At 38.8% G+C, this 246,904-nt stretch overlaps 6 protein-coding genes and 1 long non-coding RNA gene across 13 annotated transcripts; 4 read left to right on the forward strand and 3 right to left on the reverse strand.

Annotated features, from left to right (window-relative positions):
- The first annotated feature begins 451 nt into the window (after nucleotides 1-451).
- On the forward strand, nucleotides 452-90,073 carry SYNPO (synaptopodin). Of its 2 annotated transcripts, none has more exons than XM_039340895.1 (4): nucleotides 452-586; nucleotides 18,368-18,881; nucleotides 72,006-74,284; nucleotides 83,630-90,073. In XM_039340895.1, the coding sequence occupies exons 2-4, from the start codon at nucleotides 18,461-18,463 to the stop codon at nucleotides 84,641-84,643; spliced, it is 3,714 nt and encodes a 1,237-aa protein (XP_039196829.1). In that variant the 5' UTR covers nucleotides 452-586; nucleotides 18,368-18,460; the 3' UTR covers nucleotides 84,644-90,073. The 2 variants fall into 2 exon arrangements, with proteins under 2 accessions (XP_039196829.1, XP_039196830.1); XM_039340896.1 differs by lacking the exon at nucleotides 452-586 and adding an exon at nucleotides 8,417-8,474.
- Nucleotides 90,074-100,318: 10,245 nt separating this feature from the next.
- MYOZ3 (myozenin 3) lies at nucleotides 100,319-119,668 on the forward strand. Its single transcript, XM_039340899.1, has 7 exons — nucleotides 100,319-100,536; nucleotides 110,179-110,271; nucleotides 111,909-112,063; nucleotides 112,743-112,811; nucleotides 114,768-114,918; nucleotides 117,298-117,475; nucleotides 118,587-119,668. The coding sequence occupies exons 2-7, from the start codon at nucleotides 110,187-110,189 to the stop codon at nucleotides 118,756-118,758; spliced, it is 810 nt and encodes a 269-aa protein (XP_039196833.1). The 5' UTR covers nucleotides 100,319-100,536; nucleotides 110,179-110,186; the 3' UTR covers nucleotides 118,759-119,668.
- Nucleotides 119,669-124,392: 4,724 nt separating this feature from the next.
- RBM22 (RNA binding motif protein 22) lies at nucleotides 124,393-134,876 on the reverse strand. The gene is made up of 11 exons (XM_039340900.1): nucleotides 134,787-134,876; nucleotides 134,227-134,280; nucleotides 133,658-133,687; nucleotides 132,829-132,961; nucleotides 130,560-130,660; nucleotides 130,230-130,402; nucleotides 129,396-129,596; nucleotides 128,541-128,705; nucleotides 127,731-127,819; nucleotides 126,747-126,881; nucleotides 124,393-125,351 (listed from the first exon to the last, which is right to left on the reverse strand). The coding sequence occupies exons 1-11, from the start codon at nucleotides 134,838-134,840 to the stop codon at nucleotides 125,221-125,223; spliced, it is 1,266 nt and encodes a 421-aa protein (XP_039196834.1). The 5' UTR covers nucleotides 134,841-134,876; the 3' UTR covers nucleotides 124,393-125,220.
- Nucleotides 134,877-134,920: 44 nt separating this feature from the next.
- LOC120306886 (general transcription factor II-I repeat domain-containing protein 2A-like) lies at nucleotides 134,921-138,229 on the forward strand. Of its 4 annotated transcripts, none has more exons than XR_005556415.1 (2): nucleotides 134,921-135,135; nucleotides 137,758-138,229. XR_005556415.1 is itself a non-coding variant. In XM_039340902.1 (2 exons), exon 2 carries the CDS (start codon nucleotides 136,644-136,646, stop codon nucleotides 138,192-138,194), a length of 1,551 nt encoding a protein of 516 aa, XP_039196836.1. In that variant the 5' UTR covers nucleotides 134,938-135,245; nucleotides 136,333-136,643; the 3' UTR covers nucleotides 138,195-138,229. The 4 variants fall into 4 exon arrangements, 3 of the variants coding, with proteins under 3 accessions (XP_039196836.1, XP_039196835.1, XP_039196837.1); XM_039340902.1 differs by having other exon boundaries at nucleotides 134,938-135,245; nucleotides 136,333-138,229; XM_039340901.1 differs by having other exon boundaries at nucleotides 134,938-135,135; nucleotides 136,333-138,229.
- Nucleotides 138,230-141,714: 3,485 nt separating this feature from the next.
- DCTN4 (dynactin subunit 4) lies at nucleotides 141,715-160,578 on the reverse strand. 2 transcript variants are annotated; one of them, XM_039340904.1, is made up of 14 exons: nucleotides 160,372-160,578; nucleotides 158,078-158,148; nucleotides 157,114-157,292; nucleotides 155,559-155,602; nucleotides 155,077-155,184; nucleotides 154,125-154,145; nucleotides 151,966-152,039; nucleotides 151,437-151,549; nucleotides 151,199-151,308; nucleotides 149,475-149,548; nucleotides 147,223-147,277; nucleotides 145,688-145,795; nucleotides 145,259-145,356; nucleotides 141,715-143,511 (listed from the first exon to the last, which is right to left on the reverse strand). In XM_039340904.1, the coding sequence occupies exons 1-14, from the start codon at nucleotides 160,504-160,506 to the stop codon at nucleotides 143,298-143,300; spliced, it is 1,404 nt and encodes a 467-aa protein (XP_039196838.1). In that variant the 5' UTR covers nucleotides 160,507-160,578; the 3' UTR covers nucleotides 141,715-143,297. The 2 variants fall into 2 exon arrangements, with proteins under 2 accessions (XP_039196838.1, XP_039196839.1); XM_039340905.1 differs by lacking the exon at nucleotides 154,125-154,145 and having other exon boundaries at nucleotides 160,372-160,577.
- Nucleotides 160,579-166,843: 6,265 nt separating this feature from the next.
- Nucleotides 166,844-179,675, forward strand: SMIM3 (small integral membrane protein 3). 2 transcript variants are annotated; one of them, XM_039340908.1, is made up of 4 exons: nucleotides 166,844-167,351; nucleotides 167,815-167,929; nucleotides 173,100-173,253; nucleotides 178,412-179,675. In XM_039340908.1, exons 3-4 carry the CDS (start codon nucleotides 173,138-173,140, stop codon nucleotides 178,617-178,619), a joined length of 324 nt encoding a protein of 107 aa, XP_039196842.1. In that variant the 5' UTR covers nucleotides 166,844-167,351; nucleotides 167,815-167,929; nucleotides 173,100-173,137; the 3' UTR covers nucleotides 178,620-179,675. The 2 variants fall into 2 exon arrangements, with proteins under 2 accessions (XP_039196842.1, XP_039196841.1); XM_039340907.1 differs by lacking the exon at nucleotides 167,815-167,929 and having other exon boundaries at nucleotides 166,845-167,351.
- Nucleotides 179,676-222,600: 42,925 nt separating this feature from the next.
- Nucleotides 222,601-234,854, reverse strand: LOC120306889. Its single transcript, XR_005556416.1, has 3 exons — nucleotides 234,551-234,854; nucleotides 223,132-223,403; nucleotides 222,601-222,741 (listed from the first exon to the last, which is right to left on the reverse strand). It is a non-coding gene; the product is annotated as an uncharacterized LOC120306889 (long non-coding RNA).
- Between the last annotated feature and the right edge of the window lie 12,050 nt (nucleotides 234,855-246,904).

The raw sequence follows: 246,904 nt of genomic DNA on the forward strand, positions 1-246,904 counted from the left end.
AAAACTATGGTGAGAACCAGTCCTTGTAGAGAAGCATCTGGAGCTGAGATTCTGGGCCAAATGAGCAATAAAGAAACTTGTTAACATGGATCATCCACCAAGGCTTGTATATAAAATTAAACGCATGCAGCCCTGGAATTCAAAAGAAGAAAACGTTCCTGTTAGCGTTCAAAGCATCTCAAGGCTGGCCAGTTTCCTTTTCTCTGTTTGGCTTTGCCAGAGATCCTAACCCTTCCCAGAGTGTGTTTTCAGAATGCTAAGCATGGGCTGCATGTACACTTTTGAAGTAAGCCCTTTCAAAATATAGATGCCTAATGTCTTCAGTATGGGCGAAATATACCATATGCTGCAAAAGAAAAGGGCCTCTGTGCTATTAAAGTTTCAGCTCGGCCCTTCTCCTCCCTCTCCTCTCACCTCCCCCCCCCCACTCTTCCTTCCTCTGCTCCAGCTCAAGCAACTAGGAGGGAGCGGAGAAAGAAGAAAAGAGACCCAGTTGCTCCGAGATTCAGACGGAGGTGGATGGAGAAGGGACGTTTCTGCTTGCAGGCACAGCAGCAGCCCAGAAAGCATCATTTTACTGCTGCAGGTAAGAGAGCAGAGCAGAAACTAGAGGGCAAACTTTACTTAGGGCAAAAAGTTGGAACTTGACCTGGGGGCGGTAGGTGGGAAAGTGCAGACGTTAAATGCAGACAGATATTTGGTGTGCTTCACAAAGGTATGGGAGGGAGACAGATGGGAGAACTGTATTTCTCTATCTCAACAGAATCATACTATTGGACAAGGGTCAGGGATGCCTTCTTCGTAGACACTGTTTCATCAGCAGCATTAGACATATTATTTTCTTTCCCTTGCCTCTCTCACCTGGATTGTACCTCCTTTTCAGCAGGACTTTGAGATCCCTAAAGTTTTCCTTCGTTCAGGATCATCCTGCCTCCTCTTTGGGAGCAGAAAGGTTTCCTGTCAAAGATTTGCATCGTTGGGATACATATACTGTACATCAGCATCATTCATACTTTAAAATATGCCTCTCATTAGGTGAGAGCAATGGAATAAAATTGGGGAATATCACAGTGGTTGGCAGGAACCACTCGGCACAGTGCTCTGGCATCTGTTTACCTGATGAAATATCATGTAAGTGTGCGTGCATGCGCACACTCATGCATGAAGTGTGTTTTATGTTTAAACAAGAGAAAAGAAAAGGACCATCTTTAGTATGAGATGCAGGCCAGAATCCAGCTTCATGCCACTATGCGCAATATCCGTTCTACTACATTTAATTTTTTTATAAAAAAGGTTAAAAGGCACTAGTATGGCCCATTGGGCTCACTAACTTTGCAAATAGTTATTATCACTGGTAGGGTTGTATTATAAATCATTCCACAAAGGGCAAAAGTAAGTACTAGTCAATTAATTGGAGGCATTCTCTGTGAAAAATGTATGCAGAATATCAACCCAACTTAACTTCACCACCCTCCTCCTCCTCCTCCTCCTCCTCCTCCTCCTCCTCCTCCTCCTCCTCCTCCTCCTTTTTTTCCAAACTTAAGATGGTTTAAAGGATTCTACCTGTTTTTTTTGGAATGGCCTGGAAGCATCCCTTCCCCTTTGGGGGCACTTGAGGGTGTTGATATGTGTCATCCTGATAAAAGGCCTTTTCTGGTCACTGTTAAACCAGCAGTGTCCTTTGACATGCCTGACATGTCAGCAAACTGCAGTAGCTGTTGGCAGAAAAGAACTGGATTTAAAAAAAAAAAAAAAAAAAAAAGATGGAGTGGAAAAAAATATCTAGAGTTGGGAATAGCACAAAGAAAGGTTAAAACTACCATGCCAGAAACTCTAAAAAGCAGCATTTTCTGGAATTGTATTTGTGGTTGTTTGGTTTCACTTTCTTTCATAATCATATTAATAAAAAATACAATGGTACAGATGATTCCAAAGAGAAATATCTCCAATTCTAAAATCATTCATTCATTCATTCATTCAATTCATTCATAATACAAATTCTCCAGGGTTTTTCTGCTAAACCATGCAATTAGTCCAACTAATTTAATTCTTTCCAGCTCCATATTTGACAAAAATTATGCCTTTGAAATGCTATCATGAATGTGGGGCTGTGGAAGAACTGAGAGATATCTAGTCACTACTGGAGACAAATACATTTAGATCAAATAAATGAGTTCTATTGTTTGAACGGTGTGAAAACCATCTTCTACTCCTTTTGATCTATCTTTCTCTTTCTCTGGTCTTCTCATTTTTCCTTAAAGGCTATCATTGTTTCATGGATCCAGTTTTCAACAGAACTGACAGAGCTGGAATTACCTCTCATTTCCTCTCCAGAGATAATTATATTTATTTAAACATGGCTAGTCCAGACAGCCACCAGGAACCAACATTGACTCAAAGGCACAACCTCTCTATTTTAATATGTTATTTATTCAATGTATCTCTATCACATTTTTATAAGAAAGAAATTAGCATGTACAAAATTTAATTAAATCTTTCTTCATTCCACTTTCTGCCCAATGTACCTCAGAATGGAGTCCATAATACTTCTTGCATGTGTCCGTATGACAGATCACTTCAGCCCTGCATGTTCAGTTGGGCTGAGAGAAAATAATTGAGCAAAAGATATCTAATACACTTTTTTTTTCCTCCTGGCACCTTTTTTATTAAAAAGTTTTTATTTTCCATTTATACAAAATACAATTCAATTAAAATAAATTCCTAACCACTGGTACCGCCTTTCCATTCCCCCCAGGCTGCGTCCACCCTCTCTAATCCTTCCCTACTTCCCTCCTCTTTCTCTCCTCCCCTCCTACTCTCTTCCCCTCCCCTTCTCCTCTAACCATCCTACTTCCTCCCTACTCCTTCCTCCCCTCTCATCCCTCTCACACACATGAACGCAGCATAGGGGAAATGCCCAAGCATTTAATACACTTTTGACTATAGATTTCTTAGTAATATCTGAGCCTGGTTATTTGCTTCCAGATATTTCAATACTCGACTAGGTAACATCTTCAGTGCAAGTTATAATATCTTGCCCTGAAAGATCTTTTTTGGGAGGGGGGGGGTAAGGGAAAAGATCAGTTCTCCTTGACAGTTCCTTCATTAGATATTTGTTTTCTGCCTGTTTGTCTGGGGTTGATCTCTGCTTATCTGAGTATTAGCTGCTAGAGACCTGTGTGTCTTAGTCTTTTTCTTTCCTTTCTACATTTTTTTAATTGTTATTTTTGAATGGTATATAAACATTACTTATCTCTATATGTGCCTACTTCATTCAAGGAACCACCAAGGAGAAGACCACACCTTCACTAAAAATGGGAGGCAGCAAACTCCAAATTCACTTGCACTGATGATGTTATCTAGTTGGGTAATGAAACATCCACAAACAAACAACCAAGCTCAGAGAATACCAAGAACTCCACAGTTCAGCTCTGAGCTACATATATTTTATTCTACTGAAACTATTGGTTAAAGGGGAATTTGACTTGGAATCCTAGGTCTAAATCCAATAACTTAACTGTAACTGCATTGGCCCAATATCTTTGTGAAGTAGATTAAGTTAGGAGAGTGTTCAAAGTCACACACATAAACTATAATATCTAAACAAATATCTCAAGTTTGCCCTATGTCCATAGTATAACAAATCTAATCTAAATATCTGGCTGATGTGTGACCAGCCATAATAATCGGAGCAATGTATATCCTGATACAATACCTTTAGTATTATTAAAAAAACAACAAATCTGCCCATCCCAGGACCTTGAGAATGGTCAAAAGTGCCAAATCCAATCTAAACATCTGGCTGACTGTGTGACCAACCATAGTAACAGAAATCCTTAAGATATGGGTAACAATGACAAAGGTAATTTTACCCAAACTGGAAGAACATAGATAAACCATCTGAGGCTGAGCAAATTTGATTTGTGCTATAGATGCTAGCTGGATGCTGAAAGCCAAAAATGGTTTCAGAAATGCTGTGAAATTCTTTGGGAGCAATTGTATTTTAATTTAGGACAAATGAGACACCACCTCATTATTTTGACAAATGAACCACCAACTATACCCATGTCTGGATTAAAATTCAATTAATTTGTTCTTACCCAGACTATACCAGTTCCAAGTATCTGTCCAGCACTTCCAGTAGCATTTCAGGATTAGTTGAAAACAAGAAATAGAGTTGATGAAATTTCACCAAAATTCCAGCTCCCTCTAGTGAAAAATGACACAGAAAAAGTGAGTTCTGTAACACTTTATAACAAAAGTACTATACATGTGCACAAATCATAGAACTTGCCTTTAAAAAGAGAGCAATAACATCATACTATGGTGTTTCCAACTTTAATGCAGGTTGATAATATTTCAGAATACTATGTTAATGGATTTTGTTAGGACTGGTACAATCAATAGGATTGTGTATATTCTAAGGGGAAATGTCATCCTTGCATTGTTGTCCATCAAAAGAACTAGCTTGTTCAATTCCATAGTCCATCCATCAGCAAGATTGATATGGGCAATAATAATCTTTGTTGATTTAGTCATCCAGATATTGATTATCCTACATGTACTCTACCCAATGCAAAGAGTTGAGTCACATGGGTGCAGTAAGGTCTTCGCCAAAATGTCAGAATCTCGCCTATCCATTCAGTAAACATTTGTACAATGATATCCACTACCTCTTCAGAAATATTTCTAGAGATTAAATGGCCTGGACAAATTACAATGAGCTTTTCCTGTTTTTCCCCAAAGTGAAGAACATGTTCAGGCATTTCCCAAGCTTTCTTTTCTGAAGGCATAAATATTTCATATCAGTCATCACCAATGGCACAACCTCCCCATCTGTTTGTCAGAGAAAACAATGTGTAATTATTTTAAAACCAGCATGCTTCTTTGAAATGTAATAGTACTGGATGAGATCTTTGTTTCAAGGCTTATATTCCTTATGGACAGCTACAGAGGTCATGCTACTCTGTGGCCCCATTAACGCCTGTCACACTATCCTATTTCCATTCTAAATATATGTTAGGCCTATTAGACTAGGCCATAGTCAATCCATCACAAGACAGAAATACCAAGCCATAAAGTTCCTTCATATTGTCTTTGGGCTTCCTCAGTCTGGTGCTCTGCAGATAAATTGGATTTAATTTCCATCAATTAATTACTTTCCTATTTTGGCATTTGTTCTATGATTCCCACTGTTACAATGGCGTTGTTAAAGTTTGAGTTTATGTGTTTATGCATATTCTGTTTCTTAAACACTAGACATTCTTTATAACATTAAAGCCCATTTCAAATTGACTTGTTCCAAATTTCCAACTTTCTCATCTTGAAAAAACTGCATGTGCAGAGAGAGGAAGCAGATCTGGTAATTTGTGTGGAGCATGGTAGCAAGAGTCCGATGCCTCTGGAATGCACCAAATTTGGGAAGGCTGATACAGTTTGCAATAACAGGTTAGGGAGATTAATGTTTTGATTAAAAAAAAAAGGTTATGGCCTGTAGATCTCCATGTCATGACTTCTCTGATGGATGGGAATTTTTCTCCCACTCTCTGGCTAACCCACCCATTGGTAAAAAGCCAATCAAGGGTTGGGCTCAGTAAGCTTGTCCATTCTGGAAGTGGGTGTGAAGACCACATGTTTGGCAAGGTGCTGGAGGCTGTAAATGGAATTGAATTAATCTAGCTATCTTAGTCTCTTGCCCATAGTTTCCTTTGTGTTGTGTTCCAGAGACCTTTCCTTTCCAATGCATTTTCTGATTTTATGAGAAATTACAGTAACGATAAACGTATGTCGAAAAGTGAAAAGAAATGGGGTAGACAAGTAGAAAGTGACTAGAATGTTCTCAGTTTGGAAAGACACCTGGAGCGAGGCAATAAGAGCATGTGTAGGAGAAGAAAAGCAATATTTCATTTTTAAACAATCTCTGCTGCTCTGGTCCCTCTTTTTCCAAGTTTTAAAAGCAACACTGAATACTTCCTCAGATCACATTACTGGATAAGCATGCAAGCTTAATGAAATCCAGGGCATTTAGGGCTAATGCAACACAAGCCAGACACCATCACAGTCCCCTCAACTTCCTTTTATGGTGCACCCTTTGCCCCATCCCCCTGCAGCTGTTGCCGGCACCCCTGATCTCCTCTGTTGCCGAGCTGGGGCTGCACAAGAGCAATAAACAAATTGGAGACAGTGTGATTGGAAAGATACTAGATTTTGGAATTATATCTGGAACCTTCTTTTTTTTAAATAGTAACTGTAGAGCATGAATCCATATCCAGTGTATACGTGCGTACATGTGCATATACTTAATGATATTTATGAGACTTGGAGAAGCATAACAACTAACAAAAGGGAGGTGAGCTAAAGTAATATCAGCAGTTATATACATACTTCCCACAACCTTTCATTTTCAGTGGTTCACATAAACTGCACTCTGGGTTTTTTGGTCCTTTCCACTAACAATAAATAAAACTGAATAAATATCCACTTGTAGAGAAAATCCATTGGAAATATCTTTATGTTTAAGTATTTAAAATCTTTTGAGCAGCTACCTATTTTGGGTTATTTAGACAAATTATATTTCAACCCCAGTGGGTTCCATTCACAATGCCACCATATTGGTTTGGGACAACTAAACCTACTCCTTTATACTCAGTACAAATCTCCATGTGGCAGAGACACTCTGTGTTAACTGACGTTTAATAATGGGTGACTGGGAAGAATTAGGGTGAAACAGCCAATAGCTCATTAAATCTATCTTGCCATCAAAGTCCACCAGAATTCCAGTTTCTTTGTGATTGGGAAACACTGAAAGATTTTAGCTGGCATAGTAGGATCAGACATAGAACTGTCTATATACTGTTTCTGGTATAAACCACAAACTGTGTAGAGGAAGTGGAAGATTCAATCAAAAATATAATTGATTCAGTCTTAGTTCTGGATCTGATTAAGATAACTAGTATCACTTTCATCTTCTTAATTTCTTAGGCCCACAGTTTAGTGGGAACAAGGTAACTTGGCACATACGAGCTAACTATTAACCACAATACTATTACTACAAGTACATAAACGTGGTAGAAATAGCTCGTTCATTTTTCCATTTTCTTGGAATGAGTTTATTTCCTCTCATAGTTTTTACAAAAAAGAAAAGCAGAGTGAGTTTCTCCAAATCAAGGGACTTGTGTCTCTTTTCCCAGAGAGGGGAAAAAACGGCTTGTAGTACAAGCTACAACTCCTTGAAACCTGCTCAACTGAAAGGGTTAGGATTAAAACTTGGCAAATGAAACCATAATCAGGATGCTTTTAAGACTACTCCATATGTGAATTTATTCTTGCTACTTTACTCTTTAGCCTGAGCAACTTTGTTTCCTGGCCACGCCTAATTTTTGAAAGCCTTCATCACAGTACACAAAACAGAATATAGTCATCTCTGTCCCATAATACTACATCCTGTACACCAGGGATTTCCAACCTTGGCAACTTTAAGACTTGTGGTCTTCAACTCCCTGAATTCCCCAACCAGCCATGAAGCTGGGGAATTCTGGGAGCTGAAGTCCACAAGTTTTAAAGTTGCCAAGATTGGAGACTTCTGCTGTACACTGTAGAGTCCTTTCAGGCATGAAGATGGCCAAGTATCCTCCCCCCAGGAGGGCTGCTAGAGAGCAGGGTTATATGGAGCTTCCCTCTATTTTAAGAGCAGCCCAGTTCAAGTCTGGTTGAAAGACAAAGTACAATGGAAAGCAAAATGCTTTCCTTTGCCCATCAATAAGTAGTACTTGGACAATAGGCATACCTTAAATTTGCAATAATGGCAAATATCTGTAGTTCGGGTATAGGATGAGGGTGAAGGTTATTCTCTGAGTTTGTGGATTAGTTTCTGAAGTTTCATTACCAGGCTAGGTAACATCTTCAGCAGAGTTTAGGGGATGTCAATTCTATTTATATGGAGTTCAGGTATGGGTGTGTCAAGTGAGGGTCTTGTGACAGGTCAGCTTTGAGTCATCAATGAGTCACAGACTCATCACAAGCCTGTCATTGATGACTCATACCTGACCCATCACAAGACCCTTACTTGACACACCCACACCTGAAGCCCTTATAATCAGAACGCTGACAGTGACATCCCCTAAACTCTGCTGAAGATATAGCCTGGTAACGAAACCTTCGGAAACCAATCCACAAGCTCAGAGAACGAACCTTCACTCTCATACTGTAAATTCTTCCACACAAGGTTATTGCAATAGTTTGAAAGCTACTTTGGAACCTCCTGTACCCATGATGTCAGCAGCTGGGCTGATTGTGGCTGGCAGTGTAGTTGAACCACCATAAAGCTAGGTGCTAGTGGTGGATTTTAATGTTGAGCTCTATTTTACTATCACAGAAAACTTTTATCTCTTCTCACTCTTTTTGAACTTCAGGACTTGCTAGACTGATGACCCCAGCCCTGTGAACAAGCTTCCCCTCCCTCCAATGCTTGAGAAGTGAGTCTTTATTCCATTTTTTCTTCCCTCTTTGGTGCAGAGATGGCATGATGGGTCTTTCATTGCTAGAGGATCTGCAGCACCTTGGAGCAAGCATTAATTTTCTCACATTGTTCACAGCATTACAAGTTCATAAGTGAGGAAATCATGAATTACCTTTGGCTCCTGACCAGAGGACACCTCTGTAGAGATAATATTAGCACCCCACCCTGCTGAGGCAATTTTCTTTCAATTTAGCAGTACAGTTCAAGTGGCTGAGCTTCTAAGTTTGCCATTTGTGGGAGTTGAAGCTCAGTCAGGTGTGAACCAGGTCAGTTCCCAGTGCAGGAAATCCAGTCTCCTTGGGTCTCTCCCTCTAAGCTTCTCTAGAGGCTAGATGTTCTTGCCCCAATCTTCAGGATGGTTTTTTTCTAAATCTTTTCTGCCGCACAATCAAAATAGTGGCAAGACAAGAGTAGGGTTGGAGAGGCAGCACTCTGACACGGAGCTTCCTTATTTGATCAGCTGAGGGCTGATTGCCTCAGGTTGACCTCGATTCTCCTCAAGGGTTGCAGAGAGGACAATTGTAGGTCCTTTCAACAAAGGTAGAACAATAATATAGCACTTTTTAAGGTTGCCAAATCAGAAAGACTGAAGGTACCAGATTTTTGGTAACTGACAACAATAGTAATTTGAAGGTATACTGTATAGTATTTCTATTTTAATTATTCCTGAATTTGTATTTATACCTATACATTGGCATAGGCATATTACGCATACTTGTGTCTCTGTATATCTATCTGCACCCTCTTTAATTCTCTTTTTTCAGTGATGCGTTTCTTCTTTTCCAAAAGTGTGTTTATCCCATCAAATCTTAGTAGCCTAGGACAAAAGCTATCAAGCAGTTCCTGAAAGTTCTTGAGGAAATGAATAAAGCAGTTTTCTGGATGCTGCTGACACTTTTACTACCTCTACCTAAGAGTTGTCACCAAAGCCATATTGTAGAAACTTTTTATACTTTATTTCTTTCAAAGGGAAAGATGATGTAAGGGAGGTCTTACCAGAAAGTCAGGAATTTCTAGCAAGGCTCAGTGGAGGAACTGCTGTTATGCTACCACAGATGGAAAACATCAGGCGAAAGGAAGCCTGTCAACTCTGGCTGCCCTCAGATCTTATTCAGAGCTACACCTGGAAAGGCATCTTGGAGGCATCAGTTCTTCTATCACTTCACATTGGCTGCCTTTCACTCACCTGGCGGCTGAGATGACTGCCTTTTGAAGTGACCCCTGGCACTTATAAAAGCAATCAAATGTCACCCATTTCATTTCCACTTAACTTCTACTTTTCTTAAGCCTTCGTCAACAGTCAAATCTTTGGCTGTGGGGAGATTTTCCTCTGGGTATTGTTAGATATAGCCAGTGTTTTTTTCTTAAAAAAAAAAAAAGGTGCCGGAACTCACACACGTCATACAACCCGCCTTGCCTACCCTACAAGGTTCCATCCAAAAAAGGTGCCGGAACTCCGTTCTGGGCGTTCTATGACAAAAAAAGCCCTGGATATAGCTACAGTTCCATGCAGGGAGGAAACTGAGCCCTCCTGCCATGCAACCAACAACAGCAGCAGCAGCAACAACAACAACAACAATAAAAAGTTGGAATGTAACACAAGGCTTCCTATATTGCCAGTCCCAACTCCCTTCCCTTGCAAATAGGAGTCAATCCACTTCTACACATGTGATGATATAACAGGGATTACTTTGGCGTATGAACTCAAGACTAAAGATGATGAGAAGGCATAATTAGTTATCTTCCTTGCCATTTTGAATTCTGGTCAATGCTCAGTATGGGAGAAGAGCAATGTAGACCATGCATTTCTGACAGGTTTTTTTTTTTAATACCCAAGCATTTACAATATTTTTAATAATATTTGTCAGAGTTTGGGACTCTACTATCCACACCTGTAATGGATAGTATTCAGAAAATTGTCTCCCATAGGAGCATTTTTATAAATATTGACTGGTGGATAATTACTGAAAATAACTTTTTAATATTATTTTAATATGCTGACATTATTAGAGGATGGCAATAAGCTTGGCAACTTTTCTTTTTTTCAGTCATCGCCTTTCATTGTCTGTAATGCTGACATATTACAGTCTTATTAATAATTGGATCAGGCATTTGCCTGTCGAAAATATTCTGACACATTTTTCAAGAACCTGGCTTATCATTAGAAAAGCCTGCCAGCCACGATCCATCCATTCTCTAGAAAACTGTATTCACTTGGTTGAGTCATTTGGCTGAGATTGGCAGCTGTTTATCAAATAAATGGTACCTCAACAGTAGTAACTGCGAGACGGATATTGGAGTGCTAAGGGAAAATCACTTAAATATCAATCAAACTAGAGCTGGAAGAGACCTTGGAGGTCTTCTAGTCCAGCCCTCTGCTCAAGCAGGAGAACCTACCTATACCATTTCAGACAACTGACTGTCCAGTCTCTTCTTAAAAATCTTCAGTGATGGAGCAGCCACAAGTTCTGGAGGCAGGCTGTTCCACTGGTTAATTGTCCTCACTGTTAGGAAGTTTCTCCTTAATTCCAGGTTGCTTCTCTCCTTGATTAGATATGAGTCAGCAGTGTGCTGCAGCTGCCCAAAAAGCCAATGCAGTCCTAGGCTGCATTAACAAAGGGATAGAATCATGATCACGTGAAGTGTTAATGCCACTTTATAATGCCTTGGTAAAGCCACACTTGGAATACTGCATCCAGTTTTGGTCACCACAGTGTAAAAAACATGTTGAAACTCTGGAAAGAGTGCAAAGAAGAGCAACAAAGATGATTAGGCTAAAACATATAAAGAACTGGAATTGGTGGAATAGGATATGTCTAGTTTAATGAAGAGAAGGACTAGGGCTGACATGATAGCAGTGTTCCAACATTAAGGGGTTGCCACAAAGAAGAGGGAGTCCACCTATTCTCCAAAGCACCTGAAGGTAGGACAAGAAGCAAAGGATAGAAACTAACCAAAGAGAAAAGCAACCTAGAACTAAGGAAAAATTTCCTGAGAGTTAGGACATTTAATCAGTAGAACAACCTGCCTCCAGAAGTTGTGAACTCCAACACTGGAAGTTTTTAAGAAGAGACCGGACAGCCATTTGTCTGAAATGATATAGGGTATAGGGTATGGGGTTTCCTGCCTATGTCATAGAATCATAGAGTTGGAAGGTAGCTTAGAGATCTAGCTGAATCCAGAGCTGCCCAGAGCAGGAGCCCTCGGGCTATCCCAAACACATGGTTGCCCAACCTTGGTTTGAAAACCACTCATGATGAAACATATGCAATTCCCGGAAATAACCTGTTTTACTGCTTAATAGCTCTGAAGGTCAGGACACTCCTCTTTATTTCAAGTTTGGATTTCTCTCTGTATGACTTCCACCCACTGGTTCTTGTCCTAGCCTCAGGAGTTATGGAGAATAGATCCACACCCTCTTCCTTGTGATGGGCTTTAGAGGAAGCACTGCTGTTTCTCCCACTTCAAGGTACATCTGTACATGACTGCATTTTTAATTAATTGTTCTTCATACTACCATATAGGCTGGGATGAACTTCCACCTGGAAAAATTCTTGCTGCAGAAAACTATATCACGTTCACTGCATGGCTGTTATGTTTAAAAGATAGGTTTGAGATAAATTTCAGGCTTCAGCATTTGTTCTCTGCATTTTGGGAAGGCAAAATTAGCCCAGCTGTTCCTATTGTAAGAGGTGCCTTCCTAATTCCTGACTCTGTTTGTTGGATAATCTGCAGCTTTAACAAGCATAAATGCTCTGCTTCTTCCTCCAGGCAGTCTGAAGAGAGACATAGTATTATGGAAAAGTATAGTATTAAGAAAGTTGCTCCTGGAGTACTGTGACATCTCCTTGTACACTCTACATAAGTAGCCATAATAGAAAGTTGCTTTTTTTAAATGCCAATTTTTTTTCACAAGATTCGGTAGCAAAGCACAGAGAGCACTAGTATCCTTAATCTAAAGTCCATTCTGGGATTCTAGCCTGTCATTTATGGGTTTCAATCAGGGCTTTTTTTGATATAGAATGCTCAGAACAGAGTTCCGGCACCTTTTTGGGATGGAACCTTGTAGGGTAGGCAAGGCAGGTTGTATGATGTGTGTGAGTTCCGGCACCTTTAAAAAAAAAAAAAAAAAGCGCTGGTTTTAATATTAATGGGTGAACATTCTACTGGACATCTCACTTTCCCCATCTGAGGGAGATATCTAGATAAGAAACTTTTTAACAGCTCTTTCTCTCCCCATTTGGTTCCTGTCAAGGAATAAATGTGTAGGAAGTGAGAAGTTATCTTCCGTAGTCCTTTTGGAAGAGGCTCTATTCATACTTTGCCCGAATATAATGCAACATCAATATGCTACGGCATATTGCATATGTGCTACTGCTACTCAGGAGATTAGAGAAGGACTTATGTAATTGTCCTACAATTCTCTACAAAGAAAGTGCCTCTGAGGTCCTTATTGCAGTTCTTTTAATCTAGAATTAGACAGTTCAGTGCTTGCAAGCACCTCTGTACTCCCCAGGTTTGCCTTACTCCTTTCTATGCATTTCAAAATGGGAAATTAGCATAGCACAAAGCAAAATATCAGATTCTAAATAACATTTTCATTTACCAGAATCAAAAAAAGACCATTTGCCTTCTACTAAATGGCCGTATTAATCTACCCCACGGCAGCCAGTTTGTAGACCACTATGACAAGCTCTTAAAGTTCCTTGGTATCCACTGACCTAAGGAATTGACTATTTCATGCCAAACTATTAGCAGAGAGCTGGGGACCCGTCAGTCCAGAGGTCATGCTTTAGACCTTTGCCTACAGAACCTTTTTAAAGGAGACGTGCTATTGCAGAAGCCAAAGCAAATGCACAATAGCCAGCTCCACGTGTATTGCCCAATCTGGCTTTAATCAGGATTATCAGGTGCAGTAATTAGTCTGGAACCAGAGAGGGAACACTTCAAATGTTGGCCTGGGATTTAGTTAAATGGTCACCCTAGCTTCTGTAATAGTGCTATTCTATAGCCCAGAAAGTCTTCTGAAGCATTAGATTTCCTTCCCAGGCGGTACACCAACAATAACAAAAATAAGTTGCAGATTCACAAGTCGAATTGAGTCATTGAGGCCTTTAAGCTGGTCGCTGTCTTATTATTGACAACCAGGTTATTATTGCCAGCATAAATTGAAGGTTATATTTTGACCTCCTTTGGGGAATGTTGGAATATCAGTGAAATAAATAAATAAATAAATAAATAAATGATACAGAGGACGAGATGACACTATTCACACATATGATAGCAGCTTTAAGTCCTATGTATCACTCAGCAGCGCACATGCATGACATGGACACATGCATGGCAATACTGGGCATCCTTTTTCTTCTTGCAACATAGTCATGCAGGGCATGAGGTGGCTGGATGCCCTGCTTTTCGTTAAGTGGAAGAAAGAAAACCAAAGAAGAAGATTCCTAATTGAATCTCAATGATCAAGCAAGCTCATAAGGCATAAATTGCCTTTAGCATTGGGTTTATTCTGTGGATGCCTTTGTGGAGAAAAATGAGGGGTCAGCCAATCATCTTCCTCCCCCTTTTCCTCCCATTATGGACATGCAACTTAGATGAATGATTTTGGGGGAGCCCGTCTGCTTCTCCGTTTCAAACCACTTCTGCTTCTCAAAGTGAGGAGATCAGCAAAGCTGGGTTGGCAGAAAACTTTCGTGGCTTGAACTGCACTGTCCTCTCTGTCCATCCCCATCCATCCTCCAAGAATGTCCGTTCTCAGTCACTGCCAGTTACTTGGTTTCTTTCCAGAGCAGTGGGTGACAAAGCCTAAGAAAATATACTTATCTTAAGATTGCACTTGGATGGGATAAAGAGAATAAAGAGAAAAATGCTAGTTCAGTGCTGCTACAGCTAGGAATAGCTTAAGCCTATTTCATCCATGGGCTGGGAACAAGATGAAAGCAATGTCAGGCAGACATGGCAGGAAAAGAGTGTTCCAGGGTGCCAGGGTTAGGTACAGGTGGGGACATGATTACAGATCTGCAATTGGTCTTTGTTATTGCAGATGTGCAGTCTGGGAAGGAAATCTTTCTGGGCTATAGAACAACACTATTACAGAAGCTAGGGTGAGCATTTATGAATAGATCAAGATGCCTAGCCTGCTGCTTGAAGATGAAAAATGGAACTCCTCAACACTAACAGATTTCCTGCAGGCTTTAAATCAGATGAAGAAATCCCTGCTGGGCAAACATCTGTGTGATGTTTGCTCAAATTTCAAATGGAAAACTGGAAGACAGAGAGGCCTTGAATTAAGCATTGGGCCCAGGCAACAAAGCTGGAATAGCTATAAAGCAGCTTTGGCTTGTTTATGTTTACATTGACTAATCATTGTGGTTTGTGCTGGGTTTTAAAATGATTGTACAAATATGTGATCACCGTGGGATCATTTAACAGTAAAGAGGAAAGATGGAATATTTAATTGATTAATAATTTATTTGGAGACAAGGTGATCTTAATAAGCAAACTAATATCTCCCATCTCCAAACTTGTGTTTGCATTTAACACAACTTACAGTATATTGCAAATAGGACTTCACAAAAACCTATTTGAGCTCTGTCTATCTATCTATCTATCTAATTTAGAAACTGCCCATCTCATAGAGCGATTGTAGGTGATGAACAAAAAGACATAAAACAGAAAAGCTATATATATAAATATTACAATAAAAATAGTCAAAAACAAGAGTAAAATAATTAAAATTCAAAATTAAAGTTGCCCATATTGTAGCATTTTCAAGGTATTTATAATTCAGTATGTAACTTCAAAAATGTTACATTCCACAAGTTGTCTCCCATTGGATAGTCAGCCCAGGTAATGCATAAATCGTAAGTATAGTATAGGGTATAGGTATCATGGTATAGGGCATGGGTGTCAAACTCGCCGCATCATGTGACATGTCATGACGTATCGCAACTTTTTTTGTATTGGTGGAGCTGGGGTGGGTGCGACCTCCATATGATACAACCAGCCTGCAGGCTGGCAGTTTGACACCCCTGGTATAGGGTTTCCTGCTTGACCAGGGCGTTGGACTAGAAGACCTCCAAAATCCCTTCCAGCTCTATTCTGATTGATTGATTGATAAAAAGCTTCATACTCAGTGCAGTTCATACACAGTTGACTATTCGGGTCTGCCATATTTGAATATTATCAGTATCACAGATCAATATTTTTTTCTAGTATTTTTTTCTTTTTTCAATATTTGTTCTGAGCACTAGTCACCCTGAGCAGATGACATTTTAAAACAAGCAGCTTCTTGAAAAATAATCTTTTTACACGCCTGAAAGCAAAAAGCTATGGGTATTCTATAAATATATTTCAAAATAAATTTCAGAAACAAAAATGGATTTACCAGTGCAAGGTTTTACAATGAAATTGATAAAAATTGCTGGTTATTCAAAAGGTCAGAGGTCAAATATGCTCCAAAAAATTGTCCGTTAGCCAAAAGTTAGCTAAAATTATTAATACATTACAGGTTGTTATGACTCGATAGCACTACCCTATCCTATTTTTTCCATGCAAACGTTACATAAGGTTATCACGTGGTTTCTATCCATACTAGTAAAAGCCCAACTTAATTTGTATAACATGCTTTCAGAAGATTGTGGTTGTTTTAACCATTTAATTGTGTCCGACTCTTTGCCACTTTATAAGCAAGTGCTCTCCATGCTACCCTGTCGAGCTCAGCTTCTTTCAGTTGTTGGATATATCAGATTTGATGTTATCAAACCAGCAAGTTCTTTGCTTGCCCCTTCTTCATGATCCAGTAACCATTCCCAGAATCATTCCCTTCTCCAATGAAATAGCACACATGACATGGCCAAGGTAAATCAAAATAGCTTTCAGAAGATATCTAGGATTTTAATCATTAACTTTTCTTTTTTGCAGCACTGGCTTTATTAGCTTTGTCTATTTTTTTAATCTCCTGCTAGAGAGACTTTGCACATTTTATCAAATCAGCTCCATTTCCCCCCCCCCCACACACACACCTAAACTTCTTTGAATACAAGCTAAGTGATGTGAATTGTCAAAGAAACAGAAGGAACTCTCAGTTAAGTGAGATTAAGGCTGCCAATCTAAAATGTATGGAATTTAGCACTCAACTTGAGTCATCAGTAGAGGTCCTTTGAGTGTTTTATCAATTTTTTTTCTTCTTAGAAAAAAAGCCACAAGTCTTGGAGAAGCAAAATTAACCATTATTTCCCCAATTTGCGGTAAAAGAATGTTACCATTGCATTACTGCATAGACTGATTTGAATCCTGTTCTATGCTCACTTTATCATTCTTAATACATCCATTACTTGTTATATCTTACACTATCTGCTAAAGATATCAAAATTGCTCTTCACCAAATTAATAGAATAGAAGGTATCCGATTGAAAAAAGGCTGGCTTGGTCTGCAGTCTAAAGAAGTCAATCTCGGCAACTTTAAGATATGTGAACTTCATGCTGGCTGGGGAATTGTGAAAACTGACACATCTTAATGTTGCCAAGGTTGAGAAACACTGACCTCAAGGAACTTGACAACTCCCACAATATAGTTTGGTGCCATACTTATTGAAAAGATGATATCATTCTGTACAAACTTGACATGTTCATGCAAGTCTACACAGCACTTACTACATGTATAGTGTAGCTATTCTGCAAAAGATTGAGGAGGCTTTAGTTAAAACATAACGTTAACATGAACATCTTGAATGTTCTTCACTTTTGTCTTTCAGTGGACACAATAAAAGAGCCAGAGTGTTTCCTGTCCCATTCAGCAAAATGCCATAGACAGAATATAATTCATACTGCTTCAGGCATATGGATAGGAGAGGTTGCTTCTCCTTCACCTCTGTGACAACTCATGTATGCTTTGCTGTTATTCTACACTAAATTTTGAAGTAGTTGGGATATAACAAGCTAAAGAAAAAGATGCTATCACTGAGAAAGTGCTAACCTAGCTGATTATAGTAACATTAGAAAATAATATTCTACGCTTCTATAACTATGACAAATCTGAGATATCAAATCTTCAAATCCTTTCTTTTCTAATCAGCAATTGTGAAATGAATGTCTGTATATATTTATATTTGTAAATGCAATATAATGGCTTAGATTGAGACTAAATTAGTCATGCTTTAGCTTTACTGAAATAGCTTCCATCTGGAAGATGAAAAACACTACAGTACAGGGCAGGATATACACATTTCATTAAGTCGCAAGTAGAAATATGAGTGGTTTCTGCTACTAAAAAGTTGACACTGGCTTCAACCATTTGAATGGATTATTTTATTTTAGTTAGGTTTTAGTTTCACTGAGAACAACCAACCATGATTAATTTAAGCCTTATTGTTCTTTAGGGCTATGGGGGCAGAAATGGATGTGAAAAAGGAAAATTGGCAACATTTTCCTTAATGCAAAATCATCTGCTTATATATGAAGATATTACTTTAAATTCACAGATTGAGTAGCTACGTAAAATAATGTAGACACATCTTTTGTGTGTGTTTGTATATTAAACACTGGTAAAAAAAGCTATTTGTTTCTTCTAAAATGCATCTATTTGGAAACTACCTTGGACCTAAACATGACAAGGAAAGTCCTGTCAGAAACTCTCCTTTGTTTGTCTTAACAATTTGAAGGCTGCAAAGGAATTAAAGAGAAATATGTCTGTTTTCCATCACTTAAATCCCAAATTCCTTTTTAAAATGCATCATGTGTTCTTGGTGCCATCTTATCCCTGCACTTAAGAGCTTTGTGGTCAGGCTTGTGAAAGGCTTATTGGACTGAAGGATATAATTTGCTTTTCTGCCTTCCCAGGCAATATCCAAGAAGAGTTGAAAATTGCAAAGAATTTTCATCTGAGGAAGAACAGCTCTGCCAAGCACTGAATATTATCCAACAAGAGGCAAAATGCTAAAAACGACCTTACAACCACCTTGTCTCCAACCTCAGCCCAACTTTGCAGGCTCCAGCAGAGTTGACCCAAATCCTCACATTATTAAGAAATCTAAGGTTGGCCCTGCAGAAGGCAAAAACTATTTGGCAAGGCTGCAAGGAACGGGAAACGATAGTAGCCATGGAGAGCAAGGAAGGAAAGAGTCAGCTGGAGAAAATCTCCAGAAGGAAACTTGGAGAGCCAATGGGAATGTCCTCCCCCACAAAAGCAATGACAGCAGGCCGGTGTCCAATGAGAAAGGAGGAGACTGTCCGTGGCCTGTTTCTGATGCGATGGATCCTGGGATTAGCAACAGGGATGATCAAAGTCAAGACTGGAAAGTGGTGAAAGTGAAACGAGTTCTGCTTTCTCCTGCCGAAGAACCTCGGAAAGCGAGTAAGTATGATCTCACTTTTTAATCCAGCTCCAGCTGTAAGAAAAGAGATAAGATAAACGTTTGCCAATCAATAATCAGTAAAAGTGCAGCCTCAAGAAGCAAGGATAGTAGAGGCAGGTCTAGGATACAGAGTCTTCACCCCACCCCCTTCCATGCATTCTTCCATGCAGGGGCTGGGAAAAAAGAAAAGTGGCCCTCTCAGTTCCACTGGAGTCAATGAGACTTTCTTGACTTTCCTGGTGCAAAGGTGGTTTTAAAGTGGGAAAGAAATAGAATAGCATAGAATAAAGAAGAATAAAGTAGAATAATAATAATAATGAAAAATCACTAAAAGCAAAAATCATGTGTCTGCGTAATTTCTGGAAGAAAGCAGTGTTAGCAAAAAGCTGTGTGAATGACCTAATGCATATTTAGAAACATTGTTTAAAAGTGAAACCTTCTATTCATTGTATTCCCATGAGAAATGGAGCTAACCTGTGAGAAACTATCTGAATGTTACACAAAGTAGATTCCATATACAATGTAAGATTCCATCTATGCTTCCTTTGTTCCTGAGAAAAAGAAACCTATAAAGCTTTAGTTTAGACCCTCCCCCTTGTTCAGAAATTTGCTGATTGTTAATCACTTCTGAACCTTTGCGCAAAAATAAAACCTCTCTGTTTCACCCTTGGAATTCGTGAAAGTCCTTTTTTTAAGGCTTTTATTTTTCCACAAGAGTTTGGCAAACAAATATGAAGCTGATCTCCTTCAGTATCGTTTTCTAGCATTAACCAGTCATCGTGAACCTTTTGCCACTCAGTTGTAAGTTCTTGCTGCTTTCAATGCAGCTTCAAATCAAAAGGACCCTGCTGTCTCAGGGATAAGGAAAGTATTAGTTTGCTTGGACTTTACCGGGTTAAATAACAATCACAATTTTCTAAAAAAAAAAAAAAAAAAAACACCCCACAGGATTTATTGGAAATGACTTCTTTAATATGGCTGAAAATATAGACTGGTGACTTGCTTTGCGAATTTGCATATGTGTGTGTATTAGAGAGAGAGAGAAGGAAGGACCAGGCAAGCTGTAGCTTCTAGTTGAATTACATCTGGTCAACAATATATCAGATGTGGCCCTAACATGATGCAGGTAGGCTTACAACCATTCAGTGACTGCTCAAAGTTACAGCAGCATTGAAAAAAGTGACTTATGACTGTTTTTCACACAGCTGTTGAAGCATACCCATGGTCACATGATCAAAATTTGAACGCTTGGCAACTGGCAACTTATGACAGTTGCAGCATCCTGGAGTCATGTGATCTCCTTTGGTGACCTTCTGACAAGACTAGCAAAGTCAACGGGAAAGCCAGATTGACTTGACAACCATGTTACTAACTTAACAACTGCAGTGATTCATTTAATAACTATGGCAAGAAAAGTCGTAAAGTGTGGCAAAGCTCACTTAACAACTGTCTTGCTTAGCACTGGAAATTGGGGTCTTGATTGTGGTCATAAGTTGAGGACTTTCTGTATCAGAAAGAGCTGCTAGTGTTACAGGGAAACAACACAGTAGCAAATTGTGAGATCTGCTGAGAATTATAAACTCGATGGTTAAGGTTTCCTGTATGAGCTTTAACTCTATTTCTAACCCAAGTAATTTTTTTAAAAAAGACTTGTAACACAATAAAGACTAACACATTTATTATGGCATATATACCGGTATATATATATGGACTCAAACCCACAATATCAAATACATGAATCATTTTCCAGTATTACCTAGAGGTAACGGTGATTAGGAAGTTCAGAAGGAAAAGAAATGTAGAAAAGTGTAAGGTGACAAAAAAAAGGACACTGAGTGGCTGTTGCTATTATCCAATTCAAAAACCTGAAATATAGTTGAATGTAAAGTGATTCCAAGATTGCTATTTTGTGCCAGCAACTCAAGGCAAATTCTTACACTTTCCCCATAAAATATAGGGTTGCTTACAACTTGTGATTCTAAATGTTAGCATATTGTGTGTAGTACTTGGTACTGGAAACCTATGGTATGGATTGTAGGCAGAAAGCTGGACATTTGTCTTTAAGGGAGGTGGGTGAAAAATAAACAAACATGTTGACCTCACAACAAAGGTTTGGTGAAAGTTCCTTCATATTAAGACAGTGGTTCTTAACCTGTGGGTCGGGACCCCATTTGGGGTCGAACGACTATTTCACGGGGGTCGCCAAACAACGCAGTCTGCCATTTTTTCCCCTTTTCCTTAGCTGTGCTACTCCCTTTTATTCCATTGGCTTTTGAAAGCCAATAGAATAGACTCTCTTGAATAGAATCTAATTCTATTGGCTTTCAAAAGCCAATAGGAATTGTCCAGGCTGTCTCTGCCCTGCTGAGCCCGCCAAAAGTCCCATTCTGCAAACGATGCTGCACCAGTTGAGTAGTCCTCGACTTATGACCGGTTGAGTAATCCTCGACTTACGACTGGTTGGGGGTCGCGGTATTAAAAGGGTTGAGAACCACTGTATTAAGAGGCTGACTAACATAAGACTCAGGTTGCTCTTTTCAATGGTTGTGTTGTGTATAAGGCATCTTTCTGCTCAGAAACAGTCACCAATCTTGTTTTTAGGATGCAAAAATTTGAAAGGGGTTTTGAATTATCATGAATATTTGTTCTGTCCTTGGATCCTCCTGCGACTTGTTAAATTAATTATATAATATTTATTTGCCTGTGTAATTTGATCTTCAACGTTAAGTCAAAGTCATCTGGATACTTTATTACTTTACAAATTAGACCTGGCATGGCATTTATAGTAAAATGTAATTATCTGTTCTTGTGTTAGATGACTTTTTCCCCCCTTTCTTTGATTTACTTCTAGAGTACGAAGATATAGAAAATAGGCTACCTGCCCAAATAAACTATGGAACTATAGGAGATGGGAGCATTTAATTCTAAGAAAAGACTACATTCTGGGCTATAACTATAGCCATAGATACAAACCCCCCACACATACAGACACACGCACACATTTTGGTAGCAATATAACAAAAGTATATTAGAACATAATCAGTACAAAAACTCTGAATAAAACCAAAAGCCAACCTAGTTCAGCATTATGTTTCCATGGGCCTTACTACAGCCCATCAGCAAGATCAATGCCAATTGCATAGTCCCAATTGTGTTCCTAGCAAGTGATACTAAGTGATATAAGGAAAGTTATTGAAGGTAAGGCAAGGTCCTAATACCCCCCAAGGTAGCATGAAAATCCTTAGCAAGGAAAATGGATATTCCACCTCTCAAGGGGTCTGTAAAAATGGTCCTAGCTAGTCTAATAGCTATATTTCCATCCTCTCTCTTGAATAAGTCCATTGTTGTGGATGGACTTTAAACCAGTCACCGATTAATGGACTTCCCCAGTTGGTAAAATCATTTTAAAGCTCTCATTGGTAATGCTGTGATTATTTTTTTTTCCATTTTTCCTTCCATTTCCTTCTTCCTTGCCTGCTGTCCTCATTAAGTGCTATTGGTATAATACAGTATATAACCTTAACATTTATGCATTTGTTAATTCCCTTTTAAAACTGTCCAGCTGGAAGTTGAAATATATTATTAGAGAGTTATGCATTATAAGAAAAAAAGATTTCTTTTCAGCTGCTGCCCTGAATTCCCCACCCCCCTTGAGTTATGGCTTTTCAAAAACAAAAGGAAAAAAAACAGTTTTTCTTGTCACCGTGCATATGTTTTATGTTTTGATCATTTGGACTATCAGTAAGAGAAGCAGGGAAATCCTCCAGGATTCTAAGCTAAGTCTAAGAGGGCAGGTTGGCAGACTTTCTAAAACAGTGATCTGTTTTCCAAATTAAATACAACTTGTCCCAAATCTTTTTAAAATCAAGCGAAACCCAAAAAGCAGAGCAAGGAGAGATGGAGAAATCAGAGGCATGTGAAACAATACCCTGTAGAATAACTTTGCACAGTCAACTTCATTAATGGTAAACACAGATACAGTACAACTCTCAAAAATGACCTGTAATTGGAGATCTCTTAGCTTTTGAAATAGGACCAGCCTAATTTGGAAATATTTTAGATGGGTAAGACAAGTTAAAAGAGCTCCATGACCACCCCTGGATCAATTGAGGAAATTAGAGCCCAATGTATGTAACAGCCACTCAATTGTGCTAGCTGAGGAATATAGGGATGTTGGTAGTCTAGCATTTTGGAGAACTGTTATCTGAATGGCATATCCTCCTGATGATAGTGCTAAGGAAACTGCAGGATTTTTCTTAAGGACAAAGAACACTCCCCCCCCCCCCCCAGAATACGATAAATACTTGAGAACGAATCAGGTATCAGGAGCTTGGTGATAAAAGTGGAAACATAAAGAGAGGAAGACTGTGTGAGAGAAAAATAACTTTCCTAGAAGGTGTGCCTTTTAAGATGCAATGGATGATATTTTGCTCTCCTATCTAGAGGTACTCTAAATTAAGGGAAGTTTAAATTAACATAAAAACTATTATTATGGAGCTGTTTGTGTGTTTGAAAAAAGAAACAGCTCCACGATTGCCTTGGACATGATTTTGATAACCTCTCGTCACTTATAAAAATATCAAAATTGAAAATATCAAACTAATATATCTGGACAACTGCTATATGATCCATAAGCAATGCAAGATGCCAGGCTTTAAAATGAGGACGGAAAATGGGTGTGTTTGCATGTAGTTTTCCCAAATAATAAAATTAAACTAAAAAATTAAATATATTCAAGAATTGTTGTAGATAATTCTTAATACATGTCACCAAATACAATTTGTGAAAAAGATTCTACATTTCCTGCAGGGCACAAGGAATAGTCCAAATCGGTTAGATTCCTTTGAAACGTGTGAAAGCTGGACAGCCGTTGTTATCAGCCAAAACCCACGACGTGAACTTTCTCAACAACACCCAAGCGCGGTGCCAATCGAAAGAGGGACGATTTGCGGTCTGTGAAAACTCCGATCGCCATATAAAACATTGGCGCGGCCGGGCGAGAAGGGAGAGGCGTGTGCGTGGATTTCCTAACAGCAGAGGCGCGTTTATCGCTTTCCTTGCCAAACGCAAACTGCGCCTATTCAAGTCGAGCCTCTGCGAGGGTGGTGCGGGGGTATCGCGCTGGCGCGTGAACAGGCTGACCGCCCCACCAACTGCTGGCCCAGGGGTCCCATTCGGATCCCATTCCGCAGAAGCGAATGCCCGGGACGATTCTGGGATGGGAAAGAAATCCGTCGACGGCGAGCCCGATGAGTCAAAGGAAACAAGCGACTTTAAAATAAATAAAGAAGCGCGCGGGGGGGGGGAGGAAGCGGGAGGAGAAAAAGCGCAGGCAGCCTCGGTGAGTCAGCCAAGCTGAGCGGGGCGCGCTCGTCCCGCTTTGCCTCTGCTCTCACCGCTAGGGCGGCTGATGCAAAGCGAAGCCTCCCACTGGCTCGCGCCGGGGCGTCCAGAAGCACCAGGCTGGGGGTTGCTCTCTCAAGCCCTCCGTCCCCCCCCTCCTCCCCTCCACGCCCGGGTCCCTCGGCTCCGATTTGACAGACGCGGCCAGTTGCTGCCTAAAGCCGGACACCCGATCCGCTTTTGGAGCAGCCGGGAGCAGGCAGAGAAAGCGCGCTGCCGTGCAAACCCGGCGGCAGAGAGGCTGGAGAAGAGGCAGCTCGCTTGAGGAGAGACGCACACGCACAGAGAGAGAGAGAGAGGAGGATCGGAGCCCGGTGCTTGCGAAGGGGTCCAGGAGAGAAGCCCACCCCCCGTGGAAGGGGAGGCACGGTAAGAGGAAGGGAAGGGGGGACGGGTCCCGGTGGGGCGCTTGTGGGGCAATAGACGGGCCGGGGGGGGGGCGCCGGGCTAAAAATCCAGAGGCGAGTCAGGGCTACCTGTTGCCCCGACAGCCGCTGGCTCTGCGGCGTGTCCTTTTTTTCCAGCCGAACCCTTCCGCTCTCCTAGCCGCGGCGGGTTAGCTGCTGCCATTTGTCGGCGGGCCAAGGCAGCTAACCGAACTTTGTTGGCGCGGGAACCTGTCGGCTCGGGATGTTGGCGTCCGCCCCTTCGCCTGCCCCCGCCCTTCCAGGGAGACAGGAGGGAACGGATCGCCAGGAACTGGAAGGCCGGGCCGCTTTTCCTTGCGGTTTTTTTTTTTTTTTTTTCAGGATTATTCTTGGCCAGGGATAGCACAAGGGAAGAGCCGCTCGCCTCCGGTGGCGATCGAACCGAACGCGGCGGCGGCGGCGGCGGCTGGGTTTCTCTTCGGGAGATACGGAAAGCGTAGGTCTCTCCTCGAAGGCGGCCTGCGTGGGTTTTCAGTGGGGCATCTCAAAGGAGCCCTGCAGGGAAGGGAAACCTCCCCTGCGCCCCTACTGCGGGACACGTCCAACTCGGACTGTCCGGTCTACCTCGGTTTTTTAAGGTGCCGGAGAAACCTGGACCAACTGGACTTTTCCCGGACTGCAGCAAGTTCACCTATGTAGAGATAAACTCACTTTGTGCACGACCCTCTGTGGAACCTGATGCACCCTCTTTAGGGATCAACTATATCGTGGTTTCCAGGCAGCCTGCATAGTGGAGCACAGACTTCGGGATATGACATTCACTGGTGAATGCAATTTGTGGAGAAGGAACCATCACAGCTCCATGTCATTGATATAGGTGCCTCCGCTCCACAACGTCTGGAAAAACACTGAGATTTGCAGTATTTGGTGTCCTTTGAGTGCCGTGTTCTAGTTCCATCAAAATCTCTTGCCTTGCAAATCAGATTACTGGCCTTACATGTTACCATTTGCAGCCCTTGGTCATCCGTGTTCTTGCTGCCTCTCCTTCGGCTTGTCATTCAGGATTACTTTTGCCCTTCTAGTTCACTTCACTCTTGAAAGCTAGCAGGCAGAAAAAGACAGGAGCATATGTAGGAAATGTAAGTCAATAAACTCTGATGAATCCATACCCATCTACGCTAGATTCACTTTACCAAAGTATTCTGTGATGCCTACATCCATTTGAATATTGAAACGCTATCATATTATTTAACTCAGTCTTGACCAGAAAATAAATACCTAAAAGGAAGACTATTTTGACCTCTTCTCGCCATGTGTCCTTGCTACGTACAGCCACCTATTTTAGCCTAAGGGTACTGCTAACATGAATGTGAGAAATGCAGGTATAATCTTAGTAGGCAGTGGTTTGTTGACATCCCCCCTCCTTTAGTTATTTGTCCTGTTCCAGCCATTAAACTGCTACTTGCTTCTCAGCCAGACTTTCGTCATCACCCTCTGTGCTAAAAAGCTCTGCTTGTCCATCCAGAACGGAACCCCTTTATGTAGAAGAAAACTTCTAAGGTGCTCAGCTGCCTCACACAGAACTGGAAATCCCATCCATAGATCTTCTTCCCTCTGACATTTGCAAGGGCAGCAGCCTGATGTCTTGTCCAGGCCCAGAAATATACTCAAGGCAAGTCCCATTACTGGCTACTGCTAGAAAAGATTGGGAAAGTCTCATTGGTCGTTTCATCCAAAAACTCATAGGAAGCATCCAAGGAAAATTCTTTAGTCTTGAAACTCTCTGCCACCATTTGCCCATTTGAAAAAATAATAATAAATTATCTTATGAGGATTTTTATACCAAACATGAAATCCTCCACAAAAAGGGCTGCTTGAATTTCCTGATGTAGCTTTGACAACACTGAATTTACTCAGAAAAGCCACTGTGATGAGCCAGAGTGAGAGCCAATCAGAATCTTCTGGAACCAGTGTTCAGAAATTCAAACACAATTTTCAGTTGCCCAATTATTATGAGCAGTAGTGATGGGCGCTGGGAGTTGTAGTGCAGCAACATCTGGGGCACGACAGTTTTCTACTCCTATTCTGGATTGTGTGCTGCATTTGGAAGCTAACGAGAAGAATATGTAAATAATTAGATCCATCTGGACCACAACATTGAAACATTGAATATTTGCTCCTAAAATAAACACAAAAGAGGCTGCAGTCTGCAAAAGTTTTAAAGAGCTGTAGGGTTTTTCTAGCTTTTGTGTATCAGTTTAAAGTGACTGTTGGATTTGATTTTCAATAGAAACTATCTACAATATGATGATCTTTGAAGCACCACTGTAGCTTTTTATAGGTTTCTGAGGCACTTTTGCTCTGCTGCCATATAGGAATGTGAACACTGTTGTGAGACTATTGATTAAATTAAGTCAAAGAAGGCAGGGGCAAAACCTCACAAAATCCAGCAGAATGACTACAGTTTGGAGAAAGGCCTATTTAAAAGTTTGAAAGCTTGGTAGGATTCTTGACAGTACAAGGAAGCGGTACCTAAAAGGCCATTTGTCCTAGTACAAAATCAGCAGAAAGATTTAGGAAAAAGGAGAATGTTCCTGGTGGATATGTTTTTCAGTCTTTTGACCTGTTTCCATTTCTGTCCTTTCTCCAAATCTAGTAGTGGTAGTAGTGAGCATTGAGTACTTGTATTTGTGCCAACTTCCAAGCATGATAAAAGTGGGTATAAGGTAGCAAGCCAATAAAAACAGATTTATTCTCTCATCAAAAAGAAAAACCCCATAGAACCTTCAAATAGTATTTGAGACAAATGGGGCCACAAACTTTGTTTAGATCAGTGGTTCTCAACCTTTCTCATGCCGCGACCCCATAATACAGTTCCCCATGTTGTGGTGACCCCCAACCACTTATACATCACCGGGTGCCAGGGGCATGGCCAAAGAAAAGGGGGGAAAAATGGCGGACAGCCTCGTTTGGCGACCCCCGTGAAATGGTCGTTCGACCCCAAATGGGGTCCCGACCCACAGGTTGAGAACCACTGGTTTAGATGAATAGCTGTAGCTGTTCTGGCCTGCTTTTTTCAGCACCGACATGTGAATGTTCCAGTGGAAGATAGAATGAGCGGATTTGATTGGGTCTACTTTGAGAAATGATAATAGCTCTGAAATTGGAATAGAAATGATAGGGGTGGGGTCATCTATTCACTGTGGCAAGGGAAAGGACCCTGTGATCCTAGAGCAGGACAGTATATAGTCTCCAAATCATTTTCTACTGCTTTGCAGTAGAATTTTAAATCACACCATGAAATATCAATGGGACAATTGACCCACATCACCTGCCTGATTTCCTGCCATTTTAAGACAGGAAACACAAAGTTTTGCAATGCCATCATCCACTTTATTTGCAAATGTAATTGCTGATGCACTTGAAATTCAACACTAAATTTTCCCATTCTTTCTTCCACAATTTAATAACAATATATTCAGCACAGTTTTGTCCAGCGCTCCCAAACAGCACCTTCAATCAACCATTATTCAGTACACAGGCTAACCATTAGCTGAACATAGAGAAAGTAAACTAGTCAGTATCACTACTGTCTGCTTTAAGCTTGCCAATTGCTAACTTTACTGGGCCTCCTAGCATCCAACATTTGTGATATAAGTATCCACAGGGGCTGGGTAAGTGATAAAGGCATCCATCATGATGCCATAACTGAAATACTAGGATTTATGTACTTACCCCAGGCACCGGGATGCAAATATATAAAAGTAGGGTCTTCAGTCTGATATAAACATGAGAGTATCATCAATTTTTTACATCTTCTTCAATCCTCTGGTTTTTATGGGACTATTGTGAGAATATTGTTTTGGAAATATTAGCAAAAGCAAAAGAGCCTCCAAAGCATTCTTTTCATCATGGTACCAACTCAGCAAGTTCTGAGAAGTGTGTAAATTACTAAATACAGAGAAGCCTCATAATCTGACCTATGAATGTGATTTGACAAGGACTCCAAGGTGCATTTTATGGCTACATTTAGGTCATGGTGAGTGAATGCAATAATACCTGGGAGGTGGTAAATGTGGAAGTCTCCAGTCCTTGCACAAGCATAAGAGAACCATTTTGGGGAGAGTGCCATCCAATCTTGGGGTGGGGATGAGGACCATTTAAAGCTGAACATTTGAAAATTTTGCTTGTGTGTGTGTGTGTGTGTGTGTGTGTGTGTACACCAGGGGTCTACGCTATCAGGTAGATGCTTTGCATTTGTTCTCCTAGTAACATCACTCATGGGGACCTGCCTTTTAATTTATTTATGAGACTTATATACCGCTTTAAGTGCAAGCACTCTCTAAGCGGTGTACACCAGTAAGCAGTGTGTGTGTATATATATATATATATATATATATATATATATATATATATATATATATATATATATATATATACATTGCCCCCAACAATCTCCCGGAAGGATGGAAGGCTGAGTCAACCTTGAGCCGGTGAGATTTGAACCGTTGACCTGCTGAACACAGTCACAGACAAAAATCACAGACAAAAAGAAGAGGTGCAATTTTTAAAAAACTTCTTTGTTTTACTCATGTCCTTTTAAAAGAAAAAGTTTGTATAGCATCAAATGGCAGGCTGTGGGGAAATGTTCTTCCAGAGATAATGTCTTCCACAGTATCAAATTTCATAGAATCCTATCATTTGAAGGAGCTATTTAGACTCTCAAGTTCCAACTCCCTGCTTAGTATAGGGATCCAGTTTAAAGCATCTCTCTGACTGACAGCTGTCTGGTCTGCTCTTAAAGACTTTCAGTAGAAGGAGAACTCGCCACCATTCTGTGTAATTAGTTCTGAAATGAATTTTCCAAAAGAGGGAATAAAATCCTCCCTTTTAAATATTATTTTAACAAATAATTTCTTTACTTTGTAACATTTGGATGAAAGAAACTATACTTGAACAAAAAAAATGCATTGCTTCCTTGGAACAAAATGTTTGGGGGCAAAGTAATTGATTCTGAGCAACTTGAAACCTTAGGAGCCGACACACTTATGTAACCACTGATGATCAAGTAACTGGACTCTTGCTCATGTCCATATTCATGTCCCCTGAACATAAGCATAGCTCTGAGAAACAGCTTTACATCACATAATCTCAGGGCCTTGCCTTTGTCTCTTCCCAGCAGAGGCTGCTTAAAGTCATTTTAAGATGGCCCAATGTAAAAGTGGTGCTTTCCCACTTCCCCCAATAGCGCCCTCCTGAAAGCGTGCTACTCGAAAGTTCTGATTTAAACCAGGAAAGAGAACAGGGTTTTTCCGGCATCATGATGATGATGGTGCTTCTGTCACAATTGGTGCATTATAGATTTTCTGCCACTTCTGCTGACAATAGTTACTAGTTGGATAGTTATACTTTGTATTACTTTGGTGTGGAGGATAGCAGCACTCTCATTTTGCCTAGCCCACAGCCTACATCTGTTAGCCATGATCACTCTCTACCAATACCTGTTGCAGCATTCATTTAGGATGGAGTTTTCTTATTATTGACCACTATTTCACCTTGTGCCCCTGCCCATTCCTGCTACTCCAACCGACATAGCAGGACCGATAGAAATGGTGTGAAGTGGGAGGAAGGCGTGCTCCTGATGTTCCTCACAATCCCCTTCTCTTGGCCCGTGACCTGCTAGACCTCTTGAAAAGTAACTAAACCCTTTATGCCAGGCATCTTTCTATACTTACTCAATTTCTCCATGTGAAGAAAACCCATTGGTGGATATTTTCCCACTGGCAGGTGACATCTGCCACAAAGAAGAGGGAGTCAAGCTATTTTACAAAGCGCCTGAAGGCAGGACAAGAAGCAATGGATGGAAACTAACCAAAGAGAGAAGCAACCTAGAACTAAGGAGAAACTTCCTGACAGTTAGAACAATTAACCAGTGGAACAACCTGCCTCCAGAAACGGTGAATGCTCCAATACTGGAAGTCTTTAAAAAGAGACTGGACATTTGTCTGAAATGGTATAGGGTTTCCTGCCTGAGTAGGGGGTTGGACTAGATGACCTCCAAGGTCCCTTCCAACTTTATTATTATTATTATTATTATTATGGATCATCACAGCCAGATGTTCAGACTGGATTTGGCATTTTGTCTACCTATCGAGTCCTTACCAAGGACCTGGGATAGGCAGATGTGGATGTTTGATTATTATTATTATTATTATTGTTGTTGTTGTTGAAGGAAATCCACCAATTATAGATTGGTGGCTGTAGTAGTCTCTCATTAAATCTGTAAAGATGACCTCTCATTACAAAGGTAAAGCTGTGTGATAAGAGAGTGTAAAGCATAGTCACACTTAAATGGATGTCTATGGAGATTCTCAATCATCCAGGTCATGGTTGTCCCAAAGGTCTTTAAAGTCCAGTTGCCTTTTGAAAAAGCATCTTTGGGATCTTAAATGGTTGTCTAGTTGTCTTGTCTGTATGTCTGGAGTTTACTAGCTGATGACATCATCTGCAGTCCTACAATACTCTAGTTTCATCTAACCTTTTAAAGAATAAATGGTTTTTATGATTCATATCTGTTAAGGCTAAGATAATGTCTTGTTTTGTAAGATGACAGGAACTGACATTCCTCTCCATGGAAATGCAGTCAGACTAAGCCAGTGATTGGATACTATTTCCCAGAAGAGACAAACTGTTCACCCAGTTTTACTTTTTCTGTTACTAAGATGGCCTAGTTACAGTTTAATACTTTAGAATTACGAAAATGCCAACAAGTATCAAAAGATAGAGAGGTCTACACCGAAATGTTACGCTTCTGTGCTAGTTTGAAAAAAAAGTGTGATTGTGTTAAGGAATCCATTTATTAAAGTCATAGCAAATCTTAAAGCAGCCACATCTTTCAGCTAAAGTGGTGTTTTTCAACCTTGGCACCTTTAAGATAGGTGGACTTCAATTCCCAGAATTCCACAAAGCTGGCTGGGGAATCCTGGGAATTGAAGTTTGCCCATCTTAAAGTTGCTAAGGCTGAGAAACACTGAGCTAAAGCATTTATGCAGCAGGAAACATTACAATGATCATGCCATCCTCTCTGGCTTCTGGAGATGTGAGATTATGGGACAGAATACCACTAGGAAATAACAAAGGAATGGAGATAGAGGCTTTCTTTTTTTCTACTCTACTAACATTGGCCTTGCCAACAGACAAGAACATTATCTTACCAACCCTAGTGATCAATTTCATTCCAATGTTCCACAGAGATGCAATCTTTTCCTTTCTTGGTGATGGAAGGTGTTTCATTTTCTCCTGTTGCATTATATGATTGTAATTTTTTAACACATCTTCATAGTTCTTGGGTATTTGTTGAACTTCCCAAAGAATGACTGTTTCTCAAAAAGCAAAAGGATCATGTATTATCAGGAAGTATATGCTTTTTAGTCCTAATACTCATTGCTCTGCTTCTGTCAGCCTACTAATAAAGCAGACCAAATAACCACCAGGAAGACTAAAACTATTTGTACTGAGATGGGCTATAATAATAGAATCTCACAAGCCTAATTGTGCTGTACCTCCCCTCCCCCCCCCGCTTGTTATACTCTTGTGAATTAGGGAAGTGTGTGCCTGAGTCACTTCCAAATGTTATCTTGTTGCTCTGGACTTAAAAATGTTTCAGTCCTTTTTGCCTAAGTAACAGTTCTTGCATATTTTGGTCAAGTTCTTCTTCCTCGCTCTATAGCTTCCTGCAGCTGAGAATAAAAGCAAAGTAGCAAAACAGCTAATATTTTGGAATTATGTAAGAGTCTAAATTTATTGAAACCAGTCTCTCGTAACAAGCAAAAACTATGCCATTTGGGCCAGTTTTTTTTTTCTCTCTCTCCCTCTCCCTCTCTGTCTCTCCCTCTCTCAGCCCAACCATCCTCATAGGGTTGTTATTGCGGGGAAAATAGAAAGAAGAAGCATTATATGCACAATATCAACTTGAACTGTACAAAATTAAGATGAATTTGAACCAATCAATCAAATAATATATTTCTTTAAAGTCAGCCAATGGGCATTCATCTCGATGGAAACAAGCTTCATATGCCCATTGTCAAACTCTATAATATGCAAGATTTGGATCTGTGGCCGCAAAAGAAAAATCAAATGTATCTGAATAAAAGTAGAACATAGGAAAATGTATCCCTTGCCTCGTTATAGAGAGAGAAAGATAGCAACTATTCAACTGTTGCTAAGGCAAAGAAACAGTGGGTTGTTTTGCCAACCCTCCTCTCACCATTCCCCGCCCCCCACTTTTCATTTCTTATTGTCAGAGCTCAAAAAATTTCAAAGAAAATGTCATGCTTTCCTTCTCAAGTTTTAGAAGGTGTTGTTAGTTTATATCAAGTCATTTAAATGCATTCCTTTGAAGGCTTAGGGGATTGGTGAACTTGCAAGCATGCCAGAAGACAAGAAGCATGGGTCTCACCTATAACATGGTCATGTAGCTGTTTCAATCCACCCCAACCCACCTTTTTTTTTCCTGTTAAGGTGTAGAAATTCTGCCATAAGCTCATTCAATCATACTGAATAACATTTTAATGCAATAGAGCTAGTCTGAATAAAGTAGTAACTCACACAAGATACAATCATGTTACTGGAATGGAATTTGGACAACAGTCTTGTCTAGAATTGTCTTCTAAGCACCTCTTATCAAAGACCTCAATTAATGATCTACTTATTTCTGCCAGCTCCACTTTTTCTTTCCTCTCAATCTCACAGTATCTGGAACGAAAATAAAGGAGTCAAAATTCAAGACACAGGGAAGCATGCTTATTTCTCCATTAAATTCCATTTCAGTGCTCCATTTGATTTCACCCTGGGAGCAATTGGAAAGTCCAAAAAAGGATTGAGGGAACCTTTTTTTAAAAAAAGTAGATACATATTATAGTTATGATTTCTTATGGTTATGTGCTGGGCTTGGTTAGAACTGAGATGATTCAGGTTCAAATCTTCCTCAGCCAGAGACATTCCCCAGTTGAATTTAGACTAATTTCTATCTTTTTCTGAATCTACTTCATGGGATAATTATTAAGGTAAAATTGGGACAGTAAGGTAAGACTATGGCTGTAATCTATCCCTATTTTGTATGCCCCTAACCACAGCATAAGCGTTCTTAGACAACAAGCTTTTCCCTATCTTGTCTCCATTAATTTGACATTATTTGATCTGTCACTGATGGCAGGCTGTTATGTCAATAACACCAATTATCAAAGTAATGTTTTCCCTCTTATGCTGACACTGCCCAAGAACAGCTTCCAGGTATGTAAAATCTCCTAAGCTTTGGCTCTCTTATCATGGAGAGAGGTCAGATGACCAGCTGTGGGTAGGAACAGAAGCATTAGAGCTAGGATAGTGATTGACAATTTCATATCAATATACCAGCCAGCCCAAAGATGGATGGATAACAGTTTAACATAGTGAATAAAAAGCCCTACTTATACCACTATGAAATCCTGCAGGAATATAATTGTAATTAAAAGTCAATAAATATGCATTACCAGGAATTTCTCAGCATGACAGCATGACGATGTTGAAAACAAACTGGTTAGGTAATTCTCAGTAAAATGAAGGATGTACTCTCTAGGAAACAGTTCTTTTATGTCTGTATATGTCCATCAATGGCCCTTAGCTTTTGTCTTTCACCAGTGGCTTTGGCTTCCAAGTGCTAGAGGTGATAATTTACATCAGAGATCACTCATAAGGCTCCTGTAGGCTTCTAGACACCTCTGCAAGACTCCTAAGTGCCTAGAGATCCTCATAATTATATAGTGTTTTTAAAGAACCAGAAAAAAAAAAACTTGAAATCTCACAAAGGCATCAATTCTCACAGTGTTTCAGGATTCTTGTGTGAGGGCTGGCACAATTTCAACAAAGAAAGTTAAAATCATATAAACTTTTGAGGTTGTCAGGTTAGTATGACTTCAATTTCTTTCTCATTAGATTTTGAAAGAGGTTATAGGCAAAATCATTGAAATCTTATGAGTTTCCTTTATGAGATTTTAACAGTGTTTAAGGATTTCTCCTCCCCCAACATTGCACAGTAGCTCTCAACATTGTCTGATTTTCAACCTTTGGTTCACAGTTATTAATATTTTATTGCATCTGGAAGTTGATCTGGAACAGCATATTACATAACTGAACTTCATAATTAGTAAAGTTAACAATAAATTGTGGCATGCATTGATTTACAGGCTAAATAACCAGGAAATTGTTAATACAGCTATGATAGATTTGGCATCTGAGATATCCAAGTTTCAAAATATATATTTCAAAATGTGTCATTTTTATTTCTTTACTTTTTTTAAAGTACTTGGGTGGCACTTGCCTCCTTAACAACTCAAGCAAGCTTACAGAAATATAATAAAATAGCAAACATAATGTTAAAACAAGCTTTTAAACACAATTTAAACAATACCTTTTAATAATGAATGTCATAACCATTAAAACAAGGGAAATCTTGGGGTACACATATTTTCTGAACCTCTTCTAAACTGTGCTATGGAGTGGGCTTGCCTCAGCTCCAGAGGCAGTCTGTTCCCCAGGATAGAGCCTCACACAGAGAAAACAGAATTAATCATTGATGTCAAGTGTACCTACATTAGGACCACAAAATCTGCCCCACTGATGTTCTAAAAGTGTAAATAAGGTAGAAATAGGTTCTACCTTCTACTAGTATTGTGTCGTACGTCATGTAAGGCTTTCCACATTATTAGGAGCAATAGGATTTGGTTCATAAAGCAGTTGGCAACCCATGAAGTTTTTTCAGCATGGGCTTCTGTAAGATCCTCATAGTGAGGTTTCATTCACTGTGTTTATTGCCTCATTTTGAGTCAACTGCCATCTTCAAGGACTGCCACAATAAATGCAATATAATTTAACCCTGAGATTGTTAGCAGGTGAATTACTGAAGTCTCTTTTTTTCAGGAAGGGATTAGGCTTTTTTTTAATAGAGTAGACAGGCACATAGTAAAATATTATATTATTATGTTATGTTATTATTATAATCATATCATATCATATTATATTATTAGATGCCATTATCAAAAATTCCAGTGACAGTATTATATAATCATTGTTCAAACTTCTTATGTCTCTTTCTCCTAAACTTGCTTAGCTTTGGCATGATAGTTCAAGATATTCAAAAGACATGTTGCAGATCAAAGAAAAAATGTTTTTCTATTTAGACAGGAAAAATATTATTGGAAGTTAAATGTAATACATTTCCCCCACTGCTTGTTTGTCATTAGATAACTGCTTCTTTGGGGGATGGTGCTTTAAGAGATAACTTCTCTTAGGGAGCGGTAGAGCTTTGACAAAATAAGCAGTAATACTCTGCGCAGATCAAGCAATCATATTAAAGTGCAATTCACCAGTCTTGGAGATGTTCTTCTGAAAGTCACATCAAGATAGGATGATAGGGGCTGAATGACTCGGGAAAGATTAGATCAGACTGATTTACTTGTTTGTTTGTTTTACCAGGCTGACCAACTCCATAAGTGGTGTACAATATTAAAAAAGGCAAGAACAATTAAAAAGAAGAGAGACATGTACACTGAGTAAAAACATTCCTGCTTATGTATAAAATAAGATTTTAGGATGGTTTGACACCATCCTAACCTAAGACTTTGAGAAACAACCTGGATCCTTAGGTTGAGATCTATAATGTTTTCTGGCTAGAAGCTGTTCCAGGGGGGCAGGCACCACAACAGAAAATATGTGCTTCCTGTATCTCAACAGATGACATTGTTCAGTCAATGGAACTGGAGCTCACCCATTCTGCCTAATTATACAGAAAATACCAGCAGCTTAATATGGTTACTAGCAGCCGGACAGATTCCAAGATCTGTGACCTTGTCATTAACTACTGTACATAATCAATGTAGCTTGCTTACACTGTATTTACAGAAGAAAATGTGTCAAAATAAGAAGGAAAATGCTATTTCAAATATATACCAGCCAAAAACAATTTTAAGCTGCCTTAAGGGGTGAAAATGAGACGAAAACAAGGTTAGGAAGATACAGGCAAGGTTAGGAAGATACAGCATTTATAAACATATTTATGTTTTTATTCATAGGACATATTTATTCCGCAGCTAGGGAAACATGAGGATAAGCCTACTGACACATAAGCTATGTATTTCAGCAAATGTCATGGACACAAAAATCACCTATAGGATCAGTGATGTTATGTAACTTTGCTTATCTGAAGTGTTTGTTCAGTTAAATGGAAACACTTATTGACATTATTTGAATCCTCAAGTAATCTTATATAAAGAGAGGAAATATCATAAATTGTTATTTAGATAATGTGTGTAGAAGTTCACTCCAGAACACATGGTTGTTGGCTGGCTTCCTCATCTTGTTTGTTTTTAAAGGATTCTTTATATAATCACACTGTTTATTGGATTTCAGTTATTCCCAACTGAGCACCACTAGAATAAATTATTCTTCAAAAGGGTTTTTGAAGTACACATCAAATTAGACATGAAAAGCAGCTGTTTTCTATTCTGTTTTTTTAAATTTATCCATACCTATGTGATTAATTATTACATTTTTCTGGAATACTTTATGTTGAAAAGAAATGGATGGATGTATGGATGGATGGATGGAAGGCAGTTAGGAAGATAAGTAAAGAAGTAGATGGGTAAATATGTAGATTTTGTATAGACATCAAGTTTCATGATAAATCTGGTTGATATACAATATTAAGAACAAATCAAAACAAATATACAGCAAAAAAAATAATTAACATTTGAAAGCAAAATAAACTTTCTCTGATATAACAACATTCCCATGAGGGACCTATAACCCAAGCTAGCTTTCCTAGGTTTTAAGAGCTTGTTTAAGTAAGGTAAGGGGAAGGGCAATACAGTTCTCTGGGAGGATAGCCATTCCAGAGAGCAAGGCCTGCTTTTTGAATCCTATTAGATGACATTGTTCAATGGTTGAGACCTGAAGCATGCTAACTTGTAGTGCTGCCTGTTACTAGGCCTCATGGGCGAACCAAAAGTGTATCATGATCAATTATATAAAAAGCTGTTGAGAGATCAAGAAGCAGCAGGACAGTTGCACTATCCCCATTCCAGTTCCAATTGAGATCCTCAATAAGCATGACCAATCTTGTTTCAGTACAATGTCCTGCCCTGAAACCTGATGAAAAATTCAAGATAAACTGTTTCCTCCAAGACTCTCTAAAATTGTAGCCTGAGCAGGTCAACAGTATTAATTAGGAAATACTCCAGAACTATTTCAAGCTAGTTCAGGTATTCAGATGGCTATGTCATTACATAATAAATATTACTATAGATTACTTGGTAGTAAAATTGAGTTTTCTTGTAGAGCTCAAAAATATTTAAGGTAGAGCTTTCTTGTGGTTATTGCGATTGCTCAATGCATTCTTTTATTTCTTTTTTTAATAAGATTTTTATTGATTTTTTCATACATTCAATAGTACTTGTCTGAATTTTATATTCACTAATACAGATTGAATTCCTATTCTTTTATTCTTTTCTCTAGCCATTGATAAAATAAGTCCCAAGTTTGATAATATTCTGTTTCTTCTTTTTCTTTCAACCTCAAAGTCAGTCTATCCATCTCCGCACATTCTAGTATTTTTTAATTATTTCTTCATCTGATGGTATTCCTTCATTTTTCCAATATTGTGCAAATATAATTCTTGCCACTGTTGTTACATGTAAAATCAAATATATGCTTTGTTTATCAGTCTTTTCTGGCATTATACCTAATAAAAAAAGTTCAGGTTTAAAATCTACATGTTTTCCCAACATCTTTTCTAGCCATGTATGTCTTTTTTTCCAATAACTCTTTGCTTTGGCACATGTCCACCAAACATGGTAATAAGTACCTGAATTGTGTTTACATTTCCAACATCTATCTGACATGTTTTTAAACATTTTAAAACATTTCTTGTATTTCTTTAATTTAGGTGCAGCGTAATCTAGATAGCCCAGGACAACAGTTTGACAGGTGTTGGGTTAATAACCCTCTCATCTTCAGCAAATACACAATGCCACTGGGTTGATGGGTGCTAAAGTTTGATGGAAGGCATATTAACAAAATCAGAGCTAAAGTTTATTGTTTTGGAATAATAACCCGTATTAGTTTGGAAGATCTTACTGTATGGCAATACGCACTTAATGACCAGTCAAAGTTACAACAGACTCAAAGTTATACTCCATCCTCTAAGTCAGCTTTGGCTCTTTTATGACTCATGGACTTCAACTCCTAGAATTCCTGAGCCAGCCATTTTTTTTTTTTTGCCCCAAACTGGAAACCAGCAAAACACCAGAAATTAGGAAAAAATATTGCAAATAATGGTCATGTGACTAGACTAGATTTTACAAGCATTTTTATGTCATCATGAAGTGAGTCAGCATTAAGTGGATCACATGGTTTGTGATCCGCTTAATGACCAATGCTGACTCACTTCACGATCACATAAAGATGGTTGTAAAATCTAATCTAGTCACATGGTGAGCCACAACAACCACTTATGACCAAAATTCCAGGCTCAATTGTAATTGTTAAGTGAGGACTATCTATAGCAGAGGTGTCAAACTGCCAGCCCACAGGCCGGATGCATCATAGCAAAACCGTTCCCACCTATTGCCAGCAATGGCAAAAAAGTCACGATATGTCATGACACGTCATGTGATATTGCGAGTTTGACACCCCTGATTTATAGTATATATAAGATTAACTGTAATGTTTTTTATGTCCTTTTCAGTCACTGTATTCATTTATCCAGTTTGTATGGCTGCCCATATGACTGAGAATCTCTTATTGAGATTTACATGATTTACATGAAAGAATTACATTACCTCGAGCGGAGTAAAAACATAAACCAGTAGACACACGCACCCTTGAATGATTTGAATTCTCTCAGTGTTATCCCTTCTTTTTCCACTCAGCTTCTGGAAAAAGGAGCAAATGTCCTTGTCACAAAGTACTTGACTTCGACAAGTAAGAAAGAAAGTGCTAAGCTCTATGTTTCAGGATGTTACTGGAACTGTGACTGTGACATTTGGAGATCCAGGAAACGTGTCAAGTGATAAATTTTATAAACAGGCAACCTCTAGCACTTAGCGATTTTATTATATTTTGGGAAACTGTGAACAAGCACTCATTTTATTGAATGAGCCGTAGATGTATAATCTGACAACGCACTGTGCACATAGCTCATTTTCTTTCAGTTTTCTACCATATTTGTTTTTTTAAAAAATCATATGTAAAATTGTGTGCACATTTATGTGTGCCATGAAGATTTATCAGAGTGATTTAACACAATTCTGAATTGCTGGCTAAATAGAAAGATTCCAGGTTTTTTTGGGGGGGAGGGGTTTCTCCCAGTTCAGTGCATATTCAATTGCTTACACAGGGGTGCACAACCTAATGCCTTCCAAGTATACCCGTAGCTGAATTAGAAGTTCTGGCCTTTGTTCCCAATGGACATTCATTCCTGCTAGGACTGGAGAGGTTGAAATTTAACAACTTTTGTAGGTTTAGGAAGTGAACAAGCAACAGCAAGATCAGACAAGGATACAGGGTGTCTTTGTGACATGATTGGCAGTGAAAACACTTTGAGAGACTTGCACATTTTAAACCTTAATCTACTTCCTGCCTCTGATCATTGTCCTATTTCCTGGTCTTGTAATATGAAATATAGTATCTAATTCAAAAGATATACCACAAAGCCCCACTCAAAATGCTCATTGACCTTCAGTTATTCTATCTTTCTTCCTGTAACAGATTGTATGAATAACTGCTGCTAGTTTTCCCAGGTACCTCACAAATTTCCTTCTTTGCAGACAGAGAAGCAGCTTTCTTAACCTTGCTTAACCTCAGCTTCAATACAATCCTCCAGACACATTTTATAGCAGCTCTCTTTTGTGTGCCCTGTCATAGTTTACTGTAACATACAGTTATTTGTTGTCTTAGCTATGGATTTACAGGCAAAACATCCCCCTTCTTAATAGGAATACAAAAGAGATGATAGAGCTCTCTCTTTATCACTCATTTTTGGACAAGGCTCCTACCGGTATCTGCCTACCATTATATGAGCAATGGCATATTTTTGATCAGATGCCTCTGTTCAGTGCATTCTCCTTTATTTAATCTGACTTGACTAAAGGGTGTATTAATAGCGTCCATTCACACCACAGAGGTCACCATTACCTGTGAATTTGTGGAATCTAGAATCAGTGCTAGTAGTACTAATGATGTTACCTAGTTTAAGTAATGAAATGTCTGCAAGAAAACAACCAAGCTCAGAGAGCACCAAGGACCCCTCTTTTCAACCCTGAAGTACAATTTTTTTTTAACGTTGTAGAAAAATATTTCCTTCCTCCCTGTAGTAATGTGAAGATCTATATATCTATCCATTTATCTATCCATCTGTCTGTCTATCTATTTGTCTGTCTGGTCTGTCTATCTGCTGTCTATATCTGTCATCCCCATATTCTCTCTATTGGCAAAATAACTTGAGTTCCAGGACTTTCTTGAAGAGCATATGCAATAAGGTGCCAAAAACCCTGACACAGAAATAATCAGAGAGAATGGATGGAACCAATCAAACCCAAGATATCACTTGCATTGGCAAAGAAGCTGATACCACACCCATGGGAGATGGTTAATATTAAAGAGCCAGTAGTAGCACTGATTTCTAAATTTCTAAAGAGACAGAGAGGAGACATATTCATACCCAACAGAATGTTGAACAGATGGAACACTGAAGCAAATCCACAAAGCAGAAGATCTGGGGAATCAGGGCTACAGCATTATCCTGTATCATTGCCTGAAGTTTGGTGATTTGAACATTTGACCTCTTCCCTGAAGACTCATTATAGGTCAGATGTCTAAGAAAAGGTATTAACAAACTTGTCAAAGTAGAAGAGCTCATGGAAGAATCTAGAATAGAACGGAAGCTTGAAGGGACCTTGGAGGACTTCTAGTCCAGCCCCCTGCTCAAGCAGGAGATCCTATACCATCTCAGACAAGTGACTGTCTAGCCTCTTCTTAAAGACCTCCAGTGATGGAGCGCCCATGATTTCTGGAGGCAAGCTGTTCCACTGGTTAATTGTCTTCACTGTCAGGAAGTTTCTCCTTAATTCCAGATTGCTTCTGTTTTTGATCAGTTTCCAACCATTGTTTCTTATCCTGCCTTCTGGTGCTTTGGAAAATAAGTTGACCCCCTTTTCTTTGTGGCAGCCCCTCAAACACTGGAATACTGCTATCATGTCACCCCTATTTCTTCTTTTCTTTAGACTAGCCAAACTTACAATCTGCAACCATTCATTACTTCTGGAGTGGTGGCATGGTAGGGCCTGTGACACTGGGAGGAGGAATCATTAACCAATCTTTCAGCAAAGTCCTTCCTGGAGAAGAAGTTATTCAGGAATACATCCTTATAACAAAAGAAAAGAAAAATCTTGCTCTGAGCTTCAGAGAAGGAAGACAGCAGAAAACCAGTTTCCATCTTTTCACTCTGACCATTTTCCTGGTAGGAAACACGGGAGGAAACAATTACTCATTTTCCAGGCCTTCCAACATAATTATACCTTTAACAGACAAGGCACAGGAGGCAAGAACGAAAGAAAATGCTTCTTAAATTTAGGTTACTATCTTCCAGGTGAGTAGTGATTGCAAACAGTCTGATGCATTTGGAAATATGAAACGGAGCAGTGCAGTTCACAGGAAAACAAAAAAAAAAAAGTCTCTACCCTTCTCCATTTGCATGAAAAAAGAGAAGCAACTCAGAATTAAGAAGGCAATAAACAATGTACTAAAATGGACATTTCTGTATAGGCAATTTTCTCAGCATTTTCCCATTCTATTTATAGTGCTGAAAAATGAGCTCTAGAGGACAGGGATATTAAACTATTAATATTAAACTCAAAACTATCCTACCACATTTTCTAGCCTCATTGGATGTTTTGGAGGTCTACCTATATATATCCCAATCAGACTGATTAGATGGCCAGTGATACTAAGTTGATAGGAGTAAATTGGGGGGGCACTTTCAAAAGAGGGCTAGCTTAGGGGTTCTGATACTATTTTGAGTCAACACTGTGTCAGCAGAGTGGAAGTGATAACACAATGGTTCTGGACATCATCTAAAAATTTATGAGCCAAACTATGTAAATGAAAGATGTGTGAATCACATTTTATTACAAAACTCCACCCCCTCATTTATTTTCCAAAAATGAATGGATTTATTTGCACCATCTTTCCTTGTCGATTTCTTTCCCTTTCTTTCTCCTACTGAACACCTGAATTACCTACGGTTCAGTGAATCAGAAGTAAATCTGAAGGAGGGAAATTAAAATGGAAAAGATGCAAAGCCCATACAAATTATTTCCAACTTGTTACAAATAATGAGCAGAGCATTCACAGGTCATTCCCTGGGGCAGTAAGTTAGGTACGATAAGCAGAATCTTCTAAGGCAAGTCATTAGCACAAACAGCACTTTAATGAAACATAATAGCGTGGAATAAAATTACAAGAGAATCACATGTAGTTCTGTATCTGTTACCAACAGGAGATCAATTATCAACTCCTAAGAGGGAAAGAGTGTCTGGATAAAAGTGATTTTCATCTGTTTCCTTTGTGTCAGAAATATAACTTTCAGTATGAAATTTATGGTGTGATTGGGATCGCAGATGTGTAGATGAAGCTTGATTACTTAGAGAAAACAAACTATTAAAAAGTCATAGGAGTTTTAGATGGGTGTAAATAAGGGGATATTCCTTTGTTCAGCTTCAAAATTATTCTGCTGTATAGCTGATGTATATAAATAGAAATCCATAAAAATCAAGGCAATTTAATACAGCAAAAAAGAGTCTAAAGTATTAGAAGCAACAAATACTAAAGGTGGAGGGAAAAAAGCAGCTCTAGGAGACATGATATAATAGGGAAATGAATTTTGAGAACAAGTTAAATGCCTGGCATTAAAAAAAAAAGATCTGAAATTCAGCAAAATAGGTAAATATCATAGCTGGGTAGTAGTAGTAGGGTTTTCAGAGCTGGAGGGTTACCCCTGAAAAATCTTTCTCAAATAAAGCCACTTACCAATTCACAATATGCAAAGACATATATTGCTAGTCTAATAACATGACCAGGAATATGTACTTCCCATTCCTGAAAGGTTTTATTTCAGAAATATTCATATATCCTCTCCCATATTTATATATCTATGTATCTCTATCACTACACCCAAAGCAGTATTATATGATGTGACATGGTTTGGGAACAATCTTTCTTGGGAGCAAGTGGCAAAGATCTTTGAACTGCACTATGTCAACAATAAGGCTCTGTACATGTTTGAGGAAGCAGTTCGTTTTGAACTTCCATCAGAGTTCTCCTTTAAAGACTTTGTGGAACTGGAAAAGAAAAGCCACCTTCATTCAAGTTGATAAGAATGATTGATGTGCATGTGTACTCTTATTAAACCAAGATAGCTAATTATATCAGGTCAATGGTATGTGCATCAATGCATCAATTTGGATGAAGATCAAAGTGCACAGTCCTATAAAAATGTGCTTGTGTATTTGGTCATATATGTGCACTTTCAAAACTTGCTCAACCTAAGTGAGGTTATGATGATACTCATTCAGCCATGTCTGACTTGATGATTCTATGAGACAGGTCTTTCTACGTCAAATGAGGTTGTATAGATTTCAAAGAATGGTAACAAGGCTGACTAAGAAACAATTCAATGTCCAATAAAAGAGTCTTTCAAAGCTATCCAGAAGGACTCCCATAATTTATTGAGCCTCTTTAAATAACTGTTGAGTTCAGTTCCTCCTAATTTATTCCAGAAACTTGCATAGACAGATCCTACTATGTCTCACATATGGTTATGAGGAAAGTTCTGAAACATATGTTATATAAAAAAGAAAAAAATAGTAACAAGTTATAAGTTTTTCTAAGTTAGAATAATGTCAAGAGAAAATGGTTCTGGTAAGAGCATAATTTGCCAAGGAACTTTGGACAAATAGGAGGAAAAAATGTCGGGTGTGTTTTTAGAACAGTTTATCTTTCAAGGCATAACATTCCCAATCTCTTGGCCCCTGTGGTTTGGTTCTTAACAATTCCAGCATTCTACAGTGAACATTCTTTGCATTTTAAGACAAACACTCGAAACAATGAACCACTGGCTGGAGGATGGAACCCAGGCCTGCATTGGTCCTAATTAAGCCAAGGTCAGTCTCTCTGGTCAGATGAGGAAACATTTTTGTTAGTGCTGCAGCCAAGTAAAATAAAATTGAAACTATAAGCATTTCAGAATAAACAGAATAGTTTCTATTTCATTGCCTTAGCTGACTCACGTCTGAATTTATCATTTTATGATTATAATTTGAATTGTTAAAGTCCTTAGCAGCCTAGATGCCATTCCTGATTAGCTGAGCAATCCTCCCAGCTACTATGATCCTAAAGATCTCCAAAAAGGCCAGCGGTGTGAGTTGAGCATCACGGGCTTATTGTCACCATCAGATTTTTGTCTTCAGGTTTTCCATTCCTTTGCCTTTTGGGGCTATCATTGTTGCATATTGTGGGAGGAAAAGTTCCTAGCTCTTTCTGTTGCTTGGTACACTTTAAAAAATAATTAGCAAACAACTTTTTTAGAGAAGTAAGTTTCAATAATTAATGTGGGAAGGCCATATTTTAGGTAGTTGATATTTTGATGTTCTTTATTTAGAAAGCATTCCTGAATTAAAGATGGGGTGAATAAAAAGTTATATATTGCACAAATTCTAAAGTCTGCCAGCCTGAAGGATCAATCCTGGAGATTCTTGAGTAAGGAACACATCTGGGTCCAGAGGATTCAAGGCAATATTCAAGCTGCTATCCCATATCCATTAGGTGCTTAATGTTGAGTGGAAACATCAGCCACCAAAGGCTTATCCCTGCACAGCTCTCCATAACAGACATCGTTCTCACCTTGGCAGAGCTTCTTCCAGTCTATCTAATCCAACAGGAGAATCAGGCATTCAAGAATACTCTTCATTGTTATTTTTTTAATGTCCAAGAACTGGAGGTGATTGTTGATGGACAATCTTTGCTCTGAAGGATGCATGAAGTCTGACCACATTAGCATAAACTTTCTGAATCATTGTAGATTTATATTAGAATTTATCTTCTTTTATCCATTTAGACCTCATCAGTTTCAAGAAGACAATGCCAGTATAATGACTCCAATCATCTTAAATAGAATGGTCAGACCTGGGATATATGCAGAGATTTGTCAAAAACCAATAAAATACTGGTAGTACTTCTATTGCAATTCGTAGCTTATGATCACAGCCAGGAAACAGAAGAAAATGCCCAGAACATTCCCGAAATCTCTGTCCAGTAAGCATCAGTTCATATCCCAATCTATATTTATCATTGTTTTCCCCCAATTTCACAGCCTCTGTTTATTTTTAAACTGATGGTCCTAATTACCTTAAGGGGTATATGATACTGGACATACTTTTGTATCATACAGAATAATAGGTAAAACTCAGTGGACTTTTATTAGATTCTTATTTAAATTCCAAATACATGTATTCATTAAATTATAAAACGGGATTTTGTCTTGTTGAAAAACTATGAACATTTAAATAAATCAACAGAAAATATGTAATATTTTATATAGCAACAGCACTTGGACTTATATACCACTTCATAGTGCTTTACAGCCCACTCTAAGTGGATTACAGAGGGGGCTCCAACAATCTGTGTCCTCATTTTACCAACCTCATAAGGATGGAGATTGAGTCAATCTTTAACGAGTCAAGATCGAACTCCTGGCAGTGGGAATGCAGATTTAGCCTGTAATACTGCATTCTATCCATTGTGCCACCATGACTCATATGTCCTTCCGAAAACAGTTTGTGGTATAAGGTCTGAGTGTCCGTTTACCACTGATATATGCTCAAATGGGGGCTTTCTTTGAGGAATTTTCTTGATATATGCTGCTTGTTCTTCTGTATGCAGTCTTGAATCCTGATTAATCTAGAAATAAGCAGAAGATTGAAATATAAGCTTAGTAGACTACAAGTATTTGGGCTCTGTTTACTGTAAAACTGGGTTGCTTTGAAAAAACAATTTTGGAATGGATCTAGAGTCATTAGTCACTAAGAAGAGATGCAAAAGAAAAAGGCATACTGTGGCTCAATAGTAGATAAATGCTTTGCGAAAGTTCCCAAGGTGGGGTTTTTTTGTTTTGTTTGTATCACCACATCAAGCTGGGGAAAAAATCCTTCATGAAACCCTATGAATCATTGCCAATCACTGTTGGCACTACACAGCAAATGAAAGTACAGTAAAGCCTGAATGATGTTAAAGAGCCCCTGAAAAAAGTAGGTTTATCTGATACAGTGCAACATTATATGCATTGTATCACTGAATCTCAGGTGCATGGATCTTCACATTTAGTTTATCTTATCCATGTGTGTTTCTATGTCTTGTGTGATGATATTTCAATATTTATAAACGAATTGGTGGGGAGATGTTGATTTAAGGAGCAACATGCAGCACTGAACAGCCTTTTGGCTCTCTAATTATCCAATAAGCATATACTATGTCTACTGATTTTTGTAAGAACATATCTAGGGGCAAACTAATTTGGACAGTTCTTTGGTAAAAATGAATTTCTGATGGAATGTATAAATATCCATTTATTTGTTACTATAAATCATTCAGTTATTATGGAGTAGAACTTTGCAGCTCCCTCTCTTGTGTCGTAGTATCCAGATGTAATTTAGTTGCAAAAAGGGACCATAATTCTTGAAGCAAGCTACCTTGTTAAGTGCAGCCAGTCATCATTTCTTTCAACTGAATTTCTAATTTGCCACAAAATGTTAATGCTTCCAGAAGAAGCTACTCTAGTATGCTGAATTCAATAGTCTGTTTCTGTTGCATAAAACATATGCGGGAAATGACTACCCTGTAGAAAACCAATATAATGCGGTCCTCTCCTGGGAATGTCATCCTCTTGTTGTGCTTTGTGGTTTTTTCTCCTGCTTCAAAAAGATAAAATGGAATGACAAGCTGTCTTCCCTTTCACTGTCTTCTTTCTGTCTTTCTCTAACCATGGCCTTGGAAAATCAGCAACAAATAATACTCATGTTTTTTTCGGCAAAGTGTTTATGTATTTATAGCTTATTTTATACATATCTTGCAATGCAGATGGGAACCAGGTTGCTTGTGGAATCTGTACCTTAAGACACAACCTTCAAAGATGTAACTCTCCAGTTACATCAACCCACACCATTGGATCTGGCAAAGTAGGCATGCTGTAGGTGCCATCACTAGAGATCTTCATTTGATGGGTTCCAGGAAATGTGCCTTTTCTGCCATGGTACCTGCCTTGTGGAATATTCTTCCCCTTGAAATTAGATTAGCTCATCCTTTAGATATTCTGGAAGGCCAAGATCTGGTTATGTTATCAGGCTGGGACTCCCAGGGAACCAAAGATTTGCTCAGATGGCTCCATGGCTGAGGTAGCCATTTTTATCCTCTCTCTCCTATGATTTGTATCTTTTGCTTTTTATGCTTTTCTGCACTGACAAGAGTCACTTTCAGTAAAATGGGCAGCTATGTAACTTTGATTAATAAATAAATATTGTTATTCTCAGGTACATTTACTGTAAAGTGGCCATGTAGGACAAAAAAGCAGCAGGAATGAGGAAGGAGGAACAAGGGAAGGCTGTTCAATTTTATGAGTTTCCTGATCTTCATCTGCCTTTTGAACAACACATCAATAGCCCTGTGCATTGAATTGCTTCCATTTTCCTTTTTCTCCTCTGGGACAAAAAAAAAAAAAAATTCCTTGTTATCTTCTGCATATGGGAAAGCGCCACAAAGACTGGATGATTTTTAATCAGAAAAAGAACTAAAAGGAAACAGTAAATAGTTTCCATTGGGAGCTGATACTCCCACACTTGGGGTTTTACTCAAGAAAAAAATAATACAACTCAAGTGTAATTGTATTCTTGTTAGAAATAGGATTTCTAGGTCCCCCCCCCCCCGGTCTCCCCATCACCAAATCCTTTATCTCTCCCATTACTGATTGCTGGAAGAACTAATGTGAAAATGTATGGTGAAATAATAAGAATTACCAGCAAGTTGACAAATAACATAAAAACAATAATAATTTCAACTGTTGTGATTTCCTATTAAAATACTTGCTAAGTTGAATGTTAAAGCATTGTAGAAATTTGCCATGCTCAGCCTTGCCCAGCTTGTTGCCCTCCAGATGTTATGGGACTATAATGCTTAGTGTACTGACTGGACTGTTGAATTCTGGAGTCTCACCATATATTGTGAGAATGTCAGGCTAGGGGAAGCGGCTTCAGCTACTAGACTGCAGCAACAATTTATTTTTATTTATTTTCCTCACCCTGTTTGTATAGCCCATCTCTCATCAAATGACTCTGCCTGGCATACGACACTTAATTAAAAAACAATAAATGCATACAAAACAATCATAATTACTATAAAAAAGCATACAAAGCAAAGGAAGAGGATGTTAACTGTACAAGACCATAGTCAAATTTAACTTCAAATACACACATTATCAGTTCAGGTATCTCTTCTAAATATGTCCTAATTCTTTAATTTCATCATAGATCTTATTTATTTCTTCTTCCACAAATCTTTCCCAGTTAAAATAAACATTAATCTATCCTACACATATCTAATCCATCAATCCATCATTTTTTTTTGTTAACAAAATAATAACAACCTTAAATCATTTGAGTCCCTTAGACAAGGATCTATTTTCATCCAATTAATTATCAAACCTAATATCCATATTATCAAAGAGAACACATCACCTTATTAAAATCACATTCAATTAACTATTAATTCAATCCCAATCTAAAACATCTCTTCATTTTCCTTCATTCCATTATATAGTAATTTTCATACATTAATCACCCATGTTTTCTTATTTCTATTCAAAAACCTAATCCTTAACTCAGTCCATAGTTCTAAAATGCCTTATATCCAATATATATATAATTTTAAATTTCTCTTTTCAGTCTTATTCTAGGCTTTTTTTTCTGCCAAGCAGGTTTCCACAACAACACTTCCCTTCCAACTGGTAAATCTCTCTTTGTTGCTTGTGGTGTTATTTGAGGCAGTAATAAGCTTCCTGTCATCTGGATTGGACCTCCATTTCTCTTATTCTTAAAGCCTCGCTGCATTAAAGGTTCAAATCTCCATCTTTGTTTTTGCTGGTCCTCACAAATATAGATAAAATGCTTGTAGGATGAAATAAGTTCCTCTATATCCTCAATGAAGTCATCTTTTAGTGTATTTTGATTTGTAGAGTAGTCAGGCGTAATCTGAAAATCACTTTTAAAATTTGAAGCAGAATCTCTGATTCTTAGTTCTGTGGTGATCTCTTTCATTGTAACAAATTCCTCTTTAATTTCCTTTAATTCCTCTACTGGTATATTTTGGTTTATAGCATAAACAGATGTAATCTGAAGATCAGTTTGAAAGTTTGGGGTAGAGGATGTTAACTATAGTAAGGGAGCCATCACAAAGTCTTCCTGTTCCCCAGGGAAAGACATTTCAACATTACCAATGTTGGAACATTATCAACTCATTTCTTCCAAATTCAATATTTGGAAATCCCCAGTTTTACAATGTATATATTTACATTTCTTATTATTTATTTATTTTATTTTATTTATATTTCAAGTTTCCAGACTTTCCATCTCCCTCTAGGAGGGGCATTGGGCAGTGATCAATTCTATGACTTAGGCTTCAATATATGATACATTGCTATCAATGTGTTTAATAATAATTGAAATGGATTTTTTTTATTATTAAATGCCAGTTGCATGAGCTACTGCAGTGCAACAAAAGGAGGCTTATTTCCAGTTTGAATAATTGTCCAATGCATTAAGAAAAAGCTACTAAGTGACTTCAGGTATTTCCCTTCATGTTATCTGCTGCATGTGGGAAGTTCTTAAGTAAGGTGAGGTGAGGTGAGAAAAGAAGAGACGACAAGAGAAGACAAGATTTACCATCATTTTTTACTGTGAGCACACAGTAAATACTGTTGCCTGCTCTCAAAAGAAATATATATATACACACAAACATATATATGTATATAGCATATATAGCACAGCCGTAAGAGAAAACTTGAGAGTTCACAAGGTTGATACTATATGGAACAAAACTGTGATTGAACATGGATGGTCTGCTTTGGGTACCACAAAGCCTCCTCACAGAGGTTAAGAAGGAAAACAGGTCATGAAGAGGATGTGTAGCATCCCGGACAATACTGCAGACCTTGTTCAAGCATTGCTTATATGCTATATGTGCTGGATAAAAGGAAGTGAACTACCAGTAATCTTTTTTGCCATCTGACCACTTTCTGCACTGCCTTCCTGTCTGGAAAAATTCATTAATTGTATTCTTTAGTGATATATTGAAAGAGCAATATTGGAATATCACATGTATGAAAATACAATAGTACATTTTCAGAAATATGTGGGAATGACAGAACTGTAATAACATAAAAAGGTGCAGTGGGACCCAACAGGGAGTTCAGCATCCCCTGGAATAGAGCCATACAGTTTGATCTTGGTCTGTATAAACAGCTCCTAGATGCAGAGATGTGACTTTTTTTCAGCACTTGGGTAGACTTTGTTTAGATCAGCAGTTCTCAACCTGTGGGTTGCGACCCCTTTGGGGATCGAATGACCCTTTCACAGGGGTCGCCTAAGACCATCAGAAAACACATATTTCCGATGGTCTTAGGAACTGAGACACCGCTCCTCTATCCCAGGGCTTTTCAACCGGGATACCAATCGAACATTCCAATGCCCACACGCTGGGAAACCGATCTGGGCACCGCAGAAGAAGCCGCAAACTGTGGGGGATCCCTGCCACCGCCAGCAGAGCTGGCTACAATAGAGCGCTAGCCAGCTGCTTCAACCAGGCACCGGTGGCCTTCTCGGGATACCCCACCCATCGGTGACATTGCCACGCTGCGTTCCATGATGCCAGGGAATCCCCGCCCCACCGGAGCCAGCCACAATGGAGTGCTGGCCAGCTGCTCTAACCAGGTGCCAGCGGGCTGTCCTAGGGTGCACCTGAGTCCCGCACGCCGCCTGATAGGCTGCTGTCAGCTGTAATTCCTGCGTGGCATTTCTGGCGGCCGGCTGCATACTTCGGTAGCCGGCTGCATGGGCCCCTTCCCTCGTAGGAATGTTGAACCCACAGGGCTTGACAGCCACAATGGTAGCACACTCAGTAGCCACCTCTCAAGCACTCCCCCCAGCACTCATTGGCCATTATACGCTGCCTGTCGGGCACAGTGCGGTCTCATCGGGCTGCGGCAGTGGTTTGAGGCAATCGTCGGCTCCTCGGCTCAGGCCAGCCACCCGTCAGAATCTACATCCTGCAATTGGTTGGCTCCCTCATTGTGTCCCTTCCCCACAGAAAGGGCATGGCTCTTATGCAGGCTTGCCCCCTCACAGGGCTCCTGATTGGCCCTGAGCCCGGGCGCCCCACCCCCTGAGAAGTGTGGCCAGGAAATCCCTTTCCCGGGGAACCGCGCGATCCCAGCGCTATCGTAGGCCCCGATGGCCGGAAGGCGTACCAGAGTCCCGGCTCCACAACATGAGGAACTGTATTAAAGGGTCGCAGCATTAGGAAGGTTGAGAACCACTGGTTTAGATCAAATAACTCAGTTTTATTTACACATTTCCTCTTTGTTCATTTTAGAAATCATTCAGTACCTAATACATAATTTTGGTTCTTACAGTTAAGTTGTAAAAAGACTTAATAACTCATAATAAGCCTTGCATGGTGTGTTTAATTCCTTGTTGCTTTCTTTTCTGTGTGTCATTAAAGTACAATTAAAAATGAATTAATAAATAGACAAGGGAATTTGTCACTTTGTCCTTGACTTCAAAGCTGCCAATAGCTCAGAGGGACTCATTGAAATAACCCTTCCTATTGAAAGAACCTAAAGAACCACGTAATAATTTGATTCTTTTGCAAGGAACAAGTGGTTGTTTTCTCTGGAAGACCTTTTGGGGGACATGAAACCTGCTACTTTTTCCTAATAAAAATATTTTCAAGTAAAAAATGCTTTCTGGCAGACAATTCCTAGTGCCTCCTGTCAAAAAGCATTGGACTTCTCATTCTTCCTCAAAGTATTTTTGGTTGGGAGGGGGAAAAAATGGAAGAATTAGAAATGAAAAAATGTTCTTTGGACCCATTGTAAATTAGGAAGGACAATTACACAGTGAAATCATGATCAGGAAGGGCCCTGAATGCCAGCTTCATTGTAATGCTAAGTGTGGGAAAGGAAGATAATATGAATTAACAGATCTGAAGGGAAAGATTGGCAGGAATGGCTGAATTACATTATATTGATGTCATAAAGCAGATATGTCAAACACAAGGCCCGGGGGCCGGATGCGGCCTGCGAAGTGGTTTCATGTGGCCTGCGAAGCCATCCTGGAAACAGTGAGGGAACAGCCCCCGCTGCCTTGACCCTGACCCAGGCTGGCCAGGAGCCAATGTACAATTTTGTGGTGGCCATCTATGTTGAAACACATTCAGTCTTAGCTCCACAAGGCCATCTGGAAACAGCAAGGAACCAGATCCTGCCATGTCAGCCCCGCCCCCTGGGTGCATGCTGGGGAGGTGTCACCCTTTGTGAGGAATGAAAAAATGCACCATCGCCTGGAAGTGCCTCGCCTACTTCACATATCTGGCTTGATGGGCTCTGGGGAGGGGTTTCAGCAGGCAGCGGGGCGCTCTCCTCATAGTACTGAGAGGTTGAGCCGGACAGTGCAAAGCTCACCAGATTTGCACCTTGCTGCCTGCTGAAACTGGGCAGCCTGGGGGCTAGGCAGCCACACCCACCCGGCCCTCCGAGGGCAACCGCAATGCTGATGCGGCCCTCAATGAAATTGAGTTTGACATTCCTGTCATAGAGGCATCAAATAGTAAATGATCACGCTTCACAATATATTGAGTCTTAATTATTGTGAAGGGGTGTTAAATAATTGCACTAATTCAAAATAAAAGAAGGGATCAGTATAAGAATTGTAGCTTGTAGGTTTCATATGGACTTCAAATTCTCCTGATAATGGTCTTCTTCAGTGAAATCTAAAAGGACAGACATGATGGTCAGTGAGAAAGGACAATGCATTTGCAATCCTTAACATGGACCGATCTCCCAACCACAAGGCAGCCATTCTCTAGTCTGTAGTGCAGGTGAAATAAGGACAAGAGGAAGACAATTCTAACAGGAAAAGCCTTTGGAAAGCAGCCACAGAAGAATTTCTCATTTTAGACAGATAGTTCCATGCCCCCCCATCATAGCGTTGTTAAGCGGGAGGCATGTTATTCAAGACCACTTGGCTTTGGCATCTTATTCAGTAAGTTCACAAAGTCATATGAAAACAATATGGAAAGTTTTATACTCTCAACAACACATTCACATCCTTGTTAGGTTCATTTTGTGTTATGAATATTCCTAATTATTTCACATCTAGCCATTTGAAATATCTGTGCAGATTTGCTCTTGGAAATCAAATTAATGTACCCCCAAACTGTTCTAGTCCTTCCATTTGATAGGGTCTAGAATGGCTTTCTTAATTCTCCCCTTTTCCCTGCATTTGAATCCTCATCTTTGATACCCTATGTTTTTCATCAATGGCAAGTTTCTTGGGATAGGTGTCATCAATTTTCAGGCAATCTCTACTGCATTCTCTTCTTAAAATCCTTTTAATGCTTAAGAGGTAAATTTAATTATAAATTTAAGACATTTGTACAGCCACCCATCTAAAACAATTCTGGGCAGTAAAAGTGCCAGTAAAACAATACAAATCAACAGGGATAAAAACAAATAAACTGGCACCACAGCCACACTTCCCTGATGCAATCCATATTCTCATCCCACCTTGATTGTCCCATCTTAATGCCTGAGGGAAGCTTTTAAGTGCTCTGCAGAAGGATAAAATTATGGGGGCCTCCCGGACCTTAGAAGGGAGGGTGTTCCATAAATCCATTGGATTTATCTTCAATTATTCTTTATCCCATTACACATCTCTTCAGGGCTTTAACAAGCCTATTTTGTAGATCCAATAATTAAATCATTACTGATGATGTAAATAGTCTGGTTACTAACTCCTGACTCCATTATTTGGATGAGGGGGTAGATGGGGAACTCATCAAATTTGTAGACGACACCAAGCTGGCAGGAATAGCCAACGTGGCAGAAGACAGGCTTAAGATACAGGAGGACCTGGACAGACCTGAACATTGGGCGCAATCTAATAAAATGAAATTCAATTGTGAAAAAAGTAAGGCAAGAAAAACCAAATGCACAGGTACAGAATAGGTGGTACCTTGCTCAATAGTAGCAACTATGAGAGGGATCTCAGAGTCCTAGTGGACAATCACTTAAATATGAGCCAGCAGTGTGCTACAGCTGCCAAAAAAGCAAACACAGGCTGCATTAACAGAAGGGTTGAATCAAGATCACCTGAAGTGTTAATACCACTTTACAATGCCTTGATAAGGCCACACTTGGAATACTGTATCCCATTTTGGTCACCACGATGTAAAAAAGATGTTGAGACTCTAGAAAAAGTACAGAGAAGAGCAACAAAGATGATTAGGGGACTGGAGGCTAAAACATAATGGTTGCTGGAATTGGGTATGTCTAGTTTAATGAAGAGAAGGACAAGGGGTGACATGATAGCAGTGTTCCAATATCTCAGGGATTGTCACAAGGAAGAGAGAATCCAGTTATTCTCCAAAGCATCTGAAGGCAGGACAAGAAGCAACCTGGAACTAAGGAGAAATATCCTGACAGAACAATTAAGCAGTGGAACAACCTGCCTCCAGAAGTTGTGAATGCTCCAAAAAGTGGAGGTTTTTAAGAGGAATCTGGACAGCCATTTGTCTGAGATGGTATAGGGCAAGGGTGTCAAACTGCCGGCCCGTGGGCTGGATGTGTCATGCCGAAACCGCGTCCACCCCATTGCTGGCAATGGAAAAAAAGTCACAACATGTCATGTGACATTGCGAGTTTGACACCCTTGGTATAGGGTTTCCTGCCTGAGCATGGGGTTGGACTAGAAGACCTCTAAGGTCCTTTCCAACTCTATTAGTATTATTATCATTATTATTATCATTATTATTATTATTATTATTATTATTCATTGCACAGTCAGCCAGATGTTCAGACTTGATTTGGCATTTTTGTCTCCCTATCAAGTCCTTACCCAGGACCTGGGATAGGTAGATGTGGATGTTTGATGGTATTACAGATATCATTGCAGGATGGAAGCTGTTCCTAGTAAGGCCACCTTTTGCAATTGATTAATGGTGGATTTGTCAATGCCAATGACAAGTAGTGCTCCAGTTGTTTTGGGATTGCACCCAAGGAACATTATTATTATTATTACTATTATTATTATTTTCAATATTACTGAAAATATTATTTCCAATATTATGTATCATTCTGTAATGTTATAACATTATGACATCAAATTTGTATTCTCCTTCTTTAATCTTCCCTAGTGTCCAGTATCTAAAATCTTTAGTCTAGTGTCCAGTATCTAAAATCAGTATCTTTTATTATTCAATTGCCAGAATAACCAAAATAAGTCTGTTTCCAATGATATTGTTTATTTTTTATAGATAATTCCAACCCTTGTAGTAAAAGCCAATGTTCCAAATTTATTTGGATCCTTAATCCATTTATAACTTTCTTAGATTAAAATCTTATTTAGCTTTTTGCTCTTTATTTCAAATTCATTAAGTTCATAAACTTGTAATTATTGTTTTCTTTTGTTCAGAGTTGAAGATAAATTCATCCAATAAGGACTTTTCAAACCAGTCATTCCAAAGGTCTCTAATAGCTTTAGAATAGCTAATAGTTAATTTCCAAACATGATTAGAAAATGAGGTTGGTGAACTTGGCGTCCTTTAAAAGGCTCTGCCACATCTCTGAGCAGGAGATGGAGCAGGAGAAAGAAGACAGCTTGCAAGTTATGATAGGATGTTTAATCTCTATGTCTCTCAGCCTTCAAATCTGGAGCACATGTGGGTGATCTCCCATCTTCTCCTTATTTTTTTTTGAAATTTTTTTTGAAATTTTTTTCAAAATTTTTTATTGAAATTTTTCAAAAGTTTTACAAGTAAGAATCCACCCCCCCCTCCCCAACCACCCCACCCCCCCCCCGACTTCCCAGAACTGAATATAGGATTATTTAACAAATATTTTAAAAATAACATTTGCAACTTATAAAATAATTAATAATAATAATAAAAATCACAGTAATAATATATATAATAATAATATACATAACATGAACTTTAAAATGAATAATATATACTAAAAAAAATAAAAAAAGAAGAGAGAGAGAGAAAGAAGAAAGAAGAAAGTAGACGAAGAATAAAGCATATATATATAAAAAAAAAAAAAGGGAAAAAAATATATGAATAATAATACGTAAAAAATGTATATATATAAAAAAGAAAAAGAAGAAAGAAAGAAAGAAAAAACAATCATTACAAATTATAAAAAGGCTAAATAATATTTTTCCATATCCAGATTTTGTTGTATAAAATTTATCCATTTTTCCCATACCGCAAAAAAATTTTCTTGAGATTGCTCCTTTAAGAAAGCCGAAATCTTTGCCATTTCTGCCAAATACGAAACTTTATGAAACCATTCTTGTAAAGTAGGCAAAGATTCCTTCTTCCAATATTGTCCTATTAACAACCTAGCGGCTGTAATCAAATTTAACATCAATATAACCTCCTTAGCATCACAGTCAATAACAATACCTAGTAAAAATAATTGCGGAGTAAATTTTACCCTCCTTTTAAAAATTCTTTGAATATTCCACCATATCTTAATCCAAAAAGCTTTTATATGCTTACACGTCCACCAAATATGGTAATAGGTAGCATCCAAATATCCACATCTCCAGCATTTCGGCTGTAGATTAGGGTACATAATGGACATTTTCTTTGGGTCAAGGTGCCATCTATAAAACATCTTATAAAAATTCTCTCTTAAATTTTGCGCTTGTGTGAATTTAACATTTCTTATCCAAATAAGTTCCCAAGTATCCATTGAAATCGTTTCACCAATATTCTGTGCCCATTTAATCATACAATCTTTAACTAGTTCAAGTTCTGAATCTAATTCCACTAAAACCCCATAAACTCTCTTAATATGGGTTGGCCTTTGATCTCTTACTTGTTTTAAAAAAATTCCATCTTCTCTAAGCCAGCCCATTTTACAATCCATCTTCCATCTATCCACTATTTGTCTATATTGGAACCATGAATAAGTTAAGTTTTCATGTGTTAATTCTTCCAAAGATTTTAACTGCCAGTCTTGGCCATCCCATCTTAGTAACTGTACGTAAGAGACCTTGTCCATATTTACCCCTTTCCTTATACCTTCTATGGCATGCCGAGGTTAGCTAAAATTTTTGCAAAAATTTTATAATCCACATTTAAAAGAGATATAGGCCTATAATTTTTAGGCAAAGTAAGATCTTGACTATCTTTTGGAATCAATGATATAAATGCATTACGCCAGGATGGAGGGATCTCTAACCCCTGTAATAAATTATTAAACAGTTCACACAACGGTTGAATCATCTCTTCTACTAAAGCTTTATAATAAATAGATGTCAACCCATCCGTACCCGGCGCTTTGCCCAATTTCAATTGTTTAATAGCTGTAACAATTTCTTCCTTAGTAATTAAACCGTTAATCTTTTTTTCCTGATCTTCTGTTAATTTAGGAAAGTTAACTTTGCCTAAATAATTATTTATATCTGTAATTTGAATATTAGTACCCTTATATAATTTTTGATAGTATTCTAAAAAAGATTTCTTAATCAATTCTTTCTGATAAACCAATTTACCATTATAATTTATTTTATCTATGTTCCTCTGTTTCTGTTTTTTTCTTAACTGATAAGCCAACCATCTCCCTGGTTTATTAGCATTACAAAATGTATTTTGTTTCATAAATAGCAAATTAGTTGCAGCTTGATCAGCCATCAGCATGTTAAATTGTGTTTTTAACAATTTTAAAGCTCCTTTAACCTTTTCATCTAAGGGATTTAAAATTAAAAGTTTCTCTTTTAATTTAATCTCCTCTTCCAAGTCTTTCCGTTTCTGAGTCTGTTTCTGTCTATGCAAATTATTCATTTTTATCAAAATACCACGCATGAAAGCTTTACTTGCATCCCAGACCATTGACATTGATGTTCCCTTGTTCATATTTAGAGTAAAATATTCCTTTAAACATTCCTTTAATTTATGAACATTTTTTTCTTGTTTAAATAAATTCTCATTCACCCTCCAGGATCTCCTATCTTCTTTCTCTACAAACAGTTCCATCCAAACTGGACTATGATCGGACAATGTCCTAGGAAAAATTTTTACATTCTTCACCCTGTTGTATAAATCTGTTGTGATCAAAAAGAAATCAATTCTTGAGAAAGATTGGTGTCTATCTGAGAAAAACGTAAAATCCTTTTCTTCTTGATTACGTTCACGCCAATAGTCTCTCAATTCCCAATCTTCTTTCATATCAAAAAAGGCTTTAGGTAATTTAGCCTGTTTAAAAAAGGTAGAAGAGCCTTTTTTGTCCATTTGTATATCTAAGACACCATTCCAGTCTCCCATTAAAATCACAGATCTATAGTCCAACAAAGTTATTTTCTGATGTAGTAACCTATAAAATTGCTCCTGTTGCTGGTTTGGTGCATACAACCCCACAATAAGAATTTTCTTGCCATATAAACCAAGTTCAAGCATAACATATCTTCCGTAAGGATCTGATTCTAACAAGGTAGCAGATAAATTCTGTTTAACATAGATTACCACACCCCCTTTCTTCCCAGGGGCGGGAGATACAAAATGAGATCCCAAGCGAGGATTATTTAAATATTTTTGATCTTTAGCTGTAATATGAGTTTCTTGCAAGCAAATAATATCATTGTTATGTTGTTTCAAATAGTGGTAAATTTTTTTCTCTTTTGAGGAATGTTTAATCCATTAACATTCCAGGACAGGAGCTTTGCCATCTCCCTTGGCCTTCAGCCTGGAGAAGATCCGCTCAAATTCTGCTGCTGATGAATATGTAGCAGAGCTTTTGGGTCTTGCTCCTCCCACCGGCACTGAAGCAATTTGCTGAGTAGATTCTTCAATTTCTTTTTCTTTTTCTTTTTTCTGTTGTTCTTTTTCTTTACGTTTATGTGCTGCACGGGTCATTCTCTGTTCTTTAACCTCTGGTTGAGACATCCATACCACCTGTCCAGCAGTCATCATCCCTGTACCTTCAGATTTCTGTTCCATCTCTTTGTCACTCAAGACTTTATGCATCATGGGCAAAGGAGAGCCTGCTCCCAGGACCGTTTTATAAAATTCCTTAGCTTTAGCAACTGTATTAAGTCTATAACGTGTCCCCGCATGGCTCAAAACAATGCCCATCGGAATCTCCCATCTAAATGGCATTTGTCTTGCTTTAAGTTCATTTACTAAAAAAGCAAAATCTTTTCTGCTTCTTAAAATTTTAGGTGGAATTTCCTTTAAAATAATAATATCTTGGGCAGCAATCTGAAATCTTTTATTATAAAAAGTTTGTAGAATCTGATTTCGCAAAGACTTCTTAGCAAAATATATCACCACATCTCTAGGCAAATTCCTCTGTTTTGCAATCCAAGAATTAACTCTATAAATTCTTTCCACATCCCCACGTAACTCTTCTTTATCAATATTCAAAATAACAGCCAAGTCATTAATCACCATTTCCATCAAATCTTGAGTTTTATCTTCTTTCAGACCCCTTATTCTCAAAGCATATTCCATCTGTCTATACTGGAACATAAGAATATCATCTTGTGAAGTCTCCACTTTTTTCTCCATATCTTGAAATTTATAATCCAAAAGTTCAACTGTTTCTTCAATTTCCTCTACTCTGGAGTCCAGCTTCACAACCACTGAGGCCATTCCAGATAGAGCTAGAAGTATATCATCCCTCAAAATAGCATTATTCTGTTCTAAAAGCTCCTTCATCTCTTTCTTCATTTCCTCCTTAGTTTCAGATTTATTCTGGTCCAAAAGTTGTTTCATTTCCTCCCTAAACTGTGAGACAGCACTTACCATTATTTCTTTAATGTCTTGTGCTGATGTGCCAGATGGGGGAGGTGAAGGTGGAGTAGATTTAGGTTGCTGCACTGAGGGTATTATTTTAAGTTGTTGTTGCACAGTAGAAGTAGCAGGAGAAGAAGTTACTTTAGAAGCTGCAGTAGCTGGTTGTCGTTTTGAAGCCATTTTAATTTATCTTCCTTTCTTCTTAAAAATACCGATAAAAATAAGTAATCAAAAAAAAAAAAAATTAAAAATAAGATAAAATAGAATAAAATAAGATCAATCTAAAAGTCACCAAGAATAAAAAAAAGTAGAAAAGTAAAAAAAAAGCAGTATTAAACAACAATTCAGCCGATCCGTCTTTTAAAGGAAAAAACTTTCAAAACGCCATTTTACTTTCACTCTCACTTTTCCGCCCAAAAAAAAAAAAGAGAAAGCTCAAAAAAATAAAAAAAAATCAGCACATACTAAATAAACTAAATAAACTAAAAAAAAATAAAATAAAGCTAAACTATAAATAAAATCCTTTAAACAGTTCTGTCCGGTTTAAGATTACTCACGGTTTCTTTAAGTACGGAGATGGTAGCGGCGTCTCGCTTTGTTTCCGAAGAAACAAAGACAGCTGAGAGGCGGAGAAGGCAATGAACTCCGAGGGAACCCTCTTTCTACCCCCCTAAAAATAAAAATCCAGGGAGAGTTAAGAGGTTCTACCTCTATTCATGCGATCTCTACCCCTTCCCTTCGCCCGGGAAGGGGATTGCGAGCCGCGGGCCAGCTGGTAAACGCTGTGCTCCGCGGATCTGACACCTTCTCAGGAGGACGGCTACAAAGTAGCCGCCATCTCCACCGCTTTAACCACCGGAAGTCCCTTATGTGGAGAAGTTCTAAGAAACCTGTCTACTCACTGATTCCCTGGTGCCTGCTGAGTTCATTGGATATACTTTGCAGAGCCATCTTCAGTTCGGCATTCTTCTCCTGGAAGCCATTAGACCAGCTAATTTTGTACAGCAAAAGCAACACCATGTGAATCAGACTCATTTAAAGAATAAATAGAAATTGCATAAAAAGTAATATTTTTAATTATTAATTTGAATAAGAAAAGTTAACTGCTCTTATAGGTGTTGTTGTTAGTTGCAAAGTCGTGTCCGACCCATCATGACCCCATGGACAATGTTCCTCCAGGCCTTTCTGTCCTCTACCATTCTCTGTCGTCCCCTTCTTCTATTGCCCTCAATCTTTCCCAGCATTAGGCTCTTCTCCAGTGAGTCCTTCCTTCTCATTAGTTGGCCAAAGTATTTGAGTTTCAACTTCAGGATCTAGCTTTCTAAAGAGCAGCCAGGGTTGATCTCCTCTAGGACTGACCGGTTTGAACACACCTAAATATCAGAGCCTCTATTGCAAGATGGGAGGCCATATACAGTAAGTTGATTAAATAAACCATATCAAACTCAGAGTGGATGGTACCTATTAGAATTAGTATCTATTTGTGAAACATTGCAGTATCATGGCAAATGCTGTAATTCAGTACCAAAGAAGTGATAATCAATCATATTCTGTGCAAAGCTAAGTATTTCAATCCTTACTGAACCTGTCTCAGGATTGATGGTGACAGATGATTGTCTCCACTTTGAACCACTTGATCTGCTGAGAAAGGGAATCCTTCTTTGAATTTTTTTGGGTGGCCATATTGTATTTTGATTTTATATTCTGCTGCAGAAAGTCTTCCCAGAAGAGGGTCAGGAATGGGATTTACAGATCAGACTCAGATTTCTCCCCAGAAATTTTCTGCCTTCTTTTTACTCCCATTTCATTTCATTTAATTTCTCATTTTCCATTTTTCTCTTGCTAGTACACTCAAGGGGAATGAACCGCTGTTTAAAATACCCTGGAAACAGTCCAAGCAGCACAGAAGGCAAGAAAATGAAAAACACATGAAATGAATCAAAGTTAACATTAGACATGCTCCAAGTGGGTGGAACCAAGGGTGGCAGGTACCCCTGCCAGCTCCAGAGAACGTCCTACACACTTTCTTTTTGCCTCTCCTCTCTGCAGGGGGAAAGACAGTGACAATGGATGTGTACACACTCCCCCCCCCAGTATTGTATCTCTCCCTCCTAAAACATAACAAAAACCATTTGTCCTCATATCAAACAAAATGAGTGGTTCAGCTGGAGTGCTCTTCTCTTGCAAGGAACTTTCCCACTGAAGAAACTGTATTAATTCTCCAGAGCTGTGCATGCAACTTAAAGAAGTGTGTGCAGACTAGGTCTCTGATTTTTCCTCTGCCTTTGCTGCTTCTGTCTTCCGTCAGCATATCTCCAGCCAGTGGGGAGAACATCCCACCCATGGATGTTCACTACAAGAGAAATGAAGCAGGTTTGACTTTAATGGACTTTTCCATATTGAGTTTTCATTCCCTCCTCCTATGCCCCCTGTAGGCATCTCACATGTGAAAATAAATTGAAACAAATGGGAAGATTCCAGGTACAAAGAACTCCAGAGAGAGTGAGGCAGAGAAACTGCTACAATTGTGCAATTTACTAGTTCCTCTAGAGAGGGATAGCCAGAACTGACTAGTATCTGAGCAAGCATATGAAAATACCAGAAGAAGTGATTAAAATTGACCAGTATATGGAAACTGGTAACTGAACAACAAAAACATCACTTGCATTTTCTGGTTGCTGCAAAAATGGCAATTATTGTTTTTGCCTATAGAAGTGCCTAAAGAAGCACAGGGACACCATTCCAGAATATGTAAATGTGGAATTGTGCTAATCTACTCAATAATAATAATAATAATAATAATAATAATAATAACAACAACAACAACAACAACAACAACAACAACAATAATAATAATAATAGAGTTGGAAGGGACCTTGGAGGTCTTCTAGTCCAATCCCCTGCTCAGGCAGGAAACCCTAAAGGTTTTTCCATGGATTGGAGAGTGCGTGGTTTTGTGTGCTGCCTGCATCCCATGGATGAGGCTTTGCTTGTTTGTGTGGACTGGTTGCTGGTATGCAGCAGCCCAGTACCAGTCCACGGACTGGGGGTTGGTGACCCCTGCGCTATACTATTTCAGACAAATGGTCATCCAGTCTCTTCTTAAAAACTTCCAGTGTTGGAGCATTCACATCTTCTGGAGGCAGGTCATTCCGCTGATTAATTGTTCTAACTGTCAGAAAATTTCTCCTTAGTTCTAGGTTGCTTTTCTCTTTGATTAGTTTCCATCCGTTGCTTCTTGTCCTGCCCTCAGGTGCTTTGGAGAATAGGTTGACAGTGTCATTGATGCAGTGAACATGAATTTGGGCAAACTCCAGAAGAAAGTGGAGGAAGGGGGAGGGAGGGGCAACCTGCTATTGTCCTTGTGGTCATGATGTAGAGAATGAACAGCAACAAAAGAAACAAAGGGAGGAAAAGGGGGAAAGGCTGTGGCTGAGATTGGCTAGTGGCTAGAGGAGAGAATGTGTCTCACCCATAAAAGACATCATTATCCCACTTCTGAGATAATGGATGACAAAATGCACTAAATTTTGTACATCTTGAAGATACGGTATACCTTCACTATTGGTTTAAGAGGGGAAATAGTCCTCGTGTTCCAGGACATAATTATTACAAAGTTGTAATAATTCCAAAGGTGTGATATTCAGGAACTGTGGGCAAGATGGACAACCAAGGGGGAAGTTTGGTGTTGTCAAGGAATGAAGATCCACAATAAAGTGCAAGTCAGGGCAGGCCTTTGTAGGTGACCTAATATTTCTGAGTATTGCAAGCAGCAGTAATATCTGGGTTGGTTAGCAGCCTTTGGGGTATCTGTCTTCCTCCTTTCTGAGTGTGAATGTTTAACTACATGGTTTGGGCCTCAGTGTTGGGATTTTGTTGTTACTGCTGCTATAAAGATATTTTATATTTTTTGAACATTACTTTGGCTATAATGTGGTTATTAGCTTGTAAATGATTCATAGGGAATGGCTTGTCCAAGGCTATCTACTCACAATGCTTTAAAAAAAAAGTCAATTGCCTTCAGCAAATAGAATCTGGCATCTAGTTGCATTGGAATTTCAGGAGATGGAGAATAATTCTGTGTAATCCTGATTCTAGACTAGAAATCTTCTATTGTACTTTTATTTCTTATTCCTCTTTGCGGGGTTATCTTTCAGTAAGCTCACGTTGAGAGAAAGGCTGTTAAAAACAGTCACAAATGAGTCGGCCAATTTTAGGACTAACATAAGAAAACTGAGTGTTTTAAATTTTAAACTGGGAATCTGGCTGTACTAATTTATAGAAGTGTGACATTCAAGCTTGATAGTGGAAGCATCAGGATCATCATTTTAATTAATGTGAGGGATAGGGAAGAAAATAGTTTAAGATAAGGGGAGAGGAAACATAGAGTCTGACAACCTTTTAATATTGAATGGTTATAATATGGATCATTGTACTTTATTGACTGGAAAAAGATTTTATTTTCTGGAATGTAGTTTAATGACACCCATGAATACTCGGTAGTATTGGGTTAAGGGCAATGTCTTTGGCAGGAAGAAGGCAGTTAGATTGCTTTAGTAACTTTATTTTTTCACAGTATTGATTATTTTTATGCAGTGGTTGGAGGGCATTTTAAATCTGAAGTTGCACAATTGTTCCTTTGTGATTTTTGTATATTCCCCCTAAAACCTGGCCTTTTTGCATTTTGTTCTAATTAGATGATGATAAAGATAGAGATGATAGAGATAGAGATAGATAAAAGACTCTAGGAAAAGAAATGCAAAGGCCAAATTCACCCCCACACATATATAACTCATATATTATTTTTCCTTTCATGGTTGCTGGGTAACTAACACCTTACATCTCAACATACTTTTAGCCTGTTCTTTTTGTTTTTAATTTCATGCACAGGGAACTGAAATTGAATCTAAAGCCAACCTACTATCAGAATAACAAGATCTCAAAAATCAAAATCATGCCAGAAGCTATAGAAGCAATTACTAGTTTAAGCACCTGAAAAGCAAGGAGATACTCCTTTAGGATGAAAATGCAACTTGAAATCTGTGTCCTTGACCCACATTTCCTCTACCCCAGAAGCTGAGGCTTAGAAGGAGGTCATGGCATCGGTTTGTGCAACTGACCTGCAACTTACTTGTTGCCTTTCAGTATTGAAGCATCCTCGGCTTCAGGCTGGTGTAATATGAACATATACAAAGTAGATAAATAATAAGAATAACAAGTCAGAAATAACAAAATATAATAGAGAAAATCTCTTTAACCTTGGTGGATTTTCATAATCTTTGTCATACTTGGACTTTGCTGAATGCCCCCATCCTTTAGGAAATTTGCTCATGGTAAGAAGTGTTTAATGTTCATCACAAAAATACAGTGGCTCCCCAGATGTTGCTGGACCCTCCCATCATATCTGATCATTAACCATGCTAATTAGGAGGGGAATCCAATAATACATGAAATGCCACAAACATTTAATCCCAATTTAGCTGGAAAATTGTTTATAACATCAGTCAATCAATCAACACTGTCCATTTTATTTCTGCCTTGTTGTTAGGAGTCAACTGTTTCCTTTGTAATTCTATGCTGCTGCATGAAGTTTGGGATTCCCTATGTTCATTCTAAAGCAATCAATTTTTCTTGTATTTCTTACAGGAGTTTGAAGATAATGTGTTTCCATTCTTGTTTGGCTACCTAAGCCAAAGCCAAAATGACACTGTCACTGTCCTGCATGTGTTTGCTAGGCAAGAACACCATTATTTCATCATCATCATTATCATCATCATCATCATCATCATCATCATCATCATCATTATTATTATTATCATCATCATCATTATTATTATGGTTCTTTTGAGTCAGTGTTGACTTTTGGTGACTGTCTGGACAAGTCCCTGCAGTTTTTGAATGTGGTTTACCACTTTCCTCCTCCTTAGGACTGGAAAAGAGTGATTGGCTCCATGCCTAAGATGACACTAAAATTCATGGTTTCCCACTTTCTAGTCTGATGCCTTAATGACCACACCAAACACTCTCTAAGAACACCAGGCCATATTCTGTTGTATTTCAAATTGTTTTCACCATTTAGAGAATGCTTTAAGATGCATATCAAATTGGCATGTGTCACTTAGCAGAGAGGTGATATTCTAGGAAGAAATGATCAGAACATAAAATATTGCTGAGTGTTTGTGTTTATTTACAGATATCCATGTTAAGAATATGGAGAGACTTTCATAGCACTCTAATAAACAAGTCTGCTGCTCACAGATCAGTCAAATGCATTTATAAGGAATATGGTTGGGAAGAAGACTGCCTTAAACTCAAAGAGCCCAGCTTTCAGTACATGGTTAGAAAAGAAGGAATTAAACCTCCTGTCTTAGTCTTCTAGTCCAGATAAATATTTTTCCTCCTGCAGAGATTGGGAATCTGTGGTCCTCCTTATGGTATTGAATTGAAGAATTCTCAGATTTAATAGAACTAATACTTAGTTTTTTAACTGAGCATTTTTCAGAGCAATAATTCTGATGGGAAATATAGTTCAGCAGCATCTAAAATCCTTAATTTTACATTCTTATCTTAATATTTGTAGAAACAGTGATGTTTCCTAGTGATACATGTCTCACAATTATTATGGCCTCAGGTCAAACTGCATGGTTGTTGTTTTTTGTTCCCCACCACACTACAACCCCTACACACATAATGAGCACCTCTAATTTACATATATAAACTGTAATAAGAGTAGTGAGAAAATGCATACATATCCTTGGTGTGTACAGATAAGTCCTGCTTATTTTCTTACACGTTGAAAGAAAATCTTTGGGCTATTTAGCCAATAGTCTAGATAGATAGGTAGATAGATAGATAGATAGATAGATAGATAGATAGATAGATAGATAGATAGATAGATAGATAGATAGATAGATAGACAGACAGACAGACAGACAGACAGACAGACAGACAGACAGACAGACAGACAGACAGACATTATTAACCCAACTCAACAGCATTTTTAGAAGAGTGTTCTTATTACTAAATATATATCCTAAAGGTGCTTTTCAAAAGGCAACTGGAGTTTCTTCACCTGGATTATTAAGAATCTCCACAGACATTTAATAAAATATATTTTCATGAAAGTTGGTCTTTTATAGCAAATAGAACAAGCTGTCCATATGAAAAACATTGAATTCTGAATTAACAGCAGGGAATTCTGTTCTGGTTTGCATTCAGTAGCTGCACATTTATTTTCCCTATGAAAGAAGCCCCTTGCCTGGTCAAAGTGAGAGTGTGGGATGCCACAGAAAGATTTGAGGAAGGACCAGAAATATTTCCAAGGCTGAACACGATGAACCTGGCAACCACTTTCAGTTTTTGGAGCTCTAATTTTGGAAAAAGAAGAGCTTTTCCTCAGTAAGGAAAGTTAGTAGAACCCAGCCCTTTCTGCAGTAGTAGAAAGAGCTACAAGGATGATGATGATGATGATGATGATGATGATGATGATGATGATGAATTGTTTTGACTCCTAGCACTCTCCTCCTTGTTTGCTCTGCAGCTTCTGGTTATTTTGCAGTACAGAAAAAGAAGGAAAGGTGTGAGCAGGCTGTCAATGATTTATAACAATAACAATAAGTAGCTGGGATTTGATACTCACCTGAATTTCTTCCCAGGATCCTTCTCTGCTTCCTTTTCTTCACTGGCCTTTGGATTCCTCTTTATTCACCCTACTTCTGCTACCACACCTACTTCCTCACCTCTGTAGTTCTTTTCTCCTTTTTATCATCTTTTGTGACTGATTTTTTAAAATCATCTTTCATGGTTTCTTAGTTGGGTTCTTTCATCTTATTGTTCTAGTATGTCCAAGTGGAAAACTGAACATAAGATGTACTCATATGCATGGAGGCATGGGGAAAATAGGTTGGAGTATCGTTTGGCTAAGAAGGCTTGTTATTAAGTCTCCAGGTTTAGGACTATCATAACCACAACCAGAATCATTTAATTAAGTATTGTTGCTGAAGGCAGGTTGTAACATGGGTTTCCTAATTACGGTGAATAGTTAAGAGTAACTGAACATGCCTCCTTTTGATTTGTACAAGGAACCTTCATTGGATCCTTAATAATGATTATTAAAAACAACTTCAATAAGAGGTGATCTGGTCCTGATGCATTTGAGAAACTTGAGATCAGAAGGAGGAACTTAGAGAACTATGTGCTTGGGAGACCATCTTCCCCAGCAAGAATGTCAGCAGTTTGGTGGTAAGTTTTTTATAACCACTCCTTGTTTCTGATATTTCCTCTTGCCAGAGATGCTAAATCATGGTCATTTTAGGAAAATGGCTCATAGGAAATGGCTCACCCACAGAAAATGCATTCAGTATCCTTTCACATCCTTTGTTAATAGCAACTTTTGCCATGACCCATGGGCAGATCTTTTGAAAAGCTTGTCAACTTCCCACTTCCCCTAGGGTGGCTTAGGGGAGGCAGGCAAATGGCCTAAGCATCACAGTTTTATGAGATGCTAAGTAGGCTCTATTTTAGGAAGTGGCTTGACTAATTGGTTTTCAATCAGTGCGTAAGAAAGCACATTAAAAGGCCCCAATCTTTACAGATTTGTTTTCAGGCACTGCCATCTTGTGTTAAATTTAAGCAAAATTATTAGATCAGCACCGTGCATCGGTAATATTAAAAGTGAGCCTCTAGAAACGTAGAGGCAATGGTTTATTTTCCTATTTTTTATGATAACCAGGCACTTTGTACTTCGTTTGCCCTCTGCAGAGGGAATTCTGTGAGACAGTTTAGAGCCGGCCAACGTCCTGCTTAGAGCGTGTTTGTACAGGGTGTTTGAAACCCAATGAACTGCAACTTGAAACTTTGAAGTCTCTCAATAAATTCCTTTTGCATGCAATCATTTACAATTGCAAAGCAAAACTTCCTACAAAGAAAGCTGCAACCTCCTCTTGTGACATTTCTCTGTATTGGGTTTGCAAAAACAGGTCTTGTATAGAAAAGAATAGAAAGTCTAGATTTTTTTTTCTATTCTAAAAGCGATGTGTTATAAAACCTTTCACAGCAACCCCATACACATTCCATTAGAGTAGGAGGAGCACTAAAGCCCATGTACTGTAAATTGTTGTAGAAAATGAAATTAGGTGCCGGACAGGTGACAAATTGAAAAGGTGCCGTACAGGTGGCAAATTCTTCCAGTTCAGTATAATTTACCATTTGTAGGGATGTGATTGATGTAGACCAGCAGGCTGGCTGGGGAATTCTGGCAGTTCAAGATCACACATCTTAAAATTGCTGAGGCTGAAGAACACTGATATAGATTCACATCTCAGCTCCATTCTGTTGTCAATTTGTTTTGATTATGATAAATGCCATCAGTGAGGAAGACTATTGTACTTTGGTTTTATTTTAGATAATTTATTTCAGGCAATTTATTCAGGTCATACAAAATATGTCTATATAATTGTTCTAATTACAGTTTATAGGATTTATGTCATGAAATATTTCAGGAATCTGTGAAACATGTGCAGTACCCTGTTTTTAAGTTGATCCCTATGAAAATGGGAAGGAGGAGAAAAGACCACTTGCCCCCCTTTTACTGTTATTGCTAATTGTTTTCTCATTGCTTATCTACCCTATTGCTTCCTGTTGTTAGCCATTCACATCTTCACCCAAGGATAGGGGTATGCCCAACTATTTGATCAACATTTTTATTTCTATTGGCCCTATTTTTAGTAATAGTTTGGCATTTGTTTACTAAAAGGGTGGTGGAGGAGAGCAATATTATTTCCTTTCCAACCTACATCAGTTCCCTTCACTAGGTGACTTCTGTTTGTATTGAGCATCAACTTCCTTTACTTCTAGCCAAGAAGGCTTTGCCATCCAAAGCCATGAAATATGTAGGCCCAGCACCTGTTTGAGGAAGGATTACTACATCAGTGTTAGGGTGACTACTTCGCTCCATTATTTGAAGGACTCTCCAGTCCAAGTCTATAGATAAAGAGAAGTTTGCAGTTGCCCATTCAGTATTAGTTCTTATATAATAAACTGAGCAGAGAGATACGGTACATTTGTATTTAGATTATCCTTATGATTTCTAAAAGCTTTCAGTATATAATATACCATGCTAAAATATAAATTGACATTTAGGTAGGAAGTGTAAGAGAGAAATGTTCATATGATCAGTTTTTATTAAATTTATAGAAGACCTAACTTCAAGTATATCTATTTACTCAGTCCATTTCTCTGAAATAGTAAACATCATAAACAATACTGTTGGAATAAGACACAGAACATGGGAAAACTATCTAAAGCTTGTTAACAAAATTGAGGGTGATTTAATTTCCTTCATACTTCTTGATAGACAAAACTCCACATTAAATTCTGGTTGACCACGGAAACCAGGCTGCTGAATCAAACTATCTCTGCTTTCTTTTTGAATTAAAGGTTCCTTTAATTCCTCCTGAATTAAAATTACCTTTGTAATAGTGCTGAATATCTGTAGCTCAGGTATAGGATGAAGGTGAAGGTTCGTTCTCCAAGCTTGTGGTTGGTTTCTGAACATTTTGTTACCAGGCTAGGTAACATCTTTAGCGGAGTTAAAATTACCTTTCTGAATTAATACACTCCAGATGTGTTGGAATTATAACCACCTATTAGAAATCCTGCTGCCCACAAGGGTGCAAATTTGGGGAAATCTGGACCTGAATCTATCTAGAAGGACCTTTAAAGACAGTGCATGAGGACACTACCAGTTTGCTTGTAACTGGTTGGTTTTTGAAGGATACAAAACAATACTTCTGGATAGCTTTGCTGCTAAGGTAGCATCAGCGCCAGTCAGTTGTTACAGCGTAATATGCAACCCCTGGCAGGGATAGGATTTAAACCTGTGTTTTTCTGGTTCAGCATCGCAACATAAGTTCTCTTGGCCACTGATTTCATTGGTATGTTTTCTGACTTCTTAGATGGTTCAGTGTCTTGAATGAATTACAAATAAGTCTAGTGCAGCACACAAATAGGAGGAACTACAGAATTAATCCCATTAGACTTTTTTTTCTTTTAAAAATAGATGGAAAGTGTGTCGGTATGCACTTCCGGGATTCCATATCCATGTATAACTTTGTACTCTGTATGTTTCCTCTTCCCCAGATTTCTCCAGAAGTGCAAGCTTGTCTGAAACAGAGCTGAAGGAAGCAAAAGCAAGGAGCCAAAGGATTGTTGCTCAGCTGACAAATCCACCAAGTTCCAATTCCAAAGGGGTCCTGTTGTTTCACAGACGTAAGCAGCGAGTGAACGCATTCACTTTAGAAGCCCCAAAGCCAACCAACCCAGATCGAGTAGCTGCAGAGAACGACCTCAAAGCTATCACTCACCCTTGCACTCTGAGCCATGGGGAGGAATCACATCTGAAGCAGACTCCGAAACAAAACAAGGAGCTGAACGTTTCAGTCTGCGTCAATAATTTTGGACGCTGGGGGCAAAAAGTCACCATGGAAAGATATGAGGAGGATCTGGGTATGGAACATCCTCTAGATAATGCTCAAGGCCTTCTGTGGAATAAGGAAAAGAGTGAGACAATTCTTTATTCAACAAACCCAACATCCTCTAAAGATATTCCAGAGGAAGAATTTCAGCAGATCCCACTCAGTGTATACCTTAAAGAGAATACAGGGACAGCTTCAACCAATGGAATACATGAACCTCTCACTGAGTTTGGAAAAGTGCCTATGGTTGAGCAAGGACCAATTATGGGCAATATAGAAAACATCCCAGCTAAGACTGAGGATGAGGCTACCCCTAACATTGAGAAAAAAGATACCATTCTTGAAAAAGAACTGTATCTTTTGCATATGGATGAGGAAAATAATATTCTCGATAAAGAACCATATCTACCCATAGGTAGTGAGAAAAACAACAACATCCCTGACAAAGATCTGTACGCAGCTGTTATTGACAGGGAGAATAATATTGTCCTTAACAAGACACCAAGTGAACCAATCATTGACAGAAAGGAAAATGGAGAGTTGCCCTGCATGGAACAGTATGAGTTGGTCACTGAAAATGAGAACATTTTTCCCACTGCTGACACTGAAAAAGCCACTGATGTATGTTCTAATGAAACCAGCACACAAAATCATAGGCAGTACTGTGAAGTGCGGCTGACTTTGTCTAAGCCACAACCAGTGAAGAACCGAACTGCAAGACCTTTTGGCACTCAATCGCTAACTAAAATCCTCTCACCAGCAGAGAAGAGCCCAGTGGTGGGGATTCCTCCACCACCCACTTATGCAGAAACATTTTCCAGCCCTCCTCCGGTGACTAGGGTCAGGTCACCTCCTGCTTACTCAGCACTGTATCCTAGTCAAGAACAGAAAATCCTGGTTCCATCTGAAGCTAGGTCTAAAGACAGCAGCCCAGGACCTCAATTCAGAGAGAACAAAGCACCATCTCCAGATAAAACAGGCATTCTAGAGGAATCTGCAGCCCGCAGAACAGCTAAGAAGTCCATGTTCACCTTTGTTGAGAAGCCAAAAATGGGTCCTAATCCAGATCTTTTGAATTTAGTGCAGACAGCAGATAATAGAAAGAAGCAGAAAGGACAAGGAGGAGCATTTCCTGAAGATGAATCATTTGCATTGGGTGCAGATGCCTCTAACTTTCTAACTGAAGGTAGATCATTAGATGTACCCACTCATTCCCTTGGAGAGCCTCCACCAGAATGGTCTTCGTGTTTAAGATCACCAAAAATACAGCCTAAACCTAAAATAAGCTCTAACCAAAGCCTTTCAGAGGCTAAAGGAAAGGGGGCAGAACTGTTTGCCAAGAGGCAATCAAGAATGCAGAAGTACATCATTGAAGCCCCATCACATCCAGATATAGCAAGATCACCTTCACCTACTATGTCTCTTCCTCCATCCTGGAAGTATACTTCAGAAACTCATCTCTCCCCTATGGCACTCCAACCAGCACTCAAAAGTCCATCAAGATCTCCAAAAGGTCCTCCTGCATCTTTCTACAACAGAAATTTGATAGAAAGTGAGCTCTCCAAAAAAGAGTTGGAAATCTCCAAGCAACAACCTTACCAACTTCACTCTTCCTTGTTTGTTCGTTCCCCAGTCAAAGAGCCCATGAGATCTGTAGTCCCTGAAGGGGGTTATATGACACAGGCTTCTTCCTTTACTTCATCCTTGGCACCTTCTCCTCTGATGGGTCCACCTGCCCAGTCCAGCCCAAGCAGAACATTGCCTGCCCTCTTTGCTCCGTTACCTGGAAACGTGTTTCCGTTACAGAAGATCAGAGCAAATGCTGAAACATCACCGGAAGGATCTTTCGATTACTCTTCTAAAATTTTGTCTCCAAGAGCTAAAGGAGTATTCCAAGCTCCAAGACCATCTTACTCCACCAAGAATGCAGGGATTGAGCCTCAGGTGTGGAAACCTTCTTTTTACTATAAATAATAGATTTTAAAGAGTGTGCAAGGGTTCAGGCAAAAGACCTACATCGTCATTAGCTTCTGATTGGTGGTGTGCAAAGAAAAAACAAAAAGCAAAATGAAGACAGCTTAATGGGTTGTGAGTGCAAATACATCTTGCATAAAAGTGCCACTTCTCAAACCATAATAGGCTAAGTTACATTTTCCACTAACAAAACTGAGCAGGCTTTTTTTTTTTTTTTTTGGAAAAACCAATTTAGCCTAATGCCAGCATATCTCGGCTAAGCCAGTCCTGATAGAACTTGTGCGATTGGATTTGTGCTATACAAGTTCCAAAAAGTGTTCAGCAGTGTGTGAATTTAGCCCACAAAAAAATATAAAAATAGTCAAAGCATAGGAGTTGAGTCCTAGAAGATTATTAGCTGAAGCTTGACTGAAGCAGAAGTGTTTTCTTTTTTCTCATACCCAGAAACTCTATGAACATCCAATTTCTGGCTTCTTCTCTGCCTTACCTTTTTTTTTTTTTGGCTTCTTTGCTCTGAAAGGTGTTTATCCTCTGTCTTCTCTGCATCCAGAGCCTCCGATATGACATGCCCACCTTCTCTGTTCTTTGCTGATGCCAAAAGACAATTCTAGCTGATGCCTGTTCCTGTCTCTGCTACCACTGTGTTTCATTTATTTCTCCTCTCTAATTTTATTGTCTCTCTTAGATGGCAGGAAACTGAATACCTTTGGGTGAATACATGTACCATAAATGTAATCTAGAACACAAACTTTCTTAGCATCCTAATACACATTTAATTTAATAACAACTTTTAATGCACAGAAGTGCTTGGTGGGCTAAGCCAGCTTGCAAACTTCAAAAGTCACACACTGCCCTCCTCACATGCACCCCAAATCCTTTTTCTGCCATCGGGGAATAGCTGCAGATGTTCTGCGATTAGCTTACCATAAGTAATATTATGACAATTCTATCCTCCTTATACTGGGATTTATGAGAACACAGAGATTGTTGTCACTGACCCAAAGGGCCTCAAACCAGTTAAACTGCTGAGATACATGTAGCCAAGTACCATGATTTAGACTCTGGGAACTACAGTGAGGTTTCATAAATTGGTTTTAAACATTTTATACTGGCAGAATCCACTTACAGTGCAATTATCTCACAGAAGAACCTTTTTCAGCACCAGTAACTATTAAGAGAAATCAGGGATGTGTAAAATATAGTCTCTGTGGTACAGTATTTCTTTTATACTGTCCCAATACTACAGTATTTCTTGATAATGCTAAGGACTTTTAGGGGGGAAGAGGTTTCAATGCTGACATGTTTTTCTGGTCATTAGGATTGGTTTTCCTTCCTGTTGTGGAGTGAAGGGAAAAAGGAACATCATGCTGTTCCCTAAAAAAGATTGAAACAGAAGGGAAATAAAAAGATTTTCACATTTCCACACTTAATCTCTTATTTAACATCCATGTTAATCTCTTTTATGGATTTGAATTGAATATTGAATATTTGGGACTAAAAGTATCACTGAGATGATACATAGACCACAGAACAACGTGATCAAGTTAAGCTTCTGGTATTTAGAAGTAAGAGATCCCTTGTGTTAAGTAAGGAACTAATATTAATTCCAGCCCTTCCTTCATTTTCCTCACAGTGGGAAATCTTCAGACCAGGTCTGTAGACCAGTGCAACAGGTCCAAAAGCAATACATGAGCTCCTACAATCTTTTCAAAGTGGGGCAACTTTTCTTTAAGATATACAACTTCAAATTTCTATGCAGTTATATGGAGTGAGGCTTCGTTTATACATTTGTTTGCAATAAAAAAAGGTCATCTTTAAAGTAAGCTGACTGCAGACTGACCTTCAGGCTGACTCTACAGAACAGGTGGTGGGTTACCCTGCAGAGTGAGCTGTCTCTAAGCAAATCCAGCGCTGAGAATTCATTTCTGCCATCGGCCTCCTCCCATGATTTATTAAGTCGCAAACTGCAAGGCTTAGACACAAAACACTCAGTAACACTAGCTGTTCTTACATTCCTGTCCTGCGTTTTGGTCAGGAGCACAAAAGCAACATATGCTGTGTTCCTTCCTCCTTTTTTGCTCCATAACTTCAGTCCTGTGAGGTAGGTTGGAGTGAAGAAAGAAGACCTGCCCAAAATCACACTTTTGTGGCTGAAGGTAGACGAGAACCTGGTCCAAGACCTTAGCCCCACTGCCACGCTGGCTCTCTTTCTTCTGCAGAGATTCCCAGTCTAGTTCATTCTCTGTCTCTGACTTTCCCTCTTTCCCGCTTTCTCCTGCTTGACAAATTCTAGCAGAAGCCTAATACAGGTAGTCCTCGACTTAGCACCATTTGTTTAGTGACTATCTGAAGTTACAAGAGCACCGAAAAAGTGACTTATGGGAAGTTTTCTCACTTACAAACATTATGGCATCTCCAAGATCAAATGTGATCAAAATTCAGACACTAAGTAACTGTCATGTATTTATGATGGTTGCAGTGTCCCGGGGTCAGGTGATCACCTTTCGTGAGCTTCTGACAGGTAAAGTCAATGGGGAAGGCAGATGCACTTAACAACTGCAATGATTCACTTAACAACAGTGACAAGAAAGGTTGTAAAACGGCAAAAGTCAATGATTGTCTGGCTTAGCAATGGAAATTTGAGGCTCAATTGTGGGTGTTGTAAAACGGGGCAAAAGTCAATGATTGTCTGGCTTAGTAATGGAAATTTGAGGCTCAATTGTGGGCGTAAGTTGAGGACTGCCTGTAAAGCAAGCAAGATCAATGAAGAAAGGGTCTTATCAGACACAAAGCTTCTACTGGTTGGCAATACCAAATGTGAAACTAATATTATTGAGTGCATTTTCTGTTCTCTTCCATGCTATGTGCTCAGAGTTGAAATAGTTCCAAAGGTAGAAGGAGAATTACTGCGGAAAAGGCTGTGGAATGGCTAGGTGTTGCAGGACAATGGTTTCTTTCAGTCCTGAAATATTATTTAAATAGCTATGCTGAGCCCTGGGGGGTAGGCAAAAGGAGGTTAAATAAGTCAAAATACAGCCATGACCATATGATTGCCAAGTTGAGGTGGCACAGTGGTTAGAATGCAGTACTGCAGGCTACTTCTACTGACTCCCAGCTGCCAGCAGTTTGGCAGTTCAAGTCTCACCGGCTCAAGGTTGACTCACCCTTCCATCCTCCCGAGGTTGGTAAAATGAGGACCCAGATTGTTGGGGGCAATAAGTTGACTCTGTAAACCACTTAGAGAGGGCTGTAAAGCACTGTGAAGCAGTATATAAGTCTAAGTGCTATTGCTATTGCAGCCCTGGTCCTTTTGATGTGTATCACAATGTACACATAAAAGGGTCGGGATGTGATTGTGTGGGTATGGCTGCTGTCTTGACCTTTTCAACCCTCTCCTGCAAAGATTCCCGACTGAATCCCATATACCTGCTGGCTAATCAAGGAGCAGCAAGAGGTTTTCTCTCTTTTCTTCATTAATCCAATAAAAACATCTGCCTTGGTAAAGCACTAATGCAGGGCAAGCTGATAGAGCCATCTATACATGAATAGCATTGATATAACCATATATTAGAGAAATAGTATCAAAGGACTAAGAAAGCCTAAAACTTGGCAACTGGACTTTTCTCTTCTTCAAACCTGAAAGTCAAAGAAGAGATGGGTCAAAGAGACCCCAGGAGAATAGAACTTAGATGACTTGACATTTCTTTGATAGAAAGGAAAGGAAAGGGGAAAGGAACGGAAAGGAAAGGAAAAAGAAAAGGAAGTTTTTCCACCACAGCTAAAGAAGATTTCAGAATAATAGGGCATTAAACTTGTTGTATTCCCCACTTCATTGAAATTTAAAGAAAGTTGGATGAAAGCTCTCTACCAAAGGAAAACAAACTTGGCAAAGTTCTAAAGTGAACACTTTACCCAAGAAGTTTTTTGTTAATCTTCTTCATGACCTTATTGACTTAAGTAGTGGAACAAAGGTTGAATTGAGAAAAGTTATCTAGGGAATGTAGGACGGTTGCCTAGAATATGACTGAATACCAGTTATGAATCCTCCCACAAATTTTGGACTGTCGTTCCCATCCTCCCCAGGCCATGAAGTCCAGTAGTTTTCCTCAAGCTTGTGCCTTACAGATTTTGGCCACAGTATCTAGGAATGTGGAAGGTACAGTTCAACCCATGAAGACAGGCCTAGAGCAATGTTTCCCAACCTTAGCAGCTTCAATAGATACGGAATTTAATTTACAGAATTCCCCAGCTAGCATACTTGCATTGCAAAGCTGCTGAAATTGAGAAACACAGGTCTAAGAGTAATGTTTGGGAAACTCAAGTGCTTTGGCTCACTTTGACAGTTTCAGTTTCAGTCTCAGCCCAGATGTATTGACAATTTCCCCAATTCCCAGCCAGCCTGGCCACTGTTGAAAATTATGTGGGTTGAAGTCCACTTATCTTGAGGGTGCCTAAGCTCGGGAAAGCCGAGTTCACAACCCTAACAGTGCTGTTGCCTTCACAAGAGGCAGCAAGGGCAGAAGGGAACCATGAAAGACTAAGGAGAGGGATGCAGCAGGGTAAATTGCTTACAATTAGGCAAGTCATGGAGGAGAAAGTAGAAAGAGACAGATGCAGAGGAAGCCCATCCAGCTGAAGCGTTCTTCAAGTGTTGGCTTTAGCAGGAGAGAAATGGGCACCAGTTATTCTTTGCTTCAGTCACAAAGCACCTTCAAGGAAGAAAGGAGGGACAGATTTTGAATCTAGAGTCAGAGAAAGATAGAAGGGCAATTGAGGAGTTAGAGCATATATAAAATCACAGACTGCATGGAGAATACAAATATTGCTGAACCACTATCAGCTCTCTCAGGTAAACCACACAGGAAACACGAGTAGAAGAAATAAATCTACTTTGTTATAAGGCTGCATTAACAGAACCTTGCAAGTCTGAAGGTACAAACTTCCCACCACCACTTTTAACTTCCTGAACAATTAATGCAGGTCCTTCCTCTTCCTATGACCATTAATCCACTGGAGATTTGGGCCTCTCTTCTGATTGTTTCCTAGACAGCTTCTCTTCCCCTAATCCCCCAAGATCATCCAACATATTTCATTACACTTACTGGCTTCTGGGAGTTGCAGTTCAGCAAAACCCAAAGGGTCACAGATTCTCAAATATCCTTTAACTGGTATATTCTATAAGGCTACGTTCATTAATATAAATGAACAAAGTGCAAGTTCTTGTGTATAGCCTTCAAGCATAATAAACAGGAAGGTTAAGGATAGTATTAAGTATAATTAAGGTTAAGTCTGAGTATGGAAAACTGTTTTATGAAGAATTGTTATAGATCCACTCAAAGTGTGCCCATTGTGTCAAATATTACATCATAGTTGTGCTTGGATCTCAGAGACAGACACCGGTTTCTAATAGTCTACCTGTGTAGTATCAAATTTGGTCAACATTGGGTGTTTTTCATTGTAGAGTTCAAGGTATGCCTTAAAAACTGCACACAAAATATATACTACTAGTACTGCTGAGAACAACATGGATGTCTTCTTCAACTGGGAGCCCTCCACATGTGTTTTAAACTACAACTCACATAGTCCTTAGGCAGCATAGTTCACTGTGGTTTTAATTACTGTCAAAGGCATCCTGTAGGAAGGTTTTTAATGGGGTGATATTTACATGTTTAATCAATGCTTAGGAATGTCACTTAATATTGAACATTGAAAATACACAAAATATTTTGCTGAAAACTGACAGAGGCCTGTTTTCAGTGAGGCAGGTGCTTCCTATCTGGATGTTCCATTTAACAAAGGACTGAATTTCCTCTCCTCTCCTGAAACTTGCAGCAGCAGTTGAGAGAGAGGCAGAGAAGAGGCCTGCTTCCTAGACAATAGGATGCTGGAAGCAAGGGAAACAGCAGCATTCACTCCTAATGCTTGTTTTCTGGCATACAGTAATTCAGGGGTGTGTTCGTGTGCATATCTGTATGTGTGGGTGGGTGTACAAATAGTGAACTAAAGTTCAGTAATCCATGGCACAAAAGAATTAACAAGCCATTGATATCTCCATGTCAGCATTCCCACTAACAAGCCATTTGAGAGCTATGAAGAGCAGGAGGAATGCTGCAAAATTTGGACAGCTGAATGAGGGAGGGAGGGAGGGAGGGAGGGAGGGAAGGAAGAAGGAAGGAAGGAAGGAAGGAAGGAAGGAAGGAAGGAAGGAAGGAAGGAAGGAAGGAAGGAAGGAAGGAATTTAATTGAAAAGATATTCATTCCCCGGGCAATCCAAATTGTTCAACTAGTCATACAAACTGAGAACCCTCAGTTCATCTGAAATAATTTCAACTCCAGGATTCCAATAAAAATACAGCTGGAGAAATTATTCTCAGATAAGTTGTATGTGAATGGTCACCTTTGTGCATTAATGTCTGCAGCATCATGCCTTCTGGCTCTTGGCTTAACATCTCTAACCCAATGATAACATGAAGCACTTCCGTTAATGCTAACCTTGATGGAGTCAGTGAGGGTGAAAGAGCGATTAAAAAATGCAGCATGTCAAATGTAGATACTAAGACTTCTAGTCATTTTGTCAGAAATTGGGTTACAACTACACAGCAGTGGGATTTGTGTTGTGCTGTACTGCACATTTTTCTTCTTCTTTATGGTAGCTGCAGACCCCTGTGCTTGGATGCACCAATGGATCTCAGTTACTGCTGTTTCTGGCAGCTTTCCATCCTTTCTCTAAAATACTGTTATGCTAAGCCCTCCCATTAATTCATGCATTAAGGTCTTTATTATCAAGCCTGTTTCAGCAATAAGATACACATTTGGGAGAAAGGCAGGAAATCAATGAAACATGTAAGTCAGGAAAACCATCAGGATGTATTCCTGTGTTGACATGGGTTTTTTTTTTCTTATGTGTCCTAAAACGTGAGTTGAAAGGTACTGTAAAGGAAGGAAATAATACTAGAAAACCATGGCATAGGAATGAGTGAAGCATGCTTTCATTGTCAGTTTTTGAGATTCCTTTCCCCTTTTACATCCCGCTATCCCTTAGCTTAGCATCTTGTTTTGTGGATAGAGGAATCTCACTTTTCTCAGGAATTTCAAGTAATGAATGGAACCTCCTGGATTTTTCTATTATTCTGTGTTTTGTAGAGGTTCTTCTGCTTCATTTCCTTGCTTCCATCTGCTCTCTATGTTCAATTTTTTTGCACAGGCCCTCTTGTTTTCATAGCCATGTTACATTCGCTATTTAGCAATTTAGCTTTGTTCTTGCAGAACGGAGTCAATTTGGTGTAGCACTTCAAGACACTGGACTAGACACTGGGGAATTGTGAGTTCTAGTTTTGGTTTAGGCACAATGCCAGCTGGGTGAGCATGGGCTAGTCTTTCTCACTCAAAGGCAATAGCAAAGCCTTTCTGAAAAACATTGCCAAGAAAACTGTAGGGACTTGTCCAGGCAGTGACCAGCAGACAAGTCTGACTTGAAGGCAAAAAAATCCCAGAAAAACCCTGAAACTCGGATTGGCAGGTTAAATTCCAAAAGTAGATCTACTTTATGCCCTAAAGAACAATATCTGAGAGCACCAGTGATCCTATAGGTATCTCCCTTACTATCCACCAGGAGCTGCCCCTGCTGATTTTCTGCATTGTTATTTTTTTATTTTTTAAAAAAGTGGAGGGTCAACATGCTTCAATGCAGTTTGATCCCACGCCTCCTTTATTTCTAAAGAGACTAAGGATCTCACGAGCTGTCATAGAAAATAAAATTGTGATAATTTCAGCCCAGATCTGTCTTTGGAACTGTGCCCATTCATTACGAGAAAAGAGCAAAAATGCAGGGAGAAAAAGGGAGCATCCTGCAGAAGAGATAGTACAGCTAGTGCCAAGTGGATTGCTGATAAACCGAAACTTTTGAAATATATGTCCCCCAGGAAACCACATTGTGACTGACAATGTCAACAGAGCAGCCCTTAGCAAATCTGCCTATAACATTTTTTCAACACCTCAGATGTTCCTACAAGCCCAACAATACCGGAGGACTCCTAGCTCCTTCAGTAAATGAACACTATCCCTGCCTTCTGTTAGTTTCCATATCAATAAATTGAGTGGCAAGGGTTTTCTATTTAATTTTATGCAAGGAATCCCAGATTTGAATCCAGGATACAGCTTTGCCTGTTCACCAAACACCTCTTACAAATTCTATCAGGAAATTTTATTTTTTAACTGGATAAGGGATCGGTTTGGAATGGAGATGAACTTTTTTGTGGCTTTGTGCTGGTGCCCATGGAAACTCTTAAAATCTTGTTCCATAGAGACATTGTTTCCCAGAGGGGAGGAGGGCAAGTGGCAGTTCTTGAGGAAGGGCCAAAGTGGTCTTTCTTCCAGAAAAATCTTGCCACAACGACTCCTATGTCCTATGGCTACCATTGTCCCTACCCATTAGGCTTTCTAAAGCTTCCATAAATCTTAATGGGGCTCTTTTTAGCTGGATTCCAGTGTAGAGGCTTTATTTCCCATGAGTGCCTCTGATCAAAGTTAAGAGATTTTCCTGCCTGCAGACCCTCTAGAAGTGTGTGAAAGGTGTACAAATATAAGGGAAAAAGGACAAGTGAGAGAAAACGTGTAGAAAGAGAGGAAGGGCTCCTATGTTGAACATCATCCACTCTTGGACTGGCAGAAAACTACATCAGCATGAAATTAGCTGTCCCCATTGCTGTGATCCCTATCCTGCATCCCCTCGCTTCCCTCCAAAGCACTACCACCCAGAGTCACCTTATAGGGCAGATGGGGCAGGATAAAGATTTAATAAATAAAATAAAATACAAGTGGTCCTTGTTTAATGACCACTCACATTAAATCATATCTGAACTTATGACAGCACTGAACAAGTGGCAGCTATTACCAGGTGTTGTACATATGGCCTTTGCACAATCCTGCTGTCACAAAATCACTATTCACAACTTTCCCTGCCAGCTTCCCACAAACAAAGTCAATGGGGAAGCCAGCAGGAAGTTGGAAGTCCTTCTCTCCATGTTGTCTTTTCAAATCTTTTCCAATTATACAATTCCCAGATAAAAAGCGCCCTTAGAGTGGTACCAGGATATTTTCATACTGAACTCATGGAGTAAGGGAAGTATAAGGAGATCACCCAAAGTCATCTGAGGAGGAATGGATATAGCCAGAAAAGAAATGCAAGGAGCAAGCTGTTCTCTGCACCTTGATTCCTCTTACGGTGCCCAGCCAGACATTGCCTTCTGCAGGTAAGCACAATCTGAAGGGTCTAAAGGAACAGAATGCTAAAAATTATTCCTCTTCCTGTTGCAGGAAAGAAAAGCATCCCTGCCTGCCTCCCCGACATGGACCCCACAGCTGATAAGGCGACAGTCCAGCAGCATAGAAGGCTGGATGAGCCCAGCCCAAACTCCAGAATTTGAGGATGGACTTGAAGCCTTTCGAGCAGCCCATGTTATGACGCCACCTCCTCCCATGTCTCCATCCTGGAGTGAAAGGTCTCTGTCCCCATTTCGACAGGAGATTGACCAAAAGTCCAGCCGACAGATGCAGGTGCTGTTGGCAAGAAATATCATAAATGCTGCCCGAAGAAAGAGCTCTTCTCCCAAACTCACTGGAGTAGAAAACTTCAGGCCCTTCACGCCCCCTGTCACTTGCCCCAATGTGTCATCCACTGGTGGAAGTCCTATGAACAGGGGTAATCATTCTCCAGGCCCACTTCAATCACCCAAGCCGACAGGAATGGATGGCTACAGACATGCCTCCCTCCCCATCTCAGCAGCTTCACCCCAGGCTAGTGCATCGTCAAACAACAGCCCCAGGTTGCTAGGCATCAAATCTCCAAGCCCACTACAATCACCAAAAGCAGGGAGGATGAATGGAAACAAATGCTTCATGCTGCCTGCTAGAACTGGAGCGTCCCAGTTCATTGTATCAACAAACCATAATGGCTCAAGTATAATGGGCACTCATTCTGAATCACACAAGAATCCAGAGCCACTTCAAAAACCCACATTCATGGATAGCCACAAGGTCTTCACGTTGCCAGCAAACACCAGTGGGATATCATATACCAGCCCAAAAAAACGGGATGCTTGTTCTCCCACTTTCCAAAGCCCCCTGATGTCTCCCATGATGACAACATGTTCCCCAGTAAAGCGCTCCACTTCCATGTCCCCCACCAATTCAGAGGCATCCGTGGACTCTGATTGCTCTGGGGTCAAGTCACCTAGCATCCGCAGCTTCAATATTTGTCCACGAGGCTGGAATGGCAGTCTGAGGCTGAAACGGGGTAGCCTCCCATCGGAAGCATCCTGTACCTCTTAAACATGGGCCAAGAGATGTGAATCGGGGGAAAAAAGTTGTGAAAACTGTTGCCACAAAATTTATGCAGGCCCATACATGCATAATCCTGCCAACCTAATTAAGTCTTAGGCGGAGGAAGTTCATTTGCAAAAATGCGTAACACCTTCTCTCCAAGCTTGCCACTTCTTGGGGACTTTGAAGAAGAAAATAGGCCTATTTACGAGAAACATTTCTCACACAAAGAATAAGTGTGTTTCAGCTTCTCTTCCTGCAGGACATCCATTTCCACAGGATCTTTGTTAGCTTCCTCCTGCCTCTCTCTCTTGGGGAACATGCTTGAGTTTCCCAGATTTTGCTTTCCCTTTCTCAGTTGGACTGGAGACACAATGATTGCCTTTCTTGTGGGGAGATGCATCTGATTGCTTTCATTCCCTTTGAGAAATATCCCACTGAAGGACACAGAGCTCATGACAGAACTTGGTGTACTCTCAATGAGGGTTACAATAGGAGAGAAAAACCAACCTTAAGTCCATATTTCACTTCCATGAAGCAACTGCCATTGTTTTAGCTCTACTTTGAGAGAGCTAATCATCAGTTGGCTTCCACTCCACTATCCTGAGGGAAGCCGAAGAAATCAACAAGTTATGGTTGATGCTTCACCTGCATAGCATACTTTTCCTCCAAATACAAAGCTTGACTTTATATATTGTAAACCAAATGAAGTGAAAGAAGAATGTTTTGAGGCCTTTTTGTTCCCTGGACTATTGGAGCTGAATCACAAGAGGATGAAAGACCGATTCAAGCTACAATACAAGTACTTATTACAAGATACCACATAGGAATATGAAATGTAGGCACTTCCAAGCTTTCTGGAAATGCCACCAAAGCCAGCCAGTCTGGGATTGTGACAGTAAGGATGCACATGGGTTTCCAGTTAACATGCAGCAATGGAGGCCTGTTCCAAGAATGTACCCAAATGATCTCAGAACTCTTGCCATGATTTCAGGGACTCAGTGCCCAGTGAGCAATGCTTCTGGTACTGCTAGTCACTAGGAGAGAGGTCTTCCAACCTCTTCCATTGCTTTGCAGTTTACCAGATATCTGGGAGACAATGGTATCCAAGATGTCCCTCTGGGCAGGAGATTCACAACATTTCTTGGTTAGTAAGCCCAAAATAATGCCCCTTCTGCCAACTCTTCCTTCAGCACCTGGAGGAAGCCGCCTCCAGGTGCTTCTTGCATAAGGGTTGGAAAATAGCAGATGGAGAAGAAGCTCCACCTCTACAAGGGTCAGGAGCAGTAGTATCCCAGCAAAGCTGATTATATCCAAGAGTAGGGAAGCTCAACAGAGCTGTTCCCTAACACAGCCACCTATCAGAAACTTCATGGGACCCTTGGATTTTCACCTGTATCTATCTCAGACCCTAGACATACAGGCCAGGGCACAAAGGCTGAAGTTGTATCCCTAACCAGGTGGGACAGATTTGCATTCAGAATAACATTCCATACTAGGAAAGGAAAAGTGAGGAGCCATTATCTAAAACATACAAAGGTACCAAGATACATAAGCCAGTCAAATGGAGGATTCTATATGGATCAACTAGCTCAGGCCCCTATCCTTGCAATCTACCAAGAAGGTCTGCCTATCAGAGTAAATAGCAGATAAACCCAATAGGCTAAATTCCCTTCCAAATGTCCTCTTTGCCTTATCCCCCACTACTGTGCCTCATAGCAACATCTACAAGGCATAGTTCTGGTAATAGCACTTATCTATTTACACTCTCTATATGACCCTAGGAAACTTCTGATCTACGTCTGCTGAGCAGCAAAGAAAAACACACCTCATATCATCATTGCCTTTATTGTTTAGCATCCAGAATGAAGGACTTTTTGAAGTGTAGGACATGCATATACATGCACATTTCTGTTTCAGAGTTACAACTGATCTCTATAACTGGCTTTCTTCATTACTTTAAGCCACAAAGCAGTGTTTGTGGTTGTGTGATGTGCGAACCCAGCTCAAGTGCACAATAATTTATTCTGTACTGCGCCTTGCCACAATCCTGCAGAGTAGAAGCAACCATCCTTGTGTAGATGGAAGTAGCTGACTGGAGCAGGGTGACTGGGGAAATAGATCTCTTCCCATTGAGCAAAATAATTTGGACAAGCCAAGAGAAAAGACAGAGAAGAGAATAATTCAGATAGATGTTACCGCCTGATTGTCCCATGCTTATCCTGCCCTCTCCAGTCATAAAAACAGATTAGGAGTCGGTCTGCAGTATTGGTGTCCATAGTCTCAGATGGAGTTAACTACAAGAATTCCAGGCAATGTGTTCTGTGGTCTGGAGTTCAGGCAATGTGAGTAAAGTGAGTTCTGTGTGCAAAAGGTTCCCCCTCCCTTCTCAGTTCTGGCCCTCTAGGTCTTGCCCATTTTCTCTCTTGCTTCTCTGCTGGGTGATATGGTGTCATCTAGCTAATACATCAGCGGGCCTTGGCATGGATTAGGTCGTATCAGGTGTTTCCCTGCTTCTCCTTGATTCAGCAGTTGCCCTCTATTTTTATCCTGTAACCTTTAAAGACGAGAACATTTATTTGGTATTAATTCAAACTGAGCCAGAAATGAATAATCGGGGCCACCCCCATCTTTGTTTTCTTCTGATCATACATAGCTTATGTAGGAGATCAGATGGAGGAGACTCCAGGCTGTGGGTACCTTGGAAACATACCAGCATAAACTTAGCCAAGCTTACCAAATAGCCCTTATATTACATCTGCTTTAGCAGTATAACGTCTCCACAGAAACATTTTGACGTTTTCCTTTTAGGGATGAGGAGAAGTGGGACACTGGACCTAGCCATGCTATTGAAGTGTTCTGAAACTCAAGGCCCTCAAGTTTATATGATATACAGAGTAAAAGAAGCAGAAAAAATGGGATTTCTATGCCAGGCATTTTCAGAAATATGGAATGTGAATATGTAAGAGAAGGAATTATTGATAGAGTAAAAATGCTTGGCTTACAGTAAATTCAGTCCTGGCATCTCCAGGTCAGGCTGTAAAAAGAGACCAGTCTGAAGTTCTAGAGGTTCTTCCCCTGCATATTGGCTTCTGACGTGTTGGACCTCAACTCTTTCAATTCCCACCCACCTCATGTTAAAAGGGACATGGTTGAGGAAGGTTTTTGTAAATAATCATGGGCTTGGCCAGCCTGTGGTTCCTATGTGCACATATCAAGGGAACATTTTTGCATGGAAGACTTATATAAGTCGTTCAGTCCTGGTGCCCTTACTCTTCTCAATCCATGGTAGAAGCAGCCAGTCAACTCACATCTAGACTTCCTCTTAACCATCTTTTAGATTACTGTTGGCAACAGAACAGATGCATTGGTCACAGAGTAAAATACAGGTTTTCCTGTTGCTGGAAAGACCCATTGTGCTGCTTAGTCAAGACCCTTGACTAAGTAGAGTGGAAGAATTCAAAGAAAGATGCAAAAACACCCAGCGCTACAAAATAGTCACTGCTTGTTTCTTTTACTTTGCTGCTGCTGCACTTTCTCCTGAGAAATGGCAAGGGAGAGGAGAGAACTGAACCCTGCCACCAGGACACTGCTGTGATGGTCGAGCCAAAGTGATCTATTTCATGCAGAAGGCAGGGAGCACGTGGAACATCAAGGTGTCATCCTCAGATAGCATTAGGAGATCAGCCAACATGTCCTTTAGAGAAATAGAAAGGGGGGGGGGAGAGGTGGGGGGGGGAAGGGAAGATGACAAGAAAAAAAGGCCAATGGCACCCTCTAGGGCTTTGTGGTGCCAATTGCAAGGTTTTGTCCTAAGAGCAAAAGGAAAATAAATCTGCCACTGAGAATGCAAAGCATAAAAGCAAAACAGTTGAGCTTTGTTTTCATGCCTCTTGTGGCAGAGAGAAGGCTCTATCTCAGTCATTCGGGAAGATCTTGGTTAGTAAGACGAAGGAAATGCTGCATGTCAAGTGTGAGAGTAAGAGTAAGACAAGGTGTTCAAAGGAGATATCGAGAACTTATAAAGGCAGTTTTTCTCCCTGACCTATGAAATCGCTGCTGCCGTGCACAGCTTATGGAAGGAAAAAGCCAAGCTTGGTCCAGGAAAGGAAAAGCATGAAACTAGTCTCAAGAATTCTATCTTCCTATTTTATTCCAGGATTAAAGCCCCATTTTTCCTTAAGTGAGGGATTGGTAAAAAGGCAGCCACGAGGATTCTAAATATTGACAGTGTGAAATTTTTCTCCGTGTCTTCAGATTCTGTGTGTAAATAGCAACTGAGACTTCTGCTCGATGAATCTGCAACAGAATGCACATGCATAACTACTTCCAACTTGTTAAGTTAATGGATGCAGTTTGATAGTATATTATGATACTTTTACCCCTTTGGTTATTTTCTATTATGGGACCAGCTCATTTATCAGACATGCCTTATTTCACAGAAATATATCCCACATTACAAATATATCCCTACATTACAAAGCAAGTTAAGGGCACATTGAGTATTTGTATGTTCCCTTCCCTGCTAACTAATAGTGCAATCCTAGTTGCATATTATCTGAGAAGCCCCCCCCCCCAATATAGGTATATAAGATTCCATTCTGCAATATTCATCCACCATTGCCCTGTGACTAAAGGAAAGGCCATACCTACTTGCACATACCTGAAATCAGTTTCTGCTGTTAGAAATTCCCTAGGGCAGGATTTACTGCTGTGTTTTCATGAACAAAATTGTTTCTTGATTTAGATCTGTCTATACAGCAAAGGTGCAAGTTTCAGTTCATGCCACAGTTTTTCTGGGGTTATATTCCACAAAACAATGCACCAAAGGATGGAGGCATTTTTATCCTTATGCTTACACGCTGATCTGCTACATTCCCCAGAATCACAGAAGAAATGAGCAGTTGGGAAAATGTAAGTTAACTAAGGCTGTAATTCTGTGTAGGTAGTCCTCGGTTAGCAACTGTCTTGTTTAGCCGCTGTTCGCAAGTATGACAGTGCTAAAAAAGTAACTTTATGATCAGTCCTTGCATTGATGATCTTTGCAGATCTGTAAAGCGAAAGAAAGTAAAAGTAAGACTGTAAAGCATAGTTGCAGTTCCACTTACTGTCCACTTAGCCTAATGGCCAAGTTGCCAGTCCCAATTGTGGTATGTATATACTTGTATATACTTTGCTGGGAGTAAGAGCCTTTGAAAACCAAAGGACTTAGTGCAAGGGGACAATGTGAAATTGTACTACAAATATTGACAATAATGCATGTAGGAGCCTTGAGGGCAATTTACACCTTTTTGTGACTTGTGAGTCATCTTATTTCTGAATGTATCACTTGAGAACATGTACGGCTTGCTGTATCCCTTCACCTGATACTGTTTGTGTCCTCACCATGCCATACAGCTATATAAAAGCTCCAAAATAAATCAGACATTAGCCCATATAGCCTGGTTATCAATCATGCATTATTTCGCAATTAAACTCTTTGTTATGCTGAAATACACCCACCTTTGTTATGTCCAGTTGGGGTCTTTGTGGGTTTGCCCACATACTCATAGAAACCATGTAGGAAAGGTAAGACTGAAACTTTTTAAATGGCAGTCATTCAGCTAACATCTGGAAGCCAGGAATAGTAATAAGATAGTAATACATATATGGATTGCAAAAATCAGGGTGAATTAGACGTTTCTACCTTGCTTTGCTGCCGTCTAGGCATCATCTGGGGATTTGCAGGTCAGACACTCAGTCCTAAATAAGATGTAGTGGTAAGACACCAGGTTAGAAACTGAGAGACCAGGAGCTTGAGTCCTGTCTTAGGCACAGTTGGGTGACTAGTTACTGTCTCTCAGCCCTAGGAAGGAAGCAATGGCAAACCACTGCTGAAACATCCTGTCAAGAAAATAGCACGGACTTCTCTAGGCCATTGCCGGGAGTCGAAATTTATTTGAAGGCAAGAAAAGCAAGAAAGGAAGAAATCAAAGCAGTTACAGGAACCCATTACAGGAACTCTATCCATACATGACAAGACGATTCCATACAAGCAAGTTTTATGTTTATACTTACATTCATTTATCTGACTAAATAACATTTCCATCCCAAAGTTGGTACCAAAGCAAATTCTTCTATCACCAGAAAAAAAAATGGAATAAAAATCAGGTGCAAAGTGTCATTGTAATGGTTACATGTGTTTTTCTGGGGGAAAAAAAAACCCTCCTGTACATCCCTTTACTAGTTTATGTTTGAAACATAAAGTCCAGTTCAGAGACCTTTCAATGCAGTGAATCAAAATTATTCACTAAGGAGTTTTCTTTGTGTTTTTCCATCTTCCAACCCTCAGTAAAATCATAATGGTACACATAAGAATAGAAGAGTCCTGATGGATCAGACAGAAGATGCATCTAGTCCAGTCTTGTATTCCAATGCCATCCAGAGGCTAGTGATCATCTCTATAGAGTGTATACAGTACAACAGTGTTTCCCAAACTTGACAATTTTAAGGCATGTGGACTTCAACTCCCAGAATTCCACAGCCAGCAACGCTGGCTGTGGAATTCTGGGAGTTGAAGTCCACATGCCTTAAAATTGTCAAGTTTGGGAAACACTGCAGTACAATGTAGAGATGTAGGGAGATGGCTTTAAAGAAGGTATTCTACAGGTTTTCTTACATAAACACCAGTTTGGTTCTGGAAAGAGAGAAGGAGTGAGAAAGAAACTCAGAATTGCCTCAGCTGGATTCTCCTTGGTTTAAATGGGGAAGGAGGGGAAATCTCTGCCAGGCTTTCCTAATTCTGTAAATAAAGCCTGCAACAACAAAATAAAGGAGCCATGATGGCACAGTGGTTAGAATGCAGTATTGCAGGCTACCTCTGCCCCCAGCCAGGAGTTTGATCCTGAGGACTCAAGGTTGACACAGCCTTCCATCCTTCCCAGGTCATTAAAATGAGGACCCAGATTGTTGGGGCCTATATGCTGACATTGTAAACCTCTTAGAGAGTGCTGTAAAGCATTATGGAATGGCATATAAATCTAAGTGCTATTGCTATTGCTATAAAATTCCAGTAATCACTGTAGAATCTATTTCCTGACCTGGATTACCTTGAAGAGCTGATAGCCACACTGCTTTTTTATCATGTGTTTATATCATTGCCTTTGGCTATTAAGGACAGTATAATTACAACAAACTTTGTAATTAAAGATATTCAAGAAATGGGCTTTAGGACTTGCTGATAACCTTCATTTGTAAGAAGAAGTAAACCCTTGATAGATGGGGCCAGAGGGTCCTATGATATGACTCACATGGCATAACACAATCTGCAACCTATTTCTCCATCAATATATTTTTTCTATTATAGCTTTTTTTTATGTGTGTTCCAATCCAGCAGTGGCACAATTAATCTAGAGGCAGCATCCCTGAATTCATACAGCCAATTTCTCAAAGATTTTCTGTCAACCTCATTTGAAATAATAGAAGAAAGAAAGCAGGACATTTGTGATTATCCTGCAATTCATCTTTTTTGACCACAGGCAGAGGTAATGCAGATTAAAAAAAGAGGACCATGCTTTGATTGCTGTAGCCACCATCTTGACTTTTTTTTACTTCCTTGACATCCCTGACCAGAGGGAAAAATAATGAGGTATTCTGTTCAAAGCTGCTTAATTTTCAATGCACATACACAGTTGAGCAATGAATCATCAACAAACATTTAATTTTAATAGCTGAACAGGTTTACATGGCTTCCCACTAGGCATTTGGCTATGCAAACATCATAAAGACAAGTGATCTTTCAAACATCTCCAATTTCGCCCACAGTTTCAACACTGAGGGAATGGCATTTGATAGTGATATAAATACAGTGAACACCACACAATATTTATTCACATAGTATCACAATGCAACAATTGTATACAGGGAAAATACACTGGGACAGATGAAAGAGGATGGAGGGTAGCATCTACCAAGCTTAATATTTGTCAAATAGTTTTATTATCTGAGACATGAATTGGTAGATACAATTCATCAACAGTATTCCGTGTGGGAGAATTGTTTAAGTTCAGATCAATCAAACTGGGCTGAAAATGCCAATTAGTAGGTTTTATCTTGGTTCTGAAACTCCAATGAAAAAGAAAGAGCACAAAAGGGTAGCAGTTCTAAATGAATAAATAACTTTACTTCTGGTCCTCTAATGGAGGTGGTGATTGAGTTTGGACATGAAATACATAAGAATACTCTGAATATTCCCCAATATTTTAGTCTGCAAGTGAAACATTGCATTGCATTGCTGTTGTGTTGTATATATTTTCTAGCCCACTTAAAATCAGATAAGAAGATTAAACTTTCATTATCAAAACATTGATTTTTCACACAAAAAGAAATTATAGCCAAACCCACCAAAAACATCACTGAAAAAGACAGACTAGAAATAAAAGTTAAAAGAAACCAAAAAAATGATAAGAGAACACCTGTCTGATTTTGATAAACATAAATCACTGGGAGCTGATGGACTATATCCCAGAATTCTGAAACAGCTGGCACATGTCATCTCAGAACCACTGTACCATGTCTTTCAAAAATCCTGGAGCACTGGGGAACTACCAGAAAATTGGAAAAGAGCTGATGTGGTTCCCATCTTCAAAAAAGGAATAAAACAGATCCAGGAAACTACAGACCCATCAGCCTTACATCAATACCTGAAAAGATACTGGAAAAGATAATAAAAAACAGATCTGCGAACAACTAGAAACAAAGAAAATTATAACTAGAAGTTAGCACAGGATTGTTAAAAATAGATCATGCCAAACCAATCTTATTTCATTTTTTGATCAAATAACTAAATTAGTAGACCAGGGGAATGCTGTGGACATAGTATACTTAGACTTCAGCAAGGCATTCAATGAAGTAGACCACAACCTACTTCTTGGAAAGCTTAAAAAAAAGTGGGATAGACAGCATCACCATCAGATAGATTCTTTTTTTATATAAAGATTGTATTGATTTTCTCTTACATACATATATTAATTTTTCAACCAACGTGCTGTCTGGGTTTAAAAATGCTAATACATATTCAGTTCCTAATCCTTCATTCTTTCCTCTAGCCATCGATAAAATAAGTCCCAAGTTTGTTTCTTCTTTATCTTTCAGTCTCATGGTTAATCTGTCCATCTCTGCACATTCCAATATTTTTTTGATTATTTCTTCCTCTGGTGGTAATCCTTCATTTTTCCAATATTGCGCGAATATTATTCTTGCTGCTGTTGTGACGTGTAGAATCAAATATAGGCTTTGTTTGTTAATCTTTTCTGGCAATATACCTAATAAGAAAAGTTCAGGTTTAAAACCACATGTTCTCCCAATATCTTTTCTAACCAAGTATGTATCTTTTTCCATTAAGCCTTTGCTTTGTCACATGTCCACCAAACATGATAATATGTGTCTGAGTTATGCTTACATTTCCAACACCATCAGATAGATTCTTAACTGGCTGACAAACTGCACTCAACAAGTAATTCTTAATGGTACTATGTCTACATGGAGGGAAGTAACAGTGGGGTACACAAGGTTCTGTCCTAGGCCCAGTAGTCTTCAATATCTTCATAAACAACCTAGATGAGGGAATAGAAAGGGATCAAATTTGCTGATGACACTAACTGGAAGGAATAGCCAACACCTATGATAGGCTCAAGATCCAGGTGGATCTTGATAGACTTGAACATTGGGCCCTATCTAACAAAATGAAATTCAACGTAGAGAAAAGTAAAGTCTTACACTTAGGCAAGAAAAACCAAAAGTACACATATAGATTGGGTGAAACCTGGCTTAATAACAGTAACTGTGAAAGGGATATTGGAGTCTTAGTGGATAATCAATTAAATATGAGCCAACAGTGTGCGGTGACAGCCCAAAAAGCCAATGCAATCCTAAGTTGCATTAACAGAGGGATTCAATCAAGATCATGTGAGGTACTAATACCGCTCTTTAAACCACACCTAAAATACTGTTACCAGTTTTGGTCTCCATACTATAAAAAAGATGTTGAGACTCTAGAAAAAGTGCAGAGAAGAGCAACAAAGAAGATTAGGGGACTGGAGGCTAAAACATATGAAGAATGGTTACAGGAACTGGGCATGGCCAGTCTAGTGAAGAGAAGGACCAGGGGAGACATGATAGCAGTGTTCCAATATTTGAGGGACTGTCACAGAGAGGAGGGGGGTCAACCTTTTTCCAAAGCACCCGAAGGCCAGACGAGGAATAATAGATGGAAACTGATCAAGGAAAGATTCAACCTAGAAAATTTTCTAACAGAAATTTTCTGACAGTGAGAACAATCAACCAATGGAACAGACTGCCTTCAGATGTTGTTGGTGCTTCATCACTGGAGGCTTTCAAGAAGAGACTGGACTGACATCTGTCAGAAATGGTGTAGGAACTCCTGCTTGGGCAGAGGATTAGACTAGATGACCTATAAGGTCCCTTCCAACTCTGTTATTCTACTCTGCTCTGCTCTGCTCTATCTGGATAGCTCTACTATCCAGTTTACTTGCAATCCTGCATAACTTTGTATCTACACAAACACACACACACACTTTAAAAGGTGGAGTAGGCAAACAATGCCAGAACTGGTACTTTAGTCAGGATCTGTAGCTGTGGAGTCTAATAGTCATCTTTTAGGACTGGCTATTCATCTTTTGTCTACTACAGATGAATAGAATGTATAAGAAGATGGCAATAGATATCACTGTGATTCCCTGGATTCAGCTTTACAGAGGACAACCCTGTCTTTGAAAAGGACACTCATTATTGGAAAAAATTCTCACTTGAAAGGCTGCCCATTCCAAGATCAAGAAGGTTTTGAAGAATTGCCTAGACTAGGGGAAAGAACAGAACCTTTGAAATCACCCATCAACTGCAATTAGCCTTTAAACCAGTGGTTCTCAACCTTTTTAATGCCGCAACCCCCAACCGGTCGTAAGTCGAGGACTACTCAACCAGTCGTAAGTCAAGGACTACTCAACTGGTGCAGCACCGTTTGCAGAATGGGACTTTTGGTGGGCTCAGCAGGGCAGAGACAGCCTGGACAATTCCTATTGGCTTTTGAAAGCCAATAGAATTAGACTCTATTCAAGAGAGTCTATTCTATTGGCTTTCAAAAGCCAATGGAATAAAAGAGAGTAGCACAGCTAAGGAAAAGGGGAAAAAAATGGCGGACTGCGTTGTTTGGCGACCCCCGTGAAATGGTCGTTCGACCCCAAATGGGGTCCCAACCCACAGGCTGAGAACCACTGCTTTAAACAACAACAGAGCACAAACACTGATCATCTTGGCCTGGTTTTTCCCTCCTTGGATAAGTTGTGTTGAGCTTCTATTTAAATTATCACAATTTTAAATGTGTGTATGCATTGTGTATATATGTACTTTCTCTTTTGAGAAATAATTTCCTCTGTACTGGTTTGAGTAATGGGGCATCTACCCTAGGCAATACATAACCCATAGCTGCATATTTGCAAGGAATGACAGGAATGGAAAGAGGAAAGAGACCTAATTATAGGAAAGGAAATACAAATGAGAAAAAACACACTAATTAAACATCTTTTTCTCTACCAGTGACAAAGGACCTCCATTTTTTATTACTTTTGTTGCCAAACTAAATGCATCAAAACTTTTATAAGATGTTGCTTTCCTCGAACAGAACAAACAAGACCACAAAAACCCTCTTCAGTTTGCTAAAAAAATAACTGGGCAATAATTATTTTAGCACAGGAGAAGACTCATCATGAGAAAGTAAGCTAAACAATATATAAAATAGGATAATATTTCTCTATTTATATTACACTTGCTATTTTCTTGCACTAAAACAACCATAAAATGGAAACGTGGATGTTTCTTTTTTGTCTTTGCATACGTCCTATAATATCATCATTCCCTGTAATGAAATAAAAATAATAATTAGCATTAGATATTATGTGCTTTTACTAAGGTAAAGTAGAGCTCAACATAAAAACTTGATTGTTTCAAACTTCCACCCATCTGCCCACGTAATTTTTAGCTGAAGCTTCAGAAAACTGAAATTAGCATTACGTGAGGTCTTTTTAGACACAAATGTAGAGCTCTTTTAAAATACAGTTTTAAAATCCATCTTTAGCAGATTTTTTAAAAGAACAATACACCTATCTAAAAAAAAACTGCTATTACAATTAATTTATTTTACTTATTTAGCATGTGGTAATTACAATTAATATACACCAAGAAATAAAAGCTAGATTCTTCTAGCATTTTGTCACTGAGCCCATCCCAAATTAATGTGTGACAGGTTTTCTGCTGTTTCTGCTATCCAGGAGATTATCTTGTGGCCATATTTTCTCCTGTTTGTATTGCAAGACAAGTGCCATTTCTCCTACTCCTATATCCTTTTTGAGATCTCAATGGGGTACTTTTGAGTGCTATTGGCTTGTTGCCAATGTCACCGCTTGCTCTCAGCTCTTATTGATTGCTCCCTTCTGCTTCAACCCGTGGCCAACTAACAGACTGCCCACTGGTGAGTGAAAGAGCTCTCTCACTGTTCCCTGCAAACCCTTCATTCTGCCTATGACCAGGCATTTGGGCTGCTTTTTTGGACAAGAGGGCTTATCAATCAGAAGGTTGGCAGTATGAGACCCAAGTACCATGTGACAGGGTGAGCTCCCATCCTTGGCCCATCTCCTGCCACCCTAGCAGTTCTAAAGCATGCAAGTAGATAAATAGATACCACTTTGGTGGGAAGGTAATAGCGTTCTGTGCACCTTGGCACATAGTCATGCTGGCCACATGACCATGGAAAAGTTTTCAGATAATGCTGGCTCCCTCGGCTAAGAAACAGAGATGAGAACCACTCCCCAGAATCAGACATGACTGGACAAGGGAAGCCTTTACCTTCACCTCACCTTGAACAAAGGTTTAGCATGAGCTGGCTGGTTACACACAAGGTAGAGAAACACAGGAGGAAGTGAGTGAGAACTCTTGGGAGAATGTCTCCTGCTTCAGCCTGCACCCCTCTGCCATATGTACTTTTGTCAAAGAGTCCACATTTTTATTTAGTAGCCTTTCGGGAGAATATTAGATGTATGTTTAAACCAGTCTTCTTAAACCAGTGGTTCTCAACCTTTCTAATGTCGTGACCCCATAATACAGTTCCCCATGTTGTGGTGACCCCCAACCACTTATACATCACTGGGTGCCAGGGGCGTGGCCAAAGAAAAGGGGGAAAAATGGCGGACAGCCTTGTTTGGCGACCCCCGTGAAATGGTCATTCGACCCCAAATGGGGTCCCGACCCACAGGTTGAGAACCACTGTCTTAAACCATTTATTCGCCAAAGCACAAGAAATAACAGGTGCAAGATCATTAAAGAGAGAGCCAACCTAAGCATAAGGAGAAACGACAGTGAGAGAACAATAAATCAATGGAACACTTACCTCTGGAACTTGTGGGTGCTTCATCACTGGCGGTTTTCAAGAAGATACTGGACAGTCATTTGTCCAGAATGATGTAAGCTCTTCTGTTGGTCTCTTGCAATCCTATTGTTCTGTTTTACATTCTTAGCAGACAGCTACTGTAAGGTTCTTTCTAGCATTTTTATATTCTATTGTTTCTGCTGATGAGTTTTTTTTTCTGTTGCTGTTTGCATATTTTAAATTGGTGGGTATTTATAATCTGCCCCCCAAACCTCTTCCTGAAAGCAATATATAATGCAAATAGCAGCAAGTAACTAAAGCAAGCCGCACGCCTGAATGCATCCATTATAGAACAATACCTAGATAAAATGGGAAAGGTGGGATTGGCTTTGGAATGCACTTGAGCTGTCAATCAATCAGTCTGAAATACTTTGCATATTCAGTATTATCTTTTCACTGTTTGACAGAAATAAGAGGCGTTGGAAAAATATTCAATCTAATCCCCAGAAAAATGTATTTTTAATGTAGTTTTTATTATAGAACTATCACAGGAATTTGAAAAGTGACCCTACCCCTGGTCCGCTCCACTTCCAAATGGAATCTAGCTGGTTTTCATATATATATATTTCTTTCTTTTTTCCCTGGAATTAACCTGGATTTGAAAACAATCTCTAATAGATATTTTAAAATAGCTTGGGAAAAAGGTGATTTAAAATTTATATCTGACACTATTGTGGTATTTACATAACACATTGACCCACAATTGACAAATGGCATTTGAAAGTTCTATAAAACTAGCCTGTACACTCACTTTATAATGAATTGTGGAATTCCAGCAATTGAAACCAATAAAGTTGAGCATCTCAACTTTAGTAATTTTGAGTGGTGTGGAATTTCATGCTCTCTGAGGGATTCTGGGAGTTGAAGTCCACGCATCTCAACATTGCTAAGGTTGAGAAACCTTGGCCTACAGAATTTCACTTCGATAATAAATAACTAAATGCTTTCACTGTGTAATTCTGCACCAACTTAAACAGTGCATAGTACAAATGCTTCTGATTAAGGATCGGAAGCCACATCAATCTTATGAAGAGAATGGAGAACAGATCTGCCGGGTTCAAACATGTGATGAGAATAGCAGAGAATGTAGCCCAAAGACGAGTTCTCCGTTTATCTCTAATCCTTATGCAAGCCTCTGCTTCCTTCACAACAGCTGAAGGTTTTTCTTTCCCACATTCACTTTTGGCACAAAATAATAATCAAATGTGTTTAGTACAATCTCATAGTGATTATCTCCAAAGAGAAGGGTGTAAAAACATATGCTGGCAATCTGCTCCAAAGCAGTGAATAAAACTGTATGCATTTTTCAAAGTCTGGTTTTTTTTCCCCCAGATGGACAGTTTCCAGTCGGACTAATCAAAATAAATTTTCTTCCAAGCAGATTTTATGTGGTAACCAAAAAAAAAAAAAAAGAATGGAAGAAGCAGTGGGAACATATAGAAGGAATAAAAATTGAAGATGGTCTCACTTTGATCTCCCTTAAGATGTCAGGAATGATGGAAGCTAATTGCACACTCATAGACACACACATGGGAAGGGGGGCACAAAGCCTAGCCTGGACGCATCTTTAATTTAGAGAAATCTGTATGAAATTAATTCTCAGACATTCATATCCAGAAGGCAGGAGTCGAGGCTTGGAAAGACAAAAATAGGGCAGATCCATGCTGCTCCTACCTGCTCATTATTTGTTTATAAATCACCTAATCAAAGAAGAATATGTGCTTTATTATCTCTGTTTTAAAGAAAATACATAAAGAAAATAGGCAGTTTCAAAGAAAAATGTTCTGTATTTGTTAGGAAATTGGCAAGTCAGATTTTTTGTGCCATTGTCTGCCCAAGTACATTCTATGGCATTTATACATGCTTCTGTGGCTGCATCCTTTTATCTGAAAATGTTTGACTATATTCGATGTAAGCATTTGAGGGCAGGAATGGAATGGTGTTCATTTTGGACTTGTTGGTGAGCCTGTAGCTTTTCAGAGAGTTGAGAGAAACATGGTGATTTCTTAATACTTTCTGCACCTCCCACTTTCCTGTGAAAGCTATAGAACCTGTGGGCAGATGAAACCTAGGTGGCACCAGTTGTATACAGTAAAAGGACAGCTGGTTATCCCCTCCATACTTCACTTGGCCTCAGCACTTGCTGCTATTTGAGTTCCCAAAGGTTCTGCTCTGGGATGGACACACCCCCTTTCTCAGCCAGAAATAAATGTCTGATGTAACATGGATTAGAAGCTTGGTATCCCAGCTGGGCAAGATCAAAAAAGGCACAAGAGCAAGACTTGCAACAGCTGGAAAGCATTGGCTTGGAAAATTTCTTGGGTGAGAAAAAGGATTGAGAAAACTCACACAGGGCTCTAATCCTCACCTGGGAAGCACTCGGTCTGTCAAGGCTCTACGGTGGTCTGAATAAAAGCCTGAGCAGGTAGGGAGAACTTTTGTATCTTGCTTTGCAAGGCATTTATTTGTGGTGCGGCTGCTATGAGAAAACCGTGGAAGATTATGCCAGTCATTTGGAATACCAGTTTTATTTAGTACACATATTATTGAGGATTAAACAACCCAACAGGTGTGTCTCTCAGGGGGAATGGAGAAAGTCTTACAGAGGTTAAGAGTAGATCTTTAACAATTTAAGGAATTTCAACAGCCAGTGCTGGGAACAAGACTGGCTTTATCACAGTACATGAATGCGAAGGCTGATCCAAAGCCTGCAGATGTATTACATTTGCTTTTCCATGCCAAGGGTTGACCCTTTGTATGCAGAATTGTCCTCTGGCAAAACTTTGATCTGAGTCTGGGAATGTCAAATTGCCTGGCTCTAAGAATGTAAGACTCAGCATTAGAAAAGGGCTGCTAGGAAATCACCTGGAACATGGAAGCAGGAGCAGGTGAGATTGAGAAATTGTGCCTGCTGGGACACCTTGATAGAAAGCCCATTGATAAACACATATAATGTCCAAAAGAGCAGATGAGTATATATTAGGATTCCCTAAGTTCATCTAAAACTGATGGTTTCTTCAGTTTACTAAAGAAAGAAAGGAAAAACAAAACTCAGCTCAGTTTTGTCTGCAGTTCTGTCCATTTTCCCAGAAGACTTCTCCCAGGTAGTTATATAGATACATATATATATGGTTGAAGTCTTAACCGTCTTTTCTGACTCCAGCACTAAATTACTTCAGTTGCTATTGGAAGAATATTGCACGCCTCCCCCCCCCCCCCAGAGCAGCAGAAGAGGAAGTGTCTGCTCTTGAACCAAGCTGATGGTCGTTTGAAACCATGAAGTACATTGTTCGCTTCACTCAGAAATACCTGCTTAGGCAACTAAAGACTAAAACATTTTCTAGTTTCTTAACTTTCCTGCAAGTACACCTGTACAGGTTTTTGTGGCAACGAGACACACATAGACTGACCAAAATCTTGCCTAATTATGCACTGTTTGATTTCCATAAAAATATACCAGACATTCTAACTCTTAAGTAATGATAAAAAAAACCTGGCTTCATTAATCCAAGCAAGAAATGTGTGGCTTGAAGCAGAACATGCTAGAGTGACACTATACTCCCAAAATTAGGGATCTTGCGAGACAAACAAATATTCTTCCAACCAACCGATGCATCCATTTTTTATTTGTTTAAAATGGGTTCATAGATTTAGATAGATATAACATAAATTCAAGGACTTTTGTTCCTTACTTTCTACCAGAAAATGGTTCAAATATTCATATGAGATAAAAATTAAATATTTATTCATATATAAAATTTAGAAACCACCCATCTGATAATAATATGAGATAAATAAAGAAGAAGAGTGGAACAAGTGGAGAAAAAGAATTTTTGTATCTGGGGAGATAATAAACAGTTCTGCACAACGACAAATGCCAATTCTTCCTAAATTTTGACATGCAGGTTAGTGAGCATAAGTGGCATAAATTCAGGCTCAAAAACCTACACATAGAAATAAGCGCAAAATTTTTTTATCAGTCATTCTATAAGACCAAGAATAGGCACCCATGAGTGATATTTTAGATTAGGCTGATGGCATGTTTGAAAGTGATAGGAGCTGAGGTGGGTAGATAGATAGATAGATAGATAGATAGATAGATAGATAGATAGATAGATAGATAGATAGATAGATAGATAGATAGATAGATAGATAGATAGATTTTTCAATCCTTGAAAAATCAACTTTTCTCAAGTTCAGTTACAGTTACTCTTAATCTCCTGATTCTGGAGTTTTTGTGACTTTAGAACTCTGTGAGTTCTGAAATTGTTGCCTACATCCTTCACAATCTAAGGTCAGGAGTGCATCTCCAGTATTCTCAGGTCACCAGCTAAATATAGTGCTGGAAGATTTAAGGAAGGCTTTTGTGGGCAGAAAAAGACATGGAGTCCCATATGAAACCTTTTGCCAAGAGATGTAGCTCTGCCTGATAGAACTGCCCCATTCGAAAAGCTTAACCTTCAGCTTATGTTTTGACAACAAGTATCTTTGTTTACAGCTGAAGGTCCTCATCACAAGTTCTGTTCTTATCTGAGGAAGAACCTATGGATGTAAGACAGTTATTACTGAATGTTCATTGCAGTTCTAGAAGAAAGAAGTTATTCTAGCAATTTACTATCAATCAGTGGATAACTATAAGTCCACGTCAATCTTTTCCCCTCTGGCTAATACTAATAGCTCAGCTGACTTCAAAACATTCCATTCTCACAAAGACGATTTTGGATTTTCCAAATTACAGATGAAATATACATGATTCAGAACTTTTGTTTTAAATTCAGGAGAAAATCTGGCCAGTTCAGCCACAAGTATCAAGGACTCTGACCATTCCATGGGTGGGATTAAGCTGGTATTTGTATGGCTTGTGACAGGATGGCTTTACTTCACATTTTCTTCAGTGAGCTTTGCAGAATGGATTTGGTTCATTGGCTTTAGAACCTGGAGTTTTCCTATATGTTTGTTAAATGCTATATGTTTCATGCTATTAGCTTTTTTTTTTTTTTTTTTATAAAGAGCTGCCAGCCTTAATTGTCCTGAAGACTTTGGGCAGAATGGAAAAGAAAGAGAGAGAGAGAGAATAATACAATTTGGCTCAGGAATTCTACATATTCTCTGTGTGCAAAACCTGCTTTTACTAAGTTGTTCTAACAGGCAATTAAGATGTAATTGAAATAAGTGAAGAAATGTTAATTAACATCTTTGCCTTATGTTACTATCTTGGCTGAGCACCAGGAAGGGGTGTTAGTTAATGAATTATACTCTATATATTGAAAATCCAGAGTAGGAAGCAGATTTTTCTGATAAGATTTAATCAGTAAATATAATGAAATATTTTGCATATTATTTCACCACAATGCTTCATCCGTAATTCAGTTAACATTACTGGAGCCTTGCCATTACTTGCAGTTAAGGAACCCTCCACATACAAATTGAATTGAAAAGTCAAAGAAAGCTGAAAGCTTCTGAAATGTCAACTGGATTTATTTTAAAGAAAATATATTTAGAATGGGAAAACTGATTAAAACAGAGGCCCCCAACCTTTTGAGCACCAGGGCCCAGTTCCACGGAGAAATTTTTTTCCACGGACCAGAGGGGGCATGGTTTTGTGTGCTGCCTGCATCCAGTGAATGGGGCTTCACTTATTTGCACGGCCCAGTTGCCGGCATGCCACAGACTGGTGCTGGTCCACAGACCAGGGGTTGGGGAACCCTGGATTAAAATATACAATTATTTCTTTTTAAGTAGATATTTTATGGGATTACAGCCAGTTTGGGACAGTGGGAAAGGCACCAAATTAGAAGACAGTAAGTTTGAATCCCACTTAGGCATGATTTGGGATTAGTTATTCTGTCTTAGTCCTAGGAAGAAGGTAAAGGCAAATCACTTCCAAAAGCCTGCCAAGGAAATTACATGGATTTGTCCAGGTAATCATCAGCAGTCAAGACTGACTCAATGGCACCAAAACAAGTAAAAGCCCAACCATACTGGATAAAGACCTATGTCTTTTCAGTGTCTCCCAATATTTTATTCCTGATGCCTCTGTTACTAAATCCACTGTAAGAGTATTCTGAAGCTGGACAATCATTAGCATATCTAACAACTTATTTCAGCCTGGCTTCTCTGATACTTCCCTTTCAACACATCACCAGTAATGATGGCTGCCCTTTTTCAGGTTCTTTCAGATGACAATCCTTGCCACCTTCTAATTCTTCTGATTCCTTTTCAGACTGAAGTTCTGGTGCTTTATGAATGCTTCAGGAAATAGATATGTTATGGGCATGAACATACTGTTCACCATAACTATGGCATTATCCCACAAAAGAAAAGAAACTCAATGTTTATCCCTGGAGGCTCTGAAGCACCACTGTGTGCCTTTGAATCTGCATAGATCTAATGCCTTTGTGCGTATAGAGCTCATGGAGAAACAACAGACAATTGGCATTTGCCTTTTCTGGAGAATAGTTGTGAAACTGAGAACTATTAGCCAAACACCCAAGACAGGACAAGACAGGACAGGGCAGGATTACTTTATTGTGTATTATATCATATATATAATTTTAAAAGAGATTAAATTGTTGGCATCTTTTTTTCCTATTTTACTTGTATTTCCTCAGAGTTGGGGGTGACATTTGCAAAAACTGATGATTTTTCATGGATTCTAAGTCTTGTGGATTTTGAGAACCTGAACAGGGTTCTTGACGCCTCAGTCTTGCCACTTGTGGGTTGAAAACTGTCCCTCCTGGCAGCCATGATGAAGTGAGGACCCCACCATGTTAGACCATTTCTGCCTAGTGTTAAACCTTCCCTTCTTGGAGAAGATTTCATAGAAGGTTATGGGGTTTCAGCTACTAAAGACCTTGGAAACAGCTGATTATCTGGTTCCCTTGATTCAAGATTCAGAAAGCATGGGATGAAAATAATAGTTGCTCTAGTACAGGCATGTCAAACTCACGATGTTACGTGACGTCACACGACGTATCGCAACTTTCCCCCCATTTCTGGCAATGGGGTGGGCGCGGTTTCAGTATGATGCATCCGGCCCATGGGCCAGCAGTTTGACATATCTGCTCTAGTAGATGACATCTATTGTATTGAAAAATATTAAAAACTGTATTGTTCCAAAAGACCTTGGGTGGTTTAATGTTGTCTTCCTTGGCTCATTCTTAATTGTGTGGGTTTTTCTTTTGTTATGTGTGATAAATGTATTGAAGAGGATTATAATTGTTTTAATGTTTTATGAGATTAGAGTTTTTAAAATACTTACTGTGGATAATTTAAGGTTGTAATGCTGATGTTATTTTAGACTTACTTTGGATGTTTGTTTTAGTGTTGTTATGTTTGTTATACCATGAATCTTTTAATCCTGCTATAAGCCATCCTGACAGAGTTGGTGGCATATCAGCTTAAAATCAATCAATCAATCAATCAACCCAGGCCTGCTGCACACAGTTGAACCTTTACATGAGGCAACTGAGAAAGGTCATTCATCAGTTTGCAGTTGACATTTGCCCAGCAACCATATGGTGGTTATATGGCTACTCTGCTATTTTTGGTGTACTCTGTTTATAACAGCGGGTCTTCAATTTGTAAGGCCTCTTGGATTTGCAATTCCACTTAGATCAGAACAGTGACCAAAACTGTGGTCAGTTTTGTTGGTGCATAGATACAGCCCTTTGGGGAGTGGAAGTTACTCTACAGCAGTTACATGTCCTCATCACTTATATCTAGGGCTACCATTTGAAGATCACCCACATACTGAAATGGATGCAAAATGCAGACTCTACGCAGTTAAAGATGCTGAGCTTGTCAGCATCTGGACAGCTGATAGCTGGGTTTGAGATTGGAATGCTGCACAATAGGGTGAGCTCCTATTACTTGTCCCAGTTTCTGCCCACCTAGCAGTTCGAAAGCATGCAAATGTGAGTAGATTAATAGGCACCACTTCAGTGGAAAATTAACAGTGTTTCATGCGTCTTTGGAGTATAGCCATGTTGGCCATAAGACTGTGGGAAATGTCTTCAGACAATGCTGGCTCCCTCGGCCAAGAAACGGAGATAAGCACCACGCCCTAGAGTCGGACATGACTGCATAGGGAAACCTTTACCTTTATCTGCAACACTGCAACACACAAGTTCAGCAATGTTGGATCTATTTTGCTAGTTCTGCAGTGGCTTTGAATAGTGTCCAAGTATAACTCAATGTATCAGTCTGAAACTATAAAGGCCATCTCCTCAAATTTGACTCTGGCTGATCTGGCTGTTCTACTCATGAGGCTGCTGTGCTACCCTCCCTTTGGGAGGTAGAGGTAAAGACCTAACAATTGATTTCTATAATCCATAATCCACATATTAATTTTAGTTGATTTTCTCTTTTCCCAAAATATCCTCTTTTGCAAACATTGAGTTAATACAATTCTTATTATTTTGATAGATAACAATTAAATATATAATTTTTTCCCAATAGTCTTAAAAATAATAATCATATCAATATAATATTTCTTTTCTATCCAAGCATTCTGGTTGCCTTATCATAGATCCTGTTACAGTTCTTATTTTAATTTGTTTCTCCCACCAAATTCTAGATATTCTTACTGGTCAAGATTTTCTCAAAAATTAATTACATTTAAGAATTTAACTCTATTTTTCCATATAAACTATCTCACACCTTTACATTTCTTAAGGAATAGATAAAACAGTAGAAAAAAGAAACAAAAGCAAGAGTAAAGAAGCATAAAAAATAACATACTTAAAATATATATCCCTCCTAAGCTAATATGTATTTATTTCCTAAATTTCTTATTCTTTTTAACCATAATTAAAAATATGTTTAATCTTTAATCATTCCATTTAATACATCTAGTCATCTAGTCCTTTAACTCTTATTCAAAACATTTTTATCCATTATAATTTTCTTAAATTCAATCACATTTAAATATCTAAAACATTTCCTTTATCTAAGTCATTTCAACTTTTTTATATTACTCATATCAAAAAAGAAAACAAAAAAGGGAAAAAGCATATTTAGAGAATTCATCCCTCTTAGAGTACATATATATTCCAAAACTTTTCTATTTCTTTAACCATATTCAAACAAATGTTTCTTTTTTAAGTATTCTCTCTGGTAAGTCCCATCATCTATTTTCTTAGTTTCCATTTTAGTCTTTTTCTTTTGCCCAGTGTCTTTCTTAATCAACGTATTTTGCTGAATCAAAAGGTTTTTCCATACGTTTATAAATGTTGCTGTAGATATAAAAAAGTAAATCAGAAGAAGTTTCTTTGTACAGGACTTCTGCCTTTCCATGTTTTTTGAAAATCTTTTTCTTTTTCTTTCTCTCCACTTCTCTTATCATTTCCTTTCTCTCCGATGTTCCTGACACCTCTACAGTCCATTTTATCCAATCTGTTTTCTTGTCCTCAGATTTATTTTGTAGTCTTAAGGGATAAGTTGTTTTTTCCAATTCTTGTGAATTTTTTCCCACTAGGATTAAATTATGTTTCCTTGTTTTACTAAGTTCTATCTTTAAGTCTCTATTCTCAATTCTATATCCATTTATCTGTTTTGTCTGCTCCTTCTCTGTTGTTGTTTTCTGGGAATATTTTTGTTGTAGAGTTAACTTGGAAATAGATTGATTTATATTTTCAAAGTTGTTTTGGATTTCTTTGTGGTTTAAAGTCATTGTTGTTTGAATTAGTTGCAGTATACTATATATACTCCTGTGACGTATTTATGTTTTCTTGATATGTTCTTTCTACAAGTGTCTGATCCATGATAGCCAAGAAATTGAGTTTTCCTCTTCCTTTCTTTTCTCTGCAAATAGCTTTAGAGTCCCAATTAGATAGATATTTGTATTCCAAATAGTTCAAAAACGATTTTCCCCCTGAAATTTATAATTCTCTCTTTGTCTACAGCCCAGATTATTGTCTTTTTTGAGTCACAGCTGTTCTTTGTTGTTAAAGCTTTGAAGGTCACAGACACAGATTAGTTTTTCCCAGATTTTCCCAAGTCTTATATGAAAGTCATAGCTTTCATAGTCTTCATCTGCCACTAGGTGTCAGCAACTATTTTTCAATTTTCAAAATGAACAATTATCTTTAAAATGAGAGTATTAACCATTCAAACAATATTAGATTTATCCAGATTTGAGTTTTAAGTTTCAGGTTTTATATTTATTTTACTTCCATATATATTGATCCTCCATAAAAAGATTAATTCGTCACTTCCATTAGTATAAGGGTGGGGCGGAAATCCCCCTCCTTCCCTTTCAGAGGTATTTTGCTTCTTGGGGATCTTTTACAGGAAATTAAATGTAAAATAGAAAAGAGAAGATCGAATTCCTCACCCAGTTTCAAGTACGCTGTTTACTGTTGTGCTGGTTAGTGCTTTTGGACTTCAGTTGCTAGTAGCTTGGGCTGGTCGATGCAATATGGCCAGCCTTTCTCCTGTTGGGTTAAAAGGCTTTCCCCAAGTTGAACAGAATGGCTGCTGCCGTTCCAGAATCACTAGAGCACCCTTCTTTCTTTGTTGCCTCTCCGGGGCGACTTAGACCCATTTAGGGTCCCCTGGCAGGGCAAAATTAGCCCTGGGTGTGTAGACAATCCGCAAGCCCATGACCAGTTGCTACTGTGTAAAACTGGAAGTCCCTCGGTGCTTACTGATCTTATTTGATTTGCAAACTGCCTAGAGAAGGGCTCTTATGGTAATATCAAAATCGTGGGGAAAATTAAAAATGAATCCCTCTATTTTGTCTCCCTGTTGGCATAACAGCTACGGTAATTCCACAGCCCTGGCAACAGGCTGCTGCCATAGGAGTATCCCAGAAGCTGGAAGACAAGGAAAGCCACTTCAATAAGACCTTCCTTGGAATGCAAGGCAGCATTATGCTGCTACTTCTCTCTTAACAGTCTCAGCTTGAAATAGAGTATCTTTATGGATGAATATGATGCTATTGACACAAGAACAATCCAGGAACTATCACAATTGTAACAATCCAGTTGTTTGTATTATATCATGAGCAGTGGGCTCATCTTGGTCCCTTGCCTCTCCATTTGAAATTTGAAAATGTCAATTGTCAAAATCCATCACTTTTTTATTATTGTTCAGCTTTCCAAAGGTTCTGTACTTGGATTCCAACTCTGTTTTTCATTTGACAATGATATTCTCATTTATAAACTTTAAAAATGTGGTTTGCATGGAATTATAGTAAAATGTGCCTATGACTGGCTGGCTAATTGCAGTAAAAGAATCCGCACTAATGGTTCTGTATTAGGCTGGGTGGTGTTAAACAGTGGGTCCTGCAGAGATTTGTCTTTTGCCCAGTATCATTCAACATTTGGATTTATTAGCTGCATAATGGAGTTGATGGACTACTTATCAAATGTGCAGATGACACAGAGTTGAGAGGTATGATGATCGAATGAGATTGCTATCTATCTGGGGCGGCTGGAAGAAGTTGAGAAGTGGATGTCTTTCAATAAGGAGAAATGTAAAGTATTATCTTTAAGGAGCAAAGAATGTAGCTCATTTTTCAAGATGGTTTAGAAACATGACATTGGCAATGATCACTAAGAGCAGTTAGCAGGACTAATTAAATTCTGAGCTGTATTAGGTCAAATAGTGTACCAAAGACATGCAAAATCCTTATTTCCATCTAGGCACTATTTGTATCTTTTCCGAGTAGAATTAGTTTACTGGCAAGCTTTATTTATCAGATTTCTATACCCAGGGCTTTTTTTTTGTCATAGAACGCACCAGAACAGAGTTCCAGCACCTTTTTTCGATGGATTTTCCAGAGTTGCCTTGAACAAAATCCTACTCTTTTAGATACACTAAAAATTAAAGGGTTTTTTTTTTTCAAATACAAAGGTAAACCTTGTTTGGTAGGCAAGACTATGATGTGTGTGAGTTCCAGCACTTTTTTTTTTTTTTTTTACAAAAAAAGCACTGTTATACCTATTTGTATTTCTACTTTTGCTGACAAGCTTTAGCACTGGAAACAAATGCAGGCAACAGAAAAGTAGCTGGGTGTGCAAAGACTGATCAAATCTTGCTTTTCTTCTTGCTTTTCTTGCAGCTGAAAATATGTTTCCCCTTCCACGCTTGAACTTCAAAAGCGAGCAGTATGAACCAATTCAAGCCATTGTGAAAGCGATTCACGGAGAAGAGGGTAAAGCAACTTTGACTGCCATCATTTTCCAGATTATTCCTAGATAATAGGCTTCCCTGGCGTTTTAGATCGCTGCAGGCCCTTAGAAAGCTGACAATGTGAATGACACAGATGAAAGTGTGAAGGTTTCAGATCCTAACATAGAATGGAAGAAGCAGGCCTTTTGAGAATGTACCTGCTTATGAATGTACTCTACTCAGTAGAATGTGTTGTGAAATTTGGGCAATTGCTAATTAATGCCCACCTTCAATAGACCCAAGGATGGCCTAATTGCAGATGTTCAGAGATACTCTTGTAAAAGGCAGCTGGTAAGAGAGATTTGCACTCACCAGTGACAAACATTTAGGGAGAATCTTCCCTTGCTTGTCATGGTTCTGCCTTAGCCAATATACATCTGGTTGAGATAAATTTGTCTACACTAGAGTGTGCCTGCAAAGCCGTTCCTGCCCATAATATGTCCTTTCTCTGTCAACATGGAGTATCAGCCAGATATTCAGGAAAATTGGTATATCTGATACCAATCAGCCTTTACAGGTAGTCTTCAATTTATGACCACAATTGAGCCCAAAATTTCTGTTGCTAAATGAAACATTTGTTAAACGAGTTTTGCCCCATTTTATGACCTTTCTTGCCACAATTGTTAACTGAATCACTGCCGTGTTTAAATAACTAACACGGTCGTTAAGTGAATCTGGCTTCCCCACTGCCTTTGCTTGTCAGAAGGTCGCAAAAGGGCATCATAAGACACCCCCCCCCTCAGGACATTGCAACCGTCATAAATATAAATCAGTTACCAAGCATCCAAATTTTGATCATGTGACCATGGGGATGCTGCAACGGTCGTAAGAGTGAAAAACAGTCATTAGTCACTTTTTTTCAGTGCCGTTTGAACAGTCACTAAATGAATTGTTGTAAGTCGAAGACTACTTGTATTGTGCAAAGCCTATTGCTAGGAAAGCCTTAAGGAATATTTGTTCTTGTGCCATCAGAGATGTGCCCATGTGTTGTTGTTTTTTTAAATTGATCACATCCTCAGCTACAAAAAACAAGGATCCTTCTAGGGAACAAACATACAGTGAACAACAAGGAAACGTGCAGAGAATTATGCTGAATATTTCTTGTTGCAAAAACTTCCATCCCTAGTTATAGTAGGGCTAATTCCTATACAGACTGTAACCTATTAAGCATTCTTGATTACAGTCTTTTTGATTAAATGTGCAGAGAATGGCAAAGGGTGAAACAAATGCATCCCTATTAGAAAAGAAGAAATAGGGGTGACATGATAGCAGTATTCCAGTGTTTGAAGGGCTGCCACAAAGAAGAGGGGGTCAAACTATTCTCCAAAGCATCAGTTGGAAACTGATCAAAGAAAGAATCAGTTTGGAATTAAGGAGGAACTTCCTAACAGTGAGGACAGTTAACCAGTGAAACAGCCTGCCTCCAGAAATCGCGGGTGATCCATCACTGGAGGTTTTTAAGAAGACTGGATAGCCACTTATCTGAGATGGTATAGGTTCTCCTGCTTAAGCAGGGGGCTGGACTAGAAGACCTCTATTTTATTCTATTCTATTCTATTCTATTCTATTCTATTCTATTCTATTCTATTCTATTCTATATATATTGCTTTGTGTCTTCAGCTCCAGCGTTAGACTTGGGAAAGAAGGTTAGCACTCCTCAAGATCTGATGATGGAGGAGTTGTCCCTGTCCGTAAACAGGGGATCGAGACTGTATCAACAAAGGCAGAAGAGAGTGCAGCGTTTTGTGCTGGAGAATCCTACAGGCCACAGAGTTGTAAGTCATATTAGAGTCCTAGGAAAAAATTCTTAACGAGATGTCAGTTGGGAACAAAAACAGGAAGTGGCAAAGCAGGTGTCCCACTCAAAGCTGATCAAATCAACATTTATTTTCACTTCTGATGGAGTAATTTAATCTTGTTTCTAAATACAAGAGCCTGGATCTTTCCCATCTTGAAGCAGCTGGGATAGACTTGTAAGTGGCAGACCAATGCAAACCATAGTCATTGCTTGGCTTGAAGCATAGGTCTCGGGGTTAGGTTTAATTACTTGATAGATTACTAGGTTAGAGTAAATCCATTTAGATAGGAGTAGAAACTCCTTGAGAAATTCTTCTGGCATAAAGAACTGTAATTAAGCTTAAATTACTAGCTACTGATTAATTATCTATCCATCTACTGTATCCCTCTGCATACAAATAATATGCATGGAAGAAATTATTCCGTCTCCCATATAGTTTACTAAACTAATATCAATTTAATGTTACGGGAATGCCCACAGACCTCCGTAGACCTTAGATGTCTGCACTATACATTCTACTAGTTTGCAAGCTTCAATATATTTAATTGACAAGCTTTTATTCAGATTATTAGCAAACCCATGTATGCTTTCTGGTTTCAGGTCTTCTCTCTGGTTCTTCCTGTTCAAATACGATATTCTTTGCTTTCTCTTTCTAGGCCTCAAGCACGACAAGTGGAGGTTCACACCCAGAATACAATGGAGTGGAAACAACCAAAGGATGGAAGGTATGCTTAGTTACTTGATCAGAATCTGGGAGAGTGTCATATAGTTGGCCTGGAGTTTAGTGGCTTAAGAGTTTCCCTCTGTGGGAGTGCTCTTTTTGCCTGGATGCCATTTTTGGTTAAAACTAATGAGTTTGAATGATCTTTCCAAGTTAATATTTCAGTATTAATGGAAATAAGGTAATCATGTGTAAATGTATGCATTAGAACATACCTGAAGCAAAATCCAATTTCACACCAGAGTATACTTGCATACACAGCCTAACACTTCCAGCCTTGCCCCAGATTTGTTCTGATGCATCAGTCAGGAGCAAATTTCATTAGCAAAAGGAACTAATTGTCTATATTCCTATCATCCCTTTTCCAAATTTCCTTTCTTTTAGTTGTCTTCATAAAAATAAATGTAACATGCTAAATTCAGTACTGCCAGGGTGAAAATTCTGCCGAACTCAACAACTATTTGTAGCTTTCTTCTAATAGAGTCAAACCTCGTAGGCCAGGGGTTTCAAACTGTTGGCCCGCCAGCCAGTTGCATCATATGGAGGCCGCGCCCATCCCAGCTCCAACAATGCAAAAAAAGTCAAGATATGTTGTGACACGTCATGTGACATGGCGAGTTTGACATCCGTGTCTTAGGCTATGCTCTATATTTGTCCAAAATGGTATAGGGTTTCCTGTCTGAGCAGGGGGTTGGACTAGATGACCTCCAAGGTCCCTTCCAACATTATTATTATCATCATCATCATCATCATCATCATCATCATTATTTCCTTTTCCCATGGAATCCTGGCAACTATGGTGACAGAGCTTTCTAAGGCTACGCTGATCACTGGGGTGGGGTGAGGATGGTGGCTGCAAAAAAAATGGTGCCACATGACTCCTCTTGCTATTGATAGGTTTAGTAAGGAGTTTTGGCAATTTTCCCTTTTAATAAACTGATATATTTCAGGGTTTTTGTGACAGTTGTCACAAAATAGCAGGATCCTTTGATTTCACCAACTGCAGTCAGAAAGGACTTAAAGAGACATCAAAAAGGGCTTCAGATTGTCCACTCCTGTAAGGTGGAATGATTACCAGACTACAGTGCACCAGAAGACTCTTTGAAGGAAGCTATTATGGTATTGCCTGACCTACTTCATAGATGAATCTCCTCTATTGCAAATTCTATCAATAGCATTTTTAGGCATCTTCCCCATTGGTAGTAATCCAAGTTAGTTCAAAAATTTGTAATCACTTAGACAGCATTCTCACCAGGCATTCAAGTCATATGCTCATATATAGTGTGATACACTAAATGTTTAAGTTACAGTAATTACCGTATGTCTCTATTTGCATATGTCTATATACTTGAGCATATGCACATTTTATACAAATTGGTGTCTTTTTTAAATCATACTGTTTGCTATTTTGGAAATGTGCAAGTGATCACTTTAGAAACCATGATAGATAGATAGATAGATAGATAGATAGATAGATAGATAGATAGATAGATAGATAGATAGATAGATAGATAGATAGATAGATAGACAGACAGATATAGATATAGATATAGATATAGATATAGATATAGATATAGATATAGATATAGATATAGATATAGATATAGATCCTTTAACAATATTGTTTCCCTAGCAGGAAGTATGTGAAATTAGTCTTGTTGTTGTTGTTGTTGTTGTTATTTGCAAATCAAGTCAAATCTGGACAATGAGAAGAGAATAATAAACTGAATATTAACTGCTGATATTTTGGGGAAAATGTTTGTGTATTATGGCAATGGATGAAATTATCTTTCCACGTGGGGGAGAATGGTCTAAACACAGTTTTACTGATCACATTGCCTCAAAAAATCTTTTCTCTTACCTACATTTTTCCATTGCTTCTAGACAATCTAGTTCTAATTGGGTATTTTGACTAATAGAAAATATTTGCCACTTATGCTTACTCTCCTTTGTCTGCTAGTCTGCTCACTCCACAGAGGGCAAAGAGAACTATCAGAATGACATACATCTCATGGAGGTTTCTGGAAAGAGAGTGCCTCCCCAAGTACCACAAAAAACAGGCAAAGTCTTGAGGATGAGCAAAGCTCTGAACCCCAGTGCAATTGCTCCAGGTAAGAAGCTCTTTGCTACTCCAAGCCATCCCTAACATCAAAAAAAAAAGAGAGAGAGAGAGAGAGAGAAAGCTTGCTGGACTTGACTCATAGACTTCTTAGACTGAGGCAATACCCACACATTGCATTTGCTGACTTAGAATACTTAGACGTTGATTGTTTCTGTATGAAACCAAGTTGGAAAATGCTACACTAGTCCATCATAAACTTAAAAACAAAAGGATAAATTGTGAGTAGCAGTAGTGGAGGAAGGGGCATAAGTGTCCAAATAATCGTGAAAGGGCTCACGTGAAGTATATTTTTATATAATATTTTATTAGTTTTCTAATTTTACAATTAAACATTTAAAAAGCAACATGGTGGCTGGGTAGTCAATAATTCAATAACATACATAAATCTTTAGCACAAATCTCAAGTTACAACATCAAATATTTCCTCTCTTTTCCCCTTAGTATCTACTATCTCATATTGAGCTAATATAGTTTTTATTGTTATCAACTAAGTAAAATCATATTTGTTACATTTATCAATAGTTTTTAGCTTATACATATCTTAATTGTGCTTGCATTCAATCCTTATATACAATCAATGTCCTGTTATTGCTTTTTTCCCAGGCTTTAATTTCCCCTCAATATTCAAGTTAACATTTAGTATATTATAATTTACAAGCTTTAGGCAACCAGAGTTTCTCTTATCTCAACTTCTAAATTTTTCCCTTTTTATAACAAAATCTAAAATTCTAAATACACATCTTGTCTATTTGCATATAATCTTATTCTATTTTCTAAAGGTTATCTATTTTTCACCATATTAAACCAAAAGTCTATTAATTTTATTACAATCTTACCTATTCAATTATAATGTTACTTTAGTTTCTAAAAAATATCTATTTTCCACCATATTCAACCCACTAATCAATAGTATAAAATCCCCTCTACTAGATCAAAACCCTAATTTCTTTCAGCCTTACTCTCGCTTTTTTCCAACTAACCTTCCATGTCAGTACTTTTGCATCCTCAAGTAGTTCTCCCTCTATTATTATATGTATTATTTGAAATAAGAAAGACCATTTAATTACAGGGTTTTTTGGATGGACTAGCTCAATTGTATTCATTTAATCTCCTCCCTATTACTCCAATTTCCCACGTGAAGTATATTATCTTTACCTTATTGTTCATACTGATTATAGTACCATCATGGGGAGGTGTGTATTATTTACATTATGCGCTACTGTTTATTAGCAGCAAAGAGTGACTTACTTAAATGTGATCAGCCAGGAAAGACAACTGAGGGAACACATCCTTTTCTTAACAGTAGATAATTTGATGGGGAGTATAAAGAGTTGCCTGTGCTCAAAAACATAAAGACAGATTGGATAGTTCTTCATTTCCTTGACACTTTCATTTAATGTAGTTCTTGTTGTTGTTGAATAAGTAGGAAGGCAGGTTGATTTTGATGGAGAGAGATCCAATAACGTCCTTTTTATTTATTTTATACATACATACATACATACATACATACACACATAAACATATATCAACATTAAGACAGGAACATCTCAGGAGAAAGACGTAAGATGATGTGTTTCTCTTTCTCCCAATAAGGGCTACTGTAAACACCCCTAAAGTGCCCTTAAGTTTTCCTTATCATCTGTTCTTAAATGTCTCTATGATTATTGTCCCATCATAGAATTTCTTAGCATGATGAAGGGATACTACATTTCCAGCATTTATCTCAACAATACTGAAGTACATCCCTCATCATCCTCATAGTCCTGTCCTGATTCATCTCCAGTATAATCAGGGAGCATTTTAAAAATCAAAATGGAGCAGAGGATTGTCCATCCATAGTTGACACATCATGATTGCATTCAGTTAAAATAATCCAAATACCACAATCCCTTGGAGTACATATGGAAAACATAGATTAGGAAATTAAAGAGCAACTTTTTTTTAATAAAATCAAGCCTTATCTTTAACTGTAAAGAAGCCAAGGATTATTCTCCTTCTGATACATTTACCCATTGGAGACAATGAATGAAGGGCAGAAGTACAAAGGAATGACAGCCATTGACTACCTTTTGGTAGCAGTTGAGGGTGGACTCATAAATACATACTGTAGTGCCAAAGTACTCAAGAAACTGCAAACTGCAACAATTGTCATTGATAACAAGGTTGAAGGAGCACGAAACTGAAGAGGCATTCTAGAAGCAGGACATGTTGCTGATGAAGATTTCCTACAACTTGGAACCAACAAAACCTATTTTTCTCTATCACATGTGCTAGCTTTTTCCAGAAATAACCAATTTGAAACCCATCATTGAAGTTTTGGTGTCACATTAAATAAAACAGTTGTTTTATTGGACAATCCTTATTGCAGGCTATTCTGGACCACTTAAAGAAGTTCCACCAGAGAAATTTAACCGAACTGCAATCCCCAAAGGTTATCAATCTCCCTGGCGGGAATTCTTCTGCAATGCTGATTACCAGGTAGATGTAAAAAACCATTTGCCTGAGCCGAGAAAAGTGAATAATTTGGACCTTAGGAATTTCAATAGGTAAGAAGGCTTGTTCTGGGTTTTTTTTTTTTTTTTTTGCATAAACTCTATCGATGATAATCAGGTTGTTTACCCCTTTCCTATAAGACGTGATGTGCATATTTTCAAATATTAGTTCTTTAAATAATGGTAGAAAATATATATCCTTCCAGAAGCTGCTCACTTGCATGCTTCATTATGGACTACACTGTATGTTAAGGCTGCTATGGGTATAGCTCATCAACATCAACTTCGTAGTTGCTGGATTTTACAAGAGCAGATTCTTTGTTTTTCTGAGAGTCTGCTCAGCACAGAAGCCAGAGCATTTAACACTCTGACTCAATGAGAGGACTTTATGGCCAGTGAACCTTGCAGGAAGAGGAGTTTCTAGGAACATTAATGACCTGGACTGATAGGGAGTTTGGTACCGTGGAAGATCACACTGAACACCAGATTCCCCCGAGTAGCAAGAATGACATCAGGAAGCAGAAGATGCCTGAAATAGTATTTACGCAACCCAGATTTGAAAATACTCCCTTGTTCATCCGTGTAATATACACTGTGTTATTTCACTACAGAATTAAATAGCTGTTTTGCTGGATGAGGTCAAAATAAGATTTTGACAATAGACTCAGTATTCTGGGATGACTATTGGTCAAGAACAATGCATCATTTGTTTTGTGATCATGTACAAGCATACATGCATAAACCCACACCCACACACCAGTGTACGTTGCAGAAAACACATTGGCTGTAATACAGTACACACAAATGGTTCAAAAAAAAAATGTGTTTGCATTTCACATCAAGCACTTCATTTGCTTATCTGCGAAACGGATAAGAAGCTCACAAAACAAATCTGGCATTTGAAATTAGGAAACTGAAATGGAACATGCCTGTGGTCAATTTTGTAGCCCTAATACAAACACACTGCAATGAAACTTGCTTGTCCAGAACATTTTAACTATTGACTAGCAAACCATGAGGAACTTTTAAATTGTGGCTTAATTCACTAATGGCTAGCTGCATTTGACACTTGCAGATTATGTCGTATCAGCAGTAAAATATTTTCCCCACTTATGTTTCAATGCTTTGTTTGCCAACAGTCTTGAACTTCTCATCCTCCTTATAGGACTCCTACACCATTTGGTGGGCCGTTACTGATTGATGGGTTCCCTGGGTTTGATGTAGTTGTGCCTCCTACAGATGCCATGAATGATGTGATGCTACTTTCAAACAGACCCAGCTTCAACAGAACACCTCAAGGATGGATACAGGTTATGCCTGAATCAGAGGATCTGTAGAGACTGTCTCATAGTTGTATCTCTTATCCCAAGATCAATACCTGCTTGATGCCCAGTTATTAACAAATAATTGCCAGAAGAGAAATTTTTAACATAAAACAGACAAATCTCACACCATGTAAGTAAAAATAGCAGCTTTGGCTTATTGCTTATTGTTAAATGCTCCTGCCTGGTGCCATTTTGACTACAAGCTGTAACAAATCATGTATTCACAGTAGGATGATTGCTTAAAACAGAGATCTTCAAATTTGGCCCTTTTATGACTTGTGGACTTCAACTCCCAGAATTCCTCAGCTAGTGTGCCTGGCTGAGGAATTCTGGGAGTTGAAGTCCACAAGTCATAAAAGGGCCACGTTTGAAGATCCTGGCTTAAAACATTGAAACAAGGAGTGAAAGGAATTATTAAATCCAAACAGCAAAAAAAAAAAACAAAAAAAAACATTTTTTTTAAATGAACATAAATCTAGGGATACGAGAAGATATAGTAGTGTAAAGTAGTGCAAGGCATATAAAGCCTGTATCTGATTGTATCTGTCCTATCAGATCCAGCAGAAGAGGCAAGCTACAGGCCCCTATTTGCATACTATCTGGAAAGACCCAGGAACAGAGCTTTTCTCTCTAAACATCCCCCCAGAGATTAGATTTGCCCCAACATTGGTGGCCTTTCATATAGCTTTCATGTCCTGGTTATTCCATCAGGCATAAGGATTGGAATATATGACAGAGCCTGTAGAATGGATCTAATGATGGCAAAACAATTTTTTTTTAACCTTGCTGCCCTTTACAGATTTATTGAGGTGTTATTTTTTATTTTGTGATCTGCTGGTTGCTACTCAGATCCATTTCATTAGATGGGTAGCCATCTAAATTGAAATTAAATTTTAAATAAAATAAAGCAGGTTAAAATGAACTGGGCTTCATGTTGTTGTTGTTATTTTGAAACAAATGATAGGTCAGATGTGGATTTATGTTTATGTCTGGTTTGTCTCTAATTAAATACCCAGAATTTTTTGAAAGAGATCAAAGCAAGATGTTGTAAAAGTTGCTAGAAATTTTTTTTAAAAAATCACATCTATTACAACTCTGATTTTCTTATGTTGGAAGCCGTTTTCAGAAGTTTGTTTTCAATAACCTAGATAATGATACAGGTCCAGTTTTTAACAAAAGATTACTAGAAGTTTTCTAGAAGAAGACAGAGAACTGGGGGCACAGTAAGAGATTATATCAATATCATTGTTAAATGAAATTCATATTCCTATTAGCTCTTGCGGGTTACATTGTCTCCTCTTATTTTTGTGAAGTTATATTTATTAAAAAGAATTAGGAAATCCATCAATGAAAATATTAATAAAATTGAGAAAAGTGAATGAGTTGATGAGATACTGCAATATAGTATCCAGAAACTAAAACTTATGGGGAAAGGGGGAGATTTTTTTAAACAACAGCTTTATCAATGATAGTCTTTGTAGGGTCCTGATAAGTAATTTGGATTTTGACTAGTCTGTGCTCTTGTACTCTTTCTGTATGCCTATGTGGAGACTATTAAGCATATTGACAAAGCTGGAGAGGTCTACTTGCCAGAACTTGGAACCAAAGAGTTTGTGCAAACAATAGAGAGCCTCATTCAATTATCTACTTTCATGAATACATTTTCCTTCATGACTGAATTTATTCAGCTGTGTCAAAGAATTGGATTGCATAATTTATTTAATTTGCTGGTATTTATTGGTTAACAAACTTTGCATTGTTAGAAGTAAGGTCTTCATCCTGGTTCATCCAAGCCGGGAATAAATAAGTAAACATGGCGACTGCTTTGGGAAGAAGGTTACAGTTTATTGCAGAAAGATGGTTCTTCAGGAAAGTGCAGAGGAGAGAAGGAGAAGAGGGAGATTGAGCACATGGGCAGTAGGTTTTATACCCCCCCTAGCCTTTTGTTTGGAATAGTTTCCTGTTCCTGTGGCATGAACCTTGAGGCTGTTTCTGAGTGTTTGTCTAGGCCTTGATATCTGTGGTTTAATTCTATTATCATATCCTGCTTCCCAGGTGATGGGGCTGACTCCTAGAGTTTGGGTGGGGTATGCAGATCTTCTCTTTTGTCTTCTTGATTGCTCTGGCTTCAACTTTCTGATGGTTTTACATTTGCATTTGTATGGGCCTAGCTCTTGCTTGGGGCAGAGAGATAGATTTAGGGCCAGGTTTGGTTTTAAAAAGTCCTTTTGAGGAAAAATATATTTTTCTGCCCTTTTTAATATTTCTTCTCTGGGCTAACTTTCATCACTTTGCAGTTTTGAAAGGAGCAACAGTGACATTTAGTTCCTTAATGGAAACCGAAATGTCAGCTCCTATTAAAGGAACACTGCAGCCACTTAGAACACTCAAGGAATGCCTTCCCATGTGTTCCAAAAGAGCAACGGGGCATTTAAAAAGGACTCCATTCAGCATTAAAAACATCTTTTCCCACGATGAGAATTTCTATTGTGTGCTCCCCCTTTTCCCCCCTCCCATAACACAAATTTGCTCTGAGGATCTCCCAAACTTCAAAGCAGATTTGAACTATATGCAAAGGGGTCATTAAGATTGGCTCCACTGGCACTTTGGCAATGAAATATCAGAAACACAGAGGTTCTTACCAACCATTAACAATTTTTTTTTTGTTTTCAGTAAACAACTGTCCACTTTTTAGCCTGGTTAAGTATATATCATATTTATATATTAGAGAAATAAAGTGATCTATTTTAAATGCATTTTGCTTTGAGTTTTTTGTTTCGGTTAAGTAATGTTATTTTTCCAAAAAAGAGAAATTATTCGTGATATGAAGGTAAAACTAATAAAAAGACACCTCATCCTCATCATAATTAATGGCAAACTTCAAAGGCTATTTTAGCACCCCAACCATTCTATTGTGGCTACAATTTTTAGACAGCTATGGTCACAATAATTTGCTAAAAATTTTACTTCCCACATTTGTAACCTCTCACACTCATGGGACTCTTGTGGCACTTTACATATCTAAGGTGCTACAAGACTTATATAACAGAGTAACCTTTTTCCTAATTATGTAATTCAGATGGATTATCAAATGCAGTGGTTCAATACTGCTATCTCTGTATTCAAGGCAGATGCTTGGACACACCTGCCTAGATTATAAACTTTGATTTTAATATTCTGCTTTCTTAAATCTATTGCTGTAGGTCAGTGTTTCCCAAACTTGACAATTTTAAGGCATGTGGACTTCAACTCCCAGTTGAAGTCCTCATGCCTTAAAATTGTCAAGTTTGGGAAACACTGCTGTAGGTTGTTCATGGATATTAATATAGTGTGGTTTTTAAGTGATTTAAAAGTCATGATCAGCAGTATCCACTGGAGGATTTGGGGATGGGGGGGGAGGCAGGACTTTAAAAAAAAAGGCAAAGCAACAGGAGCAGCATCACATTGCTCCTGCTCTTTTTGTCCACGCAATGATAAGACTAGTGTCACAATGTCACTTCTGCCATCTTGCTTTATTGACATGCCCCTTTTTCCAGACAAAACTGGAAAAGCAGTCTAATATGAGGCATGCCTAAGTTCAAGTATAGCATTTTAATATTGGTGCTTGAGCTATGTTTAATTATTAAAAATGGCTGGGAAGAAAGTCAATATTTTATGCAATTCATTTCTCTGAATTGTCGATGTTCATCTCCTTTATAAAGTCTGGAAATTGAAATTGCCTGGGTAAGAACGTGAGCATTGTAACTCTACAATTTGGGTTCCAGCTACGTCAACAGGCCTAAAAGTCAAAATGTGTGGTGGGATAGGTTTATTACTGCCTTTCCAACAGCCTGGATTATGAAGCAAACATTGAAAAATATATATTCATTTTGGAGAGCTGCAATTTCTCACCTGGACTACTGTAACACACACTCTGTAAGGGGTTATCCTTGAAGTCCATTCAGAAGCTTCAGCTGATGCAAAGCGCAGCAGTGAAAGCAGTCTTTGGGGCCCCAAAGGATGACCACATTACACCTCTGCTCTGCAAACTTCACTGCCGACCAATGTGTTTCCGAATGCAGTTCAGTGTTATTACCCTTAAAGCCCTTAATGGCATAGGTCCAGGCCATCTGATGAACTGCCTTGTCCGGCTAGGACAAGGCTATCCTACTCTTGCCAGCAAACAGGGACCACTTTTGATTGTTAGCCAACTCCGACTATCAAGAGCAACACCTGCCTTTGAAGCATCTTACTTTTTAAAGCAGTGGTTCTCAACCTGTGGGTTGCGACCTCATTTGGGGTCGAACGACCATTTCACGGGGGGTCGCCAAACAACGCAGTTCACCATTTTTTTCCCCTTTTCCTCAGCTGTGCTACTCCCTTTTATTCTGTTGGCTTTTGAAAGCCAATTGAATAGACTCTCTTGAGTCTTGCAGCACCGTTTGCAGAATGGGACTTTTGGCGGGCTCAGCAGGGCAGAGACAACCTAGACAATTCCTATTGGCTTTTGAAAGCCAATAGAATAGACTCTCTTAAATAGAGTCTAATTCTATTGGCTTTCAAAAGCCAATAGGAATTGTCCAGGTTGTCTCTGCCCTGCTGAGCCCGCCAAAAGTCCCATTCTGCAAACGGTGCTGCAAGTTGTCTGCAACGAAGGCGAGCTGTCTGGAAGTTTCCACCCCTTCCTGCTGAGCAACTACTAAAAATGTAAGTAAAAGAGGGCCAAGGGTGGGAGGTGGGAGGCCAGCAGGCGCAGGGAGGGTTGCTGGCGTGCGTGAGGCCCGGCGGGTACCTTACCTCTCTTGGGCTGGGCCAGCTGGTGGCCCAGCCAGTGGTCGGCCTGCGCAGTCTCTGCTGCTTGCCAGCTACGCCTCAGCCGGCGCAGGGGGCGTCACCACGCATGCACAGTGCTCCCAGGCAGGGAAAGTCCTCAACTTACGACCGGTTGGTAGTCCTCGACTTACGACCGGTTGGGGGTCGCGGCATTAAAAAGGTTGAGAACCACTGTTTTAAAGTAAGATTTCCCTCCCTCCCCAATCCTTCCACAAGAGCCTGAAGACCTGGCTGTGCCAGTTGGCCTGGGAACCAAATGGGGAAGTTCCACAGTGGAAGTGGACTCCACCTCCCCTCACCTTGCTCTCTGTTCTCCATCCATCCATCTTTTTGGTTATCATGGATCAACGACATCAGCAAGTATTGCAGGCCCAATTGGCAAAAGAAAGCTCAGGACTGTATGGGTTGGAAACATGCAGATGAAGCAGTGGTGGGATTCAGCCGGTTTGTACCATTTCGGCAGAAGTGGTAGCTAATGTTTTGTTGCCCAGGCCCAGAATGGGACTTCCGGAAGCGGCATCCACAGAGAACCGGTTGTTCACATATTTGAATCCCACCACTGGGACGAGGCCTCCATCCAGCAATGGAAGACAATGGCTAGCATGATGACGATTCTCATTGTGTTCCTTGTTCATTTTATTGTTCTATTATTTTACTTCTGTTTACACTCCTTTCATTTTCTTCCTTTTTCCTAATGTAAGCCACATAGTTACCCCATGGCAAGATAGGCAGCAAATTAATTTAACAAATAAACAAACTAAAGGCTAGGTTCAAACATCACTGAGAAAAACAATTAGGAATATTTTCTTTAAAAAAAAATACTGAAACTTGAGAATAGGTAAAAAATATGATTTTCTTTACTAAGACACATTACAGACCAAGGACCAAGAAAGATGGTGCAAAGTAAATAATGAAACATATCTAAAACAACCATCAATAATCAAACATTAGATTAAGGAATAAACCAGACAGGCTAGGGAAGCAAATGAAGGCCGTGGAACTTTTACCTCAGGTCGTTTCCTCTGTAACAAGAGGATTAGCAAGCATGCAGAACTGCTGTCTCAACATTTTGATAGCATGTATTACAGCCAGGATCATGAATGACAGAAACAGCTTTGATACAAAGTGGCACACCATCTGCATGATCTTCAAGGGAGTCTGCTGAGACCTTCCACGTTATGCCAGTCCAGCTCAGTGCAAGGAGGAATCTGGAGCTAATTTCAACAGTGATAAGAGTAACTGAGCTGTGAAGGTGTGTCCAAGACCTGAACAGGCTTGGGTCAATTCCACTGTTAACTGGCTGGCGGTAAGCAGACTTAAAATAATAATAAGCCAAAAGACTTATCAAGGGTGTGCAAAATGGAATTTATGGTGCTTGTAACTCTAGCAAAATTGTGTTTTTTTTAAAAAACAAAATTCATAGCTATGCTTCTTCTTTTATTTCTTTTCTTTTCTTTTTAAACAGAAACCACTCTTTCCTCCCCGCCCCCAGTTAAGAATTTTGGTTATTATACAAGGGATCAGTTTTTGTTGCTGTGAAACACAATAAAATTAAATCTGTGCTGGGTACACAGAAACAAGGGAGATTTATTGTAACTGTATGTGATATGCCACAAATTTAAATGTCTTGTCCAAAGAAAAATAAGAAAGGAGTCAGTGAGGTTAAGGATTGCTGTGTTTTCCCGCATGTGCACCCATTCTTTGTGGATCTTGAGAAGGATAATGTATGGGGCCTGGAGCCCTCATAAAAGGAGGTGGAGGTCCCATCGCATGGAACATGTGTGGCCCAAATCCTGCAGGATAAAAAAAAAAAAGATTATGGACAATTCATTCCCCATATGGCAAGACTTAACAGCTCCTCTGGAATGGGCTGAAATGATTGGATTTAATAATATTTTTATTTACCCTTAATATATTTTTATTTAGCTGCCGTTAGTTAGCTGCATTTTTGCTTTTAGTTTTATGGTATTTCAAGGGCACATTACCTGAAGGTTTTTGCATGATTTATAATTCACAAATTCGAAACTACATTCTTTTCAAAACAAAGCATCACAAATGTATTTTTAAAAAAGAATTATGGTGGCAATTATATACAGGCAGTCCTTGACTTACGACCACAACTGAGCCCAAAATTTTGGTTGTTAAGCGCAACATTTGTTAAGTGAGTTTGCCCCATTTTACGACCCTGCCATAGTTAAATGAATCACTGCAGTTTTTAAGTTAGTAACTTGTTTGTAAAGTGAACCCAGCTTCCCCATTCACTTTGCCTGTCCAAAGGTGACAAAAAGGTCATCACATGACCCCGGGACACTGCAAACCGTCACCAACACATGCCAGTTGCCGAGCATCTGAATTTTGATCACATGACCCTGGGGATGCTACAACTGTCATGAGTGTGAAAAATAGTCACAAGTCACTTTCTTCAGTCCCGTACATTTGAACGGTCACTAAACGAATGGCTGTAAGTCAAGGACTACCTGTATAGATTTATACGGTAGAGTACACTGAACCAAGGATTTCTTTTTTTACAATCAATCTGAAAATCTTCTAGCGAAAAAATAATTTTGACCCACTATTTCCTTCTCCCCTGGGTTTGTTTTGCAAAGGTTAGAAATGAAGAAAGCAAAAAGTGCTGCTGAAATAGCAGATTTTTTTTTAAGTGATATTCCTGTTCCCCACTCTTTACAAGCTTCTGAAGATGCTCAGACAATGGAATATGCTACTCCAGTGATGGCGAACCTTTTAGAGACCGAGTGCCCCAAAACCACCACCCCCGTTGCTCACCTGATCCACTGCCCGCAGGGCCACCCACCGCCTCCACAGCCTGCTGCAGATCGCCCAGGCAGCCCAGCAGCGCCATGGCAGCCACGCCCTCCACCCGCACCCCGCAGCATTGTCTGCACACAATGGGAAGCAAGGGCGGAGTGTTGTCCCGGCTGCCATGTCCTTGGCTGCTCTGCTCTGCACGGGCCGCACCTGGGGGCGAGTCGTCTTCCGGGGGGGCTGCTGGTGAGGAGGAGGCCATGGGGGAAGGCGGGGGCTGGGGCGATGATACATGTGCTCACAGAGAGGGCTCTGAGTCCCCTCTCTGGCACGCATGCCATAGGTTCACCACCACTGTGCTACTCTATTCGTTTAAAGAACGGTACTCAAGCATCTGTTTCTCTGGGGTCAGAAGTAATAATTACCTGGGGGTGGCGGTGGCGCGATGCCAGGAGGTGGCGGAAGGGCAATGTTTACAACAGCTGGAGGGCCACTAGGAGATAGATTGAAATAGTTTGCAGAAGCCGCTTCCTCGTCTGCTGCAGGAGGAGGTGGAAGAGCTGCAGGGCATAACATTTCGGTTGTTAAAACTTTTTCCAGCAACCACAGTAGCCACACGTCTGAACAAATTAGGTCAAGAAAGTATCACTTCAATCTGTTTTCACAACAGTGTCTTCATTCCAATAGAAGAGAATAGTTATAAGCTCAGGGTTGAGCTGTGGAACTATTGCTAGTCCCTGAATCTTGGTTGCTTGCAGATGTTTCGATACCCTACTACTATGTAGCATCATCAGTGTGATTAAATGTGGGGTTTCCTGTCTGTTTATAAGTAGTAGTTTGCCCTGCCAGCAAACTTCACACTGACAGTGATGATGCTATTTAGTTGTATAATGAAATATCTACAAACAAACATCCAAGCTCAGAGAACATCAAGTATCTCACAACATCTTCATTATTTTCTAGGGATTCAATGTGGATTAGGAGATGGAGAGGCACTGCACTGAAGCAGTAGTCACTCTCTCATCCCAGACTACTTCACAGACCTGTTGTTATGAAAAGCCCTTATTTTTAATAAGCAACCTATATCTCTTGAAAAGTTTCAGAAGCACTAAACTAAATAAAAAAGATTGAAGTATCAAAAGCACTTGAATATAACCCTAGTTCCTTACACCTTTCCAAGAACTAAAACAGTAGGCTTCAAATATCAATCCAGGCCTTCATTCACAGACTTGTTCTAATTCTTTATTCAATTTATAATTAAACAGAACTCAAGAAGTTCTACTTCTTTCAGTCCCTTTCGGGGACATAACTGCCTTCGAAAGGTTAGATCAAGAAAAACAAATTCATCTGCATTTCCCTTTGCTAAGGCTGTCATAATGGTTTTGCAGAAGACAACTGCCTTGCCTTACCTCCAGGTAGACCAGGAACTGGTTCCAGTTTTAGACCAGATTCTGTAATCCCTTCTCGTTCTTTCTCTTTCCCCCTTGCTGCTTGAGATCTGAGATCCAGGAAAAAATGTCATAATTATGATCGACTGGCAAGTTAGACATACTGAACTTCAAAGTTTAGAACTGTACTTGGGGAAAGAGTGGAATAAAAATGTATATTGCTATAAATGGATTTATTGGATTTATGGGAGACAATTTGGATTAGAAATGTCAAATTTACACAAGCTCAAAATTTGAGGGAAAATTTTTATAAAATGTTTTATAGATGGCACCTAGATCCTAAAAAATTATCTTGTATGTATTCTAATATACAGCCCAAATGTTGGAGATGTGGCAATAAGGATGCAACATATTTTCACATTTGGTGGAATTGCAAAAAGGTAAAAGGGGTGGGTGGGTGGAAGAGTGGGTGGGTAAGGATCATATAGATATGGTAGTTTATAAGAAAGGTGCGGCCTGGGCATTTCCCCTATGCTGCGTTCATGTGTTTGAGAGGGATGAGAGGAGAAGAAGGTGTAGGGAGGAAGTAGGACAGTAAGAGATGAGGGGGAGGGGAAGAGAGTAGGAGGGGAGGAGAGAAAGAGGGAAGTAGGGAAGGTTTTAGAGAGGGTGGACGCGGCCTGGGGGGAATGGGCAGGCGGTACCAATGGTTATGAATTTATTTTATTCCAAAATTGTATTTTGTATGATGTACAAATGGAAAAAAAATAAAAACTTTTTTTTTAAAAAAATGTATATTGCTTTCCCTCCCCCCCCCCCCCGACTACTTACCTGCCCCACTTCACATTAAGCCTGCGGCCATTCACAATGAGTTTGTTGAAGGATTTTTCTGCTGCTACTTCAGCAGCTTGTCGGGTAGCAAACTGGATAAATGCACATTGCTGCCTCTGGACCACTGTTATTGTCCGAATCTCACCAAACTGATAGAAGTGATTCCTGAAGAGGAAACATTCTGACACTGTAACACATGGTCTCTCACACACACCTATGTCACACCAAACTGAATTGGTTTTATAGCCAATAAAGAAAGTTTGCCTCTAAACAGTTCACCAATTAATTATATATTTTAATGCTATTTAAAATTCTAAAAAAATCTTCTATCTGAAACAATTTGTAAGAGCCCTTGTTACTATAAATATATGTATATATAGTACAATCATTTATAATTTGCTAATATTGTCAAAGAAGTATTAGTAAACAGAATAGTTAAGATGGTGACATAACTTTAACTGCTATCTTATTTTAAAAGCCTTCATTTGGCACCCCTTCTCATTGCCACTATTGGCTTGTATTATTTGTGAACAAGAAGACACGTAAAAATGAAAAACATCTTCTCAAAAAACAACATTCTATATTGACTCAGAGATATGCCAGTTTATTATATGGAAAAAAATCAAGGGTGTGCTATAGAATTTCTTGCATCGATTCAAGCATGAGAATGCCATAAAAAAATTAATAGCTATCAAATGTACATAAAGGCTAAAAATGAAGCTTTGAGAAGCAAATTATGTATGCTGATATCTATTACTGCCCATACACTTTTAACCAAACCTGGAAGAATCACTTGACAATCTCAAAGAAACAGTTATAACATTAACAAGAAAGGAGGCAACAATAGGAACATACCTAAGGTCAGACTCAGTGATAGTATCGCCCAGTCCACCGACATACAATGTGGTAATTGTCTTGTCATCGGGGGGATCCAGACGAGGCATTGTAGAAGCTCGCTTGAGGAGCTTGTCAGCCACAGGATCATTTATACCATAGTAGCGATCTTTAATGTTCTGATCTGCAAGAGGATCATCTGGATCTGTAGGTTTTTCATGTCTAAAGGTTCAGAAGCAATATTGTACAATGTGTTGTTAAAAGTTGCTAAATTCATTTGATTCGTCGAGCCTTCTAAACCGTGGCACTAATTTGGCAACATAACATCCAGAGAACTTAAAAGGAAGCTAGATTATTAGGTGTGGAGAGATTATGCAAATATTGGATTTTTTTTTAAAAAAGCACCACTGCTGCAATTTCACGAGTTTCTCAACCATCAGAGTTAATTACTTAGTATCATCTAAGAATTATAACTACTATCTCAACAGTAATAGTAGAGACCCAGGGGAATGATTATGTTGCCACCGAAGCAAGGAAACCCGGATTCTACCAGACCCTTAGTCCACAGTCACTTTTGCAAGATTGTTGTGAGTGAAAAATAAAAAGGAACGTTTCCTTGAGGTACTAAAAGAATAAGAGAATAGAAATCCAATAAACAATGCTTTCATTTTGATATGTCTAGATTTGTTGATGCATATGCATTATTTGGGGGGGGGGTAAGTGCCTGAACTTTTGAGCCCTTTCCTTCCTTCCATCTGTCCTTCCTTATCCATCCATCCATCCATTCAATTTTGCCACCCACTTGCCAGGCAACTTAAAATTATAGAATTAATAAACTTCCACATTTAGTTATACCTGTAAGGACACTCTTCTCCCCTTTTACATTCTCCTTTCACCCAGAATGAACAAATATGAGGGCGGTTGCGCTTATAGTAAGGGGTGGTCCGAGCCAATTTTAGCAGCATGTCACTGGTAGATGTTGCCTTTCCAAGAGCACCAACAGGTCGAGTGCCATCAGAATTCATGATCTAGAAAAGCGGACAGATAGGGGTGGTTATTTTTTTTTTATTAAATTTACATGCCACTCATCTCATGGTTTGAGGGGTATATAGTAATACCAAGAAGGTTCATGTCCAAATATTGGACTCATTTAATTTGCACCACAAAAAAATAACATTTCTTCACCTCTCTTTCCATATTTTGGGTGTAATACTCTTTATTAACATCTGACTTGGGCATATCATCCTTAAATGAGATTCCAGCATCACGAACCTGAATAGGTAAACCTAATATTGAAAAACAAAACAGACAATTGATACAAAGCGAAAACAAAAAGATATTTTTCCAAATAATAAATTTACTTCTTTCACTAAAGTTACATCATGATGCTCTTCATTCTCTAAATCTATCCTATGTAATAGAATTCTATGTAATAATCAGACACCACAATTCCTAACTGTCTAATCTGTAGATGATAGTCCACTTTATTATATATTTTTTCATTTATTCTTTTTCTATTTCAAATTTCAATAAAGGTTTATACATTTCAGCAATTGCATGTTCACTGTTAGTACAAAATTCTATTTCAAAACATAATTATTTCTAAAATCCACATGAACTTGGATTTTACTGTACCACAAATATCCATGGCACTCAAATCTCAGGTCCTGCAGAAATCTACATTTTTAGCATTATAAGTGGTCTTCATTTAATGCTCACTCATTCAGCGACCAAACCTATGAAGCTGAATGAGGGTAGTTACAACTGGACCTCATATTAACAGCTGTCGCAGAGTCTATGGTTACATGATTGCGATTTTAGACTTTCCCTGCTGGCTTCCCAAGCATAGGGAATTTGGCAAAAAATTGGTAGTTGCACACATATGAGACCCACACTTAAGATTTGTCCTCATTTAACAAAAGTAGCTGGGACTGCACTGCTGGAACTGCTGTCACTAAGCAGCACAGTCACATAATTTTTCAACTTACAACCATGTTGCTTAACAATGGAGTTTCTGGTCCCAATTAGCATTGTTAAATGAGGAGGATCTATACTTGGACAACAGTCATCACATTAATTTCCTTCATCCATTTTTTTTGCAAAATTATTTCTCCCCTCTGAGACTTTGAGATTTTATTCCATGTACCTATATTCCAATTCTCTTTTAACTCATGTTCAACTATGTAATATTGTATTGAGGCTGTGCAGCACTTCAGGTTCAAAGATAAAAAAGATATTAAACATAGGTATAGTACAGGTAGTCCTTGACTTGCAACAGTTCATTTAGTGACTGTTCAAAGTTATAACGGCACTGGAAAAAAAATGACTTATAACCATTTTTTCACATTTATGACTGTTGCAGCATCCCCATGGTCATGTGATTTACATTCATATGCTTGGCAACTGACTCACATTTACAATTGCAGTGTCCCCTATCTTTTGCAACCTTCTGACAAGCAAAGTCAATGGGAACACCAGATTCACTTAACAACCTGTTACTAATTTAACAACAGCAGTGTTTCACTTAACAAATGTGGCAAAAGTCATAACGGGGCAAAATGCACTTAACAAATTTCTCAGCAACATAAATTTTGGACTTGTGGTCATAAGTTGAGGACTACCTGTACATCATTCTGAAACACACATAAATATCTACAGTGTTAAGACAGAAATGTTTGAAGATACAATAACCATAAAAAGAATGGTCAAGCTTTGGAGTAGATAGAAATACTGTACAAAGTAACCTTCGGCAAACTGGGAAAACAGAATTGATTTAACTCAGAGGTAGGCAACCTTGGCTCTTTTATGACTCGTGAACTTCAACTCCCAGAATTCCTGAGCCAGCTTGGCTGGCTCAGGAATTCTGGGAGTTGAAGTCCACGAGTCATAAAAGAGCCAAGGTTGCCTACCCGATTTAACTGATCTACAATTACTACTCACACAGATGTCCCTAAAAATATTCAACCTAAACCATTTTCTAACAGCACTTCAAAACTAATTGTAATAACTCAAAGAGAATACAGAAATCAGGATCTTAAAAGAACTATATGTGGAGATTTATTACATATTTTTCCAGACTCTCCACCATTTATTAGTGGGATGAAGCAGGGACAAAAAACATTAAAACTACCTTTTCTGATTTCACAGAGCTTCCAGTATTCATTTAATCAAAACAGTGGAATGTGGACTGACTTTTTAACCTAGTAATTTATATGACAACCCTTCTTTATTTTCACTATTAAGCACAATCAGCAATGTCTGCCATTTCAAGAAAGGGAATGCCAGACTCATTTCTCCAAACTATAAATTAGTGCTGTTTATGTCAACATTTTTCATCTTGCAGAACTTCAGGTATGCAGACTATGATCTCCAGTAACAGCAGCTCATTATGTACTGGAACAATAATGTGCTAATTTTGTATTCATTGATTTAATGTAAAATGATAACTACAAACCATATTCCAAGTCAAGAAGGCAAGTCTGACAAACATTCTTCAGCTTGCTGCATGTTTGGCACACTTCAGTCTTCTTAAAACGCATACGAACACCAGGGCACCAACGGAAAACTGTGAACGGCCTGGCACAGATCTGAAACAATTATTATATTAATGTACATCATCGTAACCAAAATCCATTTTAAGGCATTTTTTTAATTTAAAATATTTCTATCGTGCCTGTTGTCTATACAATTTTACCTGGCTGACATATTGAACATCCAGATAAATTCCTACATTAAGTCAATATCTCAATTTAGGCATACACAGCTATACCTAATTTTCCATTATTTATGGGCTATACTGTGGTCTGAAAGATCTGTTTTGAGAGATTCAGACTTACTTGTTGAAATAAAAAATAAAGAGATAAGCATTGAAGATTGTACCACTTTTCTTAAACAGAACATATTATTCAAAGATTGAGAGATTCTGGATATGTTGCTCTGTTTTTTTTTTATCACATACATATTCCACTGCCTAAAGTAAAGTACCCTTGTGATTTAAATGTTTACCTTTAGAACCAAGATACTTAGGTTTAAAGAAAAACAGCTAATTTATGTTTAGATAATGACACTAACAATTTGGATTTACACATCCAAGTTAATCCAATATATTTAGAGTTCATGTAATATTCTAAATTCAAGCAAATAATGTTAATTTAAGATAATGCCCAGGTTTATACAATTTCCTAAGTAACAGCAAAATTACCACAATTCACAGAACCACAAGCTACTTCTTGTGTGCCATTCTTTACAATTACATAAGTTGTTGTTTCCAAAGGAAAGCGTACCTTGCATTCTTTTCCATATTTTTCTTTGGTCTAAAATATAGGAAGGAAAAAGCGTATTACAGCAGATAATTATCCCAAAACAATGTATTTCAAAAATCAAGATTTGTGTTTTCATCACTATCCAAGAAGCTCATATGTATTTTGTACATGACTTACATCTATCAGATGGAAGAACAGAAGACAATGTATATCAGTCTCCAATCATGACTAAAATCAAAACAACAACATGCAAGAAATCTTCACTCTTCATCTTCCAAAAGAGTCTAGATACCATAGTCCTATGAGAAATCTATGTCTTGATCTCCAAGAAATTCCAGCATGCCATCCTCTTCAAAGTTAGAGCTAGTTTTTAACATATCCAAAAAGATACATATATACACAAATACCTTAATGTACTCGAAAAAGGCTATTCACACATTGTGAGTATATAGATCTTTTGCCTAACTAAACATGTAGAACTATGAAATGAAACATTTGCTTTAATCTTGACTTTATACATCCAGCTAAATTAATGTTTTCCTTTTATCTTTATTATGTGTTCAAGTATCATTCTGTCACAAACAACATACCATTCGGATATAAGGGTTTTCTCCAAGACAGGTCTGGCACAAAATAGGGAAATCCTACAGGAAAAAAAAACTATAAGTATTATTCCAAGACCAAGATAATAGCACAACTCATCACTACCCTATTGTACACCAACAGGGCTGTAGATTTTTAAAAAAGAAAATGACACAACTCTTCCAACTCTACACATGGTTGAAGAGCTACAGGATCACAAACTAAATGCTCTAAGCTTGCCTAAATTAAGAGAAAGGAAGCCACACGCTTCATTCTTCCAGGAGAGCTGATCAATGTACGTGGCCGCCCCGGTCCCTCTGTGTGACCCCGGGGAGGAAGCTAGCCTGACTCCAAAGATCTCGGCTTCTCTATCCTGCCACAGGAAAAGCTCAAAGCAGGCAGCAGCCCCCGGCCTCGGCACGCTTCCCAACATCCCTTCTCGAGCAAACGGAATCGAAGCCTCTTCGGCCACGAAGCGGGACGATGTCAACAGACCGCCCGATTCAAAGCCACCTTCTCCCTCCTATCAAAGTTGGGCACCCAAACCTAAAGGACATTTTTTTTTTACCGCATCCTCCCAGTTCTGCCGATTATACGTGTTAGATCCCAAAGACGTCGCCATTTTATTGTGCTTAAAGTTGAAAGGGAAAAAAAAAGCGGGCCCGGAAGTAGACGCTCTGCACTCCGGAAGTACCCTTCCATAGTCCATGTCCTTGACCAATGGCTGTAGAGGGCGGATAAGAGTGTTGTTGTTTTTTTAACCCCGTTAGATGGGACCGCTTCTTTATGACCGGTTGAGCCGGAAGTGCCTCCCCTGGCACAAACCTGACCTCCATGCGCGGGCTGAGTTAATGGCTAGCGTGAGGCGGCTAGCGAAGGCGGCTTCCACTAACTATCATTCAATTGCAGACTAAGATGTAAGCGAGTCTTGGGGCGGAGGGGGAGGGGAAGAGTCGCAATGGACACTAAGAGAAAATGACCGGAGCATTTTTCAGCGCTCTTGGCAACTTAGATCGTTAGGATACCCGTAAGTACAGCATCGTATTTCAAGATTAATCCCAGGTCAAAGCACCGCCTACTCTGCAGGTATTATTTATAATTCAGCTGCTATCTAGAAGACCCCTTGAGTAAAGCGGAGCTTGCTTCTGAGTAAATTTATACGAGAAAGGAATCGATTATGCCTACGTTTCTGAGCGTAAAACTCAGAGCATATTTGTCTTTTTTTGTTTTAACCCTCCCCACCAAGTCATAGCCATTACTATAAGATGGGAAGACATAAATTGTTTAAATACTACTAGTATGCTAATAATAATTGCTTATTTTATTGATTTAAGATCATTCCCCTTTAGCAAGAGTTGATTTGGGTGGGGGGCGGGGGGTTTAGTGAATTCTGGAGTACTGTAAGGTAAATGTACTCAACAATTAGCTGTTATTCCAGCTGTAATGTTAACATTGATTTCGTGCCATGAGGTTGATATCAACTCTTAGTGACCACAGAGGTTTTCTGCATGATAATCTATCTCTAATCTTGTATTTCAGCTGTCACTACTGTAACTAAGTGCGTCCATTTCACTGCTAGTTGTCCTCTTCCAATTTCCAAGAATTAGAGCTTTTTCCAGAGAGCTAAGTTTTTGCATAATGTGTCCAAAGTAGGATAACTTGGTCATCTGTATCTTGACTGACAATTCTGGGTTAACACTTCTTATTAACATGGTCTACGTCAGTGGTGGCAAACCTATAGCATGCTCTCTCTGTGGGCACATGTGCCATTGCCCCAGCACAGAATTCACCAGAGTAGCGAGCAAATGGTGCAGTAACGGGGCAGTAACTGAACAAGTGAGTGAGCAAGTGGCGTTTGGAAGCATTTGGAAGCAACGGGCACTGAGTGAGCAAGTGGCGTTTGGAAGAGACGGAGGAGTGAGTGGGGGAGAGACGGGACGAGAGGCCTTTGAAAGAGACAGGGGAGTGAGAGAGAGTGGAGGATTTTATGAGCAAAGTGTGAGTGAGAGGGGGGTTTTTGTGAACGAAGGGTGAGAGAAAAAGGGAAAAGTGAGGGAGACAAGGGAAAAAGAAAAGGCTTTTTTTTTTACTTTTTTAATTTTGTGTTTTTGTAGACTCCAAGTCTTGAACATCCAAAAATGAGTACAGCAAAAAAAAGCAAAAATAGATAGTGGAAGATCATTCCAAGAGGCCTGGACACAGTTATTTGGAGTGACTGAACACAATGGGCAAGCATTATGTATTATGTGTAATGAAAGTGTTGTGTGTTGCACATCAAGTGTCAGACAGCACTTCGACACCAACCACAAAAGTGTTGCCAGACTTGGTGAAACTGAAAGAAAAAAGTTTCTGACAGCTGCCAGTTTTCAAATTTCACTGTGCATAGCAAAACATAGTAAGCCCCTCTGATGGGGATATTATCAAAATGGCCATGTTGTCTGGGAGTAATTCCCTTTTTCATGATTTCTCAAACAAGGATAAAATTATTCAACGCATCTCTGAGATACCACTTAGCAGAAATACTGTTAAAGATCGAGTCCAGCACATGGCAAGTGATGTTAGTCAGCAGCTTACCACTGACTTACAAAAGGCAGCCTGTTACTCCATGTGCTTGGATGAAAGCACAGATATAAATGATCATGCAAGGCTAGCAGTAATTTTGCGTTATGCTGTTGGTGATATCATGAGAGAACAGCTGGTGAAACTAGTGTCTTTGCCTGAAAGAACACAAGGGATAGATATCTACAATGCTGTGATGGAAGCTTTTTTGTCACATGACCTAAGACCAGAAAAAGTTGTTTCAATTACTAGTGATGGGGCACCTTCTATGGTGGGGGCAACATCTGGTTTCATACAGTTCTTTGTTAAAGAAACAAAACATCAAGTCATTCAGTTCCATTGTATTATACATCAAGAAGCTCTTTATGCCAGGGAAAGCAGCAAGAAATTTGACGATGTCCTCAGAGATGTCACAAAAATGATGAATTACGTCATGGCTCATGCTCTGAATATTCAACAGTTTCAAGCACTTCTTGAGGAGTTTCAGGCACAGTATAATTGTTTACTTATGTATAATAATGTACGGTGGCTGAGCAGAGGACAAATCCTGGAGAGATTTGTAGCCTGCTTGGATGAAATTAGGCTGTTTATGAATGAAAAAGGACAGGAATATCCACAGCTCACTGATATGGCCTGGCTTACCAACCTCATGTTTTTTACAGATTTTACACTACACTTCAATGTACTGAACAAACAACTACAAAGTGTAGGGAAAACAGCAGAAAGGATGTTTTGTGATATTAAAATATTTGAGAGAAAACTGCAGGTTTTTGAAAGAGACCTTGAAAGTGGGCAACTGAAATATTTTCCAAATCTAAAAATGCATTTAGAAAATTCTACAATTGCAGACAAGCCTACAAGCCACCAGGAAATCTACAAGGAATTTTCTAGTATTGTAGCAGCTGCAAAGGTGAATTTTAATAACAGATTTTTACAGTTCCGTAAGATAGAGATAACCCTGTGTTTTCTTACTTCTCCAGATAAAGCCAAATTTGAAGAACTTGATCTTTCCTACTTACATTGGTTAGATTTAGAAAATCTGGAAATGGAGCTAGTGGAATTTCAAGAAAACTCTATCTGGAAAAATAAATTCTGTGGCCTGCGTGAAACACTTGAGAAGATAGAAGGGATGACAAAGGACAGTACAATTAGTTCTGAAAATGAAATCCTTAAAGTGTGGAATTCTCTGCCAGATAATTTTAAGTCAATGAAAACACTTGCAATTGCTCTCCTTACTTTGTTTGGATCATCTTATGCTTGTGAGCAGCTGTTTTCAGCTTTGAATTATATCAAATCTGACATCAGAAACAGACTAACGGATGACGTGAGTGCTGCATGTGTTGCTCTCAAACTTACAAAGTATGAGCCAAGGTTAGAAAAATTATCAGCATGCATACAACAGCAAAAATCACATTAATTGTTCAAAAGTATGCCAAATGCAAACTTTTATCTTCCAATAAAAAGTTGTTTGTATCATTGAAAACTCTGTTATTATGTTTTTCTTTTAAGATAAAAGATGTTAATAACAGATCATGCCAGACAAATCTTATTGCATTCTTTGACCAAGTGACAAAATTAGTGGATCAGAGGAATGCTGTGGATATAATTTACTTAGACTTCAGTAAGGCATTTGATAAAGTAGATCACAACCTACTACTTGATAAGATAGAAAAATGTGGGTTAGATGGCATCACCACAAGATGGATTCGTAGCTGGCTGACCGGCCATACTTAGTGTGTGGTCCTCAATGGAATGGCATCTACATGGAGGGAAGTGTGTAGTGGGGTGCCCCAGGGCTCTGTTCTGGGCCCAGTGCTCTTCAACATCTTCATCAACGATTTGGAGGGGATAGATGGGGAACTCATCAAATTTGCAGACGACACCAAGTTGGCAGGAATAGCCAACACTCCAGAAGACAGGCTTAAGATACAGGAGGATCTGGACAGACTTGAACACTGGGCGCTATCTAACAAAATGAAATTCAGTGGTGAAAAAAGTAAGGTTCTACATTTAGGCAAGAAAAACCAAATGCATAAGTATAGTTTAGGAGGTACTTGCTCAATAGTAGTAACTGTTAGAGGGATCTCGGAGTTCTAGTGGACAATCACTTAAATATGAGCCAGCAGTGTGCTGCAACTGCTAAAAAAGCCAACACAGTGCTAGGCTGCATTAACACAGGGATAGAATCAAGATCACGTGAAGTATTAATACCACTTTACAATGCCATGGTAAGGCCACACTTGGAATACTACATCCAGTTTTGGTCACCACAATGTAAAAAAGATGTTTAGACTCTAGAAAGAGTATAGAGAAAAGCAACAAAGATAATTAGGGGACTGGAGGCTAAAACATAAGGAACGGTTGCTGGAATTGGGTATGTCTAGTTTAATGAAGAGAAGGACGAGGGGGGACATGATAGCAGTGTTCTAATATCTCGGGCTGCCACAAAGAAGAGGGAGTCAAGCTATTTTTCAGAGGGCCTGAAGGCAGGAGAAGAAGCAATGGATGGAAACTAACCAAAGAGAAGCAACCTAGAACTAAGGAGAAACTTTGTGACAGAACAATGAACCAGTGAAACAACCTGCCTCCAGAAGTGGTGAATGCTCCAACACTGGAAGTTCTTAAGAGACTGGACAGCCATTTGTCTGAAATAGTATAGGGCAGTGATGGTGAACCTTTTAGAGACCGAGTGCCCAAACTGCAACCCAAAACCCACTTATGTATCGTCGGGTGCCAGGTGGGTGTGGCCCATTGGGTGGGCATGGCTGCGGTGGTAACCGCAAACGGTGGGACTAAAAAGTTCAATCAATCAGTTCCAACTTTGCGAGATCTTTTTTTTCCCATGAGAAATTGAAATTGATTGAACTTTTTTTTTTTTTTTTTTGTACATGGCAGCGGGGGCCTAAAGCGAAAAGGTTTTATAAAACCCAGCTGAAGGCCTAGAACTGGGGCGATAGCACGTATGCCCACAGAGAGGGCTCTGCATGCCACCTGTGGCACATGTGCCATAGGTTCGCCACCACGGGTATAAGGTTTCCTGCCTGAGCAGGGGGTTGGACTAGATGACCTCCAAGGTCCCTTCCAACAGCCATAAAATTTATAGCTTTGGCAATTTAGGCAACTTATTTCTACTCAGGTTGCCCGCCTCTACCACCCAGAAATATTTTGTTAACAACTTTCAATGTTATTGCCTAGTACAATTCTTCAGTTAAAAAATACTTTACAGTACTCCATGTTTTATTAATACATCTTGCAACTCAGTTTATCCTCCAGCTCTTAAGGTTGAACATTGAGGGTTTTAAAATAGATGGCACGTTTAAATTCAGAACACAACATATAATGTAACACAGCAGACAGATTTTTCTGTTCATCTTGGACAAAACACAATCCAAACCATTCTGAACTCTGCCATATGCCAAGTATCTCAAGGTTTTTTGTTGTATCATATGGGCAGGTGGCAGGAATAAAAATATGAAAACTAATCAAAAGGAAGTTGCCTCTGGAAAAGCTATTTTGGGGTTTTTTAAAAAGCTATGATCTGAATAAATGCAAATGAAATAGAATAAATGCAAATGAACAATTTGAGGAATCTGGAAGTCTTAAATATATGGTTTGTAAATTGTTCTCTACGTAGATAGACCAAGACATTAACTCTAAATGTTTCTATATAGTCCATCATGGATATGTTTAGAAAGTTATTTATCTATAGTGCTATTTGCTGTTGGTAGTGAATATTAGTTGGTTCTGAGTTCAGAGCATTCCCAAGACTCTCATCTCTTCTAAAGATCTTTGCTAGGTCTTCTGCATGGTCTACTCTTATCCCTCTAGTACTGTGTGTTAACCCCAGTTCTCAGCTGCCTTGTGTTTGAAGTACATCACACCCTGGTTCTATAGCATTTTTCAATTCCTGCCTATTGCCAGTCTTACCCTTTTGATTGCCACTAAAAAGCATTTGGAATGGCAATTTAATTTCAATTCTAATTTGCTACATAAAGAACAATTAACATTTCTACTTGCAATAAGTGCTTCATAGCAGACATCATAGGTTTTCACAGAGAAAAGTATATAATTTAACTAAAATAGTGTTTGTTCTTTGATTTCATATTCATTTTAATTATGCATGTCTGAATTGGTTAGATGAGTGGGATATACAAGGGATGGATGGACGCTTTCAGTTAATCTACAACGTTTCAACAGTTACTCCAATCATCATGCCTATAAGTGCAATAAATGTTTCACAAGTGACAACTAAAGGATAGTAATGTAAGCTAATCATTTCAATTAATCTTTTACATAGAAAAAGCATTGATCAGATTCACATTTGTGAATGTTAAAAAAAAACCACATTTCCACTTTTTATGGAGTACAGGTAGTCCTCAATTTATAACAGTTCATTTAATGACCACTCGAAGTTACAATGGCACTGAAAAAAAGGGACTTATGATCGTTTTTCACACTTACAACCATTGCAGCATCCCCATAGTTAGTGATCAAAATTCAGATGTCTTAGCAACTGGTTTATATTTATGACGGCTGCTATGTCCTGGAGTCATGTGATCCCCTTTTGACAAACCAAATCAATAGGGAAGCCGGATTCACTTAACAACCTTGGTTACTAAATTAACCAACTGTTAAGTGGTTCACTTAACAGTTGTGGCAAGAAAGGTCATTAAATGGAGCAAAACTCACTTAACAAATGTTTCACTTTGGAACAGAAATTTTGGGCTCAATTGTAATTGTAGGTCGAGGACTACCTGTAATTCAAAATTTGGGACTACTGCATACCTTGTAAAAGATGTGCAAAAGTAATTTATTGGTCCAGTTTTACAAAACATGAAGTTATGCTAGCATTGCCAAAAGAAATGTAGGCTAGTTATTTCTAGTCATACAAATATGAGAGAAAAATCTTACATATGATAAAAGAAAAATACATGGAAGCAGCTTTGAGTGCTTATTTATTTGAAGTTCACTAAATTGTACAATAAGGCAACACAGTTATCCTAATACTGATAAAGGCAGAATGTCCCTCCAGTGAAATATTTTTACAGATATGCAAAGTGAGATATGTACAAGTACTTATATTCTAAGAGATCAAAAAGAGAAAAGACTTTTCAAGTATGTCCCAACTTTCTATGTGTTCACAAGGAATCTAAAATATATATTAGTTCATTACACTATTAACTTATTAATTGGACTTCTAATTAGTGTGTGTGAAGTTAAATCGTGGATTTTGGAGTTAATGTATAAATTTGAGAACAGCAGACATTAATATTGTACTACATATTGAATACATATTGCCTAGATATTTTAAATTCATGCTGCACAACATATATAATCTACATCAATTTACATCAATTGCACAGAATAAAGGTGAAACTTTTATTTAAATAGTGCGAAATAAATTAAAACTACTTAAATATACTTTCTAACAACTTAGAAAATATATTTCCAAGGGCTTTAAGTCCATCTTCCAATTATACATTTCTATTCATCTTCTCCATTCCAATCTTGCATATGATAAATATTCACACTGTAATGTACGCCTATGGCCACCAGTCTGCAATCAGGTCTTTTCACTTTCCCATTACATACAATGTGTATGCAGTGCTACAATATTAAATGTCAAATCATTAAAATTCAAGACCCCAAACTTGGGAATTATACTTTATAATAATTTATTCATTTTCCTATTAACAAAACCTAATGAAAGCTGTTCAGTGGGGGAATAAGATTTTACACCTTCAGTGCAAAACTGCACAATGGCAATGGTAGCTACTTTTCCAAGAGGTCTTAAAATTTCAAATTTACATACTAAAAGTAATTAAAATCATAATAAGCTATCTTTGGTCAGCATCCTGTTCCTAAAGGAATCATTTAACAAAAACACTAGTTCTTGTCCCAATTGGATCTTTGCTTCAATAAATGCAATACAGCAGCAAATGCAACTATCCAAAACTGCATTTCCTTTAAATAAGCATTCTCCAGCATAAAAAGTTAAACCCTCCAACTATATAGTATTGATACCTGTGCTATTTACTTAATTGTCTTCCTTTCACGCTGCTGTGCTGATTACTGCTTTACTGAAAAATCCACTTGAAGTAATTACTACTATCAGAAAAGTAGAAATCCAGTTATCAGAAAACGTACCAGAGAAGAGATTTTGTCCAATACTAGCTTAGATAAATTGGTGCAAGGAAAGCTAGTAAAAGGTTTTGCAAGGAACTAGTGTGACTCTTTTTTCAAGGAAGATAGAAGATAACTACAAGCATGCACGCTAAAGCTGTACTGTCACTTTGACTATGCATGTGCTATAGTGACAGAACTACTAATTCACGTAATGGATGTGAAGAGTAGGAGGCAAAGAGAAAAAAAGTATCTTTTTTCTATTTCAACTCTAGCTTTTTTGGCTGAAATTTCACTTTCCAAGGCATCTCTGTAAAATCAGTATTTTAACACAATGTATTTTCAAAGCATAGTGTAACAGTCAACTATCATTTAGCATTCAATCAAGACACAAACTTCAGGGAAGCAGAGGGCCCAGGCTGAGCTCCACATGATGGGTGAGCCAAATGACTTCACAACTCTGATCACATTCCTCTGTGGGGCGCATTGGAGCGGCAAGATTTTTGAACTCATGCCTCATCTTAAAGCTTACAGTAACTTTTCCTTCTTCTTTCTGTGGAGTAACTTTGATGAATATCCCAACTTTGTTAGCCTTCCGGAAAGCTATAATGCTACAAAAGAGGAATAATAATAATAACAACAACAATAACAATGAAAACAACAACAATAATAATACTGAAATAGTCTGTTGTTCAAATAAGTAACTGCCAATTCAATTTCTTCCTGGATCTTGCAGAGTCCCTCAATTTTCAGGAGCAAATAATATCATCTCCCCCATCTTTTCATGATGAAAATCTTTCCATAATTGGAAGAAGACCTAGATGCAGTCCATATACTGTATCTTACTTTGATAGTTGATAGCTATAAAATCTATACAAATTTATATTACAAGAACAATCCTAGTAATACTCTCAACCTCATGAGCGTTTTTAGGATTGCTGAACATAATACAGGTAGTCCTCGACCTACGACCATAACTGAGCCCAAAATTTCTGTTGCTAAGTGAGACATTTGTTAAGTGAATTTTGCCCCATTTTATGATCTTTCTTGCCACATTTGTTAAGTGAATTGCTATAGTTGTTAACTTAGTGACGCGGTTATAAAATGAATCTGGCTTCCCCACTGACTTTGCTTGTCAGAAGGTGAACACATGACCTCAGGACATGCAATCGTCATAAGTATGAGTCAATTGCCAAGCAGCTGAATTTTGATCACGTAACCATGGAGATGCCGCAACTGTTGTAAGTGTGAAAAATGATTGTCATTTTTTTTCATTGCCACTGTAACTTTAAACGGTCACTAAATGAACTATTGAAAGTCGAGGACTACCTGTATACTTTCTCAAAGGAGAAAAAAACAAATCAATTTTTAGTGCAGATTAATTAACCAGAAATTGCTAGTTGTTTAAAAACAGTAATTGATTTTCAATGATTTGAGTCTTTTTTTATTATAACAATTTTAAAATTCACAGCACGTATAAAGGAAATTCAATTAGTTATTTCTCTTTTAGTTTCAATAGGTCAATTATTTGGGACGAGTACTTAGTATAGACTTGTAAAATTCAAAAGCATTGACACTTATGTAAATATATTGATGTATTCATTGTACCATGGCACCTTACTCCCAAAGATAAAAATGCTAAGTTTTTTCATAATTTCTCAAGCTGATTCTGTTTGACTTCATTTGCTACTTTAGAGAGAATTAAATTAATAATTGTCCAGGATAGTTATTGTAAGTAAATTGTGGGCGGGGGACACTAAACAGTTATATTACTCAAGAAATGTGCTACAAAACAAATGTGGACTTGGGTTAAAGAAAAGATCCATTTAGTCTGTCATCTTGCTTCCAACTATAACCACCCAAATGCCTTTGGGTTGCTCACAAAAAGGGCCTTAGTTTTAATGCTTGCTCTCTAGTAACCTCTATCAAAATACTACCTCCCTGGCAAGTAGTACCCAGTGGTACTCTATGTTTAAATCTGGAGATTTTTCGGCTGCATTGCCAATAGGTAGTGATGGATCTGTCCTCCATAAATGTATTTAATTCCTTTTGGAAGGTATCTAAACTAATGGCAAATGAAGGCTGCATCTGATCCTGATGTTTGCCAGAACTAAAATCACTGGTACAGTAGGTTCATCCTTTCTGCTGCACATGTCAGAATATGTATCAGATGGATGTAGAAAATTCCATTGGCACTTTATGAAATATATTCTTTGGTCTCTTTAGAATCTAGTGCTACTAGGAGAAACAATATTTTTTTTTTAATTTCCACCTAGAAAAAGTCAGGATAGCATGGCTTAATTTTCAACAGTTGGTAAATGCAAGTCTAAAGCTATGAAAGCAGACAGATAAACTTACTCAGGATCATCTTGGAAATCTTGAGATTCTGCCAAGTCATCATATTCTGCTGCTGCATCTTTGCCAGCCAAGATTAGTTCCTTGGAAGGAACCATCACCTGAAAAGAGACATAGACAAAAAAAGATTTCATAACAAATATGAAAACCTAGAAGATTAAGAACCACTGTAACTGCTAATGAAATTCGAACTACCATGGAAGCTTCTCCTATCCAAAAGCACTGGTATTTTTGTCACAAGATCTAATCCCCATGCTAATCATGGGTATTAAAAGCCTCCTCTCCTTTTTTTTAAATAACTGTGTTAAGGCAGAAAATCATTCTAAACCTGAAAAAAGGACTGTGCAGGTATTCACAATTCTTATATATTTTTAGCACAGTATCAGTATATACATTAGTTTATACATGTAAGATGAAAAGAAGCTACAGTACCTTTGCAGTACTATTAATATCCTCAGGATCATTTTCCTCACATTCTTTTAAGGTCACATGGGTAAGGCTTTCCACTGGATTGGTTAGAGTTAGAAGAACTTGACTTTCCTATGAATGACAGAAGTATATAAGAGACCAAGTAACACTCATGAAGGTTCTATATGATTCTAGATTGAGAACATTCATTTTTGCCTGTACGATGCCCTTTTAGGAAGTGCTAACCTCCTAAACACAACATGAACCATTATCCCATTCATTTTTCTAAACTACAAATATCCAATTCATATTGGAGGAAGTCACAATTCACTTCTAACCTCAAATTTAAGAGTAAAAGTTCCAGCAAGGATAGGTAAAAGAAGGAATCTGAGTCAAGGAATTACTATTTGAAGAAGCATAAGTATATGCCTAGTTAGCACTACATTAAGATTTCTGAGGGGGCTGTCTGGTTTTAATTTCTTATCTCTGGTTATATAAAAACAGTCCTATTTGATAGAAGGTGGCATCTCTTTCCATCAGAGTTGCTTTTATATTAGTAGATTCTTTCAAAAAAAAAAAAAACATGTACGTTGAGGGATTTTTTTCCCCCAGTGGGAGATTTCTATAAGGTGTTTGTGATAACAGCAGCACTGTATAGTTTAATTAATCTCCTTGTCCACTGAATGTTTCACTTATTTTTAATAAAGCAAATTTCCTTTCAAATTATAACTTGTAATCATGATTTAGCTTCCCAAAGGAAAGTAGGGGGGGCTGTTTTCCATAATTATACACCACAATGCTACAGAGGCCAAAGGGTAGCACCATTGTATTTTTTTTTCTCCCAATCTTTTTCTCTGCCGTTTACCAGAAGCCAAAGAGCTTGCAAGATTAGTGAAAAGGTATCAAGCAAAGGCATTTCCAGGAAGTCACAGGGTGACGATAAGAATTAGCAAGCCCTACCCTGATGCTAGGAAAGTGGGCCATGGCTTCTAAACCTAGAGGGCTTCTGGGAGAGAAGTTTGACATCTCCAAGTTTTCACCTTAAGGTTTGGCGTTATCACTATACCTAGTCCAGTGTTTCTCAACCTTGACAATTTTAAGGCATGTGGACTTCAACTCCCAGAATTCCACAGCCAGCATTGCTGGCTGTGGAATTCTGGGAGTTGAAGTCCACATGCCTTAAAATTGTCAAGGTTGAGAAACACTATACCTAGTCTTTCCTACATGAAAGAAAAGGGGAAATGCTTCAAGGTTTACAATTCTCAAAAGCAAAGTCTTAAACTTCTGTCATTATGTTGGCACATGTTACTTATGGACATCTTTTTCAATTGTTTCATCCTGATGGGCTTTTGAATCCAATTTAAAAACAGTGGATTGTGAAACCACGAGTTAGAGCCATGTCTTCACTGAACCAATGTTATTAAAAATAACATGTTAGTTTTCCAGGCCTCTGTCACATTTTAAACAAAAACAAAAGATTTAACAGCCACTCATATTCAGGCTTCACGAAGCTCTGAAGGTCCATCTTCAAAGAGGGTTAAAAGTAAACCATTACTAACCTTCATATAACGCAGATTAGGAATAGACATGATTCTCACTTCTGGGATGTAATTGCTATAAAAAAACACCAATAGGAAATATATGAATGGCATTGTCTCTAGCCTTTTTGCTACATTTTATAATTTTACATACCTCATTTTTCAATTATGCAGTTTTCAAATTATTCTGAACACTGAAACATTTTTAAAAACTAGCAAAAATATATAATTGGGAAACAAGTTTTTGTAAGGAGGTTATACTGTAATTTATAGATTCCAGTTTGTTTTTTTTTCATACAATACAGTAATTGGGCTTACTGTGAAGTTGCTTCCTCTATTCACAAAAAGATGGATCTCACAGGAGAGAATTAATTTCATTTCTTTCAACTAGTAGGCAGGACTAGAAGACATTTTCTCATCCCATGAAAGAAATACCCTCCCTTCAGTAGCAAGCGCTTATTTCAGCTGAAAATCAGAAGTCTGGTAGCACCTTTCCAGATTCACACATTTTATGACTTGTGAACTAGGATTCAAATTAGGATGAGGCAAGGGAGGGGGAAAACAGTTCATTTATGCAGGTTACATATTAGATGGATTACAGTGTTAATTGTAATGTTAAAAATCATTGTGTTCCTTGAAACCTTTTGATGTATGTGAGCTCAACTATTTCTCACTCAATTGTGCTATTAGAAGTTTTGGATTTACTTGTTTTCCAAATGGTAAGCATCTTCCTGTCCCTTCTGATTTTTCATTATCATAGATTTAACATGGCTCTCCTACAATTATTTCAGCATTGTAGTTTAACTTCTTTATGCTGTAACTCATTGTAATAATAAAAAAAGCTTGCCATTGACAGGAGCACATAGGAAGTGGAAAACCCATGTTGGATAGTTTGCAGCAGGGGTAGTCAACCTGGGCTCTTTTATGACTCGTGGACTTCAACTCCCAGAATTCCTGAGCCAGCTAAGCTGGCTCAGGAATTCTGGGAATTGAAGTCCACGAGTCATAAAAGAGCCCAGGTTAACTACCTCTGGTTTACAGGATAATAAACAAAATCAGCCACCGCTCTCTTAAACCTCTCTATCTTTCCCTATCCTGTAGAGTGGGATCGTTGGGTCCATCAATAAACACGTGCTTCTCTCATCGTGGGATATGGGGATTCTTCATTATTTCACACACTTATCTCGAAGTATAAGCAGCCCTCTCCTTGCTGATATAGATTCTTTATCTCTGATGCTGCCAGATGGCCCTTTCCTATGTCATCCTTTCCCCCCCTTTTCCATTAAGCATGAAAGAGATTGTGAATTACCAGCAACTGTTTCAGCATCGGGTACAACTAAGATCTGGCTTGCTCAGACAATAGGAGGTGCATGCTGGCTATAGCTATCAAGGCCTGCATGGGAAGATTATTTGGCTGTACTACAGAGGTGTTCAATACTAATACTGGTGCTTGCTTCCTCTGTTATGTTCCACTGCTTTGGAGACCAATTCTCCACAATGCAGTTCAATTTCTGAATGAGCAATGTCCTTCCCCCAGTCACTGATCCTGAGGTGGGATCTCTTTTCAGCACAGATCAGCTATGCTTGCCAGAATCACTTAGCTCAGTTACCCACACTTCATGGTGTCAGCATCAACACTTCGTTGTTTATTTATTAATTTATTTATTAAATTTATATGCCACCCACCTTGCTGATAAAGCGACTAAGCATGGCTTTTCCCAATTCCATTTTTTTTCTCAACCCTTACCGTAGAGCTGAAAGAAAAGTTGGCTTTTCCTAGAAATCAAGGCTAAAGACTGAAGGAAGTGATTTCCTCCATGGGATAGAAGTAATCTTATCTTCTGGCTAGGATAAGTAGAATAAATCTTACCTGTCAGTTCTTATCATGAATATGTAATACTAATTTTCAATCTGCCAGAGCAGAAACCCACTGAACTATCAGAAGCACACATACTTGAACTAAATGGCTATTACAGCCTTTTGTGAAAGAAAAACATAACACTTAACATAATGCTTAGCTGACTGCACTGCACTGCATTAATAAAACTGGAATTTAAAAAATATATTTTCACACATTTATTGTATCTATATTCATAAGGCTAAAATAGAAAATCTGCTATTAGCACATTAGTTTTCTACGTGCTGGAACTTGGACTGTGAGAAGCTTTATTTGCCAGAAGAAATTGTATACAGCAGATATAGATTTATCCCAACCATGAGAATTTGCTTCAAGTCTTTTGATTTCTTGTAGTCACTGTTTTCAAACTACTTACACAGCAGCCAATTGAATTTTGAATTTTATTGATGTGGGGTTGAACTCTGGTTTACTCAAATTGTGTTCACATTTCTACAAACAAAAGAAAAACAATAAAAAGTTTGCAAAGCTATGCTCAAGAATTATAAATACCACAGCAGAATCATTTTATTTTACTCAATTCACTAAACAGAATGTCAGGGCTGGACTGTATCCAAGAGTGGCTGTTGACAGTAGAATGGAAACTGCTCCTGGGATGGATTCCTCCTGAACTGAAGACTTAAGTAGATCTCAAATCTGCTGCAGAGAACCCAGTATTCTCCAGAATAGGAAGGAAGGAAGGAAGGAAGGAAGGAAGGAAGGAAGGAAGGAAGGAAGGAAGGAAGGAAGGAAGGAAGGAAGGAAGGAAGGAAGGAAGGAAGGAAGGGGCACGGGCAACAAACAAGGGCATTCATCCATATGAATATAAAGTATTTCCTTAACAATGGAACTAGCCTATAAAAATGCTGAAAGTTTTAATTTAGACATTCAAAAAAGTAACTTTCTGTTTCCTAAAAAGAACCTGCTCTATTATCAGCCCTAGCCCAAGTAAAAAAAAAAAAAACCCAGTCAAACTTCAGTTCTTTATTTGCATAATACTGTATAGACAGAATCTTGTCAGTTTAATCTTATGCTACTCTAACCTAACGGAGATACCCTGGGAAATTCTAGGGAGGGGCTATCCCAAATCTCTTCTTCTTTCCAGCTCCAAACTGTGCTTCCTGCGGTTCCACCCTTGGAATGTGGCCCCTCCTTCCTGGGAACCTGCTGTGTTATTTTAATCCACCACATCACCTCCCGCTTCACAGACACATTCCAACACAACTGTCAAGGTTTATTTAGTTCGGGATGTTGTTTCCTATAACAGCTAGCCACAAGCCTTTGGGAAGATGACATGGAAACATACCTTGCCTAGAAACTGATATAGATATAACCACCATGCAGAATATCTACAGATTACCTTCTGCATCTCTGACTATACAATGAGGCAGTATACTTTGTAAATGCATTTTACAGTGTTGAAACCCAAAGGTACAGTTATTCTGTATCACAAATTTATCCGATGTAACATTTAAACCTACATTCATTTTGACAATTCCACAAATAATTATACAAATTTATATTCTAAATGTATCTTTCAGGGTAAGGTTCTTGGAGCTTAGCCTTTTATTGGTCTTTCTTTAAGTCGTTAGTTCTCATATTCAAATAAGAAAAGAACGAATTCAACTCAATGATAATATGCTTGTAGTTGAAACAAAGCACTTAGCGTCTACTTCATTCAGTTTAATATTGAGCATGCATTGCCTGGAATTGTCACTATTCCACATTACTCCTTACCACTATTACCAGTAGCCACTGGAATAAACACATAGCATCTCTGTGACCTCACAAAGCAAAATAACTTTACAGTTGGGTTTCAACACTGTAAAATGCATTTATAAAGCACCCTGTCTCGTTATATAGTCAAAGAGAAGTAATATTTTCCTATTGAAGTAATACAAATTTATCGTAATCTAAGAATTCTCAAAACATGCATTCCCGTGTCAATTACATTCAAAATCAGCCAAGGGCCAAAGCTGAAAGAGTTACAGGAAAGAGAATTGGAACAATTCCAGGACAGGGAATTCTGGAATTTGCATATGATCTCTGATTTTGCCAAAAATGACAGTGTGATGGTAGTAGTTTTTCATAGTGATTACATACCCTGCATCGCAGTGAGCGTTTGATCAGAAGGTGCTTATGACGTGGATAAAGTTGAGAAGCACAAATGGGCTGAAAATCTGGCTGCAGGAGGCGCTGCTTTAAAGTTGTCACTATTCACAACATAGGAAAAGTTCAGAAAATTCACAATCTCAGTTAATGATTTTGAATAATAAGAACAAGCATTATTTGAATCAATCAGCTTGGACCAAAATGTGCCAAAGACAAGCTAAGCTATTACCTTCTGTTAGATTGACTGGCCTTGTGTAATAATCCTCAGGTAAAGGTTCTACCTCTTCCACAGCCTGAGCTGGTTCAATTTTTATCTCCTTGTGGTCTTCCCCTTCTTTCAGCCTGAGGCAAAAGGAATGGATCCATTGCTTTTGGAAGAAGCCATAAAAACCTGAGCAGTACTAAATTGCTGGTTCAAATGAAGCAGTATAGAGCTGCTAGAGACTAATTCTTTACTTAAATTCAGCACTTCTTGCAGCACTCAACCTAATTTAAGTTTTATATTTTATCACTGAATTAATAGCAAATTTTAGAGGTAAGAACGTGAGCTATAGGGGCTTTTTTTAATATAAAATGACACTTTAGACAAGATTGCAGGTACAGCTTAGATGTCCACACACTGGTATTGAAAGTACAACATTTAACTAATCAGCTAAGAAGGAAAATCCAGAATTACCCTTGACTCTGAGGCTATTTCCATTTTATATGATTGGTATTAAGCAATGTAACTTTATCAATATGAAAGAACTGATACTCACGAAAGTCCAGTAAGGGCACTTATGGGGGCCCCAGGCCTCTGACGTTGGAGCCTGGTTCCAAGGCCATATTTATCCTACAAAAGAGATACAGGTAATCCTTGACTTTTGACTGGTTGCTTAACAACCCTTCAAAGTAACGACACTGAAAAAAGTTACTTGTGACCCATCCTTGAAGATACGATTGCCACACCATCCCCATAGTGACGCATTTCAGGCGCTTGGCAATCAGCTCACTTTTACAATTAGTTTGCCGTGTCCCACAGCCACATCACACTTTGCTCCTTTTTTGCCATTTTCCAGCAAAATTGTGCCCATTGGATAAAGTGGTTTCACTTTTACAACCACCTTTACAACCACTGTTTTGCTTTGACTAACAGTGACTCATTCAACGACTGTCGTAAAAACAGTCATAAAAATGAGTCTGATCATGTGGTGCCTCAACTTACTGCCACAATTACTTAAAACCAAAATTCTGGTCCCAACTGTGGTTGTAAGTCAAGGATTACCTGTCAACAGCAAGAGGTGAGTTGGTAAACGAAAACATACCATCTTGGGGTTTGGGGCAGCTTAAAAACAAGATGTATAAATTACAAGAAAAGCAAATTTGGAAGTTTTCTCTGTTTAGATAAAGTTTTGATAGTTTGACTAACAAAAAGCAAACATACGAAAGCAAAAAAGGAACAAGCCCTTCAATCACTGTTTATTCTACTTAAAAGTGATTTAGTGCTTTCATTTAAATTTCACTTGATGATTAAGTCTTCTAGCTCGGAACATAAATATTTATTTATTTATTTATTTATTTATTTATTTAATTTATTTGCTGCCTATCTCGTATCCAATGACTCTGGGCAACTTACAACATAGTTTACATTCTAGGAGGGAAAGTACTTTTGTGGCCAAATGCTCCCTACTGCAATAGACCTAAAGAAAATATAGAAATGACAAATATATAATGACTATAATGGTATGAAATCATACCATTATACCATACTTGAGTTAACAACAGTTAGCTGAAGTACTTGCCAACAAATTGATTGACATTCTGAGTTGTGACAGCAGATATTAAAACTGAAGGTTGTTAATTTCTAAGGAAAAGTAGGCTAAATTCAAAAGTGTTCCTCTGCATGCAGAAAACAAGTGAAACAGTTCTTTTCCCATTAGTGCCAGACCAATGCACTAAAAAGTGAAATCTAAAATGAAACTAAATTTCTCCATGTTCAAGAGGTCATGCAAATTCTCAGAGAAGTATAGTAATTGCTATACTTCACTGAATCCAATGTTAAAAGCACAATTTATATGGCAATTTTATTGATCAGGTGGTTTGAATTATTTCACTTATCTCCCTGCCACTCTTAATAGTTAGGTAAGATAACCTTTATTGTCATTTTTTTTTACTGTGGGCACAACGGCACACATCAAAAATGAAATTTAGTTGCCGGCTCTCAAAGTGAAACACATACACGACACACACCTAAACATACTATACACAACATATGTATAGACCCACACCCCTACATATACATAACAAAGTTGTTATCTTCAAAGTAAGGATAGAAGGTTTAGCCCTATACCATAAGTAAAATTGCTAAATACTTTGTGATATTATTTTGCCTCTCTAGCTCACCTATTATTTTGTAAAGATTTGGTGGGTGGCTTATTGTTTTAGTTTAACGGAAAGAAAAATATATTTCATTTATCTGGCATATCAGATAAAATCTATATTAAAGTTTTTATACAGCAATGCTATTTAAAAGGACATGGTTTTTAACAGGGAAAGAAATATTTAAGTGGCAAAATTGTGGACAGGGAGTATTGTATTTATAGGCAATCTATAGTTCAAGAGGACTAAAATATGTCAAAGAATCATAGACAGCGGAAGCCCACAACATACTTGTCCAGGCTAATCCTACCAACTGTTCTTAATAATGCTCAAGTTCATCAAAGATTGTGAACACACAGTACATTTATAGGGTCTTACATGGAACAATTTTGGTTTTACTACAGAGTCCACCAAGTTACATGATTACTAAACTTAAATATGTATTAATTCATTCAGACTGAATGTGAACTTTCCAATAACAGCATGTTCGTTACCCAAATGCAATAAAGACAATTTGACTAGCTGAATCCAGCTAAAAGAACCAGCTAAAGGAACTTACCACTACATGTATAGTATGTTGCTGTGGAGAGCCCCCAAATTAGCAGCAGGTAGCAACGGAGATAAAAAAAAAATGCACCAATAAAGACAAAAGCAATGCACAGAGCAAGCAGGTTATACAGTTATCCAAAAGGCAGCAAGCATATGCAAAATTATTTAGCCAAGAAAAACATAAGCTTTTCATATGACACTGAATGCATAGCTGAAAATTAAAACAAAATACATATTTAAATCTAAATATCTCACAGACATTACATTACATTACATTTGTGCCAACTTTGAGCTAAATCACTGTATACAGAATAACAATAATCCAGCATTTGAAAGCTGAAGGTATTGGGGCCCATTTCAAAATCTGAACCTTCACTATAAAATACAAGCCATATTTCAAATATAGGTAGTCCTCGACTTACGATCACAATTCAGCCCAAAGTTTCTATTGCTAAGCAAGAAAGCTAAGTAAATTTTATGACCTTTCTTGCCACAGTTGTTAAGTGAATCACTGCAGTTGTTATGTGAATTTGGCTTCCCCATTGACTTTGTGTGTCAAAAGGGAGCAAAAGGGAATCACGTGACTCCAGAACACTGCAACTGTCATAAATATGAGTCAATTGTCAAGTGTCTGAATTTTGATCGCAAGACCATGGGAACGGTACAACGGTCATAAGTGTGAAAATTGTCATAAGTCACTTTTTTCAGTGCCGTTATAAGGTCAAACAATCACTAAATGAATTGTTGTAAGTCGAAGAGTACCTGTATGTAGATGGTATCTCTTAATAAAATACAAGCTATGAAAACTTCAGATAAGTTCCATTTATCATTTTTTAAATTTTCTTGCTTCAATTTTAGAAACGTCAGCTACAACGACTATTATGTATCACTGTACTTTAGAATGTTATATCTGGTTCTCACTGTGTGACCTCAACAACTTGTGTGCTGTTTTCCTAGCTTACCGAAAAAGCCAGTGGCATGTATGGTCGCCGTCGAACTAATTTTTTACGATCTCTTTCCATCTTCTCCTTCTGAGCCAACTGTTGATAATATTCCACCAGTTTATTAATCTATATAAAAAGAAACATTTTAAGCTATTCATGTGAAGGGACATTCTTTATAATAATTTTTTTTCCTGAATTCACTCTGAACATTCTTTTAAAAAAACCTTTCACTGCATTTACAAATCTTCACATAGTGGAGTTTAAAATTTACTCTCTCTCTTCCTAGTAACTCTTTCTCCCCCTATTTATTTTATTTATAGAATATTTTATGTTTAATTTGTGCCACTATTCCTACATATTTACCCATCTGAATGGACTTTACTGTTCTTTAGTAGGGGCCAAACTCAGAGAAATGGAACAAATCAATACATTCCTGATTTATTTCACTTTCATATTTCCTAGCAAATTAATTTATACCTGAATATGTTTCTTTTCGTTACCTTTTGTGTATAAGGATTTTCAGGTTCCTGCCAACCTCCACTGGCTGCAATGTAACAAAAAATAACATGAACGATTAAGAAGGGAATCATGAAACACATGTTCTAGTCAAAAATAAACTATACAGAAAGTAACTGCCTGCTTCTCTCCTCTGCTAAATGCATCACTGGCCTAATACTGTATATATGTGATTTAGAATGACATAATACTGTGTGCTTCATCACTGTATGAGTCAGAAAGCAGCTTGTGTTTCTTATCTAGTAACTGAAAGTTGGTTAATGTGAACATAGGGACATAAAATATCAATGACAGATCAGCAAATCAAACACAGGTGATAAAAATCTATTTTGTACCTTCCATTTTTCCCTTGCAAATTTCCCTATTGCCAGGGAATTTTGTTGTTACAATTAGCACACAGTGAAAAAAGACAAGGAAAATCAGCAGATAGAAAAAAGTATTCCACATATAGTAGATAACAACAGTGTACAATGTTACAGAACGAAACATTACAAAACATCCCACTTTCTTATATGCATCTTCAAAACATATCTGGGGGGAAAGGGGAGAAGGCACAGACATCTATGCAGATAACAAGGGGGATTCTGCTGAGCTGATAATATTTTCTGCACATAGGGGAGACCAGCCCTCCCTGAAAGAAAAGTGGAAGGCAGACAAATTCTTTTTTCCTTCAAATTTCTTGCCATTAATAAGGGTTCCCATTCTTATATGTCTTATGGTTAGGAATATCTAGCATCTGCTAATTTTGGAACTATTAGAAAGGACCAGCATAAGAGGCTGTACTGCTGAAATGAGTGAAATTACGTCCATTGTTCTTCTTTTGCTTTGTTCTACTAATCATCAGCTTCCTTTTGCACAACTATTATGGAAAGAAGCAATTCTCTTACAAAATTCAGGAATATTTCATTCAGAAGAAAAGATATCGAAGAAGATTTGTAGGTATAGTGTGAAGAGTGTGGACAAAACAGTTCTTTGTTGTCTCTCATAAAACTAGAGCCTGGTTCATCTGCTAATAATGAATAGTGGGGAAATTAGGACAAAAAAGCATGCAGTTTAATTATGGAGTTTACTTCTTCATATATAATGACACTAATTTAGATGTGTTGAAAAAGGAATTAAAAGAATTAATGATGACTCAGGCTCTTAAACCAATTAGTCATGCTGGATAGTGCTACCTCTAAATGTCCGTTGCAAAGAAAAATATTTTCCAATTGGTGCAAAAATTGGACAAAATAAACTTTTGATCCAATCCAGCAAAATGTTTAAATACCTTCAATAGGAATTATTTCAACAACATACAGTATTTGGGGACCCTCATTATCAACTGAAGTGACATAGCACATATTTATAGAGCACATTTCTTTTTGTGGCAAAGGCAAAGACCCACTAGTCACTGAACTTAATTCCATTCAAATTCTGTAAATCCTTCTATGTGTACTACCAGTTTTCAGCATAATACAACAACGTTCCCCTTTTGACCAATAACTGTGCATAATATGTAGAGTTTTTTCTCCCATTTATTTTAGATATGACACTCACCAACTGATTTATCTGCCATGCCAACATCCCTGGATGTCCAGCGGCAAAATCCACAGGCCAGATAATAAGCTTTTTTCATTGTAGTCTTAGCAGGATCATCAGGCAACGGAGCAGGAATGCTTGTTGCTCGGGTAGAAAGCGTATGCATACAGCAAGGGCAATCAAAACAGTTAGCACACCTAAGCAAGAAGACACCAGTATTAGCTTTTTAAGTGAATTTGCCTTCTTAGAGTGACAATGTTCATTATTATGTAAACCATATTGATTTCTTGAAATTAAAAGCTGTGTATAAATTGGAGTCAAGGTTCTTGATTTATAAATGTACATATAATTCAAAAAATTCCTCCTAACAATAAATTTAAAATAGTATTTTTGGCTCAGAAAAACCAACAGGAAGCTAATTCATGTTATCTTTTCTTTTATAAAAAGACAAAAATGTTGTCATGCATAACCCTTCAGATTTTGTCATAATCAATCCGTTAAGGTTCTATACAGGTAGTCCTCGACTTACAACAGTTTTCAGTGCTGCTGTAACTTCTGAAGTTGCAACAGCACTGAAAAAAGTGATTGATGGTCGTTTTTCACACTTAAAACCATTGTAGCATCCCCATGGTCACATGATCAAAATTCAGACGGTTGTAGTGTCTTTTGTAATCTTCCGACAAGCAAAGTCAATGGGGAAGTCAGATTCACTTAACCATGTGGTAACTGTGTTACTAACTTAACAACTGCAGTGATTCACTTAACAACTGGCAAGAAAGGTGATAAAATGAGGCAAACCCCCGTCACAAATGTCTCAGACACAGAAATTTTGGGTTCAGTTACGGTCATAAATCGAGGACTACCTGTACTATTAAATTCAAAGTGGGTATCAAATTAATAAGTATGTGGTCAAATAGAAAGAGATTATGAAAAACAAAAATATTTTTTTTAGGAAAAGAAAGAGGGGAGACTGTAGCCTTACCTATTTTTTTTCAGCTTGGCTTCAGCTGAAGGCATATTCTCCAAACAGCTGGGACAATAGTGAGAATCCACCTATAGAATAATTTTTAAAAGTCATCTTTCTTCACCACTACACTTGAACTAGTGCTGCTTCTTATCTTTGTAACAAAAAAGACATTTTGATTTTTAGGGGCTGGGATAGGACAATATCCAAAAGACTGATTTATAAACCACAAAACCTTAAATTTGATTATTGTTATTTCAGATTTTGCTCTCAAAGATCATATAGGCATTTTAATTGTAGAGGTATGATCCAAATGCCAGAAAAACTTTGTAAGACATCTGCCTCTCCTGGCTAGTTTCCAAATATATACCTTGATGCTTGTGGAGAAAATTTATCTCATTTTAAAATGAAATATTAAAATGTAACATCAAATGTCATGCTCAGGAGGCATAAGGTGATTCAGAAGGGCTGACAATGCAGCATTTCTTTCTGTTCTAGATATTATTATTGAGAGGAAATTTAGATCTGTACCAGAAAAATAGTCAGCGTTGTCATTAAAGTACAATCCCCAGGATTATTAATGACAATTAAAATTGGCATTATAACTGGGATGAAAAACAAACTTAAAATCAGCAGTGATTCCATGAATTTTCTAGCAGAGATTTTTCTCATTCTCAACTATTAATATTTTGAACAGAAGATGCCAAAGATCAAATTTGGAATTTGTCCTGCCACGAACCAATTCTTAAAATTTATTTCCCTATCCAACTGGGTTCCAATAGCTTGTCGCCTTTTTTAATTATTCTTTAGCTTTTTTTCAAAACTGAACAACTGAAAAATAAGTAATTCAAAAACTAATACTTCAGATTAAGACCACTTAATCATAATGACTAAGATATTTCTTGTTCAGTGCTTATGGATTGTTTTAAAATGGAAATTGGTTCACATTCAAAAACATACTACAGTAATAGAGTAAGATTAAAAAGTAAAGTATTCTTTTCATTCATGTCCATACACAACAAAATGGATTAAAAAACAGGTGTTTACAATTGCCAAAATTAAGTGCAGGAGGTAGGGTCTCATCTTCGGATATTTCTAGAATGTTGGGAGCAGCAGAGTTCCTTTACTATTTTGTGTTTAACCAATGGAACACTTGTTTAAATTTGGGAGCCCCTATAAAATTTGAACAAAAGCTGCATCTTTTTATTGGTGCACTACTTCTCAGAAGATCAAAAGATTAATTCTAAATTTTAACTGAATAATATTGTCTAAGAAATTGATTTTCAGTATTACAAAATACGGTACTGAATTCCAAGGGCCCCCCTAGCTTTGCAAACTGGACAGCACATCTGGAACTCTTGAGAAAATGTCATGGGAATGACCACACAAAAATCAATGTACTAGACAGAAACGGGTGAGTTTGTTCCTTGGCACACTCTTTTTTTAGTCTTTCAGGATACTCTATCGTAACTGTGTATTACTACCCTTTTCTGGACATGCGGACATACTTCAAAGCAAAACACTGGAGTCCTCAATCATTTTCAGCTTTTAAGAATGCTTCCAGAATATATCTGGGGACTAGAAGCAGTCTTTGGAATACTGTTTGTGCTTTGCAGCAACCTAGTGTCCCATTTTTTTTAAAAAAGATCTAAAATTAAAATAAAGTGGGACATTTTTTTCTGCTGCATATCATAAAATATATCCAAGAATGTTGCAACTTACAGGTTCCAAACTATGAATCAAGCTTGTAGTCCATTCATAATTGCCCACTGTGTTTTGCAAATACAAGCTTCATACAGTTAGATAGGTAATAGTACCTGATTACAACATTATCACCTAGAATCCAATTGGACAGAAGCAGGCAGGCAGACATGCCATAAATATATAAATGTAGGGAGGGGGAGAATAAGGATGTGGTTTAAACAGATTAAAGGATGCAACAGTAACCAACTGGGAAGCACAACATATTATGTCTGAACAAGGAGTTATGGCAATTTACATAGGAAAAGTAACAACTTCATGGGAAGAAGTGTTATTTCAAATACGTATGCTAAAGAATTCCCCCGCCTTCCTATAAATCTCTTCCTACCCAGAACTATTCCCTTTCCACCTAGCCAAGGCAGCACAAAAGGACAGTGACAAAGGGACAATCAAGGCTCTGTTCTCGAGCTCCAAATCAGAACAACGGGCAATGTGGCACACATCCCTCAGCCAATTGGATGAAGGGGGACTAACGAGTGGCAGCAGGGTTAGCCAATCCACACCGCTGGCGTGCGATCAAACACCCCAGGTTCTATAACACAGCAATTTACCTCATGCGAGACACACTCGAGAGAACGGAGCTCACTGCAGTAGCGGCAGAAATACAGCTGCGAAAGCGGAATGCGGATCTCCTTTTCGCCGCGCACCAGGTAGGAGACGCGGTCTGACTGAAGAAGAGAAGCCATCTTGGGAGAAGAGAGCCGGCCCAGCTCTTCAGCGCCCCGCCGCACCCAACTACCCGGATTTCCGCCACGTGACCCGGAAACATTAGGTCTCATGCATGGGCCGCGGTAACTACGTATCGTCACTTCCGCCAGTTCTCTAAAGTGAGATCAGACAGGAGTGTAAAACACAGGAAAACATAGAAATGGAAAGTTGAGATTCTGTTGGGCTTTCGGTATCAACGCATTGAGAATTAGTTGCCAAATTTAAAATTAGCGCGTCTTATGGCAATTCGATACATTTATCTTCTCCAGTCTGTATACCAGGCACCTTCCAGGAGTAGGGAATCTTGGCTCTTTTATGACTTGTGGATTTCAACTCCCAGAATTTCTGAGTCAGCATGGCTGGTTCAGGAATTCTGGGTGTTGAAGTCCACAAATTATAAAAGAGCCAAGATTCCCTACCCCTGCTTAGACTAATTCCCATTTTCCGACTGATGGTTGATTGTAATCCATTCCTCCGGGAGGCAAAGGAAATTAGGCGAGGTTGGTTGCAGTTTTGGAAACTGATCAAATACATTGCAGATCGCTCTGAAATTGAAGATTGGCATTGTTATTATTTTGGAATCAGGAGAGAGCAACAGACTAAATGAGTTGCCTCTTTGAAAACTGTAAAGTATGTGGAACTAACAATCAATGCGTTTTGGGGGGGGAGGGGGGAGGGAGAAGTCTGATCAAGCTGACAGTAATGCTTTTTCCAAAATGTTCTATCCTCAGCAAGCATTATTTAGAAGAAGTGGGATGCTAATGTTTTTTTTCTTAATATACTTATGTAAACCTTGCAGTTTGCTGAGGCTGGTGATATTTCTATCTCAGTTAATGCATTTACCAATAGATGTTGATGGTAATTTGGAATGTTGACTACAGGTAGTCCTTGACTTACGACAGTTCATTTAGTGACCATTCAAAGTTACAGTGTCACTGAAAAAAGTGATTTATGACCATTTTTCAGTTACCTTTGTAGCATCCCCATGATCATGTGATCAAAATTCAGATGTTTGGCAACTGATTCATGCTTATGAGCATTGCTGTGTCCCAAAGTCATGTAATTTTGCAACCTTTTGGCAAGCAATGGGAAGTCAGATTCACTTAACCAGATTACTAACTTATCAATTGCAGTGATTCACTTAACAACTGTGACAAGAAAGGTCGTAAAATGGGGCAAAACTCACTTAACAAATGTCTTACTCAACAACAGAAATTTGGGGCTCAATTGTAGTCGTAAGCCAAGGACTACTTGTATTCTTATTTTCTTGTGACAGAGCTCTTAAAAACTATGAGTCCACAGTTCTAAGAGAATACTTTAAGTTAATATCAGGCTCCTGCCAGAGGATATCTATATTTGTTAAACAGTTTTATAGCAATAAAATGTATAGCTGTTTTGATCATTGCTTGCCTTATTCTGTCATCAATTACTAGATCAAGCTGTGATGCAATCTTGTTTCAAATTATATAGGAGAGAAGGCTGAGCAAATGGAAATTTAAAAGGCAATATTGTTGCCTTTTTCATTACACAGTGGTTAGATGAATATATTGCCTTCATACTATTTACCTGACAAGTCACATTAAACGTCTGTAGCATGTCTATTATAGTCTTTGACTTTTATAATTGGAACTCATGCTTTCAAAAAGGAAGAAAGAAATAAAAAGTGAGTTTATTATTGAAGTTGTGCTTCAAACCAATTCAAAAGTGTTGTTTTTTCCTCCAAAAAAAGAAGATAACTTCTAAGAGCAACTTCTAACAGAAACTGATTTATTTGATTGCAAAATAATCATTGTGTAACAGTGCTAAAGTAAATATTGCAATTTCATATTTTCAAACAGATTTACTATATTTTAGTTATTATAACTATTATAACTAACTGTTAGAAGAAAATATAGATAGCTCAGGGATAAACTGTGGTGTTCTTGGTGCTCTCTGAGCTCAGTTGTGTGATTGCAGAGATAGGTTACATCAATGCTAGTGAATGTGGCATTTGGTGCCTGTTTATATACAGTAGCTTGTGCCAGTACCTTATATTCAGTATACACCCCCACTAATATTGGCAGAAGCTACTGTATATAAATAGAGAGCAAAGCCCACTTCACTAGCACTGATGATGTTTTCTAGGGTAATAAAATATCTGCTACCACATAAAGTCAGAGAGCATTAATGACTACATTGGTCTCCATTTGACTATATTTCCAACTCTTTTACCTTTCTTTCAGCAACTTCACATAGGCAATTTTCACCTACAGCTTGAACAGTTACAGACTCTTCTATATTTATGGACTGCAGTATTGGTGTTACAGAGGACCTGAAAGCTGTACAATCCAGAAATGTTTCAGTTTCTGAAAGGGACTCTAGAGCTCAAGGACAGCTACATTGTCATTACTATTTATTTCTTGCAAATTCCACTCACAGTCTTCACAGTTTCACTTACATACATGGTACATATAGAAGGCACAATTTCTTCTATCACAAATGAAATTAACAATAGTATGCTCTTTGAAGATCAGTTCAGCTGAAGAATGTGCATCTCATTTCTAATTTATAAAGGATGCGCTTTGGCCATCTAAAGTGAACCAGATATGCACCTGTGGATATTGATCTAGGAACTGCCAAATTAAGAAATTTAGGCTTCGGTGTCATAGGAAAAAATATTTTTAATACAGTTGCTTTATTTTACAAGGAAAACAATGTAAATTATTTTTGTTCTGGTTTTTTTTTTTTTTTTTTTTTTTGCCACCTATAAAGAAAAGCCAGCATAGGAACACATTATCTTCCTTCCTACATGATAGACTAAGCTACAGAAAAGTGCATGAGTTTGATCAGAAAACAAAACACTCTCTCCTGAAAAGAATATGTGCAAAAGTATCAGCTAAGCATATAATCCAGAGAGGCTGCATTTGGTGTTATCCTCTTAAATAATATCTGCTGTATGTCAAATCACAAATGATACTGAATTGCACCTACTTTTCCTTTTTTTTCCCCTTTTTCTATTTATTTATTTATTTGTCACACCTGCAGACTAACTGCTCTTCCCCAAATTTGTATGTAGTAAGCAGGGCTGTTGAAAACTGAACTGTTACCATTGTTCCATAATTACTTTTTTTCCTGATAAAAGTGCATATGCACTATCATTTCATCATGAGAAGCAGCCCAAAATCGAAGAATATTCTTGGACCTTTTAACCTCATGGAACAGTGGAATATTCCAAGAGAAAGTAGCTGTTATGGTGGAATATTCCATAGGAAAGAAAGCAAGTCAGTTTCCCACAATGGAATCAGTTTTGTTTTGTTTTGGTTTTGTTTTTTTTGACATCGTGAATGATGCCTCTGTGGTATTTCAGCAAAATAAACAGTTTAAGATTATAGACACATTCTAGCAAAGTGCTCAGTGTTGATTTTTATCTTCTGGGAGCCTAAAGTAGAATTACTTCAGCTTCATTCATGTTCCAAAGATTTATTCAGAACAATTCTCTTAAGGGTAACTGGGAATCAATTCAATATATCTCCTTTTTGTTGACGTAACTAATGGTTTCCATATGACTTGATTTCTGAGAAAAACAGAGGATACATTACTTTCCTGAGTTTTAATTGTTTTTGCCAGCAGTCTGAACCAGTAATTGTTCGTCAGTATTCTAGGCATTTAAATAGTATTTATCCTTTTCTAATCCATTCATATTTGTTACAAATTTAAAATCTATTATGAGAAACAGTGATGTAATTTATTTGTCTCATACTGGGACTAAATGAAAAGCTGCCTTCCTTAGTCTTTTGGGATTATGAAACTAATATAGAAATGAAAACTTTAAAGGCGTCTTTTGAAGAAGCTGAATAAAAATCATGATTATTCTGAAAGACTATACTATAGTCTTGGAAATAAGACAAGCATCATATTCCACTGCCTGTATGATACAGACTCAGAGAGTGGAGGCTGGACAGAATATCTTCTACCCAACCACTTATTGATTTATTTACAACAAACCACATAATACTGGTTGTCAATCTTTCCTGAATCAGCTACTCACTCATTGTTTCTGGAATTCATTAAGCAAGTTCCTCTCTACAAAGACTCAGAGCTGGAGTGGGTGGAGCATGTTTTTCTAGATGAATTCAGAAGTTCTTTAAACTTCTTTGTCTCGGGCAAATGGGCATCATCTCAGTACGAGTTCTGATCAGACAAAGTTTGGCTCAGGGTGAAAGTTGGGTGCTGCTATTTCTGCTTTTGGCTTTAATCCCTGTAGGAAAAGTCATTTTTCTTGGGAGGAAGAACCATTGGCAGAGAATCTAGAAAAGTGTTTCTGTGATCATTCTAGCCATGGAAATACTGTAGCAGTTCCCAGGCTGTTTAAAGGCTGTTCTAAGGTAACAGAAGCAGCAAAATATTGCAGCTAGACTGGGAACTATCTCCCACCTACCCCCATGTAAGGGAATGCCACTTAAGAACACCTGCCATTTAAGAAACCCTTACTGCTATACAGGGAACTGAGGTTTTGAATAAATCATGAATAGCGACAGCATAATCTTTTTAGATTTTTTTCTTTTTTTTTCTTTTGCTTTTGCTTTCTGGATATCAAACAAAATGCTTTGGAAAGCATGAATCACTATAATTCATCTGCAGTTCTAGGTTCCAGGAAACTACAAGCTTCTTCTTTCAGTTGTTCCATTTTATGCATGCATTTTCATAGAGCCTTGGCAGTGAGAGGAGGAGGCTTTTCATTATGATAAGTTGCTAAATAACCTGCAAATAAAGAACCTGTAATTCTTTCATTATTCTTTCATGTGTTGTAGGAGTGATTCATAACATTACAAGCAGATGACAGACCTCAGTCTTAAAATCAACCACACACACTCAGATTCCAGGGCCTCTGCGTGTAGTGTACAATTCAATACAGATCATTGCTTTTGTATGGAAAAAAAACTTAAAGGAAATCAACCCTGACTGTCCTTTGGAAGGACAGATACTGAAGCTGAAACTCAAATACTTTGGCCCCCTAATGAGAAGAGAGGACTCATTGGAAAAGTCCCTGATGTTGGGAAAGGCTGAAGGCAGAAGGAAAGGATGAGATGATTAGAGATAGTATCCTTGATTCAATGAACATGAATTTGGGCAAACTCCAGGAGAGAATGGATGATAGGAGAACCTGGCATGCTATGGTCCATGGGGTCGTGAAGAGTCAGACACAACTTAGCAATTGAAAAACAATGGAAAAAACACATATATCTTTGAAAGTATGGTAATGAGACAAATATGTCATGTGGCGGATGGTGAATTCTCCAACTTATATAAGCAAAGTTGTCACTGGATGTTAAATGTGTACATGCATTGTGAAACAATCTTCTGTTTGGTCAAAGCAATTCAATAGAAATCAATAAATTGGCTTTGAGGAAATTTGCAACAAGATTCTCAAGATGTATTTTTTTTTAAAAAAATGTATTAAACATGTTTAGTTATTGTTTTTCCTTGAAATGCTTCCCATACCATGCTTTGAGCTGTCTTTGATATGAGAAGCAATACACAAATTAACTGAATAAGTATCTAAATAAAAACTATTTTTTAACATTTATTGTTTTGAATTGATAAAAGTTACATTAGAGAAGGTCATAGGAAATAATGACTGGCCATGCAGAGAGAGAGAAAATGAAGCAGAATGCAAAATATTATTTTAATAAATAATAATTTAGTATTATTTGAGCCTCCCCAACACATAGATTATTAAACAAATCAACCCAGAGTTTCTACCAGAGGCCCAAATGATGAGGCTCAAATTGTTCTACTTCTGACACATTAGAATAGAATAGAGTTGGAAGGCACCTTATAGATCATCTAGTCCAACCCCATACTCAGGCAGGAGACCCTATACCATTTCAGACAAATGGCTTTCCAGTCTCTTCTTAAAGACCTCCAGTGATAAAGCCCCTACAACTTCTGAAGGCAAGCTGTTCCACTGGTTAATTGTTCTCACTGTTAGAAAGTTTCTCCTTAATTCCAGGTTGCTTCTCTCCCTGGTTAGTTTCCACCCATTGTTTCTTGAGGAAATTAATTGAGGACATGACTCTCTGGGAAAGGTGGAAGTAAGGGGAAAATGGAAGGCCACCACAAGGTGGGTGGATTCAGTTACAGTAGTGATGGGTGCCCTGTTAGGAGACCTGAAAAACATTAGGGAAAGATCGTCATAGAGAACATCTATCTAGGAGTCGACACCAACTTGGGGACACATCACCAATCACACACACACACACCCCTCCCTCCCTCCCTTTGGCACTAAACGCCTGTCGAGGCATCTTCACGCCTTTATCCACCTCTAGGTGGCCCGGTGGGCAATGAGAACAAACGAAGCCGGACGGACGAGAGCAATTCGAGTCTTGGAATTCATTCTTCTTGCTCTTGAGAGTAGAAGGGAAGCTCCGGGGCTACGAACGGCTGCCTGCCAGCCAGCCTGCGAGCCAAGCTAAACAGAACTATCCTATTACTTTTACGCCGGACGAGAAAAACCCGTCTGCTGCTGCGCTTTATACGCCTTTCTTGAGAAGGGAAGCATCACGTCGGGCGGCGGACGGTTCCAGCGCCCGGAAACTCGCCTCTTCCTGCCTGAACGCAAGACGACCTTCCCGCTGATGGGCGCGAAGGGCGTCCTGCCCCTTTGACCCGCGCCTCATGATGATTTTTTTTTCGAAGGAGGGGGCGGGCGCGGAGGCGGGAAGGGCCGGTTCGTGAGCGCCAGGGTTGCTTGAACGTTTTGCCCTCTAAGTCCGCGGGGCTTCCTCTCAGGAAAGCGGATGCAGCCCACGGACGGCTTATCTCCAGCAACGAACTAACTTGGGTAAGTAAGTCAGTAGGTAGCACTGCTCCCCCCCCTCCCCCGTTTTCATTCGCATTGCGGTGCAGTTTCAGGGTTAAGCAGGAACTGGTGTCGGAATGGTAGTTCGTAGCCATTAAGGGAAAACTCCAGTAAATTTTGGACGACTTGGTGGATCCTTTAAAAAAAAAAAAACCACACGATTTTTTTATTTTTTTTTACAGCTTTCACACTTCCTTTCCCGCTTGCACGATCGCCCTTTCTCTTCCACTGGACTCATTGCTCTATTTTTCGGTCCCAGGGGAAACTCCACGTTGTTTAAAAAAAAAAAAAAAGTCCATCTTTGGTCCGCTTTTCAGAAGTTCCCTTTTCTGGTTTGAACGTTTTCAGTCAGCTTTCCCAGATAGGGTTGTCTTGCCAGTAATTTCATTTGGCTCCCATAAAGAAGCTTTCTATTATATTTCCAGGAGCGTTTTTTTTTTTCTAGGTGAACCTTTGAGACATACAAGCCTTGAGGCATAAAGGTGAAACGATATGTTGATGCAGTCTCTGGATGCTGGATTATGGCTGCTTTTTGTTTCCTCTTTTTAAAGAAGTTCTTGGTGAGACTTTTATCTGAAAGCCCTTATTGCACGCTACAAATATATCCAGTTATTTTTGCTTAGCTGTCTTAGCCAGTTCTGCGCTGTGGGGTTTCTTTCTCTTCGTAGCACCTTGGCTGTGGGATGACTGAAAATTCTTGTGGTTCGGGAGGCATTGTACGAGGAGAGCTGTGTTAGCATAAATCAGGAGGAGTCTGATAGCAATTTTTCTGACTAACAAATTTTATTAAAGACATACACTTTTGAGAGCTGCAGTGACTAGACAATTTTTCTGACTAAATTTTTTTTAAAGACATACACGTTTGAGAGCTGCAGTGACTAGAAGGATGAGAAGGGAGGGGAAGATAGGTTGATTATGCAGATTACTTTATCAATTTAGATGTCTTTTGTTATATTAAGTACCTATGGTAATGTGTTAAAACATTGTATTCAATGAGGCCTTTTGAGAAAGCCTTAAACCTTGTATGTAAGCTCAATCATTTCAAAGATGCTGTTAAAGCCTCTTTTTTTCAAAAGAGTCACTTTGAGATCCACAGTAGAGGGTTTGAGAGGTTGAATCACTCTGAAATTTCTTTGTCCTTGTTTTGAGTCTGATGTCAAACTTGTGCCCATTTGTTCTTTTGTCCAAAGTTTATCCTGTTTGTCCTAAGTACAAACTTGTCATTGCTGGAAGAGCATGACAAGTATCACATAAGATGTAATGGCTCTTCTAATCTTGCGTGTGCCTGGGCCTGTATTGGTGCTGTTGGAGGACAAATATTGATTTGACAAAATAAAATTTGTAGAAAATTTATAGAAAACATGCTATAAAATTCTTTATGTAGTTCAAAAAGATAAAGGCTTTTGACTTTTGACTGCCCACTATGGATTCTTTTGCAGTCTCGGTTATTCTTTTCTACAGTCAGAATAAGTTTCCAGGGATTGCTATGGTGGTAATCATACGGAGAAAATATTTATTTTGTGAAGTTTGATAATCACTGAGAAGAAGCCCCTTAAGGTCCTTTCTCACTTGGACCTTTATGATAGCACTGTGTAGAGGTTGTCCTTGTGATTGGAGAAAGTAAGGAATGGGTCCCTATCCATTAGTTTAAGACAGGCTAATGAACAAATAGCAATTAGTTCCTGTTAAATGTCGCGTTGGCATTGACATTTTTTTTTTTTGTCTAGAATTGCTAGAGAAAGAGACATGTTTCTAATTGCTTCATTATTATGATGCTTGGCAGCAATCTGATTCTAATTTCCTACTGGAAATTTCCAGTATGAGTTTGTTTCCCTTTCTTCCGTGCTGCCTCTTTCTAAGATATAGTGGACTACTTCAGACAATCCCTGAACTGGGCAACCGTGCCTGCCTGTGTCAAAGCAAGCAAGGATAGCATAATCGGCTCTGAAGAAAGAGGTGAATCAAACAAATAGCAGAGATGGGCCAGCAGTAATTTCATAAACAAGGTCACAACACTTTCTCTCATGAAGGCAGATCTTTTTAGAACAAAAATGCATCTTATATTTAATGCAGTGTGTGTATCTGTGCATGTACATGTATATCCATATTTGTTATATAATATGTAGGTATGCCAAACAGATGTCCTCCAGATGTTGGACTTCATCTCTCAGAATTCCCCACTCAACAAGGCCATTTCTAAGAATTCTGGGAAATTAAATCCATTAAATCCAGCTATAACTTTTATAATCCTCTCCCACATTTTTTCTATTCAATTAACAAAATACCTTTGATGGGTTGTTTTTCTTGAATTTTTAATTTTGCAGTTCCAATATTTTTTAGCTCTGGATTATATTCATTTACCCTTCACTAAATTTCAGCAGCAACTCAGGAGGATGGTAGTTTTCTCCCTCCAACTGGATATTCTTAGCTTCTTTAGAAGTTTATCATATCAGAATATCATGAATAACATGGCAATTGGCATGAATGGGGTTGCAAAGAGTTTAAGAGGCAGTTCCCACAAGGACAGATTGAAGATCATCTATCGCTTGAAGTGATATGATAAATATCACTCATATATTTAAAGGACCGTCACAATGAAGATAAGCGACCTGATGTTCTGTTGCTCTTAGGCATGAGACCCAAAGTAATGTCTTCTTGGCAATAAATGAAAGGGAAAATAAGTCCTCAGATGAAATTTTTACAAAAATCATCAGCTGCTCTACAGTAGAACATTACCCTTGTGAGGTAGGAAACCTTTCTCTGTTAGAGGAGTATTAAAGAAATTACAGTGCTACAATGGTAGAATTTCTACTACTTCAAAAAATGGGTTTATGTTACTATTGAGCATCAGTGCTGCTGTGTCTCTATGATTCTATTAGGAGTAGACTTAAATCTGATCTTGAATCTGATCTTACTGCTAGTCTATGGATATAAGGGCTAAAGAACTCCAAGCAGTCATTAGATGAAGCAAAGAAATGTAGACATTCCTGTTTGCTGTCATCAATTTATTGTTTGGATTTTTGCAGTTCTGTTGTGAGAGCCCTGTACCTATATAATTGTGGTTCTAATGACTGGTTGCCAAGTTGTCACTAGATAGAGAAAAACCTATCCTAAATTAACTAATTTTTTTTTTTACTATTTTACCTTTTTTTTTTTTTTTAACTATATCATCCTGTCTCCAGTCTTTCCTTTTGAGAGAAGGTTGTTGAGAAAATGCTTGCCCAGCAGCTCCAGGGATTTCTGAATGAAATGGATTATCTGGATCCTTTTTAGTTAGAGTTCAGGACTGGATATGGGATGGAAAGGGCCTTTTTGATGATCTCTATCCTTGCTATACTCTACTTGACCTCTCAGCGACCTTCTATATCATTGACCCTGGTAGGCTTCGGAGCAGCTTCGGGGACTGTGCTATCCTAGTTCACTTCCTTCCTCTGTGTTCAGGCTCAGTTGGTGTTGATAGGAAGCGAGAGATCTAGCTCTTGTCCCCTGCTTTGCGGGGCCCTACAGGGCTTGGCACTTTCTCGGCTTCTGTTTAATATCTGCATGAAGCCGCTGGGTGAGATCATCTGCCACCCTGGGCTGAGATATCATCAATATGCTGATAACATCCTTCTATGTCTTGGCCCATGGTGAGTTGACTGATGCCATGGCTTCCCTCTCGCAATGCTTGGAGACTGGATGGGGAGCAACAGACTGAAACTGAACCCTGGCAAAACCAAATGGCTCTGGGTTTGGGGTTCTTCTGTCCATGAACAATTGCCATCTCTGGTCTTAGATGGGTGGCACCATCCCAGACAGATCCAGTGTGTATTCTGGGGATTCTCCTGGATTCACGACTCCTGTTTGAGGAACAGGTGGCATTCATAGCCAGGAGGGCCTTTGTGCAACTGTGAGTTATGTACCAGTTATGCCATTTCCTGGATGAACAATCGCTGCTCATAGTAGTCATTCCTTTGCAAAGTATCTGGAAACTTCAATTGGTTCAAAGTGCAGTGGTTTGTATGGTTTTGTGCAGGCTTAGATGTGCACATGTGTCCTCTCTCCTCTGGGAGCTGAATTGGCTGTTTCCAGGTCCAATTAAGAGGCTGATTGCCACTTTTAAAGCCCTGCCTGGCTTGAGACCAGGTTATTTGAAGGCCCATCTTTTCCCGGTCACATCTACCCAATCCACCAGAACATGGAGGCAGGGAATGCTACAGGTCTCCTCTCCTAAGGTGGTATATCTGCTGGGACCAAGAAGGGCCTTCTCCATGGTGCCTCCCTACCTGTGCAACATCATCCCTGAAGAGATAAGATTGTCCCCCACTTTAACACTCTTTTACAAGACTGTGTTTTGTCAAGAGGCTTGGGAAGCCCAGAATGGAATGGAGCCCATCAAGTGGCTTATTTGATTGATGTTGCCAGGGTAGTGTGCGGGAGAGAGGGGGGTATTGCTTTTTATTGTTTGTATATTGGATTTTTATCTTTGTAAGCTGCCCAGAGTCCTGAGAGTGATTTGGACAGTCATATAAATTTTCTTAAATAAGAAATAAATTGCCACTTAGTGTTGCGCCTTGCTGGTTGCTACTATCAACTTACCCACTTTCCCAATTCTGAGTAATTTTGTAATTATAACTGAACACATGTGCACCCCCTTTTCAAATCCTAGCAATGGGCACAAAGGTGCTCTAGAAATACACATATGTACAAAAGATTAGGTAGCAAGGCTTCCATATTCTCTTTTCACCTGCATGGACTTTGTAGAGAAGCTTGGATTCAAATTAAGTTTATTTCCAGGGTGACTTTTGACAAATTCATAGAAAACAGTGTGCAGACTGCAAAAAATATAAATCTAAGCAACAAATCAAGCATAACTGCCTTTGCATGTTAATAGCCGTGCATTCATAGCTGTGTATTCCTAACAGTTGTTAAAATGATTTTGTTAAATCACAACAAATGGGGAGATGGTTGTTAATATGGTCAATTAATAGAATTTTGAGATGTGATTAAATTGCTCCTTATTAAATATGAGAAATCAAAGTAGGATGTTTATTCATTTTTCGATTTGCTTGCAGGCTTCTTACAAAATGCCTATGTTTTAACAAGTCATCTCTCTGAGGCATGAAGATGGGTTAGCTGGCCTTTGAATCCACCCAAACTTTGATGTAACAATGTTATCTTTGATCTTTATTACTTAAGAAAATCTTTATCCTGACTCCAGCTTAACCTGCTCATTCTGACGTCAAAGTCACAACAGGCTTCTGCAAAGTCTGGAGGAGAAATTGCAAAAGTGGTGTCAAATTAGTCAGTTTAGAGCAGTGGTTCTCAACCTTTCTAATGCCTTCCCCATGTTGTGGTGACCCCCAACCACTTATACATCACCGGGTGCCAGGGGCGTGGCCAAAGAAAAGGGGAAAAAATGGCAGACAGCCTTGTTTGGCGACCCCCATGAAATAGTCGTTCGACCCCAAATGGGGTCCCGACCCACAGGTTGAGAACCACTGGTTTAGAGTTAAAAAGTGGGGGGAGGGGGTTATAGGAATTTTTATTCAGGCCTCCTTTCATATCTGTTAAATCAATCACATCTCAATCAAAAATTATTTATTGTATGCCTTTTGTTGGATTTATGGGCTGATCAGATTTAAATCCATTTAAATTGATAGAAGATACCAGTGCAAAGTAAAGCAAAACGTTAAATATTAAATTAATCATGTAGCATGAAGCTGTCCATCGTATATTTCTTTTCTACAGCATAAGTGTGCAGGATCTTGACATGGATCAGGATTACCATGAACGAGGAGAGAAGTTTCAGAAAGGGAGAGAAGCTCCTCTTAGCAAAAGTGCCTGTTGAGGATACAGGGGATGGGGAAACAACTGATAAAACGTGCATCACAGCACAAACCAGGTGATTTAAATCTTTGCTTGAAAAGGGGGTTGCAAAGGCAAGATGAGCAGGTACTTGCAACGTGATGTCACAACACATCTTTCTCCATTTTTGGGTCATAATTTTTTAGAGGACATTTACACTTGTGTAAAGCAGCACTTGTTGCTTTATTTGTGAAGTCAATGCAGATCCAAATATTTGAGAGTAGGATCCTATAATCCTATCTATATTATCGTGCAATGAGTAAAAACTCTGAATAGATATCTGTAGGAATACAGCATGAATTCAACTAGTTCATTTATAAATTATTTCTGACATGGAAAACAATGCCCAAGATTCAGAGCCTAAGTCATTATTATAATGGATGAGCAAATTAGATCACATAAAACTAATTCTTGTTTGACAAGAGGTTGTTCCCAGTAATGACTGCACTGATGCTTTTTATTGGAAACTGAGCCGATTATATTTGTGTTCCCTCATATTCTATGAAAAAGGAATTCAACTTTAACATAACTGTACCAGAAAATTCTTCATCAGAAATATGAGTCAGCTAGAGGAAAAAAATATCCTCTATAAGTAGGAGATAAAAAAATAGGGTTGCTGAAATTTCAACCCAAATCTCATCCCATGTACAAGCCAGGGAGATTTTTATTCATGAACTGCCATTCTAACATATGTGGTTAGGAAGACTACAATTGTAGTTACCTAGGAAATTGAAGAAAACATCCTGGCAGCTGACAATGACAAATTTCTATATTGTTGACAAGAAAATGACATGTATGTGTGTTTGAGATCAATGAAAGGGTTTGGGTGTTTGTTTTGCTGTTCAGAATGTTGGGTCTGGCCTTACACAGATAAACCAGATATTACAAAGATATGCCACCCTGATCTAGTGTCAATCCTTCTAGGTGAAACATGACTAAATGAGCTAATTCTACTTTATTGTAAGGCTACATTAATAGAATCTTGCAAATCTGAAGATACAAATCTCTTTCCACCACTTTCAACTGCTTGATCCATGGGTGGGAGGGGATTTCCTTCCTGAATTTCTCCTTCTGAACATTAAGGCACTGGGACTCCCTCCTCTTTTCTCTGAATGTTTCCTAGACAGCTCTCTTCCCCTTGTCCCTCAGGGTGATTCTCACATACTATTGCATCTAGTTAGGAGTAGTGTCACAGTTTACAAACCTAGAGTAGCAAAGCCAATTTTCTGTAGGGTGACCAATAGGAAGGGCTAGTATTGTTTCTGCTTTTGATAACACAACGATTGAATGTTCTGAAATGCTTCTTATTCATGGATCTCTTCAAGATGACCACCCTTTCTGTGCCTCTCAATCCTGTTTAGGACAAAATTTCCAGATCTATCCAAATATTGAGATGATGTGGGCATAGTCATGGCTCTATTTATCTGAGTCAAGGAGTCACATAAAACTGCTGATCACTAGTTTGCTCTTTGTAGCACAGATGAGCACAGAGAGTTGCCAGCCAATCAGAACTCAATTGTCATCTTTTCAAGCTGGATAATAGCGGAGTGCATGGCCTTTGTTTCAGTGGATCATGGCTAAAAATATCCCTCCTCCCCACTGCAAGCAAAAAAAAAAAAAAAAACGATGCAAAGAATGATGTATATGTATTTCTGTGCATGTATTTGTAAACATTCATTCCTTGCTTTGCAAAAAAGTTGGAAGAGAAACTATACAAGAAGGGATAGATTTTGGAAGCTTTCCAGTTCCTTTACTAATAGAGTCTATAGGACGCGCCTGTATTTTTTTCTGCAGAACAAAATAATGTACTGTGCCTGTGTACAGCTGGGTATAGTTCAGGGGTAGGCAACCTTGGCTCTTTTATGACTCGTGGACTTCAACTCCCATGGCTGGCTCGGGAATTCTGGGAGTTGAAGTCCACGAGTCATAAAAGAGCCAAGGTTGCCTACCCCTGGTATAGTTGAAGGCTGCACAAGCTTTGATCTGGATCACATGACCAGGAGGAAGAAAGGTGGGATCAGAGTGGAGCAATCATTTTTCCCCTGTTTTTTTTTTTTTCCCCCTCCATATCTCCTTGCTGGATCTGACTCGTTTTTAAACCCATGCTTTCCCCCCCCCCCTACTGATTTCTTTCTCTTTGGCAGAAACACTCAGAGTCATAGTGATCTTGTTGATGAGCAAACAAAGAGTTGAGCCCTTTTACGTGTCTTATTTCTGATGTTTCATTTAGTTAGAAAGAATAAACATTTAAAATGTCTTCATAACTATCAAAACCTTCCTACAAAGAATGATCAAACTTCACCACGTCCCAAATGCCAAATGCCGGCATGTACTTGTCAGGTTTAGTCCAAGAACGACATAACACAATCCAATTAAAATTCAATTCTTTACTTGTAGACCACGTAGACAGAATCTTTCCAGACTAAATCTATATACTACTCTAACCTAACAACTATACTCTGGCAGTTTCTAGAGAGTGGCTATCCCAAATCTCTTTCTCTTCTCACAATCCAACTGTGGACTGTGCTGTCACTTGTCTCACCCACCCATCCTCCCTTGGAATGTGCTCCATCATCCCTGGGAAATTGCTGCTTCACTGTGGTCCATCACATCGCCTTGCCCATCATAATACTTAGGGTTCTTCTCCTAAATATAGCAGTATGCTATTCTAGTGGGATTCCAAATCTGAGATTCTCCGTCAGGTGCAAGATAGAAATACACTGAAGTTTTTTTAAAAAAAATAGCTTTTTTAATAGCATTACTATAACTTGGGTTACTGGCAATGCCATTACTTCCACCTATAAGTTTCCAGTTACAGTGTCATTTGATAGTAAGGAACTTATTTCACCTCACTCTCAGAATTGCACCTTCATCTGATGCAATAGGATCAGAATATCAAATTAATTACTCTAATCTAAACCCGTTTTCCTTGATCTGCTATCCTCCAAATGTGTTGGATTTGTAACTCCAAGAATTGCCAAGCCAGCCTAGCCTTTGGAGGCATCTGAAGTCTACTAATACACTAATAGGGACATATCCAATGCTGGAAATTTGCTGCATTTTTTAATGATTTTTTAAATTGTTGAATCATTTTAAAATTCAAGCTTCAAGATTTCTCTTATCCAATTCTTGCTAGTAGAGTGATATGAAAAGTTTGGCTTTGAAAAAATTAACACAAGGGGATGAAAATTATTGCTAAGCTCTCTATCTCCTGTCTAGTCTTTTATATGTTGTATTAACATTAATTGATGTAAACTATATATTATGGCAACTCCCAGCTCTCATGCAGCCTTGAGGCAACTCAGCAGTACTTCATTATAAGTATCAAATTAATCTCTGAAGTACAATAAGAAAGTATTATTTGACATTAATGGTGAGGAATGTACTTATCGGGTGAATAAGTCCTTCTTTACTCTGATCCCCTAAGCAATTATCTATTACCACTTTTCTTATGTTCTTTAAATTTATTTTTATCCAGTCTTTATTATTTTTATAAATAACTCAAAGCAGTCAGCATACATGACATTCCTTCTTTCTCCTGTTTTTCCAACCACAACCCTGTTAAGCCTTTCCTGAAGGCATTATTGTTAAAACAGCTGTCTCTTCTCTACTTAGTTACAAAGCAGTGTGTGGACTGAAAGGGCAGTGATCCTCCACATCAGATTATAAAACCAAAGGCTAATTAAAGTAATAATTACATATAGTAAATACTTTTACAACATAGTTTATTGAAGGGTATCAGAATATATGGTTTTCCACTCCTCCAAAGAGCCTCCTGTTGAAAAGAATATTTTGTAGTGTTTTAGAACAGGTAGTCCTCGATTTACAACCACAATTGAGCCCAAAATTTCTGTTGCTAACTAGACATTTATTAAGAGAATGTTGACTCATTTTAGGACCTTTCTTGCCACAGTTAAGTGAATCACTGCAGTTATAAATGTAGTAACACAGTTGTTAAGTGAATCCAACTTCTCTAGTGGCTTTGTTTGTCAGAAGGTTGCAAAAAGCTGATCACCTGACCCTGGGACGCTGTAATCACCATAAATATGAATCAATTTCCAAGCATCTGAATTTTGATCACCTGGCCATGGGGATGCTGCGACAGTCATAAGTCTGAAAAATGGTCATAAGTCACTTTATTCAGTGCCGTTGTAACTCTGAACAGCCTAAATAAACTATTGTAAGTCAAGGACTGCCTGTGTACAGAGTCGAGAAACCATTTGGTGTAGTGATTAAGGCATCAGGCTAGAAACTAGGGGACTGTGAATTCTAGGTGTGCCTTAGGAATGAAGGCAGTTCAGTCACCTTGGACCAGTCACTTTCTTTCAGCCCTAAGAAGGAAGCAATGGCAAACACTTCTGAAAAACTTTGCCAAGAAAACTTCTTGGATTTGTCCAAGCAATCTCTGAGAATTGGACATAATTGAATGGAAGAAAATAAGTGTATAAACAGTAACCCAACTTTAAAAGCTGCTTCCCTGTCATTCTGTCACATATCCTACCATTCTACACAAACGGTTGCTAGCTTCCATGAAAAGAGAAAAATGTGGACATTCTGATATATCCATTTTATCTTACAACGCACAAATGGATTTCTTTGTTTATTTAGCAAATCAAATAGCAAATTACATCACATTCTATATGATGTAAGGGCAAGTCTCTGTCCTCAAAGTGATCTATCTCAGTATTTCTCAACTTGGCAAGTTGAAGACGTCTGAACTTCCAATTCCCAGAATTCTGGGAGTTGAAGTCCGGACATCTTCAACTTGCCAAGCTTGAGAAATACTGAATTCTATTCCATTAAGCTCGTATAACCTTGCTGGCACAAACTGGATATTTCTACTTTTAAAGATTTAATTCTATAAACACTTAGTTTACATCTTACTGTATGTAAAATATCTTAAAAAATGCTCTACTCTGCTTAAAAGAAATTCCAGTACTGCTATAGAGAAAAGACTCAGTGAGGGAGATGGGCAGTTAAGACATTTGATAAATAAATGTATGCTTATTTGAGCTGTTCTTTCCATGAATTAATGTACTACACCTTGAACTGAACCACCATGGTCAATGGTGAGGATTGCTGGTTGTTGCAGTTCAGCAGTCTCTGGAGGACCATATTAACCCTAAATGTTGTTGGGTTTTTTTGCTTTGTTTCCTGTCTATTTGATAACTTTTCTTCCCTTCTTCTTGCTTTAGAGAAGAACTCAGGAAGATGATGGGTAACTCGGAGAGCATGGAATCTACCCAACTCACCCTTCCAAAGCATATTCTGGACATTTGGGCCATTATCTTAATCATCCTGGGCACTATTGTCATCATGACTTTACTAGTATTGTGCCCAGCAACAACGGTGATTATTTATAGGGTCTGGACACATCCTATGCACCATAATGGTGCTGAGTGAGATTGGGCCTCTGTGTCACTGTTTGGACTCTGCTTTTGAGGAACACAGGCTAAATGCAACAGGAAAAGCAGCCAATTTATCTGGCAGTTTTCAAGATTAGTCCTGAGTCCTGAGCAGGCATTGCTAAATTGTCAGCAAGGATATGGTAGCAACACATCTGCTGTCAACATGCGATAAGAATGCTACAGCTCACAAAAAAATATCTTCAAGCCTGCTTATCTATTTGGCCGATGTCCACAGAACATTACATCCTGGACTTTATCCCCACTTGTGGAATCAGCTAAACTGCTACAGAATTCCAGATCATTCCAGTTTTGGTTTCTGGTGTGAGTCTTCATGTTTACGTAGCAAACTATTCCAAAGGAACAAGGAGATGACAGAATCAAAGTGCTGAAAAGGACACTTTAGTAAAATTTAAATAGGGGCTACTTTGCCTAAGCAACTTGATGATCCAAACAATCTTCATTCCACACAAATCAGATGAGATGGAGAGCTTGAGGTCTTAGCTGATACATTTGTGGTCCTTCTTTTCTCCCGGCACCCTCTGTTTCAAGCAGCAGCAGCTAAAGGGTATTAAAAGGGAGAAATGAGAAGTCAGCAGATAAGTGACTGGTGGAAATCATATTTGGTATCTAGTGCAGTTGAACAGTACATTCATAATGGGAGGTTTATTTTAAAGAAATTGAATGAACATAATATAGAGAAAGCGAAGGGCGAGGCTTAGATTTTGTAAAAAATATTTTACAAAAGGAAAATTAAAAACTTCATTTGTGAAACTAGATTTTATGATAGGAAGGTCTATCTCAAAAAATATTTTACAGTCATTGTGCTATACAAATGGTATTATGATGGAGTTTTTTTATTATTATTTTAGGAGATTGATTCCGGTCATCAAACCTTTTAAAATATGTTCTCTTTTTAGTAATTGGCTTCTTAGAACAGTGGTTCTCAACCTGTGGGTCGGGACCCCATTTGGGGTCGAATGACCATTTCATGGGGGTCGCCAAACAACGCAGTCTGCCATTTTTTCCCCTTTTCCTTAGCTGTGCTACTCCCTTTTATTCTATTGGCTTTTGAAAGCCAATAGATAGACTCTCTTGAATAGAGTCTAATTCTATTGGCTTTCAAAAGCCAATAGGAATTGTCCAGGCTGTCTCTGCCCTGCTGAGCCCGCCAAAAGTCCCATTCTGCAAACGGTGCTGCAAGTTGTCTGCAGCAAAGATGAGCTGTCTGGAAGTTTCCACCCCTCCCTGCTGAGCAACTACTAAAAATGTAAGTAAAAGAGGGCCAGGGGTGGGAGGTGGGAGGCCAGCGGGTGCAGGGAGGGTTGCTGGCATGCATGGGGCCCGGCGGGTGTCTTACCTCCCTTGGGCTGGGCCAGCTGGTGGCCCAGCCGGTAGTCGGCCTGCGCTGTCTCTGCCGCTTGCCAGCTACACCTCGGCCGGCGCAGGGGGCGGCACCATGCATGCGCAGTGCTCCCGGGCAGGGAAAGTCCTCGACTTACAACCAGTTGGGTAGTCCTTGACTTACGACCTGTTGGGGGTCGCGGCATTAAAAAGGTTGAGAACCACTGTCTTAGAAGGACCACAATAGCTTCCTCAGTTTGATGGTTGGAACAAAATCATTCAGATTTCTTGGGAACAGCCAAACTATACATTTCATTTATCTGGGTGTGCATTTTCAATGACTAGTCAATTTAATGGCCCTTCCCTCCCCCCCCCCATAGTTACTACTGGTATCAGGAATGAGCACATTCGAGTCTCACTTGTTTCCCATTCCTTTGCACAATAGAGCATGGAGTCTCTCATCCAGATGGGTTGTTAGACTTCTAAGATCTACAGCGAACAGAAACATTTAGCAGAGATTTTTATTCATGTGTTAAAGGAAATATTTTTGTAGGTGAAAAATACTAATACTGTAGTGTTTAAGAAATGACACAATCAGTATTCATATACATATCAACTGACACCGAATTTATTTCCAGTCAGTATATCCTGAGAAAATGGTTATATTAAATTACAGTGTTGTACAATGTCATGTAATAAACTGTTATTGGAGCCTGTCTCTGAATTTTGATGTTTGAATATTGATTTCCTTCTTCCTGTTTGGCCTTGAAATATCTTGCAGTATTCTAGTATTTTATTGTGTAACTTCATGTCATTCTAGTCCTCCTTTATCTGTTTGGTCAAGCTTCAAAACACTCAAATGACGCTAAGATGCAAACTTATCGCTAATTGTCCTTGAAGCAGGAAATATATATACCGTATGTAAGCCCAAAATGTTGTTAAATGCCAAGGGAAAACAGATGCTGCTAGGGAAAAATTCACCAGTAATTGGTGGACACTTGTGATTAGAATCTTGCAAGGGTACAAGAGTTTAGGTTTAGTTGGAAAGGAAGAAACAAGCGTACGGCAATATTAGATAGAGGCTAGAATTACAGAAAATACAAAACCTGATATCTGAGTCTTTGAAACTCTGAGATCATGTATGTTTTGTACAGGATGAGGTTTTGAATCCATAGCTGCCATGACACTGTCTTAGGGTCAATTTGTAGCATTTTCTCATATAGTCTAGAGGTTAGATGTGGTATGAGCTGCGGAAATGGATAGAAACCCTCAATAGTGAGATGAGTTGGCCTTTAGCCTAGGAGAAAGAGTTAGAAGATGTTTTATTTACTACATCCTGTTTCCTGCACAGTGAAGCCTAGGTGCGGAGTATAATTCAAAGGAATTAAATATATATTTAATACAAAAGCTAGCTTAACTTGTATTGCATGCACAACTGGTTTGCTCTCAAAATGGAGGGATGAACTTTTCTTATTCTGCTATATAATGATGGGCTCTGATTTCCAAGTGGAAATGATAACATACAGTGCAAAAACAGATTGTGTTATGATTTATGTCTCACACAATGCTTACCAACTGTGCACCTGAGGGCTAGAAGCCTGGCTATACTGAAAAAGGTCAACCAAGCATAAATCTAAGATGCCTTTAATCTTGGTGATTTTGAAGGACTGTTCATTTTGTGAATTTAAAGAAGAGGAGCAGAGAGGCACCAGTTAGGTGAGGATCATAAGAAGAGCCACTGAAGCATGTCAGTGATTGAAGGGCATTTAATTATAAGTAAAAATACAGTAAACAAAACAATAAATGAGAAATCAAAACATATCTAAGACTACGCTATTCCCACCGAGTAATTGGAAATAAGATAGGAAGTACAAGTCTATTTGAGAAGATTTCTGGGATGGTCTTACCAGTTTCTTCCTTTTCCCTTCACAACACACTTAGTGGCAAGGGCCCTGTTTGGAGGGGGTAAAAATTTAATTGATAAGCTTCATGCTAAGAATTATATTAAACAATAAGGACATTGAAATTAGTACAGGAACATAACAGTTATGCCTCTGATATTGTTAGAAGTTGTGCTTTCATTTATTTATTCTTGCCTTTCTGTAAATCACCACTGAATTCAGGTTTTTCCTGTAGGATTTTTTTTTTAAAAGGAAAGAAAAATTGTTGAAGATCAGACCCATGCTTAAAACAAGAGTCACGATTTCAGAAAATAATACACAAGATACCTCATATCTTGTACTACATTTGATCTTAGCTACCTTTTCTCACTACATGTATGCTGCCATGGAACCCTCACAGTTTTTATTCATCTTTGTCTCCATTTTGAGCATTTCTCAGACAGTGATGGCAGCAGCCACCCATTTCTTTATGCTCCCCAACGTTGACAGTTAAGCTGTTCAGATCCTTAGACACCAATGGGTACAGCTCTTTCTCCAATGGCTTATGAGCAAAACAACCCAGCAGTAAGGACCAGAGTTGTCATCCCTCAAATACAGGTAGTCCTCGACTTATAACCACAATTGAGCCCAAAATGTCTGTTGCTAAGCGAGACATTTGTTAAGTGAATTTTACCACATTTTACGACCTTTCTTGCCACAGTTGTTAAGTGAATCACTGCAGTTGTTAAGTTAGCACGGCTGTTAAGTTGAGCAGGCTTCCCCATTGACTTTGCTATCAGAAGGTCACAAAGGGAGAGACCACGTGACCCCGGGACATTGCAATTGTTACAAATATGAACCAATTCCCAAGCATCTGAATTTTGATTATGTGACCATAGGGGTGCTGCAACAGTTGTAAGAGTTAAAAAGGGTCATAAAGCACAGCATTTCAGTGCTGTTGTAACTTTGAACAGTCACTAAATCAGTGTTTCTCAACCTTGACAATTTTAAGGCATGTGGACTTCAACTCCCAGAATTCCACAGCCAGCAATGCTGGCTGTGGAATTCTGGGAGTTGAAGTCCACATGCCTTAAAATTGTCAAGGTTGAGAAACACTGCACTAAATGAACTGTGTTGTAAGTTGAGGATTATCTGTTATCTACATACGCCTTTCAGCTTCCCCCTTATCTCACTTTCTCTCTTCATACCTCCAACCATCAATGCCATTGTGACACATCTGTTCTCAGCTGCTCTTCCACTTACTTTCCCCCCTTTCCTTTAGAAAGGAATGTGCTTTATTTTAGTAAGACAAAATAACCAAATCTTAAAGACTTCACTAAGCTCCTGTGGATCCCATCTTATACTAAAAACAGAGTTTGTTTTGTTTTCAAAACCACAAGTTTTGAGTTTCTTTCAGGACAGTGTAATCTTTTCTGCAAGTCTTCCTTTAATGGCTCAGAATCCTTCTCTATTCCAAAGTTAATTCTACATTAATTTACAGCCAGACAACAATTCATATTCATATCCTGTCCACTTCTCCCTAACAGCTATCCTCCAGGGTCAAAATTCAATAATTGAACTAACATTGGACTAACTAACTATATACAATCCTGGGTGCCATCTGGAAAAAGTGCTGCATTCAAAACACAATAGTAAGATAAATAGCAAAGGTGAACTGACTAAAATATATCATTTTACAGACACATTTGGTCATCTTTTCTCCAAAATTAATCTCAAGTGAGGAGAGATCTAAAATTCAGTATCTCAACTGGTATACAGCCAAACCATCTGGAACTCTAGGCAGCTGACAACGTTTATACACTCAAAAATAGCTGTAGTGCATATGTGATCATGCAAATCTTTTTGTATTATTCCAGTTTTAGTATACTGCCAATGGAGCTATGGAGAGATTTGAAGATGGTATGTCCTGGTTCACAGCTCAGATATATTATCAGTTAAATCATGAACTCTACATTTGTATGAAAAAGTCAAGGGCTGTTTGAGTCTCTAGCCTAAAGTATCATTAGGAAGTACGCTAAGGATAAATCCAATTAAGATTATGTGATATGCATGGTCTCATATTAGTCTTAATTATGAGGAAACATTTTTTTCTCCAAGGAATTAATAAGAAACTCAATTAGGATAAAAAATGTTGCATAATGACCGGTTTCAATCATAGAGAAGCAGGAGAGATCAAGGAGATAATTACAGAAAATGAAATATAATACTCAGAAAAATAATGTGCTTTACCTCAAATAGTTTTATACCCAAATCTGTTCAATTTCTCCCCCAGAATTATATTTGTCTTTTCTCTGCAGGCATACCACTGTGAAAAGAACTGCTAGCATCTATGAGGAGTGCATAAGCTGTTTTGCTAGAGACTATTCATCCTTGAAAAACCTCTAAAACAAAGCATGTCCTCCTGTGTTTACTAATAAATTGCCTTAATCTGATTCAGGCCAAACCAGAATAGAAATTTAAAAAAAACAAAAACATTTTTTAGGAGGAAGAATTCATTTTTTTTTACAGCAGCCATAGTCCATTTTGTTTTGCTTTTTATTTTATTTTTACTCAAGGGCATATGAAATATTTAATTTGCTGACACAAAATTTGTTTTATGTTCCAGCAATGCTTTATGGAACATATGGAATGCTTTATATAATGAATCTTAATGCAAAAATGGCCTCAAAATCTAGTGACCATCTTCAAGAAAAGGGATGAAAAAAATCAATTTTATGGAGAATCAGAAGCAATTAGATTACAATTCATCAAATATTTTAGCACCATTTCCTCTGGATTACATAGAGATTGGGCAGGGGGGAACAGCCTATACTACCCCTATACTAATGCAAAAATGTCTATAGAATACATAACTACTCCTTTTTTATCCATAACTACTACTTTATTATTGGTTGTGATCTGTAGGTAATTCTGTCTCTTACCTTCTGGCATCAGCCAACTATACAAAAGGGGCAGATTTTTTGTCATGATGGTGTGATGCTGCCTTCATCATTTTGATCCTCTGCTGCAAAAGTTTATATGACAACACATTTTTGTATGCAAGGTGTCACATTCTGAATTGAAAAGGGGGTGATTTCAATTGGATCTGAGCTATTCTCAGACACTGAGCATGTAGCTTCTTCAGTTCCCAGCAAAAATGTAGTTAAAGTAATAAAGTTAGATAAATATCTGTAAAAATTAGGCATGGAGAATCGTTTGGGAAAAAATAGGATTAGCTGGTGCAGTTTCTCTGTATGCCTATGACAAATAACAATACAACCCCTATCAGCTTTGATATTTACTTAGTTATCTCTAAAACAAACCTAGAACATTAACAGAATTGTATTTCACTTTGTTCTTGACCAGTTGAAACATCCTGCCAAGACATACTCCATGGTGCTGCTTTGTCCATGCAAAATTTCATCTTCTGAATTGCAAAAGTAAAAAAATGCAGAGAATCTGCCTAGCAATGAATTGTTTTAAAAACATTACAATTCCATGTAAGTCTGAAAACAGCAAAATGCCCTTAAACGAAATACCTAAGCAACCAATTCAGTGTGTTTATATATAGCTAGTACTGCTTTCTATAAACTTTTTTCCCCAGGGAAACACAGAGAATATGCAAACCATCATTATGATCCCATGAAAATGATAGGACGTCGGGCAGCACACTAACCAACAAGAATGAATGACTTTTTTTTTTAGTTTGAGCATTCCCAGCAATGGTCAAACACTTTCATTAACTTTTTAACATTTAGCATTATTTATATTCAATGAAACAACTTTGTGGAAAAACCACATCAATGAATATATTTAGACAATAACCTTTATTGTCATCTTTTACTATGGGCGCATTGGCACACATTAAAAATGAAATTTTGTTGCTTATTCTCAAAAGTGTACACATACATAACACACATTTAAACATGCTATGTACAAGATATGTATAAACCTACACCTTTACATATAAATAACATATAAATATTAATCACTGTCCATCTTGAATAAATAGCGGAAAGAGGAAGCTTGAGGGTTCACAAGATTAATACTGTATGGAACAAAAGTGTGACTGAACCTGGATGTTCTGCTTCGGATACCACAAAGCCTCCTCCCAGAAGGTAACAAGGAAAAAAGGTCATGAAGAAGATGTGTAGTATCCTAGACAATCTTGCAGACCCTGCTCAAGCAACACTTATATGCTGTATCCTGAATGGAAGGGAGGGAACTGGCAATGATCTTTTCAGCCATCCTCACCACACTCTGCATTGCTTTCCTGTCTGAATCAGTGATGCTTCCAAATCAGACTATAATGCTGTATAACAGGGTACTCTCCATAGTCCCTCGGTAGAAAGTGGCAAGGACAGGGGAAAGAAGATTTGCTTTTATCATGCAATGCAGAAAATGCAAGCACTGCTGTGCTTGCTTTACCAGTTTCTCGCTGTTGAGTTACCAAGCCAGCCTACTTGTTAACTGTACACCCAGAAATTTGATGCTGGAAACCATCTCCACAGGTGAATCATTAGTACATAGAGGAATGTGTTCGTACCTGCCTTTTCTGAAATCAACAATGTTTACCAATGTTTTTCTTACACCAGTTCACCAAACCCTCAACTTCCTTGTGGTAAACACCCTCATTGTCATCTTGAATAAGGCCCACTACCATTGTATCATCTGCATACTTCACAATATGGTTGGTGGCAAACCTAGCACAACAGTCATGGGTCAACAGGGTGAACAGCAGCAGACTTAGGACGCAGCCCTGAGGAGAATCTGTGCTCAAGAAAATGGTGTTAGAAATACTTGTTCCAGCTCACGCATACTGGGGCCTGTTAGTAAGAAAATCAAGATTTACATTGGAATAAATAGACTCACCCAGTGACTTAGCCATTTCTGGCTGGTCTCAAAATGCTAGGCAAATTCAGACGTGGTCAGTAATTTGATTGAAAACATCAGAGCTTTTGGTTAAGACTTGGAATATCGGGGGGGGGGATCCAGAAAATGGTAATGGCAACTCATAAGAAATTAACAAAGCTCCTGTCCTTTTTGAATCAGGTCAAATTCAACTCAAAGGAGACTCAGTCTTAAATTCCATTGAACTGTAGTACTTAATCTGCAGAAGTTCGACATGTTAAGTACATTGACGTACGAGAAACTAAACTAAAAGTGCAAACAATCTTACAAAGATATGCTATTGAGTTACTATTTATTTTATACTGACATAGGTATGCTATCAAAAAAAAAAAAAAATCCAGCCTCCCCTTGGGTCTGTTCCTTGGATGCCTCTATGCTGCCTTATTTGAAAATTAACGCAACAGGAAAGGTCCACGAGCATCCCATTCACTTTTAGGACAAGGAAACAAATAATGTCATCATTCCTACTATAAAAAAACCACAGGGGTTGTGCTACCTTGTATCATGCCATTACTCCACTGACTTCACAGAGTATATTTTAAAATGTTTTAAAATACAAACATTTAAAGAAAGGCATTCTGAATTTTCAAATGAGGATTGCTTTTCTGGATTGAGTTAGCCTTAGTAGAAGTAGTGTATACCTTTTTTTAATGAAAATTATCAGCACTTTTGATCAGTGACGTCATCAAAGTAAACAAACCCACGTGCTGATTACGTCAACAGGGCACAGCCCTAAAAGGAAGTGACGTGCTCAGCCCCCACCCTCCGGATGTGACGTTTTGGCCTAATCCCATCAAGATTGGCAGTCAATCCTCTGGGTACATGATTAGGTTAACCCTAGACTAATTCTATGGACATTCAAAACCAAAAAGAGCTAAGTAAAGTGAATAATTAGCAGAGGCCTGTGTTTTTGGGGAACAAGCCCTACTTTGGGGAGCTGTTAACCCTAGACTATTTCTATGGACATTCAAAACCCAAAAGAGCTAAGTGAATAATTAGCAGAGGCCTGTGTTTTTGGGAAACAAGCCCTACTTTGGGGAGCTGTGAAATAAAAAATAAAAAAAGGCTTTTTATTTCTAATCATTCTAGCCTAACGATGCTTTTAATTTTTGTGGAGTTTTAAAAATCAGTGCCTCAAAAGCTGGGGAAAAAGAAGCCCCTGAAAGGCAGCCAGAGCCTGCATTTAACCCCTTTTTTCTAAAAGATATTTTTTTCTAAAAGGTATTTATGTCTAGGTGGTTTTAAAAGCATTTCCTCGAATGCAGGGGGAAAAACAAACAAACACAGCCCCTTTTAAAACCCACAGCTGGTTTTTACCTTTGTAAAAAATCTAAACACACATATTTTGCCATTTGTACCCTGAATAAAATTTATTCTGCCCGCCTCCCCACTATAGCAAAAGACAAGGAATATTAACAGGAATTAAAATGCTCACAAGAGGCAAGCAGCCAACCAGGCTCACAAGAGGCAAGCAGCAAGCAGCCATGCCTGTCTGTCTGCTAGTAAAAAAAAAGAAGGGGTAGGCCTTGTTTGGGATGTGCCCGGGCATGTCATGCTCCCCGTGATCTGGGCATGCGCAATGCTCAAGGGCGTGTCATTGCAAGGGGCAGGGGAGTTTGCTCCCCGTGATCTGGGCATGCGCAATGCTCAAGGGCGTGTCATTGCAAGGGGCAGGGGGGAGTTTGCACGGGCAGGGACATGCCCGGGCATGTCATGCTCCCCGTGATCTGGGCATGCGCAATGCTCAAGGGCGTGTCATTGCAAGGGGCAGGGGAGTTTGTGTGGGCAGGCCTGAACAGCTAGCGATTTAACCCCAGCAGTCTTTTGAAGATGGCAGCCTCTGATGGAGATTTGTTTGATGTAAATTTGACCCCCAAACCACCCAAGCGTGGGCGCAGAATAAGAAAAGGACCTGAGTTATACAGTTTCATTGAAGAGAACAAACTTATAAAACCTTGTTATTGCAGATTCTGCAAAACATCAAATGGTAAGTAAATATATATATATAAAAATTAAGAAAACAGTATTTTGATTGGTTGAAACAGCAAGCCTAAATCTACCTTATTTCCTGCTTTAGAAACGGCGGAGTCTCAAAATGCCAGCATGCCTCAGATTCTGAAAGCGTGTATTATTAAAATATTACACCACTGCTTAATGGGTTGTCTACAATCAGATGAAGACCACGTGGATGGTACCAGTGAAACAGAACATATTAAAAGCTTATGCTTTAGACTTTCTATGCCTCATGTTCTCTGGATCATCATCAGTATTTCTGACAAAATGAATAACTTATATTTCACCCAGGGTTCCCTTGATGAGGTCAAGACATTCATACAGCGTATCGAAAAGAGCCGTAAACCACTGTCATTAATGTCAAAGATTGAATCTGAATTGCCATTGTCTCTGAAGAGGCTCATATGCCAAAATGTAACAGAAATTAATTACAAGAATCTCTTAATGCTATGAAATTTATAATAAAATGGGCTTTACAAATCACATGAAATATGTATTATGTTTTTCTTTTGCTGACCCCTGTTTAACTTTGGCAGATGTTAAACACAATTTAATCAAAACTCAAGGGGTATTATTCAATTCGGTTTCCCTGATGAGGCGGGGCTGGTCAGATTTGCAAAAGTTGTGAAAAACACACCTCCTCTGATGTGATTAAGTTGTGACATCACCAGCATATACAAAAGCAGGGTCCATACTGGTCTAGTCACATTTGCTGGTTTCTGGCATATCTGTACCTCCGGAGCCATTTGATCTGCTAAGAAGACCCTTTTCAGAATGGAAGCCACTATTGTAAGTAGTTTTATGGCTAATTTTTGAAACACTTAGATGCAAAATGGAGTTTTAGAATATTCTTGTCTGCTTGCTTGTTTGACTGATTGATTGTTTTATTTCACTAGAATGAATTGACAGACTCAGAATGCTTGAGGGCTTATGAAGGTATTTGTCTTTCATACTTTCACACATTTAGATTCTGGTAAACATTTCTGCAACAAATCTGACCATAGGATTTCTCTTTTCCTTCAGAATGGGAGGATGACCAGTTATTCACTGATGTTGCTATTACTGTAGAGAACCAATTGACAGACTCAGAATGTTTGAGGGCGTATGAAGGTATTTGTCTTTCATATTTTCATAACATTTTAGATTCTGGTAAACATTTCTGCAACAATTCTGAACATTGGGGGCTTTTTTTTTTCCTTCAGAATGGGTGGATGACCAGCCATATGTAGACCTTACATTACCCCAGGAGCCCCAAGAGGCCCAGCCATGCACAAGCTACACAACACGAATGCTGTTAGGAGGTATAATATCTAGCATTTTATCCAACTACAAAATCATTAGTATTATTTTTTTAGAAACTAAAGGGAGGGGAGCGTTATTACATTATTAGGAATGTTGGTGATAGCCTTTTGTTTGTTTGTTTAACCAGAGCCGGCCTGCAAAAAAGCAAAAATGCATGGAGGTGGACTTCCCGCATCCCCAGCAGACAGTCATAAATGTGATTCCATGCCAGCATCTCAACCAGAAGGGGAGATATGTCATTCTACACCACAGCTACAAGCCCCTAACTCTGCAAACTCTCAGAATATGAACAATGTTTATTTGGATATGGTACAGGAATGGGAGAAGCCTATCAGGAATTTCAGGGCTGTGGAATATTATCAACGCTATAGATTTATTAATCTTGACCAAATCCGGTCTTTTGTAGATGCTATAGAGGCTGTTCATAATGTGATACAGCCTCTTTTGAATAATGTTGCTAGGGACATAGGTCCAAATGATTTTGTTCAACTCCGGCTGGATGCAGAGGGGTTAAATCATCCTCTCTTTTCTCTCAGGAGGAATATCAATGATTTAAATGCTGAGGATTTTCTGACCGGTATTGAAAATCTGCTGCAAAGTAAGGCCGAGATACTGTGGGGGGGTAATTTGCAATTAGTGGTTACTGTCGTGAAGAACAAGGAGGGGGGAGGTCTTAGGAAGTTAAGCACTGTGCTGCTCACCAGAGTGCTGGAGAAAAAAAGACAGCACCTAGTAGATTTCAATGTGGGAGGTGAATTTCTATGTTTTGCTAGCTGTTTGCTCTGGCTGATTGGCGGGGATGTTAGAAATCAAGAAATTATTACCAGGGCCAGGGAACTTCACAATAGACTGGGTGTTTCCACAGAAAACAGAATTGACTTTTCTCAGATACACCTCTTTGAAGAAGCTTTAAGGGTCACTATAAAGATCTTGTTTTATATGCAGGACGGTTGGCGGTTTTTTGTCACAGGTAGCCCCCAGCAAGAAAAAATAGTGTTGATATTGTTACACGACAAGCATTATTATGGCATCAAAAATATCAAGGGCTTCCTGGGTGAACGCTATTTCTGTAAATTCTGCCACACACCCTACCACCACAAATTTAGTCATGGCTGTCAATATATCTGCAGAGCCTGCCTCACCCAAGAATGCCAGCAGGTGGTGGGGGAGAAGGCGCGCTGCTGTAGGTGCAAAGAGTTTTGCCGGTCTAAGGTGTGTCTTGAAAGACACACACAGCTTGCTATGGAGGGAAAAGTAGACTGTAAGAATAAAGAATATTGTGAAACGTGTGGGGCTTACGTCTTTAGCCCCCACAAAAAGTGCAAGGAAACCAAGTGTGGACAGTGCTCTGAGAAGGTTGAAAGTTTGGAAGGGCATTTATGCTTTCTAAATTCGTTGGACTGGCCGCAAATTGGCAAAAGATATATTATTTATGATTTTGAATGCTGTCAAGAGACAGGCATCCATATACCTAATTATGCCTGCGCCAGGGATATGTTGAAGGATGAGGATGATAAAGATGTTGTGAGGTGGGATTGTTATGGTGTTAGATGCCTGGAGCAGTTTGTAAAGAATTTTATAAATCATAAGTTTAAAGGATGTACTTTTATCGCTCACAACTCCAAAGGTTATGACGGGTACCTAGTACTGAAGCAATTGATCCGTGAAAAGGTTAGGGTTCAGCTTATAAATCAAGGGGGGAAACTTTTGTGTATCACCCTGCCAGATTATAAGATCCGGTTTATTGATAGCCTCTCATTTTTGCCCCTTAAATTAAGCAAATTACCCAAAGCTATGGGGTTTCAAGGCAGCAAAGGATATTTCCCCCACTTGTTCAATACAATGGCCAATCAAGACTATGTGGGGCCACTCCCTGAAATCAAGTATTACAGCCCTGAAACCATGATGCCCGGGGAGAGAGAAGAATTCATGAAATGGCACTCTGCTAATACAGGTACTGTGTTTAAACTAAAGAAGGCTCTGGCTTACTATTGCAGACAAGATGTAGATATATTAAGAGAGGCCTGTATTCGATTTAGGGAACAGGTGATGGAAATGACTGAACGAGAGTGTTTCAGAGGGGTCGGGGGGGATATTGTTGAGGAGATAGCGATTCGAGGCATTGACCCCTTCCAACATATCACACTGGCATCTGTCTGTATGGCCCAGTACCGGTTCATGTATTTGAAGAGCTATACCATTGCATTAGCTCCTTTGGACAATTATCACAAGACACAGAAAAGGTATTCAGCTCCAGCGATTCAATGGTTGTTGCATATAGAGCACACTGAGAATCTCAATATCCAGCATGCTCTGAAGGGGGGTGAAAAGCAAGTAGGCAAATATTTTTTGGATGGTTTTGCTGTCATAAATGGAACTCCCACAGCTTTTGAATTTCGCGGGTGTTTTTTTCATGGGTGCCCTGTCTGCTACTCTGAAAAAGACTTCAACAAATTACTTGATTCAACATATGGAGGCCTGCACAATCGTACTAAGATTAAAGAAGAGTACCTCAGGGGCCAGGGGTATGCTGTGCGCTGCATCTGGGAACATGAATGGAGGGCCATGGTGGAGGATGACACCTCTTTGAAGCAGTTTCTAGTTGAGAATAAGCTCCCAACTCCTTTGAATCCTCGAGATGCTTTTTTTGGTGGTAGAACAAATGCTACATGCCTGTACTACAAACCAAAACCCGGTGAACAAATCTTATACTATGATTTCACCAGTTTGTACCCGTTTGTGAATAAGACCAAGGAGTACCCAATTGGCCATCCGCAAATCATCTACCAAAACTTTGGGGACATAAAGCAATATTTTGGGTTGGCCAAAGTCAAAGTGTACCCACCAAGGAATCTCTATTTCCCAATCCTACCCCACAAATCAGGGGGCAAATTAATGTTTAGTTTGTGTGCAACCTGCACAGAAAAACTGCAAACCACCCCCTGTAAACACAGTGATGAGGAAAGAGCTCTGACTGGGACATGGTGTACCATTGAATTGAATGTAGCTTTAGAAAAAGGTTACAGAATTGTTGAAATCTATGAGATCTGGCATTTTGAAAGAACATCAAATGAGCTATTTTCAGGTTATATGAACACGCATCTCAGACAGAAACAGGAGGCCAGTGGTTACCCTGACTGGTGCAAAACAGAACAGGATGAAGAGCAATATATTCAGGATTATGAAAAGATGGAAGGTGTCCGCTTACGACGTGACCACATTGAAGTAAATCCTGCTAAAAGACAGATTGCCAAGCTGTTTTTAAATTCGCTGTGGGGCAAGTTTGGTCAGAGCACCAATCACCTGACCACATCCGTGGTGACAAACCCTGAGGATTTATTCAAATACCTTTTTGTGCCCTATTATGATGTTTCCTCATGTGAGTTTGTGGATACAGAGACAGCTGTTGTGACATGGAAAACAGCCAAGAACCACCCCACCAAATCGACATGCACTAATGTATTTATCGCCAGCTTTACTACTGCTTATGCCCGGCTGGAATTATACAGACTACTGGATGGGCTGGGCGATAGGTGCCTGTACCATGACACCGATTCAGTCATTTTTGTAAGTAGAGAGGGGGCGTGGACACCTCCTTTGGGTGATTATTTAGGACAGCTGACAAGTGAGATTCCACCAAACACTACGATAACAGAGTTTGTTGCAGCTGGTCCCAAAACGTATGCTTATGCTTTGTCCAACGGGGAAACGGTGCTAAAAGTGAAGGGGATCACGCTAAACTGTGGTAATAGCAACAAGGTTAATTTTGACAGCTTGAAAGATTTGGTAGATGATTATTGTGTGTCTGGTGCAGAGAGAAAAAAGGAGATCGGGTAGAGCAGTTGGGGATTGTTAGGGTTAAGAAAAATTGGACCCTAGAAACGCGGGTCCTCCGAAAAACTCTAAAAGTAGTGTATAATAAAAGGTTATTAAAGAGTGAGGATTACTGTACGCTGCCTTACGGTTATTAAGGATGGCGGAAAACATTGCACAATTTGTACACCCTTTCTCCTGTATTATAAGCGGCCCGTCCAATTCTGGCAAATCTTTTTTTATCAAACAAATGTTAGAACATGGTGATGTTGTGTTGTCTCAAATGCCTCAAAATATTGTATGGTTTTATAGTTGTTGGCAACCTCTGTACAAAGAACTGCTTAATAAAATTCCTTATATTAAGTTTATGGAGGGGCTTCCGTCTTCTTTTGAAGATGATGATTTGTTTCCGCCAAAACAAATCACTCTAGCTGTGATAGATGATCTCATGGCATCGGCCGGTGACAGCGATCAAATAGAGAAGGCTTTTACACAGTACGTCCATCACAGAAACCTGAGCATTATTCTCATACTACAAAACCTGTTCTTTCAAGGTAAGAAAATGAGAACAATAGCTCTGAATTCCAAATATTTGGTTTTGTTCAGCAGCCCCCGTGATCAGATGCAAATTGTCACACTGGCCAGGCAAATGTATCCCACTAACACAAAGTATTTTTTAGAAGTATTCCAAGATGCCACTCGCAAACCACATGGGTACCTTTTGGTAGATTTGGCAGCCACCACTCCAGAATCCTACAGGTTGAGAACAGGCCTCTTCCCGCCTGATTGGCCTACTGTTTACACAATGAAAAAGAAGTGTAAAAAGCAGTAGCTCAGTTACCCTAGCGCTAGTTCATTTAAGATGTCAGAGAGGGTACGTAGAAATTGGGGGCTTTTAAAAATCTTAGTAAAGGCTGGACCAAGACAGAGAAAAGCCATCTTATGCAATGCTAACAATGACCTGGTGGGGGCAATAGCAGAAATAGCTCTGAACACCCTAAAAGGAAACCTTCCTCTGAAACCTTCACAATTCCGGTCTCTAAAGAGAAAGAAAGGGGTCATTAAAAAGTTGAGTGATAGAAAGGTCTCACTCAAAAAGAAGAAGAAGATCATACTTCAGTCGGGCGGTTTTATCGGGCCCTTACTAGGGATAGCTATTCCGCTATTGACTAGCCTGTTAGCTGGATAAACCATGGATCATGCTGAAAAAATGTACCTGGTGTCGCGTCATCAGATGGAGCAACTACAGGGTAGGCCCCCTACTATGGGGGCTATAGCCACTAACCGGTTGGATGATGAGATGCGTACCATTCTTCAGAGAGCTGATTTGTCTGAGGATGACAAGATTAAGCTCTACAATTCTACACTGCAGAGGTATCTAAGACTGACCAGGCAAAATGAATCTGAAAAGGACAGACTGAATCTCATTTATCCACCGGAAGAGCCTCGACCACTTCCAACTTTACCAGAACAGTCGCCACAGCCATCTCCGCAGGACACAGCGATGGATGAGATCCTAAGGGGTGTGAGCACCCGTTACAGGAAAAATGCAGAACTTTTACTGAACAAAATGAAGCAGCATCAGGACGTCTCAACCTGGGATGATCGTGGTACCTTTTTATACAAAGGGGTCCCTATTCCTGGTACTAATATTTTAGACTTGGTAAAAGGAGCCTCACAACACCGAGCTCCTACTGAGAAGCGGAAACCTAAAGGCTGGGATGACTTTATGAATGCTATGGCCGAGGTGAATGTTCCAACCTCTGTGTTGGGATCTACAACTGTTAAAGAGCAAATAGAAAAGTTGAAAGATTCTCTGGTTGTTAAGGATGAAGCTGCTACTAACCCCGTCTCTGTTATGACACCCCCTTTTGGAACTCAGAAGCCTCTGATTACCGGTACCCCCTCTAGCCCTTGGACATTAAATCCTAGAAGTAGGTTCAAGTTTGGTGACTGGCTCAATTTGTAAAATGAATAAAAACACAGTGAAACAAGTAAAAACGTTTAAGTCTTCTTCTTTATTTTACAATAAGGCATGCATGTCTGCATGCATTGGTGACGGTTACAGGTTCCAAGCCCCCTTCCCACCTTTATAGTTTTTACAAACAGCTTTACCATTTGATCATTTTTAATATCGGCTTTGGAGTACATCTTTAAAATATTTTCATAGTCCACTCCTTTAGTCCGGTTCAGTAGAAAAAACGCACAGTGTTGCCCGCAGGTCACAGCGCTGGGGTGTTGCAGTTGACGTTGGTGAAATGTGTACTTTCTCAGCTTGCTGCTCTAAAAACATCACTATAGAGCCAGGAAAGTCAGGGCTATCCGGCGGTCTTCCATAAGAATCAAAAAATTCCCCATATCCAGGAGATGGGAAGTAGAGGGCCAGCCAGTGTTCACCAGGCAGAGTGTGAGGGTGAGTATTTACAATTAATCCAAAAGGTCTTTTGGAGATATGTCTCTGGGGTAGCAGATCACAAGGGTAGACCCCTAGAAAGGCAGTATTTCCAGAGAACAATTGGAGGAGCTGCAGTGTGTCCATACTCACATATAATCAAAAAGCACATTCCTTGTGTGACTTATTTCAATAAGGTTTTCAAAAATTGCATAGAGAATCATGTTGACGGTGTTGGGGAGGGGTTGTGCAAATCTAATTTCGGCTCTGAGGTTACCATTCTTGATCAAAGAATAGTGCTCAGAACACCCCTGATCAGGACTCAAGTCAAAACAATACAAAGTATACCCTCAGTTAAACTCTTCCCGGCTGATTATCAGTGGCCTGTCTTTCATGCCTTTGCCCGTGGCTTGCACCATCTGCATGTACTCTCTCACAAAAAGACCGTGTTCATAATCAGGCTGGAGAGGCTTTGCAGGGATCTGCTCGCCATCACAATACAGGGCGCAAAAATTGACATTGCAGTGTTGAAAATTGAACGGGTTTCTTTCATAATCCCCACTAAAAGATGCATTGTCCACAAACCCAATCACTAATTGTTTAGGTAGCTGCCCCAGAAATAGATTTTCCTGATTACACACAAGGCTCCCTGCAGGAATGCTGTAAACCTTCATCCCCACTCGATCAATGGGGTATTTGGCATTGGAGGTGAGCAAAGCTTCTGCATGCCCAAGGCGCACTCCCGGGGCTATTTTTACACGTTTTACAAAGAGAGAAGCTGCCAGGAGTTGCACTTTATAATTCTCATTGCCGTCCTTCATCACACAAAATTCATTTCTGCTTCTTGTGAGTTTGACTTTCACATCAACGCCATTAATCAGCAGTCTGTCTTGAAAAAACAGATCGCTATGCAGAGGCCCTAGCAAATCCCATTTACGACTACCGGCCGTGTGTCTTGCTCTCGCTTTGAAACCGGAGTTCCCAGCAGCTGTCAGTAGAGTACTCTCCATGAGTTCTGAGTCATCTTTGTAAAAAACCCCAGCTGTAAATTGGGTACCCAGTGCATCACTACCAAAGTTCAGAATCAGTTCAATCATGGCCCGATAAGAATAGCAATGATGGCTCTGTGTAATGAGCCGATCTCCCAAAGTAACATCCAGCTGGTTAAATAGTGATGCTATAGGGTAGTTGGTCAGGCCCACCCTTGCCCCATCATCAATATCCGTCCCATCCGCCTTTACAATCTTGCAACTCACATACAGCAGAGTGTTGTTTAAATCCGTGTAATGCTCACCATGCCCCGTGATAAAAAATTCCAGGGGTGCGTTGGGTGTTAGCGCTGATAAAGGAGGGATCTCGACATAGGTACTGTTTTCAATACTGGTCTGTGTAGGCGCCAGTTGAAAAAGATCCAGTTCTGATTTAACACATTCCTCTGAAGCAGAATGAATAAATGACATATTGTATTAGAATATGTCTTCCTTGTCACAGAGCTTCCTCTTCTGCGCACGTCTCCTCTTGGTATGACGGGCCTTTTTCACAAGTCTTCTCTTTTTAAGCGGAATAGGCGGGCCCGATGCATAATTCTTCCTGGCTATGAACAACCCTGATCCAGCCTGCCCCCTATCAACAACTTGGGATACAAGATTCCCCGCAACATCTCTGACAATGTTTTTGGCAGCAGATTTCACATGCGGCTTAATGATTTCTAACCCACGCCTCAAAAAAGGCATTGCTTTTCGAAAAAGCCCACGGAACAGACCCCCTAACCCTGTCCCGTACATAATGGGGGCTCCTCGGAAGCCTGGAAGGCCTCCACCGGCTTGTGCCCTGTAGTAAGCCACGTAGTCTTGAGGGTTCCCGTGCTCCTTGATTACAACCATCCTTCACTTTTCCGAGGCCTAAAATGAAGCTTGACAATCACCTTCCCGTTATAAAAACGCACGTTTTTGTCCTGGTCGGTTTTGATTTCTATAGTAACGGTATCGATGTGATGTTTGCTGACTGGTACATAATGTGGACGGTCATAGGTTATTGTGATGAAATCATTGTCTTGCCCTTGCACAGGCACACAGCGCAGTAATGGCACATAGTAGTCACCCACTATCTGGAGCTCTACAATGTCTGTGTAAACATATAAGGTGTTGAATCCAGGGAATGTACTTAACAGATGTCCAAGTTCTCCGCTAACTAGAATGGTATGCGGTTCATCACCTTTAAGGTTAATTTTTCGACCCACTGCATCATACTGTAGGGTTGTCTTAGGGCCGTCCTTGGCACTTGATATAAGCTTGTTCATATTTTCTAACAGTTGTCGGATGCTAGTATAGTATCCGCTTCTCAAAGAAAAATGCCATCTCTTTCTCTCATTAGCAATTTCAAAATATCCAGGAGAAGTTAATGTGTGCCAACTATGCGGATACTGTATCTCTGCTAGCCCTACTTCCCATGACCCTGGAAGATCCAATGATCTTGCTAATTGTATAGTAAAATTAGAATTTCTGTTTTGGGGGAAAATTGCTGCTGACGCATTGCTGGGAAGGGTGATGTAAAACTCTGCCATATCAAAGATGTTGTACTTCAGTCTCCTTAACCCAACTGTTGAACTTCTCTGGCCATCCAGTCCATTTGACTAGAAATTCTCTGTGTCTCCCCCGCCCTCTTTTTTGGATAATTTTCTCTATTCTGTATATGCGCTGTTGGTCAGCAGGAACCTTTTGGAGCTCCTCAAAGTAAAAAGCCCCCTTTACAGGGTCACCAGTGTAATCATTTAATCTATACACCGCTCTTTCCCCCCTTGTCTGCAGTTCTTTGACGATGAATATCTCATCCGTATAGGTTTGCTGATAGCCCTTTTCAAACTTACCCTTCAGTCTGGATACCCTGACATGATCCCCCATCTTAAGACATTTTTCCTTTCTTTTTCTTTTTAAAGTTGCCCCATAAAGCCTCATCCACACACCCCTTTCGTTAGACAAATTTACGGTGTTAGGAGCAGTACCGATGCTACGATGGTAAGAGCTATTGTACCCCTGAATAGTATCTGCTAAAATGTCCACATACCGGTGGGTATTTCTAGCTGTGAAATATCTCCAGAGTTTGTTTTTTAGGGTTCTATTAAACCTCTCTATAACGGCTGCTTTAGTTTCGCTATGAGTGACAAAATGATGAATGCCGTAACGTGCTAAAAGTTTCTTCAGTGGAATATTCAAGAACTCTTTACCTGCATCTGTCTGTAATTTTCGGGGTGCACGTCCTGTTTGAAAGATATTCTGGAAAGCGGATGTAACTTCCCTCCCTGTTTTATCAGATAAAGGGGAGGCCCAGGCATATTTAGATAACACATCGATAACTGCTAAGATGTACTTTTTTCCATGATTCTCTTTAGAAAATTTGGAGACATCTATGAGGTCAGCCTGCCATTGATGATCTAAGCCAGACACTACTGTTTTATTTCTAGGAAAATTAATTCTTGCAGGCTTATGAAGCGTATAAGCGTCTTCCCCTGACAGCCACGTCTTGACTTGCTTCATGGTCAGGTTTTTATCATGTTTTCTAGCTTCCTGAAAAAGGGCATTCACACCTCCATAACTCCCTACACACCCCGGAGTATAATAAATACGACTTAAAAGCTTTTCATGCATCGTTATACTGAAAGACCACTGACAAATGTTCAAGTGTTGACATTAACACAGTCTTTTATTGGTTATACAGAATTCAGAGGGTGCACGGCTCCGCCATCAGAAAAATATCCCTCATCACCACTATCAGAATCAGAAGATAATACTATTTTATAATACTCTGACCCGTCTGAGCCCCACAAATCACGTCCGCAGTCACAAGCAAACCAGTCTTTACACAAATTGCAGCTCTTTAACTCACAAGGTAGATAGCGTGGTCTCTGGGATAGCTCATAATCCCTGTTACAGTCTAGATCAGAGAAATCTGCAGAAGCTTTCTGACCATGGCGATTACCACAGGAATCTAAAAGCGGGGTGTCTTGAAGTGTTTGCTGTCTAGGTATTACTAATTCAGTGTCTGCAAAATATAAAGCACATCCTGTTAGCGGTGTATCCGCTCCAGCACCATTTACATTATCATAAATAAAAACATATTTACTTACCATTTGATGTTTTGCAGAATCTGCAATAACAAGGTTTTATAAGTTTGTTCTCTTCAATGAAACTGTATAACTCAGGTCCTTTTCTTATTCTGCGCCCACGCTTGGGTGGTTTGGGGGTCAAATTTACATCAAACAAATCTCCATCAGAGGCTGCCATCTTCAAAAGACTGCTGGGGTTAAATCGCTAGCTGTTCAGGCCTGCCCACACAAACTCCCCTGCCCCTTGCAATGACACGCCCTTGAGCATTGCGCATGCCCAGATCACGGGGAGCATGACATGCCCGGGCATGTCCCTGCCCGTGCAAACTCCCCCTGCCCCTTGCAATGACACGCCCTTGAGCATTGCGCATGCCCAGATCACGGGGAGCAAACTCCCCTGCCCCTTGCAATGACACGCCCTTGAGCATTGCGCATGCCCAGATCACGGGGAGCATGACATGCCCGGGCACATCCCAAACAAGGCCTACCCCTTCTTTTTTTTTACTAGCAGACAGACAGGCATGGCTGCTTGCTGCTTGCCTCTTGTGAGCCTGGTTGGCTGCTTGCCTCTTGTGAGCATTTTAATTCCTGTTAATATTCCTTGTCTTTTGCTATAGTGGGAAGGCGGGCAGAATAAATTTTATTCGGGGTACAAATGGCAAAATATGTGTGTTTAGATTTTTTACAAAGGTAAAAACCAGCTGTGGGTTTTAAAAGGGGCTGTGTTTGTTTGTTTTTCCCCCTGCATTCGAGGAAATGCTTTTAAAACCACCTAGACATAAATACCTTTTAGAAAAAAATATCTTTTAGAAAAAAGGGGTTAAATGCAGGCTCTGGCTGCCTTTCAGGGGCTTCTTTTTCCCCAGCTTTTGAGGCACTGATTTTTAAAACTCCACAAAAATTAAAAGCATCGTTAGGCTAGAATGATTAGAAATAAAAAGCCTTTTTTATTTTTTATTTCACAGCTCCCCAAAGTAGGGCTTGTTTCCCAAAAATACAGGCCTCTGCTAATTATTCACTTAGCTCTTTTTGGTTTTGAATGTCCATAGAAATAGTCTAGGGTTAACAGCTCCCCAAAGTAGGGCTTGTTCCCCAAAAACACAGGCCTCTGCTAATTATTCACTTTACTTAGCTCTTTTTGGTTTTGAATGTCCATAGAATTAGTCTAGGGTTAACCTAATCATGTACCCAGAGGACTGACTGCCAATCTTGATGGGATTAGGCCAAAACGTCACATCCGGAGGGTGGGGGCTGAGCACGTCACTTCCTTTTAGGGCTGTGCCCTGTTGACGTAATCAGCACGTGGGTTTGTTTACTTTGATGACGTCACTGATCAAAAGTGCTGATAATTTTCATTAAAAAAAGGTATACACTACTTCTACTAGCCTTCCTCAAGTGATGGCCTTCAGATATGTTGAGCTTCAATTCCTAATATTCATACCCAGCCCATGTGGAAAACACCAGCTCCATTTCTTCATTTGACTTGTTAGTCCCTGCTTCTAATAAAGGCAAAGAGTTTCGTTATTTGGAAAGCACATTTCTTTTGCTTGTGGTTAAGTGAATGTCTTCCTTAATTAATATCAGTATGAAATAAGTAAACATGTTTCACATTGTTTGGATGGAGTCATAGCAACATAGGCCAACCCTGTAAACTTTGTTATATATGGCAACCACATAGATAAATGAGACAGGGATATTTTTTGTTGGCGCTTGCAGTGGCAAATGAATATTTTCACCCTTCCTTAACGGAGAAAGTTGTAAGAATCAGAGAGAAAGAGAAAGCAGGAATATTTCACTCTCACTTTTTCCTTCAGTAAACAGAGCATTGGTTTCATAAATGGTGACAACAGAAAAATCATTGTGAGTTCCACATTCAAGAGACTGGGATTGTATTCATTTGTTTCATAAATAGTAAGAATTGTATGGATATTGTATCTGAAGGATGCAAACAAGCATAAACAACCAAACTGCTATAAACTGGAAGAAAAAAAAACAAGCAGTAATATTGCTTGCTAGAAAGCATTTTTATATTTTTTATATAGGTCAGGGGTGTCAAACTCAATTTCATTGAGGGCCGCATCAGCATTGCGGTTGCCCTCGGGGGGGGCGGGTGGGTGTGGCCAGGGTGGCTGCAGCCTACTGGCTGGGTGTGGATGGCCTACTGGGTAGGCATGGCCAGCTCTACATTGTTCGCTTCAAGGGTGCCTGTGGGGGCCTGGGCAGGAGTGGGATAGATCTGAGGGTCTCTGGCAGAAGGGGGTGGGACTGGGGCAAGTGCCAAGTCATGGTCCATTTCTTCATTCCTCACAAAGGAATGCACCCAGGGGGCGGGGCCGATGTGGCAGGGGCTGGTTCCTCGCTGTTTCTAGACGGCCTTGTGGAGCTAAGAATGAATGTGTTTCAGCATAGATGCCCACCACAAAATTGTACATTGGCTCCCAGCCAGCCTGGGCCAGGGCCAAGGCAGCAGGGGCCGTTCCCTCACTGTTTCCAGGATGGCTTCGTGGACCACATGAAACCACTTCGTGGGCCGCATCTGGCCCCCAGGCCTTGTGTTTGACATGTCTGGTATAGGTGTTGGTTAAGACCTTTAAAGCTCTTTATGGCATGGGTCCACCTGAAGAACCATCTCACACCAATGGGATTGGTCCGCCTTACTCCCTCTGGCAGAAGGGGCCTGCTGTGGATCCCATCAGCCAAAGAATTGTGGCTGGAGAGTCCAGAAGAAGAGCCTTTTCTGTTGTAGTCCAGCCCTTTGGAACATCTTACACTACCACCACCACCCCTTCCCCCTGAGATGAAATCCATTCTACTCTCTTGGCATTCTGAAAGGGCCTGGAAAACTGTCTCTGCCAACTGGCTTGGAGCCCCAATTTGGATGCTCCACTCTGGAGGTGGCTACCGATAGTAGATTAGGAGAAGATTCCCACCTCCACCCCATTTATGTATTGGTCCTTTTTTACCCTATTATTGATTTTAATGCTTTTACTTTTAATCCTCAATGTTTAATGTTTTACTCTTCTAACTGTTTTATACTGCTATTTATGAGAGTATGTAGTGAGATCAGCAGCAGATACATTTAACAAATAACTGCAGTACTCTGTATCAAAACAACTCCGGACTTCTGTGATCCCATGATCTGGCATGTGAGAAGATTTATTTCCAGCTCAGCAGTAGCATAACCCAAAGGGAAAAATCAAAATAAAATATAAATCCCAATAAAGGTCTTCAGGGATTTTGCACAATTGATTGGCAGCTATTCTTGCCACAAGAGGACCTTCAGGGGAGCATTAGCAAGGATTACATGAACAAAAGTCCTTTTCAGCAGCGGATGGCTGAACATGCATGCAATGCTAGTTGTTTTGTGTTTTTATCTTGTTGTTTTCTCTTTTATGTGAAAAGGGGAAGGGAGGAGGAACTTTCAGATTATTTCAGTGGGGTGAAAAGAGTGGCAGCAATGAAATGCTCTTGCAATGAGTTGCTGCTCCTGTAGCCTGAAAAATAAACATTTTGCTTGGAATAAATTGCCCTTCATTTCAGTTTAGCACTGGAAAAGGCATGGTGGCAAAACTGAGACTTTCCTGTCTCAGCAGGATAATTAATAAAGAAGTAACCGGGTAGCTGGACAGCTGCACCCTATTACAAGTGACCTCACAAGAGGGCACAAACCATATTGAAAGTGTTGACTGTGGAAAGGAGATGTGCCAGTGTTTTTCAATTGAGTAGAGTTGAGACTATTTTTTAATAAATATTCCAGGATTTCAGGAGCTTAGGCAGGGCACTGACTTCTTTTTACTTGTTCCTCTTTGTCAACAGTAGGAAGAGCACCAATTCACTCACTTCCAATGTAGGCAGGAATAAGGATGATTGGGAGGTCAGCTCCAATCTTTAACTTTACAACTTAAAATAGAATAGAGCTGGAAGGGACCTTGGGGGTCTTCTAGTCCAGCCCCCTGCTCAAGCAGGAGAACCTATACCATCTCAGACAGGTAAATGTCTAGTCTTTTCTTAAAAAACTCCAGTGATGGAGTGCCCACGATTTCTGAAGGCAAGCTGTTCCACTAGTTAATTGTCCTCACTGTTAGGAAGTTTCTCCTTAATTCCAGGTTGCTTCTCTCTTTGTTCAGTTTCCACCCATCATTTCTTATTTTGCCTCTGGTGCTTTGGTGAATAGTTTGGCGCCCTCTTCTTTGTTCCAAGGGAGGTGTCAAGCTAGAAGTGCACACATGATATTGCTACCATTACTGCTTCTTAGCTTGCAAATGCACTAAGGGGAGGAGAGGGGGAAATGGAATGCAGGCTTTGGACAAGAAGTCAAGCCGTGGGAATCAAGGACGTTTCAACAGGTGGTTGCTAACCCACAGAGACATTTTCTCATAACAATATTTTGATACTTGATTGGGCAATGTGATCTGCACTAATAGCGGAAGGGAGGATTCTATATTTTAACTATAGTAGATTGCGTGGGGAAATAACCAGAGCTGGTTTTGCTTTCATTCATGCCAAAATGATGTACTCAATAAAGTTTTGCATTAAGAGATTGGATCATCTCGCCAGTGCTTAATCAGTCAGAACCTGGACAGCAGGCCCATATATAATGCATAGCAATAATCCAAACAGGACGTTATTAAAGATTACTTTGAATGAAGTTCAATTCTTAAAGACTTCTGTTGGTCAAATATGAGAGGGCCAACCCTAGACCTCTATTTTGTTGGCCTTGACTCTCCATGCTCCAATTTAACATCCATATTAAGCAATGGCTGAAATCACCCATCAGCATGGGTTTGAATCCATGATGATATTCAGTTATATATTTCTGCGCTGGATTATCCAAGTGATACTACTGAAGTTTATGAAGTTCATGAAGTGCCTAAAGATGACGTGGGTCTGGGTGAAGACAAACAAGCTTTGGCACAATGCTAACCAGACTGACTGGCTGTGGGTTTTAGAGCCTCACATTTTTGGAGATTTTCCATTATATTCAGTAAAGCAAAATTTCCCCAGGCAAAGTCGGCACACAATCTGGGAATGCTCCTAGATTTGTGGTTCCCCCTCAAAGAACCTGTGTGGACTTATGGTCAGCAGGGTTATTTTATAAATCGTGGCAGTAACCCCATTCCTAAATCAGGAGGCACTTCTCATACTGTCAGTCTGACCAGGTAGATCAGATGAACTGATTCTGCTTTATTGTAAGGCTACTTTAACAGAATTTTGCAAGATTCTGTTAATGTAGTCTTACAGTATTTTGTGATGCTCACACATTTCACCTATATTTTTGCCATTGGGAAGCCCACTGTTTTTCAGCCCAATCATAGACAACTCATGCTGGAATGTTTATTTTCTGACGGCTTGTTCCTTACCTCATTGGCAATATTAGAGAGCTTCTGCACAATTAATCAGTCTTGCAGACAGAATGCTTTTCGAGTCTGATTTTAAACTGAGGTCAGTATCTGGCACATCATCAAAATAAATGCACCGCAAACAGTGTGTCTTACTAAGCTGTAGACGTCAACGTGGAGAGGGCTGCGGCATGAAGGAACATCTCAGGAGCGTCTGCCACTCAAACTGTTCTTCAAATGTTCTTGCACATTTGCAGGATTAGCAAATGGTGTTTCAGACTTTTCTTTGGTTTATTCAATTTAAGTAAAAGATTAACAAGAGACAAAACATGGGTTGTTTTCTATACTGTAGTGACATCACCTAGAAACTCCATAAAATTGCCACCACCATGTTAAAAGTCTGCTGTGATCTTGCCTAAGACTTAAAATTGTATATCATAGGCAGATAAACTTCCTATTGAGAAGAATAGACTCTTTTTATATGTTCAGTTTAATGGCTGTAATTTGCTAATAATAAATAAGAAAAAAGAAGTCAGTTGTTTATAGACTTTTTTCTGTTTGTTAATGCACATTATTAGATAAAGACTAATGACAAAAGATCAGTGTAAGAATATTATTTTAAAATAACTCTAAGAAGAATGCAAGAAGCACCTGTTTTAAAATTAATGAATCAGAACATTTCTAAATATCCTGGCATGTTATAATAAATGTCTTCCTAAGGCATAAATCTGGCAGAATTACTTCTGTTAAGAGAAAATAGCAGAACAGCATTTTACAGAAAATAAAACATCCCAGGATTTTATTTTTAGCTTTTCACCAGTATTTACCTTGTCTTGATTTATATGAGAGAGAGAGGGGGGGAGGAGGGGGGAGGGAGGGAGGGAGGGAGGGAGGGAGGGAGGGAGGGAGAGAGAGCGATGTGAAGAGCTGGGAATTTTTGCTATTTATGCATTTTAATTTCAAAATTCATAAGAAATCTAAAGCTTGCTATATACAGCAGTGGTATTTACTGACAAATTATTTATTATAGTTATTGAGTATGTACAATAAAACTTTGCAGTAAAGCATGATGGTTATTAGTGCCTGGAACATTGAGAATTTTCTCATTCAGCCTTGCATACTGGGGAATGCTGTGATAAGATTGTGACTCAGGAACAGAATGTATGATCTGAGTATAAAACTTCTCAGCTGGAACCCTTGGCTTCCATCTCTAGAATAGGTCTCCTGTCTGCAGCCCTGGAAGATTATTGCCAGAAATCCTTAATCTTGTCCCTTTGATTTGCAGATCATAATTTTTGACATTGCCCATGCTACCTGCGGATGATGTGAGGGCTATAGTCCAATCCAATAAAACCTGGGGACTGGTAGTGAAAACCTAATGATAGGTAATGCTAAGTCTGATTCCATTGAAGGTATATTCTTGTAATAATGCAGGAAATAATAATAATAATAATAATAATAATAATAATGATAATAACAAGACCTGGCAATGGCTAAGAGCAGGAAAATTGAAGAAAGAGACCGAGGGACTAATTCTGGCTGCACAAGATCAAGCCTTAAGGACAAATGCGTATAAAGTCAAAATTGAGGAGACAGCAACAGACAGTAAGTGTCGCCTATGCAAAGAAGCTGAAGAAACAGTGGACCACCTGATAAGCTGTTGCAAGAAGATTGAACAGACTGACTACAAGCAGCGGCATGACAAAGTAGCAACAATGGTGTATTGGAAAATCTGCAAAAAATATCATTTGCCTGTAAGCAAAAACTGGTGGGATCATAAAATAGAGAAAGTCATAGAAAATGATAAAATTAAACAGCTCTGGGACTTCAGAATTCAAACAGACAAGCACCTGCAGCGTAACACCCCAGACTTAACAATTGTCAATAAGAAAGACAAAAAAGTCTGGATAGTGGATGTGGCAGTGCCTGGAGACAGCAGAATAGAAGAGAAAGAACTGGAGAAGATAACAAAATACAAAGACCTACAAATAGAAATAGAAAGACTGTGGCAAAAGCAAGCAAGGGTAGTACCAATAGTCATAGGCTCCTTGGGTGCAATCCCAAAACAACTGGAGCACCACTTGAACACCATTGGCATTGACAAATTCGCTATTAGTCAATTGCAAAAGGCGGCCTTATTAGGAACTGCTTCCATCCTGCGACGATACCTGTAATACCATCAAACATCCACATCTGCCTATCCCAGGTCCTGGGTAAGGACTCGATAGGTAGACAAAATGCCAAATCCAGTCTGAACATCTGGCTGACTGTGCGATGATCAATAAGTAGTAGTAGTAGTAGTAGTAGTAGTAGCAGCAGCAGCAGCAGCAGTAGTATTTGGAAGGGAGCTTGGAGGTCATCTAGTCCAACCCACTACTCAGGCAGGAAACTCTATACCATTTCAGACAAATGGCTGTCCAGTCTTTTCTTAAAGACTTACTTCTAGGTTGTTTCAATCTTTCGTTAGTTTCCATCCATTGCTTCTTGTTTTGCTTTTAGGTGCTTTGGAGAATAGCTTGACTCCCTTTTCTTAGTGGCAGCCCCTGAGATATTGGAACACTGCTATCATGCCCCCCCTCGTCCTTCTCTTCATTAAACTAGACATACCCAATTCCAGCAACTGTTCCTTATATGTTTTAGCCTCCAATCCCCTGATCATCTTTGTTGCTCTTCTCTGTACTCTTTCTAGAGCAGACATGTCAAACTCGCGACGTCATGCAACGTATCGCGACAGTTTTGCATTGCCGGTAATGGGGTGGGCGCGGCTTCTGTGTGACGTGTCCGGCCTGCGGGCCGGCAGTTTGACACCCCTGTTCTAGAGTCTCAACATCTTTTTTACATCATGGTGACCAAAACTGGATGCAGTATTTCAAGTGTGGCCTTATCAAGGCATTGTAAAGTGGTATTAACACTTTACCTGATCTTGATTCTATCCCTCTGTTAATGCAATGTGTTGGCTTTTTTTTGGCCAATGTTGGACTCTATTTAAAGTTTCAGTGAATGGATGGAGTAACTTTTTTTATCCTTTTTTTTTAATTTCCAAGAAAATCTAAAATCAGCAGAACCAGTAAAAGCCAGAGCTAGACCTTTGCTCCTACAGTTCATAGTTTTCCATTTTCAAATATAAATGATATGAAGATAAATGGCATTTCTTATGTACAGGAGGATACTGAGAATTCGGCCAAATGAATGTTCCACACAGTAGCCTCTTGTTTATTCAAGGGATGCTTTGGGTATTGTCCAGTAGGTGGCATGACTCTTGCACAAGCCTAATACATAGAATAAACATGTGGCAAAATAAAACATCTTTATAGTTGAGAATGAAAGGGATGGGGAGATGTGGGGGTGTCTTTGGCTGCCCCAGAAGAAATGAGCTATACTGTGCCAAGTATTCTCATCTATAATCATTATAGGCACAAGATCTGGTCTTAAAATGGACATTTCTATCGAATCTTTGAATCCATACATTTAGCAGCACTAAAAAGGCCATTGCTTCTTTTATATATGCAAATTGGTAGCTTTCAGAGGAGCCCGACTTTACACACACTGCCTCTATTTTGCTTTTGGTGGAAATTCAACTTTGTTAGGGATCAGCAGGATCTGGTCAGACCTGAGTGTTTAAGGGCAAAGGCATTGTGATGGTACCTCAATCACCAGCCACTTACCCAGATCCACTGAGTCAGGAGCCTTTTATTCAACAGCACGGGGATCTTTGTCTCCAAGATAAGTGCTCCAGGAGGATCTCTCCCCTTTCATGCATGGTCTTCCTAACTTCACACTAGCCTGTCAGTGCTGACAAGCTGGACTAAAAGTATCCCAGGGAAGGAGAAGCGAATGGCTCATCAAAGCCTCCCTTTTAAAGGCCTTTTCAAGAGAGGAATGAAGACTTGGAGAGATGCCCTGCTCCTGGAGGTATAAAGGCCTTTGCTTTTATTGCTGTGAGTGGGCTTCTTGGAAATGTCCAAATTTAAGGTGACCAACCGTCCTCCTTTAGGGAGGACAGTCCTCCTTTTGTGAGTTCTGTCCTCCCTCGAAAAGTGCCCTCCTACATGTCCTCCTTTTCATATTTGAAGACTAATCTGCAGGGCTTTTTTTTCCGCATAGAACACTCAGAATGGCGTTCTGGCACCTTTTTTTTTATTTTTTTTCCCAACTTTTGCATGAGCTGTGCTACTCCCACTATTGGCTTTCGAAAACCAATAGGAATTGCTGCTGAGCGCGCCAAAACACCCTGCTGGCAAACTTTGCACATGCAAGTTGTCTGTATTATTGTTGCAATGAATAAAATGGTTCTTTTATTTACGATATTTTTTCTTCAATTTATTTTTGTCCTCCTTTTCATTGCAAAAAAGTTGGTCACCTTACCAAATTACCTCCTTGCCTATCATAATTGACAAATCCTTTCCAAATATTCAAATGCATCAAGCGCTTGCATTTTTCAAGCAGATTTTGGCCAGGTCATCCCCTGAGCAAACCCGCTAAGTTAGAGAATCCCTGGGCACTCACCACCATTGGATTGCTTTGTTTTCAAAGTCTTCCTTAGGCCACCTCAGAAATCCAGAAAGAAGCTTCGCTGAGCCCCTTTGAGCTTTTGAGCTCACTAGTCATAATTTGAACTTTGAAAAAAAAAGAGAAAGCTAGACTAAATAAAATGTTTTTTTAAAAAAAGCAAAAGTTTAAAGTTATTGTCCCTTTTCAGCTTTCATCTAAATCATAACCCTGTCATTCCCATATCTCAACTGCCTGCTGAGATAATCAATATTGGTAAAGATGTTTATGCTACTCCATTGCTATAATTAACATAGGCAATTCCACTACTGTATAAGAACTGTATATTCCATTAAGCATTCTTAAACGTTTGCAGAGGAAGCTTTTTTATATATCAACTAATGAATTTAAGAATATAACATCTCTTATGCTGGAAACTAGAACAGGAAAAGTTGTTACAGAAAAGAGGAACATTGCAAGCAAGCAGAATATGGCCAAAGGAACATGGAGATTCTCCTTTGAAAATATGGTGGCATGTTGTACATCTAATTGTGTAAATACTTCTTTATATTTTTGTTACATAACAAGGCTCTTGACTTCTTCTACTTTGGAGAAAGGAAGCAATATGCTTACACGATAGCTTACACTATATAACACAGCAATGCTGGCTCTGTACCCATGGCCAGCTGGGCTAATGGATGATGTGGCATTGAATGTATGCTTACATATTTTTCCTACCAATATTAAAGAATATTTTTATTTTATTTTATTTATAAGATTTTTATTGATTTTTTCCTGGTTCAACAAAGGTGTTGTCTGAGTTTTACATTCACTAATACAGATTTAATTCCTAATCCTTTATTCTTTCCTCTAGCCATTGATAAAATAAATCCCAAGTTTGATAATATTTTGTTTCTTCTTTTTCTTTCAACCTCAAAGTCAGTGTGTCCATCTCTGCATATTCTAGTATTTTTTTTAATTATTTCTTCATCTGATAGTATTTCTTCATTTTTCTAATATCGTGCGAATATAATTCTTGCCACTGTTGTTACATGTAAAATCAAATATATGCTTTGTTTATCAGTCTTTTCTGGCATTATACCTAATAAAAAAAGTTCAGGTTTAAAATCTACATGTTTTCCCTACATCTTTTCTAGCCACATATGTATTTTTTTCTAATAACTCTTTGTTTTGGTACATGTCCACCAAACATGATAATAAGTACTTGACTTGTGTTTATATTTCCAATATCTATCTGACATATTTTTAAACATTTTTGCTAATCATGCTGGTGGCAAGTTCCATCTATAAAACATTTTATATAAGTTTTCTTTATAAGAAGTTGATATTGTCAATTTATAATTTCTTTCCCACGAGTTTTGCCAATTTCTAATTCTATATTATATCCAAACTTTTTGCCCATATTATCATTGTTTCTTTAACTTGTTTGCTTTCCATTTTCAAATTCAATAGAAAATTGTAAATTTTCTTAATTAATTTCTCATCAGAGGTTAATAATACCTTATCAAACAAGTTTGTTCGTTATAAAATTCATATAGTTTAACATCTTTATCATATTTAAGTATGCCCACCATGATAAATTAATACCCTGATTTTCCATTTCTTGTTTAGATTTTAAGTTCCTTTCAGAATTTAGAATATTTCTGTATGTCTGAATTTTTTCAAAATTAACTAAATTTGGATGTCCAAATGCTTCCATTGTTGAAAGCCATCTTGAAATTTTCAAGTATATTTTACATTTTATTTTTTCCCATGTTAATGATAATGCATTTCTTATATAGTGGTTTTGAAAATACTTATGGATTTTATTTTTCCCATACCATAAAAAAACGTGCCAAACCAGTTGTAAATCATGTCCCTCCAAATATAACAACCGTTTGTTTCTAAGAATTATCCATTCTTTTACCATGTTAATACAGATGCTTGATAATATAAGACCTACTCTGGAAAACCAAAACCTCAATTTCCTTGGCTTCTTGTAACATTTTCATCTTGATTCTAGCTTTTTTTCCTTGCCAAATGAATTTCAAAATTAATGAATTTAAATCTTCAAAGAATTTTTCCCCAAGTTGTATAGATATTGGTTGGAATTGAAATAAAATTACTTCTATTTCTAAAGAATATTTTTACATGGTTCACTAAAGGACCATTAATATTTTGATCTAAATAACATTTGAGAAATGGTAGGACTTCCGGTTTGCCGACGTGGCCGCCATGGATGGCTGGAAGACAAGCTCCGTCTTCCTCGTCCAGTTTCGTATCACTGGGGGGCCTTAAAAGGGTCGAAGAGTCGCCCTGAAGAGGTGACCAGCAAGGAGGAGCTCTCGCTGGATCTTGGGAGAGCAGTAGCTCTCCTGTTAGAGCTGGTATTCCTTCCAAACCGGCGGACGAAAGACGCTCACTAGGCTGTGGACAGCCGAAGTCACACTTACCATCAGGCAACATTAAAGCAGCGTGGAAGAGACTGGGTGAGATCTACCTCTCTTATATTCTAAATTCTTTTTTTACCTACAGAAGCTGCTAATGTACTTTCCCCCTGTGGAGAGAGAAGGGGAATTTTAGCCCTCCCTCCAGAAACAATGGCAACTGACTATCCAGGGGAATTTAAAATGTTGAAAAAATAATCGGATCCCAATTGGAATTTTATTTCCTAAAATTTGTGGATTAAAAGATTCTTTATTATCTATATTTTTACTTTCTATTTTTATTGAAGATTCGGGTTTTTCTTCATAAAATAGAAGAAAAACTGAAAGGATTAAAATAACTTTGAGATTCAAAGGAAATTTTTAAACAGTGGGGTGACATCTTCTGGCTAAACCTGAAACTGCAGTCTGTTATTCTTTAAGAGATTTGGCTGACAGTCCAGAAAATAAGATAAGATTCATGCAACCTTGAACACCAGCTGTGAGAGACCTAGCTGTGCTCTTTATCTACTAAAAAAACCTGTAAAAGCTTCTAATTTAATTCATCATTGTGGAAAGAAGATCAGGAACAGACTTTTCTTATGGAGGAAAATTTGGCACAAATTCTTGATACGCTAAAAACAACTTATCAAATCCTTCTTACAGCTGGTGATGAAATGAGAGCTTTTAGAGAAAACCAGAAAGCAGCTCAGATATGCAAACTCAAACTTTGATTATAACTAAAAAATCAACTATACAGAATACTGCAGAAAAAGTGAAACAGTTAAATATTATGACAGAAGATTTAACTGCCCAACAAGTACAGACAATGGAAAAATCAGGAAAAAATCTGACAGTTTGGATGGAGGAAAAAGCCTGCTACATAAATAAGAAGGAATCTGAGGATCAAGCTGAGGAACAGATGGAAGAAAAGATAAATAGTTCAGAACAACTACGTCAAGAGGGGGAAACAAAGAGTCGACCTGCTAGACTTGCCAGACCTGCTAGACTTCTAAAAAAATGACAACTGGATGGTCTTTTCAACATCACACAATACATATAATAATACAAGGAGAACTGTTTGATGACTTAGAGGCATGGACATGGAAGACGATCTGGCAAAGAAAGAAGGCTAGAATAAGACTGGAAAAGAATGGGATCTTCACTCACTTACGAGATTTAAAATAGAATATAGAAAATATCCAAGTAGATAAGATGTGTATTTTGAACGTAATATAGTGTTATGAATTGAAGAAAAGAAAAAATTTTGTTATTTAAAATCTAGAAGTATAAATGTTAATAGTTAAATCTGAATACTGAGTTCCCTATAAAGGTTAGATAAAACTGATTAAGACATATATATGCTAAAATTTATTGATGAAAGGCAAATAAACATGTTTTGATGTAGTGGCAAGAATGAAAACTAAAGGTTGAAATGGAAGAAATTTTGGTTATTGAATTTAAGATATTTGGGAATTATACAAAAATAAGAATATTATATTGAATTATCAATTTGTGGATGTAGAATTGAGATAGATAAGATATGTGTCCTAAACACCAGATGTTGTTGGGAATTGTGACAAAGGGAATTGGGATCATTTAAAACTTGGAAATGATAAATATTAAACATTAAACTTAAATATTAATGAAAAATTAAAACTGGGAAAATTTATTAGGTTATTGATGGTCTAAAAGATGAAATGTTAAAACAATTAAGACATACATAAACTAAAAATTATTGATAAATGTAAAAAAGTTATTTGGTATCTGATTGATAGAATAAGAAGTATAAGAAAAAGAGACAGTACATATTAAGGGGAAAAGAGAGGGAATATTGGCTGAATAATTGGAGATTTGTATTTATAATATCTATATGTAATTGAATCATTGTAACTCAGCCGCCACGTTATTTTTCAAAGATATCATTGTAACATTAGAAAAAATAAAAGTTTTAAAAAAATATTTGACGAATGGGGAGAGATGGAGAGAGGCAAGAAGGCAGAGAAGATACTATTTCTGACTGCCAAGAACATTAGAGTTGTTGTTTTCCTCCAACAGGGAAAGAAAAATAAAGTTTACTTTAAGATAAAGAAGTCTTTTGGACTCTTGGCTAAAGCCAAAGAGCACAGAGGTTAAAGGCGGACAAATGTGGTGAGGTTGAAATATGATCTAAATTCTTTCCAGTGAAGCACAACAAATGTTCCAGTGAATGCATGACCAATGTTCAGTATTCTGAAGCTACGTTAAGTCACTCCATCTATTCTGATGAGAAATTGGTCAGAGATAACCAAAAGGCTTTTAAAGCAACAATAAATCAACCAGAGGAAGTGTGATTGAAATGCTGGAATGCTTTTTCTTTCACGAGTGTCAGGAAAACATATTCTTCACTTAAGACCTACAGAAAGGCTTGAAAAGACAGATGATTGTAGCCCTTGCTCCTGGTTTCAACTGGGGGATGTGCAAAGAGCTGGATTTAATTCCTCTAAGTTTCCATTTTAAACATCTGCTCTTTTGAACAAGGTTAGGGCAGAATGAAAATGGCTGTATTTTAACAGTCTGAGGGCTATGGAGTTAACATTGGGTAGCTCCACTAACTAAGCTATAAAACAAAACAAGTTCCTCCTTGAAGACTCTATTGGAGGAGGGCCATGTTAATTTATGGTAGCCAAAAATCAGAAAACCATTTTGTTTTAGGGCATATGCTTCAGTGAAAGACGAGATTTACGCGTGACGAAAAGACAGAGTAGCCACAAGAAAATATTTAAACTCTGGTACCTACACAGGAAGAGGGGAACTGCTCTGATGCTCAGAAAATTTCCTCAAACCCTAACATCCATCATCTGATATGGCCAATTTTCACTGCTGGATAGATAATACAATATATATAGGATACATTGAAGCAATTATCATCCAAGACCAAAATATTAAACTTTCAGCGTTGATTATCCCTCAATTAAAGTGGAGTATTGAGGGAAAATCTGCAAATTGTTAAGTATCCCATGATTAACAAAAAATAATGCACCCAAATTGCACCAAGTATGGTTCTTATTATCATGGATAGAATGATCAGATATAACATGCAACATTAAAATGCTCTTTTAGTACAGGTAATCCTCAACTTACAACCACAATTGAGCCCATTTCTGTTGCTTAGTAAAATATTTGTTAAGTGAGTTTTGCCCCATTTTATGCCACAGTTGTTAACTGAATCAGGCAGTTGTTAAGTTAGTAACACGATTGTTAAGTGAACCTGGTTTCCCCATTGTCTTTGCTTGTCAGAAGGTCACCAAAGTTGATCACATAGCCACAGGACACTGAAACTGTCATAAATATGAGTCAGTTGCCAAGCAACTGAATTTTGATCACATGACCAATGGGGAAGCTGCTACAGTCATAAGTGTGAAAAACATTCATAAATCACTTTTTTTCAATCCAATTTTAACTTTGAATGGTTTCTAAATGAATGTTGTAAACTGAGGATTACCTGTATTTCTAAGCAGATTATTGGGTTAAACTGGCAGGGATTCTTTTTAGAAGTTGGTTGGAGACATTGGGAGCAATTTTCTTGGTCTGGATGTTTGAAAATCTTTGCAATCTGATTCCAGTGAAAGCATAGCACTATGTTCCTAAGTCTGGTTGCCCAGCAGAAGAAAAATTAATAATAAATAAAGTATCCAAATAAAAATTGGAGCTAACTTTCATATAGTTCTCCGTACTGGCTTTAGTTTGGACCTCATAAAACAGAAGAAAAACAACAGGTACTGAATAATCTTCCTTCCTTCCTTCCTTCCTTCCTTCCTTCCTTCCTTCCTTCCTTCCTTCCTTCCTTCCTTCCTTGAGAAAAAAATCTCTGAAGTAATAGAACACAACCTCTGATCTCCTCCCATTTCGATAGGCAGGAAATATACAGAGGAAACAAAGGGTTCTTTTTTAATAAATAACAGATATCAGCACTAGACCAAAAGAGAAATGACAGCTGGTGACCTTTAAATCATCATGGTTATTAATTTTGTGCCTCCAATATATCATCATTTCAGTTAGAACTGAAAGGCAGAAGGGAAATTCAGATAAATTGCTGTTACATCAGAAGTAAAACACTGCTAGTATCATTTTACAGATTGCCTTCAGCTATTCTAATTCCTACGATATAATTCATTCCCAAAAAGGGTCTAGGATTTGTATCAATCCCCTTTCTTGGTACTTGAACCCCAAATTCAATGTTTTTCATATAAGCTGTAGCCACTTTCTCTTAAGACCTAGAGTGGCTCCACATTTTAAAGTAATGACACAACAGGGTATTTACATTTACATTTCCTAGAACAATCAGTTAAATTGCAAGTAATGTATGTATGCTTCTCTTCATGCCTGGGAACCCTTATTAGGACAGACCTGGGGCACAATGTTTAAAGTTTTAGGTATTTATTTATTTGTTATTTAAACAATTTATGGAGCCTTCCTGTTTCACAGGTTTATTATGGGAATAACTGTGTAATAGCAGGGTAGTTGCCATAGGTTTTAAATGAGCTTTCTGCTAACTAGGAAATGATATCCTGATCCCAGACATCATGAGTCATTTTCCTCCATGCTGAAGGAAAGGAAGTACAGTAAAAGGAAGGGAGCTTGAAGCCAAACTAGCATGTTTTTTTTCTAATTTCATAAACTCTTTTCAAAACAAAGGAAAACATTTATGGACAACTCTGAACAACTTCCTCCCAATAAATGAAGTAGCAGAAAGAACACTTAAAATTTGTAACAGTAAACCATGTGCTCCATTTTAGAAATATTGTAGGTTACTCCAATGTTTATTCATATTTATTAGGAAGCAAATGTGGAACTACAGTATAGCATATTATTTCAGTAGATAAGGTAACCACTGCTATGTCTAAACTTCTGCTCTTGCATCATAGCCAAGCAAGAAATAGACAGCAACCAATTTTTTTCTTCTCCTCCCTATTGACTATATGTATGTATGTATGTATGTATGTATATATGTGTACATGTGCATATATGTGTGTATATATGTATATATACATGTGTGTGTGTTTTATATACACACAAACACATACACACAGACGCACATATATATATATACACACACACACATACATATATATACACACATACATATACACATATATATACACACACATATATACATGCACATACATATATATACACATACATATATATACATATATATATACACATATACATATACACACATACATACATACATACACACATACATATACACACATACACATATATACACACACACACATACATATCCATGTTCATATTTGCTGATATCATGTGGTTATTTTACAGCTCAGCTCTAGTAGCCCCAACAAAGAAGCTCCAGTACAACAATATTTTCTGCAGCCAACCATGATAGACATTACAAGTTGACTGCCAATAAAGAAAGGAGAAGTCTGATCATGTTTGCCAGTTTGAGTGTATATGTGGAGAGAGAGAGAGAAAGAGAGAGAGAGAGTATAAATATAATGAATAAATGTCTGAGTAAGCTTCTAGGGCAGGGTTTTGCAACCTTGGCATCTTCAAGATGTGTGAACTTCAACTCCCAGAATTCCCCAGCCAGCCATGACGAACACTATATTAGGGAGCATAGTTTGATTCTTTTGTTTACTATTTTATATTCTTTTATTCCTGGATATTATTTTATCCAGTTTCATTTCATTTGTATGTCCAGGTCATCATTGAGGTGTATTAACTGAATGGAACATGTTTTCTACAACTGTTCCACACTGCTGGACCATCAAGTTGTAAGTGTTTATTAAAGTGGAGTTGCTACGGAGAAAAGTTTAATATCAAAACAGATTCAGTTTCATTACATTGGCAATGTAACTGTTTCAAATGGCAGCTCCAAGGATTTTCTACTGTAATTATAAGGTGACCAACCGTCCTCCTTTAGGGAGGACAGTCCTCCTTTTATGAGTTCTGTCCTCTCTCGAAAAGTGTCCTCCTACATGTCCTCCTTTTCAATATTTGAAGACTAATCTGCAGGGCTTTTTTTTCTGATAGAACGCTCAGAACAACATTCCAGCACCTTTTTTTGATAGTTTTTTTTCAACTTTTGCATGAGCTGTGCTACTCCCTCTATTGGCTTTTGAAAGCCAATAGGAATTGCTGCTGAGCACGCTAAAACACCCGGCCGGCAAACTTTGAACATGTAAGTTGTCTGCAGCGAAGGTGAATTGGCAGGAACTTTGCACCCCTCTTTGCTACCCAACTATACCATCTCCTAGTTAGTCCCGAATATACCTGGAGAAGACTGGAGCAGCGATGCCACAGTAACTTTCTCTTGATCTTCGGCCTTGCTAGGGCAATAATGGCTGCGGGCGCAAGAGGCAGAGGCAGTAAGGCTGCTGCAGGCAGGGGTGTGAGGGGCGGTAGTTGCCGGCTGCCCCCCGTGCTGTGGGAGCCACGGGGCCCGCTCTACACGGGGCTGCGCAGGGTGGGCAGTGGTGCTGGCGGGGCAGCTGCAGGCGGGATGTGTTGATGGTGGGCTGCCCCCCCAGGGCCGGAGCCGGCGCAGCTGGTGCTTTGGGAGCCTCAGGGCCTGCTCTACACAGCGGGGCAGCAGTGTTAGCGGGGTGGCTGCGGGCGGGGGCATGGCATGTAAGCATAATTACAATATAAAATGTTATTGTTACAAATGTTTTTATTATGCATTTATCATATTATAGTGTATTCTGTATTATTGTTGCAATGAATAAAATGTTTCTTTTATTTACAATATTTTTTTCTTCAATTTATTTGTGTCCTCCTTTTCAATGTAAAAAAGTTGGTCACCTTAGTAATTAGTCAAATTCATAATCTGGGTTAGGACTTTTAAAAAAAATACCTATAATGTAAATACAAAGACTAAAACACACTAGAAAAGGAAGAGAGAAACTGTTTTGAAGAAGAATGTTATTTCAAGTAAATTGTATTTATCAATATTTAGCTTCAAACTAGAAGTAGGTCTTTGCTGCCAGAGTTGCTGATGGTGAGCTGAGTTTATACAAGGAGATACAAATGGCATGCCAGGAGGCCTGGGATTCCTTGTAACAAAAAGTGAATTGGACATTCTTTGGAATCATTTTTTTTATATAGACAGAGACATATAACTGACTGACTCATATTATTTGGCTTCATTATTTGCTTTATAATCCTTTCATGGGCGTGCTCTAATAGTTGACTGAATATATTTTACTGAAATGTGCTGAGGAAGAGGGTGACCAAGAAATTACAATTTAGGGGCCTATCACAGCTCATTAATATAGGATTAGTGGGAATCCAAAACTGTTTAAACTAAAATAACCTAGCATAATCCCACAGCGTTAAGCCAATGACTCTTAATAGTCTTTTAATGACTAGTAAATATATGCAAGGATACTGCCATGCATGCAACTTTCCCTATTGTTAATTTAATCTTTGAAAATGCTTTTAAAAAGCTGGGAGACATCTTGTTCTTTAGAAGAATGTTAAGGATACAAGTGTGTCTCCCTAAAATAAGACTACATCTGAACTGTCAATCCTTGGAAGATCACAAAATGGCAGCAACAAAATACAGCTTTCTTATCTCATTGTTGTCATCTATGATTATCCAGATTTTGGCAGCCCCTATCTGTTAGCTCTGCCTTATAGCCTGCTGTGTTGACTGTACATTGGAAACTAATATCATGAATTGCTATATGCTCATTGAATATGCCACCAATGTCTTTATGAATTGCATTTAGATGTAGCTGCACATTTTTTGGCCCAGAACTAGAGGAAGACTGTCCAGAGAGCCAGGTGTGTCCTTTATGCCCCACACACTCTGCTACCTACCACCTGCCTAACAGATGGAAAGACTCAGAAGGGACTGTCCTCAACTAGCTGTAAAAGTGGGAGGTTTGTGCTCTCAAATTTGCAAGGTTCTGTAAAGTAATATTAGCCCATCTGACTGTGTTTCTTCTCTGATCTACACTGTCAGCCTTATGAGGTAGTCTAGACATGAAGCACACCAGGAGCACTACTCTAACTTTATTGTTAGTTTACATTAACAGACACTTGTAAGTCTGAAAGTATATCTCTCCCTCCTCACACTTACAGCCAAAGAAACTAGGGAAGGTCTCTTCTGAGACATTTGCCACCCCACTATTCCTTATGCGGATTCAGCTGCTACTTGCCTGGCCCAGAACGGACTTTTGGAAGTGGTGTGGATACACTTCTGGCAGTCTGTTCTGAGTTTTGCGAAAAAGGGCTAGGGCATCAGCCGGTTCAACAAAGTCAACAAAAAATTAACTACCGGCTGAATCCCACTACTGCACAAACCCCTTTTTATTTCCATAACCCCAGATAAGGCAGAAAAAAAACCCAAAACACCATCCATAGAAGCTAAAGCAATCCCTGCCTCCCAGCCAGAACAGCCTCAAGTAACCCCGGTTAGAAGACTGAGTCAGGCTGAATTGACAGGATTAAGGATTAAATCAGAAGAAACAAAGCCACACAGAATTTACATTTCCCCCAAGGCTAGCCTTGACCCTGATCACCACCCAGGAAACCAAATAGGGACAATTAGAATACAGAATCTAAACTAATCAGATAACCCCACCAGGCATCTCAATCTCAAAGGTCCAAAAGGGTATAAAAATCACTCTATTCCCAAAGCCAAGCTGTCAGCTGTCCCAGAACTGATTGCTAGGTCACTTTGCTTCTGATTCCTAAATAAATGGAGACCGCCTTTCCTGTAACTGGCCTCCAAATTCATTGGCTCCTGCTTGGACTTCTCCCAGCTTGAAACCAGAACGGATTTTACTTCCTACAATGTATATAAGACAAGAAAGAGTATGTATGTGAATAAGCTACCCAGAGTAACCGAGAGTGAGTGGATGGCCAATATAAATTTTATAAATAAATAAATAAAAGGATGGGGGGGGCTTGTTTTCTTAAAATACTTCTTAATGGGTGTAACTTCGAAATAACATTGAGGTGCGAACATATAGGAATTGCTAGAGGTATGTAAAAAGGAAATTTAACAACCAAATAATTAAATGAATTAAAAATACAAATAATACGATTGGGTCAATTAATTCTTTTTCTCACACATTTTTATAACTTGATATGATCTGCCTCCTTTTACAGTAAAAAAAAATAGAAAAAGCCCAATAGAACTTTCCAGGCTAATCAACTTTATTAACATAATTATACTGACCATATATCCTTTGCTATAAAGCAGGGGTCCCCAACCCCTGGTCCACAGGAACCAGGCCACAGAAGCGAGCAAACCCCCATCCATGCATGGGCGAGATGGACGCTCCCCCCCCCCCAGGTCCACGGAAAAACTGCCCTCCATGGAACTAGTCCCTGATGCCCAAAAGGTTGGGGGCCATTGCTATAAAGGGCAAACCTTTATTTCAGAAAACCATCTTTAGATTTATTTATCTTTCTTTAATTTATTTAATTTAATTATTTATTTTCTGGACCTAGCTCTTGAATTCTCCTTTGTAAAACATACTATAAGGGTACTGTTTGTCTTTTATTAAACTCCTTTGACTTTCTGCCCTCTCCCCACCACTCAGTACGACTCTTCTCCTAGAGGTGGGATTTTTTATTACCATCAAATGTTTAGTATGGCCTGGAACCCCAAAAGATATGTACATGTCTGTCTTGAAGAATTTAGAAAGGTAAAGACTTACATTCCCACACTGATAAATTGCCCTTTTATTTCTTATTTGTTTGGTTTATCATCTTTGGACTGTCTCTCTTCAAAGTCTTAATTAATTTATAGCAAATATTAAAATGCTGCAAATACTGTATATTCTTGCTTTGACAATATGCAGAACTGTCTGGTATTTTTAGAGTTAATGCAGAGCATAAGAGAGAGGAAGGAAACCTTTGACTTTCACACTAATTGGATAAAGTGATATATGACAGCTAATTTAGGGAGAGAACATGCTGATAATTTAACTGGTCAGAGGAAGAGAACTTAGATCTTAGCATAGACTTTGTTATGCCTGTGCCGACATTTTGAAGCAATAAAAGACTTTTAGGGCCTGGAAGTTCTTTGAAGTGTTTCATTAGCCGGAACCATAACACTTAAATGATATGAAATCATTTGTTCTCCACCTACAAAACAAAGAAAAATCCAATAAGAACAAAAAAAACATTAAAAAGCCAATAGCCAAAAGCTTTTTGAAAAAATAAAACCAAAACTTGATTTATATGGTTAACTGCTTTCAGCTAGCTTTTGTACCAACACTGAGAGGTGCTCAAATGATTCATTTCTCTGACTAGTCATTCTTTTGACATAAAAAAAGTATTTGCTGATAAAGATTTATCCATTTATCAAATTTACATGACTATCAGCAATCACCCATTTCTTGGGCTGATGCTATAATATATTAGCACTCTCTGACTCATTTGGTTTTACTAGAGCTAGAAAACTTGGTGGTTTTTAGAGAAATTGTACAACAGTCCACATGCAGTAAACTCCCCAAAAATATTCCTAGTACCTACCTAGGGCACTAGAAGTCATATATTTTGATACTGTGCAGAAACCTGCCGTCAGATTCCCAGGTTTTCCTTCCTTCTGCAATATATGTGCTTTTCCAACTCTGCTTTTGAATTATTATTGTTGGTGCAGAGAGTTCTGCATCTTTTTTGTTGTTGTTCTCCATCATGCTGTGTGCATGGGATAATGTGTGGGGCTTTCTCAAACCAAACTAGATGACTGCAAAGCTGATGGAGAGACAACAGCTTCTCCTGGGATTTAAGTCGAGCCAGGAAAACTGGAACAAAATAGGATTGTTATTTTCCTTCCCAAACACAGAATCCATATTATCAACATCTAACTTTTCTTCTTCTGTGAATAAAACACTACGATAAAATAAATGATTTCCCCCATCAGATTGAATTTAAATGGTTAAAAAACAATTGCAGAGCAAGTTTTCAGCAGAGCAGTGATGGGACCCATGAACTCCATCATAGTTCAAATTATGAGAGGAAAAATATAGGAAAGTTAAGCTTATTTATATCAAACTAGAGACAAATTTAACTACCTTGCTCAATAGTAGTAACTGTGAGAGGGATCTTGGAGTCCTAGTGGACAATCACTTAAATATGAGCCAGCAGTGTGCTGCAGCTGCCAAAAAAGCCAACTCAGTGCTGGGCTGCATTAACTGAGGGATAGAATCAAGATCACGTGAAGTATTAATACCACTTTACAATGCCTCGGTAAGGCCACACTTGGAATACTGCATCCAGTTTTGGTCACCATGATGTAAAAAAGATGTTGAGACTCTAGAAAGAGCAACAAAGATGATTAGGGGACTGGAGGCTAAAACATATAAGGAACGGTTGCTGGAATTGGGTATGTCTAGTTTAATGAAGAGAAGGACGAGGCGGGACATGATAGCAGTGTTCCAATATCTCAGGGGCTGCCACAAAGAAGAGGGAGTCAAGCTATTTTCCAAAGCACCTGAAAGCAGGACAAAAAGCAACTGATGGAAACTAATTAAGGAGAGAAGCAACCTAGAACTAAGGAGAAACTTCCTGACAGTTAGAACAATTAACCAGTGGAACAATCTGCCTCCAGAAGTGGTGAATGCTCCAACACTGGAAGTTTTTAAGAAGAGACTGGACAGCCATTTGTCTGAAATGGTATATGGTTTCCTGCCTGAACAGGGGGTTGGACTAGATGACCTCCAAGGTCCCTTCCAGCTTTATATATATATATATATATTTGGTTAATAATGCTAAAAATATGAACCCTGGGAGTATTCATATCGAGAAATAAAATGAACACCAGGGTAGTAAAACTATAAAAGTTTAATTAAAAAGCGCCAAGCTTTCGCCGTCCCTGCCGGCATCATCAGGGCTAGAGCGCCAGAAAGTGTGAGAGTTTGGCATTTACGAGACCGAACTGTTGCACCTTCCACCCATAAATTCCGAAGACCCCCACGATGCGCACATGGGCACGAGCGACGTTAGAAGGGAGAGGAGAGCGAAAGAGAAGCACGGCGGCACTCGAGAAGATCGTAATTCCACTACCTCCCCCAGACCGAGCCTCCGAATTATAACGCGTGCGAAAGGAACACAGGAGGCTCAGGAAAGGGGGAGGAGGAGTAAGACGACTGAATGTAATCACAGCCAGGGGACCGCCCCCCCAGTAGACAAACAATCCATCAACCTGTCCCAGATCACCAGCATATCGCAGCCAACTCAGAACGACTTACAGGATTGCCCAGATGACAGTTGGATGGGAGGAGAAAGTACTAAAGTTAAAAGAGAAGGCTATTGCAAAAAGAACAGCCGAGCGGATGATGATTGGGAAAGGAAGGGGAAGTGTACATTACCACTCAAACCTGATGGGGAGGATGGGTTGAAGAACAGAGATAATTTGAACGGTAGGGGAGTTATCCCACCCATCCCAGAATTGAAAGAAAGGAGGAGAGACGACAACACACACGTAACTAAGAGGAATAGGAAGAAACAAACCAATCAAGCGCAGTTGAATCAATTAGGCCCGGTGACGAGATCGAGGAGCCGGGCGCAGATTCTGACTTGCCTATAAAAAACTCTCACACTTTCTGGCGCTCTAGCCCTGATGATGCCGGCAGGGACGGCGAAAGCTTGGCGCTTTTTAATTAAACTTTTATAGTTGGTGTTCATTTTATTTCTCGATATATATATATATATGCTGGTGTTTTCAGCTTCGCTGCTCGAAGCACGAAGCTGAAAACACCAGCCTGAAGATGACGAATGGGACTTCGTCGAAACGTCGCCAAGACACTTCCAATTTTACGCGGGAGAAAACCCGAACAACCGAAGACCTACATACAAACACCCGCGAAAACCTCAGAAAACATATAAAATATGACTCTTGGGTATGTTCATATTAAAATCAATAAATAGTTGAACACCAAGAGAATAAAATTATACAAAAGTTAAAAATGTTAAAACTTTTATTTACTAAACCTAGCTTTCGTCAAGAGCTCTTCACATCATCAGGGTGTAAACGGCAGTCGTTGGGAGGGCTTATATGCAGCCTCCAATCATTTGCGCTCGACTCTTGGATCGTGTCATAGGTCCCAGCTGTGTGCGTTGTAATCCAAGTGTGTGTCCTGCATTAGGGTGTAGTTGTTTCTCACCCTTTCTACGTGTGCTGTTACGTGTGTCTTTCTCGCTAGTTCTAAAATTAGCTGGGGTGTTTCCCCTTTCCTTGCAGTTAGTGCATGTTTCACTAGTTTCCCGTTTGTGATTCTGTCTGTCATGGGCAATAGTTGCTGTTTTCTGCTTCCTTCTAGTTGCTCCAACCATCCCCTCCGAGCCACATTCCAATCCTCCTTTTCTCTCAGATCGTAGCCCCCGTGTGCCATCCCGTCCTGCACCGCTCTCCCTCCTATTCCTTTCCATCACTCCCTTAGATCTATCATCACTCTCCTCCCTATATTCTTGGGAGGAGTCGTTCGGGAGTGTGTGCCTGTCAGTAAGGCATTGCCTAGCTCATAACCGGTCAATCCATTGCTCACTCCATTTGGGGCTTCTGTCCTCATCCCTCATCGGAGAATCTCCCAGGCACGCTCCGTTCGTAGTCTTCTGTCCTCCCAAGGGATCAATCACCACGGAACTATTCCCCTCCCTCTCACAAACCAGCCCAGCTAGCATAACGAGGGTGTCTGTTTCGCTCCCCGGGGGGTAAATCATTCCCCCCGGCATGTGTGATTGTAGTCCGAGCGCTCTATCGTATGCTGTATTTCCTATTCCTCCCCCCACAGTTGTTATCTCCATTCGTATTTCTCCTATTGAACTGATTGGGAGGGCCTCGCTCTCTCTTTCCTGCTGCAATTCAGTTGTCAAAGCACCTCCACTCGCTCCGTTCATCGGGAAGTTGTTCCATAATTGACAGTCAGTTTTCTGGTGGCTGTTTGTCATTTGTGGGGGATTTTTCAAAGTTCTACCGTCTTGGTCCGAAGCCAAGGGAATGTCCATTTGGTCGTGTTGTGTGTGGGGGGATGTCCTATTCTTCTCCCACACATGTGATCGATGCCTAGGTCTTCTCCAGCAGTTTAAGCGACGGTTCATGTGCCATGTTTGTAAGGTCCGTTGTGCCGGGCACATGTCTATATGGTGATTAATGGAATTTTCCCCAGAAAACCAGGCCTCCTTTAATAGGCGGCCCCCCTTTGTGGCATCACAGGCCAAGATTTGTGTGTGGTCAAAATCAAAGTTGTGGCCACTTTCGGCCATGTGTGACCAATACTCGCAGATCTGGTCACACATGGCTGAAAGTGGCCACAACTTTGATTTTGACCACACACAAATCTTGGCCTGTGATGCCACAAAGGGAGGCCGCCTATTAAAGGAGGCCTGGTTTTCTGGGGAAAATTCCATTAATCACCATATAGACATGTGCCCGGCACAACGGACCTTACAAACATGGCACATGAACCGTCGCTTAAACTGCTGGAGAAGACCTAGGCATCGATCACATGTGTGGGGAAGAATAGGACATCCCCCCACACACAACACGACCAAATGGCCATTCCCTTGGCTTCGGACCAAGACGGTAGAACTTTGAAAAATCCCCCACAAATGACAAACAGCCACCAGAAACCTGACTGTCAATTATGGAACAACTTCCTGATGAACGGAGCGAGTGGAGGTGCTTTGACAACTGAATTGCAGCAGGAAAGAGAGAGCGAGGCCCTCCCAATCAGTTCAATAGGAGAAATACGAATGGAGATAACAACTGTGGGGGGAGGAATAGGAAATACAGCATACGATAGAGCGCTCGGACTACAATCACACATGCCAGGGGGAATGATTTACCCCCCGGGGAGCGAAACTGACACCCTCGTTATGCTAGCTGGGCTGGTTTGTGAGAGGGAGGGGAATAGTTCCGTGGTGATTGATCCCTTGGGAGGACAGAAGACTACGACACGATCCAAGAGCCGAGTGCAAATGATTGGAGGCTGCATATAAGCCCTCCCAACGACTGCCGTTTACACCCTGATGATGTGAAGAGCTCTTGACGAAAGCTAGGTTTAGTAAATAAAAGTTTTAACATTTTTAACTCTTGTATAATTTTATTCTCTTGGTGTTCATGAAGTTTTCACGGGTGTTTGTATGTAGCTCTTTGGGATCCTCCTTCCATGGTTTTTTAATTTTGGCGACAGGACAGAAAGGGCACCTGGGTTCAATAGAGGCATCTGTCTATATTATGCATAACCAGTGTTTCACAAATCCCTGATCTCGACATTATGTAGGTTCCTTATCTATACTGATCTACTGGTCTTGGTTTAATTAGATTTCCTTTTCTTTTCCATTGTTTTCCATTACTTTTAGTAACAGAATAACAGAGTTGGAAAGGACCTTGGAGGTCTTCCACTCCAACCCCTTGCTCAAGTAGGAGACGCTATAGTATTTTAGACAAATGGCTTTTTGAAAGAAAAATCTTCATCAGGGTCCGGTCCAAACCAGGAATAAATAAAATCGAGACTGCTTTAGAAAGAAGATTCTAGTTTATTGAAGAGCAGAACCACAACAGCATGTGGCTCTGGAGCAGCTGACCACATGGTGCTGGGAGTGATGGGTTTTTGTACCTTCTTGGGCTTTTGTGTTTGGAGCTGTTCCTGTTCCTGTGGCATGAACTTTAACTTGAGGTTCAGTGTGCCCTTCTGGTATTCTAATGGTGATGGGGTAATCCTATTATGTCCTAAAGGTCATGTCCTGCTTCCCTGGGACTGTGGCTGATGGCTATGTCCTATGTTGGATTTTTTGGGATAAGCGGCTGTTGGTTCTAGGGATCTTTGTCTTTCTAATCCCATCAGCTCTAAGCTTCCTGGCTCCAATCTTTCTGAACAGATTATCAAATCTGCATTTCTACAGACCTGGCCTGCTAAGTTTCTGGCTGGAGCAGAGGGAGAGGTTTCTGCCTTTTAATAATCCCCAAAATATTTCTTTCTCTGCTGTCTTCCTACAGGTTGTCCAATCTCTTCTCAAAAATCTCCAGTGTTTAAGCATCCACAACTTCTGAAGGCAAGTCGTTCCACTGATTCATTTTTCTAACTGTCAGGAAATTTCTCCTTAGTTCTATATTGCTTCTCTCCTTGATTAGTTTCCATCCATTGCTTCTTGTCCTGCCTTCAGGTGCTTTGGAGAACAAGCTGAATCCCTTCTTTGTGGCAGCCCCTTGAATATTGGAACACTGCTATCATGTCACCCCTAGTCCTTTTCATTAAACTGCTATAATTATTATTGTTTTGTTGTTATTATTATTATTATCATTATTATTATTGTTACTATTATCACAGTGCAAAATCACACCTACCAGTTTTTTAGCTGGTGTTGGCATCCCCAAGAGCTCAGGAAGTTGTAATATATTGGTATAGCATATGTGCGGATCCAAGCATTGTGGCCTTTTGTAATTAACAGATGGAAAGTGTGTCAATGCACAGATTTTATAAGTGCTATCCAAGAGTTTTTAGTATGGCACCGAATGTTCTGATAACTACTGGCAACTACCTGCTCATTTCCCACTACCTTTTCAGCTCTATGTTCCCACCAATTTTTCATTACTAGTAAACGATAAATTTTACAGCCGTTCCACTGAATCATTTTAGTTACTCTTTTATACTGTTCATTATAATTGGTTTGTGTGATCTTCTTGTATGACCTGATTATATGATCCACTGTCTCTTCTGCTTTGCACAATCTGCACATTTTTTTTTAAAAAAAAGTCTGGCTTTGATTGCATTTGTTCAAATAATTTGCTCTTGCACAGCCAAAATCAACCCATGAGCTTCTTTTTTAAGGAGTTCCACTTTCACCCTGCAAAGATCTTTTGCAGAAATTAACCATTTAATATTTTTCTTTGCTAGCATTCTGTTTGTGTTTTCATTACTTTATTTCGATATGCAAGTTTTGTTTCCAGTACACTCAGTAAGTTCCAATGTTTAACTTGCAGCACTGTTTGTTCATGGCTGTCTTTTACATAATCAGCCAATGCATGATGTTCTTCCTCAACAGTTTGTTTAACTTGAAATAAACCTCTGCCTTTTTTTATGTGGAGCAGGTATAATCTATCAATATCACTATGGGATTATAATACACATTATTAATTTCCTTGTTTTTCAGTCCAAACTGTCCAGTTCAGTTTATGTTTGGGGAATAATGCTGGTAGTGTATCATATCAAAGGTATGGCCCAAGTATTGATGGGTGTGTTTATTTTTTGCAATTTTCTCACTCTCTGAATATATTTTTTACTAATCACATTTTCTTTTTTTCTTTTTTTAAACAGGTTTTATTAATTTTCCATTTTTACAAAGCTTCAGGTATTAAGGAAGCAACATGGTGACTGGGTAATACATATCCAATAACAAGCTTTTCCATACATATGTCAGTTTACATCATCAAAGATTTCCTCTCTGTTTCCCTTAGTTATTATACCAGATTCAAATTAATACATTGCTAGTTATAACTCAATCATCTGAAACATTTATCAACAACTTTTGACTTATACGCCTCCAGATCCTGTTTTTAACTTTTATCTGATTTCAATTACAGTATTCCAGTTGGCTTAATGTCCATAGTGTTTAGGTTTCGGATAACCCACAGTTCCCTTAGTTCATTACAGAATAATTATGTCTAAAATACACTTATTATTTATTCAAATAAATTCTTAGTTTATTTCACAATCATATTCTACTTCTCATTCTAATATCACTGCTTACTAATAAAAAAACCTTTGTCCTCTGAATCCATCTTCTATATTATAATTCAAAACTATTATTCTAGTAATTAATTTATTTCCCTTATAGGTATAAATCCTGAATATTAAATCAATTAATGTCTTTTAAAATCTCCTTATCCCATTAAGTGAGATTTAAGGCTCTTCCATTAAAGGTCACATAAAAAAACCCCATTTTTTAAGTCTCTGTCCTTCCTTTTGTGCCAAACAGGCTTCCATAACAGAGCTTTTAAATCCTCGGGTGGATCTCCCTTCATTCCTGCATATGTCATTTGAATCAAGGGAGACCATCCAGTCATCAACTTGTCAAGGAAGCTAGTCCCTTCATAGTCAGATTGTTGGCCTGATAGTTTGAGTCTCCATATTTGGCTTAGTATATTTGTCGTGAGTTCAGGCTGGTCTTCTTCTTCTGATTTCAGCTGATTTAGATGAAAAGTCATATTCAATGTTGTAGTTGTTATCTGGTCATCTGGGTTATCTGAATTCTCAGTGTATTGTGTATGTAAGTCTTCAGCACCTTCTGTCTTAGTGTTGCTTTCTTCAGTTTCTGTTGCTGTTGAAGTTGCAGATTCTTTGGATGAAATCAAAGTTTGGGTATCAGAGTTCTGAGTAGATTGTAGCTGGCATTCTTTAAAATCCACTTTAGTGTTAATTCCTTCTTCTTCTGTTGCTTTTTGGGTTGTAAGTTCATCTATTGAAATCAGGGCTATGTTTTGTAGCTTTAAGGTGGCGCGTATATCTTTCAGTCTGGAATTCATTAGCTCAGTAGCCTCTAAGATTTTTTCAAGTATAAATTAGAAATTAAGCTGTGGGTGGTGTTCCTCCATTTCTGTGGTATTTATGAATAGTCCTTTAGTGGAGGCTATTTTTAATAAAAGTCAATAAATATCCACCTCCACTATAGAGAATTATTTTCACCACCCAGCTATTTCAAGTTCTTATCTTTTTTGATAATGTCAAGGACAAATTTTAGTCTCACAAGTCTCCCAGTCAAAAAAATTTCACTTGCTGCACCAAATTTTGCCACAAGATATCCCCGGTAACATGCAAAGTTAAGCTTTTATCTTGTTCAAAGATGGAAGAAAGAAATATTCTTTTTTTTTTCAGCTTAGCAAACAAGCAAAACAATAAGTCTCTGTAAGAATAAAGAACTTTTTAGTAGCCTAGGTATCCAGAAATTACAAGTCCAAATATTTAGTTGTTTAGTCTAGCTGTTGTTTTTTTTTCCTTAGCTTTATATTCCCAAAGTAGGCAGGAGCCGCAGAATTGAGAAGGGGGAAAAGCTACTTCCAAAGGCTTTTACAGGGAAATAGTTGGGAAGCAGGAAAGGTAAGTTAAGGTCTCACCCAACTCCTCCATGTTGCTTTCGTCATGCTTAGTAGTGCTTTGGGCTTTGGAATGGCTTGGTGTTCCAGCCGTTTTCTTTGTTGGTCTTTTCTTTGTCGGTCCAAAGGAGCTGCCTCGGATCCAACGGAAGGGCTGCCACCCTTCCACGGTCAGTTGAGGGTCCTCCTCAGCAGTGGTCGCCCCCCTAGGGCGACTTTTGACCCTTTGCAGGGTCTTCCGATGGAGAAAAACCGGACGGTGGAGAGAGCAGTCTCCTCGCACGCACGCCGGTACCACGGCGATTGCAAACCAGAAGCCCTAATCACATTTTCAACTTGTACATGCTAGATGTTATCCCATTGTAAAATGTCTAGAGATTTGTAGGTTTCATCAGATTTGGCCATTCGGCATTTCAGTTCTAATCCTGTTTGTGATTTTATCCAATGTATTGCTATTAATATTATTTTTCATTATTTTAACTCACTACTACTTGTTCTTTTTCTATGCCTTGCTTTTTCCACAAGGAAATAGCACAATGGGCATGAGTACAGGGAATGATATGAACATTTTCATCAGAGTTTTTCTCCTCTATACTTCTGTGCATGCTCTCCTGCCATCTGAAGAGTATTCTTCAAATGTTACATGAAGCAGATCCTAGCTCGCCAAAGCCAAGTTTTTCTTGTTGTTACTTAAGGATGTCATATGGCACCTTGTTATTATCAAGAAAGAAATCCTCATCTAATAAATGCTGTCTTTGTTACAGGTCTTAAAACCATTCCTCATGCTTGAGAGAATTAGATTCTTAAAGACAATTTTGTCTGAGTCCAGGAAATTCACTAATCAGCCAATAAATAAAATAACAGAATGTTTGCTGCCTAAGTGATTACACTAAGTCTCAATCAACCAATCTAATTAAAAATACATTTTGCTGAATTTACCTCTGAAGAAACCAAAGTTTGCAGTATCTTACAGATCTTGGCTTTCAGTTTTTCATATTTTTTTTAACTTAATGGGAAAAATGACTTCATGATCACACCCAAATTTCTTGCCTAATGGAACAAATTGTGTGAAGTTTGGCCACTAAGCTGAAAGGAAAGGAAAGGAAAGGAAAGGAAAGGAAAGGAAAGGAAAGGAAAGGAAAGGAAAGGAAAGGAAAGGAAAGGAAAGGAAGGAGGAAGAAACATAGAGGGTCTAAATGTTGTGTTTGCTGCAGGCCTTAGAGCTGACAGATCACAGCAAAAGCTTCTCAGAGTATATATCACACACAATGAACACTAAATTCAACATTCCCATTACCACACAAGACTTTCCAGGAAAAGTATTAGCCACGTCATGTTGATGTATTCATATAACACACCTATGAAATAATAGAATAGGCTGACATGCCAGCCTGTGGTTATGAGTTATGATCTTAATCCTTTTGCTTTTGCCTGGAGACAGAGAGTTCTTTTAAATGGAAAACAAAACACTCAATGAATAATGTAGCCATTGAGCTAATTGCTAACCACAGTCCCTTTGAAACAATGTGCAATGTGGGAACAAGGAGGAAAAATACATGAGCCATTTGCACCAAGTTCAACGAATGCCAGGGTCATGCACAATCAGGTGGAAAGCTCTCTTATGCTGCAAAAAGAACTTCTTGCTAATGCAGGATTAGCGTAACTCAGCTGCTCTAGTCAAGTGGCTGTTTAGTTCCTCCCCCCCCCACCCAACTGTGGTGACTCAGTTAGGGTTGATGCCAGAAGTAGAGTTGGTGAGATATAATGTCCCACCACTTCCTGTCCCTGTTATTTATTCTTGTAGGGCTGGTAGAAGTCGGTAGAATGTAAACATGGACAAGCATTACAAACTTCCAACAAAAGCCCTGTTTTTGTAGGATCTTGCTTTTTTGCCTCTATTCCTGCAGTTGAATGGTAGGATTGAACTGGGTATGGATTGCAAATGAGGAGGTGGTTTAGTCTTTTTATTTCCTTTTTGGATTTTTGATTGGTTTTTTTGAGTGGTATGTAAATGTTGTTTATGTCTGTGTGCTTGTTGATGGCCAATTTGTCTGAGTTGTCTTAATCTCACTAGCAATGAACACCCATCTGAGCAGAGATTAACACCAAGATTAACATTAGACTAACAATCAAGAAGCAAACAACAGCCCAATCAAGGAACCACCAAGACCACTCCCACCAACACTGACAGGGCAAGTATATAAAATGAGAGCAAACTCCAGTTCCTTCTAGCACTGATGATGTTACCTAGTTTGGTAATGAAAAGTCTGCAAGAAAACAGACAAGGTCAGAGAGTACCAATGACCCAGCAGCCATAGTGATGCAATGGTTAGAATGTAGTATTGCAGGTTAACTCAGCCCACAGCCAGGATTTCGATCCTGACCGGCTCAAGATTGATTCAGCCTTCCATCCTTCCGCGATCGGTAAAATGAGGACACAGATTGTTGGGGCCAATATGCTGGCTATGTAAACCACTCGGAGAGTCCAATAAAGCACTATTGCTATTGACCCCATAGTTCAACCCTAAACTACAAATATTCTCTTCCATTGGAGAATGACTATGATATGAAATAGGAAAGCACATCCCTGCTTTCTTTCTTTCTTTCTTTCTTTCTTTCTTTCTTTCTTTCTTTCTTTCTTTCTTTCTTTCTTTCTTTCTTTCGGGTTGGGAGAATATGGTGCTTATTCCAGGACAAAAGTCCAAATTCATCTGAACTCTATTTCTCATGTTCTAAGCAAGCATACGTAGAAATCAAAATCAGTTTGAAAAATTGCAAATCAATAAAAAAGGCCCAAGTATAGCCATCCTCTCTCTCATTTCACATTTCTTTTGTGCAACTTGGGTTTCTGACTCTCACCTTAAGCCCTCCTGACCAGGTATGCTATGGTCCCATTCTTTATGCAGTGTAATCCATCTTGTACAAGAGCTCATCGTCCAGGTAATTTAAATCAAGTTCCCAGAAACCAAATCCTTCCTGTTGCACATCAATGGCGTTTGTGGGCCCCGAAAGTGACAAAAGACCTTTCCTTCTTTAACAAGACAAGAAAATAATTGCTAATAGTTTCCTTTGCTTCTCCCTCAGCCATTGTCCACTGTAAACAGAACACAAACCCCTTGGAATCTATTAGTGAATATCTGGATACTTACATTGTAAAAGAAAGTAATTCAGAACCCAGCTCAGTGGGAGTGAGCTGGCAGGCAATCAGTCTAATCAGCCTCTGATTATTTACACCATGAACTCTGGAAGTTGATACTTGAATGGTGGCAGAAGAGGTGGCCAAGAAAATATGATTGAAATACTGTAAGAATGGTTTTATGTTACTAAGGACAAATGTGCAGCAGAGAAAGATGGGGGAGAGAAAAGAGTACACAGTTTCTGACTGTATACTTCATAGTAGGTTATCTGGGCAATGGAATGTTTGTTTATTTATTTTTCATGTTTCTGGAATATTTTGATGTACAATAAAATGATCAACCCAGAACTCTTCTTAGAGGCACAGGTGATCAAGTGCAAGTTATCCTGCTTCGAACACATTATGTGAAGACCAAGCTCTCTGAAGGAGGCTCTAATGCTGAGAAAGATGGAAGGGAAGAGAAGAGGACAACTAGCAGCAAGGCAGATAGACTCAGTTACAGTACAGTGTGAGTCGTGCACTGATCTGAAAAAAACAAGTTAGAGATAGATTGACATGGAGAAATTCTATCTATGTGATTTTTAGGCAAATTGATGACAAATAATCAATCAACAATAAAATGATTATGTGAACAGCCCTTAAATGGTGCTTTTGTCAGCTGAGAAGTTTCTTCAAAATATATTTCAATAGCGTTTCAGTGTCATGATTCTACTTAGTTTGAAATCCATTTGATAAATTAGTTACTAGTTGCATTCTGTCCAAGGTCATTCTTATGCCCCTTAGTTGGATTGTGGCTGGGCTTTGAAGAATAATCAGTGATTCTTCTTTCACTGTAAAGGTGAGGTATAAATGAAATACATTAACCCGCCAGCAAATATATTATGTTAGGCTTATCTTGTCCTGTGGATCATTTCTCCTCTAAATACTGTTTATCAGCAAAGCAGAGCCAATACTCATAGACTCATAGAGTGGGAAGGTCTTAGAAGTCTTTTAATCCAAATTCCTGCTCAGATGACTACTCTGCTTGAAAACCTCCAATGAAGAACTAATGTAGCAGCCTGTTCCACAGGCTGACAGCTCATAGAGCCAGGAAGTTCTTCCAGTTCTCTTGCCTGAAGCTTCTTCCTTGTAATTTTAATGTTTGTTCTGTTCCCTCTGTGACAATAGACTGCAAATCTACTTCTCTTCAATGTGACAGCACTTCAAATATTTTAAGACTGTTATGATATCTTCCTTGTTTCATATTCAATTTTTTTAACCTTTCCTCATAGTGCTTAGTTTCAAGGTCATGGCGCTTGGTTTTTAATCTTTATATCTGGTAGGGCTTTGGGAGTGGGGAGGGGAAGGATTACAGGTAGTCCTCAGATTACAACCACTCAGTCAGCAAAGTTTATGATGGGGCTGAACAAGACCCAGATTATGCCATCATAATCCGAGAACTGCCTCTATATGGAGCAGTCCACTTACAAAACTGCTTTTAAAAGGCCAGTGCAAAGGATACTCACTAAGAATCCAGCTGGTTTTTATATTGTGACATATCATGTCAAAAAAAAAAAAACAATGTAAGAAACTGAATTACCACATCTCAGAACAGCACGTTATTTTCTGTTCATTTATTTATGAACCAGTAAAAAACTTAACGATATTAATGCAAAGGACATTTTCTGCTTCATCCTAAATTAATTTATTTTGCAGTGTTCTTGAACCTAAGGGCATGCAGGTACACGGGGGGGGGGGAGTATTGCATCAGTGTTTTTTTAATGTGAAGTCTCATTTCATTTTGTGCAGAATAGCTTGAGAATCAATGTGCGATGCCTCTAAACATAATTACAAGATCAAGTGTAATATACAGATATGTGTGTTGCGTCATTAGCTTTTGGGAGGTGAGGGAATCACTGCTATATGCATAGAGATCCCTTCTTATTTGCCTGTAGTTATCTTCCTAATAAATAATAATGGAGTTTAGCTGAAACACATTGTTGGTGTCATTTCTTAAAGTATGAACTATAAAATTCTTTATCAGCATTTCAATTTTGGTATGTCATTAGCAGTTTCTCTTTTCCACCCATCCATTATATTATTAACTAGGTAAACAATCTTCCAATGTCCTGCACAGAATAGGAGTGGGATCTCATCCTCTCTTGCAACCTTTAATTACTGGTTTTTCCCTTCTATCAGTTCTTTCTCTTCTTGCCATTTCCAGAACATAGGCATCTGCAATCTGCAGAAATGGATCCAGAGTCATATTAAAACGCAGGTGATGTCAGCCCATAATGTTACCTAAAACTGAATAAAATGTAGATGTAACATTCATGAGTGGGGGGGTGCAGATTCTGGCATATACAAGTAGTTCTCGACTTACTGCCACAACTGAGCCCAAAATTTCTGTTGGTAAGTGAGATCTTTGCTAAGTGAGTTTTGTTCCATTTTACGACCTTTCTTGCCACAGTTGTTAAGTGAATCACTGCAGTTAATTAGTTAGTAACCTGGTTAAGTGAATGTCTTCCCTGTTGACTTTGCTTGTCAGAAGTTCGGAAAAGGTGATCAATGCAACTGTCATAAATATGGACCAGTTGCCAGGCATCTGAATTTTGATTGCATAATCATGGGGATGCTGCAAAGGTCGTAACTGTGAAAAATGGTCATAAGTCACTTTTTTCAGTGCCATTGTAACTTTGAATGGTCAGTAAGTCAAGTATATTTTATTAAGGTGCTAAGGATGGAATCTGTCAGCTCATTGTCTTTATCCAGTCCGTTATCCATTTTCAGTGATCTGCAACCCCTTAACTCCCTTCAGTTAAATCCCAAAGAAAGTGATCATAATGGAATTCCTCACATAGGGTTTTTTATAGCATGAAGTGCAGGCACCTGGAGAGGTGTTTGACTGAAAAACAAAACTTTTGGATTGAGCAACAATAAAGAAAGCTTAGAACAGGGCTTTTCAACTAGTGGTACGGGTACCACCTGTGGTATATTGGCACCTGGCAAGTGGTATGTGACCATCCTAGAAAAGTTGTAGCAGGGGAGGGGAATGAGCTGAACCATGGCAGGACTGCACAAGCCTGAGTAAGAGATGGCTGGAGCTACAGGGCTGTCAGGGCTCAGCAGAAGCGCCAGGATCAGTACCGCTTTCCAGATGATCGGTGCTTCTTCAGGGCTGTCACGGCTCAGTGGCAGCACCAGGATCAGCGCCAGGCTTCAGCTGGAGCTCAGTGCTTATCCTGGTGCTTCTGCTGAGCCCTGAAGAAGCACCAATGAGCTGGAAAGCAGCACTGATCCTGGTGCTTCTGCTGAGCCCAGAAGAAGCGCCGATCAGCTGGAATGTTGCAGCATCTCCAAGGTCTTGTGATTTACATTCAGATGCTTGGTAACTGATTCATATTTATGATGGTCACAGTGTCCCAGGGTCATGTGAAGTGACCAAAACCTGCTGCAACCACCCAGCAGACAGGGGGAATAAAAATCAAACACCTCCCACCCCACCTCCGCTGCCAATCCTTAACAGAAATGCTCACAACAATGAAAACCTCGGACAGGAGGAAGACAGGCAGGCAGGTGTCTTGCTCGGCTGTGGCTTGGGAGGCACTTTTTTCAGTGCCATTGTAACTTTGAACAGTCATTAAGTGAACTGCTGTAAGTCAAGGACTACCTGTACTTTATCACTTTTTTCCTTTTTTTGTGGAGTGTCATCAAGTTTTTGACATCTTGCTAGGCAACTGGTGGTACTTGGATATTGCCATATCCTAAAAGTGGTACAATGGGTGAAAAGGTTGAAAAGCCCTGGCTTAGAACACAGTAGGGGGGAAAAAAACAGGAACCTTTTTTTGTAGTAAACCTTGGGGAAAACAGAGGCCTTATTACCAACAGTATTATAAATCAAGGTGAAGGCCATGTCACTCTGGACCTTCAGGCTGCACACTTCTCGCTTTAGGACAGCAGACACATAAACAGGACTGAAAGGTATTGTTGGCTTGTGAGGCAAGACTAGTGGTTGATTATTAAAGTGAAATGGATTTTTGTTTACCTCAATTTAATTTAACTCTCCAACTGTTTAAAAGTAAGGTGACCAACCGTCCTCCTTTAGGGAGGACAGTCCTCCTTTTGTGAGTTCTGTCCTCCCTCGAAAAGTGTTCTCCTACATGTCCTCCTTTTCAAGACTAATCTACAGGGCTTTTTTTTCCCTCATAGAATGCTCAGAACGGCATTCCAGCACCTTTTTTTGATGGTTTTTTTTCTCAACTTTTGCATGAGCTGTGCTACTCCCCCTATTGGCTTTCGAAAGCCAATAGGAATTGCTGCTGAGCGCACCAAAACACCCAGCCGGCAAACTATGCACATGTAAGTTGTCTGCAGTGAAGGCAAATTGGCAGGAACTTTGCACCCCTCCCTGCTATCCAACTACACCATCTCCTAGTTAGTCCCAAAGATACCTGGAGGAGACAGGAGCAGCGACGCCATGATAACTTTCTCTTGATCTTTGGCCCTGCTAGGGCAATAATGGCTGCAGGTGCAAGAGGCAGGGGTGGTGGGGCTGCTACGGGCAGGGGTGTGAGGGGTGGCTGTGGCCGGCTGCCCCCCATGCTGTGGGAGCCACGGGGCCTGCTCTACACGGGGCTGCGCAGGATGGGCGGTGGTGCTGGCGGGGCAGCTGCAGGTGAAGTGTGCCAATGGCGGGCTGCCCCCCGGGGGCGCAGCATTTAAGCATAATTATAATATAAAATATTATTGTTACATGTTTTTATTATGCATTTATCATATTATAGTGTATTCTATATTATTGTTGCAATGAATAAAATGTTTCTTTTATTTACGATATTTTTTTCTTCAATTTATTTGAGTCCTCCTTTTCATTGTAAAAAAGTTGGTCACCTTATTAAAAGGCCAGATGAAAAGCTGGAAAGGTTGTGCTAACAGTTCACCGGCTGTTGGGACAGTCAACCTTAGAACAGTAAGTCATCTGATCATTTTGCTATCTCATTCTGTCTCTCTGGCAGGCCCTTACCTGTCTGTCAGGCCTTTAGAAAGTCTTCTGTTCCTTTTGATAACATGCTCCAATGACGTGGTTTCCATTTGCTGTGAGTAGGAGGGAATACATGTAGACTCTGTTCATTTTACATTGTGTGAAGCATTTACTATTCTATCTTTTTTTTTTCAGCCACAAAGCATTTATTACGTGTCGATGGCTGGTTATGCTGGACTCAGACAAGCAGTTCTGTGCTGTTCTCTTTCATTCCTTCAGCCAAATAGCCTCTTTACACAATCTGATTTATTTCTAAAATATATATAATTTGGCTCTGCTGAAGAATCTTGGATCCTTGGTGGGGTGAACAGAAATCATGCTTCAAAGGCATTTAGCACACAGCTTTTGGGTATTTCCTTTGGTGTCTGCTGTGACATAAATTAATTTGCAGTTGCCCACAAACAATTTCATGCAGCCTTCAGCAAACCTCATTATCATCTGTGGTTGAATCCTAGGCTACCTCTTCTTCTTCACCCATGATCAACATCTGTATTATGTCACTTTATCCTTGTCCTAGGAAAAGGAGTGGCTACTATCAAGCAGGGTGGTAACAAGGAGAATAAGGGGAAAGTCTTACTAGTCATATAATTATAATGTATAGTTCAAAAAACATCACATAAGGTACAATGTGCATTCCTTAATTGGTAGATCCCAATGTAAACTTAGTATGTTCCATGTCTATGGAATTTTGAGTGACAGAAGGGGAGGCAAAACATATATTATGTACATTAATTATATACATTAAATATACATTAAATTTATATTAGACTTATACATCACCCAGAGTCATTGATTGAGATGGGTGGCTATAGAAATTGATTGAATGAATGAATGAATGAACAGATAAATAAATAAATACACAGGTGTGTGATGGGGAGAGGAAATGGAACAGTCACCAGCATGCATTCTGTGCATTAGTTATACCGTTTGATGCAATAGATCTCATATAGTTTGAAAGAAATGTAGCTATTGTCAGCAGTCTTAATGTTTTCAAAAATAATAGTTGGGTTTGAATTTGGGTGTGTTGTTTTCAACCTGAACATAGCAGTTTGGAAGGATGGTGAAATGGGGCCACTCTTCTCAAATGAGATGAATGATCTACTGCAAAATAGAATTTCTATCTCTTATGTATTTGGTACATTGAGGGCATTAAAAAAATACTCAAAAACAATATGCAAATTGATACTGCTTTCACCTTTTAAAGATAATTTTACTGAATATTACTGTTCAAAAAAAAAATAGAAATTAATGCAAACTACCAGAAATACAAAAAGAAATTGAAAATGTAGAAAATAAAAAGAGATAGAAAAATAGAAGAAAAAGAAGAGAAGAAAAATATAAAGAAGTAATTTTCCCCTTTATCTTTACAAATGAAAAATATTTTGATCATTTATTACCGTCTCTTTAACATGGTTGCTTTTCCCATACCTCTTCTCTTGACTGTAAACAGAAACATAAAACCTCATAATTTGTTCCTAGTCAGCAAAAATCTAGTAAAGTCTATCAGAAATAACTATATATCCATTTTAATCTTCATCAAATAAGCCAATGCTATATTCCTTCCCGATACTTTAACAACCTTGGGTTTTAATCCCTTCAAATAATATTCCCAAATTTGATTTTTTAAAAAAATCTTCTCTTTGTCTCTTTTAAGCAAACCCTACAAAATTTTAACAGATCTCCTTTGTAAATCCAGCAAAAGAGAGTTGTGAAACTCTAGTTTGATATTTCTATGTTCTTTTCGGATATCAAAACCACTGGTTTCAATTGTATATTCAGTATATCATCTTTTTTCATATCATTATAATTTATAGGGAAGTGCAATGAAGAATTAAAGCATCCAATAACATGTGAGCATAGTCATAGAAAAGAGCATTGTATTCTGATTAGAGAAATCAGTATTTTTATATCACTAAAAGATTTATTCCTGATGTTTGCTTTCAAATAAAAAAGGGGAGGAAGAAAAGATTTCAGGGCATTAGTGGAACTGAGCCAGGTATATTGAATTATTAAGATAAAATTTCTATGTTTTTATAGCACTGAAAACATACAAAGGATGGAACTTTCTCTTTGATAACTAGTGATATAACTAGTGACAATTTGTTCATTGTGTTCAGCATTAATATCTCAAAAAAAAAAAAAAAAACCACCCAACAATCCTAGGTTGCAAAAACACTTAGATCAACCTTATCAGTGATCTGGAGCACCAGTTTCAGCTTCCTCATTATATAGCCAGAGGATACTTAATTCATACTGAGGAGGAAAGCTAATCTGATAATATTAATTCACTGTATAATCTTGTCCAAGCTGTATATTAACAAGCTACTACTTAAGGCTTATCTCTGTCTCTGTCAACACATCACTAGCAAAATACCTTCATACACTTCACAAAAGATTTAAAATTTATATAGCTTTCAGTTCATCTCATGACCTGATTTGCCCATTGTACTGGGCCATGAACAATTTTTAAATGGCTGGGTTTGTATAATAAGTTATAAACCCTGGGTTATGAACCACAATCACAACATTTTAAACCAAAACAAAGAAAAGAAAACTTCATTATGGTTTAGAATGTAATCTGATAAAAAATCTCGATCTTTCTTAACACGCCCATGCCATTGTCGAGCTTCTGGCCTATTGCTTTGGATTTTGCTGCCAATTTAATTTTCTTTAACCCCTGAATTTTGGATAATCAGTCCCGGTTCATCCATAAGGCATGACTGCAACCTGTCTAATTCTAGATTCTTCTATCTCAAATGTGTTTGCAGTTATGTGGGAATTGTGATCCAGTAGTATAAAAATAGAAACGGTATTGGGATGATTTGATCTAAACCTAATTTACTCACTAAGTAAATTCTCACAATGTACTGAACCAGATAGACTTGAACACTGGACCAGTGGTGGGTTTTAAATATGTGAACAAATAGTTCTCTATGTGGATGTCGCTTCTGGAGGTCCATTCTGGGCCTGGGCAACAAAAAATTAGCTACTGGTTCTGCCAAACTGGTGCGAACCAGCTGAATCCCACCATTGCACTGGACCCTATCTAACAAAATAAATTCAATGTAGAAAACGTAGAAAACACCTGAGCAAGAAAATCCAAATGTACAGGTACAGACTAGGGGAAACTTGGCTCAACAGTGAGAGAGGGATCTTGGAGTCTTAGTCGACAATCACTTAAATATGAGCCAACAATGTGCTGCAGCTGGCAAAAAATCAATGCAATCCTAGGCTGCATTAATGGAGGGACAGAATCAAGATCAGAAGAAATGATACTAATGCTTTACAATGCCTTGGTAAGACCACACTTGGAATACTGCATTCAAGTTTGGTCACCACAGTGTAAAAAGAAGACAGTGCCATAAAAAAGAAGGGATCAATCTATTTTCCAAAGCATCAGAAGGCAAAACAAGAAACTAATCAAGAAGAGAAGCAACCTAGAAGTAAGGAAAAATTTGCTGACAGTAAGAACAATCAATCAATGGGACAACTTGCCTTCAGAATTGTGGGTGCTCCAACACTGGAGGCTTTCAAAAAGAGACTGTACAGAAATGATATAGGGCAGTGATGGCGAACCTTTTAGAGACCGAGTGCCCAAAAACTGGCCCACCCACGCTCTGCCCCCTGCTCCCCCCACCCACAGGACCACTCACCACAAATCACCCAGGCAGCCTTGCAACGCCATGGTGGCCATGCCCTCCGCCCACACCTCGCAGCATCATCTGCACATGATGGGGTGCGAGGATGGAGTCTTGCCCCTGCTGCCCAGATGCCATGTGCTTGGCTGCACTGCTCTGCGTGGGCCACGCCTGGGGGAGCCTCTCCTCCAGGCAGGCTGCTGGTAAGGAGAGGGTTTCAGGGGAAGGTTGGGCTGGGGCAATCGCGCGTGTGCCCACAGAGAGGGCTCCGAGTGCCACCTCTGGCACGCATGCCATAGGTTCGCCACCACTGGTATAGGGTCTCCTGTTTGAGCAGGGGATTGAACTAGAAGGCCTCCAAGATCTCTTCCAACTCTGTTATTTTGTTATTACCTAATCACACTGACTGGGTCTGAACAACATGTTGGGATAGATAGAACATGGTGGATAGTCTGTGCTTAATGTCTCGTGCAAACATAGCCATTTGCACACATGAAGAAAATATCATTGAAACTACAGGAAATTCCTATAGTCCTATATTAAAGCATATTCTTTCACAATATTTAATTATGGTAAAGTTGATCAGACTAGCAGAACTGCCCACTACAAGTAGGTTTTCTGCATATTAAAGGCAATACATAGGGACAGAGTTAATTACCTCCCACTCATTTGCTCTGCCTGCAAGTAGATGCTTGCTGTTTTTCAGCATGCCTGGAGCGTTCATCAGTCGGTCATTTTTGCTAGAATTCATGGTTGCTAAGAGAGACCAATTTTTTTCTGTGGTTTCAGATAAATGGAAGGATTCAGAGAAGGGCAAAGAACACGAACAGCAGTTCAACAGAGAGAAAGTGAACAGAGAATGTTTAGCTTTGAGAATAAAGATCAAGGGGAATAGGATACTAGTCCCCAACTACTTGAAACAATGTTACAAACAATGCTACAAAACGCATTTTGAATCCTCCCAGAGGGCAGAATAATGGATTTAAATTATAGGAATGTCTGGAAAACAATCCCACAGAGCAAAATTCTATGAACTCTTCCAGTTCTATGATTCTACGATTTTAGTTAATTCAAAGCTAACTAAATTTTTAGTGTTTTTTTTTAGTTGTATTAAATGTTGTGTCAGTGACAATGGCAGATAGGAAGCGCAATAATAAAGTTTGAAAAGTGATATATTTTCTTCTAAAATCTTCCCAGACCAGAACATTGTATACTGTAAATATATGCATGGACATAACCAAAATTCTTATTTTAAATTCAAGAAAAGTGATCCTGGAAATAAAAAAAATAATTAAGAAAGATGACATGAAAAAAATCAATCTTCCAGCCAAGCTTGGTCTTTTTCATCACTGAAACACAGAAAAGTCCTTGGCACACAGATTGGTTTATTAGAATATATCTACAGTAAATAAATCCATCCACTTACAAGTTCTGCCAATTTGGGGGGGGGGTGGCAGGGGGAAGTGGATCAGGTTTATCAAGTAGGGAATTTGGGAAAGAAAAGTATTCATTTCATTGGCTTCTGCTTCTGCCAAAGCATTTTAGTACTTAATAGAACAATTCACTTAATTGTTGTGAAAATAACAGCTTTTGATTTCTTTTCTTTTTTTTTTCTTTATCTCTTCCCAAAATACCCTTCAAAGCTTTGAGATATCTCTTTTGTAAATCCACAATAAGAAAGCTATCCCAGTCACTCTTCTGGCTTATTCATATATTCCTTTTAATTTAAAAAAAATCAGCCAATTTCATTTATATATCTAATGTATCTTATTTATCTACATACATTATTCTTGTAACCTGTCATTTTTAAATTCACATTTAAATCAGTCTTCTCCAATAAAATGTGTTTCTCTTCTATAACTTTGTTTATACCCAGTTTTATGAAAGCAAACAATCTTTAAGAGTAATATCTGAGTGAATTGTTCCCATATATCCTTAAATTCATTCAAAATTATATTGTGGCTTATTCTGTAGTGGTGGGTCTCTTTTCCTTTACTTGTAATCTTTATTTCTGACTGTTCCCACTAGTGTACAACCTTCAAAGTCCCATCTTATCAGGTTTTTGTTTTCCTAAGAATAGCATTTTCTCACAGGAAAGTTCTTACACAATTTCAAAATCTTTATTTTTTCAATAGAATTCTAAACTATCACTTTTCCACACAAAGAATTATTTTAATTAATTATTTAAAATTATTTAAAATTCATTTGGCCCCGCAGTTTGTTTATAGCTTTCCAAAATCAGCACTCTGATCACCCCTTTTCCGTTTATTCCAAACTAAGATTTTTCTTAAGTCCGTGAACTTGCATAAAACTTCTTTCACTAAGAAAGAAACTCACAGAGTGCAAGGAAGCTTGCCCTTCTGAAAGTTCCTAATATCCAAAAACCAGTTAGCAAGCAATTTCTAGAAGTGATTAAAAAAGGAAGCATGTGAATCCTGTATCCATAAAAGCACCACTGATGGGGTTTGGGGCAAGATGGTCATCTCTCAGCTCCCAGACCCTTAAATCACTATCTTGCAGTATTTTCACAGGGAGCTACTGCATGGAATACACGTGGGCCATCCTGAATCTCTCTTGTCCAGAGAAGAATTCCCAGAAGCCAGTCCATTCACTGGTTCTTCATTCCACAGTGGTCATCAGCTCTGCTCTCAGTGGTATCGTCTTCAGTTCACCATTGCTTCCCCAGAAATCTTCACTGCATTTTTTTTCAGGAGTTGTTCTATTGTCACTGTTAAGTCCTGTTCATGAGAAACAGATAAATAGTTTTTCTTCTAATCTATTGGATAAATGTGAAAAATTATGTACTCAAAACTGAGAAAGTAATAAATTAAATTATATCCTTCTCTCCATCATAATGTTTATTGAGATAATTTATTCCATACTGATCAAAACAGAACAGAGGTAGGGATATTAAGCAATATCAACCTTAAACCTTCATCCCACGCTTTGGGTGTATGTGACAAACAGGTGTTTGTTTTACTTCTGCATCTATGAATAGCATGATAAATCATCCTGGCCTATTTTGTGTTCCTCCAAAGGTTTCCATGAGGGCCAGTGAGCCAATGTCCCCAAGAGATTGTTAGATATGACAAAATGTCACTCAAAAATAGGTCAAAACCTGTTCTCTTTCGTTCCAGAGAGCAGGACAGAGAACAATAGTTTTAAGATACAGGAAGGCACATTCTATTTGAATTTTAGAGTTAAAAAAAAACAAGTAAGATGGTGAGCATTTCTTGTAATTTGGATTCCTGAGAGGTTGGACTCAATGATCTCTTCCAATTCTATAATTCCTTAATTTTATAACGGAAAAAAGATCTCTGGTGGTCCTGATCACTAGACTGTATGACAAGCATCTTTCTGAGCACTTAATTACAGTTAAATTCCAACAATAAGTTTGAACTGGCTAGAATTCACAGTGC

The sequence above is a fragment of the Crotalus tigris genome, unplaced genomic scaffold (genome assembly GCF_016545835.1).
Source record: "Crotalus tigris isolate CLP2741 ecotype Arizona unplaced genomic scaffold, ASM1654583v1 scf7180000017754.2947050, whole genome shotgun sequence".
Classification (NCBI taxonomy): domain Eukaryota; kingdom Metazoa; phylum Chordata; class Lepidosauria; order Squamata; family Viperidae; genus Crotalus; species Crotalus tigris.

Bases quoted from the DNA above. Each gene is read 5' to 3' on its own strand.
- SYNPO (XM_039340895.1), top strand. From the start codon at position 18,461: ATGCTAAAAACGACCTTACAACCACCTTGTCTCCAACCTCAGCCCAAC. The intron at 18,882-72,005 runs GTAAGTATGATC...CCTCTTCCCCAG, and splicing joins CGAAGAACCTCGGAAAGCGA to ATTTCTCCAGAAGTGCAAGC. The intron at 74,285-83,629 runs GTGTGGAAACCT...TTCCTGTTGCAG, and splicing joins ATGCAGGGATTGAGCCTCAG to GAAAGAAAAGCATCCCTGCC.
- DCTN4 (XM_039340904.1), bottom strand. From the start codon at position 160,506: ATGGCTTCTCTTCTTCAGTCAGACCGCGTCTCCTACCTGGTGCGCGGC. The intron at 152,040-154,124 runs GTAAGTTCCTTT...TCTCTTTTGTAG, and splicing joins AACATACTATACATGTAGTG to GATAAATATGGCCTTGGAAC. The intron at 145,796-147,222 runs GTTAGTAATGGT...TGTCATTCATAG, and splicing joins CTAATCTGCGTTATATGAAG to GAAAGTCAAGTTCTTCTAAC.
- MYOZ3 (XM_039340899.1), top strand. From the start codon at position 110,187: ATGTTTCCCCTTCCACGCTTGAACTTCAAAAGCGAGCAGTATGAACCA. The intron at 114,919-117,297 runs GTAAGAAGCTCT...TCCTTATTGCAG, and splicing joins CCCCAGTGCAATTGCTCCAG to GCTATTCTGGACCACTTAAA. The intron at 117,476-118,586 runs GTAAGAAGGCTT...TCCTCCTTATAG, and splicing joins GACCTTAGGAATTTCAATAG to GACTCCTACACCATTTGGTG.
- LOC120306886 (XM_039340902.1), top strand. From the start codon at position 136,644: ATGGCCATGTTGTCTGGGAGTAATTCCCTTTTTCATGATTTCTCAAAC.
- RBM22 (XM_039340900.1), bottom strand. From the start codon at position 134,840: ATGGCGACGTCTTTGGGATCTAACACGTATAATCGGCAGAACTGGGAG. The intron at 129,597-130,229 runs GTATAACTAAAT...CTGAACCTTTAG, and splicing joins GGAGAAGAGTGTCCTTACAG to ACATGAAAAACCTACAGATC. The intron at 125,352-126,746 runs GTAATTATTACT...TTTATCCTGCAG, and splicing joins CGCGCCACCGCCACCCCCAG to GATTTGGGCCACACATGTTC.
- SMIM3 (XM_039340908.1), top strand. From the start codon at position 173,138: ATGAACGAGGAGAGAAGTTTCAGAAAGGGAGAGAAGCTCCTCTTAGCA. The intron at 173,254-178,411 runs GTGATTTAAATC...TTCTTGCTTTAG, and splicing joins TGCATCACAGCACAAACCAG to AGAAGAACTCAGGAAGATGA.